This window comes from Oncorhynchus kisutch, linkage group LG27, assembly GCF_002021735.2.
Source record: "Oncorhynchus kisutch isolate 150728-3 linkage group LG27, Okis_V2, whole genome shotgun sequence".
Lineage (NCBI taxonomy): Eukaryota > Metazoa > Chordata > Actinopteri > Salmoniformes > Salmonidae > Oncorhynchus > Oncorhynchus kisutch.
The window spans coordinates 13,637,652-13,926,009 of NC_034200.2; the positions used below are offsets into that span (position 1 = coordinate 13,637,652).

Sequence of the window (288,358 nt, forward strand, 5' to 3'; positions counted from 1 at the left end):
GCTGGTTGCACTTGCACTTGAACAGAACCCCAGCCAGTCGATGAGTGTCAACCTACATAGAGAGACAGATGGAAACTCAGTGTGTCAGTCAGGTTATAAATGGATCAAGCCCTGCATAGCTCTAACTATCATCCCATGAACATTATATCAGGTGATTGTCATTGGAGACAGCTAATGCAACCATCCCAGTATGTCCACCCCATGGGAAGCTGGTAAAACATTCAGGTCCTGTTATGATTGCTATTTTGGTGCCTGCCCGTTGTTCGCTATGGTATGTACCTTGGAAAGGCTCCAGACGATTTACAATGCCAATTGTTATTTGACCCCCAAGCAAAGCGAAGCAACCTTCAGTGCCGCTGTAACAGGGGCAGTTTAGTTTAGCAAGCTAAAGTCATAAGTAAGTATAGACACATACACTTAGTTTGGACTTTACTGGTTGATTCAATTACAAGAGAATGAGACACAATAACGTTCCTTTAATCCAGTAGGGAATAACAGAGAAGGGTACTAACTAAGATTCATTCATTTATGAAATGTACACTGTATATTAACAACTGTATACTCTTCCAAAATGGTTTTTCAGCTGTCCCCATAGGATAACCATTTTTGGTTCCAGGTTGAACCCTTTTGGGTTCCATGTAGAACCCTCTGTGGAATGGGTTCTACATGGAACCAAAAAAGGTTTGGAACAAAAAATGTTTCTTCAAAGGGTTTGCCTATGGAGACAGCCAAATAACCATTTTTGGTTCTAGGTAACATGTTTTTTTTTAAAGAGTGTAGCACACATTTATCAGGGAAATTCAGAAGACTCAAATTAGGTTTCTGCCCTGCTGCACTCCAGGCCAAAATTCTGTCCAAGTTCAGGATGTGGGTAGCCTTCTTCTCAGGGAGGAAGAGAGTTGATTATTGTACAGAATAATAATTTGCATAATAGTTCAATGGCCAGGACGAGACTGGCTAATCAGAGCTTTCCTACACCGGAAATCCACATTTTCCAAAGAACTATTTAAGTGAAATAAACTAATTTTACTCATGTGAAACTCTTGTTTTACATGTTTGTATATTGAGAGTCACAATGGTCAATAGCGCTGACAAACTTTTAAAGACAATTCAATTTGCCTTGCTGTAGCATGTTGTACACATGCATTGCTGAATAATGTTGAACCAAGTCTCCAATCAGATTGTAGTTTCTAAGAAATGATGGTACGAGCACAGTTTGCAGTACACTAGTAGGTGGCATCTATAATGGAATCATAGTCGTCACACTGTGCCATCCTACTGTGGCAATTTAATGGTAACAGTTAAGATTGATCAACTTTCAGTGAACTTTTAGTAACCTTCACATGTGCAACCGCATCATGTTCAGAATTAATTTTATGTTGATGACAATGAATGTCCTTATGTGGTTGGCATTTACCTCTAGAAAAATTGTTCCTCCAAATTGGTCTTTCAGTGCTCATAGAAACAACTGACTCATGGTTCAAGGCTCAGCTCCTCTGTGTATTGTCCTTTACTGAAAGAGAAACAAATCAAATAAAGGATAGAGTATTACACAAAAGTAATTTCACATCCTGAGGGATATTATAGGCTTAACCCGACAAGCTGAACATATATTACTTTCTGAGTTTATCAACTTTCTTGTATATTTATTTGTTGTTGTATTTGCTTGTTTCTGATTGGAGTAATTCAAGGTGTTCCAATTGCAATGTACCAATTTCCCTCGGCCTCTCCTATAGGACTGTTTTGATGGAACTCACAAGTTATTCAGATTTATTGTTACAACATAGCATGGATGAATGTATATCATATACATATCAATATGTATTTGCTGAAGACCTGCAGTATTGAAAGCAATCTTGTATGCTGTCACTTAAAGAACGTAAAACTATTATGGGCCAGCTCAACGGTCTAACGGTTGTCTAAATAGAGACAGTTACCTAATACCGGATCACTTTATAGTTTTCTAAAAGGCATTGTCTTTTAGCAGTGTGCTGTGATATCTGAAAATAGCAAATGTGGTTATCATGCTACTGTACTTTTATTAAGAAATGAATTGAAGTTAGGGTCTCATTTTGGATCGAGAAAACAGAAACTAACACTGGCTACATAGATTTGTGTTGATCCTTTTGAATCTTACTTTAATTAACAAAGTAAGGGTTGGATGGTAACACAAGGTAGAGCATACTAAAACAAAAGCTACAGAATCCATTCAGCCATTCAATTTTGTACCTAATGTTCTCCCAGCAAATTTGTCTGACGCTTCATCTGAGCTGTAAATTGTCTCCAGTCTACACCCCTAAGACAATCAGACATTTGGAAGTACGTTGCTATCAGGCATACACTGACTGTACAAAACACCTCCCTAATATTGAGTTGCACCCACGTTGCCCTTAGAACAGCCTCAATTTGTTGTGGCATGGACTACAAGGTGTCGAAAGCATTCCACAGAGATACTCGCACATGTTGACTCCAATGCTTCCCACAGTTGTGTCAAGTTGGCTAGATGTCCTTTGGTTTGCTGACCATTCTTGAAACACACGGGTGTTTGCAGTTCTTTTTTCTTTCCACTTTTTGTCTCCCCAATTTTGTGGTATCCAATTGGTAGTTACAGTTTTGTCCTCCGAAACACAACCCAACCAAGCTGTACTGCTTCTTGACACAATGCTCAATTAAACCGGAAGCCAGCCGCACCAATGTGTCTGTGGAAACACCATACACCTGGCTACCGTGTCAGCGTGCACTGCACCTGGCCCGCCACAAGAGTCGCTAGTGCGCAATGGGACAAGGACATCCCGGCTGACCAATCTCTCCCCTAACCCAGACGATGCTTGGCCAATTGTGCGCCGCCCCATGGGTCTCCTGGGTCGCTGCCGGCTGAGACAGAGCCTGGACACGAACCCAGAATCTCTAGTGACACAGCTAGCACTGAGATGCAGTGCCTTAGACCACTGCGCTACTCGGGAGGCACAGGTTTGCAGTTCTTGACACACTCAAAGCCGTGCGCCTGGCACCTGCTACCATACCTGTTCAAAGGCACTTACATCTTTATTCTTGCCCCTTCACCCTCTGAATCGCATGCATTCACAATCCATGTCTCAATTGTCTCAAGGCTTAACAATCTTTCTTTAACCTGTCTCCTCCCCTTCATCTACACTGCTTGAAGAGGATTTAACAGGTGACACCAATAAGGGATCATATCTTTCACCTGGATTCACCTGGTCAGTCTAATCTTTTGTACAGTCAGTTTATGCTTTCTACAGGAACTCTGTGCTCAGATATGATAGTCTCTTTTCCCCTCTATTCCTCTCTGACCATTGAAGTCCACTTATGTCGAATATGGGGTTATTATACATTCAGTGATAGGACTAGACCTCAGGATTCCTGATTAGATTTACATATGAAAAATAATTTTTTTCTTTATAAAAAAAAATCCCCATTTTAAACTCTCTGACAACAGTGAATTGTATGGTATGTACATTACATTGTCTGGTAATTATGCGCATTTCAAACCATACAACATAGAGCAGCACTGAATAGAAAAAAACATTCACTGAACATGAACCTGCTACTATGAGGCAAGCGCCACACTGTCAAACTGTCACCAGGAAAAACGGGACCACAGTGCCCTCCTTTGGCTAAAAAGTTAAATATGTGAGATGGAGTCAACACCCACTTACTTTCTGTGTGACAGATGAGGAACAAGCTGTACAATTTTATATGAATGAAAGCTGTTGAATAAATGAAAGTGTGACTAAATGACCCACTCATTATAATTATTGGAGAAAGTATCTGAAGAAAACTTTACAAGAGCTCTATTCAATCTTACAATGCCATCACTTGAACAAACTTTAATCTACATTAAACGTCAAAACAAAGACTACCTGCACAACCCTTGCCTGAGAGCCCTAGAAACTCAGCAGCTATTCTCGCTGTACTCAGATCCTTCTAGTTGAGGGCTCTGATTGAAGCCAAAGTGGTTCCTTGATTGCCAGGGCCGGCCCTGGACATAAGCAGCAGCTAGGGGGCCTGTCATGCCAAATAATGCCCCCCAGCCAAAAAGTGTCCCCCTCTGCTTCACAATGGGATTTAATGAGTTATTAGTGTCCGTTGCTATATCAACGGTGTGATGACCTAATGATTAGAATCATTACAGCCTAAATTATGTTATTTTCATCATCGCTATGCAAACAAGGCTGATCTCCGTGACAATTTTGCTGTTTAAACAAGTTTTGTTTAGCTAATAAAATGAAAGTATTACTTCAAACTACTTTTGGGTACCTTGGTAACATTACAACATGAAAAACATGTCTTAAATGTTGCTTCATTTCGAAAATGGCAATCTGCTTGTAATCTGCTTGACACATTAAAGTTACATACCTTACAGATCAAAAAGTCAGCTAATTTCCACTCCATTCTTATGTAAATCCACCTGATTCATACACCAGATTGTCTGGCTGTAATGTTTTTATTTGAACCTGGTCTTCCCTTATCTACACTGAAATAATATTATTTCAGTAGTCCTCCTCATTAGTACACCCTTGTGGCTGAATATATATGTATCTATTGTAGATACATATTGTAGATCCTAGGATACAATGAATAATATTGAACAAATAAACATAAATACCATCAAAGCATACATTACAACTTACAATAATGAACACCTTGTGAAACAGCTGTTTCTTTAAGATTATTGTCACACCCTGATCTGTTTCACCTGTCCCTATGATTGTCTCCACCCCCTCCATGTGTCGTTTATTTTCCCCAGTGCATTTATCCCTGTGTTTCCTGTCTCTCTGTGCCAGTTCGTCTTGTATGTTTAGTCAAGTCAACCAGCGTGTTTTTTTTCCCCGTACTCCTTTTCTATTCACTTTTGCTAGTCTTCCAGGTTTTGACCACTGCCTGACTCTGGACTACTTTCCCGCCTGCCTGATCATGCTGCCTGCCGTGACCTTGAGTCTGCCTGCCCTTCCGTACATATTGGACTCTGAACAGGTTTTGACCTTTTGGCTGTACAAGACCATTCTCTTGCCTACTCCTTTTTGGATTAATAAACATTGTAAGACTCCAACCATCTGCCTCCTGTGTCTGCATCTGGGTCTCGCCTTGTGCCTTGATAGTATGAACTGACCATGACAGACTCAGCAGACTTGGACCAGCTCCGTCACGCTGTCTCCCTGCAGGGAGCCACCATTGGGAGACATGAGGAGTTGGTACAGGTCCTTTTGGAAGGGCTCAGTTCCTTGATGGACGCCACGGCCATGGGTTAAAGGCTATTATGGAGCAAATCAGGGAGTTAGCTCAAAGGCTCCCTGCCACCTCTGAAAAACTCCAATCACCCAGTAATTTTCTCCCTATCTGTGGTGAGTTTGTACAGCCTATCCCGGCTCCCCGAGAACCCTGCTTACCGCCTCTGGAGCGATATTTGGGGAATCATGGTACCTGCAGGGGTTTTCTTTCTCAGTGCTCACTTATTTTTGAGCTACAGCCATCTTTGTTTCCTTCAGACCGATCGAAGATAGCATATATAATTATGTTAATGTCGAGGGGAAGACCCCCATGAAATGGACAAAAATGAATGGCAACTTATTGCCATTGGGCGAAAAATATACACAATCGCAAATACCATTTGAATGGAGTGCAGTTCATCCAAACCATATGGCAAGTGGAACATGGCAGATGCCAAGTGTCATACCCCAAAAATCCAAAAGATGGCGAGCGTGCTCTACCGTTAAATTTAGAAAATCTAATACTTAAAAAAAATACAACCCCCTCTACAAAAGTGCTTTCTGGACCATTTTTCAATTATTATTATTTTTTTGTCAGTTATACATATGTAATAACCGTATGAACATACATCTGTCTTATTTTATTGAGTTTGACCATAAGGCCTATGTTTTGTCCATTTGCAATATATGATCATAGGATGTCAGCTTCCGAAACCGAAAAGTCAGTGAACCATGGCCAAATGGCATAAGAAATGTCCAAATGCCATACCTAAGTATTGAAAGTACCAAATCAGGATGTTATGTCCATTTGCCATATATGATCATAGGAAGTCGGCTTCCGAACCCGAAAGTCAGTAAACCATGTCCAAATGGCATTTATACTGACCAAATTATATATACCACTATGTGGTATATCAACATAGAATGTCTATTTGTCATGTTTGATCATAGAAAGTCATAGGAAGTAAGAATTTGGTGAAATGAGAGAGAGAAGTGGGACTCTGTCAATTTTTTAAATATTTTTTGAAAAACATCCAGAAGGACCAGGGCATTTACCATCACGAGATTGACATGCTCTAATATACTGCAGAAATGCCCAATTGACTGGCCCGTTGAACTCAGGATGGCCGGACAGTGATAGTGATTCCTCACCCTTCGCTCGTTGGTGTTGATTTCAGCCTGTCAATTTGGTGATGGTTCATCACTCTTTAAAAGTACTGCAAAAGGATGAATGTCAAAAATCAAGTCAGCGTCCATCAGTCAAAAATATATCATTCTGACACCAAACTGATACATACTGATACCAAACCCACTTTGTCCAACACGTTTAGAAGCCAACTATCACATATTTCAGAGTAGGCCCAAAAGTCACAACGCCTTCTGTTTAAACCATAATAAAAACTTAAAACACGTAGTTACATTATAGCTGTGGGTCCAGTTCTGACGTTGTGTGTAGGCTTAGCTGAGACAATCCCAAATCCTGTGTTTCGGCTCGATAGGTAATTCGGAGCCCGAGCAGCAACCTTATTTGGTGCTGAAAATTAACTTTTTCCGGGTGTTGCTACGTCGTCCTTGAATGAGCTATCGGACAGAAACTTTAGGATCTGTCTGTATGAGCGAGGTGGTTTCAATGCACCGAGATTCTGGGATTTTTCAAAATGTCGTCATTTTCGCAATGATCAAAAAGAATTAGTCATTGCAAATGGACAAGGCTGTTTCTCAGCCTGCGAACATTCTAAAGCCAAATAACTCACTGTGCACTATCGACTTAAGTTCAAGAACATGTAAATATAGTTTCAGAGCTCTAGGTCTGACGGTTCTTTGATAGTTTGAATGCAGGAAACAATTGCAGGCTCTGTGTGTCTCTAAGCCTCACACTGTCACTCCCCATTGTGTGTGTGTGTGTGTGTGTGTGTGTGTGTGTGTGTGTGTGTGTGTGTGTGTGTGTGTGTGTGTGTGTGTGTGTGTGTGTGTGTGTGTGTGTGTGTGTGTGTGTGTGTGTGTGTGTGTGTGTGTGTGTGTGTGTGAGTGAGTGATTGTGTGAGTGAGTGAGTGAGTGAGTGAGTGAGTGAGTGAGTGAGTGAGTGTGTGTGTGTGTGAGAGTGAGTGAGTGAGTTCAGAAAATCACAGAAATCTGCTCCGAAACCCGCCTTAACAGATTCGTCTAAACACGTCGCAACTGGATCTATAATTATTTTGGAAAAGAAACACATTTCTTTAACCATCACCGAATAGATATTGAATTATTTCTCTTAACGTACGATAGATAAATGGCTGGTTCTTTTTTTCCTTACACAGTAGGTTCATGTACATTGATGTGAAGCGCTCTATTACAATTTTTGACCTTTAATCCCAGAAAATGGGCCTTAACTCAAAAAGCATTGAGGCCTCGATGGCATCTTGTTTCTGGGGTAAAAGCCCATTTAGCCAAACCTGTGCCCACCAAGTTTCGTCTTTGAGGTCTTTTCCGTTTAGGAGAAATGGCCATGTCCATTTGGTGATGTTTTATCCATTTGCAATACGCAGCCAGTCGCCATGTGGTGGAATTTTCCGGAACAGCGGAAAAATGAGAGACTTTATTTGATGACTTCCCGGAAGAGCCGGCCCTGAGGCACAATTTTCACCTTTATTTAACCAGTTAGGCTAGTTTAGAACAAGTTCTCATTTGCAATTGCGACCTGGCCTAGATAAAGCAAAGAAGTTCGACACATACAACAACACAGATTTACACATGGAATAAACAAACAAACATAAACAAAAAAGTCTATATACCGCATGTGCAAATGAGGTAGGATAAGGGAGGTAAGGCAATAAATAGGTCATGGTGGTGAAGTAATTACAATATAGCAATTAAACACTGGAATGGTAGAATGTGCAGAAGATGAATGTGCAAGTAGAGATACTGGGGTGCATAGGAGCAAGATAAATAAATAAAGTTTGGGGATGAGGTAGTTGGATGGGCTATTTACAGATGGGCTATGTACAGGTGCAGTGATCTGTGAGCTGCTCTGACAGCTGGTGCTTAAAGCTAGTGAGGGAGATAAGAGTCTCCAGCTTTAGTGACTCAGGACAACCTGAGTCTGTCAGCCTATTTTAAAAACACTCATGGACATCTAGTAATGGGCCGTACATTTTCCATATGGAGATCCTCATCAACCGTAAGGGTAATGCCATCAGTGTCCCTTATGTGGGGAAGGGCACTCTCCTGGGCTACGGCAGCTTGGGAGTAACAATCTGCCATTTGAGGCCATCTGGAGGAATTTATGCAGAGGTGAGAAAGGTATTTGAGTCTCCAGTATCCGGGAGGAAAGTGGCCAGCAAACTGCTTGACTTACATCAAAACTCCCATAGGGTAACAGACTAAGGGGTTGATTTTTGCACGTTGGCCGCCGAGAGTGCCTGGAATCCGGAGTATCTTTTCGATACTTTTCTGCACAGATTATCTGGATTATAAGGATGAGCTAGCTGCTTGGGAATTGCCGGTGGACCTCGACTCCCTTATCGCCATAACCATTCAAATTGATAGATGCCTAAGAGTGAGAGGAGGTCTGGTCTCAGGCACACTTGTGCACCCGCTATGGCTCATTCTCCTTTGAGGGAATCCGGAAGTTTCCGAAAGCAGCTTTTCCGAGAGGATTCGAAGCCCCCCAAGCCCTCTCGATGAATCTATGAAGGGTTTGTTGGATACTCCTGAGCCTATGCAGTTGGGAAGACCTAGGTTATCAGTTGGGGAAAGATCACGGAGGATGAATAGTAACCGTTGTCTGCACTGTGGAGGGGCAGGACATTTGATAGCTACCTTCCCTATTAGGAAACCCTTGTCTTTAGTAGGTACCAGTACTATGGTGAGTCAGACTGGGAGTTCCTTCATTCCCATCACCCGCGCACCCTTTTTTGTGCTGTGGGGAGACCAATCTAAGTCTCTTCAAGTGCTCATTGACTCTGGGGCTGATGAAAGTTTTATGGATGCCACTATTGATTTGGAGCTTGGTATTCCCACTCAGCCTCTCTCTGTGCCCATAGATGCTAGGGCACTGGATGGCCACTCTATAGGGGAAGTCACCCATAGAACTGTGCCCATTCAATTACGGATTTCTGGTAACCACAGTGAGACCGTACAATTCCTCCTCATTGCATCTCCCCATGTTCCGGTTGTTTGGGATTTTCCTGGCTCCAAAAGCCCAATCCTGTGATTGACTGGACCACAAGCTCCATCCTGGGTTGGAGCCCATTTTGCCATTCCCACTGCCTTCAAGCAGCACAGCCTTCCCCAAGTCGTTTTCCTCCGGATGTTAGCAAGACTGTGGAAGTCTCTGCTATTCCCACTGAATACCATGACCTCCTGGAAGTGTTCAGTAAGGCACGTGCTACATCCCTTCCCCCGCACGTCCTTATGATTGTGCCATTGATCTTCTCCCAGGTACAACACCACCTCGGGGTCGGTTGTATTCTCTGTCTGGACCAGAGACCAAAGCTATGGAGGAGTACATAGAGGAGTCTCTGGCCACAGGGGCCGTCCATCCATCTGCATCTCCTACCGGCACAGGGTTTTTCTTTGTGGAGAAGAAGGACAAGATCCTGTATCCATGCATTGACTAAAATCGTTACCCCCTGCCTCTCCTCTCCTCTGCGTTTGAACCTCTCCAGGGGGTCACCATGTTTTCCAAGTTGGACCTTCGGAATGCCTACCACCTGTTTCAGATACGCGAGGGGGACAGGTGGAAGACAGCCTTCAACACAGCCAGTGTACATTGTGAGTACCATGTCATGCTATTTGGACTCACCAACGCCTCCGCTGTTTTCCAGGCTTTGGTCAACTATGTGCTCCGGGACATGCTAAACCGTTTTGTGTTTGTTTACCTTCACGACATGCAGTTTTTTTCCCGATCTGCCCAAGAACATGTACTTCATGTCAGACAGTTCCTTCAGCGCCTCCTAGAGAACCAATTGTTTGTGAAAGCCAATAAGTGTGAGTTCCACCGCTCTACTATCACCTTTCTGGGATATGTCATTGCCGAGGGCAATGTTCAGATGGATCCTGGAATATTGAAAGCAGTGGTGGATTGGCCTCAACCAACGTCCAGGGTGCAGTTGTAACGGTTTCTTGGTTTTGCTAACTTCTACCTCCGTTTCATTTGGGATTACAGCACCCTGGCGGCCCCCCTCTCGGCACTCACCTCTCCCAAGGTACTTTCCAAATGGTCTCCGTGTAGGCAACCTAGAACTCCTGGCGGGTTAAGATGGCGTTGGAAGAGTGGAGGCACTGGCTGGAAGGAGCAGAACAGCCATTCTTGGTCTGGACCGACCATAAAAACTTGGAATATCTCCGTAGAGCCAAGTGCCCCAACTCCAGGCAGGCCCTGTGGGCCCTGTTGTTTACCAGAGTCAACTTCACCATTTCCAACCACCCAGGGTAAAAAATGTGAAGCCTGACGCTCTCTCCCGCTTATACAGTTCCTCTGCCACACCCTTGACCTCTGAAACCATTCTCCCTACCTCATGCCTTGCTGCCACTGTGGATTGGGCTATTGAGAACCTGGTTCGCGAGGTGCAATGCGAAGGTATTCTACACCCATATTGGGTCATCGGCCAGCCTGTCATCCAGATTCCATCCCAAAACCAAGGGTCAGTCAGAGCGAGCCAACCAAGACCTGGAAACCACCTTGAGATGCCTGGTCTCAACCAAACCCCACTACCTGGAGCCATCAACTGGTCTGGGTGGAGTATGCCTGGAAATTCCCTGTTCTGCCACAGGACTCTCCCCTTTCGAGTGCTCCATGGGGTATCAGCCTCCACTCTTCCCAGAACAGGAGCAGGAGGTCAGTGTACTGGATGTTTGTCCGCCTCTGTCGTCGTACCTGGAGAAGAGCCAGGGAAGCTATTCTCAAGACTAACTCCAGGTACCATTGCCGGACCCCATCTCCCCGCTACCGCATTGTGCACAGTTTATGGCTTCCCACTCGGGACCTGCCCCTGCGGGTAGAGTCCAGCAAACTGTCTCCCCATTTCATTGGTTCTTTTCCCATCTCTAGAGTCCTTAGTTCCACTGCTGTCCGTCTTGTGTTACCCCGTACCCTCCGTATCCACCCTACTTTCCATGTGTCCAGAATTAAGCCGTGTCTCACTGTCCTTTGTCATCTGTTTCCAGGCCCTACCATCCCCCCCGGGTAATCGATGGCCAGCCAGCGTATACGGTGAGACGCCTCCTGAGGGTTCGACCACGGGTCAGGGGTTTCCAGTACCTGGTTGACTGGGAGGGTTATGGCCCGAAGGAGAGGTGCTGGGTTCTGCTAAAGACATCGTCGACCCGGCCCTCATCGCTGATTTCCACCACCGACACCCCGGTCAGCCAGGTATGTGTCCCTGGGAGGAGGGGGGGAGTACTCTCACGCCCTGATCTGTTTCACCTGTCCCTGTGATTGTCTCGTCTCCACCCCCTCCAGGTGTTGCTTATTTTCTACAGTGTATTTATCCCTGTCTCTCTGTGCCAGTTCGTCTTGTATGTTTAGTCAAGTCAACCAGAGTGTTTTTCCCCATACTCATTTTCTATTCTCTTTTGCTAGTCTTCCCGGTTTTGACCACTTCCTGACTCTGGACTACTTTCCCGCCTGCCTGATCATCCTGCCTGCCCTGACCTTGAATCTGCCTGGACTTGGGTACCAATTGGACTCTGAACTGGTTTTGACCTTTTGCCTGTACACAACCATTCTCTTGTCCTTTTTAAACACCTTTTGGGGTTAATAAACATTGTAAGACTCCAACCATCTGCCTCCTGTGTCTGCATCTGGGTCTCGCCTTGTGCCTTGAGCCTCAGAAGTGGGACTTGAAGAGGGAGACGGCAAAGTCCAGGCAATACTGCTCTCTTTGTTCTGAATGTTTGCAGTGATAGTGTCTCACATATTGTGTGGCCAGTATAATAGAGCAAAGAAACTTTCTTAGCAGATAATGACAACATGACAATAACAGTAGCAGTAGATGATGAAAAAACTAATCGAATCTTCCATTCCTCTCAAAAATTTTAGAGAAGGCTGTTGCGCAGCAACTCACTGCCTTCCTGAAGACAAACAATGTATACGAAATGCTTCAGTCTGGTTTTAGACCCCATCATAGCACTGAGACGGCACTTGTGAAGGTGGTAAATGACATTTTAATGGCATCGGACCGAGGCTCTGCATCTGTCCTCGTGCTCCTAGACCTTAGTGCTGCTTTTGATACCATCGATCACCACATTCTTTTGGAGAGATTGGAAACCCAAATTGGTCTACACGGACATGTTCTGGCCTGGTTTAGATCTTATCTGTCGGAAAGATATCAGTTTGTCTCTGTGAATGGTTTGTCCTCTGACAAATCAACTGTAAATTTCGGTGTTCCTCAAGGTTCCGTTTTAGGACCACTATTGTTTTCACTATATATTTTACCTCTTGGGGATGTTATTCGAAAACATAATGTAAACTTTCACTGCTATGCGGATGACACACAGCTGTACATTTCAATGAAACATGGTGAAGCCCCAAAATTGCCCTCGCTAGAAGCATGTGTTTCAGACATAAGGAAGTGGATGGCTGCAAACTTTCTACTATTAAACTCGGACAAAACAGAGATGCTTGTTCTAGGTCCCAAGAAACAAAGAGATCTTCTGTTGAATCTGACAATTAATCTTAATGGTTGTACAGTCGTCTCAAATAAAACTGTGAAGGACCTCGGCGTTACTCTGGACCCTGATCTCTCTTTTGAAGAACATATCAAGACCATTTCGAGGACAGCTTTTTTCCATCTACGTAACATTGCAAAAATCAGAAACTTTCTGTCCAAAAATGATGCAGAAAAATTAATCCATGCTTTTGTCACTTCTAGGTTAGACTACTGCAATGCTCTATTTTCCGGCTACCCGGATAAAGCACTAAATAAACTTCAGTTAGTGCTAAATACGGCTGCTAGAATCCTGACTAGAACCAAAAAATTTGATCATATTACTCCAGTGCTAGCCTCTCTACACTGGCTTCCTGTCAAAGCAAGGGCTGATTTCAAGGTTTTACTGCTAACCTACAAAGCATTACATGGGCTTGCTCCTACCTATCTCTCTAATTTGGTCCTGCCGTACATACCTATACGTACGCTACGGTCACAAGACGCAGGCCTCCTAATTGTCCCTAGAATTTCTAAGCAAACAGCTGGAGGCAGGGCTTTCTCCTATAGAGCTCCATTTTTATGGAACGGTCTGCCTACCCATGTCAGAGACGCAAACTCGGTCTCAACCTTTAAGTCTTTACTGAAGACTCATCTCTTCAGTGGGTCATATGATTGAGTGTAGTCTGGCCCAGGAGTGGGAAGGTGAACGGAAAGGCTCTGGAGCAACGAACCGCCCTTGCTGTCTCTGCCTGGCCGGTTCCCCTCTTTCCACTGGGATTCTCTGCCTCTAACCCTATTACAGGGGCTGAGTCACTGGCTTGCTGGGGCTCTCTCATGCCGTCCCTGGAGGGGGTGCGTCACCTGAGTGGGTTGATTCACTGTTGTGGTCATCCTGTCTGGGTTGGCGCCCCCCCCCCCCCCCCCCCCCCCCCTTGGGTTGTGCCGTGGCGGAGATCTTTGTGGGCTATACTCAGCCTTGTCTCAGGATGGTAAGTTGGTGGTTGAAGATATCCCTCTAGTGGTGTGGGGGCTGTGCTTTGGCAAAGTGGGTGGGGTTATATCCTTCCTGTTTGGCCCTGTCCGGGGGTGTCCTCGGATGGGGCCACAGTGTCTCCTGACCCCTCCTGTCTCAGCCTCCAGTATTTATGCTGCAGTAGTTTATGTGTCGGGGGGCTGGGGTCAGTTTGTTATATCTGGAGTACTTCTCCTGTCCTATTCGGTGTCCTGTGTGAATCTAAGTGTGCGTTCTCTAATTCTCTCCTTCTCTCTTTCTTTCTCTCTCTCGGAGGACCTGAGCCCTAGGACCATGCCCCAGGACTACCTGACATGATGACTCCTTGCTGTCCCCAGTCCACCTGGCCATGCTGCTGTTCCAGTTTCAACTGACCTGAGCCCTAGGACCATGCCCCAGGACTACCTGACATGATGACTCCTTGCTGTCCCCAGTCTACCTGGCCATGCTGCTGCTCCAGTTTCAACTTCCACCTGACTGTGCTGCTGCTCTAGTTTCAACTGTTCTGCCTTATTATTATTCGACCATGCTGGTCATTTATGAACATTGAACATCTTGACCATGTTCTGTTATAATCTCCACCCGGCACAGCCAGAAGAGGACTGGCCACCCCACATAGCCTGGTTCCTCTCTAGGTTTCTTCCTAGGTATTGGCCTTTCTAGGGAGTTTTTCCTAGCCACCGTGCTTCTCCACCTGCATTGCTTGCTGTTTGGGGTTTTAGGCTGGGTTTCTGTACAGCACTTTGAGATATCAGCTGATGTACGAAGGGCTATATAAATAAATTTGATTTGATTTGATTTGATGATGTAATGAAAAGTTGGAGGGTGGTTGGTAATGGAGGACATGAGGTGGATCCACATCTGGGTGTTGGGCAGAACCCCTAGGTCCTGGAGAATAGGAGCAGAGTTAAAGGGAACAGGGTAGGAGATGTAAACAAGAAAACACACAGGTAACACTTTACTGTGAGAAAATGTGATGGATTAGCGCAGTGTTATAAATGGGAGATATGTACTTTTCAACACTTTTGGAAGGTATAGCCTACCTCATGCTGGTACCCCTCCGACTCAGAGCACAGAGAATCAGACTGATCCAAACTCTCTGGTTCTGGTGGATGGGATACCTCCTGGGAGGCTCGGAGAGTCGATGGTCTTAAAGTCATTTGGAGAGGTAAATCAAAGTGATACATTTTTATAAGCTCAGCATAACTACCATTTCTTGCTTTCTCAAATGTTAATCAAAGCTTACTTTCTCAAATGTCAACCAAAGCTCAAGCTTTTATCTGATAAAAAAACCTCCACATCCTTCTCAGTCCGTGCCTGAAGGTGGTCCTCAAAGGCTTTCTGATCTGGTTCGACAACTTCCATCACATCAGGTGGAGCTTTAGTGATCTGAAAGTACGTTATACAAAAATAGCAATAGACAAACACGAAGTCAATCACAAATTTGAAAGACTACAGTGTATGTAATAAATTGTATATACAAGTGCATTGTTTACCTCATTCAACAGCTGCGGCTCCCGTCCATACAGAGGCCTGGATGCTGATGTTGTGTGCAAAAAAAATTACATTCAGATTGTTCTCCCACCCTTCCTGGTACAAATCAAGGGTCTTGCCCATGGCCGTCTTGAGGGTCTGTTTGTTCCATTCACTAAACCTGGAGGAGGGGGCAGGAAAGCAATATCTATTGACAATGTAAGGTATTGAAATATGTCCTATTATGTACCATGAACAAAAAGCTAGAAAATAAATAAAACAAACCATTGGTGACAGAATATAATCCTATAACATTCAAACCTTGTTCCAGCGTTCATGACAAAGGTCACTCAAGATGACCTCAGGAGACCCGTGGGTGTTGAAGATGTCCACCATCGCCTTGGAGGTGGCTTCGCCAGTCTCGTCCTTAATGGGTATCAAACAAAATTAAAATCTATTATTGGTTCCAAGCACTATTTTTAATGTGCTACAGAAGGGAATTTAGAGTAAAGCATGTACTCTTCCTTTACTGACCTAACTAGACAGGGTACTGACCTTTAAGCAAAAAGTGACAAATTGAAACATTGTGTGCTCTCTGATATGACTTTTTTTTTAATCATAATAATTTCAGATATAATAGAATGTGATTGATAAACAAAAGGTTTACATTTGCCCAGCTTTCCAACTCGTTGACAATCCCCTGTCAGAAGAAGTGTAGGTTGATTTTTGCAATCATATGCTTAACTTCGAAACGGCCAGCATGCATCTCGGTCAGCACGACCCCCCTTCTCCTTAGTAAAAATCACCCTCCTGTGTGGCTGGCCATCCTTCCCCCGTAGGTACATATGATTGCCTGTCAAGTTGTAAGGGGAGTTGTTGAAATACTCAAGTCCAAGTACATTTGCACTGCTGGCTTTCTCTCTCTCTGTTTCTCTCTCTCCATCTCTCTCTCTGTCTGTCTTCCACTCTGTTTCCACCTCTCTCTCCCTCTCTCCCTTGTATCCTTTCTTTCTTCCTCTTCCTCTCTCTCTGTGTCTGTCGAGTGAAGAAACCTAGTAAAGAGCATTTTAAATCACCATAATTGCTTACACCTATCCATTTGATTGATCAGGTTTAACTTCTCATTTACACCTACAACCTCGCCAAGATAAAGCAAAGCAGTGCGACAAAAACAACAGTTACATATGGGATAAACAAACATACAGCCAATAACACAATTGAAAAGTCTATGTACAGTGTGTGCAAATGTAGCACGATTAGGGAGGTAAAGCAATAAATAGGCCATAGTGGCGAAATAATGACAATTGAGCATTAACACTGGAGTGATAGATGTGCAGATGATGTGCAAGTAGAGATACTGGTGTGCAAAAGAGCAAAACAATAACCATATGGGGATGAGGCAATTGGGTGGGCTATTTACAGATGGGCTGTGTACAGGTGCAGTGATCAGTAAGCTGCTCTGACAGCTGATGCTTATATTTAGTGAGGGAGATTTAAGTCTCCAGCTTCAGTGACTTTTGCAATTAAATGGTATCACATTGAAACCACGTGTTTGACTCTTTTCTAGACATTATTAGAGCCATCCTCCCCTCATCAGCCTCAACTGAACTATAAGTATAGCTAGCAACATGTAAATGACCAACTACCTAGATGAAAAATGGTAGTTGAAAAATGGTTGTACATAGCTACAGTGGGGCAAAAAATTATTTAGTCAGCCACCAATTGTGCAAGTTCTCCCACTTAAAAAGATGAGAGAGGCCTGTAAATTCTCATCATAGGTACACTTCAACTATGACAGACAAAATGAGAAAAAAATCCAGAAAATCACATTGTAGGATTTTTAATTAATTAATTTGCAAATTATGGTGGAAAATAAGTATCCTCTTGTCGAGATCAGTGGTGCCTTCATAGTACTTCGCCTGGTTGGAAAGACAAAATAAAATCTCCTTGAGGGATGCCATTGAAGTGCAAACCAACAGTTATAGTAGCTAGCTAGCTAACATTAGCTAAATAAAACTGTCTGGCATGCCTGCTAGCTAGCTAGCCAGCGTCAACAACTAGAAAAGATTCCTTCCTATTTGACAATATTTAACGTAAACTCACTCACTTTTGTACATCGCCTTGGTCCGTACAATTGACCTTATTTTAGCACCCAAAAAACATACATAATATTTCCAGATCAACTGTAATGTCAATACCATTGTAAAGCACAATTTCTCCCCTTTCAAACAGAATTCATGCCAAGACCTTCACGCTGCCTGTTTCTGCATGACTGAAGAAGGCAATGAGCTCCTTCGGGTCTTTTTAAAAATGGCGGGTGGGGAAGATAAACGAATGCGTGGTAGAGAGAAGGAGAGGAGATGTGTGGGAAAACGTTTTTTTTTTCACTCGATCTGTCCAACTTATCCCCTTATCACCTCTAAAATGTAAATAAAACACTATAAAGAGTTTATATAATATGTCATTACATACCTATTTGAAGGTTTGTGTCGAATTTGAATCGGGTTTTTAGAGCGGTGCTAAAGTGATCTTCAGAAGTTAACAGCGGCTTTGAGAGTGACGATCGCTTACAGTGATGACGCAAAAAATGACTAGGTATCCCCCCCTTACCCCCGTAACTGTCCATTTCTTGTTTATAAACAATGAGAGAAGTGCTATACCTGGTGGAGATAGATAGTAAGACAGAAATAGTTGCTTTATGCATGCTGTACGTTACGGCATGACACGTCACAATGTAATGGAGGGTCAGTTTTTTCAACTTTTCTCCAATACTATAGAGCCATTACCATGTCTATCAACGCTTGAATAGAAACGTAGTTCACACCCCAGATTTTGAAGTCAACACAGTCGCTACAGTCCCATTAGTTTTCTTTGCAGCCTTGTTTGAATGTCGCGGTTGAATTACATTTGTACGGAATGGGGTGTACGTTACTTATATAAAGACAAATATATGGTAAAGAAAGAGTGTTCTCTTTCCAGTCTTTTCGGTCCTCTGAAGCAGCAGGTAGTCAGCAGGTTATCACCATCAAAAACACTGTCCTTGGAGAGCAATTCTGAGGTAATAATTTTGCTTGGACTTAGCGAATGTTTATGAGGTGAAATAGAACTATAACTGCCCGTGTCCTCCTTCCTTCGCGACTGCTACAAGGTAAAATAGAGCCAAGCAACCAGCCAAGCAACGGACGCTTTGGGGGCGGGGGGCACTTTTTTGTCCACTATGTGGCATGACAGGCCCCCAACCAAAACTTAGTTTGGATCTCAATTTACTGTTTAGAACTAGAATACACAAGGTGCAATTTCAAAATTTGGTCGTGCATCAGCAGTTTTTCTCTTGTAATGTCACTGACAGTCACTCAATTAGCCTATGTCAGCAATTATTTTGTTGTTGTTTAGTCTAGCCAGTTATCTACACCTGGTAGTGATCATGGCCAAATTAATTACCAGGAATACAGGGCATGTGCCCAGGGGCCCTGATATCATATGAACATGGCATAAGTCATGGCAAAATGGGTAGAAGTACATGAAATTCCTTTTGTTTCCACCCCAAAATAAAATATTAAGAATAGCAGGAAATTAGCTGTAAAACTGCTACATGTTCTGTCCGCCCCATGGCTCAATGAGCAGAATTGCACAAAGTTAGTTTTAAAACGGCAACATTTTCTCTCTGCCCCATGGCATAATCTGTAGAATTGTAGAACATGCACTTTTTACATCAGCTGATATATCAAAGTGCTGTACAGAAACCCAGCCTAAAACCCCAAACAGCAAGCAGTGCAGGTGTAGAAGCACAGTGGCTAGGAAAAACTCCCTTAGAAGGCCAAAACCTAGAAAGAAACCTAGAGAGGAACCCGGCTATGAGGGGTGGCCAGTCCTCCTCTGGCTGTGCCGGGTGGGGATAACAGAACATGGCCAAGATGTTCAAATGTTCATAAATGACCAGCATGGTGAAATAATAATAATCACAGTAGTTGTCGAGGGTACAACAAGTCAGCACCTCAGGAGTAAATGTTAAACTATCAGATGTTCTCTATGCCCCATGCAAAATGTGGAGAATTGCAGGAAATTAACTTTTAAACGTACATTTAGTCTCTCCGGTGTAAATAGGGGGGCCACAAAAAAATATTTTACAAGCAAGGTGGGGTGACCCAGAAACTAAATCTAGTTTAGGCCCCCCAAAAAGCTAGGGCCGGCCCTGTTGATTTCCTTCCAACCTCAAACCATGCTCCTCCAGGTTTTCTATGTAATTTTACACTTGGGCAGTGCTCAGAAGGGACCAAACACTCCCACAGTGCTCTAATAGGGCCCATGCTCCTCCATGTTCTCTATGTCATTTTACACGTGGGCAGTGCAAAGCTCTGATGTGGAGAGTATCCTTGTGGGTAGGCTACTAGGCTGTAGATTTATCCAACAGCATACCGTTTCCTAAATCAGGAAATATCATGGATTGAGTTCATTTTGATTTACATTTCTTTGGATAATTTTTCATCGGTTTGTTTTTGTTTGAAATGTATCAAGAAATAATCTTATTTGTAGGTCTATATATCAATAAATGTACATTGTTTGAAGCACACCTTTAGTGTCTCAGTTACAAATGAAAGTTCCAATAAGCCCCTTATGGTGAATGACAAGAATCATGACTCTTGAGTTTCAGTTCATCGTTCGCCTGTAGGGGGTCCTGCGTGCTCTGTGCATTACTGACTGAAATTAACTAATTGAGTTGAAAGATTAGTTCTTTTGGCTGAACGAATCGAAAAGATCAGAGTCAGCAAAAATAACTTCCTGTCACTACTCCCAGGCGGAGAAGTTGGAAAAAAGGAAAAAGTGGCTAGGTCAATCACATTCAGGCCTGTCTCGGCCAAAGTAACCTAACTTAGCAGGCTTAAAACAAATGTGTGAAACTAGATCCACTACATGCTGGCCTTGATGAGAAGACAAAAAAACTGTCATGGGAGGTTCTCTTCTGCACTGCTCAATCAATCCAGTAATTGTGGAGGAGGAGTTAAGATGTAGTGTCGCCTTGACGTCCAAATGCGGAAGTCACGTCACAGGCATCCACCGAAAGCTGGAACAACTGGTTGTTGTGGACTAGGCATAGGCTACTGCCTATGCAAAATTGTTTGTTTCAAAAACAATTTTGAGATGGAGTTTTTACTGAATGTTTTTTCTGAAATGTATGCTTTGGCCAAGCAAAGGACAATTGAACGACATTATGTGGGTATGAGCAAACAGAATATGAGCTTTTAAAAATGACATTTTTACTGGACAGTTACTTTTAAATGAGATATCTAGTATTGAAAATAGATAGATGGTATGTGATGTTATGATTGCGTCTGCTTCTGTACGTTTGTATAACCTTCAGCTTGTAAATGAAGTTTCAACCAGTTATAATTGGATGAGTCAATGTTTTTCCCCTCACGTAGTGGCGCAAGGTAGGTCCTATTTCTACCTGGCATTGCCAATTGATCTCTAAATACTGATGGGTAGACTACTAGGCTGTAGATTTGTCCAAAGGTATACCAACTCCTGGATTGAGTTCAGTTTAATTTAGATTTCTTTGGAGAAATATTTTCTTGTTAGTTTGTCCTTTTTGCTTAATTTGCCAACATTCTTTTCTATCCTAACCACTGCTACCATTACTATCCTTATTTTGTAAATGAAACCACCATTTTTGCATCCATTGCCTCATTCTTGCCTGCTGCATGCCCTTATTAAGACTGCAAGACACACTTACATTTTCACATTGTGGGAATGAGACATGGACCATTTATTGTTTATTATCAAACCATAAATTATATAAAAGACAAAGAAAAAATACTTTGGAGTACCTTAAATTATATAATGTGCAGAAACCCAATTAATCACCTTTGTTCATTGCAGTTGATGGGTCACTTATAACAAAACCTTCCAACATACTCCTAGGTATAAAATCAGATGGTCAATTATCATGGTCAAGTAATATTGCTAAAGTTGTGGTGAAGATGGGGAGGGGTATACTGTATCTGTTATGCAAAGATGTTCTGCATTTTTGACACACATCAACTGTACTAGTTGTTCAGGCTCTGGTCTTGTCCCATCTTGATTTCTGTCTGGTAATATGGTCAAGTGCAACAAAGAAAGACCTAGAAAAATGGCTCAAAACAGAGCAGCATGTCTTGCCCTGAACTGCACATACAGAACTAACATCAACAACATGCACGCTAGTCTTTCCTGCTTGAGGGTTGATGAGAGATTAACTGCATCAAGTATTTATATATATATATTGTAACATAGGAACCCCTCATGTGATCAATGTGTGATAGGGCCCTGAGCACAGGAGTAGACTAAATATAAATATATATATATATATATATATATATATGCATATTATTATGTTGAAATGTCCAAATTGTCTGTATAATCAATTTACATATAGCTCTTACAGACATACCTACCCCAAAAGACATGCCACCGGGGGTCTTTTTACAGTCCCCAAATCCAAAATAAATTCAAGGCCATGATCACATGGAAATCCCTTCCAGCTCAAATTACTCAAGCAAACAGCAAAATTAGCTTTAAAAAAACTAATAAAACAACACCTCTCCCTTATCTGACCTAGTTGTAAATGTATGTAAATTGGTAAGTGTTTTTGTCTGTAATGTTTGTTTTTGCTATGTGTCAAACCCGAGGCAGACTAGCTGTCGCCATCGACGTCGGCTCATGGGGAGCCCAATAAAATAAAATAAATGTAATTCCAACGTCGGAGTTTATTTTCTCTCGCTTCTGCTACAATAATGGCCGCCATTGATTTCACCAAATGTTGAGTAATTGTTTTGTGGTTGCGTCATATTTGTTTGCGTACTTAACATTGAAGCTTGCATCGATGCATTCTTTAAAATATGTACAAACATAGTACGCATTCGAGAAGTACCCTCTGGTCTCTGTTTCGTATACTTAGATTTTTACTCATACTCCGACTCTCCCGTCCAATATGAGTGTTCGGAGCACGGCAGTATGCATTTGGTAAAACATTCTTTATGTTCCTTATTATTTACTTAGTATTATCAAACTTATATATATAGATATATATAGATATTACACTGCTGATATGTATGGAGTACAAAATCACTAGTTAGCTTGCATTCGCCAAACATTAACACCAGTGTTACTGTAACAGAATGTGTATACTGAAGTAAAGGTTACAGCCAAGAGAGGAGGAAGTTGTGGCTTGTTAGAACACAGCGATGGTTATAATTTCAGTGGTGCTCATGAGGATCCCCATAACAATTCTATTGTCAATGTGGCCCCCCTCAAACATATTGTAACATAGGAACCCCTCATGTGATCAATGTGTGATAGGGCCCTGAGCACAGGAGTAGACTAAAATGAATCTCTGGGCTTTCTGTACATTATAATCATTTATTTTCCATTCCATTGTTTGCTTAGCTTGTAATTGTAGTTGGTTACATAAACATGGACCTTTCTGTGTTTATTTTTTCACAGTTTCATCCACATCCTCCCTTTATGTCAATATTACAATATTGCCAGCTTGCTCGGCCTCTGCTTGGTTCAGGCTATGTGCTTGGCCTGCATCACACAGCCCAGGAGTCCTCAGTCCTGTAAGACACATGAAACACATACAGTAGGTTGTTGAATTGTCATTATGTCTGTCGTGGATCTTGTCCATACATGACTGTTGAGCTGTTCTCAATTTAGCCCAGAGAACTGAGAATCAGGTAGGGATTCCTGCTCTCTGTATACAGTCAAGACAATGCTGTCGGGATCCTACCCACATCAACCCCCGGGTCAGGGCCACCCATGATTGTGCAGCCTTGTCATAGTCCTGACTCTACTTTACTTCACCTAGGTGGTGTAGGGATTTTCGGAGGGTTGGATAATCATAAGAGAGAGATTTTTGGGAGAGAGAGAATCCTGGGCGTGTGCGAGTTATGTTATTTACAGTGACATAGGCCTACTTTCACAATAAGCTACTCAAATAAATGTGTACACTGCATTTTTTCTGGAAAAACTTCGGTGAGGATTGATTGTTTTGTCTGTTGACTCCTGAAACACAAAAGGGGAGTAAGTGAATAGTCACATTGTAAGATTGATCCATGACAGACAGACAATGTACAGCCTAAATTCTATGAACTTGACAATGACATACTCAAACATTCTCAGTGGAGAGGAAGGTGTCTGTCTGGCCATGGTTTTACTTCTGTGGCCATGCAGAGCAGAGGGGGATGGCAAATAGGCAACTACAATATTAGTTCATATATTTGGTGATTGTTCGAAAGGACAGAATGTTACTCTGCTAAACACAGAAGTGCACAAATTGAGGGATGAACACATTTCACTAGCTACATACATCCAATCTCTCAACTTTGAAAGCAAGCTACAGAAACTAAAACCAAAACTACAGTAATAAACCTAGCTGTCAAAGGGAATGTGCTGACTGGCCAATGTGATACACAATGCTGCAAAGTAATATCAACATTTGCAAAGGACAAGACATAATTATGACGCAACTTTGCGTTTGCTGACAAAGCTAAGCCGATGCGGTAGTGTTAGTACTGGTAAAACAGTGGTTTAATCACTGAGTTATAAATTAACTTAATTCACATGGATTTACTTCACTGCACAGTTAGCTATGCTAGCTATAGCTAGCCAGCCAGACAGCCAAACTTGTATAGTTAGCGAGCAACTGCTACTTGCTAGCTAGCCAGCTAGCTGCACGCATGCTGTAGCGCCACCATGCACAATGTGTCTCCAGAAACAATGAGGTGTCCCAGCTGTGTTGACATTTCTCCAATCCACTTCATCCACTCATCAGAATAAAATAGCTACAGAGACACCTTTTGCAGCACTTACAGCTGCAAGTCCCTTGGGGTCTGTCTCTGTGAGCTTGGCACATCTAGCCACTGGGGTTTTTGCCCATTCTTCAAGGCAGAACTGCTCCAGCTCCTTCAAGTTAGATGGGTTCCACAGGTGTACAGCAATCTTTAAGTCATACCACAGATTCCCAATTGGATTGAGCTCTGGGCTTTGACTAGGCCATTCCAAGACATTTAAATGTTTCTCCTTAAACCACGAGTGTTGCTGTAGCAGTTTGCTTAAGGTAATTGTCCTGCTGGAAGGTGAACCTCCGTCCCAGTCTCAAATCTCTGGAAGGTTTCCCTCAAGAATTTCCCTGTATTTAGTGCCATTCATCATTCCTTCAATTCTGACCAGTTTCCCAGTCCCAGCCAATGAAAACATCCCCACAGCATGATGCTGTCACCACCATGCTTCACTGTGGGGATAGGGTTCTCGGGGGGATGCGAGGTGTTGGGTTTGCGCCAGACAGCATTTTCCTTGATGGCCAAAAAGCTTCATTTTTTTGACCAGAGTACCTTCTTCCATATGTTTGGGAAGTCTCCCATATGCCTTTTGGCAAACACCAAATGTGTTTGCATATTTCTTTCTTTAAGCAATGGCATTTTCTGGCCGCTTTTCCATAAAGCCCAGCTATTTGGAGTGTACATCTTAAAGTGGTCCTATGGACAGATACTCCAATCTCCGCTGTGGAGCTTTGCAGCTCCTTCAGGGTTATCTTTGGTCTCTTTGTTGCCTCTCTGATTAATTCCCTCCTTGCCTGGTCCTTGAGTTTTGATGGGTGGACCTCTCTTGGAAGGTTTGTTGTGGTGCCATATTCTTTCCATTTTTAAATAACAAATGTAATGGTGCTCCTTGGGATGTTCAACATTTTAGATATTTTTTATAAGCCAATTCTGATTTGTACTTCTCCACAACTTTGTCCCTGACCTGTTTGGAGCACTCCTCTTCATGGTGCCGCTTGCTTGGTGGTGCCCCTTGCTTAGTGGTGTTGCAGGACTTCAGAACTGGTGTAGATATACTGAGATCACGTGACAGATCATGTGACACTTACATTGCACACAGGTGGACTTTATTTAACTAATTATGTGACTTCTGAAGGTAATTGTTGCTAATTCATGGAAAGTCATTTTAAAGTAGTTTTTTTCTCCATTTGACTTCACCAATTTGGACTATTTTGTGTATGTCCATTACATCAAATCCCCAAAAATCAATTTAAATTACAGGTTATAATGAAACAAAATAGGAAAAACCCCAAGGGGGTGGAATACTTTCGCAAGGCACTGTATTTTCTTACTTTAAGTTCCCACTTTGGATTTTCCACTTCAAGCCCAAATATATCATACTTAGACTCAAATTCGACTTATTTTGCTGTGGAACATGATGGGTAAGCTCTACGCATCGTTTTACAGCTGGTGTTTAACGCATCTGTCTGGATGTCTGGGCAGGATATGGTAAATGACCTGATGTCTCATTACTGAATACCACTAAATATATATTCACTCTCTAGTATACTGTTTACTGGTTCAGTAAGCAATACGCATTCTGCCTCCAAATGAAGTTCACAGAGAAAACTACAATTAAATCAGTTTAGTTGAGAGTTGCATGTTGTACCCTATTAATGTTTCTCCCTAACCATATTAAAATTGCTGCATATTTAGATATAATCAAGTTATAGTGCCAGGCTATCGGCTACAGCTGACCTCCAAAAAGCCTGTGAGGAAAATGGTTGTTAGGTAAAAATCTATTATTGATGGGTAAAGAACTCAACAGAATAGGCTTCCATAATAACTTAATGAAATAATCAGGTTGTTTGAAACACATAGTATTTTTTCCAGCTTGGGGGAAGATTCAGAGATTCCCTGTCCGGCTTGGATCTTATTCCCTGTTTCTTCATTTCACATTGGGAGATCAGAGTGGTGAGCTACCAAGGCAATACGTATTGCCTTCATATGAGATTGAGTTGACCTAGGTCCTCATTCCCTGGAGGTGTGACTCAAATATTGTTCTGTGGTGTTCAGAGAGAGTGTCCCCCCACCTCGTTTTTTGTTCTGGAACAATAATGAAATCATAATTAGAGCGATAAGACAAAGCCTTATGTTGTAATTAAGGGTTTATTACCATCTATTACCTCATATTTCTGTGGTAGAGAAATAATGCCAAAACAAAGCATAAGAGGGGATGAGGGATGAAGGAAACTGGCGGACCATGAACTTTTACTGTAACTTCAATATAATGTATATTGGAAACATATGTACACTGAGGTCCGGAATTATTGACACACTTGATAAAGATGAACAAAAATGACTATAAAATAAATGAGTATAGTACTGAACAATATTGTATTCTCCCAAAAAATAGGGACATTATATTCCTTTTTAATAATACATTTGCTCAGAGAAAGATATTTTGTTTAACAAGTCACGCTTTTATTTCTCAAAAAAGGTATGGGTCAAAATTGTTGACACCCCTGCTTTCAATAACTCACCTTGAGAGGATGATGTTTTTTGTTAGAGAACACATTAGGAGGGATCTTTGACCATTCCTGCATACAGAATCCTTCCAAATCGTTGATATCCTTCTTCTGCATTTATGGACTGCCCTCTTCAAATCAAACCACAGATTTTCCATTGGTTTCAAGTCCGGAGACTGAGATGGCCATTGCAAAGTGTTGATTTTGTTTCCATAACCATTTATTTGTGGATTTTGTTGTGTGCTTGAGGTTACTGTCTTGCTGGAAGATACATTTGCGGCCAAGTTTCAGCATCCTGTCAGAGGCAACCAGGTTTAAAAATGTATATATCTTGGTACTGGGTAAAGTTCATGATGCCGTTGATCTTAAGAAGGGCACCAGGACTGCTACCTTTTTTTTTTTTTTAAAGATTACTTGTTAAACAAAATATATTTCTCTGAGCACTCTAGACCACCTTTACTCCACACACAGAGATGCGTACAAACCTCTTTCTCACCCTCCATTTGGCAAATCTGACCATAATTATATCCTCCTGATTCCTTCCTACAAGCAAAAACTAAAGCAGGTAGTACCAGTAACTCGCTCAATACGGAAGTTGGTCAGATGACGCAGATGCTTAACTACAGGACTATTTTGCTAGCACAGACTGGCTTCATCAATAAGTGCATCGATGATGTCGTCCCCACAGTGACCGCACGTACATACCTCAACTAGAAGCCATGGATTACAGGCAAAATCTGCACTGAACTAAAGAGTAGAGCTGCCGCTTTCAAGGAGCGGGACTTTAACCTGGACGCTTATAAGAAATTGTGCTATGCCCTCAGACGAAATATCAAACAGGCAAAGCATCAATACAGGACTAAGATTGAATCCTACTACACTGTCTGACACTCGTCGGATGTGGCAGAGCTTGCAAACTATTATGGACTAAAAAAAGAAAAGCCCAGCCACAAGCTGCTTAGTGGCACGAGCCTACCAGACGAGCTAAATTACTTCTATGCGTGCTTTGAGGCAAGCAACACTGAAGCATACATAAGAGCACCAGCTGTTATGGACAACTGTGTGATCACGCTCTCCGTTGCCGATGTGAGTAAGACCTTTAAACAGGCAGGATGTATACTCAGAGCATGCGCTGACCAACGGGCAAGTGTCTTCACTGACATTTTCAACCTGTCCCTGACCAAGTCTGTAATAACTACATGTTTCAAGCCGACCAACATAGTCCCTGTGCCCAAGAATGCCAAGGTAACCTGCCTAAATGACTACCGACCCGTATGACTCACATCTGTAGCCATGAAGTGTTTTGAAAGGTTGGTCATGGCTCACATCAACACCATCATTCCAGAATCCCTAGACCCACTCCAATTCCCATACTGCCCCAACAGATCCACAATCTCTATTGCAATCTACACTGCCCTTTCCCACCTGGACAAAAGGAACACCTACGTGAGAATGCTGTTCATTGACTACAGTTCAATGAGTGTGCAAAGCTGTCATCAATGCAAAGGGTGGCTACTTTGAAGAATCTGTCAAATATATTTGGATTTGTTGATCACTTTTTTGGTTACTACATGATTACATGTGTTATTTCATAGTGTTGATGTCTTCACTATTACTCTAAAAAAATATTAAAAATATAGTAAAAATAAAGAAAAACCCTGGAATGTATAGGTGTGTCCAAACTTTTGACTGGTACTGTACATTGGGGTGGTGAGATGCTCTATTACAGGTGGATGCAAAATCTGTGCTGTGTTAGAATCTCTCTGTGTGACATATGGTTGACAATTTCTGTGGCACAGAGACATAATTCTCCCCCATTTATAATAGATATGGACTGGATGGTATCTTACTCCAAATCAACAGTCCCTCACAGCATGTCCCAAGACTGTAACGGCCGTTGGTGGAAGGTGAGGAGCAAAGCGCAGCACGTGTTCATCGTTTATTAAATAGAACTGAACACTAAATACAAAGTAACAAAAAAAAAAGAACAACCGAAACAGCTCCATCAGGTACAAAACAGAAAGCAGCAACCCACAATACCCATGTGGGCAAGAGCTCCCTAAGTATGGTTCTCAATCAGAGACTACGATAGACAGCTGTCCCTGATTGAGAAACATACCCGACCAAAAACAAAGAAATACAAAAACATAGAAAAAGGAACATAGAATTCCCACCCTAGTCACACCCTGCCCTAACCAAAATAGAGAATAAAAGCCTCTCTATGGCCAGGGCATGACAAAGACAATTACTTACTCACATTTCCTTTTCACTTTATGTGTGGTAGGCTACATGCAAGCTTCTATAAAAATATGCTTTGACTTACCACATGAATTGGCAAGTTTTCTAATAAAGTGATACTGAAGTTATTTGCCTATCTGTTCTAATGAGTAAGCAGTAAGATTTACAGTTGTGATCGTACAGTAGGCCGACTTAGCTACTGACCCTGACCGATGTAATATTTCTTTGAATTTGTCATCTGAATGTGTTGACATTCTAACAATGCAAGAGAACTGACATAGATGGATTACAGATGCTCCTCTAACAAAACCATTTGATGAACCAATGGTGTCAGACATTTTGCTTATTCTTCCTCCCCCTTTTTGTCCTGAGAAAAGCCTCAATTCGTTGCGGCGTGGACTTTACAAGGTGTCAAAAGCGTTCCACAGGGATGCTGGCCTATGTTGACTCCAATGCTTTCCACATTTGTGTCAAATTGGCTGGATGTCCTTTGGGTGGTGGACTATTATTGATACACACGCAAAACTGTTAAGCATGATAAACCCTGCAGCGTTGCAGTTCTTGACACAAACCAATGCATTTGCTGTTGGTTTTGGTTGTGTTTCAGATTATTTTGTGCCAATAGAAATTCATTGTAATTCATGTATTGTGTCATTTTGGAGTCACTTTTATTGTAAATTAAAATAGAATATGTTTCTAAACACTTCTATGATCATGTGAATGCTACCACAGATAGTCCTGAATAAATCATGAGTGAGATAAAATCACCTGCTGGACGAATTTGGCCCGCAGTCCGCGTTTTGGGGAACCCTGATGTAGAGGATGTGTACAGTAGGCTACTAGGAAAAAAATTATAAAATGTGAAATGTTTCTGGAACATTCTACTCCTCCTATGCATTATGTGTCGATAGCAAATACAGTTAAAGACGTTGGCAGAAATTAATTGGCAACACTCAGAAATCGGTTGAATGTGGAGATTGTGTGGAAGGGGTGACAAAATATGTCGTTTTAGAGTCGTGGTTTAATCTAAAGCAAGAGTGCGCGGACCAATGAGATCCTTTCATGCGCCTGTCTAATACCTGCCTCTTTCCATCCCCCTTTTCATCCACATTACTCACGACTGATTTCGAGCCGCTGCCGTCAACATTTGGAGCCGCGTTGAATATTAGGGATAACTCTTTGAAAGGAAGATGCCTTTTTTTAGATGTAGATGGTTCTGAAATAGGTGCAATGAATCAGTTTGTTTTCTCTCAAATAGCGTAAGTGGGATCTTGATAGCCGAGTTGGCGTTTTCCTTGGACTGTCTAAATCACCATGCGTAAATCGCGTTGCGTTTTGGGATTTGATACATCCACATAGAGTGGTATAACTGAAGCTAAACTTGTTATAGTTCGATACAATGTATAGATTGATCATTAGTGTGAATGGGCCAACTATTCTTTTCCGATATTAATGTCTGGGGGGACAGCCAACGATAAGATGTTTCGCCAAAGCAAGAATCTTATTAGGAAAAGTTCAGAATTTTATGACTGACCTGACACTTTGTCTTGAGATGCATTTTGTATGCTAAAATCTGTCATTATAAGCAAGCGTCTTCTGTGAAATTATCATATAATTAATTTGGCAATAGTTATTTAGGGTGATAGAGGACATGATGAGCCATGCGTTTGTGCACTATATGCAAATTCATTTAGTATTTTAACAAGTTAGCTACATCTTTTCGTATGAGTTTGACCACTTACCAATTAACATTTGGACGGAGTTAGTGAGAAGGAACGTTTGGGGTATGGCATAAAGGCGCACAGCTCCATACTGAAGTGTTTAAATTAGTCTGAAGGACTAAAAATACCTAAAAATACCGCGCTGGTTTCTTCTCCACAAAGAATCATTTGAACTTCCCACCGCAGAACGAGAGCGACATAAATAGTTCTGACATGTGGATGTAATTTCAGAAGAAGAAAAAAAAACAGACAGACGCAGAGAAATAAAGTGAGCGGGCTCAGTTTGAACGTGTTGCGGATTTAAAAAGAGGGAGGGAAAGCGAAGAGATTATAGTTATGATTTTACAAGCCACTATCAAGCCCATAATGAGAGTACAGATGGAGTGAAACATGACTAGCGCTTTTGGAGACAGTTAAAAGTAGATGAAGTCATTTTAACTGAAGCATCAACCTCTGTAAAAATTGCTTTCTGAAACGGGATGGGAGCCACTCTAGTGTTCCACAGTTTGGGCTTTCTTCTCTTCAGCTTGGTCCTAAGTCGTGTCTGTCTGGTAAGTTATTTTCATTATAGAACATGTTCTGCATGTCATCTGTGTATGTAGGCGGCTAACCTCACTCACCCTTACGAAAAAAGATTGCAGTCAGAGTGCAGAATAACTGCAGTACTTTGCAGTATACCTAGAGTATTCTGCAAATACTGCGTGCAAAATCTTTACAGCAGTAACTTTGCCGTGTAACTACAGTTAGAGTGCAGTACAACTGCAGTTGTTCTGCAATTACTGGGTCCAAAATACCACAGTAGACTGCAGTTGCTGCACTTCTACTGCAGTTTTAAAACTGCAATAATTTTTTGCTCGTGCTTTATGTCTATTCAGTCGTAACAGATTGAAGCTACTTTACTAACTGGGCTTTATCTTTTGAAATAATTCTGAATTTCATTGAACATCCAGCCCCCTATAGCTGGATCATTTTGACAGATGATCAACCATCTGAGTGAACTGTCTAGAGAATGCATTTTCATGAATAGTCAATAATGGCACAAATAAAACGGACACATTCTTGAATATCTCTTCCCATAGCACAGGTAGAGCAAGAGTGCTTCAATAGACATTTTACCTGCAATATGATATTCTCAACTATTCCTCTGCCCTGAGGCAATGCAGTAGGCTCCCCACCCTCCACAGAGGATGCAGTGGATAGATACCCACCCACTCATTGCATTGCATTCACTTATGGTTGTGCCATAAAGATAATAGGTCAGGTCATTCATTCTATGCGGTGCTATTTCCTTGAATTCATTCTATTAAAACACCTCTTATAAGGTAGACATGTACTTAATTTATATGAAGAATAGTTTTTTTTACTACGGTAGACTATAATGTGTGTCGTTTGAATAATGCATGAATCATACACGGAGCCCCATCAGACTGAGTGATAAGAGTGCTTGTGTTAATAAATCGCTATGCTAATCCTTAGCAATGTTGACGTGTCTATACAGTACCTAAATACTTCTATACAGTACCTAAATACTTCTATACAGTACCTAAATACTTCATAGGTGGAGAGAGTCTAAATACAAATGTAGCTTTTTGTTACCATACTTTGCATCCGGCATGGTATCTATTATATTCATAATAACATGCATTCACTTGTAATTTCTGAGTTAGAACCTTAGTGTACATGTACCACAGAGGGGGCAAATGCTCATTAACATTTTATGTCTGTGTAATGTCATGCTCATGTAGGTATTTTATGTGGATAGGTAATGCTAACTTATTTTGTCATGCCACAAGGTTGATGATGGTATTTACAAATGTCAGATAATGTCAGTATAACTGTAGCTCTACTCCATAGCCTACACAGTGGCCTTGCCGACAGCATTACAGGCAACTGCAATGGGCAGTTCTGGTCCTGGTTGTTCTGTGTTTTTTGGCTGAGTGTGTTGAGTGTTCAAAAGGCAGTTGGCTGGGGCTGTCAGTGCCTTTCCCTAGTGATGTGGTACATCACTGTGCCGCAGTCACTGGACTGCTGGCCTCGTTGGTTTAGATGGCAAGGGAAAACAATTATAACATGGCTAACTGTGTATTTATAGCTGATTCAACATTCAGTCGTTAAAGGCTGTGTCTGTGAATTGTGTTTACCCTTACAGTTTTGATGTTTTGTTTGTGTTCTAAAAAGTTCCCTTTAAGATTTTTTTTTTTTTGTAGTGTATGACCAAAGATGACATAGATCCCCCCCCCAGTTTATGAAGCCGGAGTAATGAACCACTGAGAACAACATCTATAAATGCATTAGGAATGTCTAAATCCTAACTAATCCAGTTAGTGTGTATCCTTCAATTACAGCCAGACTTAGTAGGTCTCATTTGCGTTATTTGTGATCCTGAGATATCAAACTGTCGGGGTGACAAACCCAGGCAAGACATAATGTAAACACACCCAGGCAAGACGTAATAACATGCTCTGTCTGAGACTTCTCAAGCGGCCGCTGGGCCAGCCGCCCATGATCAGTCAGTATCAAGACAGTAGGTGTTCTCGTTTGCTTGTAGCCTATAACAAGCATGTAGACCACTATACTGTATTATTTTAAAAGAAATACAATTTATAAGTGGAGTCAGCGACGAACGTTACAGCAGTAAAATGTCATTCTAATTTACATAGACTGGTTAAACAATATTGATCGCCAACTGCGGTGCAAAGATAGCACTGTATCAGCTTGTATCAGCTATATCTTGCGGTGCAAACACTTGCCTGGAAAAGTCGACACTCAGAAACTATAGGGTTGAATTATAAAATAAATTAGACATCGAAAGGTTGCAATAGTAAATGCAACATCCAAGAGGAAAACAATTAGCTAGCAACTCCCGCAAAGTTTGCATGTATCTGCAACGTTCATTTGTTTGTGGGCTAATCACCCACCGGTAGGCTATACACATTTTCAAACAATGTGTGTGTTGATCTATCTGTTTGCTAGCCAGCTAAATTAGCTAGTTAGTTTCTTCAATTACCAGTAGACAGAGCTGGCTTTCGTGCTTATTATCTATAGTGTCCAGCATGCGGGCACTGGTCGTGCTGAGGAGTCTCAAATATGGTCCAACTAGTAAGTGTTGCACTAGGAAAATATTCTCAATCCCTTGCTGAATGAAAATTGCCCACAATTCCAGTTTTCATTCAGAATCTCAAGCTAGCAACATCAAAGCAACTTTGTAAGAGACCAAATCTGTGCCCCTGCGCATAGTCAACTGTCGCACAGACAGGCAGACACACTGACAGCCAGGAGCCAATATTATTTACTAGTAAGACATGCATTTGTCAGCTAAATTACCCTTCTGTATCAGTCAATTCTCATTTATAATGAGCCTTGTTTGTAATGAGATTGAGATAGCTAGATATGTTTTGCTGTAGTTGTGGATGGATCAGAGGAACAGATAAATTATCAATTTTATCAATAGGCCTATGTGTCATAATTACCTTGAGAAATCTGACCTGTAATTTGTAAACAAAGCTGTTTTACTTATAATTTGTGAAACCTTAATTTATCACTTTGAAGCGACCCAAATGACAAATTAATCCTTCATCTATACATTGAGATATTAAAACCAGAAAAAAAGTGACATTTTATTTTGGACTTGCTAAGTCTGGCTTTAAACTGTACTTTGTCATTTGAAATCCTTTAAAACAAATGTATACTGATGGTGCTTGCTGTAGTTTACATACAGTACATGCATCCAGTAGTGGAAAAAGTGCCCAAATCATACTTGAGTAAAAGTAAAGATACCTTAATAGAAAATTACTCAGGTAAAAGGTGAAAGTCACATAGTAAAATACTAAAAGTAAAAGTCTAAAAGTATTTGGTTTTAAATATACTTAAGTATCAAAAGTAAATATAATTGCAAAAATATACTTAAGTCTCAAAAGTAAGTGTGAATCATTTCAAATTCTTTATATTAAACAAACCAGAAGGCTCCATTTTGTTTTTTAAATGTACAGTTATCCAGGGGCACACGCCAACACTCAGACAATTTACAAACAAAGCATGTGTGTTTAGTGAGTCCGTCAGATCAGAGTCAGTATGGATGAACAGGGATGTTCTCTTGTTAAGTGCGTGAATTGGATAATTTTCATGTCCTGCTAAGCATTCAAAATCTAACGAGTACCTTTGGGTGCCAGGGAAAATGTATGTAGTAAAAAGTAACATTTCTAGAAGTGTAGTAAAGTAGAATTTGTAAAAAAAAAAAAAAAAGTAAAGTACAGATACCCCCCCAAAAACGACTTAAGTAGTACTTTAAAGTATTTTTACTTAAGTACTTTACGCAACTGCATGTATCTATGGAGACATTGTCGTTCTGTTCTCACCCTGACACTTAGTTTAGTGACTATTCACAGACATGGCCAAAGCACTGCTGCCTGCCTAGTAGGATCGCCTTTCCTCAGCGTGAGTGATTCAGAATTTATTAAGAGGAAATTCTACTTTCAGGACCACGGTCGGTGTGCATCGCCATCCAATTCCTACTGCATGACTGTGTTTTGGCTGTCTGATGACTTGTGCTTGTCATGTCTTCCCCCCAGAGTGAGAGTTAAACACAAAGTAGCCATGTCTGATGTGTGATTAAGTCAATATGTTTATTCAAAAAGCTAATTCAGTGTAAACACATTGATATAGACTTGTACATGCCGAGTCTTGAAAACCTGACGAGCTAGCTAAGTCATGGAAGCCTGACGAGCTAGCTGAGGCATCCTTGGTAGACTCGGCAACAGACGCTTGACCCGCCAACTGAGTCTTGACACCCAATGTACCAGCTGAGGCATGAAAACCTGAGGCATCCTTCAGTTGCCCCGGCAGTGGAACCCAGACCCGACGTCACCTCCAACACAAAAACAAAAAACATTCCCTAATGCTTCCCTTTGGTGAGGCGTTATTCTGTAACGATGTATGCTGAGAGTCGGGAAGCAAGTTCAGGGAGTGAATACATTTAATTAATAAATTAACATGAACAAAACAAGAAACACTAACAGCACACCGACATGAAACAGAAACAAGGGGAAGAAACCAAAGGGAGTGACACAGAGCAGGTAATCAAGGAGGTGATGGAGTCCAGGTGAGTGTCAATAAGCGCTGGTATGTGCCGATGGTGACTGGTGTGTGAAATAATCAGCAGTCTGGTGACCTAGAGGCCAGAGAGGGAGTATACATGACAGCTGTGGTTGCTGACACCTATATGGTTGAATCATCAGCATACGTGGACACACAGGATTTGTTTGACGCGAGTGACATGCCATTGGTAAAACTAGAAACTAGAGGATAGAGGGCCTAGAGAACTGCCCTGTGGTACACCATACCTTACATTTGACATTAGAGAAGCTTCCATTAAAGAAAACCCTCTGAGTTGTATTAGATGTATAGCTCTGAATCCACGATATGGCAGAGGTTGAAAAACCATGAAGCATATGTTTTCTTAACAACAGGTTATGTTCAATAATATCAAAGGCTGCAGTACAGTTCCCTCAATGTTCTTATTGTCAATTTCCTTAAACCAATCATCAGTCATTTGTGTCAGTGCAGTACATGTTGAGTGCCCTTCTCTGTTGTGGAATTACTTTGGCTTCCCTCCTGGCCATAGAACAAACACCTTCCTCTAGATTTAGATGAAAGAAATGACAGATAAGAGTGGCTATAGAGTCTGTGACTGTCCTCAGTAGCCTTCCATCTAAGTTGTCAATGCCAGGAGGTTTGTCAATATTGATCGATAACAATAATACAGTATTTCCACCTCTCACCCTAACTTGACAAAATTCTAAAATAAAATGCATTCATTATTTCGTTTTTTTATGCATGAATACTATGGCTCACTGTTCATTGTTGGCATTTCCTGCTTAAGTTTGCCAATTTAAGTAATCATTCAGATAATCGGCAACATCAAATGATTTTGTGATAAATAAGCCATCTGATTTGATGAAAGATGGAGTTGAATTTGTCTTTCTGCCCATAATTTCATTTAAAGTACGTCAACGTTTTCCCCCATCATTCTTCATATCATTGATCTTGGCTCCATAATACAGTGCTGAAATGGGATCCACTGTGCAGCAGATGTATAATTGGCTAAATATGTTTCACTGTATTATATACAGATTAGCTACCTGGATTGGTTGTTGTCCTTTCATCTGATGCAGGAAGAGAAAGCAGTATCATCAGATGTGCATTAGACAGATGTTATTGTCTCTCTTTTTCACTCTGTATTATGGGAATAGGTCAACTTTCCAAGTGCATAAAGAAATAAAGGAGCATTCAATAACCTTTTGGGGTTCAAAAGATTGCCACTCTGGGGTAACCTTTTCAGGTCAAAAGGTTCCTTGAGGAACCCCTCTGAAAAGGTTCCTTAGAGGAATCGCTGTGACATTATGCATATATTTTTGCAAAGTGTCGCAGATTGATGTTTATACGCTGATACTTGGCTGCCTGTGTAAAGTTTTAAACAGGAATCCTTTTTTTTATGGGAGGGGTTCAATTTTGAACCTCATTAATAAAATATTATAGCTGCGGCAGCCTATCATAAGTTTGGAGGCGTGGCTTTCAGATAGTTATTTTGTCATTCCTGTTCCTCATATTACGTTTTTACACTACAATTATTATGTTTTTGAATATGTATGCATATACATTATTGTAATATAATATTGTAATATAATATTAAATTGTAATATAATATTAAATGGCTACTTCAGGATTTTAGCAATGAAGTCATTTATCTACTTCCCCAGAGTAAAATTAACTCATCAATACCATTTTCTTTGTCTCTGAGTGCAGTTTGAAGAAATTGCGAACCAGTGTTCGTGCAATTGTTAACTAGTGTTAGCGCAATGCCTGTAAGTCTGTGGTAACTGCTAGCATGCTTGTAGAAACAGTTAAAGTTGGAAGTTTACATACACCTTAGCCAAATAGGTTCCTGACTTTTAATCCTATAAAAAATTCCCTGTCTTAGGTCAGTTAGGGTCATCACTTTATTTTAAGAATGTGAAATGTCAGAATAATAGTAGAGAGAATGATTGATTTCAGCTTTTATTTCTTTCATCACATTCCAGTGGGTCAGAAGTTTACATACACTCAATTAGTATTTGGTAGCATTGCCTTTAAATTGTTTAACTTGGGTCAAATGTTTTGGGTAGCCTTCCACAAGCTTCCCACAATAAGTTGGGTGAATTTTGGCTAATTCCTCCTGACAGAGCTGGTGTAACTGAGTCAGGTTTGTAGGCCTCCTTGCTCCCACACGCTTTTTCAGTTCTACCCACAAATGTTATATGGGATTGAGGTCAGGGCTTTGTGATGGCCACTCCAATACCTTGACTTTGTTGTCCTTAAGCCATTTTGCCACAACTTTGGAAGTATGCTTGGGATTGTTGTCCATTTGGAAGACCCATTTGCGACCTGACTGATATCTGGAGATGTTGCTTCAATATATCCACATAATTTTCCTGCCTCATGTGGCCATCTATTTTGGGAAGTGCACCAGTCCCTCCTGCAGCAAAGCACCCCCACAACATGATGCTGCCACCCCCGTGCTTCACGGTTGGAATGGTGTTCTTCGGCCTGCAAGCCTCCCCCTTTTCCCTACAAACAGAACAATGGTCATTATGGCCAAACAGTTCTATATTTGTTTCATCAGACCAGAGGACATTTCTCCAAAAAGTACGATCTTTGTCCCCATGTGCAGTTGCAAACCGTAGTCTGGCTTTTTTATGTCGGTTTTGGAGCAGTGGCTTCTTCCTTGCTGAGCGGCCTTTCAGGTTATGTTGATATAGGACTCGTTTTACTGTGGATATAGATACTTTTGTACCTGTTTCCTCCAGCGTCTTCACAAGGTCCTTTGCTGTTGTTCTGGGATTGATTTGCACTTTTCACACCAAAGTACGTTCATCTCTAGGAGACCGAACGCGTCTCCTTCCTGAGCGGTATGACAGCTGCGTGGTCCCATGGTGTTTATACTTGCGTACTATTGTTTGTACAGATGAACTTGGTACCTTCAGGCGTTTGGAAATTGCTCCCAAGGATGAACCAGACTTGTGGAGGTCTACAAATTTTTTTCTGATGTCTTGGCTGATTTCTTTTGATTTTCCCATGATGTCAAGCAAAGAGGCACTGAGTTTGAAGGTAGGCCCTGAAATACATCCACAGGTACACCTCCAATTGAGGTTTCTTGATTTTCCAAGCTGTTTAAAGGCACAGTCAACTTAGTGTATATAAACTTCTGATCCACTGGAATTGTGATACAGTGAATTGTAAGTGAAATAATCTGTCTGTAAACAATTGTTGGAAAAATTACTTGTGTCTTGCACAAAGTAGATGTCCTATCCATGTTGCCAAAACTATAGTTTGTTTACAAGACATTTGTGGAGTGGTTGAAAAACAAGTATTAATGTCTCCAACCTAAGCGTATGTAAACTTCCGACTTCAACTGTACCATAGACTTCCAGTAATTTTTGCGTGCTAGTAGATACCATAGACTTCGAGTCATTGCGCTACCACTAGTTAGCTCTAACGTCCTTCATACTGGATGCAGAGAATAGTATCCATGATTGCATCTGACTCTGGGGAAGTTGATTAATGACGTCATAGCCAAAATCCACAAGTATCCCTTTAATATTGCTGATTATATATAGTAATAAAATAGTAACTATTCCAACATTGGGATTTGCATAGGCTCTTGAGGAACTCATACACCTCTGTAAGCCTCATTACTACAAAGCTGTTAGTGTGTTAGTGTATGGTTGGTTACATGTTTGGCCAACCTGTATTTCTGGAGTTTCTCCCATTCTTCTCTGCAGACCCTCTCAAGCTCTGTCAGGTTGGTTGGGGAGCGTCACTGCACAGCTATTTTCAGGTCTCTCCAGAGATGTTAAATCGGGTTCAGGCCTGGGCTCTGGCTGGGCCACTCAAGGACATTCGGAGACTTGTCCCGAAGCCACTCCTGCATTGTCTTGGCTGTGTGCTTAGTGTCGTTGTCCTGTTGGAAGGTGTACCTTCGCCCCAGTCTGAGGTCCTGAGCGCTCTGGAGCAGGTTTCCCTCAACGATCTCTCTGTACTTTGGATCAGTTCATCTTTCCCTCGATCCTGACTAGTCTCCAAGTCCCTGCAGCTGAAAAACATCCCTACAGCATGATGCTGCCAGCACCATGCTTCACCGTAGGGATGGTGCCAGGTTTCCTCCAGATGTGACGCCTGGCGTCCTGCCGAAGAGTTCAATCTTGGTTTCATCATACCAGAGAAACTTGTTTCTCATAGTCTGAGAATCCTTTAGGTGCCTTTTGGCAAACTCCAGGTGGGCGGTCATGTGCCGGAGTGGCTTCCGTCTGGTCACTCTACCATAAAGGCCTGATTGGTGGACTGCTGCAGAGATGGTTGTCCTTCTAGAATGTTCTCCCATCTCCACAGAGGAACTCTGGAGCTTTGTCAGATTGACCATCGGATTTTTGGTCACCTCCCTGACCAAGGCCTTTCTCTCCCGATTGCTCAGTTTGGCCGGGCATCCAGCTCTAGGGAGAGTCTTGGTGGTTCCAAACTTCTTCCATTTAAGAATGATGATGGCCACTGTATTCTTGTGGACCTTCAATGCTGCAGACATTTGGTTCCTAGATCTGTGGCTCGACACAATCCGGTCTCGGAGCTCTATGGACAATTTCTTTGACCTCGTGGCTTGGTTTTTGGTCTGACATGCACAGTCAACTGTGGAACCTTATATAAATTGTGTGCTTCTCCAAATCATGTCTAATCAATTGAATTTACCACAGATGGACTCCAATCAAGTTGTAGAAACATCTCAAGGATGATCAATGGAAACAGGATGCACCTGAGCTCAATTTCGAGGGTCTGAATACATTTGTCAAAATTTCAAAAACGGGTATTGTGTGTAAATAGATTTTAGTGTGTAGTATCATGATGGTATCAAGTATCGTGATACTAATCCTGCTATCGGTATCAAAGTAAAAAATTATTGTATCGTGACAACACTAAAGTATACTAGCAAATGTCCTGGCTGGCACACACGTGTGTCACTCTGTGTGTGTCATTCATTGCAGACACTTGCAGTGCCTTCAGAAAGTATTCACACCCCTTGACTTGTTCTACATTTTGTTGTGTTACAGCATGTGTCAAACTCGTTCCCCGGGTGGCAGAGTGTCTGTGGGTTTTCGCTCCACCCTTGTATTCGGGTTGATGAATTAAGGTCACTAATTAGTAAGGAACTCCTCTTACCTAATTGAAAGGAAAAAACTAAATCTGCAGATACTCGGCCCTCTGCAATATTTGTTTTTCTGTCACTGGCCTACACACAATATCCCATAATGTCAAAGTTGAAATATCTTGAGTCGATAAGTATTCAACCCCTTTGTTTGGCAAGCCTAAATAGGTTAAGAAGAAATTAGCTTAACAAGTCACATAATGAGTTGCATGGACTCACTCTGTGTATAATAATAGTGTTTAGCATGATTTTTTAACAACTACCTCATCTCTGTACCCAAGACCCACAATTAACTGTAAGGTCCCTCAGTTGACCAGTGAATTTCAAATATAGATTCAACCAGAAAGACCAGGCATGTTTTCCAAGGCCTCACAAAGAAGGGCACATATTCGTAGATTGGTAAAAAAAATAAAAAAAATAAACAAGACATTGAATATCCATTTGAGCTTGGTGATGTTATTAATTACACTTTGGATGGTGTATCAATACACTTAATCACTACAAAGATACACGTGTCCTTCATAACTCGGTTGCCGGAGAGGAAGGAAACCTTTCAGGGATTTCACCTTGAGGCCAGTGGTGACTTTAAAACAGTTAAAGAGTTTAATGACTGTGATAGGATAAAACTGTGCATGGATCAACAACATTGTTGTTACTCCACAATACTAACCTAATTGACAGAGTGAAAAGAAGGAAGCCTGTACGGGATACAAATATTCCAAAACATGCATCCTGTTTGCAACAAGGCACTAAAGTAATACTGCCAAAAATGTGGCAAAGCAATTCACTTTATGCCCTGAATACAAATCCAATACAACACATTACTGAGTACCACTCCATGTTTTCAATTATAGTGGTGGCTGCATAATGTTATTGGTATGCTTGTAATCTTTAAGGACTGTGGAGCTTTTCAGGATACAAAAGAAGCATAATGGAGCTAAGCACAGGCAAAATCCTAGAGGAAACCCTGGTTCGTTCTGCTTTCCACCAGACACTGGGAGAGGAATTCTCTTTTCAGCAGGACAATAACTTTAAACATAAAGCCAAATCTACACTGGAGTTGCTTACGAAGAAGACAGTGAATGTTAGTGTCCTAGTTATCGTTTTTACTTAAATCTTTGGAAAGACCTGAAAATGGTTGCCTTGCAATTATCAACAACCTATTTTACAGAGCTTGAAGACTTTTGCAAAGAATAAAGACACAAATTCACCATCCCGGTGTCTTAGAGACTTACCCAGAAAGACACACATCTGTAAGGTGCTTCTACAAAGTATTGACTCGGGAGTGTAAATTATATTTTTCTGTATTTAATTTTCAATACATTTGCAAAACCGTCTGGAAATGTGTTAACTTTGCCATTGTGGGGTATTTTGTGTAGACTGGGGTGAATTTATTTTATTTTTTAATGTCAAGCTGTAACACAACAAAAAAGTGGAATATTTTCTAAAGGCACTGTATGTATTACCATTGTTAACATTGATCTAGTGCTAAATTGATATAGATTACTCCATTGGTGGGTTTGGAGCTTCCAAGAAAGGCATTTCACTGTACTTGTGCACGTGACATTAAAACTTTAAACGGGGACTGCTTCCTCACATTCCCTTCAGAAGTACCCCTTTTTTTCCAGTCACCAAAGACGCACTGAGATATTTGGTTGACATAGGAGGGTTTGGCGGAGCGAGAAATGCCTACTATTGTGTGTGTTTGTTTGTGCACGAGCGTGATAAACTACTGCGAAGTGAAGAGGGCAGTAGGAAACAAGGTAGTCTTTTAATGGATGTGACACTGAACCAGTACAATTATTTAATTCACACCCCTCCAGCCGAACATGTTAAGTAGTACAAGACTTAAGGGGAATTGCAAAAGGTTTATAGGTCATTTTCCTCGTTAACATGTAAATTCATGAATCATTATGAACCGTTATAGCTTATTGGTTTGTAATGTATGATCTTCATTTTAATGCATTTCAGTGCTATAAATCTGAGTGCCAAATAGTGATTTCATACTGTATATTGAGAGTTAGTTGCAGGCTATTGCTGTAAACATACTAAATATTCATGGGTTGAGGACATTTCTTTTCATTCCAGTCGGTGTGAGAAGGTCAACCACTGTCGTCATTGCCTGGTCTCTTCAAAGTGTGTTTGTGTGATTATTATTATTATTATTCTTTTCCTGGGATTAATTTGAGATTCCTCACACATAAGTACATTTTTAGGGGCTAAAAACACTCCTTACACATCATTATCCCAATCAAATAGTTTTTTTGTGCAGTTTCCTTACATTTTCTTAAAAGAGAATTTTAAATATATCTTTGACTTTTCTTATATTCAAAATGTATGTATCTCTCTATTACACATGCATGTTGACTGACGCATAGCGGGGCTTTTGAAAAGGGCTGTGACTCGGTCTCATAACAGGCCTGTTAATAGTCAAGTCTTTAGTTTCGTTGGCATGGTAAAGTTATACCATGGCTGTGTTTGACTCAGGAAAGAGCTTGTTTTCTTGACTTTTTTTGACCTTCGCTTTTTTTTCTGAACTTTTCCACTTAAAGAATGCAGGAGTGTGAGTAACTCAATGCCACTTTTACACCTCACTGAAAAAGTTACACCACTAATCAGGTTTCCATCCAACCTTTTTATGCCAGTAACTTACGTGTCTGATAAAATAAAATAAAAGTAATGACAGGCCCGATGGTAAACTTTCCTAATGTCGACAAAACAAAAGTCACCAGACAAGGTGGGATCTCTTTGTCTGCAAAATGAATTAAGCGAGAACTATTTTATGAAAACACTTTTTCATGCGTAAGTATTGATATTGTAAGTAAACTTGGAGTCACGCGATGACATATTGTGTGGTCCTCCCACTACGACTCAGGAATGCATGTAAATGACTAGACCTACAGATTAAAAAAAAAAAAATGATGATGAACTTCACAGGGTGGTGAAAGAGCAAGGTGATGAACTTGATTCTCCTTTCCAATAAATATCTAGGGTCTTATACTGTTTACAGCATCATTGATGCTTGGCTGCCTTTCGACCAAAGAAAAATAATCTTGCTCTTTTGTCCATAATAACCTCATCATGTAGGTAGCCTATCTGCATCTGCGAGCTGTTGGCTAGATCACACGTGCCAATACCAGAGGTTCACACTCGCTATATATATACATATATATATATATATATTGAACTTTTGATGGAAACCCATTTAACTTGGATTTTTGTTATTCAGTACATGGAAATGTAACCGCAAAAGGTATTTGTATGTGCACTATGTCATCACGCTCAGCCTGTTATCTGCAACAAGTCAATTTGGTGGAAACACATCTCTGGTGGGAAAATGATGCCAAGTAGATGGAAACCGAGCTACTAAACACAGATATTTTAGTGATGTGCCTCTTTTCCATAGGACTTTTGGTGGGTCTCTAATGCTCTTTCTAGCAAAGATAAACCTGTTATTTGGTGTTTTGAATGGACCATTTACATTTGATAGTATACACGTATTGATGTTTCTTGACAGGATTACGCTTAGCACCATGCTTTATTTTGGAAATAACTTACTAAATAACTGACTAAAAAGTGTTCATGAGCCAATGCAATTCATATATTTTACTTCAGTATACATTTTGGAGAGATGTTGCTGCTGAAACCAGTACTGCAAGAATAGTGCTGATGGTCTACCTACCAGGAAGTGAAGTCACTGAACTACATGCCACTGTGCTTGTCATATGTAATTTCTTATATTTCCACCATCACTGACTGCACTGCATATAATTATGTTAAATCATGCCTGTTCTAATATTTTACATTTCCATAATCATAACTCTCTGCATCGGGTCATTTACAGAGTTAATATCTGAATCACAGTTTGAACATCATGCATTTTAAAGGCCAGGAAAGGCAACCATCTTTATGATTACCTGTATGAAGCAGAGTATGTAAATGGGAAAATATATAGTGAATATGACTGTACTGATCTTTTGTACGGGCAACCTATTTGGAGGTATGTTCTTGGGTTTTCATGAAGGCCTGGTAAAGAAATGAAAAGAGGGATTTTGTCACATGCGGGCAGCTGCCAAGTTTCAAATGCATATCAAGAGACAAAAATATACATGGGTAATGGTTGTGTTTTGAAACTGTAGGCGTGTGTCAAATGGTTTGACCAACCTGCAGGAATTAACACTCTTTTAGTGCCAACATTTGATAACACAGCCTATCAAATTGTATTTGTCACGTACACAGTTTAGAGCAGGTATAACAGGTGCAGTGAAATGCTGAAAGTAGGAGCTAGCAACAGTCTCTGTCGGCACAATCTTCTTCTGTCTCCTCGATCCACTGTTAAATGACCTCAACATTGTTCCCAAGATACCTATGAACAGTGTTATCTTGTGTTACAACATGAAACACAAGATCTATGACATTTTGTATATTTGACCATGAAAAAAACAACATTTTGATAAGTTTTTAATAATCACTAGGCAAATGTCTTGTTCTTTCGGGGTTCTTCTTCCCTCTATCCAGCGACTGTAGGAATATTCTGCTATAGAATTGTAGAATTCTATGTGGTGAGCATGCCACAACTCCCAGGGTACCTCAATTGCGTTGACTTGTGACGATTCTCAGCCGTGTTGCTGCCTTCCCCATTGACATAACACCTTCCATCACCGGCGGTGCAGGGGATAGCATTTCAAACACTCAGGGTGACGCATGACATATACTGACATATCCACTACCCAGCCCTCATCACAACATCAAATGGGCTTTCAAATAATCAATTTCTCAGATCAAGGCAGCTGCTGAGATATGTCGTTACTAGGAATCCTCCTCCGTTGTGATCCAGTTGTTGTTGACGTGATTTGCATGCAGTTCTAGTTTTGGGCAGGAACAACCCTCTCTCCTTGGCTAGTTCGTGGCTTATATGCAGGGAGCATTTCTTAAAAGGACCTTTTATGACTTTCATTGCAGACCTCTGGGGCTTATGGGTTTGTAAGTATGCAGTTCACAGCTCCAACATTTTCCAGCAGTAGCACGAGTAAGAAATCCTCTCTTTTCAGCACATTGAGCCAAGTCAAATTCAGGTAACAGCGAGGTTTTGCCTAGATTGCTGCAAAAACTCCAGGGCATTTAGTGCATGATCCTGTGAGAACAGAACATCTCCAAGCTGTTTCAAAGCTTACAGTCTGATCTGGTGATCCATGGGATTTTGTCTGGGGAATATATAGTAATTTCTAGGGTTAAATGGTACTTACATTAGTCTGGCTAACACCTAACTCCAAGTCCTCCCTACTTCAGAATCTGGAAAGGCTGATTTTGATGTTGTCGGCACAATGCATCGATAATGGAGGGGGATGTGCTTTTACTGGTTGTTTTTTTGTGTGTCTTTCTCACTCAAACATTAACACAACACACACAGCCACACACAGCCACACACAGCCCCTGAGCTCCACCCTTTCCATTACAACAGTTGGATTTTCCAAACAATGACATGTCTCAACCCCCCCCCCCCCCCCAGGGAAAAAAACAACCTTTTGAGAGAACCAATCAATGCTTCAGCTAAATTACAGAGCAAATACTGCATTTACAATTGGCCTCCTGTCCAGACCAGTTTGTCACAGCTCTTCCTCTGCTGTGAGTCACATGAGTCGCATAAGCTAGGCTATACTTAAATAGCGTTATGTTAAAAATATGAATGATCAGGATGGTGCATTGTGTGACAAAAGTTCCAAACACAATTTGAAGTGCACCCTCTCTGTGGGGAAGACACATAATCCCTGTGACAATGAGGTTGTGTGGGTCGTGGTCGTGAGAACCGATTCGGTGCCCTTTGAGAAGTGTTACTTGGTAAAAAATTTAAATAAAAAAAACTTTGGTAAAAATCATTCTGTCATGAAGAGCACATGAAAGTTTAATTACAAAACACTTTCAGATATGCTGCTAAATTTGCTTTTATTGTTTAAAGAAATTACATTGTGTTTTTTCATTTATCTAATGTTGGCATGGGGTTGTTCAATGACAGACATGTATTTGTTTAAAATCTATCATGTTTTTTAGCAAAATGCTATATATCTGCCTCACACTAAGAGAAATTAGTAGTACTGATAGATTTTGCACAGTCAAATGTAAAAAATTACTTTTCTTTAAAAAGAAATGTACAAATGCTAACTTTTTTACATCAATATAAAAAAATGAATAATTCCATACAGTTCAATAATTTAATACAGTAATATGAGATCTTACGGTAAGTGCATTCATCTTAAGATAGCTAGGTGAGACACCCACATACAGTTGAAGTCGGACGTTTACATACACCTTAGCCAAATACATTTAAACTCAGTTTTTCACAATTCCTAACATTTAATCCTAGTAAAAATTCCCTGTCGTAGATCAGTTAGGATCAACACTTTATTTTAAGAATGTGAAATGTCAGAATAATAGTAGAGAATGATTTATTTCAGCTTTTATTTATTTTATCACATTCCAAGTGGTTCAGAAGTTTACATACACTCAATTAGTATTTGGTAGCATTGCCTTTAAATTGTTTAACTTGGGTCAAACGTTTTGGGTAGCCTTCCACAAGCTTCCCACAATAAGTTGGGTGAATTTTGGCCCATTCCTCCTGACAGAGCTGGTGTAACTGAGTCAGGTTTGTAGGCCTCTTTGCTGGCACATGCTTTTTCAGTTCTGCCCACATACATTCTATAGGATTGAGGGCGGGGCTTTGTGATGTCCGCTCCAATAGCTTAACTTTGTTGTCCTGTGTTTATACTTGCGTATTATTGTTTGTACAGATTAACGTGGTACCTTCAGCAGTTTTGGAAATTGCTCACAAGGATGAACCAGACTTGTGGAACGTTTCGTGGAACGACCCAGAAAGACCACATAGTTGTGATGTTGTAGGAAAACACGGAGTCTCATTTATACTGGACAGTGGGAGGCTTCATGCCTAGACATGAATGTATGCTCAGACCATACAGTGTACTGTACATTTGTGTTATCAACTTGTCCAGGACCTCGAGGAACACATTCCAGCATACTTTTGACTTAGCAGAGTCTACCTTTTCTCTAGGAACCCTAGTTATTTCTAGTCAAATATAAATACAATGTTTCAAATGCCTCAATACCAGTGGCCTTGAATTATGGAAAGTGGAAAAGCCTATGCTGAAAGGACTTTTAGCAGAGCACTTAATTGGAATCTGCCATGTACAGTTCAAGCATACAATGCTGTATGTACACTCTTAGAAAAAAGGGTTCCAAAATGTTTCTGTGGCTCTCCCCATAGGATAATCCGTTTTGGTTCCAGGTAGAACTAGAACTTAGCTGAGAAAATAGAAAATATACTTTTCCCATTATGGAGCGAGTGCGGTTATGAAGTGGCCATGATGAGCATAAAAGTGATCATTTGAAACGGGTCCTATTTCCTAGATTTAGGGTTATTTGGCAACTTTAGTTGTACATTTATACAAACCTTTTAGAATGTATTGGAAATCAAAACCGATATTGGTTGCATGATGTTACTATAGGCTATTAAAGCTTTTTTTTAAGCTTGCGCTCTGTTCCTTGACTCAGGCTGCACACGCAGTTCTCTCATCAAGTGATCATATTTTCACCCATCAATCTAATCTCAATTTAATCTTGTCTTTACTAATATGTCAAATTATTTTTGATTTAAAAGGGCCCATTTTATTAAAGGGGCAGGAACGGGCAGGGGAAGAAATACGTGCCACTGAATTCAATGGAATAGCTAATACAGTCCACTTTCCCGCCAGTTCGTTTTTTTTCAATCATGCCTGGTAGGCTACTCCGGTTATTTCACTCCTTGACTCAACTACTGTTTGAGGAGTATGCAGACTCTCGCTGTGCGACAGGTGATATTCTGCCCAAACTCTGTGCACCATGGGCTATCCAACCCTGTTTTTGCAGCTACCCAGTACTTAATTTGGGAAACCAAGTGAAATCTGTTCAGGAACAGCAATACTAACATGTTTTCACAACAAGACATATTTAATTAAACTGTTGACAGCCCCTCTGCGTGCTCGAGAAAGGGATGTAATTTACATAAATAAAGTGGTTGTCACGCCCTGACTGTATATTGCTTCCTATTGTTGTTTGGTCAGGGTGTGATTTGGGAGGGCATTCTATGTTTGTATGTCTAGGTTTTTGTATTTCTGTTTTAGTGTTTGTTTCACCTTGCAGGACTGTTTTGGGTTTTGCTTTTTGTTATTTTCGTAGTTCCTTTATAATACAGATGAACACGTATCCCGCTGCATTTTGGTCTGACTATTCCTCTTCTTCCGATGAAAGCCGTTACAGTGGTTTGCGAAAGTATTCACCCCCTTGGCATTTTTCCTATTTTGTTGCCTTACAACCTGGAATTAAAATGGATTTTTGTTGAGTATGTATCATTTAAATTAAACAACATGCCTGCAAAAAAACAGAACTTAAGCGTGGATAACTATTCACCCACCCAAAGTCAATACTCTGTTAGAGCCACCATTTGCAGCAATTACAGCTGCAAGTCTCTTGGGGTATGTCTCTATAAGCTTGGCACATCAAGCCACTGGGATTTTTGCCAATTCCTCAAGGCAAACTGCTCCAGCTCCTTCAAGTTGGATGGGTTCCAATGTTGTACAGCAATCTTTAAGTCATACCACAGATTCTCAATTGGATTGAGGTCTGGGCTTTGACTAGGCTATTCCAAGACATTTAAATGTTTCCCCTTAAACCACTTTTCATGCTGGATGGTGAACCTCCGTCCCAGTCTCAAATCTCTGGAGGACTGAAACAGGTTTCCTTCAATAATTTCCCTGTATTTAGCGCCATCGATTATTGCTTCAATTCTGAACAGTTTCCCAGTCCCTGCCCATGATAAACATCCCCACAGCATGATGCTGCTACCACGGTGTTCTCGGGCTGAAGCGAGGTGTTGGGTTTGCGCAGACATAGCATTTTCCTTGGTGGCCAAAAAGCTCCGTTTGAATCTCATCTGACCAGAGTACTTTCTTCCATATGTTTGGGGAGTCTCCCACATGCCTTTTGGCGAACATCAAACGTGTTTGCTTTTTTTTTTAAGCAATGGCTTTTTTCAGGCCACACTTCTGTAAGCCCAGCTCTGTGGAGTGTAGGCATAAAGTGGTCCTATGGACAGATACTCTAATCTCCGCTGTGGAGCTTTGCAGCTCCTTCAGTGTTATCTTTGGTATCTTTGTTGCCTCTCTGATTAATGCCCTCCTTGCATGGTCTGTGAGTTTTGGTGGGTGGCCATCTCTTGACACGTTTGTTGTGGTGACATATTTTTTAAATTTTTGAATAACGGAGTTAATGTTGCTCTGTGGGATGTTCAAAGTTTTGGATATTTTTTTCTAACCCATCCCTGATCTATACTTCTCCAAAACTTTGTCCCTGACCTGTTTGGAGAGCTCCTTGGTCTTCATGGTGCCGCTACCTTGGTGGTGCCCCTTGCTTAGTGGTGTTGCAGACTCTGGGGCCTATCAGAACAGGTGTATATACATTCAGATCATGTGACAGATCATGTGACACTTGTGTTGCCAGTGTGCCTTCACAGCCCAATGCGTCCTGTGCCAGCGCCCGCACTTGCCGGGCTAAAGTGAGCATCCAGCCAGGACACGTTCTGCCAGCTCTACGCTCCAAACCTCCAGTGCGCCTCCACAGTCCAGCACGTCCTGTGCCTCCTCCCCGCACTCGCCCTGAGGTGCGTGTCATCAGCCCGGTTCCACCTGTACCGGTCCCACGCATCAGGCCTCCAGGGTGCCTCCACAGTCCAGAGCTTCCGGCGACAGTTCCCAGTCCGGAGCTTCCGGCGACGGTTCCCAGTCCGGAGCTTCCGGCGACGGTTCCCAGTCCGGAGTCCCCGGCGACGGTCCGCGGTCCGGTTCCTCCGGCGACGCGCCCCGCACCGGAGCTGCCCCCGATGGTAGATTCCCACCCGGACCCTCCCCTATTGAGTCAGGTTTTGCGGTCGGAGTCCGCAACTTTGGGGGGGGGGGCTGTTCAATCTCTATGTTGGTTGGGTCGGGGTGTGATTTAGGGTGGGTTATCTAGGGGAATTGTATATCTATTTTGGCCTGATATGGTTCCCAATCAGAGGCTGCAGTTTTATCATTGTCTCTAATTGGGGATCATATTTAGGTAGCCATTTTCCCACTGTGCTTTGTGGGATCTTGTCTATGTATAGCTGCCTGTGAGGCATTATTATATCCTCACGTTTCATTTGTTCGCTTTGTTGTTTTGTTCATTGAAGTTTTCTATTCCAAAATAAAGGATGGAAACATACCATGCTGCATCTGCATCTTGGTCTACTCCTTATAACGATCGTGACACCCAGTGTCTGTTGGAAAACAGACTGAAGCAAATTTTCCTGTAGGATTTTGCCTGTGCTTTAATCCATGTATCTCTATCCCAAAAACCTTCCTATTCCTTGCCCATGACAAGCACAGCCATAATGTGATGCAGCCACCACCATGCTTGTGGTTCTCAGTGATGTGTTGTGTTGGATTTGCTCCAAACATAACACTTTGTTTTCAAGACAAAGTTAATTTCTTTGCCACATTTTTTGCAATTTTCCTTTAGTGCATTTTTGCAAACAGGATGCATGTTTAGATTTTTTTAAATTCTGTACAGGCTTGCATCCTTTTCACTCTATCAATTAAGTTGATATTGTGGAGTAACTACAATGTTGTTGATCCATCCTCAGTCTTCTCCTATCGCAGCCATTCAACTCTGTAAGGGTTCTAAAGTCATCATTGGCCTCATGGTGAAATCCCTGATCTGTTTCCTTCCTCTCCGGCAACTGAGTTAGGAAGGATGCCTGTATCTTTGTAGTGACTGTGTGTGTTGATGCATCATCCAAAGTGTAAATAATAACTTCAACATGCTCATATAGATATTCAATGTCTGCTTTTTTTACCCATCTAACAATTGGTGCCCTTCGTTGCGAGGCATTGAAAAAGCAATCTGGTCTATGTGGTTGAATCTGTGTGAACCATCTGCTCGACTGAGGAACCTAATATAGTATAATATGAATTAAATTTGAGGTGACCAGCATTCAATTACTATATACATGTGCATTGGGCAAAAGCCTCAAGGTGCAGGGCTGAGTAGCTGGCTACTGATGATCTGATCATCAGATGGCCTGGTGATAGTAGCTGTTTCTCAGTCTCTCTGTCCCTGCTCTGATGCACCTGTACTGTCTCTGTCTGCTAGATGGTAGCAGAGTGAACAGTGGCTGAGGTCCTTAATGATCTTCTTGGCCTTCCTTTGACGCCAAGTTCTGTAAATGTCCTGGAAGGCAGGCAGTATGCCCCCGGTGATGCGTTGGGCTGCCCACACCACCCTCTGGAGAGCGATGCTGTTGAGGGTGGTGCAGTTGCCACACCAGGCGGTGATGCATCCCGACAGAATTCTCTCAATGGTTCATCTGTAGAAGTTTGTGTGGTCTTAGGGGCCATGACGGATTTCTTCAGCCGCCTGATGTTGTGAATCAATTCTCATTTGAAATAAAAATGAATAAATATGAATAATTATACATTTTAATAGGATTTTTGAAACTCTGCCAACAAATTTACTTGTGACGATTTCTTTATTTACCAGTAGGCTAGTGATAATAATCTACTAATGGTCCTGTCTTCTTTGTTATGCATCTCAAGTTGGGTGACAATGCATCTTCTCCCTCTATATGGTCGGTTGTTTCCCACCATCACAGCTCCTCCATGTTTCAATGCATGGCTGCAGTGCTGTGTGATCAGCACTTGAGAATAAATTATTGCAGTCAAGTCAAAACATGACAGCCCGTTGCACTCAGTTTTCTGGCCTTTAAGGGAGATATTATCCCATGAAGATTTATCGAAGGCATGAAATAGTTTGAGTGTTATCGTTTTGATAGCATGTCTGAAATGTTGTTTTCTATAATGTTTAGTAACTCCATGCTTTCTCCTTATAGCCAAGCTATTTTTGCTGGCCCCTCTAGTAATGCCATTGGGCTGATGCAACATATGCAAATTTGAGTTACTTGTCTCTGTAGAGCTTACATGCCACCCTGGTTGTTTATCTTATTCTTGAGATAAAATGCCCTTCATTTTGCTTCAACAAGAGCATAGGACTTAACAGGTGATTATCTGCAGTTTGCTAAATGTATCACAAATACATTCCAGTTTTAACCATGGATGCATCAATAAGGAAAATCTGGGCCGATACGATAAGTGCACTGGTGGCTGGTCATTTAGTACAATATTGACATAGAATATAGGCTATAAAAATGACTTTTGGCCTATACTGACGATTTAATTAACACCTGATGCAATGCATCTCTAATTGTAGCATTGAACCCCATTGTGTTTACTCTCCATGGTCAGCATCTATTAAAGGGTCAAATATCAGAAATCGAATTGATCATAGCACACTGAGCTTGATTACGGGCGGAATACCAGAAAGTTGGTTGGCCCTCTTTTGATGTCACGTCGGTTGATATATTGCTACGTTTTCATTTATAAAGCCCTTTACAAAAAGTCCCACTGTACTTAACATCTTTACAAAACTTTAGATGTATACGAGTTACCACAGAATAAACAGATACTGGGATGGTTAACTCTGGAAATTCCTCTTGTCTTTACTGATTTGAGGTAAATCAACTTTTAGTCTCTTGCATCTTATTTGTCGAACATTCTTCAAAATGTTCTCTCATTTTACGTTCTGGTGCCTCTAGGGCAAATTCAGAAAGCTGATTTGAGGACCGTATTACTGACGAACGTGTTTGTTTCTTATGACTGTGTTGTTGTTTCTTTCTGCTTGCATTTTGTATATTTTGATGTGTATTTTCTGTCATTCAGGGCTCATCTGTAAAAGAAACCTTGGTCTAAGTATGACTCCCTGATAAAGTAAAGGGGAAACATTTCATAAAACAGACAACTGAAGGAACATGTCCTGCTGAGCTTTGCGCTCTTTCTCAATTTGAGCTTTCACATAAGTAAACCCTTTTTTTGATTTGGCTCCTCAGTTTTAGTGGATGTAGCACAGCTCCTCTGCAAGCACTCCAGGCTCCATTTGACCTTGCCATCAAGGTTCACTTGGAAAAGACCCTTCAACAAATCAAATCAGAAGGGCGGGATGTTTGGGGAACAAGAGACACCTCGGATAATTAAGCAGACGCCGATTATCCTCCAATATGCGATGCAGGCCGTCACGATTAGGGGCATTACACAAACGCCTGATCCTACTCTGCTCCTTTGCTGGAGGTTGGGCACTTCTATGACTGTGCAAATTCCCAATTTTTCATGCAAGGGTCGGGGCGTCAAACCGTTTCAGGGAATTGATTGTGCCATGTACTTGGCCCATTCAGAGAAAGATATGGTGATGGTGAAGAAGTCTACAACATGACATATGAATCAAGACAGTTTCATGTGAGGATTGTGGAGGATAAAGATGGATGGTGCAAATCAACACAGTCATTTTTCTCCATTATGGGCTTGGGCAATTTGGTATCGCTCTGTTGGGTTTTGTGGGTTATCTCTAATCAAATATTCCACACAGACCGTTAGTAATGTGTTTAGCACAAAATACATAATAGGGGGGCAAAGTTGATTGCCAGCAAACTTTTGTATGTGCAAAAATGTTACTATATTATTTTAGTTTCGGGTGCCATTTTAGTACTAGCTCAGCCTATGGTGGCACTGCCAATATATTTACATTTTTCTATCCTGGATTCTACTTTTGGACGTGCAATCCATGTATTCTGAGAAGCATGAACAAAGATAACACATTCTGAGGAATGTTCGAATAAATATGAACTGAAAAAGCATGCTTGAATTAAATCAACCTTAATGTACTGTAGGTAGTTGTTCATTCATCTGGAATCTTCTCTGGAGCATAACCTAATGCTCTCAGGGGGAAAATAGCTTAACATTTTAGAATGTCCTACAGTGTTCTTCCTCTGGTTAATCCTACCTGACCACACATGCTGTCTGAACCATCTTTTATAAACACGGACTGCCCAAAGAACGGTCAAAACAAACTTTTGGATCACTTTAACAACACTTTACTTAACACTGAGAGGTCAGAACATTATTACTTGTTCGAGGCATTTAAAAAAAAACTTTATTTAACTAAGCAAGTCAGTTAATTGTTTCTTATCATTTTCAATGACGCCTCAGGAACAGTGGGTTAACTGCAGAACGACACATTTTTACCTTTTCAGCTCAGGGATTTGATCTTGCAACCTTTTTGATTACAAGTCCAACACTCTAACCACTAGGCTACCTGTCGCCCCATTTAGAGGCCTTTATAATGTATAATTATGAGGCTTATACTATTATATCTCTACGTAGAAAATTCTTTATAATTGTTGGCTTTAACAATTGAAAGTGTTACCAAGCTTTTAAAAACAGGCATCCTAGAAATGCGTAAAATCCCCACTAAAAACGACAAGCGTGAGTAATCACTATGATTCCGCTCAGTTGCCATGGTCGTTGGAGGCCTTTTCATATGGTTAAAGGGTCGACACTGGATGACATTTAGTCTTCTAAAAGGTGTTGCGGCGCTGCCTGAGACACCTCTATTGTAGTATCTGGCACGACAACCCTCTATTGTAGTAACAATGCTGACAAATCTTTCAGAATAACTTTCAGAGCGGTAGAGGTTACCAGGTATGAAGGTAAGACCCAGATGCAGACAACGTTGAATTAACAATGGTTTAATAATCCAACAGGGGCAGGCTATAGACCAGTCAAGGCAGGCAGAGGTCAGTAAACCAGAGGTGGGGCAACGGTACCAGATGGCAGGCGGGGTCAGGATATGCAGAGGTCAATTATCCAGAGGTGGGGCACAGGTGCAGGCGGGCTCAGGGTCAGGCAGAGTGGTCAGGCAGGCTCAGAGTCAGGACAGGCAAGGGTAAAAACCAGCAGGGCGAGGAAAAAGAGAGACTGGGAAAAGCAGGAGCTGATAATTAAAATGCTGGTTTATTTGACAAACAAGACAAACTGGCAAAAGAACAACAGAGAACACAGGTATAAATACACAGGGGATAATGGGGAAGATGGGAAACACCTGGAGGGGGATGGAGACAATCACAAAGACAGGTGAAACAGATCAGGGTGTGACAGAGTAGAGAGAGGCTATACATGAGATGCCGAAGTGCGACAAACTACTGTACAGTGTCTGTTTAAACAAAGCAGCAACCCTCTCATTCAATCCATTGGGTTGAAGACAAACCAATCACAACTAAGAGACTAACCTGGAATGATAATGGGATGTTAATGTGTTTTGCCCCACGTACAGTACAAAACCTATTGAATTAGACTTAGCTAGCAGCAGAATGTTGATTGGTCACATTGTGGACTATTTTTTAAGTGGATTGTGGTGAACCTTTTGAGCTCCCTTGTCCTGGCACTAAACTTTCATTCACTGTCATCATTCATTTATGGTATTTTTTATTAGGTAAAAAAAAACAGTACCTGTGGAAAGCTTTTAGACATTTCAGGAGTCTTCCTTCCCCTCTTGATGTGTTATTTGTCTTTTTTTTTTTACGTAACTAACTTTTAAAAATTTATGAATCCATTAGAACACATTTGCAGTCCATCCATGGTAAATATTGTTGCGTCTGGCTTCCTGACTCACCTAGTCTTTTTTCACAATAAGGTTATGGCTATGTGCAAGCGATTCAATGAGTTTGGTCCACAATAGTCTCTTTTCCCTGTTATATACATTACATATGACTTATTACTCATTCCATTTAAAATAAGTAGCACATTACATCACAATATTATTTTGCCTTTGAAAGCAACATGTTATATTACTTTGTGTTACTTTAATGAAAATGGGGGGGGGGGGATCTCACTGTTTGTCTGACTGTCGTAGGGAGCAAGGCAAGCCACTCGTGCTCTACCAAAGATAGTAAGTAGCCTAACTCAGGTTTGATCACTAGTTTCTGGGCTGCTTAATTAGCCATATACACTGACTATACCAAACATTAGGAATGCCATCCTAATATTGAGTTGCCCCCCACCCCTTTAACCCTCAGAACAGCCACAATTCGTCAGGGTGTTGCAGTTCTTGACACAAAACGGTGCGCCTGGCACCCACCACCATACCCCATTCAAAGGCACTTAAATATTTTGACTTGGCCGTTCACCCTCTGAATGGCACACGTATACAATCCATGTCTCAAGAGTCAAGAAAAATATTTCTTTAACCTGTCTCCTCTACACGAATTGAAGTGGATTTAACCCATAACATTCTAAGCCCAGTCTATGCCGGGGTTGGGGGGGGTTCCACTAGGTTATATGGAATTGTTTTTAGAAGGTCACAGTCTTTCCAACAAGTCAGTCTGTCAAATTTCTGCCCTGCTAGAGCTACCCCAATCAAGTGTAAGTGCTGTTATTGTGAAGTGGCAGTGTCTAGGAGCAACAACGACTCAGCCGTGAAGTAGTAGGTCACACAAGCTCACAGAACGGGACCGCTGTGTGCTGAAGTGCATAGCGTGTAAAAATCGTCAGTTCCAAACTGCCTCTGGAAGTAATGTCAGCACAAGAAATGTTTGTCGGGAGCTTCATGAAATGGGTTTCTATGGCAGAGCAGCCGCAATCAAACCTACGATCACCATGCGCAATGTCGAGTGTCGGCCTGAGTGGTGTAAAGCGCACCGCCATTGGACTCTAGAGCAAATCTGTTCTCGAGAGTGATGAGTCACGCTTCACCATCTGGCAGTCCGACGGACGAATCTGGATTTTGGCGGATGCCAGGAGAACGCTACCTGCCCGAATGCATAGTGCCAACTAAAGTTTGGTGGATGAGGAATAATTGTCTGGGGCTGTTTTTCATGGTTCAGGCTAGGCCCCTTAGTTCCAGTGAAGGGAAATCTTAACGCTAGAGATTGCAATGACATTCTAGACGACTCTGTGTTCCAGCTTTGTGGCAACAGTTTGGGGAAGGCCCTTTCCTGTTTCAGCATGACAATGCCCCCGTGCACAAAGCAAGGTCCATACAGAAATGGTTTGTTGAGATCGGTGTGGAAGAACTTGACTGGCCTGCACAGAGACCTCAACCCCATCGAACACCTTTGTGATGAATTGTAACGCTGACTGCGAGCCAGGCCTAATCGCCCAATATCAGTGACTGACCTCTAATGCTCTTGTGGCTGAATGGAAGCAAGTCTCCGCAGCAATGTTCCAACATCTAGTTGAAAGCCTTCCCAGAAGAGTGGATGCTGTTGTAGCAGCAAAGGGAGGACCAACTCCATATTAATGCCCATGATTTTGAAATGAGTTGTTTGACCAGCAGGTGTCCACATGTTTTTTGCGATGTAGTGTAAATCTAAAAAAAAATTAATTGATGAGCCTTACTGCTATTAGCCATTACAAACGCATTGAATAATAGATTCACTACATGGAACAACAGATAGTCCCCCCCAAAAAATGAAAAGGGAAGTTTGTTCTGAAGTGTCTGTTCTATATATGAGAGATATAAGAAAGATTTTTTACATGTGTTTAACCCCTTGTTTTTGTCAGTAAATGGTCACCATGCACACTTCCATTCCTTTTTTTCAACGGGTACCGTGGGACGTGTCTTGTGAGGCCTGTGTGCATTATAGTTAGTTTTTTAAGCAAAACTATTCGGACGCTACAGACGATTATGTGAGAGGACCGATTATTTATTTATTTTAATTTTCAGGCTGTCTCATGGTCTGACAAACATCGCTCTAGCTCTGTCACCTTTTCACTGCAGATGCGGAAGTGCGACATCTGCAGTGAAAAGGTGACAGAGCTAGAGAATTGCAAAAATCGCTGAAGTTGGAGACTTTTATCTCCCTCACCAACTTCAAACATCTGCTATCTGAGCAGCTAACCGATCGCTGCTGCTGTACATAGTCTATTGGTAAATAGCCCACCCAATTTTACCTACCTCATCCCCTTACTGTTTTTATTTATTTACTTTTCTGCTATTTTGCACACCAATATCTCTACCTGTACATGACCATCTGATCATTTATCATTACAAAATTGTAATTATTCGCCTACCTCCTCATGCCTTTTGCACACAATGTATATAGACTCTTTTTTTCTACTGTGTTATTGACTTGTTAATTGTTTACTCCATGTGTAACTCTGTGTTGTCTGTTCACACTGCTATGCTTTATCTTGGCCAGTTCGCAGTTGCAAATGAGAACTTGTTCTCAACTAGCCTACCTGGTTAAATAAAGGTGAAATAAAAAATCAATTTAAGAAAATTGGCTGATGTGGTGGATTGAGATGCATCCAATGCCAGAAAACTGATATCTCTATCTTAAATTGACCGATTTCTTTGAGATTAGATTCCACGCGGATATCGACTATTTTCTTTACAAGTGACATCCATAAGGGATCATAGCTTTCACCTGGTCAGTCTGTCATGGAAAGAGCAGGTGTTCTTTATATTTTGTATACTCAATGTGTATACTGTAAGCTAAACATCTGTACAGATTTCCTATCTTTTCAATCAAAGTCTTCTCTCAAACCCTTAGTTCTGGTTATAGACCGCAGATACACGGACCCATTAAGATGTGTATATACTGTACGTGCCACTAGATGGGAAATTCTCTCTATGGGCTTTGCTGTCAGAAGCGATCAATGGCAAAGGTCAGAGGTGCGCCCTCTATATGTTTCTATGGACTGCAGCTACAGTACCATGACATTTCCCCAACAGCCTTCCTCCACTCGCTCAAAAACTAAATGAGGACGCAAGTCGAGATCGGCTAATGGAAACACGCGCCCGGTAGTGATACGGTTCTGAAAGTAACGCACACGTTGTTTGAGAACGTAATGTTACCCAATTTTAAAAAGTCGCACATTACTTTACTCAACTACTCATAAAAGTGATCAGATTACGTAATGCGTTACTTTTGTAACGCGTTACCCCAACACTACATTTGCTTAATTGCATAGTAATGGAGTCTAGCGTTTTTAAAATGTATTTCATTTTTATGTATCTTTCACACAGTGTTCATGATTTTTAAATAATGAATATTTGCATGGAATAGATAACACACTAACCTGTATGAACAATGTAATTTGAAGGTTGCCTTATGAGTTGACGGGTTACTGTGTCTAATTTATATCAGAAGTTACACTCAGCTGTGTGATCTGAAAAAATAATCATATTTTATTCTATTCTACTGTATATTGGTCTATGCCGCTCTGACATTGCTCATCCAAATATGTATATATTCTTAATTCCATTCCTCTACTTAGAATTGTATTGCTGTGAAATTGTTAGATATTACTTATTAGATATTTGTGCACTGTTGGAGCTAAAAACACAAGCATTTCGCTACACCCGCAATAACATCTGCTGAACACGTGTATGTGACCAATAAGATTTGATTTGATTAAAGTGTCACAGTATCAAGAGTAAAACGAACAGGTTCTGTTGCAGTATCTCAAAATAGAAACCTCTTAGGAGAATTTTAAAAAATACATATTTAATCCATAATCTAGATAATCTGGCATGTGTATGTCAAAAGAACCACTTCCCTTAACAACATACTGTGCATATACTGCATTCCCTAGAGGCATGTAAATATAACCTATTATCATGCTGGCCACCTCCACCCTCCATCCATCCCTTCCCATGTTAGTCATATCTGAAATGTCCATTAGGATATTATGAAATGTCTGGTGTCTTTAAGAGTTATATAACCATTTAGTAGTTTATAAAGCTTTTGATAAATTAAAATGCTGTCATCCTGGCTGGTATTGCTTTAGTGACAGTGAGACAGAGAACTCATACACACTCTGTATTAAAGGCCAAAGCACTTACATAACTTTAAAATAATACAGTGGGGCAAAAAAGTATTTAGTCAGCCACCAATTGTGCAAGTTCTCCCACTTAAAAAGATGAGAGAGGCCTGTAATTTTCATCATAGGTACACTTCAGCTATGACAGACAAAATGAGAAGAAAAAAAATCCAGAAAATCACATTGTAGGATTTAAAATTTATTTATTTGCAAATTATGGTGGAAAATAAACTTTTGTTCTTGACCAAATACTTATCTCAATACTTTGTTATATACCCTTTGTTGGCAATGACAGAGGTCAAACGTTTTCTGTAAGTCTTCACAAGGTTTTCACACACTGTTGCTGGTATTTTGGCCCATTCCTCCATGCAGATCTCCTCTAGAGCAGTGATGTTTTGGGTCTGTTGCTGGGCAACACGGACTTTCAACTCCCTCCAAAGATTTTCTATGGGGTTGAGATCTGGAGACTGGCTAGGCCACTCCAGGACCTTGAAATGCTTCTTACGAAGCCACTCTTTCGTTGCCCGGGCGATGTGTTTGGGATCATTGTCATGCTGAAAGACCCAGCAACGTTTCATCTTCAATGCCCTTGCTGATGGAAGGAGGTTTTCACTCAAAATCTCACGATACATGGCCCCATTCATTCTTTCCTTTACACGGATCAGTCGTCCTGGTCCCTTTGCAGAAAAACAGCCCCAAACATGATGTTTCCAGCCCCATGCTTCACAGTAGGTATGGTGTTCTTTGGATGCGACTCAGCATTCTTTGTCCTCCAAACACGACGAGTTGAGTTTTTACCAAAAAGGTATATTTTGGTTTCATCTGACCATATGACATTCTCACAATCTTCTTCTGCATCATCCAAATGCTCTCTAGCAAACTTCAGACGGGCCTGGACATGTACTGGCTTAAGCAGGGGGACACGTCTGGCACTGCAGGATTTGAGTCCCTGGCGGCGTAGTGTGTTACTGATGGTAGGTTTTGTTACTTTGGTCCCAGCTCTCTGCAGGTCATTCACTAGGTCCCCCCGTGTGGTTCTGGGATTTTTGCTCACCGTTCTTGTGATCATTTTGACCCCACGGGGTGAGATCTTGTGTGGAGCCCCAGATCGAGGGAGATTATCAGTGGTCTTGTATGTCTTCCATTTCCTAATAATTGCTCCCACAGTTGATTTCTTCAAACCAAGCTGCTTACCTATTGCAGATTCAGTCTTCCCAGCCTGGTGCAGGTCTACAATTTTGTTTCTGGTGTCCTTTGACATCTCTTTGGTCTTGGCCATAGTGGAGTTTGGAGTGTGACTGTTTGAGGTTGTGGACAGGTGTCTTTTATACTGATAACAAGTTCAAACAGGTGCCATTAATACAGGTAGCGAGTGGAGGACAGAGGAGCCTCTTAAAGAAGAAGTTACAGGTCTGTGAGAGCCAGAAATCTTGCTTGTTTGTAGGTGACCAAATACTTATTTTCCACCATCATTTGCAAATAAATTCATTAAAAATCCTACAATGTGATTTTCTGGATTTTTTTTCTTCTCATTTTGTCTGTCATAGTTGAAGTGTACCTATGATGATAAATTACAGGCCTCTCTCTCATCTTTTTAAGTGGGAGAACTTGCACAATTGGTGGCTGACTAAATACTTTTTTGCCCCACTGTAAGTGCTCAATTTCCAATTAGAGACAACACACAGACAGAACTCTTCTGGTCACATGGTCCCATGCTATGTAAGGCTCTGCTGCAGCACACACAATGTTTCCATCAGGGACAAAAGTGCTGTTCTTCAGGCATATCTGGCCAGGCCAGGGTATAATTAGGAGCTGAATGCTGCTTTAAGTCAGAATGTGGTTTGCAGAGCATTTCCAAAGGACAACCAGTTTTGTGGTCTGTGGTTTTTATCATCAAATGCAAATTGCACAGTTGAAGAGGAGTGGCACTGACTCATAGAGTTTATAATATCCAGGAACTCACGTACGCTAAAACATTCATGCGGTGCAATATGTCAAAAGTAACATATTCATGTTTTTTTCCCAGATAGTGGACAGGCCATTAAAAACAAGATTCAGCGGAGCTATAATTTACAAGATCCCTCTTTTTTTTCTCTTTTTTTTAAGTGTGGAGGGAAAGTCAAAAAAGCCCTTGGGATCGCATTTTGAAAATAAGCCAACAACAAGGAAGGAAATGTTAGGCTCTGGTGTAAAGAAGGGCAAATGACCAAAACAAGTACAAAAAACAAACATATACCTGTATTCCCATAATTCAGGCGCTTTACGGGTGCAACAGGGTAAATATTATCTGTATATTATTTATCATCTATGTGACGAAGTGTGATCTGGAGCGGAAAGTCTCACTTTACGTTAAACCAAGAATCCCATCCTCAGTTATTTACTAACCAACAGAAGGAGGATTATTACTAGACTTACTTAAGCATTCAGGAAATTGATCTGAAGCACGTTTTCAATCAAAACGCCTACTGATCAGGAGTTTGGTGTTGACAGGCAAATCACAGAAACTGGAGTTGGACGTCTGAAAGTGGACATAGGACTTTTGTGTCAATAATATACAGTGTTTTCCTTTTTCTCCCCCAGCATTAAAAATGATTTAATGGTTTGGTGGCTGGACTTATCCCGAAATGACCTACGTTTTTGAAAATCCATCAAGTGCAATTTGCCATGAAATGAAAAGCAACGGTGAGATATAAAAAAAGTTCCCTTGTGTCTGTTGGGTTGTCGGTTATTCACACCGATAGCTGAGCAGAAAGCACAATGGATACTCTAAATCTTCAGAATGAGGAAGCCGCTATTAACCTTTTATTCTTAACAGTTTAAGGTTTAGGGGAGCAGATTTTTCTTCACAAGAAAACAAGCATTGTTCTTACAAGCAATACATGCATTTAACACTAATATAAAGTGTTCCTATAGTCAATGTATGTTATATTTCCTTACATTTATATTTCCGACTATAATGGCCTAGCTGTGTGTATTGAATGATTCTTTGTCTGTCTTCATATTTGAACACCTCAACCCCCACAAATGGCCCAAAATATACATCATAATCTTTTGAAAAACACAGCTTGTGGCATATTTTTCTGCAGTAGGCTATTGTATCTCACATTCAACTTTCTTAATCTTAACAATCCCAGGTTAAGGTTAATGTACTAAATGCATGTCCTTCCACATACATACAGTTGAAATCGGAAGTTTACATACACTTAGTTTGTTAATTTAAAACTCGTTTTTCAAATAGCCTCCAATACCCTACTCAACAAATTGGATGCAGTCTATCACAGTGCCATCCGTTTTGTCACCAAAGCCCCATATACTACCCACCATTGCGACCTGTACGCTCTCGTTGGCTGGCCCTCACTTCATACTCGTCGCCAAACCCACTGGCTCCATGTCATCTACAAGACCTTGCTAGGTAAAGTCCCCCCCTTATCTCAGCTCGCTGGTCACCATAGCATCACCCACCTGTAGCACGCACTCCAGCAGGTATGTCTCTCTGGTCACCCCCAAAACCAATTCTTTCTTTGGCCACCTCTCCTTCCAGTTCACTGCTGCCAATGACTGGAACAAACTACAAAAATCTCTGAAACTGGAAACACTTATCTCCCTCACTAGCTTTAAGCACCAGCTGTCAGAGCAGCTCACAGATTACTGCACCTGTACATAGCACACCTATAATTTAGCCCAAACAACTACCTCCTTCTCTACTGTTTTTATTTTAATTTATTAATTTATTTATTTTGCTCCTTTGCACCCCATTAATTTTATTTCTACTTTGCACATTCTTCCACTGCAAATTTACCATTCCAGTGTTTTACTTGCTATATTGTATTTACTTTGCCACCATGGCCTTTTTTTTGCCTTTACCTCCCTTATCTCACCTCATTTGCTCACATTGTATATAGACTTGATTCTACTGTATTATTGACTATATGTTTGTTTTACTCCATGTGTAACTCTGTGTTGTTATATGTGTCGAACTGCTTTGCTTTAGCTTGGCCAGGTCGCAATTGTAAATGAGAACTTGTTCTCAACTTGCCTACCTGGTTAAATAAAGGCTAAATAAAATAAATAAATAAACCACTCCACAAATTTATTGTTAACAAACTATAGTTTTGGCAAGTCGGTTGGGACGTCTACTTTATGCATGACACAAGTCATTTTACCAACAATTGTTTACAGACAGATTATTTCACTTATAATTCACTGTATCACAATTCCAGTGGGTCAGAAGTTTATATGCACTAAGTTGACTGTGCCTTTAAACTGCTTGGAAAATTCCAGAAAATTATGTCATGGCTTCTGATAGGCTAATTGAAATCTGAGTCAATTGGAGGTGTACCTGTGGATGTATTTCAAGGCCTACCTTTAAACTCAGTGCCTCTTTGCTTGACATCATGGGAAAATCAAAAGAAATCAGCCAAGATGTCAACAAAAACTTTGTAGACCTCCACAAGTCTGGTTCATCCTTGAGAGCAATTTCCAAACACCTGAAGGTACCACGTTGATCTGTACAAACAATAGTACGCAAGTATATGCGACCGCGCAGCCATCATACCGCTCAGGAAAGAGACGCGTTCTGTCCTAGAGAATGACCATTGTTATGTTTGGAGGAAAAGCGGGAGGCTTGCAAGCCAAAGAACACCATCCCAACTGTGAAGCATGGGGGTAGCAGCATCATGTTGTGGGTGTGCTTTGCTGCATGAGGGACTGGTGAACTAAACAAAATAGATGGTGTCATGAGGATGGAAAATTATGTGGATATCTTGAATGGGTCTTGGCAAATGGGTCTTCCAAATGGACAATGACACTAAGCATACTTCCAAAGTTGTGGCAAAATTGCTTAAGTACAACAAAGTCAAGATATTGGAGTGACCATCACAAAGCCCTGACCTCAATCCCATAGAACATTTGTGGGTAGAACTAAAAAAGTGTGTGCGATCAAGGAGGCCTACAAACCTGACTCAGTTACACTAGCTCTGTCAGGAGGAATGGGCCAAAATCCCCCCAACTTAATGTGGGAAGCTTGTGGAAGGCTACCCGAAAAGTTTGACCCAAGTTAAACAATTTAAAGGCAATGCTACCAAATACTAATTGAGTACATTCCCCACTGGGAATGTGATAAACAATAAAAGCTGAAATAAATTCTTCTCTCTACTATTATTCTGACATTTCACATTCTTAAAATAAAGTGGTGATCCTAACTGATTTAAGACAGGGATTTTCTACTAGGATTAAATGTCATGAATTGTGAAAAACTGAGTTTAAATCCATTTGACTAAGGTGTATGTAAACTTCAGACTTCAACTGTAAGTGTTCAGAATTTCCTGCTTTTTTTATTTGTGGAAAACATGATTTCAGTAACGACTTGTCTGTTGTTTTTATGTATATAATTGATACATGTTTATTTAATCATCTTGGAACACATACAGTCATTGTTGTTCAGTTCACTTCCACTTTCAGCATTTTAGTCATAAATATACAGAGGGAACGATTTCAGAAAATGCTTTCTGCAATTGTAGAAGACTACATGTCTATAATCAAGACTATGGGTAATGTAGTGGGCTCAGCTCATTCTTTTTGCAATCTTGTCATCACTCAGACCCCTTGACTTTTTCCCCATTTTGTTACGTTAGACTTATTCTGAAATGGATTAAATGAATGACCAAAGCAAAAACAGGAATTATCACATTTACATAAGTATTCAGACCCTTTACTCTGTACTTTGTTGAATCATCTTTGGCAGACATTTCAGCCTGGAGTCTTCTTGGGTATGATGCTACATGCTTGGCACACCTGTATTCTTCCCTGCAGATCCTCTCAAGCTCTGTCAGGTAGCATGGGGAATCTCACTGCACAGTTATTTTTAGGTCTCTCCAGAGATGTTTGATCAGGTTCAAGTCCGGGCTCTGGCTGGGCCACTCAAGGACATTCAGGGACTTGTACCGACGCCACTCCTGCGTTGTCTTGGCTGTGTGCTTAGGGTCATTGTCATGTTGGAAGGTGAACCTTAACCCCAGTCTGAATTCCTGAGCGCTCTGGAGCCAGTTTTCATCAAGGATCTCTCTGTACATTGCTCAGTTCATCTTTCTCTCAAACCTGACTAGTCTCCCAGTCCCTGCAGCTGTAAAACATCCCTGCAGCATGGTATTGCCACCACCATGTTTCCCCTTAGGGATGGTGCCAGGTTTCCTTCAGACGTGATGCTTGGCATTCTGGCCAATGAGTTCAATCTTGGTTTCATCAGACCAGAGAATCTTGTTTCTCATGGTCTGAGAGTCCTTTAAGGTGCCTTTTGGCAAACTCCAAGTGGGCTGTCATGTGCCTTTTACTGAGGAGTGGCTTCTGTCTGTCCACTCTACCATAAAGGCCTGATTGGTGGAGTGCTGCAGAGATGGTTATCCTTCTGGGAGGTTCTCTCATCTCCACAGAGGAACTCTGGAGCTCTGTCAGAGTCATCATCGGGTTTTTGGTCACCTCCCTGTCCAAGGCCCTTCTCCCCCGATTGCTCAATTTGGACTGGCAGCCAGCTCCAGAAAGAGACTTGGTGGTTCCAAACTTCTTCCATTTAAGTATGGAGGCCATTTTGTTCTTGGGGACCTTCAATGCTGCAGACATTTATTTAGTACCCTTCCCCAAATCTGTGCCTCGACACAATCCTGTCGCGGGGCTCTACAGACAATTACTTCGACCACATGGCTTGGTTTTTGCTTTGATATGCACTAACTGTGGGACCTTATATAGACAGGTGTGTGCCTTTCCAAATCATGTCCATTCAATTTTATTTACCACAGTTGGACTCCAAGTTGTAGAAACATCTCAACAGGATGCACCTGAGCTCAATTTTGAGTCTCATAGCAAGAGGTCTGATTTCTTGTATGTAAATTTGATATTTCCATTTTTTTTTTTTATATATTTGCAAAAAAATTCTAAACTGTTTTTGCTTTGTCATTATTGGGTATTGTGTGTAGATTGAGGGGGGGAAACGATTTAATACATTTTAGAACAGGGCTGTAACGTAACAAATTGTGGAAAAAGTAAAGGGGTCTGAATACTTTCCGAATACACTGTATATGTGCATTTGCAACAAAACAAAAATAATCAATATTTTCTGCAGTATTTCAACAGAAACCAAATCTATTCTCTAATGTTACTCAAACAGAATTGACGACAACTTTGAGTGAGCAGTAAATGGATGCAATTTTATTTAGTCTATAAACTTGTGGATCCAATTGTACTGTATATTCGTCAACAGGCAATAGCCATAGTGGTACGACACTGATTGTTTCAATGGTCTTGTCCCTTCAGTCTATATGCAGCAAACTCAATATTTGTCTGCACAGTTCCTTGAAAATAGATTTTATTTAATTCATTTTCTTGAGTCTGTTCATTCAAGTAGTGTTTGTATTTAGAGGACCAATGATGAAAACTCATTATTTATATGGTGTGTACTTTCCTCATTTTCTTTTTGGCACTCTGTCAAAAATATTTAACAAAAAGAATACTGTATTTTTTTAATATTAAATTCAGATAAATAAGAATGTGCAAAACTTCTCCCTGTAAGACTTATGTTTGTTTTGGTGGTTTGGAGCCTGGCCAGTGGAGAAGGAACAGTTTTTGAAAACTATCGTAAGGCACAGGCTTATGATATGTCATGATATCTTGACATTATAAAGAGGCATTATTTCTTCTTTACCAAGTCGGCTGCGCTGTCTTGTAAGATATTGTCTGGAGTCTGCGGGCAATTCCATTATACCTGGGGGGGCCTCATTCTCTTTGACCTATTTCTGTCTTAACACACAGCCCCATATGTAACCCCAATTACTCTTCCATGCAACAGGGTCACAAAACTAAGCCATACCAGAAAGGTCAAGGTTTACAGTAGAATATAGCTTTATTTATCCATTATATAGAGACAACATTTTAAAGGTGACAAATCCCTGTCAATTCCTGGCTTGAAGGTATTTATCAAACTGTCATTTGTAGTTCAGGGGCAGACTTAGATTTAAAAATATATATATATTTAGATTAAAAAGCTGTTTTCTTCCAGGAAGCCTTAAAAACACATTGCATGAAACTAAGGTTAAACACTGCCCTCTCTCTTACCTGCAGAATCAAATTGCAAAGTAAAAATGGTCTATACAGTTATGTTTAAGATCTTTGTTCTTCAACTTCCTTGTGCATAGTTTCTTTAAAGACCTCAGATGGCTACTTAATGTCAAACTTAATTATTTTCTGAATATGCCATCTTTAGATTTGGAACGAAGATGATGAAGACACCAGTCTTTTCAAGGGCTGACGTCAGCAAGCTCAGTTTAGTTGTTTTTCTGGCCTGTCACTGGCATTACCCTTGCATAAAGCAACATAAGTCAGCAGTGAATTAGATGTGAAAAAGATCTTCGCTTCTTTGGAATAGACCTGTGGAATATTCTATATTGGCATAGCCAGTACAGTAAACAGGTTGTATCTATCCTTGTCGCTGTGTGGTGAAATGTTGTTCCATCTGTGGTTGTTTACCGTCTTAGGCCATAAATGTCTTCTTTCCTCTATAACCCCATTCAGCTCTCAAAATGGACATCCTTATTTCAAGCCTTAAACTAGTGAAAATATTGATGGATCAAGCATTAGGGTTTCAAGTGTTGCAGTGCAGAGGGCCTGGTATTTGCCATGTAACATTATATCTCCTGAATCACATGGCTTCAGAGACAAAACTCACATCTTATTTCCCTAATGATTTAAGGTAGATTGAAGTCACAATATGTTGTTTATATATACTGTACAGACAACTGGAGTAGGCATTATAGACTGTACTCTGATACCTATTATTCATTTAAAAAACTAAGACTCAAGTTCACTTTTTCCTGGGAGTAGGCCTACATTAAGTCAAATGTCTCCTTTGGGTCAACTTGGTGGCACATTGGAGCATGCCAGCTTTTATGGGGTATATATTCGTATCTGAAGGTCCCTACACTGACATACAGTACCACATGCTGAGATTCTGACACTGTCTGAGGGATGAGGGTTTTATCACTTTTATCACTTCTTTAGTCACAGTAGTTAGGTTTCCATCCAATTGGCAACAGATTCTGATGCCACATTATTTGTCGGCATTTATAAAATTGTATGACTCGCATCAAAATATGTTTAGAACTCGCATACGATTGGATGGCTCGTATGACTAGCATAAAGAATGTGGGTGGAAATGTGTTTAGAGAGACATTTTGGTCTAGATTCTAGGGTCAACCTTTTTTTTTAAACCTTTTGACATTATCACAACACTTTGGCTCAGTTAGACTGTTCTTCCTGCACTTACAGTAAAAATATATACATTGATAAGGAATGTAGTTGTGTGCGTTATGTGCCACTCGTTTAAATTATATGGGATTTTCAACCATACTTTTTCAAACAGTTGGAAAGATGCCTGCTGGGAAGCAAGCATATGAAATGTATTGTCACGAATGCCAAAGATGACACTTGTCAAAATCAATAGAACAATATGTGTTGCCGATGCGTTCCGATCCCAGCACTCAGCGTTCTGCCAAAGCCACCTATTAAATCAAATTATTCATCACACACACATTTTACAGCAGGTGTAAAAGGTGCCGTGAAATACTTATGCGCTAGCTCCCTCAACAATGTAGTACATTGATCAATATCAATAGCCACATTTCCATGCACAGTTTTTCTGCGAGTAAAGTCATACCGTATAAAACATGTTTGTTTTTTTACGACAGGTGTGATGGAAACAGGAAGGTTTGGTACAATTTTATAATTGCCGATGGTGGGATCTTTTTGTGTCTAAAATTAATTATGTGAGAAATGGCGGCGGAAACGCATTTATGCGCAAATATTGATATAATCACCATCATATCAAAGTAAACTTGGAGTAACACGATATGGTGTGTGGGCCTCCCCAGTACGACTCTGGAAACTATGCAGTTTATTAGGCTACAGATGATATAAGTTATGATGAACTTCACAGGGTGGTGAAAGTGCACTGTGATCTTGATGCCCCTTTCTAAAAAGATATCGACATGATGATCGATGCTTGACAGCCATTTGACAAATAAAAATGTTCTCGCTATTATCCATCATAATCTCATTATGTATACTATACCAGCAGTCTACCAGCACTGTATCTGCGAGCTGTTAGCTAGAGAGCACGTGTCAAGACCAGAGTAGGCACATTCACTTAACGCAACCGTTTTTGTGACAATACTATCTGTGGATGGTGCGATGGAAACATATTGAACTTGATTTTTGTTCGGTACATGAAAACTTGAGTGAAAAATAACATTTTTCAATTACATTTCATCACACACTGATTGTTATTAGCAAAAAGTCAATTTGGTGGAAACACACCACTGGTGGGAAAACGTGCATATTTTCTTTATCCGGATTCGAGAGTATTTGCATGAAAATCTGTCGCAAATTGGATGGAAACCTAGCTATTGATAAGAATAAAATAGCAAGTAATAGAGGTAGTATGATGTAATAATGGACTGTATTTACAAAATAATGATCTAATTTGACTGTATATATATAGTGGGTAGTGAATTGGTCTCGTAGTAGAATAAATAGTATACAGTATAATTGAAATGCCTTTGTGTGTGTTTGTGTGTAAGGGTTGGATGTATGGGTAGTCAGTGTAGTAATCTTTAAAGTGCAGACATTTCATTGAATGGGAAACCCCACCTGGGATATTATGGCTCTGTCTCCAGCACAGTTTGAAAGTTGAGCAAATGTTGTGAGGTGTAAGAGGAAAAAGTCATATCTGATTAGTGCTTAAATGGTACACCAGCCACAGAGTGACTAAAATCACAGGAGTACCAGCTGGGACTATAAACAAAGAGCGAAACTGATACTGTTTAGACAAGAAACAGAAACCGCAAGGTCTTTGATAACCCCTTGCCTTCATGGGCAGTTAAGACAGGAATAAAAAAATATGTAACTGACTATACGTTTACCTAAACCACCGTGACTCACAGTTGGCCAAATGCCTCTTATTTGGTTCATCTTAATTGTACTGTGAAAGAAAAAGCTTTTTTTGTGCTTTAGGAAACTGTTAGACTGGGACAATGAGGGATGGGGTTTTGATAATCAGGTTGTATTGCATCTATGTACACATTACACATGCTACAAGTCTACCCCCTACTGCTGTTGGCTAGTCTTGTTGTTTGTTTACAGTATGAGTGTGGTGTGTGTGAGTGTACACAACCTCCCGCTCTGCTATCTGATGTTTGTTACAAACTTTTTGGGTCAACCTCACATTAAATAATGCTGTCAACCTAGCATAAAATGCTTATTGATATGGGAAATGAAATGTGGTTTCACAACAAAGCATTCCTGCTCTGCTATCTGATGTTTATTAAACTTTTCCATTGTGTTTATGGAAGAAAGGTTGCTCCTCGGTGTACTAACTCAGTGTCATTGTCCTATTTTATGCAGGTAGAGGCAGATGATGTGCTCACCAAAGAGGAACAGATCGGCCTGTTGTTCAAAGCCAAACGGAAGTGTGAGGTAGCCATCAGGAACAAACACAAGCCTGGTGGTGAGTTTTAAATCGATTTTTAAATGTACTTTTTCTCAGATAAAAGTTATTTAAATCTGATGTGTCAGCCTACCCCTTTTTTTATTGACATGAAAATGGTCCTGTCATGTTGATATTGGATAAATTACATACTGTATGTGGCTCTCTGCACAGTTAAATTAAATCTCTGTTGGTTCACTGCCTGCTCTGCCTGCTCTGTTAACCAGGCATGAATGTAGTTATGTCACATTGAAACCTGAGGGCATATCATAAGTATAAGCATTATTTTGTCTACTACTGTGTGTTGTCTCAGCAGAAAAATCACACACAGAGCAGAGGAAACAGTCGACTAAGAGGCTGAGATGTATAGATTATTGAGCGAGTCAGAACTCAAAACAGGCATTCTGTAGGAATAATGATTTGACTGACAGAACGTCGGAAAATGGAAGCTTATTTTTTAGAGCCTGTCACAAGATAATGAATTATCTTGTGGAGAAAATGGTTTCCTTTGTCACTATTTGAATCATATTAGTCAAATTAGTGTGAATGCTGATGGCATTGATCCAATCCCAGATTGTAGCTTTAATATGGAGCATTCATTCAGGACAATTACGTATAGTACCATGGCTGGACTATAGTTTGAAATTAAGAGTTGAACATTTTATTCTATTTCTTCCTGTATGGTTAGGGTGGTCGGGGGATTTTTGAGAGAAGCTGATCCAGTCTGTATTTGTTTACTTGTGGTTGTGCGAATGACCGTCACTTTCAGGCAGACCCCAGATTTTCCGTGTCTGTGGTCAGTATATATTTTTTCAGTTTGATTATTCTAAAGAGGTTTTTGATTCCATATCCAGACAGTCATATTATTTTCTCTTTAACCCTGGTTCATTGTGGTCTTGTGTTCTTTCTGTGTTGGAAACAGACACATCCTTTCTCGTAAATGATACAATACAAATACAAATTTGTATTGTACTGTAGAACTAAGAAATACAAATGGTTGATGGATTCCCAGTAGTTATATTATCTCTCACAATATTCCCCAAATGTGCACAGATTCTGCAAATGTTCACAGCTTTCAGGCTTAACTTGAAATAGAACATCTTTTTTTTTAAGGTCATCAATCATCATCAATCATCAAAAGACGTGTCGGTACGATATGGTTTCAGTGTTTAAAAGGGAAAGGGTAAAGCATGCCTGTGGTCCTCAAAGTGTATTGATCAGAATGATCCCAGACACTAACACTAAGCAGAGCACTTGGAGCCACATTAGAGCTGTCTAAGATGAGCCTCCTTACCACCTCTGACCACCATCAGCCCTAATGCAGCTTGACATGTCTTGCGTGTCACTGTCGTATGAGGCGTTATTATTTTTTCCAGGTTGCTTGGGGGTACAATTCCAGGGTAGATTTCATCCTTCAACAGCTTCCTCCTTCGTCATTTGGGAGAGTATTTGAAATTTTAAATGGAGTATGTGTTAAGTCGACCTAATATTTTATTACCATAGAGAATCTTACCTCCAGTTTTGGTCGGTTTCTTTTTAAATTAGTCCATTTGTGAAATGGACAGAAATGCAAATCACAAATTTAAATAATTGTCTTTAAAAACCTCTTAAGGATCGGACCCTTTTTTTCCTTTCAATTTTCGCCTAAAATGATTTACCCAAATCTAACTGCCTGTAGCTCAGGACCTGAAGTAAGGATATGCACATTCTTGATACCATTTGAAAGGAAACACATTGACGTTTGTGGAAATGTTTAATTAATGTATGAGAATATAACACATTAGATCTGGTAAAAGATAATAGAAAGAAAAAACGTTTTTTTTGTACCATCATTAAAATGCAAGAGAAAGGCCAGGTGCAGTTTAGATTTTGGTCACTAGATGGCATCAGTGTGTGTGCAAAGTTTTGGACTGATCCAATGAAACATTGCGTTTCTGTTAAAATGTTTGTATCAAGACTGCCCAAATGTGCCTAATTGGTTTATTAATAACTTTTCAAGTTCATAAATGTGCAATCTCCTCAAACAATAGCATGGTATTATTTCACTGTTATAGCTACTGTAAATTGGACAGTGCAGTTAGATTAACAATAATTTAAGCTTTCTGCCAATATCAGATATGTCTGTGTCCTGGGAAATTGTCTTGTACTTACAACCTCATGTTAATCGCATTAGACTACGTTAGCGCAACCCTCCCGCAGGGGACCCACCGATCCTGTAGAGGTGATAATACATACACACAACAAGTAGGTCACATGGGGGAGAGGCGTTGTGCCGTGAGGTGTTTCTTTATTTGGTTTTTGAAACCAGGTTTGCTGTTCACTTGCGCTATATAAGATGAAAGGCAGTTGCATGCACTCATGGCTCTATATAGTACTGTATGTTTCCTTGAATCTGTTCTGGATCTGGGGACTGTAAAAATAACCCTGGTGGCATACCTGGTGGGGTAAGTGTGTAAGTGCTGTGTGTAAGTTGGCTATGCAAACAATTTGGAATTTCCAACACATTAATGTTTCTGATATGCTGAACACACCACTCGTGTTGCAAAATAAATGTACACATACATGCTATTCAATCATTGCACCCACATTGCTCGCGCGCATCAACAAGCGTCTGTGTAGCCAGGTGCTAAAATATAACTTGTTTCTAATCTCAGCAAAAAATGTACCTCCTCTCACTGTCAACTGTGTTTATTTTCAGTAAACTTAACATGTGTAAATATTTGTATGAACATAACAAGATTCAACAACTGAGACATAAACTGAACAAGTTCCACAGACATGTGACTAACAGAAATGGAATAATGTGTCCCTGATCAAAGGGGGGGTCAAAATCAAAAGTAACAGTCAGTATCTGGTGTGGCCACCAGCTGCATTAAGTACTGCAGTGCATCTCCTTCCATGGACTGCACCAGATTTGCCAGTTCTTGTTGTGAGATGTTACCCCACTCTTCCACCAAGGCACCTGCAAGTTTCCCGACATTTTGGGGGGGAATGTCCCTAGCCCTCACCCTCCGATCCAACAGGTCCCAGACCTGCTCAATGGGATTGAGATCCGGTCTCTTCGCTGGCCATAGCAGAGCACTGACATTCCTGTCTTGCAGGAACGAACAGAACGAGCAGTATGGCTGGTGGCATTGTCATGCTGAAGGGTCATGTCAGGATGAGCCTGCAGGAAGGGTACAACATGAGGGAGGAGGAGGTCTTCCCTGTAAACGCACAGCGTTGAGATTGCCTGCAATGACAACAAGCTTAGTCCAATGATGCTGTGACACACCGCCCCAGACCATGACGGACCGTCCACCACCAAATCGATCCCGCTCCACAGTACAGGCCTCGGTGTAACAACGATAAACACGAATCCGACCATCACTCCTGGTGAAACAAACCCGCGACTCGTCAGTGAAGAGCACTTTTTGCCAGTCCTGTCTGGTCCTGTGACGGTGGGTTTGTGCCCATAGACGACGTTGTTGCCGGTGATGTCTGGTGAAGCCCTGCCTTACAACAGGCCTACAAGCCCTCAGTCCATCCTTTCTCAGCCTATTGCGGACAGTCTGAGCACTGATGGAGGGATTGTGCGTTTTTGGCAGTTGTTGTTGCCATCCTGTACCTGTCCTGTGGGTTTGATGTTCGGATGTTAGTCAGTCTTTCCTCAACTCTTAGCCAAGAGAGACTGGCATGCATAGTATTAATATTACCCCTCTGATTACAATGCAGAGCAACACTTGCCGCTCTGTTCTGGGACAGCTACAGCTTAACTAGGTATTTCATGCAGCACATGACCATATGACTGGACAATAAAATAAGATAAAACTAGAGCCTGCAGGATTTACTTTGTGGCGTGGGGTGTCAAAAAAGCAGAGCATCTCTTTATTACGGACAGACCTCTGCCCATCTTTACAACCATTGAATCTATGTTTTGACCATGACAGTTTACGATCTAAGGTAAAAGTAATTTAGTCTCAACTTGTTCAACAGCCATACCATTCATTACCAGATTCAGCTAAGGTCTAGAATTTAGGGCATTATTTTTTCCAAATACAATGCTCTTAGTTGTAGAGATGTTCAGGACCAGTTTATTACTGGCCACTCATTCCAAAACAGACTGCAACTATTTAAGGGCTTCAGTGAATTCATTAGCTGTGGTTGCTGATGTATATGTGGTTGAATCATCAGCATACACGGACACACATGCTTTGTTTAATGCCAGTGGCGGGTCATTGGTAAAAATAGAAAACAGAGGGCCTAAAGAGCTGCCATGCGGTACAACGCAGTTTACATTTTTGACATTAGAGAGGCTTCCATTAAAACACAACCTCTGAGTTCTATTAGATTGCCATATCATGGATTCAGAGCTGAGGTTGAAAAGCCATAATACATACGTTTTCTGAACAGGTTATTGTCAATAATATCAAAGGCTGCACTGAAATCTAACAGTACAGCTCCCACAATCTTCTTATTATGAATGCATTTTAACCAATCATCAGTCATTTGTGTCAGTGCAGTACATGTTGAGTGCCCTTCTATATAAGTGTGCTGAAATTGTTAATTTGTTACAGAGAAATAGTATTGTATTTGGTCAAACATAATTGTTTCCAACAGTTTGCTAAGAGCTGGCAGCAAGCTGATAGGTCTACTGTTAGAACCAGTAAAGGTTGCTTTATCACTCTTAGGCAGTGGAATGACTTTGGCTTCCCTCCAGGCCTGAGGACAAAGACATTCCTCTAGGCTCAGACTAAATATATGACAGATAGGAGTGGCTATAAAGTCAGCTACCATCCTCAGTCGCTATCCATCTAAGTTGTCATTGTCAGGAGGTTTGCCATTGTTGATCGATAACAATCATTTTCCCACCTCTCCCACACTAACTTACAATGCATTTTTTTAATTGTTAGTTTTTTTATGCATGAATTAGGATGGCTCACTGTTCATTATTGGCATTTCCTGCCTAGGTTTTCCCATTTTGCCAATGAAGTAATCGGCCAAAGATACCAATTTCATGAAGCTCCCGACGAACAGTTCTTATGCTGACGTTGCTTCCAGAGGCAGTTAGGAACCCGTTCTGTGAGCTTGTGTGGCATTCAAGGCTGAGCCGTTGTTGCTCTTAGATGTTTTCACTTCACAATAACATCACTTACAGTTGACCGGGGCTCTAGCAGGGCAGACCTTTGACAAACTTGTTGGAAAGGTGGCATCCTATGACGATGCCACTTCAAAGGTCATTGAGCTCTTCAGTAAGGCCATTTTTCTGTCAATGTTTGTCTATGGAGATTGCATGCCTGTGCTCAATTTTATACGGGTGTGGCTGAAATAACCAGAATCCATTCATTTGAAGGGTTGTCCACATACTTTTGTATATACTGTATAGTGTGTCATTGACCTTGGCTTCATAATAGTTTTTCTTCTTTTTGTTGAGTCTAGCTAGTCACATCATTTCTTAATTTGCAGTCAGCCAGTCAGATGTCCAGCCAGACTTATTAGAACCTTCTTTTGCCCAATCTCTTTCAACCATAAAGTTTTTAAATTCCTCCTCAATCCATGGAGTCTTAAATTCTAATTAATAACCTCTTAAATGTATTGGCAAAATGTAGATTTCTAAATATACATACATATACATACCCTAAAGTAGGTGCTATTCCTGTGTAATTACATGATTCTGACATGGTATGTTTGGAAAGAAGACATCTGGGAGATGAAAGAAGACATCTGGGAGATTATGAGGAAATTAGCAGAAGATAGTTTGGAGTTACGTAGGCCAGAATACACAAGATCAAGAACACTCTGTTCTTTTATTTGAATTACTGATGACTAGAGCAGGAAACACATCAGATGGCTTCCACAACATTGTGAGCAATATCAGAAAAAATGGGATTAATAGACCTAACAACTAGAAATGGACAAATGTTGTAGTAAGTGGTGTCAGGTGTGGTCACGGGACGCTTCCAAGTGTCCCTAAACCTCTCCAAAGTGGCATATGTCTGTAAATTATATAATTCCAGTGCTTTTATATATTTGAAATCCCTAAATACAATTTGTTTAGTAAAAAACACAATTTGTATCACATCAACCTCACTCAAACATTGTGGTGGTGTTATGGAGTATCCAGGCTACATTCAAGTGTCCTTTCAACCTCTCCAAAGTGTCTGAATGTGGTAATTGGACTGTGTTTGCGCACAGGATGTGCATAAAAGTTATTGTTCACTATTACAAACTGAAGTTCTGCATCGTCAACCTCTCTCAAACATTGTGGCGGTGTCGGGGGACGTACAGGGGATATGGATATCTACATCGCGTAAGCAGGCATATTTTTTATGCGCAAAGATATAGTCACTTGGTAGACATTCGACATTGCCATTAAGTCATACGTCATCAGATAACAGGCTAGATTTGTTCCTACCAACCTAAGGATTCATTTGATAACCCCCCCCCATGTAGCTATAACTCAAACACAGACCAAATTGAAGCTTACCTTGTAAGATGTTTGCTGTTTGGTGAAAACGTTGCGTAATATGATTATTTTGACTCTCGGGGGCTGTTGATCAATAACTGTAGGTCACAGGCAGACAAATAAGATATCCTCATGATCTGTGAAGTCCCAGCTTTCAGTGTGTGTTAACTAAAAGCAGGCACCAGAGAGAGCATCCTGACTGGTTGCATCACTAGCTGGTATGGCAACTGCTCGGCCTCCAACCACAAGGCATTAGAGGGTAGTGCGAACGGCCCAGTACATCACTGGGGCGAAGCTTCTTGCCATCCAGGACCTCTATACCAGGCGGTGTCAGAGGAATGCCCTAAAAATTGTTTAAAACTCCAGCCACCCTAGTCATAGACTGTCCTCTCTGCTACCGCACGGCAAGCGGTACCGGAGCACCAAGTCTAGGTCCAAGAGGCTTGTAAAACAGCTTCTATCCCCCAAGCCATTAGACTCCTTAACAGCTAGTCAAATGGTTACCCAGACTATTTGCATAGCCTTTACACCACTGCTACTCTCTGTTGTCATCTATGCATAGTCACTTTAACTCTACCTACATGTACAGTTGAAGTCTGAAGTTTACATACACCTTAGCCAAATACATTTAAACTCAGTTTTTCACAATCCCTGACATCTAATCTTAGTACAAATTCCCTGTCTTAGGTCAGTTAGGATCACCACTTTATTTTAAGAATGTGAAATGTCTGAATAATAGTAGAGAGAATGATTTCAGCTTTTATTTATTTCATCACATTCCTAGTGGGTCAGACGTTTACATACACTCAATTAGTATTTGGTAGCATTGCCTTTAAATTGTTTAAAACTTGGGGCAAACATTTCAGGTAGCCTTCCACACGCTTCCCATAATAAGTTAGATGAATTTTGGCTGACAGAGCTGGTGTAACTGAGTCAGGTTTGTAGGCCTCTTTGCTCGCACACTCTTTTTCACTTCTACCCACAAATGTTCTATAGGATTGAGGTCAGCGCTTTGTGATGGCCACTCCAATACCTTGACTTTGTTGTACTTAAGCAATTTTTCCACAACTTTGGAAGTATGCTTGGGGTCATTGTCCATTTGGAAGACCCATTTGCAACCAAGCTTTAACTTCCTGACTGATGTCATGAGATGTTGCTTCAATATATTCACAATTTTCCTACCTCGTGATGCTATCTATTTTGTGAAGTGCACCAGCCCTCCTGCAGCAAAGCACCCCCACAATATGATTCTGCCACTCTCGTACTTCACAGTTGGGATGGTGTTCTTCGGCTTGCAAGCCTCCCCCTTTTTCCTCCAAACATAACGATGGTCATTATGGCCAAACAGTTCTATTTTTGTTTCATCAGACCAGGTCGTGGCTGATTTCTTTAGAATTTCCCATGATGTCAAGCAAAGAGGGACTGAGCTTGAAGTTAGGCCTTGAAATACATCCACAGGTACACCTCCAATTGACTCAAATGATGTCAATTAGCCTATCGGAAGCCATGACATAATTTTCTGGAATTTTCAAAGCTGTTTAACGGCACAGTCAACTTAGTGTATGTACACTTGTGACCCACTGGAGTTGTAATACAGTGAATTATAAGTGAAATAATGTCTGTAAACATTTGTTGAAAAAATTACTTGTCACGCACAAAGTAGATGTCCTATCTCAACCGGTGTCCCCGCACATTGACTCTATTTGTACCCCCCTGTATATAGTCGCTATTGTTATTTTACTTGTTACTTTTCTCTGTATTTTTTTTGTTACTTTTCTCTGCATTGTTGGTTAGGAGCTCATAAGTAAGCATTTCACTGCACATGGAAAAATCACATTTTATTAGTCACGTGTTTATTTAATTTATGCTTCACAATGCTAACCGGAAGGTAGGTTGCAGCCATCTTGAATTGAGGTCATCGGCTCGGCCTGCCCTTATAAATTAGTGTACCCATATATGGTAGTAATGCTTCTTATTTATCACATCAGCCCAAATATTTTAACATCAAACAATCATTTTATCCCCACATAATTTCAATGAAATTACATTGAACCACGGTGGGTGCATCAGACATGACTACTTAACCTGTATACCTGGTGACGCTGTCAGAGAGTAGTAGAATCGACTTAGCCTGGTGGCTGTATCCTGACCCCTTTTTGAAAGGTTGCACACTATCAATGCGAGACCCAAATGCAAACACAGGAGGCAGATGGTTGGAGTCCTACAAATGTTTATTAATCCAAAGGGGTAGGCAAGAGAATGGTCGTGGACAGGCAAAAAGGTCAAAACCAGATCAGAGTCCAGGAGGTACAGGCTCATGGTCAAGGCAGGCAGAATGGTCAGGCAGGCGGGTACAAAGTCCATCAACAGGCAAGGGTAAAAAAAATTAAAAAGATTTTAAAAAGCAAGAGAACGTGTAAACTGCTGGTTGACTTGGAAACATACAAGACAAACTGGCACAGAGAGACAGGAAACACAGTGATAAATACACTGGGGAAAATAAGCGACACCTGGAGGTGGTGGAGACGACCACAAGGACAGGTGAAACAGATCAGGGCGTGACACACACGTCTTCACAATCATAGCTCAGCTGAAGCTGAAATGTGGGTATGAATATTACCTACCTCTCAAAGAGAGAGGAAAGGCTAGGGTGTACTTTCTGCCTGAAAAAGCTTTCAATGCCTTATTTGGTGTGCTTGATTAATTCCGTATTCTTTTTACTTTATAATTTCGAGCTTTTTCATTTGAACTTAATTTCAACCTAATGTGCACATTGTTTATTAGGTGGCAAATACTTTGACATCGTTATGTTCTGTACAGTATAGCCTTTGCTGTAGTTAGTCTCATGATGACCCTGTAGAATTTTGTACCGTTGTACGCTGAGAGTCAGGAAGTTCAGGGAGTGAATACATTTAATAAATAAACAAATTTGAACAACAAAAAAAAAAGAAACACCGACAGATACAGAAACAATAACGCCTAGGGAAGGAACCAAAGGGAGTGACATAAATAGGGCAGGTAATCAGGGAGGGGATGGAGTCCAGGTGAGTGTCAATAAGCGCTGGTGCACATGACGATGGTGACAGGTGCGCGTAATAATCAGTGGTCTGGTGACCTAGAGGTCAGAGAGGGAGTATACGTGACACAATGACAGAGGAAACTCTTGCTGTTAACTGGCCATTTATGTTTTATGAATAGTTTTTATTTTTGTAATGTTGACGACATTGGCTAAGAAAAGTGTGCCCTTTATTTGGAATGGGCTAAAGCTCATTTTGGTCTCCTCTATTGTGGAAAAACCTTAACTTGCATGCTGACTCAAACTCAAAGAGTGAATACATTTTTGAGGTGTTTGGCTTTTCTTCCAGATTTGTCTTTAACCATGTCTTATGTGAGCACCCTTTGGTGTTATGTGCCACTGTAAACTGGTGGTTAGCCAAACTATTATTAGAACTGTGGAGGGATGACTGTTTCAAATGGTTTGCACCGTGTGGTAGTAAAATGAGCAAATAGTAATGAACTGATCTTTCTATTCTAGCTATTTTGAAAGTGGTGGCTGGTAGGGTGGTGGGCCAACCTCAGCCCAAGGCCCAGGTCTTGTTTAGTGTTGCAGTGTTTCACTGTGAAGTCCTATCTATTTGTTATTATTTCTCATTTGTGCCTTAAATACACATGAGTTCTCCATTACTTCCCTGAGACAACGTTTTCATTGAGGGAGACACTGAGGTTTGCCTGGTTAGGTCAGTGGAGGGATGTGGGCTCAAGACCCCAGACCTTGCAGTGTGTGAAAATAGCTCAGCATTCAAACCTGTGGTCTTGGTGTAAAATCATAAAAGCTTGCAACTATCAAAACTACTGCGATATGTTTTGACATCTGCAAGACTTGAATCAAATGACTGGAGGGAAAAAGAAATCGTTATTATAAACCTCAATTACATCACCAATCCCGAAGTTCCCCACTCCCCCATAGTCCCATTTATATTTAAATCATGGTCATGGAATTTTATAGGAAATTATATATGTGTATGTTCTGTGTTTAATTTGAGCCCGTTGGTAGGTGGTCCGATGGGTTATAAAAGTACAGTGAAAAGAAACTCAAACCTAAGACCGATTTCACTCCCAGGACATGTGGTCATTGATATGGAAAACCGGGAAGCATCTTAGGCTTCTCTCTCAGTCCAAAACCAGTTGAAAAAAAATACAAAGTGTGCTCTCTAATTATGATATCCGAATGATGGGCGATTTTGAAGGCACATAAAAATAATGCCGTCATAGCCTCTTTGTAACATTGATTACATGAATGAGAAAGTAATAGATTCCATAGCAAAAAGAAAACAGTTTTTGTTTTTTCCTTATCTAGTTATTAGTGGTGAGTGTGGGGAAGATGTTTTCAATAATAGAAAATGAAAGCGTAGCCAGAAAGTGGCTTCTGCCAGGGATCTGTGGGGAGAGGGTACTACATTCCCACTGTCGGAGGGCTAGGGTTTCTGCACCATTTGGTAAAGCTAACAATTAAGAATAATTTGGTTCTAAAATGCTACTGCTGCCCGCATGTATCAATGAGCATAAGGTTGCTTGACATCGATCTACGGTTTGTTCTGTTTGCCAAAGCAACAATTCCTTGTGAGTCTAAGGCGTTTTTTTGCAAACTTGCTTAAAGTGTACAAACAACAACATTACCGAGCTGTGCGCATACCCAGGGGGTGAGGAAGAAAGATTTTTTACAAGAGGGTAGAAATAAGAGAGGTTAGCAGAACTGCTAACTGCTTGACTCTGCTCTTCCACTGTGGTGAACTAGACTCCGTATTCAGTGGTGTACCATAGTATCTTTGTTTTTTTCCCAAGGGATCCAGAACCATGCACCATTGTCACTGTTGTTTTCTTGATTTTGCCTGGATTTTCCACAAATAAGATCCATATTGAAACCACTTTTAACAGAAGAGATGCGCTTTATGTTGAGGTGTGTGAGTGCTGCGGTAAGATCATAAACATTCAATAAATAGTGCATTTAGGCCTATGCCCCTCCTATGGATCATTAGAAACATGCCTGCATGGGCCTACTCTGTTATTTCCTGACTGCAACATTGCAAGTGTCCTTTTAATGCGGCGGAAGCAACAGACTAACAAGCATGTCTTTCTTGTGAGTTGGACGTAAACAGTGGAAGCAGATTCATGCCAAAACAAAGTACAATTAAAAACATTGAAGTATGATACATTTGCTTGAAAATGTTGACATTTTGAGGTGTTTTGGGAATGACATGCTTGTTTGTTTAGCCTTAGTTGTAGTTTTGCTGGAGAGCAGCAGCCACACATCTTCTCTGGATGATCAAACATACTGGTGTTGTGAACAAGGGACATTATATCCATTTCCTACTTACCAACCAATTAGCAGCCTACTGGGGCCATCTTTCTCTACATGCTGTTTATGATCATGACATTAGGTTAACGCTCATTTGTGTATCCTTTTCAGGGGACAGCACAATCTAAAAACAGCTACTCATTGGTGTCTTGGAATACAACAAAACCTAAGGCGACGTAATGTTGGAGCCAAGGCAGTGAACAGTCAGTCACTAGGCGTAAATGTCACTAGTGCTTTGGCTCTATTCCTGCAGATGGTTACTGCTCGCCGGAGTGGGATGGCATTGTTTGTTGGCCTGAGGGGTCTCCTGGAAAGCTGGTGTCCACTGCCTGTCCAGAGTACATTTACGACTTCAACCATAAAGGTAAGACAGGCCCTGGGTAGCCTGCAGTTCAATAGTTCTCTTTCACCGAGCTCATTTTCAGTTTTACGTCAAATGTGCGCACGCACGACTGTAAGTCGCTTTGGAAAAAAGTGAATGCTAAACGGCATATAGGTAATGGTGGTCACTATTGTACAATTTGAAAACAACCTCTTGTGTCTGCTTTACTCTGGAAGACGGCATGGGGCGTTGCTTTAGAATACATTTCTATAGTTACATCGACCCAACAAGATTTTGATCTTTAAAAACTTGAGTTCTTCATCTGACAAGTCTGTTACACTGGAAAAAGTACACATGATTTCTGATGTGATAACATTCTACCAAACTCCTAACATACTATTCACTTTGTTTCCTGGAAAAGGCCAACAGCCTTGGACATTTATTCTAGGAAATTGTCACGCATAGTATATCCTAGTATACAACACCAATATGTACTTACAGGTGAAAAGAAATTACACGTGCATTGTCATTCTGTTGTATTCTATGTGTTGTATTCTACAGGACTAGCCTATCGTCGCTGTGACAACAATGGGACATGGGAGCTGACCACTACCAACAACAAGACATGGGCAAACTACAGCGAATGTGCAAAATTCCTCTCGCACTATAACCAAAATAATGAGAAGGTGAGAGTCGTGTCTATCCTAGCGTGCATTTCTTCACACCATTAGACAATGCCAACGTTGTCAGGGATGTGACACAAAAGCAGTGGACAGGGACAATGGCCTTTGTGTGTCTTTTCTGAAAAAAAAGTGTGACATTATATGTCTATTTCAATCTATTCTATTGTTTGAGGGCAGTTCTCGCATTAGCCTACACAATCAATGTGGAGGTATTGGAATGTGTATGATATTGGACGTGTGATCTGATTGGTAAGATACTAGGCCCTCTTTACTGGTGTAGGCTAGGCCGCTTTTCATTTCTGTCACAATTCAGATGGAGCTGTAGGGGGATTTGTGTGTGAGTATACTGCAGGAGCTAGCTAGCTACTGCTCTGACGTCTCAATCATTCTCGAACCTCACATGTCTGTAACTTCTTGAACCTCTACAGTGTTCATTGTCTGTCTGCCATCCCCATTGTTAGACTTGTTTACATTCGGCTTTTTCTGATGCTTCTACTCATTTGCAGGAAACCTAACAATAACAAAATATATTTAGAAGATCAACATAAAAACCCTGTTTACCATTTAGATGAAGAAAGTCGCCAAATGGAACAAAAGATGTGTCCCCTCAGAAATGTGAGGCTACTTCAAATGAAAAGCAGACATGCTAATTCTTTACTATTGACTTATTTCCCCCTCGGAGATTATGTGAACATTGTTTGGAATGATTATACTTGTGTTTGGACCAAAGAATCCATTGCTAGATGAAACGAAGCGTTACCTCCATTGAACCCCTTCTTACAATCTGATATGATAGGCTTCTTCCTCTGACTTAAAAGTATTGGAGCAGAATTGGATATCGGGATAAAAGCTATATGACCGGCACAGCTCTCCAAAAATGGTGCTGTAGCCAGGAATTCGAGGAAAAGATTCAACATGTGGAAAATTTAAGAAAAATGTCTTAAACACTTTAAAGTAACTTTAACCATAGAAAGATACTGTTATGTCTTTACTTTGCTTAATTCCGTTATCATCAGAGGTCATTCCAATTCCATTCATTCAATTATTTATTATTTATTATTCAATTTTAATTGAAGGCAGTAAATTCAGGAAGCAAGCAAAAATTACAGTTCAATAATCTAAAAGAAAAAACATTTTCAATGACTTCTCAATAAACTGAACAGTAGAAGCTATTTCAAAAGTTTAGACATTTCTGAATTTTTTATTCAATTCACTTCCTGAATTGACTGCCTTCAATTCGAATTGAGCCCAAGTCTAGTGGTCAGCAGGTTGCCATGGCTAACAGGTTGCCATGGGTAACACTGGGCCATGTAAAAGGAGGCGGTAAGTAATCAGTCCCTGAATGACGAGTCGAGGGCGCTAAGCAGGAAATTGTTGAAAGCTACTCCCCACTCTTAAGCAAGGTTACTTAGCGGTTAGCTCCAGCCAAGGTTCAGAAAAGGTCATCCTGAGTACTGTAGATTGGATTCAGTCTGGTTTATCCAGCTATCTGCTTTTGGGCTTACTTCCATAATAACGTGCACCAGGGATCGCTTACTGCAACCCAAAGTATCTGGCTTCATATGGATATTAAACCAAACTTCTCTGGTCTCTCCCCCTTTTAACTGTGGGTCTCAACATTACGGTTGTGGGCGAGGATGTCATGGGTATCCTTCCATCCACATTTTGAGGAGAGGGCCCCTGATTTATTTCTTCTTATACTTCAAATGTTTGTTGATGGTCTCCCGGTCCCAGGACTCATAGCAGCAGCTATAGTTAATGAAAAATGCATATGCACCAAATTAAACCCTTCAGCCGTGCACCACAACTTAGGAACCCTTGGGTTTGGCACTGGGTCCCCATCCCTAAATGATAACAGCAGTGGAGTAGGCTCTGGTTACAGCAGGCCCCAGAGGAGTCTCTCCACTAGGCTGTGTTGATCCAGCAACCACGGGTAGCTAGCTAGAGTCCAGACCTGGATTCAAATAGTATTTGAAATACTTTGCGAGTTTGATTGAGTCCTGCCTTGAATGCCAGGTGAACAGGATTTATTTTAGACAGGCAAGCTCAATCAAGTGCAGCTAAAATATTTGAAATAAAACCAATCCTTTTTGAATCCATTTTTTTTTTTTTTTAGGGTCTCACCTCTCCAGCAGTATATCCTCTGGCTGCCTGCTCTGTGCTGTTATCTCCAGCTGGAAGCCCCAGCACGCACCACACCCCACCCCACCCAGGGCTTTTGTCAGTGTGGCACATCTCTCAAGCCAAATATTCTGTTTATTAGAAATCACCAACTCAGTCTGACACTTGGCGGGCATCCCATTGCCTGGTGGGCGTCAGTCCTCTGGTGGGCAGCTCACTGTCAGAAGTAACACACTATATTTTATTCGGAAACTAATCAGAGGCCTGAAAATGGTTGAACATCGTGAAATGACCTTTAGACCTTGGAATGGTTGCGCACCATGACGGCACCTTCTTTGAGGTTTAGGATGCATGGTGTTTGGTTTTTGGTCCGCAGCAGTTTTCTGTTTAGTAATGCGTAGCCTGCAACTGTGAGTAATTTTTTTGTCGTGAGTAACATTATCCTCAGTGCCTCTATAAAGGCTTAAACATTGAGGCACAGAGACCCTATGAAGGCGTTCAGCAGATTTATGGGGACAATATTGTGTAATTGGAATGCCCTGGGTCAATGACTTTTATGTTGTGAAACAATCAATGTAGCACACCAGGCACACCTATCAAACATCTATCACTTCCTCAAACAGGCTACTGTAAGTAGGCCGACACCTCTGAGTAGACAGTTCTCTCCTGACCTGCCACCTGATATGACTAACAATATCTCTCCTTCGTATGACCTTGTCTCTCTCAACAGGAAGTATTTGAACATCTGTACCTTATCCACACAGTGGGCTACTCCATCTCTCCCTTAACATTTCTCCTTCATACGACCTTCTCTCTCAACAGGAAGTATTTGACCGTTTGTACCTCATCTACACAGTGGGCTACTCCATCTCTCTGGGATCACTTATGGTGGCTGTGATCATCCTGGGTTATTTCCGGTGAGTAGTACTTGTTGTCATTGGGAAAATTCCTTCCTCAGTCCATATTGTATCTCCCACCAAATCTCTCATCGAATGTTTTGTGTGGCGAAACAAAGAGACAAAGCCTGCAAAATGTGTTTGTATAATGTTTTACCTTTGCTTTTCCATGATCGTTTGACTTTTAAAAGGATTAGAGGTTGGCTGCCTTTTGAGGTTGTTGCCTTGGAGCCAGCATGTAATTGTGAATCATGCCTCATCTTGCTGGCATTTACTGTATATTCTTTGTTATTTTCATACTTATTCATCTCAGACCCCAGAGATCCATAGGAAAGCCGTGGTTAGTGCGTATTGTTATTATATTTACTTGGTGGTATGTTTACATGAATCCCTGGGCTAACAAGGTAGGAATCTGTCGTTCTACCCCTGAACAAGGCTGTTAACCCACTGTTCCCCGGTAGGCCGTCATTGTAAATAATAATTTGTTCTTAACTGACTTGCCTACTTAAATAAAAATTTATATCAGGTGTGGTGCGCAGTTTCAGCCTAATTAATATTCTGTCATCTCTGGGCAGAAGCCTTTAAGTCAGGCTGAAAGAGAAATAGATTGGCAAATTAATTAATGACAGTCAATTTGATATGTAGTGAATTTGGTTGGATTTTCTAGAGACAGTAACTTTGTTCTTATCATTGCCTTAGCCAAAAAATGAATTACTCAAATTCAGCAGCATGAACACTAATCCTTGCACACAAGGTTGAATTTGTTTGACATTTTACATTGAATCGTTTCATTTTTCTTTTAGGTGATTAATGCAAGGAAACCTCCCCATTATTTACAAATTTTTGTTTAGCGGAGGGAGAGTGTCAAGTCCAGGAATTGGTGTAAAGTTGTGTTTACAAACATTGTGCTCAACGTGACTTAGAGCCTAAGCCAGGCTTCTCAGAAGGGAGTGAATGTTTTAAGAGAGAGAGACCCTAAACTGGCACCAGGAAATCTACAGGCCAAATTAGTTTAAACACACGTCTCGAGGGTCCCCGGGGGTCTGGGCTGACGTCCCAGCAGCGCATTCAGGAGCACTCCAGCTCCGTCTCCCCCTACCTTTAACATGGCAGGCTTTTAAGACCCTCAGACACAGGAGAGGCAGGTTCATAAATGTTTTCTGTGGAGAGACCGAGAGGGATACATACTGCACATTAGCACTGGTGTTTATCCTTCTTCCTGTTCACAAATTAGTTTCCCTCACCACTTCACAAATCAAAGTTCCCCAAAGGAGAGCTTGTCCAATATCTTAATAGCCAGTTTAAAGGTAGCAGGTAGCTTAGTGGTTAAGAGTATTGGGCCAGTAATCCCTAAGCCAATTAGGGGAAAATCTGCCGATGTACCCTTGAGCAAGGCACTTAACCCTAATTGCTCTTTTAAGTCGGTTTGGATAAGGGGGTCTGCTAAATTACTAAAATGCAGTAATGGGTTTGACTGCAGAGGTTAGACACAAGCAAATAATGATTCATGAGTTTTCTGTGGTTACTTGTTATATATATATATATACTCACTCACTGCCACAGTAATACACTGATATAGGGCTGGGAATTGCCAGGGACCTCCCAGTATGATATTATCATGATACTTACGTGCTGATACAATGTATATTGCGATTCTCTAAATTTTTTATGACATGTTATTGCGATTTGATGTCCCAAAAAGAATGCACACTATATGTCTGCTGCAGAGAGACGAGAGAACATGAGGAAATTCGTTTTGATCATTCATGGAAATATGAAAACATAATGGCTCGTTATTTAAAAGCTATATTGGAGAACAAGCTATGGAATGAAAAATACCAGAGTTTTGGTGCAGGTACAGCCGACTAGCGCCAAATAGCGCTATCTACCAATCGATACTTGGAGTCAAAGTAGCAATAAAATATTGTCCAAAATAATATGTAACTGTATCGATTTGTTCCCCCATCACTACACTGATAAGGGTTTTTAGAATATTCTTAGCCAAATTGGCTTCATGATCAATAATAATTTTATAGTGCTGGAGTATAACATTTGTTACCTACATTGGGTGTCTGAGAAATGCTTGGATTTACATGAAGGCAAAGAATGTCAGAATATAGAATATATTTCTAGTTTGGTATAGTCTGTGTATTGACAACACAATACAAGCCGACGCCAACTTCATCAAATGCTCCCTTCAATGTTGGCAAGGGATGTTTTGAGGATAATGTGACAGATACACTTTTGCTTGTCTGGGAGGAAATACGCATGCTCTTGGATCTGCTCAACACATGCTTGCAATTTTGTTTTTACAGCTCACTTTGAGCCCTGCAATTCAATATTTGTGCTTTTCAAGCCCCTAAATCTCAAGAATGTGTTATAGTCAGCGTGGAATTCAGCTGGCTCTAATTAGGATGAGTATTGTTCTGAAGAGTGTGAAAATACAAACACACGTGCACACACAAACACACACACATATATATATATATATATATATATATATATATATGCAGATGTACATGCGCACACACCACGCACACATACAGTGCCTGTCAAAAGATTGGACACACCTACTCATTCAAGGGTTTTGCTTTATTTTTACTATTTTCTACATTGTAGAATAATAGTGAAGACATCAAAACTATGAAATAACACATGAAAAAGAGTTAAACAAATCAAAATATATTTTAGATTCATCAAAGTAGACACCCTTTGCCTTGATGACAGCTTTGCAAACTCTTGGCATTCTCTCAACCAGCTTTCCCTGGAATGCTTTTCCAACAGTATTGAAGGAGTTCCCACATATGCTGAGCACTTGTTGGCTGCTTTTCCTTCATTCTGCAGTCCAACTCATCCCAAACCATCTCAATTGGGTTGAGGTTGGGTTATTGTGGAGGCCAGATCATCTGATGCAGCACTCCATCACTCTCCTTCTTGGTCAAGTAGCCCTTACACAGCATGGAGGTGTGTTGGGTCATTGTCCTGTTGCAAAACAAGTGATAGTCCCACTAAGCACGAACCAAATGGGTTGGCGTGTCGCTGCAGAATGCTGTGGTAGCCATGCTGGTTAAGTGTGCCTTGAATTCTAAATAAATAACAGACACTGTCACCAGCAAAGCACCATCACACCTCCTCTGCCATGCTTCATGGTGGGAACCACACACGCGGAGATCATCTGTTCATCTACTCTGAGTCTCACAAAGACACGGTGGTTGGAACCAAAAATCTCAAATTTGGACTCATCAGACCAAAGGACAGATTTCCACTGGTCTAATGTCCATTCCTCGTGTTTCTTAGCCGAAGGAAGTCTCTTCTTCTTACTAGTGTCCTTTAGTAGTGTTTTTTTGTTGTTGCAGAAATTCAAACATAAAGGCCCGATTCACACAGTCTTCTCTGAACAGTTGATGTTGAGATGTGTCTGTTACTCAAACTCGTCCAGCAATTATTGGGGCTGCAATCTGAGATACAGTTAACTCTAATGAACTTATCCTCTGCAGCAGAGGTAACTCTGGGTCTTCCATTCCTGTGGCGGTCCTCGTGAGAGCCAGTTTCATCATAGCGTGTGATGGTTTTTGTGACTGCACTTGAAGAAACGTTAAAAGTTCTTGAAAGGTTCTGTAGTGTACTAATGGACTGTCATTTCTCTTTGCTTATTTGAGCTGTTCTTGCCATAATATGGACTTGGTCTTTTACCAAATAGGGCTATCATCTGTATACCACCCCGACCTTATGACAACGCAACTGATTGGCCCAAACGCATTAAGAAAGAAATTTCACAAATTAACTTTAAACAAGGCACACCTGTTAATTGAAATGCATTCCAGTTGACTAACCCATGAAGCTGGTTGAGAGAATGCCAAGAGTGCTTTGATGACAGCTTTGCAGAAAGGGTGTCTACTTTGAAGAATCTCAAATATAAAATATATTTTGATTTGTTCAACAGATTTTTTTGGTTACTACATGACTCCATATGTGTTATTTCGTAGTTTTGATGTCTTCACTATTATTATACAATGTAGAAAATGATAAAAAATAAAGAAAAACCCTGGAATGAGTAGCTATGTCCAAATGTTTGACTGGTACTGTACATACAAACATGTGGAAAACACTCCCCCCTCCCCCCTCCACACACTTACCACCTTGATAAGATTTAAACATGTGTTCCTAGTGTATTAACGGCTTAGTAGCGTCAGTTTCTCAGAAGTTTTGCACATGCATTTCTGTATTTTTCTCACTGATTGCCTTTGGTTTGAGTAAGCCAATAGTATGAGCTAGTATTACCACAACACGACTATTGCTTGTCACTGTGAAGATTATATCTTTTTTTCTTTTTTTATATAATTATCTCCTCCTCTCCACTTATCCAGGCGGTTGCATTGTACCAGGAACTACATCCACATGCACCTGTTTGTGTCTTTCATGCTGCGAGGCATCAGCATCTTCATAAAGGATGTGGTGCTATACTCTGGTTCTGCCCTAGAGGACATGGAGAGAGTCAGTGTGGAAGATCTCAAGTCCATCACTGAGGCTCCTCCAGCTAACAAAACCCAGTTTGTAAGTACCTAACATTGTCCCCAGGCTATAGGAGGTTTAATACGTGAGAATAGTAACTACCAGGCTAAGGGAGTAAAGTTATTGACCAAGGCACCTGTGTAATTATTTACGTAGAATACATTTTCATAAATAGGGTTCTGACTGTTTTTGTGAAGCGTCTGTTCTAAATGTGTTGGATCATTGTAAAAGTCCATCCTCTAAGGGCATAGGGATCAATATTCAATATGAGTTGCTAAAGTTATTCCAGCATTCAGTACACATGACTCTTGAGGCTTTTCATTTTAATTGTTTTATTACGGTCTCTCGCAGCATTTCTAAATAAGCTAAATCAATGCTATTTGTAAAGACTTGCCACGAAGAAAGTCTGATTTATAAAACTGGATAAGAAAGAGCAGGTGGTAGGAGAAAAAGCTAAGAGGATAAGTCTCTCTTGGCTCGCGCATATTATCAATAGTTATTGTGCAAGCCAGGCTGAAGGAAGCAGCTACATACAGCACCAGTCAAAAGTGTGTGCACACCTACTCATTCCAGGGTTTTTCTTTATTTTTTATATTTTCTACACTGTATAATAGAATAGGTAGGCCTACGCGCAAATGTTCCGAAATGCAATTTGCGGGAAAATTGCACTCTGTCCTGAGATGGACATTTAGAAAGAGGGGAGATCTAACGATGCAACAACTATTATGGGTTGCTAATATGACAAGGATAATATTTTTGGCTGCCAGACAATGAAATAAAGTTTATTTGAAAAACAATAGAACAGGAGAGCGGACATGAAAGGTCTTTATAAAATAATTGCCTCCACGTTTCTATGGTGAGATTTTGGATTTAGGTTACTTTGAAACAAGGTAAGACATGCCTCAGAATATGAAGTAAAACGTCCAGGTTTCATACAATTTAAGGAACCAGAAAAATATAGTGACGCTAATGATAGGCTTATACATCTTCGGGTCAGCCGTTTGGGGGGGAAACAATAGCCAAATGTGAGTATACCCACTTCTCCAGGGACCACTACACCACTGAGTAGGACAGACAGAGGCAGAGAGGTTGGCATCCCTTAGGGCGTACACAGGCTAAACTACCAGGAATTCCCTGTTGTTTAATTCCCTGTGTATTTTATCAACCTCTCCAGGTTTGAGCAACACACAGTATTAATTGGATTAGAATAAATCTTTCAATTTACAAACCGTGCTTGGAACCTAGAAGTTTCATCATGGAGAGGCTTGAATGTTGGTTTACTCCCTGCAAAGTGAATATACATTTGTCAATGTACACACTACCCTTAGTGTTTCTGTATGTCACACAAGCCAAGCAGTATATAACAGTGCAAAGCAAGAGTGGATTCTAAAGATTCAACATGTATGGCTTCAGGTCACTACACAAAGAACCTTGTGCTTGTGACCATGAAATAGCCATATTGTATTTAGTAAATTCAGTATATTAGATGTATTTGTCTGTTGTGTTTCCTTTTAGATTGGCTGTAAATTAGCAGTGACCCTGTTCCTGTATTTCCTGGCCACCAACTACTACTGGATCCTAGTAGAGGGCTTGTACCTCCACAGCCTCATCTTCATGACCTTCTTCTCAGACAGGAAGTACCTCTGGGGATTCACTTTGATTGGATGGGGTATGTGATGTCATAGAAAACAATTTTTTTACTGCAGATTCACTGCTACTAATGAAATATATACGCTTAAATGAACACCTTTAAAAAAACAAGAAGTGTACATACACGTTAGCCAATACATTTCAACTCAGTTTCTCACCATTCCTGACATTTTATCCTAGTAAAAATTCCCTGTCTTAGGTCAATTAGGATCAACACTTTATTTTAAGAATGTGAAATGTCAGAATAATAGTAGAGAGAATGATTTATTTCAGTTTTTATTTCTTTCATCACATTCCCAGTGGGTCAGAAGTTTACATACATTCAATTAGTATTTGGTAGCATTGCCTTTAAATTGTTTAACTTTGGTCACACGTTTTGGGTAGCCTTCCACAAGCTTCCCACAATAGGTTGGGTGGATTGTGGCCCATTCCTCCTGACAGAGCTATTGTAACTGAGTCAGGTTTGTAGGCCTCCTTGCTAGCACACTCTTTTTCAGTTCTGCCCACAAATGTTCTATAGGATTGAGGTCAGGGCTTTGTGATGGCCACTCCAATGCCACAACTTTGGAAGTATGCTTTGGGTTATTGTCTGTTTGGAAGGCCCATTTGCGTCCAAGCTTTAACTTCCTGACTGATGATGCTTTAACTTCTTGAATCTAGGGGGCATTATTTTCATTTTTTGAAAAATAACGTTCCCAAAGTAAACAGGCTATTTTGTCAGGACAAGATGCTAGAATATGCATATAATTGACAACTTAGGATAGAAAACACTCTAAAGTTTCCAAAACGGTAAAAACATTGTCTGTGAGTATAACAGAATTGATATTGCAGGCGAAAGCCTGAGAAAAATCCAATCCGGAAGGGACTCTTATTTAGAAAGCTCTGCGTTCCTATGCGTCCCTATTGAGCAGTGAATGAGATGTCAACCAGATTCCTTTTTCTATGGCTTCCCTAATGTGTCTAGTGTCACAATACATAGTTTCAGGCTTTTATTTTGAAAAATGAGCCTGAACGTCAACATTGCGTCAGTGGTCAGCCGGAGTCTCTCAGAGTGTTTTGTGCATAAGGGACAAATGCGGCCATTGTTTCTCTCTTTCCTACTAAGAAACCATCTGTCCCGGTTGATATATTATCGAATAGATATTTGAAAAACACCTTGAGGATTGATTATAAACAACGTTTGCCATGTTTCTGTCGATATTATGGAGCTCATTTTGAATATTTTTCGGCGTTGTAGTGACCTTAATTTCCTGTCGAATTCTCAGCCAAACGTGAAGAACTAACTGAGTTATTTCGGCTACAAAAATAATATTTTGGGAAAAAAGGAACATTTGCTATCTAACTGGGAGTCTTGTGAGTGAAAACATCCTAAGCTCATCAAAGGTAAACAATTTAATTTGATTGCTTTTCTGATTTTCGTGACCAGGTTACCTGCTGCTAGCTAGGCATAATGCTATGCTAGGCTATCGATAAACTTACACAAATGCTTGTCTTGCTTTGGCTGTAAAGCATATTTTCAAAATCTGAGATGACAGGGTGATTAACAAAAGGCTAAGCTGTGTTTCAATATATTTCACTTGTGATTTCATGAATATTAATATTTTCTAGTAATATTTATGTCTGTTGCGTTATGCTAATTAGTGTCAGTTGATGATTACGCTCCTGGGTCCGGGATGGGGAGTTACAACATATCCACATAATTTTCCCACCTCATGATGCCATCTATTTTGTGAAGTGCACCAGTCCCTCCTGCAGCAAAGCAACCCCACAACATGTTGCTACCACCCCCGTGCTTCACGGTTGGGATGGTGTTCTTCAGCTTGCAAACCTTCCCATTTTTCCTCCAAACATAACGATGGTCATTATGGCCAAACAGTTCTATTTTTGTTTCATCAAACCAGAGGACATTTCTCCAAAAAGTTTGATCTTTGTCCCCATGTGCAGTTGCAAACCGTAGTCTGTTTCTTTTATGGCGGTTTTGGAGCAGTGGCTTCTTCCTTGCCGAGGGGCCTTTCAGGTTATGTCGATTTAGGACTCGTTTTTACTGTGGATATAGATACTTTTGTACCTGTTTCCTCCAGCATCTTCACAAGGTCCTTTGCTGTTGTTCTGGGATTGTTTTGCACTTTTCGGACCACAGTACGTTCATCTCTAGGAGACAGAACGTGTCTCCTTCCTGAGCGGTATGACGGCTGCGTGGTCCCATGGTGTTTATACTTGCGTACTATTGTTTGTACAGATGAACATGGTACCTTCAAGTATTTGGAAATTGCTCCCAAGGATGAACCACACTTGTGGTGGTCTACAATTTTTTTCTGAGGTCTTGGCTGATTTTCTTTTGATTTTCCCATGATGTCAAGCAAAGAGGCACAGAGTTTGAAGGTAGGCCTTGAAATACATCCACAGGTACAGCTCCAATTGTCTCAAATTATGTCAATTAGCCTATCAGAAGCTTCTAAAGCCATGACATAATTTTCTGGAATTTTCCAAGCTGTTTAAAGGCACAGTCAACTTAGTGTATGTAACCTTCTGACCCACTGGAATTGTGATACAGTGAAATAATCTGTCTGTAAACAATTGTTGGAAAAATTACTTGTGTCATAAACAAAGTAGATGTCCTAACCAACTTGCCAAAACTATAGTTTGTTAACAAGAAATGTGAGGAGTGGTTGAAAAACGAGTGTTAATGACTCCAACCTAAGTGTATGTAAACTTCCGACTTCAACTGTATTAATCAATTCATTTGAAAAGCATTTCCTATGTCATAATGTTTCGTATAATATTTCACGGACAGCTGAATTTTGTTTGATTATTATTAACTATTCAATGTTTTCACACATATGGTGTGAAAACTGTTATACGCAGAACTCAAGAATAGTTCAGAGAGCTAGGCTGTACGGCTCCTGCATTGTACACACTGTGCGTAACGGTTATGTAAGCACAGCGCATACAATGTGGATGCTGTGTCGCCCAATTGCCTCGCTATATTAACAGTATATTACAAGGCAAATTTTGACTTGAACCAACTATAATAATTGGAAGGAAATTGCTGTATTTTGTGTTTAATCATTATTTGTGTGAATTTATAGATCACTATAATGTGTTTTGAAGGGGTCTCAGCTGTTAACCTCTCTGGGATCGTTCGGGACGCTAGAGTCCCACCTCGCCAACAGCCAGTGAAAGTGCAGGGCGCCAAATTCAAAACAACAGAAATCTCATAATAAAAATTCCTGAACCATACAAGTATTTTACACCATTTTAAAGATACACTTCTCGTTAAACCAACCACAGTGTCCGATTTCAAAAAGGCTTTTCGGCGAAAGCAGGACATGGCATTATGTTTGGTCAGCAACTAGTCACAGAAAGCATTCAGCCATTTTCCAACCAAAGAGAGGTGTCACAAAAAGCAGAAATATAGATTAAATTAATCACTAACCTTTGACGATCTTCATCAGATGACACTCCCAGGACTCAATGTTACACAATACATGTATGTTTTGTTCGATCAAGTCCATATTTATATCTAAAAAGCCATGTTCAGAAATGCCTCCAAAACATCCAGAGAAATTGCAGAGAGCCACATCAAATAACAGAAAGATACATGTTTTACATAGAATTAAAGATGAACTTGTTCTCAATGCAACCGCTGTGTCAGATTTCAAAAAAGATTTACGGCAAAAGCACAATATTCAATAATCTGAGAACAGCGTTCAGCCACAAAAGCAAGCTATACAGTTACCCGCCAAGTTGTTGAGTCAACAAAAGTCATAAATAGCATTATAAATCTTCACTTACCTTTGATCTTTGTCGGAATGCACTCCCAGGACTCCCACTTCCACAATAAATGTTGTTTTCTTCGATTACATCCATATTTATGTCCAAATACCTCCTTTTAGTTCACTATTCCAAAGGCACAATGCGCGAGCGCAAAATCCAGACGAAAAGTCAAGAGTTCCATTACAGTTTGTAGAAACATGTCAAACGATGTTTTCAATCAACCCTTAAGGTATTTTTATATTAAATCTTCAATAATATTCCAACCGGACAATAGCGTATTCATTACAGAGGAAAAAGAAGGAACGGCGCGCCCGCGTGACCGCGCTGTAAACAACTGATTGGCCTCAGCCTAGCCCACTTGTTGAAACAGCTCTTATTCGACACCCTTCCACAATAGAAGCCTCAAACAACTTTCTAAAGACTGTTGACATCTGCTGGAAGCCTTGGGAAGTGCATTCTGGCCCCATAGACACAGCATATTGGATAGGCAATCACTTAAATGAAACTACAAACCTCAGATTTCCCACTTCCTGGTTGGATTTGTCTCAGGTTTTTTCATGCCATATGCCATACTCACAGACATCATTCAAACAGTTTTAGAAACGTCAGTGTTTTCTATCCAATACTACTAATAATATGCATATATTAGCATCTGGGACAGAGTAGCAGGCAGTTTACTTATTCATCCAAGCTACTCAATACTGCCCCCCTGTCACCAAGAAGTTGTTGTTTTGAGATCTATCTTGATGTTTGTTGTTGATTTGCAGGGGTCCCAGCTATGTTTGTGACAGTGTGGGCAAGTGTGAGAGCCACCTTGGCAGACACAGAGTAAGTATTGCGCTGTAATCTCAATTTGTCATCATTGATGTTGGCTCTGAACACACAGTACTGTGCATTTGCCAGAATATTTCATGGGAATGTGAGACAGAAACTTAGAACGAGTTCAAGAATCCCCTTAGGTTCATAGAATGTTTAAAGGCAGAGTGTACGTCTTCAATTTAATCAAAACCCACATTGCAGTATTTACATGGTAGTAACGATTTCCACATGGTTATATAAAATCACAGAATTACTTTGAGTACTGTAGAAACATTCTACTATGAGCCTATCGCGTTGACTCCACTCAAAGGTAGATTCTGACCGTTTTCAGAATAAGAATTGTGTGCGTGCAGGCAGTAGCTTGTACACAAGGACCATGCGTAAAACATTGCTATGACAGGTTGGATTGAATTCCAGCCAAGACTTTGGAGCCTAGGACCAGTCTGTAAGGGTTGCCAACTTCCCCATGTGTTGTTGTTACACTAGGATATACCGAAATAGATTAGTTCCTGAAAGCGATTAATTACACAATCATGCGTATCTATATTTGTTTTTCATAAATCCCCTGTTTATCACTTACAGGTGCTGGGACCTAAGTGCAGGCAATCTGAAGTGGATTGTACAAGTGCCCATTCTAACAGCAATAGTGGTAAGTAAACATGTCAATTGAAAATGTTAATTGGCATAATGGCATTTAACATTTTCAATTGACAGGTTTAACTATCACAATTACTGAGCACTATTACCACTATCGGCTTTCTGAGTGAGTTAGTAGTTTAAATATTGGGCATTTGTGTGCTACATAGTGTCATTGTGTCTGTTATCAAAGGTGAATTTTATGCTGTTCCTGAATATAATCCGAGTTCTGGCCACTAAACTTCGAGAGACAAATGCTGGCAGATGTGACACAAGACAGCAGTACAGGTAAGAAGCCATGCTCTGACTGTTCCTTCCCTGACTGCTTTATCATGACATGTCTGCCCAGGCCCAGCTCAGTTAACCCCTACCATTGTGTTGCTGAGTTTTCATAATGCTTCAGCAAATGTACATTATCCCAGGGGTGTTGGTAGACACAATGTAAGTAACCTAATGTGTACAGTGCATTCGGAAAGTATTCAGACCCATTTTGTAACGTTACAGCCTTCTTTCAAAGTGTATACAATCATTTTTTCCCCTCATCAACCTACACACAATACCCATCATGACGACCTGAAAACAGGTTTCTCTAAGTTTTTGCAAATGTATTAAAAATATAAAACAAATGTAGCTCTAGGGGAATCCGGTTTCCGTTGATCATCGTTGAGATGTTTCTACAACTTGATTGGAGTCCACCTGTAGTAAATTCAATTGATTGAACATGATTTGGAAAGGCACATACCTGTCTATATAAGGTCCCACAGTTGTCAGAGCAGAAACCAAGCCATGAGATTGAAGTAATTGTCCGTAGATGTCCGAGACAGGATTGTGTCAAGGCACAGATCTGGGGAAGGGAACCAAAAAATGTCTGCAACATTGAAGGTCCCCAAGAACACTGTGGCCTCCATCATTCTTAAATGGAAGAAGTTTGGAACCACCAAGACACTACCTAGAGCTGGCCGAACGGCCAAACTGAGCAATCTGGGCTGAAGGGCCTTGATCAGTGAGGTGACCAAGAACCCGATGGTCACTCTGATAGAGCTCCAAAGTTCCTCTATGGAGATGGGCGACACTTCCAGAAGGACAACCATTTCTGCAGCACTCTCCCAATCAGGCATTTTAGTTAGAGTGGCTAGGCGGAAGCCACTCCTCAGTAAAACACATGACACCTAAAGGACTCACAGACCATGAGAAACAAGATTATCTGGTCTGATGAAACCTAGATTGAACTCTTTGCCAGAATGCCAAGCGTCACGTCTGGAGGAAACCTGGCACCATCCTTATGGTGAAGCATGGTGGTGGGAGCATCATGCTGTGGGGATGTTTATCAGAGACTAGTCAGGATCGAGGGAAAGATGAATGGAGCAAAGTACAGAGAGATCCTTGATGGAAACCTGCTCCAGAGTGCTCAGGACCTCAGACTGGGATGAAGGTTCACCTTCCAACATGACAACAACCCTCAGGACACAGCCAAGACAACGCAGGAGTTGCTTCATAACAAGTCTCTGAATGTCCTGGAGTGGCCCAGCCAGAGCACAGACTTGAACCCGACCAATCATCTCTGAGGAGACCTGAAAATAGCTGTGCAGCGACGCTCCCCATCCAACCTGATAAAGCTTGAGAGGATCTGCAGAGAATAATGGGAGAAACTCCCGAAATACAGGCATGCCAAGCTTGTAGTGTCAGCAAAGTACTGAGTAAAGGGTCTGAATACTTACTTAAATGTGATATTTCTGGGGGGGGGGGGGTTTCATACATTTGAAAATAATTCTAAAAAACAGGTTTTGCTTTGACATTATGGGGTATTGTGTGTACATTGATAAATGTTTTTGTTTAACCATTTTAGAAAAAGGCTCTAACGTAACAAAATGTGGAAAAAGGCAAGGGGTCTGAATACTTTCCCGAATGAATTGTATATCCCTTTAACTGCCTTGAATTCCTACTGATCCTACAGCTATTGTACACAGCAATCATGTGCCTATGAACCAGTGCTATACTGTTAGCACTGTTAGCACTGGCTACAGGTTCATATGCCTCACCTAAAGCCTATTCTTGTGGGAAGCTGCTATAGACCACCAAGCGCTAACAGTCAGTATCTGGATAACGTGTGAAATGCTTGATAATGTATGTGATATCCACATAGAGGTATATTATCTGGGTGATTTAAATATCGACTGGCTTTCATCAAGCTGCCCACTCAAGAAAAAGCTTCTTATCAGTCAACCTACCAGGGTAGTTACAAACAGCACAGGAATTAAATCGTCAACGTGTATTGATCACATCTTTACTAATGCTGCAGATTTCTTTTTTGAGCTGTATCCAAATCCATCGGCTGTAGGGATCACAATATAGTAGCCATATCTAGTTCCAAAGGCTGGACCTAATATAGTGTATAAGAGGTTATACACAATGATTCCAATGTTGTTGACATAAATAATACTTGTTGGTCTGTAAAAAGGAGCAACCCAGACGCTGCACTAGACACATTTTTCTAGTTACTAATAAGCATGATGAGGAATTGAAAAATTGTATGGTTGAGAAGGATGAGGCAAAAGGAATGGCAAATAAGTCTAGCTGCACAACCAATTGGCAAACATACTTCAAACTGAGAAATCATGTGACTAAACTGAATAAAAAGAAGAAACTACACTATGAAACAAATATAAATTATATCAAGAATGATAGTAAAAAATCTTTGGAGCACCTTAAATTACATTTTGGGCAAAAAGGCAAACTCATCATTCATTGAATCAGATGACTCATTCATCACGAAACACACTGATATTATAGATTATTATTAATTCATTTGTTTTTCATTGGCAAGATTCGCATGGCATGCCAACATCAAACGCTGACACTAAACATCCAAGTATAACTGATCAAATTATGAAAGACAAGCATTGTAATTTTGAATTCTGTAAAATTAGTGTGGAAGAGGTGAAAAAAGTATTGTCTGTCAACAATGACAAGCCACTGGGGCCTGAGAATGAATGGAAAATGACTGAGGATAAAAGTGGACGATATTGCCACTCCCATTTGCCATATCTTCAATTTAAGCCTACTAGAAAGTATTTGCCCTTAGTCCTGGAGGGAAGCAAAATTTCATTCCGCTACCCAAGAATAGTAAAGCACCCGTTACTGGCTCAAATAGCCGACCAATCAGCCTGTTAACAACCCTTAGTAAACTTTTGGGGAAAATGTTGTTTGACCAGATAGAATGCTATTTTACTGTAAACAAATTGACACTTACAGCATGCTTATAGGGAAGGACAGTCAACATTCAGCACGCACTTACACAAATGACTGATGGCTGTGAGAAATTTATGATAAAAAGATTGTGGGAGCTGTGTTAGACTTCACTGCGGCTTTTGATATTATCAATCATGGAAAAACATGTGTTATGGCTTTACACCCCCTGCTATATTGTGGATAAAGAATGACCTATCTCACAGAACACAGAGGGTGTTATTTAATGGAAGGCTATCCAACATAATGCAGGTAGAATCAGGAATTCCCCAGGGCAGCCATCTAGGCCGCTTACGTTTTTCAATCTTTACTAATGACATGCCACTGGATTTGAGTAAAGCCAGTGTGTCTATGTATACGGAAGACTCCACACTATACACATCAGCTACTACAGCGACTGAAATGGCTTGTTAAACCTGTATCATATGTTGATACAACAGTAGCTAAAATGGGGAGAAGTCTGTCCGTAATAAAGTGCTGCTCTGCCTTTTTAACAACACTACCAACAAGGCAGGTTCTATAGGCCCTAGTTTTGACAAACCTGGACTACTGTTCAGTCGTATGGTAAGGTGCCACGAAAGGGTACTTAGAAAAATTACAATTGGCTCAGAACAGGGCAGCATGTAAATCTCTCATGACTCAAATGGGAGGAGAAATTTACTCCATCACTACTTGTTTTTGTAAGAAGTGTTGACATGATGAATGGACCAAGATGTCTGTTTAAACTACGAGCACACAGCTCGGATACCCATGCATACCTCACAAGGCATGCCACCGGAGGTCTCTTCACAATCCCCAAGTCAAGAACAGACTATGGGAGGTGCACAGTACTACATGGAGCCATGGCTACATGGAACTCTATTCCACATCAGGTAACTAATGCAAGCGGTAGAATCAGATTTAAAAAACGAATAAAAAAACACTTTATGGAACAGCGGGAACTGTGAAAAGACACACAGGCACAGACACATATACACATAAGACACACGCTCTACACACACGTACACATGGATTTTGTATTGTAGATATGTGATAGAGTCACTGCCTGAGGGAACACACTTAATGTGTTGTGAAAAGTGTTATGAAGTGTAATGGCATGTCATATTTTTTATTGTATATAACTGCCTTGATGTTGCTGGACTATAGGAAGAGTAGCTGCTGCCTTGGCAGCACCTAATGGGGATCCTTAATAAATACAAATACAAATGTACTGTACAGATGTATTCTGTGTTATCTCCAGCATGCTGATAGAAGTATTTAATCTTTATTACACCAAAACATGCCACCAACCGTTGGGCACAAACTGGTTAAATCAATATTGTTTCAGCGTAATTTGTCAACGTATTGTAACATGGAATTTACGAGGAAAATACATTGGGTTTGCAAAAAGTCATCAATGTTGTTTTGAAGGTTACATTTCAACCACAGGATTATGTCATCATGGTTACCATTATTCAATCTAGACAAACCGTATGTTGAATTTATACATTTGAAACAACTTCAGATTTTCAACGTTATATCCATTATCAAACTATTATCCAAACTGATTGCCATCAGTTTGGCAGCACCTCCTACTGGAGAGTTGATCTATTTACAGCTATCCCTTTGGTCTCCCATCCAGGACAAACAAACTTAAAAAGATGAGAATGATTATTGAGAGATCATTTAATAACTAAATAAGTTCGCTGTTGCTATCAAAGTCATTCCAACAGGTATGTTTAACAGAGCACATTAATGAAACTATTTCAATTTAACCCAGGGTTAAACTAAAAATAGAGCATACATATAGTCCTAGGGCTGGCGTTAAGGTGACACTAGTGTCAAACGCACACGTTGGCAATTTCAACTTGTAAAAGCCAGAACTCTGCTATTTTACAAACCTGGTGCCAGGGTTGGTCATTTACCTGTCGTATATCAGCTTGCTTGCGCTGAGGTGAGAGGGGTGGAAATATGAGATGTGTGTCCTTAAAAATGTGCCAATTACAAGCAGTGCTACTAGTGATATTTAAGACTCACCAAAAACTGGTCTTAGCGGTAATGCGATTGGTTATGGCACCGATTTTACCAGTGGAGGCGCACAGCTTAATCAGTAGCCTATAGCCAATGTTTTATTAAAATATCATAAACAACAGAACAGTCAACTGACATTCCCGTTTTTTTATTTTAATTGGACATAACTTTTGTCCATGCAAATTCTGTGAAAGGTTTGGACTCATTAGGCCTATGTTCCATGCCCATTCAATGAAAGGTGTCAGTGACTGTAGGAAGTCTGTTTAGGAAGATGAAGTTATTGCAATAGACTGCTTATTGTTTTTCCTTTATCATTTTGTTTTTAAAAAAGCATCTTGCACTTTTGTCTGTTTTCAACTGTCAACTCGCAGGAATTCTGATCGCTGTCCTTGGTGCTGAATCTGCTTGTATCCTAGACTATTTTCCAGAGGCTAATCTTATTCCAACGTTTGGGCAATGTCCAATTGTTTATGGCTCGAACATGTAGTGCATTTTCAAAATGTGAATGCAATGTGTGTAGATTAATATTTGCATGTTAAAATCAATAAAAACTTGATTGGCTAAATGTTTGTTATAACTAGGCCTATTGTAGGGTTACTGAATATAATTTAATGAACTATCTTGGTGGATAGGACATCAATTCCGCCTGCCGAAGAGCCCTTAGGCCTACTTGTGCACACATTGCATTATGCTCATAGAACGAGAAATGCGATTTATTATATCATGCTTCTGACCCAATCCTATTTAGAAATATTGTTATTTGGCCTCCTGGGTGGCACAGTGGTTAAGGGTGCTTTACTGCAGCGCCAGCTGTGCCATCAGAGTCCCTGGGTTCCCGCCCAGGCTCTGTCGTAACCGGCCGCAACCGGGAGGTCCGTGGGGCGACGTACAATTGGCCTAGCGTCGTCCGGGTTAGGGAGGGCTTGGTCGGTAGGGAAGTCCTTGTCTCATCACGCACCAGCGACTCCTGTGGCGGGCTGGGCGCAGTGCGCGCTAAACAAGGTTGCCAGGTGCACGGTGTTTCCTCCGACACATTGGGGCGGCTGGCTTCCTGGTTGGATGCGCGCTGTGTTAAGAAGCAGTGCGGCGTGGTTGGGTTGTGTATTGGAGGACGCATGACTTTCAACCTTCGTCTCTCGTGAGCCCGTACGGGAGTTCTAGCGATGTGACAAGATAGTAGCTACTACAACAATTGGATACCACAAAATTGGGGAGAAAAAGGGGTAAAAAAAAAATAATAAACTCAGAAATATTGTTATTTAAAAAAAAAAATATGATTATTCGTTTTTCGTTTTAATTTGGTTAAAGACCAAACGAATTAGAAAGATTAACCGTCCATGTGTTTATGTTAAAGAACTCGAAGGCAATGCAATTGTCTATTTCTAGAGAAATGCAAATATGATTTGTAAGATGGTTCCATGGTGTTTATAAAACATTACATTTGCGAGCAGTATACTGGTGAGTGGGCATTCCCACTTTCTCTTTTATATTGGATCTTTGTCCAGCTCCTGTGAAATGTTTGCATGTTCGTAAAACCATCCATATTCTAAGTTGCCTTGTTTTTTGTATATGCCCAGTATAAGCAATTATGATGCCTGTAACTGTATTTAGACATAGCCTATTTAAGACAGGTTGTTGTTTCATTATTATTAGGATTTGATTATAATTATAAACTGTATTTTTAGGCATTATCAATAGCTTATTGAATTGAATTTAGCTTATTAACTACGTTTGGCATGTCCAGACCGCAATTTACAGTAGGCCTAGCCCCTATATCAGTGTGACTGCTATAGTCTATGTTTAACAATGTATTCTAATATTGAAGCAATGCAATTAGAAAAATTTGGACTGCAAACATGTTCAACATATTTAGCGAATATGAGGCAGGCTATTTAACCAACTAGGCTATAGCAGACTAAAATTCTTATTGGAGTGTCAACGCAACCAAATATCAACATTTGAATGAAATGTACTGTGTCCTCTGCTTTTATAGTTCCATCTGTGCCACTGACTTAGTCTGGCTTTAATTCCAGTTTGTCTACAAATTAAAAATATGTCAGATTTACGTCTCCATCTCAACCAAATATCAAAGTTAATGAATTCGACTAAATAATATAAAATCTAACTTTAAATTAACTTTAAAACAAGTTTAATTTGATTTTGTCATATACTTTACCTTAGATTCTTGGTTGATAGAGATGTATGGGGTCAATGTCACGCCATACAGTGGGGCAAAAAAGTATTTAGTCAAATCAAATCAAATTTTATTTGTCACATACACATGGTTAGCAGATGTTAATGCGAGTGTAGCGAAATGCTTGTGCTTCTAGTTCCGACAATGCAGTAATAACCAACAAGTAATCTAGCTACCAATTCCAAAACTACTACCTTATAGACACAAGTGTAAGGGGATAAAGAATATGTACATAAAGATATATGAATGAGTGATGGTACAGAGCGGCATAGGCAAGATACAGTAGATGGTATTGAGTACAGTATATACATATGAGATGAGTATGTAAACAAAGTGGCATAGTTAAAGTGGCTAGTGATACATGTATTACACAAAGATGCAGTAGATGATATAGAGCACAGTATATACGTATACATATGAGGTGAATAATGTAGGGTATGTAAACATTATATTAGGTAGCATTGTTTAAAGTGGCTAGTGATATATTTTACATCATTTCACATCAATTCCCATTATTAAAGTGGCTGGAGTTGAGTCAGTGTGTTGGCAGCAGCCACTCAATGTTAGTGGTGGCTGTTTAACAGTCTGACGGCCTTGAGATAGAAGCTGTTTTTCAGTCTCTCGGTCAGTCTCTCAGTCAGCCACCAATTGTGCATGTTCTCCCACTTAAAAAGATGAGAGGCCTGTAATTTTCATCATAGGTACACTTCAACTATGACAGACAAAATGAGAAAAAAAATATCCAGAAAATCACATTGTAGCATTTTAATGAATTTATTTGTAAATTATGGTGGAAAATAAGATTTGGTCAACTACAAACAAGCAAGATTTCTGGCTCTCACAGACCTGTAACTTCTTCTTTAAGAGGCTCCTCTGTCCTCCACTCGTTACCTGTATTAATGGCACCTGTTTGAACTTGTTATCAGTATAAATTATCACAAGAACGGTGAGCAAAAATCCCAGAACCACACGGGGGGAACTAGTGAATGACCTAACACACTACGCCGCCAGGGACTCAAATCCTGCAGTGCCAGACGTGTCCCCCTGCTTAAGCCAGTACATGTCCAGGCCCATCTGAAGTTTGCTAGAGAGCATTTGGATGATCCAGAAGAAGATTGGGAGAATGTCATATGGTCAGATGAAACCAAAATATAACTTTTTGGTAAAAACTCAACTCGTCGTGTTTGGAGGACAAAGAATGCTGAGTTGCATCCAAAGAACACCATACCTACTGTGAAGCATGGGGGTGGAAACATCATGCTTTGGGGCTGTTTTTCTGCAAAGGGACCAGGACGACTGATCCGTGTAAAGGAAAGAATGAATGGGGCCATGTACCGTGAGATTTCGAGTGAAAACCTTCCATCAGCAAGGGCATTGAAGATGAAACGTGGCTGGGTCTTTCAGTATGACAATGACCCCAAACACACTGCCCGGGTAACGGGAGGAGTGGCTTCGTAAGAAGCATTTCAAGGTCCTGGAGTGGCCTAGCCAGTCTCCAGATCTCAACCCCATAGAAAATCTTTGGAGGGAGTTGAAAGTCCGTGTTGCCCAGCAACAGTCCCAAAACATCACTGCTCTAGAGGAGATCTGCATGGAGGAATGGGCCAAAATACCAGCAACAGTGTGTGAAAACCTTGTGAAGACTTACAGAAAACATTTGACCTCTGTCATTGCCAACAAAGGGTATATAACAAAGTATTGAGAAACTTTTGTTATTGACCAAATACTTGTTTTCCACCATCATTTGCAAATAAATTCATTAAAAATCCTACAATGTGATTTTCTGGATTTTTTTTCTTTCTAATTTTGTCTGTCATAGTTGAAGTGTACCTATGATGAAAATTACAGGCCTCATCTTTTTAAGTGCGAGAACTTGCACAATTGGTGGCTGACTAAATACTTTTTTGCCCCACTGTATCTGAACTGTGTTGTGCTTTGAAATGGTTGAAAGCTCAATGATAAAATATTTAGATGACAACTAAACCAAAAATCTTACATAGGTTTTTCCTTTGGAATTTGTTTATGCATTTAGAAGGTTGAAAACCATAGTGATAACATGGTAATTCAACAAACTGCTGGATGTCTTTTTGAGTGGGCGAATAAAGGTTGACGTCTCATTTGATCAACGTCTCAACAAAATATTACCCAAATATCCACATTGAAATGTCGTAGTGTGCCAAGTGGGGCAGTCATGTCGGTAAAAATGAATAATACAGTGAACATATCTATTATGATATAACATTTTATCTCCCCATGACAACTGTCACACACAGTAAATGTAAAAATTAATCACTGCTATTATTCATTCCCTCCACAGGAAACTGTTGAAGTCTACTTTGGTCCTGATGCCACTGTTTGGCGTTCACTACATCGTGTTCATGGCCATGCCTTATACTGAGGTAACTGGAGTCCCCTGGCAGATACAGATGCACTACGAGATGCTCTTCAATTCATTCCAGGTACTGACTGGTCTCGAACCACATGGATGAATGAACAAACAACCAAATTATGTTTTACTGCATGTGGTTTAGTCACAGGCAGCCAGCAATGGATCTGAAATGATGAGCTGCTGCAGTACTGTAAAAAGGAGATATATCAATTGGCCAAAGTTCACTATGGGGCACTGCATATGCTGTAGTGGTGTGCTACACATAGTTAAGTATTGAGTTGTGCTGAAACTTTTATGAGTAAAATTAGAGAGAGCTGTGCAGCTCAGTGTTTTCAGAGTAGGCAGCTGGTGTCAGTGACTTGAACTGTCAATTGAGATTGCATGACATTCGTCTAAAGTGCTCTGGATAGATGCTCAGGTCAACCTGTGTCCTTTGAGTCATACGCAAACTTGTAATAATGGTTTATCTTCTTTTCAGGGATTCTTTGTGGCAATTATATATTGTTTCTGCAACGGGGAGGTAAGGACAACGTTGAACAATTTAATTTAAGATTTATCTGTGAAAATGTCTTCAAGGAAATCCTAATAGATTATAGTATATTATTTAAGACACTATGTAATCCTGATATATAATATTATGCTCGTGATTAATTGCAGTCACAGCATGCACACAGTATGCACACAAAAAAACCTCAGGCTCAATTATTGTATGCAGGGATGTGCACAGACCTTTCAGGGGGCATGTTCTCAAAATGAAAAAGGTCTATTTACTTATGCAACACACTTACTCATCACACATTGTAAGCAAGTTAGTGACACTGCCTCTTGAAGTCATGATTGACATTGGGAATAGAGGGCGATCAGCTGATAATTGATGTAAATCTGCAAAAAAAAATTTTTTTACTGATTGTGATTTATATCTTCAATGCTCTTAAATAATAACTTCATAATATAGCCTAATGTTCATTGTTATTTTAGTTTATGGTGGTTAACTATAGTCTAGCCTACCTGTGTTCAGTGCTTAATTTGTTAATTTGGGAGGAACAAAAAGTGAGCGAGAGAGGGGGGTCACCTAGGGAGCTCTGAGGTACCGGAACAAAAATACAGTGCCTTCCGAAAGTATTCGGCCCCCTTGAACTTTGCGACCTTTTGCCACATTTCAGGCTTCAAACATAAAGATATAAAACTGTATTTTTTTGTGAAGAATCAACAACAAGTGGGACACAATCATGAAGTGGAACGACATTTATTGGATATTTCAAACTTTTTTAACAAATCAAAAACTGAAAAATTGGCCGTGCAAAATTATTCAGCCCCTTTACTTTCACTGCAGCAAACTCTCTCCAGAAGTTCAGTGAGGATCTCTGAATGATCCATTGTTGACCTAAATGACTAATGATGATAAATACAATCCACCTGTGTGTAATCAAGTCTCCGTATAAATGCACCTGCACTGTGATAGTCTCAGAGGTCCGTTAAAAGCGTAGAGAGCATCATGAAGAACAAGGAACACACCAGGCAGGGCCGAGATACTGTTGTGAAGAAGTTTAAAGCCGGATTTGGATACAAAAAGATTTCCCAAGCTTTAAACATCCCAAGGAGCACTGTGCAAGCGATAATATTGAAATGGAAGGAGTATCAGACCACTGCAAATCTACCAAGACCTGGCCGTCCCTCTAAACTTTCAGCTCATACAAGGAGAAGACTGATCAGAGATGCAGCCAAGAGGCCCATGATCACTCTGGATGAACTGCAGAGATCTACAGCTGAGGTGGGAGACTCTGTCCATAGGACAACAATCAGTCGTATATTGCACAAATCTGGCCTTTATGGAAGAGTGGCAAGAAGAAAGCTATTTCTTAAAGATATCCATAAAAAGTGTCGTTTAAAGTTTGTCACAAGCCACCTGGGAGACACACCAAACATGTGGAAGAAGGTGCTCTGGTCAGATGAAACCGAAATTGAAAATGTTATGTTTGGCGTAAAAGCAACACAGCTCATCACCCTGAACACACCATCCCCACTGTCAAACATGGTGGTGGCAGCATCATGGTTTGGGCCTGCTTTTCTTCAGCAGGGACAGGGAAGATGGTTAAAATTGATGAGAAGATGGATGGAGCCAAATACAGGACCGTTCTGGAAGAAAACCTGATGGAGTCTGCAAAAGACCTGAGACTGGGACGGAGATTTGTCTTCCAACAAGACAATGATCCAAAACATAAAGCAAAATCTACAATGGAATGGTTCAAAAATAAACATATCCAGGTGTTAGAATGGCCAAGTCAAAGTCCAGACCTGAATCCAATCGAGAATCTGTGGAAAGAACTGAAAACTGCTGTTCACAAATGCTCTCCATCCAACCTCACTGAGCTCGAGCTGTTTTGCAAGGAGGAATGGGAAGAAATTTCAGTCTCTCGATGTGCAAAACTGATAGAGACATACCCCAAGCGACTTACAGCTGTAATCGCAGCAAAAGGTGGCGCTACAAAGTATTAACTTAAGGGGGCTGAATAATTTTGCACGCCCAATTTTTCAGTTTTTGATTTGTTAAAAAAGTTTGAAATATCCAATAAATGTCGTTCCACTTCATGATTGTGTCCCACTTGTTGATTCTTCACAAAAAAATACAGTTTTATATCTTTATGTTTGAAGCCTGAAATGTGGCAAAAGGTCGCAAAGTTCAAGGGGGCCGAATACACAGAAGATGCACATGTGGGGAACATTTTTAGTAGCCTAGGGTTAGAAAACAGTTTGTGCCTTTTTTTATAAATGCATTTTCTGCAATTCCACATCATTTTACATGACTGTGGAGACTTTATCAGAATGATGTTTAATACCGCACAAATGATCAAAATGACAAGCTACTTTGACAGTGACTAACTGAGAGGCCTAGGTGTGTGGAGACCCACATTATGGTACAATATGAGGAGGAAATTAGTCTTAAGAAAGCTTTCCAGTTTCACTGACTCGCCCAATGACGTCTCTTGTCAACAATGTTCACTCGATAGGCCCATTTGGAAGTTGAAAGATTGCTCTTCTCTTTTCAGCAGGTGTCATTTGCTTTCCAACCTGTGTTTTCCCACGATTGTTTTTGAAATATTGCGAAAGGCCTGTGTTGACTGCATGCTGTTCACTGACAGATTTTTCCGTGTGTTCCCGACTGCCTTGTTATAGGGCTACACACAATCCACAGCTAGGCAATTTTTTGTTCCTCTGTGGTTAACTTATAGGCCTACTCATGGTGAAGTAGGCTATTGACAAGTATTTAATTAATTTCTGAACAGACAGCAGTAATTCTATAACTTTGGCAAATTTATTTCAATTTATCGGGGGTGCTGCAACACCGGCCGTTCCCGCGGCTATGATTCTATAAGGAAATACATTGTGAAGGGCTGCTGCCAACCAGACAGATATTGATGATGTAAATCAAGGGTTAATCAAATGTTATGCAGTACTGTTTATATTTAAACTAGGTAGCTTACTACAACACACACACTCAACCGGTGACTTGCATCACAAGCCATGCATGTTTGGATACCGGGCACACGTGAGCTCCGTACAGGACAGACCAACAGATGGGGGGTGGTGGGGTGCGGAACTTGACGGCGTCTCGACGACTTGGGGGCAGTGGGTTCAGAACAACGACGACTAAAACTGTATTTTAACAAAACGTTAGACCACCACCCAAAAGGGTACTTGACTAGTGGGAGAGCAAAGGGGGAAATGCTCGGCCACAGGTAGACACATATCTGTGCACGTGCCTGATTAAATTCCACTGTCGGTTTAGATGTACTTAGTGACAATCTTATTTCTATCCATCTTCCTTTAGGTCCAGGCAGAAATTAAGAAAACCTGGAGCAGGAGGACACTAGCGCTGGACTTTAAACGGAAAGCCCGTAGTGGCAGTAACACGTATAGTTATGGACCTATGGTGTCTCACACCAGTGTAACCAACGTCACTGCCCGGGGGCCCCTGGCCCTCCATCTCACCACGCGCCTTGGGGCCCCAGTCACCGTCAACGGGCACCGGAACCTCCCGGGGTATGTGAAGAACGGTTCCGTCTCCGAGCACTCTATCCCTTCCTCGGGACAGGAGTTACACATTCCTGAGGAGGAGCAGCTATCCAATAACACGCCACCGCATTCTGTTGAGGAGGAGAAACCCTCGCCTGTGGTGGAGGAGGAGCGGGAGACCGTTATGTGACGTTCATGTGACCTCGAGTGAAAGACAGTCATGTCAATAGCCCCTCCGTTGTGAGGACGATCTCTGTAGGAATGAGTCATGGAACATAGCACCAGTCATTATTCTCAGGATGTTACACAGTAGGAGGATGGCTGCCTTTCGTCGACACTGCCAGTTTTTCTCCTGTGAATCGAGACAGAATTTTAGTGGGTGGGATAAGGACTGGAGGACAAAGGCTCAAGGCTAAAAGGGTACCTCAGTGTTTGAGGTGAGCCACCAACACAGACAATCACCTTCTGTACTGTAGCAAACACCGCCGCTCTTTCTGAGACTATTTCCACCTGCCATACGGACAAGAATTCATATTTGTTTTATTTCACTGACATCAATGAGTTGCAGCAGGTACTTTATATTTGATGAAAACCAACTTGCAGATTTAGCTTTTTCACATTCTAAAGCTATTATTCTAAAACTTGTGGATCGTGACTGGTCTGTGGATGGACAGTAGGCTAATGTGTCTGTCTGAAACCTACAACGGTGATGGTCCACAGGTCCTGTGGGTGAAGGTGTCTAACAGCATATGTAGGTCCTCATTCTGACAGGAGCATGTTAGCTGATGTTAGTGTAGCGGATGGATAAGTTAGCATACAGCTCACTAGCTTACATCTGTTACATTAGGAACTCCTAGTGATACGAGGAAATGCCTGGCTGCAGTTGCCTCTGCCCGCATGGTTGGGGAGAACTCACTACATTTCGATTGGTTTGAAATATGGATGTCAATTCAGAAAACCTAACCCACTTTGATGTAAAAGGGAATCAAACTCAGGTACTCCAAAACTCACCATTCTAGTGCATCACTTTGAGCTAGTGTGTACTGTAGTTTCAGAGGTGTGCTGGCTTCTAGTGTTGATTTATATGGAGGAAGGCCAATGGAAGGCTTTTCTCCATGAATATCAACTTTTTGTACAATTTTTATTTTTGCTATTTAAAAGATACTACCCTGATATTCAATAGTGTAATGACTATGGAAGATTATGTTGTTTCCATGATGTGCTGATGATTATATTCTTCAATGATAATATTCTGTTTCACAATATATAATGCCACAAAAGTAACCGAAACATATCAATGGAGTGGGAGAGAGGATAAAAAAAATAAGCTTTTATATACTGTGCAGTGCCTTCCGAAAGTATTCATACCCCTTGACTTATTCCACATTTTGTTGTGTTGCAGCCAAAATTTAAAATGGATTAGATGAATACAAAATCTTACCCATCTACACAATATACCTCTTATTGACAAATTGAAAACAAGTTTTTAGACATTTTTGCTGATTTATTGAACATGAAATGCGTAATTTACAGCGATTACAGCTGTGAGTCTTTCTGGAGCTTTCTCTTAAGGGCTTTGCACACCTGGATTGTACAATATTTGCCAATTATTCTTTTAAAAATGAGTCAAGCTCTGTCAAATGTATTGTTGATCGTTGCAACACAACCATTTTCATGTCTTGCCATAGATTTTCAAGCAGATTTAAGTCAAAACTGTAACTCGGCCACCCAGGAACATTCATTGTCTTGGTAAGCAACTCCAGTTCAAATTTGGCCTTGTGTTTTAGGTTATTGTCCTGCTGAAAGGTGAATTAATCTCTGTGTCTGGTGGAAAGCAGACTGAACCAGGTTTACCTCTCAGACTTTGCCTGTGCTTAGCTCTATTCCATTTCTTTTATATCCTGAAAAACTCCACAGTCCTTAACGATTACAAGCATACCCATAACATGATGCAGCCACCAGTATGCTTGAAAATATGGAGAGCGGTACTCAGTGATGTGTTGTGTTGGATTTGCCCCAAACATAACACTTTGTATTTAGGACAGAAAGTGAATTTCTTTTTTTGCAGTATTACTTTAGTGCCTTGTTGCAAACAGGATGCATGTTTTGGAATATTTTTTATTCTGTAAAGGCTTCCTTCTTTTCACTTTGTCAATTAAGTATTGTGGAGTAACTACAATGTTGTTGATCCATCCTCAGTTTTCTCCTATCACAGCCATTAATCTCTAACTGTTTTAAAGTCACCATTGGCCTCAAGGTGAAATCCCTGAGCATTTTTCTTCCTATCCGGCAACTGAGTTAGGAAGGGCGCCTGTATATTTGTAGTGACTGGGTGCATGGATACACCATATAAAGTGTAATTAATAACTTCACCATGCTCATAGGGATATTCAATGTGTGCTTTTTTTTTTACCCATCTATCAGTAATTTGTAAACAATTCTAAAAACATAAATCCACTTTGATGTTATGGGGTATTGTGTGTACGCCAGTGACACAATAAAAAAATCTACATTTAATCCGTTTTAAATTCAGGTTGTAACACAACAAAGTGTGGAAAAGGTCAAAGGGTATGAATACTTTCTGAAGGCACTGTAATTGCAGCAAACTACTTTTATTAAAGTTTTCAAAGGGAGGCACCCTCTCCAAAACTCAGGGTTCGGGGAAACAGTTCCATTTTCGAAAATAAAATGTTATTTAAATGAGGAATTCTCCAATTTCACAGGAAAATTCCAAAGGAGACTCGTGAAGAGACGGTATGAAGGAACACCAGAACTAAATAGCACACAACTGTTATGTTTTTATATGGTCAAGTGTTATGCTGCTCTTTTTGTATATACAGTATGTATGCATTTGCATAAGAAGTCACAATGTTTACAATGAAAATAAAAATCCATTCTAGTTGTGAGCTAAAATAGCATCAAGGGTCATGGAAATGTATTCTCAATATAATTTGATGTTTGTACAGACTGTTAGGGACGTTTTGATGTTTGAAATATGTTATATTGTGTATATAGTCGTATATGTATAGAAACTGGAGGATATACTGTAGGTGAGGGACAATACTGTATGTATCAGGACTGTTAAAATGAGATTTCAGTAGAATGCCTAACAAAGGTATTTACAGAACATTAGACATAATTATTTGATTCAAGAACTAAATTGCACTTTGACCCTACAGTTTCCTCTCCCACCACTGAATATCCACATTTCTACACTCAAACTTTTGTGAAAATATGTCTAGCTACACTTTATAACTATATATATATATACTGTATATTTATTATTTGTATTATTTTTGTTTTCTCTCTCTGCATTATGAAGGGCCCGTAAGTAAGCATTTCACTGTTAGTCTAAACGTGTTGTTTACAAAGCATGTGGCAAATCAAATTTGATTTTGATTTAAAATACCCCAGCTTTACAAGTTCAGTTCCATCACACAGCAGTTTGTTTTCCAGCCAATGTTCTCAGAGGGAATTGAAGGGTTAAAATAATTTGTTTGTTTTGTTAGCTAGTTTGTCACAGAACCAGTATTTGTGTCTTTACACTCTGTAAAAGTAGCCTTGTCCTATACTGTAGCTATACTGTGCTGTAGCCAATGCTTCCGTCTTTGTCATGCCTTATGTTTGGCATGAAAATAAACAAACACACACAGAGGAGTTTACTAAAGCACAAACAGACTGGAGCACCAGGCTATGTGTAAAGGTGTCACAGTTCCAATACTTTGTGTCAACCTTATCTGTCCCAATAGTTAATGTACAGTATGTTTCATTCCTATCCATCCCAATATTTCAACGTTGTTTCCAGGGTTGACTTAACATAGTAAACGTACACTTGTGTTCCTCCATTTTAGTACGATATGTATTTATTAGGAGAACCCTTTTGGAAAACCTTTTTTGTTTCCAGGTAGAGGGTTCTACCACATGGAACTCAAAAGGGTTCTACCTGGAACCAAAAAGGGTTCTCCTATGGGGACAGCCGAAGAACCCTTTTTTTTTGTAGTTGCAAAGTTACTAATTAGCTAAAATGCGAAAGTTGTCTGTGATGTGATTGGAACACGCAACCTTTGGGTCGCAAGATGTTTGCATTATACTCCCACATCTTTCATTTTTAGAGTAACACATTTGCGTTTACTATGTTACTTCTAGTCTGAGCGGCTAGGCTATATGCGGCCAGGCATATACGGTTCAAACCTTCCCTCCAAATGTACATTTCATTCCTAATCTTTGTGGTTTCCTATTTATTGTCATGGTCTTATGGTTAGGGCACATTACCTTTTAAACCAGATAAATATAGATCTAAATATAGGAACAGAGTTCTTTTTCTGCCTTACAAAGTTCTGTTGCGTGATATACAGTTGAAGTCGGAAGTTTACATAAACCTCAGCCGAATACATTTATACTCAGTTTTTCACAATTACGGACATTTAATCCTAGTAAAAATTCCCTGTCTTACGTCAGTTAGGATCACCACTTTATTTTAATGTGAAATGTCTGAATAATAGTAGAGAGAATGATTTATTTATTTCAGGTTTTATTTCTTTCATCACATTTCCAGTGAGTCAGAAGTTTACATACACTCAATTAGTATTTGGTAGCATTGCCTTTAAATTGTTTAACTTGGGTCAAACGTTTTGCCTGACAACGCTGGTGTAACTGAGTCAGGTTTGTAGGCCTCCTTGCTTGTACATGCTTTTTCAGTTCTGCCCACACATTCTCTATAAGATTGAGGTCATGGCTTTGTAATGGCCACTCCAATACCTTGACTTTGTTGTCCTTAAGCCATTTTGCCACAACTTCAGAAGTATGCTTGGGGTCATTGTCCATTTGGAAGACCCATTTGCGAACAAGCTTTAACTTCCTGACTGATGTCTTGAGATGTTGCTTCAATATATCCACATAATTTTCCATCCTCATGACGCTATCTATTTTGTGAAGTGCACCAGTCCCTCCTGCAGCAAAGCACCCTCACAACATGATGCTGCCACCCCCGTGCTTCACGGTTGGGATGGTGTTCTTTGGCAAGCCTCCCCCTTTTTCCTCCAAACATAACGATGGTCATTATGGCCAAACAGTTCTATTTTTGTTTCATCAGACCAGAGGACATTTCTCCAAAAAGTACGATCTTTGTCCCCATGTGCAGTTTTTTATCTCGGTTTTGGAGCAGTGGCTTCTTCCTTGATGAGCAGCCTTTTAGGTTGTGTCAATATAGGACTCATTTTACTGTGGATATAGATACTTTTGTACCTGTTTCCTCCAGCATCTACACAAGGTTGATCTGCACTTTTCGCACCAAAGTACATTCATTTCTAGGAGACAGAACGCATCTGCTGCGTGGTCCCATGGTGTTTATACTTGCATACTATTGTTTGTACAGATGAACGTGGTACCTTCGGGCGTTTTGGAATTTGCTCCCAAGGATGAACCAGACTTGTGGAGGTCCACAATTTTTTTCTGAGGTCTTGGCTGATTTTCTTTTGATTTTCCCATGATGTCAAGCAAAGAGGCACTGGGTTTGAAGGTCCACAGGTACATCTCTAATTGACTCAATGATGTCAATTAGCCTATCAGAAGCATCTAAAGCCATGACATAATTTTCTTGAATTTTCCAAGCTGTTTAAAGGCACAGTCAACTTAGTGTATGTAAACTTCTGACCCACTGGAATTGTGATACAGTGAAATAATCTGTCTGTAAAAAACATTTGTTGTAAAATTACTTGTGTCATGCACGAATTAGATGTCCAAACTGACTTGCCAAAACTATAGTTTGTGAACAAGAAATGTGTGGAGTGGTTGAAAAATGAGTTTCAATGACTCCAACGTAAGTGTATGTAAACTTCCGACTTCAACTGTAGATGTAAGCGTGATATAAGGATACTATTAGAGAACCTGTTACCAAAAGATGCCATCTACGCCAACAAGGAAATGAAAAATAAAGTTGAATATCCACATTTTCTTATACAGTGGTTATCTTACACCCACCTACAGCCAACGAACATGCCACTAGTAAATAAGCTTGGTAGTATTGTGTATAGTAGATACGCTTTAACTGGCCTTGTTTGATTAGGAGGCGGCGACACAAGAACCAGTGTTGATGGGAAAATATAATTTCAAATAAACATTTGTAGATTTATGCGCACTTTAATACCTTATTCCATTTCATATTGATTGTATCATGTAAATTGATTGTGTTTTTGAATTCGATATGTAAAAAGGCCATTACTTTACAGAGATAGTGTACACTTCTTATTTTATTTTTTACCTCTCATGAAAGTATATAAAATCACCTATGATATTTTCGTTGTTTTTTTATTTATCTCATATTGCAAATGTATCTGTCCTCAGAGAGATAGGAGTTGGTATTTTGTTTTAATAGTCTACTGTATATGCCATGTGTGGAGAGGGTGTGACTGTTTTGTTTGAAATAGGACCTGGTTGATTTCGTGTCGGTTGTGTGAAGTCAATGTTGTAAATGTAAACGTGGGTTTAAGAGAAATGTTTTTCAGTCTTTATGTTCATCATTGTATTGTGAATAAGACATTAAAATGTACAATTCTACTGTCGATGTAAGTGTCCATTGAATTTGCACCATGAATCCAATCCCATACTAATTATGTTCTTGTTGATCATGAACAATGTAAGTAGATACAGTTTAACCCTTGCGTAGCCTTAACATTCTGTATGCTCCCCTTGTCCTAAGGGTCAAAAATGACCCGCCTTCACTCAACCCCTAAAATAAAGCAGCTTCATTGAATTTTAAACCCCAAATCTATTTTGCATGAAGAAACAACCTGCCATTCATCACAAACTTTGTGAATATCTGGGGTTTTCCCTCTGCACAATGCAGAAAGAATGCATTTAATCAGTGGACACCACTCGTTTTTTTTACAACACACCTTTTCATAATTGTATTCTTTAATAAAGTAAAGGTTTATTATTATTATTATTATTATTACTAAATCTACTGCGTAGGAGTAAACATATTTTTTTGTAGCAAGAGATAGAACTTGTGTAGCCTGAGAAAGTAGAAGAAATGTGCAGAAAGTAGTTTGAATGCATTTTATTGAAGGGAAACTAAGTAACATTTTTGGCAACATAGTGATATATTCTTATATACCGTACAATGAGGAATTCAACTACAAAATGCTAGTCTTCTCCATTTTTTTACCATTTCCCACACCCACAAGGTGTATAAACAACAATAAAAAAGAATAAATAAGATAATAGATACATAACAAAAACGTGAATAACATAAATCAATCAACTCTAATTAGCACATGTAGGACAGCATGCAAGTGTGTGTGCATGGACTTTGCAGATGTATTTCTCACATAGTATTTGTTTTGGGGGGCAGAATTGCCATCTCCTCTTCTTGCCTGCCCCAACTGCAGCCTCAGGTGGATCAGGACAAGATTCAGCTCCCTGAACAACTTCCACAAGCGCTGCAGAGGCTGCTGTGCGGGGCAGGTGCTCCCGTCTTTGAATGTGTGGGGTTACAAGTGCCTTTCCCAGCTGCTCCAGGAACACCCTCCTCTTGTTCTGCTTATCAGGCATCCAGGTATGGTTGATCTTGTTCCATATCACGAAGGCATTGTATTAGGACACATCAATGATGTTATGGAAGATGACCAGGGGCCAGCGGGCAGTCATTCTCCTGCAGCTGTAAGTTCCAATCACCTTGTCCAGGTTGTCCACACCTCCTTTGTTGTGGTTGTAGTCCAGGATAATGGCTGGCTTCCTGACCTCACGATCACTGATATCAGCCGTTTTGTGCACTGTGTTCAGAAGGACCACGTTCTTGTTCCTCTTTGGGAGGTAAGAAACTAGAGTGGTGGTGGGGGTGAAGGAAAACTTTAATGAGAATGCCTCTCTCCCCCTTGTTGTGAGGAGTGCAGGGGGGAGCTCAGGCTTGTTCTTTCTAACTGTGCCAACCATGGCAATATTCCTCTTCAGGAGCTGCTGGCTGAGTTCATAAGAGGTGAAGAAATTGTCACGTGACATTGTGCCCCCTCAGTCCATCTGTCACATCAAACACAACCAGTATCCCCTGGTTCTTCTCCGGGCCTCCACTGATCGGCTTCCCTGTGTAGACTTGCATCTTCCAAGCGTAGCTGGATTGTGTGTCACAGGCCACCCATATCTTGATGCCATACTTTGCTGGCTTGCTGTGCTTATACTGCCTGAAAGGACAGCGACCTTTTGACAAAAGAGATTACTATCAGTAATTAGTATCAGTGTCACAGAAAACAATCACATAAATCAATGATATTACAGCAATACATAATAAAATGAACAGTGAAAATCACTTCCATTACAGATGGATGGAACCAGTTGCTCATCCACTGTTACTTCAGGCCCAGGATTGTAGAGGTATGGTAGACGCTCCACCCACTTCTCCCAGACCTCTCTTACGGCCGCCAGTTTGTCTCACACGTCTTGCAGGTTTTGACTCAAATCGTAGCATTCTTGAGAAAGTGTGAAAGACTTTCAGTGGCATGGTGGCACTGAAAATCACCCTTCCACTCGCTGCATCCCAGAGACGACACGTGGCCTCGCCTCGGGACCTGAACACACTCCCTAAGATTAGCAGCCCTGTGTAGGCACGCAGGTCAATCTCATCCATCCTTTTCCAGTTGTCTCCATATTTACGGAAACCCTCCAAATTTGTAATCTCCAGGATCATTTTTTCGATGGCTGGTGTGATGAACATGTAGAATGTTGAGGCGATGGCATGGGCAACTGCATGTCTTGTGTGCCCTGAGGTCATCCTTATGACATTTTGTGCTGCCATCCTTCCCTGGTTGTCATATGGTGACAAGGACCATGTTCTTTTGCTGTTCTTTGACAAAAATGTCTCACTTTCAGCTTGGGGGATTTCTTCTTCATCTGAAGATGATGCATGATGCGTGCATGCATGATGCGTGCTCTGGGTTGTATTCTTCCCCATCTTCTTCTTCAGATACCTCTTCTAAATGATTGTTCTCTTGTTCCTCCTGGACATCTGAAAAAAATCTAATCTACGACCTGTTGGGCGCTGAAACGTGCACTCATGGCTTCAGCGAAGAGAGAACTGGGGGGACTGTCATCTGCAGCACCTTTATAGCCTCTGACTGCATTCCCCATTAGTAAAGAATGCTTTCAAGAAATGTTTATTTTGTCTGAAATGTTGTTAATTTTGTCTCAAATTGTTTTTATTTTGTCTGTGAACTTGAGTCGTGTGGGGACGTGGAGGGGAGATGCCGCGCATGCACAAGAACGTTTTAGTTTTGTCTGAGTTCAATCAGTAGTACACAATCTCAATTTCTCATGTGTGTGTGTGGTGCAGGGTCAAAATTGCCCCTAAGACAATCTTTGTACCCTGGTGGTGTACAGCTTTCATGGAAATATGAACAAAGACAATGTTACACTTTTTATTAGGAAAAGTAATCAAATTTCAAGTTGAAAAAAGATCATTTCGGGGCTTCTCTCTGCTGTTAATAGTGGCGTGTCATTTTTGTCCCTTAAGACAACACAAGGGTTAAAGATTGTTTTATAGTTAATATGTACTTTTTGTCATTATATACAATCATTAAAAAAATAATAATACAAAATTGACAACTAAAAAAATGACTTATGAAAAGTTGTTTAGCACAATTCGTGTTTCCGACCCAGTGTTTACTTTTTCGAAGGAGGTTTCTTGGCTCCCCCCTTAGCACCTCCTTTTGCACCTCCTCCTTTCTCCCCTTCTCTACTCTTCTTCCCTTTTTCTTCACTTGCTTCTCCTTTCTTTCCTCCCCCCTTTTCCCCTTTTTCTCCCTTTTCCCCTTTTTTGTTAGCAGATCCCTCCTTTTCATCATCCTTTCCCTCCTTGGCACCCTTTCCCTCTTTCTTCTCCTTGGTCTTCTTCCCCCCCTTTTCACCGTCCACTGTTCCCGAGACTGTTGTCACCTCTTCTTTTTTCTCCACAACTACAGCTGGAGGAAGGACAAAAAAGCACAAGGGGAAACAATCACTTGGAGGCCGCGACAACAACGTTTGTTATCATCAAGATCCCTTTCTGCAATAATATGTGGTGAGCAAAATATAGAATCCAGGCAAAGTGGGTCATAGTATTGTAATGAATGTGCATCTGTCTCTCTACATTCTAATGAACGCAGACTATTTTCTTCTACTAATGTGGTTTCATAAGTGTACTGGGCTGGTTGGGAAACAAATTATGGGGATTTGAAATCGACAAATATTTGATGAATGAAAATGTCAATCTACCAGAAGGCTGTGGAGGACTATAGGCATGCTGCCCTCCATTGATAATGACAAACATCCCAATCCAGATGGCCTCTACTGCACAACATCAAAATAACCATGTTTGTTCTATGCAATGAGTTTTGTTTGCTCCACCTCTGAGAACGAACTGAAATGTAAGGTGAACACAAGTCAAGGAATGAGACTTTACTGCAAAGCAAATAGATCTATAAACATATGGAAATCATTGAGAAGGTAGATGGGTACATCCCTTCCACAATCCAGCATATCCATACACATGTATGTGGACATCTTTTTATTTTTTCTAAGGCAAACATCATTTGGAGATAGAGGTTTACATGCAATCCGTTACAACCAAGCATTTCAAACAGCATTAAGACCGAGACTGTGTGCGTGTCTTGCAACATCCCCTCCAGGCATGAGAGGACTTCTACAATGAGAAATTCAACAGCTCCCACTTGTCACAATCGAGAGCTGTGAGGATTTCCTCCCCATGCCTCCCTTCCTCCCCTCCATGACACCCATGGTGAACCCCTCAGTGTGCTAGTTCCTGCTCTAGGGAGAACCACTGCTGAGAGGGAGATAGTACTACTGCTTTTTACCACACCTTCTTAGTACAGTAGCAGGGGCAGACATCTGTAGACACTAAATAGACCAGGCGGGCAAGGGAACTGCTTCTAGGGAAGTAGGGGTGATTGTCTTTTATACATCACCACTAGAGCAGTGGTTCCCAACTCCCGTCCACCAGTACCCCCAATAGCATACATTTTTTTGTTGTAGCCCCGGACAAGCTCGCCTGATTCAACTCGTTGAGGGCTTGATGATTAGTTGACAAGTTGTCTGGGGCCACAACAAACAAATGTGTGCTGTTGAGGGTAATGAAACACCCACAAGAACAGGAGTTGGGAAACATTGCACTAGAGAGTGTAGACATAACCCTTTTGGGTAACGCTTCACATCAAGTGTCTCTATTAATTATGTGTTGATACTGTACCTTACATGGGTACAGGGTAGAGTAAGTACACTGTTCAATTCGGACTAGAAATGATTATCTGTAATACCCATCTGTGGAATGTGTAACACACGCCATTTTAGATTCATGAACACACTCAAACGAATTGCCGCCTCCTCTCACCCCAGAATTATTGCTTTAGATTTCAGATGAATGAACTACAAAATCCGTCAAATTGCGCAAACAGTCAAATACAATCCACTGTGTGTACCCTGCACTCAAATGTTCAGTTCCACTGTACCAGCAGATGTAATTACCGTGTAAATAGTCAAGCCACTTGATGTCAATTGTGACCACTTTATCGTCCTCCATCCCGCTGTGACGTCCCAAGGCTACGACTCCTCTCGCTGATGGTGTTATTTTCTCAATCCGAGAAGACACACACTCACACAAAACACACTCTCTGGTGGTGATGTTCAGTCCGTCGGAGGCTGAGGTGCAACATGCACACGCTCACACTCCTGACCCCTCTTTGCATGAGGAGATCGTTTGGCAACCAGAATAACCCTCAGAATTAGTATTTTATTAGGCTCCCCCCCATTAGCTACTGCTAAAGCAGCAGCTACTCTTCCTGGGGTCCACAGAAAACAAAAAACATGACATAGTACAGAACATGAATAGACAAGTACATCACAAGGACGGAACGACATACATTTGAAATACAGTAAGTATACACGCTTTCATACATGCATGGCCTCATAATCATGTTGTTCATAGACGCTACTAAATCCAAGTGGAACACACAACAACTAAAATAGAAATGCAATAACAAGGAGATGCATTGAAAATAGGCTTGACACTTTGGGCTAAACTCCCGTGACATGAATATGGCAACTTTGTTTCTATAGATACGGCCGCCCGTAATGGGTATCCTGGAGTAAAGTAGAGACTTTTTACACCTGCGTTGGGTTTCCTGGGGTAACATGTCATCTCTCCCAGATGACCCTACACCTCTGTGTGGCACTAAGAAGTGTAAGAAATGTGTGCGTGTGGATCTGTGACTATGCATGTGTGCCTGCGTGTGTTTGTCCTTGTGCACGTGTATGCGTGCGTGTCCGTCCTTCCTGCATCTCTCCTACTGTATAGGGAAAGGTGTGAGGAAGTGAGAAGGTTACATCGGTGGACCCTGTCTGACAGCATGCCTCAGGAGGCTCTTGAGCCACCGGAGAACTGACACAACTCAGAGCAATGACAGATGATCAACGTGTGCTGGAACGATGTCTACTTTTCATTTTAATAGCTTTATCCATATGGCAAAGAATTGAGGGGTGGGAAGTTGCACTACGTCCTTAGTCCTTGCCCTCAGCGTAGCCTCCTGTCCGGTATTTGCTCTACCATCTCCTACGAATGTCAAATGTTCTCACAGACGTTATCTTTCTCATGATCACTTCTATCCAGGCTGTCTGAAACAACGTTGGTTTTTAGGTCATGTAGGTAAAAGCGGTGAGTAAAACGTCTGCGGGTGACGTTATGTCAGTGCTCTCAGAGACACTTTGTTGTGGATGAATTATTCGGGTTAAACATTGTGGTCAATGCCCAGAATGGAATCTTATTGATCAGGAGATGCAATAACCACAAGTATATAGTAATAACTCATTCATATTATAGTAATAACTGTTTCTGTTTCTAACTGAATATATTCTCAATAATATGTTGGATTATAAGCCAGGAAATTCGCATACACTCTCTGCACAAATACTTGCACATAGCTATCGGGTCAGGCGTTGCAGAGTTGCATATTTTAAATGGCATACTTCACTCATTACTTAATTAGTGGAAGGCGGCCCTGGAACACTTACTATTTGCTGGAGAACTCACTATCTCTTGTGGATGAATCCAGGGGTAAACAGCTGTGTGGGGTTCATGAGTCTCCACGATTATAAAACATATCTGTTTATCCTTTTCCTTTATAAATGCCAGACACCCTCTTTCTCGCTCTCTCTAGTCTCTCTCTCCCTTTCGCTCTCTCTCCACTCTCTCTCTCCCTTTCGCTCTCTCTCCCTTTCGCTCTCTCTCTCTCTCAGCACATGGTTGATACTTATAAGTTCACGGCAGAGGTTTTGCTGCGGAAATAAATGCATATTAACGCCAGTATCCCCTGATGCTGCATTATAATATACAGCTGGATGTGAGATTATGTACTCTTTCACATAGGTTATGATTTCTCTAATGGATTAAGCTTGTCTCTGACTGACACGCTCATTATGGTAGTAATCCACAATACACAGTCAGTCCCAAAATACATTTTATCCATAATGATTGTAAAATAATAATACAGTCCCCTCCTGTACTCCCTGTTCACCCATGACTACATGGCCAGGCACGGCTCCAACACCATCATTAAGTTTGCTGACGACACAACTGTGGTCACTGACAATGATGAGACAGCCTATAGGGAGGAGGTCAGAGACCTGGCCTTGTGGTGCCAGAATAACAACCTCTCCCTCAACATGATCAAGACAAAGGAGAGGATTGTGGACTACAGGAAAAGGAGGACCGAGCTGTAGTGGAGCAGGTTGAGAGCTTTAATTTAAGTTCCTTGGTGTCCACATCACCAACAAACTATTATGGTCTAAACACACCAAGACAGTCGTGAAAAGGGCACGACAAAGCCTATTCCCCCACAGGAGACTGAAAAGATTTGGCATGGGTCCTCAGATCCTCAAAATGTTCTACAGCTGCACCATCGAGAGCATCCTGGCAGGTTGCATCACTGCTTGGTAAGGCAACTGCTCGGTCTCCGACCGCAAGGCACTGCAGAGGGTAGTGCGTATGGCCCAGTATATCACTGGGGCCAAGTTTCCTGCCATCCAGGACCTCTGAACCAGGAGGTGTCAGAGGAAGGCCCTAAAAATGGTCAAAGACTCCATCCATTCTAGTCATAGACTGTTCTCTCTGCTATCGCACAACAAGCGGTAGCTGAGCGCCAAGTCTAGGTCCAAAAGGCTTCTACCCCAAAGCCATAAGACTCCTGAACAGCTAATCAAATTGCTACCAAGACTATTTGCATTGCCCCCCCCTCCCCTCCCCTATTTTACGCTGCTGCAACTCTCTGATTATTATCTATGCATAGTCACTTTAACTCTACCTACATGTACATATTGACTAACCTGTACCCTTGCACATTGACGCTGTACCGGTACCCCCTGTATATAGCCTCCACATTGACTCTGTACCGGTACCCCCTGTATATAGCCTCCACATTGACTCTGTACCGGTACCCCCTGTATATAGCCTCCACATTGACGCTGTACCGGTACCCCTTGTATATAGCCTCCACATTGACTCTGTACCGGTACCCCCTGTATATAGCCTCCACATTGACTCTGTACCGGTACCCCCTGTATATAGCCTCCACATTGACTCTGTACCGGTACCCCCTGTATATAGCCTCCACATTGACGCTGTACCGGTACCCCCTGTATATAGCCTCCACATTGATGCTGTACCGGTACCCCCTGTATATGGCCTCCACATTGACGCTGTATATAGCCTCCACATTGACGCTGTACCGGTACCCCCTGTATATAGCCTCCACATTGACGCTGTATATAGCCTCCACATTGACGCTGTACCGGTACCCCCTGTATGTAGCCTCCACATTGACTCTGTACCGGTACCCCCTGTATATAGCCTCCACATTGACTCTGTACCGGTACCCCCTGTATATAGCCTCCACATTGACGCTGTACCGGTACCCCCTGTATGTAGCCTCCACATTGACTCTGTACCGGTACCCCCTGTATATAGCCTCCACATTGACTCTGTACCGGTACCCCCTGTATATAGCCTCCACATTGACTCTGTACCGGTACCCCCTGTATATAGCCTCCACATTGACGCTGTACCGGTACCCCCTGTATATGGCCTCCACATTGACGCTGTATATAGCCTCCACATTGACGCTGTACCGGTACCCCTGTATATAGCCTCCACATTGACTCTGTACCGGTACCCCCTGTATATAGCCTCCACATTGACTCTGTACCGGTACCCCCTGTATATAGCCTCCACATTGACTCTGTACCGGTACCCCCTGTATATAGCCTCCACATTGACGCTGTACCGGTACCCCCTGTATATGGCCTCCACATTGACGCTGTATATAGCCTCCACATTGACGCTGTACCGGTACCCCTGTATATAGCCTCCACATTGACTCTGTACCGGTACCCCCTGTATATAGCCTCCACATTGACTCTGTACCGGTACCCCCTGTATATAGCCTCCACATTGACGCTGTACCGGTACCCCCTGTATATAGCCTCCACATTGACGCTGTACCGGTACCCCCTGTAGATAGCCTCCACATTGACTCTGTACCGGTACCCCCTGTATATAGCCTCCACATTGACTCTGTACCGGTACCCCCTGTATATAGCCTCCACATTGACTCTGTACCGGTACCCCCTGTATATAGCCTCCACATTGACGCTGTACCGGTACCCCCTGTATATAGCCTCCACATTGACGCTGTATATAGCCTCCACATTGACGCTGTACCGGTACCCCCTGTATGTAGCCTCCACATTGACTCTGTACCGGTACCCCCTGTATATAGCCTCCACATTGACTCTGTACCGGTACCCCCTGTATATAGCCTCCACATTGACTCTGTACCGGTACCCCCTGTATATAGCCTCCACATTGACTCTGTACCGGTACCCCCTGTATATAGCCTCCACATTGACTCTGTACCGGTACCCACTGTATATAGCCTCCACATTGACTCTGTACCGGTACCCCCTGTATATAGCCTCCACATTGACGCTGTACCGGTACCCACTGTATATAGCCTCCACATTGACTCTGTACAGGTACCCCCTGTATATAGCCTCCACATTGACTCTGTACCGGTACCCCCTGTATATAGCCTCGCTACTGTTATCTTTACCACTGCTCTTTAACTATTTATTTACATTTTTTACTTATCTTTTTTTTTTTACTTAACACTTGTTTTTCTTAAAACTGCATTGTTGATTAAGGGCTTGTAAGTAAGCATTTTCACTGTAAGGTTTACACCTGTTGTATTCGGCGCATGTGACAAATGAAATTTGATTTGATATTCCAGACCTATGTATGTCCATGTAAGCCTGTGTGATACTTCAAGAGGACAGATGGCATGGACAGAAACACACCCACCTGGATCAGACAGAAAGACAGAGATAAATGACAAGTACAGTATGTCAGTGACCCCCAACCTTAGACGTGGATGAACTTGACATGGTGTGCAGGCATTTCCCCCCCCCCCCGTACTAAAACATGCGATTCAACTAATAATTAAGACATTGCAAGGTTGAGAAAGAAAAGCCTGTGTAACTTGTAGCTCTCCAGGACCAGGGTTGGTTGTCATGGGTGTTACTGTATAAGCTTACATAAAAGATCATAGATGTGTTTATACAAAGTCAAGATTACAGATTAAGTCAGAGAAGGAGAAAGAGAGAAATGAATAAACAACGAGTGACAGCATGCAACATCAACGTCAGAAGCCTTAAGATTCATCTCTACTTTTTCATCATCCACATTTGCAGTTCTGTGTCCAATGTACAATCAATGTATTATCGACAAGGATGAGTATATCAACAAAGAGCATTTGAAGTATGTAACACATGCAACTATTACTCTTCAGCAGGCAAGATTCTCCACAATGTCAATGCCATTCTTTCAAGGAAGTACCGATGAACGCTGATCTATTAAGTTAACTATTGTATTCAACTATTCAATGCTTTTCTGTGATTTACTGAATCCTGAGCTGCATGTTCCAATGTTCCCTCTAGTGGATAGCCCTCTTTGTCAGAATATAAATAGGAATGTGGAGAGAGGGAAGGTGAGAAGAGATACGGAAGAGGAGAAGGAGGGAGGTAAATCCAGTCTCAGGCTGAGTGAGGAGGAAAGGAGAGAGGAGAAGGAGGGAGGAATGTCATCCCATCTCGGGCTGAGTGAGGGGGCCAGTGAGCTCCTCCTCCTCTCTCACCACTGGGAGCTGGCTGCTGCTGGCGCTGCGAGCCTGGACCTGCTCAGAGACCGTTGAGAGGGACACTGTGTCCGGGAGAGCTGGAGGGACAGGATGAAGAGGAAGAGAGGGAGGAGGGGGAGGGGGGTGGAGGGTACAAAGAGGTCAGGGAGGAGAGAGAGGGGGAGGAAAATAGGGAGGATGAAGAGGGAGGTGGAGGAAGGAAAGGGAATAACTCAAGGAAGAGAGGATGAAAGAAAGGGTTTGGAGAGGAAGGTGCAGGTCAAAGGGAAGGGATAGGGTTGGAAGATGAAAGATTGAAGGAGGAAGAAGTCAAAGAGAAGGCATGAAAGTTAGAACCGTTGAAAAGGAAGAGACCGACACTGACATAGAGGCCCTATAATTAAAGCTACTGTAAAGCCAATGGAAGTTTAGATATCCTATATTCCTGTGGTCCGCTGTAGCTCAGTTGGTAGAGCATGTTGCTTGCAACATCAGGATAGTTGGATCGATTTCCGGGACCACCCATCTGTTAAATGGTTGCACGCATGACTAACATGCTGACCACACCGCTAGCGTCGCGTGCGCAGGCGTTGCAAAATAAATGTACACATACATGTTATTCAATCATTGCACCCACACTGCTCGCGCTCGTCAAATAGAAGTCAGTTCTATTTGTGACACTTAACGAGGTGCAAGTCCTGCCTCTCCCATCTCCTCATTGGTTATACCCACGTGGGTGATTGAAAGTAGAACAGGGTGGTTGTGGTAATTCACCTTATTATGAAAGTTAGATGCCAATAGCCATATAAAGTCCAAAGAAGAAAAAGCCTGGAAGGAGGAGAGATGACTAGAAACAATTCAGATGACCGTTTTATGTGTGGATTAATTGTCGGAGTAGAGGACCTTGTGCATTTCAGGTAAAATAACAACTCAACATTTATATCCCAGGACAAATTAACTAGCAACAACAAGCTAGCTAAATATTACAAATTAGCTAGCAACTGCAAGCTATCTAGCTAAATTGCCATAAATGTTTAATGCTTTTTGACCTGTACCCAAATTAATATCATTGGTTCAGAGTTTGTTTTGATATTTCAACCTGTGTGTCGTGATCACATTTGGTGTGTAGGGACAAAATCCATTTGCGCATGATGCCGCACACGCACATCCGTTCTGGGCATGGTATAAGTCGCTTTTGAGAAAAGTGTGTGCTAAATGGCATATATTCTTTATGCACAGTATACAAAACATTAGGAACACCTTGGTAGTATTGAGCTGCACCCACTTTGCCCTCAGAACAGCTTCAATTTGTCTGGGTATGGACTCTACAAGGTGTCGAAAGCATTCCACTGGCCCATTTCGACTCCAATGCTTCCCACTGTTGTGTCAAGTTGGCTGGATGTCCTCTGGGTGGTGGACCATTCTTGATACACACAGGAAACCCAGCAGCATTGCAGTTCTTGACACACTCAAACTGGTACAAACTGATCAATTATTTGTCTTGCCCATTCACCCTCTGAATGGCACACACAAACAATCCATGTCTCAATTGTCTTAAGGTCTAAATATCCTTATTTAACCTGTCTCCTCCCCTTCATCTACACTGATTGATGTGGATTCAACATGTGACATCAATAAGGGATCAGAGATGTCACCTGGACTCACCGTGTCAGTCTATGTCTATGGAAAGAGAATGTGTTCCTAATGTTTTGTACACTCAGAGTATAATTTACTGTATTTTACCAGAGAGGTTGTTTTTTTTATCACCCTGTGAGGACAAGACTATTTATTTGAGTATGTTGACACAATCTACATCTTCAATCATATAAGACAGGGAAATATGCCACATTAAACTAATTCAAAACACTGGTTGCATCCAGAGTGTCAGACAAAGATCTGTGTTATCCGTCGGAAATAAGATAAAAATATATCTTAGCTCTGCATGGTTAGAGTGTGTTGATCCATTAGCATAATGTGATAAAATCTGAGAGAAACATTCAAACTAATGAATACAAAAGCTGTCAGGGGCCCATTCGTGTTAAAACCGTGTCAAGCCACTATTGATCTCCTGCTTTATCAAAAGGCCTAGCAGGTGACATTTCATCAATAGCATATAAAACTCGCCCAGCAGTTCCCTGTCTACTCTCCTTTGAAAAACTCTCTGAAATCAAACACAGGGTAGTTCTTAAGAGTAGAGTAAGTAAATAAAAGGTGCACACATCTCTAGTTGAGGTGCTTACTAATGGAAGGTAAATGTTACAAATAAAAAAATAAGTCTCACACTTTAATCTAGCCTTGCTGTGGATTTTAAAAGTGCTAAAGTTCATAGGACGTTGAGAGTAGGGACTTATGTCATAGGGAGTAGGGATGTCCTAAAATGTACACCACACCTACCTCCCAGGGACTTCGGTCATAGGGAGTAGGGATGTCCTAAAATGTACACCACACCTAGGTCCTAGGGACTTTTGTCATAGGGAGTAGGGATGTCCTAAAATGTGCATCGCACTGTTGTTGAGGTAGAGAGGGTCTGAGAAGTGCATCACTTACCTCCTGGGATCTCTGTGAGCTCGTTGAGAGGAGGCACAGTCTCCAGTGTGTTGGCGTAGTCCTTAGCTGCTACTCTCTGAGCATGTCGCGCCTCAATCTCCTTCTTCGTCCTGGGGATACGGCATTTGAAGATGCAGCATAGGGTGATGACTTGCAAATGGAGAAGGTGGGCGAGAAAGAGAGAGAGAAAAGAAAAATGTATTTCCCATGTGGAATATTATTTGCTTGTATCTGAAGTACAAATGGATATGTATTGAACTAGACACTACTGTCGCATAACAGTTTTACAGCTATTAGCATTTACAGTGGGCTACAAAGTACTTGGACAGTGAGCCATTTTTTTGTGTTGCTTTGGCTCTGTACTCCAGCACTTTGGATTTTAAATGATACAATGACTATGAGGTTAAAGTGCAACTATCAGCTTTAATTTTGAGGTATGTTCATCCATATCGGGTCAACCATTTGTGTTTAGTCCCTTCATTTTAAGGGGCCAAAAATATTGGGACAAATTCACTTAGTCAAAAGTGAAGTATCTGGTCCCACGTTCTTAGCCCGCAATGACTACATCAAGGTTGTGTCTCTACAAACTTGTTGGATGCATTTGCTGTTTGTTTTGGTTGTGTTTCAGATTATTTTGTGCCCAATAGAAATGTATGTTAAATAATGTATTGTGCCATTTTGGAGTCACTTTTATTGTGAATAAGAAGAGAATATGTTTCTAAACACTTCTACATTCATGTGGATGCTACCATGTTTACGGATAATCCTGAATGAATAATGATGAGTGAGAAGGTTACAGCTGCACAAATATCATACCCCCCCCCCCCCAAAAAAAATGCCAACCTCCCATATAACTGTAATGGCATGTCTTCGGGGTATGATATTTGTGCGTCTAACTTTCTCACTCATCATTGTTCACGATTCATTTAGGACTATCATTTCAAATCCAAAGTTCTGGAGTACAGAGCCAAAACTACAATGAAAAAAATGGTCACTGTCCCAATACTTTTGGAATTCACTGTATATTACTGTACAGTGACACTTCAATATCAGATATTATCAGACTACTTTCCTTTTTGTTGATTCGGTCTCTGTCATGACATGGTTGTGTTATTACTGTTTAGATGTCCGATGAGTTAGGACTAAAATAGCATGTCATTTTTGTCTTGTGTACTGTTGTCCTCCTCCTCCCCTTATTGAACCATGCATCATGTGGTCGATAAAACAAACATAAACCGACAATACCATGACCATTTGGAGCCCTCCCTCACAATAACCATCATGACAATTCAGCAAAGTATATGCATTTCCATGTATCATGCGATCTATCTGTGCGGTATGCAAACTAGTTGGACTATGCAGACAAATAGCTGAGCCGAAGCATTGTACCTTGACTGACGGACAAATTTGTACATTCATTTTACTAATGTGATTTATATAAATTGGAATTGGACGATGGAGGATTGATGTGAACATCCTAGGCATTTGTATATTTATGTAAATATTCATTTCATAAATAGTCTTGAATGTCTGGCAGATATACTACTATGACAGGTTTAGAGAAATACTTACTGACTGCTAGAATAAACATAGAGAAGATACCAATGACTTGCCATAACCGCAGTCCCCAGAATACGACTGTTTCTGAAGTGACTGGGTCTGGCTTCTTTGGGGGATCTGTCGGTAAAAGCTGTAGGAGGGAAAAAAGAGACAATATTTGCATGAGTACATTATCGTGTCATCGAGACAGGTACTCTTCAAATCACTCTGCTGTGTGATCGTCTTCACGAGAGTTAGTTAAATGCTATTTGGACCAATACCGCAATTGATGCAAATATCAATCTGATTGAGAGAATAATATTCTTCTCCTCCGCTCAGTTTCTGAAGAGACACACGGTTGCAAGACAATCGGAGGAAAGGCAGAGGTGTAAAAGAAAAATGTATGTCACTGTAAGGATATGGAAAACCCTGAGACAGGGAAGAAGGGCTTGGCTTGGAATAAAACCCTGAAATAGAGGATTTCGTGGATCACGCAGAATGTGAAACATGCCAAGTCGGGTGTTATCACTCATGATGTCTTAGTCTGAATATGTCAGTCAACCTGAGGACACTAGTGGGGGAGTGCTACCACCTTAAGCCTAAAAAAATGAACTTAAATCTGCCTCAAAAACCATCTCAACAATGGAGAACAATTGGTTGAAATGGAAAGATGACTGTCTGAAAAAAGATAAAACAACAGCATTTTAACTGAGCAAGAACATAAAACCACAAAATAGACCAATCTCTTTGAACACTGTCTCCTGTCTTGTTCCAATTTGAATTCTTATATCGCCTCTTTCACCTTTTTCAATAACGTTGGCTGAAAAGCTGGTAATACAATGCTGGAAAGCCACGGAATGCTGAGAAATACAGCGAGAACATAATACAAAACGAAATAATTGTCTCACTGAGTAAATGGCAATGATCTAGGAAAATGAATCACACATCATGGCACAAAGAGTGAAGGTTTAAAAAAAGGGAAGACTTTAATGAATATTGTCTACCCTACACATATAGATGTTTGATCTTAATTTGACCAGTTTTGTTGCAGGAGTAAAATGATCTTGCAGAAGGAGGATTTGATTATTCAACGAAAAAGTGAACATTTCCAACAAGGACATTTGTTTTGATATGCCACAGTAGGCTATAGTTTAGGTGTGAGATTTAAGGCAGAGAAAGAGACTTGCAGTTTTTTTGGTGAATTTATGTAAATCATGAGTCTCATTTAAATGTCCTTGGGATGATTTAAATAATGCTGACTGGGGTTTCGTACTGTAGGTCAAACTATTCATACACAGTCCAAGATGCATTATGAAGAAGCTATAAATATTAAACAACAAGACATTAAGCAAGATAGATAAGATAGCAATGCTCTCAGATCTGCCTCAACGTTTGTAGCCCACATCCTTGACATCACAATTAGACTACAATCTGACGCTTATGCTGTATTATTAAGAATCATCATTTTGATGAATTCAAAGCCCTGGTGTTAAGCCTTAGAGACCCCATGCAGTCTTTTTATTTTATTTTTAAATCATCACTAATACATTTCAAATAAATCACTGTGTGTGTATTTATTTCATAAAATCCAAAATGATTTTTGATCATTTCATTGAACCTGTAATTTCCGTTGAAATGCTCAGTCTGATTGTGTGGGCGTGTTGATACAAATGTAAATATATTTACATACACAGCCCTGATTGGCAGATAGGATTGTCTAGACTCTAGAGCAGTGGTTCTAAAACTTTTTATAGTCCCATACCCTTCAAACATTCAACCTCCAGCTGCTTACCCCCTCTAGCACCAGGGTCAGCGCACTCTCAAATGTTGTTTTTTTGGCATCATTATAAGCCTGCAACACACTCACACTATACGATACATTTATTTAACATAAGAATGAGTGTGAGGTTTTGTCACAACCCGGCTTGTGGGAAGTGACAAAGAGCTCTTGTAGGACCAGGGCACAAATAATAATACAATAATAATCAACATTTTGCTCTTTATTTAGCCATCTTACATACAAAAATTGTGACTCACCACAGGTCATTTTCCACACACAGTCTGTGCTTGTATTTTGTTTTCATGCTAGTGCTGGCGGAGAATCCACTCTCAAATAGGTACATGGTTGCAAAGGGCATCAGCGTTTTAAGAGCACGATTTGCCAATACTCTGAGCGCAGACCTATCCAGAAATCTGTCAGTGGCTTCTGATTAAATAACATTTTCACAGAATATCTTGTTGCTATTTCGATGAGGCTCCATTGTTGAGATGTCAGTAAGTGGACTGGAGTCATGGCATGAAAGGAATAACGAATCCAGATCAAATCAAATTGTATTTGTCACATGCGCCAAATACAACAGGTATTTCACCTTACAGTGAAATGCTTTCTTGCAAGCCCTTAATTAACCAACAATGAGGTTTAAAGAAAATACCTACAACAAACCAAAAAAAATACAAAAGGTTAGAGATAAGAATAACAAATAATTAAAGAGCAGCAGTAAATAACAATAGCGAGACTCTACACAGGGGGTACCGGTACAGAGTCAATGTGCGGGGCACCGTGTCGAGGTAATTGAGGTAATATGTACAGGTTGTCACGACTTCCGCCAAAGTTGGTCCCTCTCCTTGTTCGGGTGTTCGGGGGTCGACTTCGCCGGTTTTCTAGTCGACACCGATCCACGTTTCATTTTCCATGTGTTTTTGTCTTTGTTGTACACACCTGGTTTCCATTCTGTAATTATTGTCCCCTATTTAACCCTCGGGTTCCCCCATGGTTTTGTGTGTGTTTGTTCATGTTTAGTTGTCTATATTTTGTGAGCTGGACTATTTGTCTCTTTCTTGGAATATTGTTTTGTTCTTGAGTAAAGCTACGGAATATACTCATCTCTGTGTCCTGCGCCTGACTCCGCCTCACCTGCATCACCTAGACACTTGACAGAAACACGCAGCATGAATGGAGTCAGCAGGTGCACCCAGCCCTCCTTTACCTGTGGAGGAGCGCATCCAGCAACACGCGACCATGTTGCAAAGTCTCGGCACAGCCATGGATTGCGTGCTGCAAACCATGGAGCGATGGGAGAGAGCGGGTTTTCCAGCAACCCCATCATCACCACACCAACCCACACCGCTGTCCACCCCTCCTTCACTTGGACCCAGTGAGATTTGGCTCGCTCTCCCGAGGGAATATGATGGGACGACTGCCGGGTGCCAGGGCTTCTTACTGCAGCTGGAGCTCTACCTGGCGACTGTCCACCCGACTCCTTTGGGATGCGAGAGTGTGTCCGCCCTCATCTCCTGTCTATTCGGGACAGCACTTGAGTGGGCCATCGCCGTCTGGGGAAAGGACGACGCGGCGTCGGGCCACTATGAGGATTTCACCCGCCGCTTCCGGGCGGTCTTTGATCATCCACCTGAGGGTAGAGCGGCGGGGGAACACTTGTTTAATCTCAGACAGGGGATGAGGAGCGCACAAGACTTTGCACTGGACTTCCGAACCCTGGCTGCCGGCGTGGGATGGAATGACAGGGCCCTGATCGACCACTACCGGTGTAGGCTACGAGAGGACGTTCATTGGAAGTTGACCTGCAGGGACACCACCCTTACATTCGACCATATGGTGGACCTATAGATCCGGCTAGACAACCTGTTGGCCACCCGCGGACGTCCGGATCGGGGTCCCACTGTTCCATCCCCCAGCAACTCCGATCTGACAGACACCTATGGAGCTAGGAGGTGCTGCGCTGAGGGGGACATGAGGGGGGGCCTTTCCCTGCTCTCAAGGAATGGTCACGTAAGTGCTCAGGGAGGTGTGTAGGTGTTTCCATCGGTGCGACTACGGTGGAGAGTCCAGACCACGTGCACATCCTCTCTGAGTATGCCGATTTGGCTCAACTACCACCCCATCGACAGGGGGATAAATCTCCTGGTAGACGCAGCACTTCCCAGGAGTCACGTGTATCCCATGTCAAAGGAGGAGACAGCGGCTATGGAAACATATGTCACAAATCTCTGGGAAGGGATACATTCAGCCTTCCACTTCACCTGCCTCCTCAAGTTTCTTTTTTGGGAAGAAGAAGGACAGAGGTTTATGCCCGTGTTTTGACTACGAGGTATCAATCAGATCACTGTGAGGTGCAGTTAACCGCTGCCTCTCATAGCCGGTGCGATCGAGTCAATGCACGGGGCACACTTCTTCACAAAATTGGATCTCAGGAGCGCTTACAATCTGGTGCATATCCGGGAGGGAGATGAGTGGAAGACGACATTTAGTACCACCTCTGGGCACTATGTGTACCTCGTCATGCCGTACGGGTTGATGAATGCTCCATCAGTCTTCCTGGCCTTTGTAGACAATATTTTCCGGGACCTGCACGGGCAGGGTGTAGTGGTGTATATCGACGACATTGTCCCTGGTGCGCAGGGTGCTTGGTCGACTGTTGGAGCATGACCTGTACGTCAAGGCTGATCAGGTCACCTGAAGGCTCTGTTTACCTCGGCTCCCGTGCTGGCTTATCCTGATCCCTCCCTGGCATTTATAGTGGAGGTGGACGTGTCCGAGGCTGGGATAGGAGCTGTGCTGTCTCATCACTCGGGTACGCCACCAAAAGCTCCACCCCTGTGCTTTCTTTTCGAAGAAGCTCTGCTCGGTTGAGCGAAACTATGATGTGGGGGACCGGGAGCTGTTGGCTGCTGTAAAGTGGCACCGGTGGTGTGGGAGCTGGACGTGGACATCGAGTGGGCGTTACGTACAGAGCCCACTCCCCCCCAGTGTCCAGTTGGGCGTCTGTACGTTCCGTCTGCTGTCCGCGACCGTTTGATCTATTGGGTCCACACGTCATCCTCCTCTGGTCATCCTGACATCGGTCGGACAGTGCACTGTCTTAGTGGGAAGTACTGGTGGTCTCCCTTGGCTAAGGACGTGAGGGTTAATGTTTCCTCCTGCTCGGTTGTGCGCCCAGTGCAAGGCACCTAGACACCTAACCAGAGGGAAATTACAACCCCTACCCATTCCACAACGGCCGTGGTCACACCTATCGGTGGAATTCTTGATGGATCTTCCTCCGTCACAGGGAAACACCACAATCCTGGTCATTGTGGATCGGTTTTCTAAGTCCTGCCGTCTTCTTCCTTTGCTCGGTCCCCCTACGGCCCTCCAGACTGCGGAGGCCCTGTTCACCCACGTCTTCCGGCACTACGGGTGCCTGAGGATATAGTTTCTGATCGGGGTCCCCAGTTCACATCCAGGGTCTGGAGGGCATTTATGGAACATCTGGGGGTCTCAGTCAGCCTTACCTCAGGTTTTCACCCCGAGAGTAACGGGCAGGTGGAGAGAGTTTCTGCGGTCCTACTGCCAGGACCGGCTGGGGAGTGGGCGGCTTTTATCCCCTGGGCAGAGATGGCCCGATACTCACTTTGCCACTCCTCCACTAACCTATCTCCTTTCCAGTGCGTACTAGGTTTTCAGCCGGTTCTGGCACCGTGGCATCAGAGCCAGATCGAGGCACCTGTGGTGGATGAGTGGTTTCGGCGCTCGGAGGAGACATGGGACACTGCCCATGTGCACCTGCAACGGGCCATCAGGCGACAGAAGGCGAGCGCCGACCGCCACCGCAGTGAGGCCCCGGTGTTCACGCCGGGGGACCGGGTCTGACTCTCGACCCGAAACCTGCCCCTCCGCCTGCCCTGCCGGAAGCTGGGTCCGCAGTTTGTGGGGCCATTTAAAGTCCTGAGGAGACTGAACAAGTTTTGTTATAGGTTACAGCTCCCCCTGATTACCGTATTAACCCCTCGTTCCATGTGTCTCTCCTCAGGCCGGTGGTGGCTGGTCTGCTCAAGGAATCTGAGGTGCGGGAGTGCGTACTGGGCCGTACGCACTACCCTCTGTAGTGCCTTGCGGTCGGAGGCCGAGCAGTTGCCATAACAAGCAGTGATGCAACCTGCCAGGATGCTCTCGATGGTGCAGCTTTAAACCTTTTGAGGATCTGAGGACCCATGACAAATATTTTCAGTCTCCTGTGAGGGAATAGGTTTTGTCTTTCCCTCTTCACGGCTGTCTTGGTGTGCTTGGACCATGATAGTTTGTTGGTGATGTGGAAGCTGTCAACCTGCTCCACTACAGGCCCGTCAATGAGAATGGGGGCATGCTGGTTCATCCTTTTCCTGTAGTCCACGATAATCTCCTTTGCTTTGATCCCGATGAGGGAGAGGTTGTTGTCCTTGTCTCTGACCAAGTCTCTGACCTCCTCCCTATAGGCTGTCTCATCATTGTTGGTGATCAGGCCTACCACTCTTGTGTCATCAACAAACTTAATGATGGTGTTGAAGACGTGCCTGGCCATGCAGTCATGAGTGAACAGAGAGTACAGAAGGGGACTGAGCATGCACCACTGAGGGTTTCCCGTGTTGAGGATCAGTCTGGCGGATGTGTTGTTAGATGCCCTTACCACCTGGGTGTGGCCCGTCACGAAGTCCAGGATCCAGTTGCAGAGAGAGGTGTTTACTCCGAGGGTCCTTAGCTCAGTGATGAGCTTTGAGGGCACTATGGTGTTGAACACTGAGCTGTAGTCAATGAATAGCATTCTCACATAGGTGTTCAGTTACAGTTGAAGTTGGAAGTTTACATACACTTAAGATGGAGTCATTAAAACTCGGTTTTCAACCACTCCACAAATATATTGTTAACCAACTATTGTTTTGGCAAGTCGGTTAGGACATCTACTTTGTGCATGACACAAGTCATTTTTCCAATAATTGTTTACATACAGATTCTTTCACTTATAATCCACTATATCACAATTGCAGTGGGTCAGAAGTGTACATCCACTAAGTTGTGCATTTAAGCAGCTTGGAAAATTCCAGAAAATGATGTCATGGCTTTAGAAGCTTCTCATAGGCTAATTGACATAATTTGAGTCAATTGGAGGTGTGGATGTATTTCAAGGCCTACCTTCAAACTCAGTGACTCTTTGCTTGACATCATGGGAAAATCCAAAGAAAATCAGCCAAGACTGATTTTTTTTTTAGACCCCCACAAGTCTGGTTCATCCTTGGGAGCAATTTCCAAATGCATAACGGTACCATGTTCATCTGTACAAACAATGGTACACAAGTATAAACACAATGGGACCACGCAGCTGTCATACCACTCAGGAAGGAGACGCGTTCTGTCTCCTAGAGGTGGACATACTTTGGTGTGAAAAGTGCAAAATAATCCCAGAACAACAGCAAAGGACACTGTTAAGATGCTGGAGGAAACAGGTACACAAGTATCTATACCCACAGTAAAACGAGTCCTATATCGACATAACGCAAATGGGTTTCCAAATGGACAATGACCCTAACCATACTGCCAAAGTTTTTGCCAAAGTAATGGCAAAATGGTTTAAGGACAACAAAGTCAAGATATTGGAGTGGCCATCACAAAGCCCTGACCTCAATACTATAGAAAATTTGTGGGCAGAACTGAAAAAGTGTGTGCGAGCAAGGAGGCCAAACAAACCTGACTCAGTTACACCAGCTCTGTCAGGAGGAATGGGCCAAAATGCACCCAACTTATTGTGGGAAGCATGTGGAAGGCTACCCAAAATGTTTGACGGAAGTTAAACAATTTAAAGGCAATGCTACCAAATATTAATTGAGTGTATGTAAACTTCTGAGCCACTGGGAATGTGATGAAAGAAATAAAAGCTGAAATAAATCATTCTCTCTACTATTATTCTGACATTTCACATTCTTAAAATAAAGTGTTGATCCTAACTGACCTAAGACAGGGAATTTTTACTAGGATTAAATGTCAGGAATTGTGAAAAACTGAGTTTAAATATATTTGGCTAAGGTGTATGTAAACTTCCGACTTCAACTGTTGTTGCTCCTTTTGTCCAGTTGTGCAAAGGCAGTGTGGAGTGCAATAGAGATGGCATCATCTGTGGATATGCAAACTGGGGTGGGTCTAGGGTTTTTGGGACAGTGGTGTAGATGTGAGCCATGACCAGACTTTCAAAGCATTTCATGGCTACAGATGTGAGTGCTACGGGCTGGTTGTCATTTAGGCAGGTTACCTTAGTGTTCTTGGGCACAGGGACTATGGTGGTCTGCTTGAAACATGCTAGTATTACAAACTCAGACAGGGAGAGTTTGAAAATGTCAGTTAAGACACCTGCCAGTTGGTCAGTGCATGCTCGTAGTACACGTGCTTGGAGTACACCTGGTAATCCGTCTGGCCCTGCGGCCTTGTGAATGTTGACCTGTTTAAAGGTCTTACTCATATCGGCTGCAGAGAGTGTGATCACAAAGTTGTCCGGAACAGCTGATGCTCTCATGCATGTTTCAGTGTTACTTGCCTCGAAGCGAGCAAAGAAGTTATTTAGCTTGTGTGATAGGCTCGTGTCACTGGGCAGCTCTAGCGTGTGCCTGTGTAATTGCGCACCCAGCTCACTCAGGTGCTTTGTTGTCTGTAAGCTTGAGTTAATTTGCATACAAAAAATCATACAATGATGGAAAGACCAGTGTGTTGTCCTTGTTAATGCAGACAGAGAAGAGCTCCAACTTCTTAATCATAGCCTCAATTGAATAGAGTTACGGAGAGTCCCTGTAATCCTAGATTAAGACCATTCAGGTGACAAAAAACATCACCCAGATAGGCCAGTCGTGTAAGAAACCCGTCATCATGTAAGCGGTCAAAGAAGTGAAAATTATGGTCAGTAAAGAAAACTTTAAGCTTGTCTCTCAATTTAAAAAAATGTGTCAATACTTTGCCCCTTGATTACCAGCAAAAAATGCGTTACATGGTCGCTGCCCATATCATTGTATAATGCAGAAAATACACAAGAGTTCAGGGGCCTTGCTTTAACAAAGTTAACCATTTTCACTGTAGTGTCTAAAACGTCTTTCAAGCTGTCAGGCATTCCTTTGGCAGCAAGAGCCATTGATTTTATTAGTCACTCTCACTCATTTTAACATGGCAAAAGTCATGGCAAAATATGTAGAATTTCAGGAAATTTGCTTTACAACTGCAAACAAATTATCTCCACCCCATGGCAAAATGTGTAGAATTGTAGGTAATTAATTGTAAAACTGCATTTTCTTCACTCCACAGTCAAGAGGGGGACCACTAAAATGTTTTGCCCGTGCGGTGGGTTGGCCCCCCAACAAAATCTAACCTAGGGCCCCCAAAAGGCTAGGGCCAGCCCTGGAGGTATCCTTCCTGGTGCTCCTCTATCACATCTTGTTTTGAAGGAACAACAAGCAGGGGATTCATCTAGCAGCCCCATAGTTCATGCGTACAGATCAATATATGATGGGTCAGGATACGGACACTTATTAAGTTTCCTGTCGTTGTAAACAATCCCACAGAACAATACATCTGGGAAGAGGGCCAAACAAAACTTGTGCATTAGTCAAGATGACTTTCAAGCAAATGGGGCTTTTATGTGAAATATTAGATAGCTATTTATTTTTTGAAATTCAGAGTGCAATAATTGAAACATTCACAGAAGGATATCCTTTCAGCAAAAACAATTTCTATAGATTTTTTTTTCAGTACAATTTGATTGAACTTGGCAAGGAGGATTCAAGTGTCTGTGCTTTTCCAATAACAATCTAAATGGAATATTACAGTAAACCATTTGACCAGTGCAATGTCATGTAAACGGTCATAAAAACCAGATGGGAACAATGTAAAACTTCGACCTTATCAAAACATTGATTGACTATCGTCCTGTGGCGTTAACTTCCGTTGGTGTGAAGTGCCTTGAGCACTTCATTGGACCCAAAACAGTTTGTATACAGGAAGAACAGATTAGTCGACGATGCAGTACCAACGGTTTTGCGCAGTGCCGTGAAACACCTGGAGAGGCCTCATTCTTATGTGTGCATGATTTTCCTTGACTGCTTTTAAAGCTGCATGCAGCCTCACCTTTTCTGTGACACTGTCCCACCTACAGGTGGACCCCAGTACTACCTTGTGGGATCTGGACTTCCTGCTGAACAGGGTGCAGTATGTCAAGTTCAACAACACAACATCCCTTCTTCTTTGTACATCTACCAATTCCCCCCAAGGAACTATCATCTCTCCAGTGCTATTCTTCATATTCACCAATGACCTGAGAGGCTCCGACAGGGACTGCTTGGCAGTGAAATATGCAGATGACACCTCCCTTGTCAACAGCTCAGATAACACACCGCGTTACCAAACAGAAGTAAACAGGGTTCATCACTGGTGCCATGACAACTATCTCACACTCGACATCAACAAAATAAAATAACTGGTCATTGATTTCTAGAGGACGGGAGACCCAGTGAGCCACCTAGTCCTGGGTGGTGAAGAAGTAGAGAGAATGGGGAGTTTGAAGTACCTGGGAACCATCATGAACAGCACACTCTCTTTTAATGGCAACGCTCAGAACATCAATAAAAATGGCAACAATGATTGTATCTCCTCTTGGTTGATCTATTTCTCTCTCCCCTCTCTCTCTCTCTAGAGGATAGAGGAAACTTGCTGAATGGTCAAAGAAATCATAGTCAAAGTTTTTCTTTTAGGCTTTTTATAGAAAAATAAGTTGTAGATGCTTTGCTAGCAATAGACAACAATAAATCCACAGGGGCCGATCAATTGGATCATGGTCTGCTTAAGTGTACAGCACCCATCATTGTTGGCTCAATGACCCACATTCTGTTAGGAATGTATTCCAAAATTATGGAAATCAGCTCTTGTCCTGCCACTCCATAAGGGTGGGGATAGTAATGATGTTAATAATTGTCACCCCAAATTATGGAAATCAGCTCTTGTCCTGCCACTCCATAAGGGTGGGGATAGTAATGATGTTAATAATTGTCACCCCAAATTATGGAAATCAGCTCTTGTCCTGCCACTCCATAAGGGTGGGGATAGTAATGATGTTAATAATTGTCACCCCATTAGAAGGTTCCCTTGTCTAGCTAAGATTCTAGAATCCTTGGTGAATGTACAACTTTGCTCTTTTTTATCTGAGAAATGTATTTTGAATGTAAACCAATCAGGGTTTAGGCCTGGGCATAGAACTAGTACAGCAACCACTTTAGTTGTTAATGATCTGGTCAGTGCTTTAGGCACAACATTTAATTGTGCTGCTTTGTTTGTGGACCTGTCAAAAGCTTTTGATACTGTTGATCATGCTATTTTATTGAATAAGTTGTCCTCAATAGGCCTGAGCTCTGACGCCTGTTCATGGTTTCATGACTATCTTAGTTCAAGAACTCAGGCCATTGTGATTGATGGGGTTAAGCCTGAATTTTTTGAAGTGCTTAAAAGTGTACCACAGGGGTCGATTTTGGGACCTGTTCTCTTCACTATTTATCTAAACACCATTGGTCAATCTGTTAAAAAATGTAAACATTATCTGTATGCGGATGATGCTATTATGTTGGCTATTGCTCCGACTTTTGATCTGGCTGTATTAAAACTACCGTCAGATTTTATAGCTATGCAGGAATTCCTTGCTGATTTAAAACTTGTGTTTAACATGGGCAACACAAAATACATGTTGTTTTTAAACTCTTGTAAGAATGTTCCAGATGAGCTACATGTTCACTCAATAGATGGTTCTCCAATTGAAGGTGTTTCCTGCAAATACAGTGGGGCAAAAAAGTATTTAGTCAGCCACCAATTGTGCAAGTTCTCCCACTTAAAAAGATGAGAGAGGCCTGTAATTTTCATCATAGGTACACTTCAACTATGATTGACAAAATGAGAGAAAGAAAATCCAGAAAATCACATTGTAGGATTTTTTATTAATTTATTTGCAAATTATTGTGGAAAATAAGTATTTGGTCAATAACAAGAGTTTATCTCAATACTTTGTTATATACCCTTTGTTGGCAATGACAGAGGTCAAACATTTTCTGTAAGTCTTCACAAGGTTTTCACACACTGTTGCTGGTATTTTGGCCCATTCCTCCATGCAGATCTCCTCTAGAGCAGTGATGTTTTGGGGCTGTTGCTGGGCAACACGGAATTTCAACTCCCTCCAAAGATTTTCTATGGGGTTGAGATCTGGAGACTGGCTAGGCCACTCCAGGACCTTGAAATGCTTCTTACGAAGCCACTCCTTCGTTGCCCGGGCGGTGTGTTTGGGATCATTGTCATGCTGAAAGACCCAGCCACGTTTCATCTTCAATGCCCTTTCTCATGGTAGGCTTACTTTGGTCCCAGCTCTCTGCAGGTCATTCACTAGGTCACCCTGTGTGGTTCTGGGATTTTTGCTCACCGTTCTTGTGATCATTTTGACCCCACGGGGTGAGATCTTGCGTGGAGCCCTAGATCGAGGGAGATTATCAGTGGTCTTGTATGTTTTCCATTTCCTAATAATTGCTCCCACAGTTGATTTCTTCAAACCAAGCTGCTTACCTATTGCAGATTCAGTCTTCACAGCCTGATGCAGGTCTACAATTTTGTTTCTGGTGTCCTTTGACAGCTCTTTGGTCTTGGCCATAGTGGAGTTTGGAGTGTGACTGTTTGAGGTTGTGGACAGGTGTCTTTTATACTGATAACAAGTTCAAACAGGTGCCATTAATACAGGTAACGAGTGGAGGACAGAGGAGCCTCTTAAAGAAGAAGTTACAGGTCTGTGAGAGTCAGAAATCTTGCTTGTTTGCAGGTGACCAAATACTTATTTTCCACCATAATTTGCAAATAAATTCATTAAAAATCCTACAATGTGATTTACTGGATTTATTTTCTCATTTCGTCTGTCATAGTTGAAGTGATGAAAATTACAGGCCTCTCTCATCTTTTTAAGTGGGAGAACTTGCACAATTGGTGGCTGACTAAATACTTTTTTTCCCCACTGTACAGACGTAGGCATTTGGACTGAAATGGATTTGATGTTTAAAAAACCCTAAAAATGAGCTGGTTAAGAAGGTAAGATTAAATTTGGCTTTTTCTACAGAAACAAATTGTGCTTTTCTCTAAGCAGTAGGAAGCAGATCAGTCAACCTTTTTATCTGTTCTTAATTATGGTGATATTATTTATCATTGTGCAGCTGCTACTACTCTTAAACCTACCATAGTGCCCTTTGTTTTATTACAGGTGACAGTTGGGATACTCATAACTGCATCTGATATCAAAATGCCGGCTGGACTTCGCTAAAGACCCGTAGGTAGATCTCTACATTACTCCCTTTTTTTACAAGGCCCTACTTCATAAACTTTCATGTTATCTAACTTTTCTGTTGAAGCATAGACACCTGAGTTGCCTAACCTGTTCACAGGACTGGTTAACTCTTGATGTTCCTTGGGTCTCCACCGAGCTAGCTAAATCTACTTTTAGTTTTAATACACTGTATTGTTGGAACAAAATTCTAAGTAATATTCTGGTGTCGTTCAGACAGATTAGGGTATTGTTTGGCAAATTATTTGTAGAGGAATGTACATTTTACATACACCTTCGCCAAATACATTTAAACTCAGTTTTTCACAAATCCTGACATTTAATCCTAGTAAAAATTCCCTGTCGTAGGTCAGTTAGGATCACCACTTTATTGCAAGAATGTGAAATGTCAGAGTAATAGTGGAGAGAATGATTTCTTTCAGCTTTTATTTCTTTCATCACATTCCCAGTGGCTCAGAAGTTACATACACTCAATTAGTATTTGGTAGCATTGCCTTTAAATTGTTTAACTTGGGTCAAACATTTTGGGTAGCCTTCCACACGCTTCCCACAATAAGTTTGGTGAATTTTGTCCCATTCCTCCTGACAGAGCTTGTGTAATCGCTGGAGTCAGGTTTGTAGGCCTCCTTGCTCACACACGCTTTTTCAGTTCTACCCACATATTATCTATAGAATTGAGGTCAGGGCTTTGTGATGGCCACTCCAATACTTTGACTTTGTTGTCCTTAAGCCATTTTGCCCCAACTTTCGAAGTATGTTTGTGGTCATTGTCCATTTGGAAGACCCATTTGCGACCAAGCTTTAACTTCTTGACTGATGTCTTGAGATGTTGCTTCAATATATCCACATAATTTTCCATCATCATGTCATCTATTTTGTGAAGTGCACCAGCAAAACACCCCCATAACATGATGCTGCCACCCCCATGCTTCACAGTTGAGATGGTGCTCTTCAGCTTGCAAGCCTCCCCCTTATTCCTCCAAACATAACAATGGTCATCATGGCCAAACAGTTCTATTTTTGTTTCATCAGACCAGAGGACATTTCTCCAAAAAGTACGATCTTTGTCCCCATGTGCAGTTGCAATCGGTTTTGGAGCAGTGGCTTCTTCCTTGCTGAGCGGCCTTTCAGGTTATGTTGTTATAGGACTGGTTTTACTGTGGACATAGATACTTTTGTACCTGTTTCCTCCAGTATCTTCACATGGTCCTTTGCTGTTGTTCTGGGATTGATTTGTACTTTTCGCACCAAAGTACATTCATCTCTAGGAGACAGAACGCGCCTCCTTCCTTTGCGGTATGACGGCTGCGTGGTCCCATGGTGTTTATACTTGCGTACTATTGTTTGTACAGATGAACATGGTACCTGCAGGCATTTGGAAATTGATGATGATGATGATGATGAACCAGACTTGTGGAGGTCTACAATTTCTTTTCTGAGGTCTTCGCTTATTTCTTTGGATTTCCCCATGATGTCAAGCAAAGACGCACTGAGTTTGAAGGTAGGCCTTGAACTACATCCACAGGTACACCTTCAATTGACTCAAATGATGTCAATTAGCCTATCAGAAGCTTCTAATGTTCTGGAATTTTCCAAGCTGTTTAAAGGCAGTCAACTTAGTGTATGTAAACTTCTGACCCACTGGAATTGTGATACAGTGAAATATAAGTGAAATCTGTCTGTGTCATGTGTTAGTTGGACAGAGGTGAGAACGGAGTCAGGCGCAGAACACAGAACTGAGTAAGATAACGTACTTTTACTCTGGAAAAATAATCAGCAAAAATAAATCCACGCAGTGATCACAAACCCTAACACAACAGACGAACACAGAACCGGGAACAATCACACACAAAACATAATGAGAACCAGAGGGTTAAAAAGGGAAATAATAATGTAATGGGAACCAGGTGTGTACAATCAAGACATTACAAATGGAAAAAGAAACATGGATCGGTGGCAGCTAGAAAGCCGGTGACGACAACTGCCGAAATCGTGAGTCTGTAAACAATTGTTGGAAAAATGACTTGTGTCATGCACAAAGTAGATGTCCTAACCGACTTGCCAAATCTATAGTTTGTTAACAAGAAATTTGTGGAGCGGTTGAAAAACGAGTTTTAATGACTCTAATCACATTCTTGGGACGTTGTGTCATGGAGGTTTTTGTTGAATTCCCGGTTTGGTCCCCTGGAGGTTTATTTCACGTGATGGTCTCAGGTGTCCCAAACCATGATAAGTAAAGTAAGGAAATTGGATTTTTAAGTAAGGAAATTTTGGATTTTTATGGGATTTTAAGGTAAGTGGTATGCTGTTCAGCTAGAATTGTGTAAAAATCTTTAATAAATGACAATATGATTACATTTGACACGATCACTATTGACCCCACCTGGGATTTAAACTCACAACCTCTGGATTTAGGGGAATGCGGATCTTTCTACACGCTACAAAGTCTGTAGAATTTCAGAAGTCCCCTAAATCATTACCTATAACATATCTTTGCATATAGCAAAAGAGTGCCATCTGCACTTCTATTTAAGTTATAAATTAATATGGCAAAAATCTATTTGATTTAATTGACTTCTTTCAGCTATTTGAGTTTGGGTTTTCAGTATAGTTGTCTGTTGTTGGTGGGACATATTATTCTGTTTTACTGTTGCCCCTGAATCACTGCAATAAATATACTTTTTTCTACAGTGTATTTTTTACAGAGCTGAGATTTACTTTGAAGTCCAAAGTGTAGGAATAGGTCTACAGGTGAAATCAGTCACTGATACAGACATGGTGGCGTAGCAGGAAGATCGGAATGCCGTGAACCAAGAGGTTGAGAGTTCAAATCCCAGGTTACATAATAATTTATGCATGAATGAACAAACTGTAATCATGTCAAATATGTAAGTTGAAAACACTTTGTTAAAAGCACTTGGTGTCGGTGTCCCTTGCATTGCCTAAAGACAAAGAGCTGTATCTGGATCAGTGGTTCACCAATCAGTACCATGACCCAACATCCCAAAAAATGTCAGTGGGACCAACTGGGAACTAGACAAAACCTCCAACGGACCATGAGATTATGTCTCTATACCAAGTCCCTCATGTGTAAAGACCTATCCAATGACCTCACTGTCACCATCCCACTTCTGACACCAATGTAGTGAATTTGGGTTAGCTTCGACTTGGACTAGAACCCAATGCCAGCGACTGTCAAGCTATAACACCTTAATCGTTAAGCCAACAGGTTGCTAGGTGTTGGGTTAAGGTTGTTTCAATACGAATGCAATGGGTACTTTAATACAATTATTGTGAATACTCATATTAATCTAATAGTTTGATTAATTGTTGACATGCTTTGCAAGAAGAACGATTTCCCTTTAATTCCTGTTTACATGGACACATCTGAAAACAGGCATCCCGATGGGACATTGATAAATTCAGAAAATCGCCAATCAAAATAAATGTTCTACCACAGCAGCCATGTAGTCGGACATTATGTGAAAACTATTTCTAATATGCATACTGTCAGTTTTTCCAAACTTCACTTCTGCCAAAAAGGGAGACTTGCGCTGCTGGTACAAGCACATGTGCAGATCAAATACACCGCTAGAGCTCTGATCAGGGGGTTTATACATCCTTGCAATTTGAAACTGGATTTCTGAGCAATCTTTTTTTAATTGGTGTAATGCTTACCTCGATTATGACCTTATGCCGATTACGATAAGCAGAGTACGGTCTTCACATGACTAAAGCCATAATCAGTTTAACTCTCAACTACTAACATATTTTACATACATGGATTTTTTTCTTTTCTTTTTGGGGTCAAAATGATCACAGGAGACCTCCCGGGTGGTGCGGTGGTCTATGGCACTGCATCGCAGCGCCAGCTGTGCCACTAGAGACTCTGGGTTCGCGCCCAGGCTCTGTCGCAGCCGGCCGCGACCGGGAGGTCTGTGGGGCGATGCACAATTGGCCTAGCGTCGTCTGGGTTACGGACGGTTTTGCCGGTAGGGATATCCTTGTCTCATCGCGCACCAGTGACTCCTGTGGCAGGCCGGGCGCAGTGCCTGCTAACCAAGGTAGCCAGGTGCACGGTGTTTCCTCCGACACATTGGTGCGGCTGGCTTCTGGGTTGGAGGCGAGCTGTGTTAAGAAGCAGTGCGGCTTGGTTGTGTTATGTTTCGGAGGATGCATGGCTTTCGACCTTCGTCTCTCCCGAGCCCGTAAGCGAGTTGTAGCGATGAGACAAGATAGTAATTACTAACAATTGGATACAACGAAATTGGGGAGAAAAGTGAGTAAAAAAAAAATACCATTTAAAATGAAAAAATCTTATCAAAACATCATTAAGCATGTAAATAATGTTATCTGAAATAAAAATGTTAGAAAACCGTATGTTATTTTAGCAAAATGACAGTTAATGTTGATACCATGTGAAACAAAATATAATTTCCCCCTCATATAATGTGCATCTTCTTTTCAAAGTACAATCCACGTTAGTACTAAAATCCAGATTTAATAACATAATTTGATTGTCGTATTATCATATTTATGTGGTAAACACGACTGCCATTTAAAGGGGCAGTACACCAAAATGTTTAATATACTTCATTTTATTGACAAAAAGTGATTAATCCATTGATGAAGACAATGACCAAAAATATGACTTAGTTTTCTTTATTTACTTACCCCACAGTGAGCATTAGCATTGCTGCAAGTGAAACAATGGGAGGTGTAGGGCCTAGGCAGGATGCTTAAAAAAGCATCAACATGTCACGCCTTGGTCTTAGTATTTTGTGTTTTCTTTAATTATTTGTTCAGGCCAGGGTGTGACATGGGTTATTGTGTTGTCGTATTGGGGGTTTTTGTAGGCATTGGGATTGTGGTTGATTAGGGGTGTGTCGAGTGTAGGCTTGGCTGCCTGAGGCGGTTCTCGATCAGGGTCAGGTGCTTCTCGTTGCCTCTGATTGGGAACCGTATTTAGGTAGCCTGAGTTCGCTTTGTATTTCGTGGGTGATTGTTCCTGTCTCTGTGTAGTGTTCACCAGATAGGCTGTAATTAGGTTTCACGTTCCGTTTGTTGTTTTGTATTTATTATAGTTATTTCATGTATCGTCACTTTTTTTCATTAAAGACATGAGTAACCACCACGCTGCATTTCGGTCCGACTCTCTTTCGACAAACGAAGAACGCCGTTACAGAATCACCCACCACACACGGGCCGAGCGGCGTGGTTACAGGCAGCGACCGCAGGAAAAGCGAAAGGAGGAATGGACATGGGAGGACGTTATGGACAGCAATGGCATGGAGTATACGACGTGGGAAGAAATCGACAGGTGGGCGGCCGACCCAGAGAGAGTGCAGGAGCCCGCATGGGATTCGCTAAAGCAGTGCGAAGAAGGCTATAGGCGAATGGAGTTGGAGAAACAGACACGGCGGCGCAGAGCGAAACCCGAAAGTCACCCCAAAAAATGTATTGGGGGGGGGGGGGCTCAGGGAGAGAGTGGCAGAGTCAGGAGTCAAACCTGAGCCAACTCTCCCTGATAATCATGAGGAGCAGCGATATAAGGACTTCTGGTCTTGGGAGATGATATCTAAGGTCATTTTGAGTTCATACATGCTCATACCTGGTTATAACCAGTTAAAGACGAGTGTTCCATCTGTGCAGGTGATCTGTCTATCAGGTCGAGATCACTCCAATTGGTCCCCTTCCACCCACTGGATTCAAATAAATACTTAAAAGAATATTTGCCCTAGAATAAATATTTTTTATAGAGTACACACTAATACAGCTCTCTGTGTAGATGATATTAGACGGAAGAGGACCCTGGGCTCAGCTTGGTGAATATCGCCGCCCCAAGGAGGAAGCAGAGGCAGCAGGAGATAGGAGCCGGCGATACGAGGGAACACGGTTGGCAAGGAAGCCCGAGAAGCAACCCCCAAAAATTATTGGGGGGGGGGGGGGCTTACAGGGAGTATGGCTATGCCAGGTAGGAGACCTGCGCAAACTCCCTGTGCTTTCCGGTGGGCTAGAGAGACCGGGCAGACACCGTGTTATGCTATGGAGCGCACACGGTGTCTCCAGTGCGGGTGCATAGCCCGGTACGGTTCATACCAGCCCTTCGTATTGGCCGGGCTAGAGTGCGCATCGAGCCAGGTAAGCTTGGGCAGGCTCGGTGCTCAAGAGCTCCAGTGCGCCTGCACGGTCCGGTCTATCCAGAGCCACCTCCACACACCAGTCCTCCGGTAGCAGCTCCCCGCACCAGGCTTCCTGTGCGTGTCCTCGCTCCAGTATCACCAGTGCCCGCACCACGCATCAGGCCTACAGTGCGCCTCGCCTCTCCTGCTCTGTCGGAGTCTCCCGCCTGTTCAGCACAGCCAGAGCCTTCCTTCCCTCCTGCGCTGTCGGAGTCTCCCACCTGTTCAGCACAGCCAGAGCCTTCCTTCCCTCCTGCGCTGTCGGAGTCTCCCGCCTGTTTAGCGCAGCCAGAGCCTTTCTCCTCTCCTGCGCTGCCGGAGCCTCCTGCCTGCATGAAGCAGCCTGAGCTGCCAGTCTGCAGGGAGCTGTCAGTCTGCATGAAGCAGCCAGATATGCCAGTCTGCAGGGAGCTGTCAGTCTGCATGAAGCAGCCAGAGCTGTCAGTCTGCAAAGAGCTGCCAGTCTGCATGAAGCAGCCAGAGCTGTCAGTCTGCAAAGAGCTGCCAGTCTGCAAGGAGCTGCCAGTCTGCAGGGTGCTGTCAGCCTGCATGGAGCAGTTAGAGCTGTCAGTCTGCATGAAGCAGCCAGAGCTGTCAGTCTGCAAGGAGCTGCCAGTCTGCAAGGAGCTGCCAGTCTGCAAGGAGCTGCCAGTCTGCAAGGAGCTGTCAGTCTGCAAGGAGCTGTCAGCCTGCATGGAGCAGTCAGAGCTGTCAGTCTGCATGAAGCAGCCAGAACCGCCAGTCTGCAAGGAGCTGCCAGTCTGCAAGGAGCTGCCAGTCTGCAGGGAGCTGTCCGTCTGCAAGGAGCTGCCAGTCTGCAAGGAGCTGCCAGTCTGCAAGGAGCTGTCAGCCTGCATGGAGCAGTCAGAGCTGTCAGTCTGCAGGGAGCTGTCAGTCTGCAGGGAGCTGTCAGTCTGCAAGGAGCGGTCAGTCTGCAAAGAGCTGCCAGTCTGCAAGGAGCTGTCAGCCTGCATGGAGCAGTCAGAGCTGTCAGTCTGCATAGAGCAGCTAGATCCGCCAGTCAACCAGAATCTTCCAGATCTGCAAGTCAACCTGAATCTTCCAGATCCGCCAGCCAGCCAGGATCTACCGGAGCCTACTACCTACCTGAGCTTCATCTCAGTACTGGGCTTCCTCTCAGTACTGGGCTTCCTCTCAGTACTGGGCTTCCTCTCAGTACTGGGCTTCCCCTCAGTTCCGGGCTGCCCCTCAGTTCCGGGCTGCCCCTCAGTTCCGGGCTGCCCCTCAGTTCCGGGCTGCCCCTCAGTCCCGGGCTGCCTCAGTCCCGAGCTGCCCCTCAGTCCCGAGCTGCCCCTCAGTCCCGAGCTGCCCCTCAGTCCCGAGCTGCCCCTCAGTCCCGAGCTGTCCCTCAGTCCCGAGATGCCCCTCAGTCACGAGCTGCTCCTCAGTTCTGTGGGGTTCTGGGTGAGGACTATTAGGCCATGGTCGGCGGCGAGGGTGGATTATCCCAGGACGCGAAGGGGAGGAACTATGACATTTATGGAGTGGGGTCCACGTCCCGAGCCGGAGCCGCCACCATGGACAGATGCCCACCCGGACCCTCCCTATGGTTTTGGGGTGCGTCCGGGAGTCCGCACCTTGGGGGGGGGGTTCTGTCACGCCTTGGTCTTAGTATTTTGTGTTTTCTTTAATTATTTGTTCAGGCCAGGGTGTGACATGGGTTATTGTGTTGCCGTATTGGGGGGTTTTGTAGGCATTGGGATTGTGGTTGATTAGGGGTGTGTCGAGTGTAGGCTTGGCTGCCTGAGGCGGTTCTCGATCAGGGTCAGGTGCTTCTCGTTGCCTCTGATTGGGAACCGTATTTAGGTAGCCTGAGTTCGCTTTGTATTTCGTGGGTGATTGTTCCTGTCTCTGTGTAGTGTTCACCAGATAGGCTGTAATTAGGTTTCACGTTCCGTTTGTTGTTTTGTATTTATTATAGTTATTTCATGTATCGTCACTTTTTTTCATTAAAGACATGAGTAACCACCACGCTGCATTTCGGTCCGACTCTCTTTCGACAAACGAAGAACGCCGTTACACAACAAGCATGCCCAAAATACCATAAGTTGCACATATATAAGAGGGAGGCCAGGGAGGGTATTATTGTTATTTTCCATAAAATAACTATTTTACGGAGAATGCACACCAATACAGCACTACTGTATGTGTACTTTCAGAGGTTATGTCACGCCCTGACCTATTTTGGTTTGGTCATGGTGTGAGTTGGGGTGGGTATTATACATTCTATTATTTGTGTTTCTATGTTTTTGGCCGGGTAGGGTTCTCAATCAGGGACAGCTGTCTATCGTTGTCTCTGATTGAGAACCATACTTAGGTAGCCATTTTTCCCACCTGCCTTTGTGGGAGGTTAACTTTGTTTGTAGCACATAGCCTTAAGCGTCACGGTTGTTTTGTAGTGTTTATTGTTTTTGTCTGTGTATTCACTTAAATAAAGGACTATGTACGCTTACCACGCTGCACCTTCGTCTACTTCTTTTGACGGTTAGTTCTTTTGACAGGTTAGCTGGTTTCTGTATTTCTGTAGGTTAGCTGGTTTTGAGTTCATACATGCTCATACCTGGTTATAACCAGTTAATGACGAGTGTTCCATCTGTGCAGGTGATCTGTCTATCAGGTCGAGATCACTCCAATTGGTCCCCTTCCACCCACTGGATTCAAATAAATACTTTAAAAAATATTTGCCCTAGAATAAATATTTTTTATAGAGTACACACTAATACAGCTCTCTGTGTAGATTCGAGAGCTTACCTGAGTTCTGTGTTGCAGTTCTATCAAGTAGTTATACCATTGGCAGACTTTGTATACCATTGGCAGATTTCTATATGCACAAAAATAAGGTAATTAGATGTTCTTTTTTTACACAGTTACACATATGGTATAAAAAAATACAATCTTAGGCAAGTACATGGGGAGCTGTATCTGTGCAGATGATCTGTCTATCTAGTGGAAATGACTGATACAGGTCCCCCTCCACCCTCTGGTGGTATAGATAAGTTGTTATCATGTCTCCAGAGAGAACTAGATTCAAATAAAGTTCCGATATCAAATTACTTTAGGCAGAATTAGGTGTTTTTGACTGGGGTCAACATGACCCCAAAGTCCATATTGATACAGTAACATTAAACAATGATTTGAATTTATTAAAAACAAGTGAATTGACAAAGTCATGAGAAATTTGAAGAATTTAATTAACCACTTTTGGGCTATACGATTAAAAATATCCCTATGGGGTCAAAATGACCCCAGTTGGTAGTTTGAGGGTTAATATTGAATTACTAGTGTGCATGTAAACGTACTTAATGGGGCCCCAGTCAAACTCTCCTGGGCAGCGTACATGTTTAAAAAAACATGAGGTAGGTCAACTACTAAAAGACCATTGCCTTGATGTATTGTAAGAAAATGGTTATTCTTGGAATTGTAATGTTTCTCAGTGTTTCTTGGGTCTTGGTATGCTGTCTCTCATTTACTGTGTGACAGACAGGGGTGGTCCCGAAAAGGCACATAATTAATACAGGGCACTACTTTTGACAAAAGCTCGTCTACGCTGTATTCCATACATATTGTACTACTTTTAACTAGGGCTCTTGGGCTCTGTACAGAGAATAGGGTGCCATTTCTGACACAGCCAGGGCTGAGTGTCAGCCAGGGCTGTTGGGAGCTGTGTGATTGGCTTTTGTGAGTCAGCATGTTAAAAAGATGCCATGGGCCTGACCTTGGCTAACTTCTCACCAAATCTCCAAATTTCAGTGTACTGTATCAGTATGTCCTCCATCTGCCAAGGCCATCAGGGGCATAGGGTGTTGTTGCCAAAAAACAAATCACGCATTTTTGACTAAGATTGTTTGCAGCCTGATATGACTTTACTCTCAAGTGTAATGGCACTTTAGCAGGGGGGGGGGGGGTAATAAGTTGGCCCAGGGGACAAGAGATTGTAACTCTGCTGCCGTTAATACAAAGTAGTGAATTCGTAGTAGTTCACCATGATTATGTAATACTTAATGTCCTCACTCGCTCTCCTATTTTATGTGTTGGGATTAGTGGATAAGCCAGAACTTTGGTAAACATATTCAAACAACTCAGATCCAGTGAGGGAGTTGACTCTGGCTGAAGCTTGCAGTTGCTATGGTTGCAGTTGCTATGGTTGAAGTTTCGAGACACATAGGCTTAGTTGAGATAATTCTGTCCTAATACAAATGTTCAAACCGAACCAGATGTCTTTCTTCAAGCAAGTACACGTCACAAAGGTCAAATAGGGGGATGATTATGTTTGTCCTGTTTCATTGCATGTACAGGTGGGAAACCTGTACATGTGTGAGATGGAATTGTTTGGTTTTTTGCATATCCCAACTCCCTCTGAGAGTGGGTTCACATCCAGGTGATCAGTCATTATTGATGGCGTTAAGTGCCTTGCTCAAGGCCAGATCGACAGATTTTTCACCTTGTCGCCTCAGCGATTCAAACTAGCCATGTGCATACCATTTCTCTTTCTCTGTAATTTATCTAAATAAAAATTATATATCTCCAAGATTGTCCATTACTTAACTCCCTCTCAGAAACATAATGAACTCTCCCTCCTAAGTCAAATGGAGATATATTCTTTTTAACAATCTGAAACCCAGAAACTCTACTGGAACCCACAATTCCAGTAATTACTTTCAAAGACAATTATTATAGATCTTGGTTCCAATTTCCAATTTCTTTACTGCAATCAACCCCCCCCCCCCCCCCCCCCATAATTCAGCTTATGACATTTATTTTATTGCAGTCCATGAATCAGCTTTTCCTACTGGATCTGTCACTCCTATATAAAACCCTCTGCTGAAATCTTCTGAAATCAACATCTGAATATTAGAGCCTGTGATAAGTTTTCTGAATTTATTTATCATTTGAAGCAAAGTCCGGGATATACTGTGCATCAATATCCAAGGTGCACTTTCTCACCTGAGGATTTCATCACTAAACGCCCACAAACTTTCAATGTTGCGATTCAGTCTCATCTTTCTCTCTTACTAATACTAATAATAATTTCTCTCTTACTAATTGTGAGTCTGGGTATCCGTCAGAGAGAACAGTGCATGTGTTGTCACTATTTCCAGACAGATGTTTCTGAAACTTTCATGTCTATTCTCTGATCTAGCATGGAATACTGCTGCTTGTTTTGTACAACACCCTGTACGCAGTACAATATGAGGTCTCACATCTCAAAACAATGCATTAGCGCTCTTAAGAGGCTGCCACGATATTTCATTTCTGACACCGGGGATTATGGCATTGCTCCTGCCATCCGAAAATACAAATGGCGGCACATGGTGATCATTACATCTGCACATGCCGTAACAACCCATCCATGCTACTCTGGGAAGAACACTACACCATAAAATATTGAGCTACTACACATGTAGTATGACTATTAACTATGGGGCTGCTCAACACCATAGCTCTATAGCGAATAAGCCCCATTTATTAATCACATGAAAACAAGCAACCATCCTTTAAACAGTGGAGGGAACGAGTGGGACAGACACCCACACCTCCGTAAGCAGGAACCCGATGATGAGCCTCTGTGGACAGAGACCTGTATGAACGAATGCGTTCTTACCTCTGGATCCGGGACCTGGGAGAGCACAGCGGAGATGCAGAAAGAGAGCAGAGCTGCCCCCAAGCCCAGCAATGCCGGCTGGGGAGAGGAACACAAAGAAGGCCGTTCCCCGACTGCCATTCTTTCCCCCTTACTTTCTCCCTGCAGGCTACAGCTCGCTGCCCCCTCGCTCCTCTCCTCTGCCTGACTGGCTGGGTGGCTGGGCTGGGTGGCTGTGCCGTAGGCTACCCTGGACAGGACCACAATGGCCCTGGGTGATTGATGGTCAGTGAGGGCTGCTGGCGGGGACAGGGGGCGTCCTCTCTCCTATCATCTGGTGCACTGCCTCTGCCTCCTCTGCCCTGTTGTCTTCCCTCCCAACACAGAGCACCGTACACCACTAAATACATCACACCATCTTCCTGTAGGCAGTTCCACTAGCCAGCCACTTCAGTCAGGGTCATTAATTAATTAATAGGACTGGTGTAGTTTACAGCCCATTCTGGAAAGGGAGGTAGGTAGGTTATAACACTGCTCTGTGTGGGGGATGGGAGGGAGCTGCCTGCTTGTGAGGGCAGTGGCTTGTGTAGGACGGTCAAGGGAACATGGAGCGGTGAATGACAATCTTTCAGTTATATTGTCCTTGTCCTCTGTGTGGCAGGATGTAATACAGAAGCATAGGTGTCTGGCTTCAGAATACAGTGTTCGAACGGACACTGTGTTTGCCAATGAGCTGATGACAGGTATGTTGTGCTGAAATTACAGAAGGATAAATATAATCAATCACTTGGGCAATATACTGACCTCAGTGACCAGATATGCACACAAACCATGTAGCTAAAAGTTATGTCAAATCAGTTCAAGCTACTGTATATGCTGTTATGGCCATGTGTTTACACCAACACCTCCACAGCAAGCAGACAAAAGTGGTTAGCTTGTTCTTATGGAACACACTGATGACTGCTTAGTTACACAAGGAAACTGAGGCAGAGTGACTGTTACTGAAGCAGCAGTATGAACGAGGATCCCTTTCCCATAACTCCCAGGCTCACATCCACATCACAGGAACATATCTTCTGGTTCATTTAGTTGACTTTATTAAGATATCCATTGGTCCAACAGGGATACAGTGGTTGGCAAAAGTATTCACCCCCCTTGGCATTTTTCCTATTTTGTTGCCTTACAACCTGGAATTAAAATGGATTTTGGGGAGGTTTGTATCATTTGATTTACACAACATGCCTACCAATATGAAGATAAAAAATATGTTTTAATGTGAAACAAGAAATAAGCCCCAAAAATTAAAACTTGAACGTGCATAACTATTCCCCCCCCCAAAGTTAAAACATTGTTAGAGCCACCTTTTGCAGCAATTACAGCTGCAACTCTCTTGGGGTGTCTCTATAAGCTTGGCACATCTAGCCACTGGGATTTTGCCCGTTCTTCAAGGCAAAACTGCTCCAGCTCCTTCAAGTTGGATGGGTTCCACTGGTGTACAGCAATCTTTAAGTCATACCACACATTCTCAATTGGATTGAGGTCTGGGATTTGACTAGGCCATTCCAAGACATTTAAATGTTTCCCCTTAAACCACTTCAGTGTTGCTTTATCAGTATGCTTAGGGTCATTGTCCTGCTGGAAGGTGAACCTCCGGCCCAGTCTCAACACTCTGGAAGACTGAAACAGGTTTCCTTCAAGAATTTCTCTGTGTTTAGTGCCATCCATCATTCCTTCAAATCTGACCAGTTTCCAAGTCCCTGCCGATGAAAAACATCCCCACAGCATGATGCTGCCACCATCATGCTTCACTGTGGGGATAGTGTTCTCAGGGTGATGAGAGGTGTTGGGTTGGCGCCAGACATAGTGTGTTTTTTATGGGGGTGGGGGTGCTTTGCTGCAGGATGGAAGCATACTTCCAAAGTTCTGGCAAAATGGCTTAAGGACAACAAAGTCAAGCTATTGGAGTGGCCATCACAAAGCCCTGACCTCAATCCTATAGAACATTTGTGGGCAGAACTGAAAAAGCATGTGCGAGCAAGGAGGCCTACAAACCTTACTCAGTTACACCAGCTCTGTAAGGAGGAATGGGCCAAAATTCACCCAACTTATTGTGGGAAGGTTATGGAAGGCTACCCGAAATGTTTGCCCGAAGTTAAACAAGTTAAAGGCAATGCTACCAAATACTAATTGAGTGTATGTAAACTTCTGAGCCACTGGGAATGTGATGAAAGAACTAAAAGCTGAAATAAATCATTCTCTCTACTATTATTCTGACATTTCACATTCTTAAAACAAAGTGGCGGTCCTACCTGACCTAAGACAGGGAATTCTTGCTATGATTAAATGTCAGGAATTGTGAAGAACTTAGTTTAAATGTATTTGGCTAAGGTGTATGTAAACTTCCGACTTTATCTGTAGGTTGCATCTTGTCATGTAAGACAAACCACAATAAAGATTTCATAAAGGTGTTTCATAAACAGTTTCTTTTCTCAGTCTTTGTAATGATCCAATACCTCTCTCTGACATGCAATTAGCTTACAATGTGGTAAATAACAGCAATCCATGTTGAGTGTTTTGTGTCCTAGGACATACCAATAAGCTTATCTTAATGATCCCCTTGGTGTTTGTGAATGTCAAATGTCCCAACATCGCATCAGTGTTAGCTCTGACACCAATGATTATCCATGCCTGTGACTGCATCAATACCCCTGGACAGCCACCTGGAACACAAAAAGAAAGAGATTTACAGATGTCCTCCAGTTATTAGTTAACATTTACTGTAGAAAAACTCATCTCCCAAGCATAAATACATTAAAGTACACACACTAAAGAGTACAAAAAATATGTTTTGAGGTAAAAAAAATGTTTTAAATAATTACACAACTGCAAACTTCAAGGAATAGGGCATTCAAGTTGGTCAGATGGGAATCCATGATGTCATCGGCCTCCCCTCTTGCTTGAGGAACAATAGAGGAGCAATAGAGAACCATAAATGAAAGGCCCACCTCCCACTTGTGTTATGTCATGACTTACCTGGACCAGCTATTGAGATGTGACTTTTGTTAAAGAGCCACTGAACACCCCAATTGGCATGAGTTTTTTTTGTTGCTCATTACAAAAACGAGATTTCAGTCATGGAGGTGTGTTTCCTGACCGATTCCGTGTATGGTTAATTATGTTTGTCCCCGATGAGACACTGTAGATGCGGAAGCCAATTTCACTTCCTCAAAATAACCAGAATGAATCTAAGATAACTCAAGAAATCTGTAATACATTTTTACGTTTTTGCAGAGTGTGTTTTAGTTGCACAATTTTACATGTAACTAAGGTATTTGGTGCAGTATTTCTTTAAGTTAAAAAAGTTTAACACGTGTTGTCTTATGTAAACAAAGTCAGAGGTACTGGGCAGGTCTGTCTCACTGTCTATGCTGTTGGATACAGAGCAATCACTGCACCCCATGTTAGAGGGCAAATGGACACTGCAAAATCAAAACCCAACCTTCATTTACCTGTTGGAACGCACAGGATGTTCCAAACTCCATTTTAGACATGACTAACTTTATGACCAAAATGATCTTATTTACACTTTGTAGTCAATTTTGACACTAGAATAACTGTTTCTGACTTGAATCGATGCCACATAGGCCATTTTCAAGATATGTGAAATAACAGTCTAAAAATCACTTCAGGGCAAATCAATCGGATTTTACCATTCAGATACGTCACATAGACGGGAATCAGATTTCGATCTGGCTTCAAACGCCCTATGAAGGTAGTTTGAAATGTGGCTTGAACTATCCGATTCCATGTGCTTTTTGGGTGTTCAGAATGCAGGAAAAATATCAAATTAGAATCAAATATGCGAAAAAATAGGATTTGAGTCATTTCCAACTGAAATGTGAACAAGGCTTTCGATGGGAGAATAATTGTATTCAAATAACCTAAATGACACCAGCAAATTGGTTGAAGGGTCATTACTGGTGATTTTCCTTTGTGGGACGGGTCAAAAAACCGCATCAATACTATAATTCAGTGAAATCTTCCCAACCCCATAACCCATTGTGTTCGATTCTGAAAACTGAAATAGATTTAATCAGATGAAACATGTAAAAGCATTACAGACAAAACACTAGTCTATCTGCTATTGTGGGGCTGTTATAGGTGGATAAGCAAAAGCACAATGACAGCATGTCCGCCTGCTTCTCTCCCATCACCTCCTACTAACACTTCCTGATAATAATTATATCTGCCGCTTGTCTACCTCACTTAAACTCAGACTGCATGTCTCACAAAGGCTACACACAGGACATATGCGAACATTTCACAATGATTAGTAGGCATACTGTAGGACAGCTGATTCGATGTGTTGTTCCCAGTAACTCCAGCACGTTGAAGACTCCTTCCATTAAATCAAATCAAATCACATTTTATTTGTCGCGTGCTTTGTAAACAACAGGTGTAGACTAACAGTGAAATGCTTACTTATGGGTCATTTTCCAACCATGCAGAGTTAAACTCAAATAGAAATACTGACACGAGGAATAAATGTAAATGCACAGTGAATAACGAATAACAATAATGAGTCTTTAATGAACCATGTGTGTAATGAGTTCGAAACCATTCCATTGACTCCGTTCCAGCTGTTACTCTGACCCCATCCTCCCAATTAAGGTGCCACCAACCTCCTGTTGTTTGTCTGTTTGTGTGTGTGTGTGTGTGTAGCGTCAGTATGCATGTGTGAACACGTCATCTGTGTGTTTGTGTGTGTGTGTGTGTGTGTGTGTGTGTGTGTGTGTGTGTGTGTGTGTGTGTGTGTGTGTGTGTGTGTGTGTGTGTGTGTGTGTGTGTGTGTGTGTGTGTGTGTGTGTGTGTGTGCATGTTGGGGTGTCAGTGTAAGTATGTGTGAATGTGTGGGTAGAGTCCAATGTGTGCAAAAAAGGGTCAATGCAGGTAGTCCGGGTGGCCATTTGATGAGATATTTAGCAGTCTTGTTTAGCAGTCTTATGGCTTGGGGTTAGAAGCTGTTCAGGGTCCTGTGGTTTATTAGTATCAGCAAGTTAGGTTCCGCATGCTACGGGGAGAGACTTGGGAAGCCTATAGAATATAATCAAATGTAACATCATTAGTCACAGCTGTGATAATCAGAAACCTTTTCTTGAAGGTTAGAAATGGAACCTTTAGGACGCTATCAAGAACCCTTTTCCTACGGTCCTATAAAGAACCATTCATAAAATGTTCTATATAGCTCCAAAAAGGAAGAATGTTCTTTAAAGGACCTTTCTCAATCTCAAAGGTTCTAGAAATAACCCTTTTGAAGAACCATAAAGGGTCTGCGTAGCCATATCAAACAGTATTGTTAAAATTCTATGGGCTATATTGTTTTGTTAACTGACAAGTTGAATCAGGTGTGCTAGATCTGGAACTGCTAAAGTTCCCAGAGGAGAGATTTGAGAGCCACTGATTTAGACATCAGTTCTTAAATGACACAAGGCCATATATGTCTTTCTCAAGACACTGACACTGGCCATAGTCATATTTCCCATGTAACGGCATAACACAACAGATTACATTAACTGGAATGACATTCTCACGCACTGTTGAACAAATAGAGCTGTGCGCAAACCACACCCCAAAAAGTGCTAATGAGATGCAATCCCTACATTTTCATTATCACTAAAACAGCAAAGAACCCTTTTGTGAACTGCAAAGAACCATTGAGAGGCCCAAAATGTTCTTTGAGTCATTATTGTTCCACATAGAACCATTCACCAATCACAAAGGATACTGGAGGAACCCTATTTTCTTAGTGTGTAGGACACCTGATAGAAGCCAAAATTACCAAAGAAAATATGAAGAGAAACATGCAAAAACAAAAGCAAAATACCTTTAACCTATATTCTTAAAATACAAATGAAAATAACTTTAGACCTTGTCAACCACTTTAAAAAAAAAGGTTGATGACATCCACCCCTCACACCCTCAGCCTACTGAGTCCACAGGTCCCACTCACACAGAGCTACCCTACGACTTGACCTTTTTCTCCTCTCTCTCTCCAGGTGAAATCTTGCTACTAGTGATGTCCAGCCACCCGACAACCTGCCCTCTCGACCCCATCCCCTCTATCCTTCTCCAGACTACCTCTGGAGACCTCCCATTCATCACTTGCCTCATCAACTCATCACTGACCCTCTGACTTCTATATGGCCAGAGTTGCTCCACTCCTCAAGAAACCAACACTCTTCCACTCTGAAAACTACAGACCGGTATCCCTTCTTTCTATTATTTTTTATATATACAGTGCCTTGCGAAAGTATCCGGCCCCCTTGAACTTTGCGACCTTTTGCCACATTTCAGGCCTCAAACATAAAGATATAAAACTGAATCAACAACAAGTGGGACACAATCATGAAGTGGGACGACATTTATTGGATATTTCAAACTTTTTTAACAAATCAAAAACTGAAAAATTGGGCGTGCAAAATTATTCAGCCCCTTTACTTTCAGTGCAACAAACTCTCTCCAGAAGTTCAGTGAGGATCTCTGAATGATCCAATGTTGACCTAAATGACTAATGATGATAAATACAATCCACCTGTGTGTAATCAAGTCTCCGTATAAATGCACCTGCACTGTGATAGTCTCAGAGGTCCGTTAAAAGCTCAGAGAGCATCATGAAGGAACACACCAGGCAGGTCCGAGATACTGTTGTGAAGAAGTTTAAAGCCGGATTTGGATACAAAAAGATTTCCCAAGCTTTAAACATCCCAAGGAGCACTGTGCAAGCGATAATATTGAAATTGAAGGAGTATCAGACCACTGCAAATCTACCAAGACCTGGCCGTCCCTCTAAACTTTCAGCTCATACAAGGAGAGGACTGATCAGAGATGCAGCCAAGAGGCCCATGATCACTCTGGATGAACTGCAGAGATCTACAGCTGAGGTGGGAGACTCTGTCCATAGGACAACAATCAGTCGTATATTGCACAAATCTGGCCTTTATGGAAGAGTGGCAAGAAGAAAGCCATTTCTTAAAGATATCCATAAAAAGTGTTGTTTAAAGTTTGCCACAAGCCACCTGGGAGACACACCAAACATGTGGAAGAAGGTGCTCTGGTCAGATGAAACCAAAATTGAACGTTTTGGCAACAATGCAAGATGTTATGTTTGGCGTAAAAGCAACACAGCTCATCACCCTGAAAACACCATCCCGACTGTCAAACATGGTGGTGGCAGCATCATGGTTTGGGCCTGATTTTCTTCAGCAGGGAGAGGGAAGATGGTTCAAATTGATGGGAAGATGGATGGAGCCAAATACAGCACCATTCTGGAAGAAAACCTGATGGAGTCTGCAAAAGACCTGAGACTGGGACGGAGATTTGTCTTCCAACAAGACAATGATCCAAAACATAAAGCAAAATCTACAATGGAATGGTTCAAAAATAAACATATCCGGGTGTTAGAATGGCCAAGTCAAAGTCCAGACCTGAATCCAATCGAGAATCTGTGGAAAGAACTGAAAACTGCTGTTCACAAATGCTCTCCATCCAACCTCACTGAGCTCGAGCTGTTTTGCAAGGAGGAATGGGAAAAAATTTCAGTCTCTCGATGTGCAAAACTGATAGAGACATACCCCAAGCGACTTACAGCTGTAATCGCAGCAAAAGGTGGCGCTACAAAGTATTAACTTAAGGGGGCTGAATAATTTTGCACGCCCAATTTTTCAGTTTTTGATTTGTTAAAATAGTTTGAAATATCCAATAAATGTCGTTCCACTTCATGATTGTGTCCCACTTGTTGTTGATTCTTCACAAAAAAATACAGTTTTATATCTTTATGTTTGAAGCCTGAAATATGGCAAAAGGTCGCAAAGTTCAAGGGGGCCGAATACTTTCGCAAGGCACTGTATATACACACAGATATATATATATATTTATAGATATATTTTTTTTCTTCGCATTTTCTTTAAAAAACATGTTTTTTTTTGGTTTAAATGTTACCAAATTTTTCTCCCCAATTTCACGGTACCCAATTGTTTTAGTAGCTACTATCTTGTCTCATCGCTACAACTCCCGTACAGGCTCGGGAGAGACGAAGGTTGAAAGCCATGCGTCCTCCGATACACAACACAACCAAGCCGCACTGCTTCTTAGCACAGCGCGCCTCCAACCCGGAAGCCAGCCGTACCAATGTGTCGGAGGAAACACCTTGCACCTGGCAACATTGGTTAGCGCGCACTGCGACCGGCCCACCACAGGGGTCGCTGGTGCTTGATGAGACAAGGCTATCCCTACCGGCCAACCCCTCCCTCCCACGGACGTCGTGGCCGGTTACGACAGAGCCTGGGCGCGAACCCAGGTATTCTTCACATTTTCTAACAGTACATTGATATTTTCCAACTGGGCTATACATTTGGGTGAGGTTTTTTTCTTGCCAGAGTAGCCTCGTTTTACTGCCAAAAATAAAATGAAACCATCTAGTGTTCAGCCAAATAACAACACACTGTCAAATACAAATAATTAACATCCAATCGCATTAAGCGTTACTCTCTCACGGGAAACCTTCACTCTTGCGCAGACATTTGGAAACGAAACATAACAATTAGAAAAATAAGCCACAGAGTTTTTTGAGCGAGAATAAAGACAACTTTCGACTAGTAAGACATGTATAAAAGCAATAGGTACCATTAATAAGAAGGGACTAGAAGCGTTTTATATGGTGAGCTACCGAGTGGTTAGGACAGGCAAGCCCCATACTATTGTGGAGGGCTTCATTCTTCCTGCTGCCGTGGATATGGCTGGGACAATACCGGGGGAAAAGGCAAAAAAAAACTATACAGACAATGCCTTCATAAAACAACACTGTTTCACGACGTATCAGTGACATGGCAAGAGATGTTTTGAAACAATTACTGTTTCGCATACAAGCCAGTGAATAATATGTGTTACATCTGGATGAATCAACAGACGTGGCGGGCTGGCACAACTACTAGAACATATCTGTTACGTTTATGGGGGGTCAATTAAGGACGACATCCTCTTCTTTTTTATTTATGTATATATCTGTTATTTTACCGGGTAAGTTGACTGAGAACACATTCTCATTTACAGCAATGACCTGGGGAATAGTTACAGGGGAGAGGAGGGGGATGAATGAGCCAATTGTAAACTGCAAGCCACTGGAAACCAGGACAACATGAGAGGATATTTTTTACAGTACTGGACAGCTTTATGACATCAAATGGACGTTGGTGGTCAAGATGTGTTGGTATCTGCTCAAAAGCCATGACAGGGAAACATAGTGGAGTGGAAACGCATGTGCATGCAGTTGCTCCCGAAGCCACTTGGGTACACTGCAGCATCCACCGAGAGGCTCTTGCCGCCAAGAGAATGCCTGACAGCTTGAAAGACATTTTGGACCCGACAGCGAAAATGGTTAACTTTGTTAAAGCAAGGTCCCTGAACTCTCGTGTATTTTCTGCATTATGCAATGATATGGGTAGCGGCCATGTAACGCTATGACAACATACTGTGTGCTGGTAATCAAGGGGCAAAGTATTGACACATTTTTTTGAATTAAAGTCTTCTTAACTGACCATCATTTTCATTTGTCTGACCGCATGAAGAGTTTCGCATGATGAGTTTCTCACACAACTGGCCTCTCTGGGTGATGTTTTCTGTCGCCTGAATGGTCTTAATCTAAAATTACAGGGACTCTCCGCAACTATATTCGTTGTGCGGGACAAAATTGAAGCTATGATTAAGAAGTTGGAGCTCTTTTCTGTCTGTGTCAACAAGGACAACACACTGGTCTTTCCATCATTGTATGATTTTTTTGTATGCAAATGAACTCAAGCTTATGGACAATGCCAAATGTGATATAGCGAAGCACCTGAGTGAGTTGGGTGTGCAATTACACAGATACATTCCCGAAACGGATGACAGAAACAACTGGATTCGCTATCCCTTTCATGCCATGTCTCCAGTCCACTTACCGATATCTGAACGAGAGCCTCATCGAAATTACAACAAGCAGTTCTGTGAAAATTGAATTTAATCAGAAGCCACTGCCAGATTTCTGGATAGTGCTGCGCTTAGAGGTTCTTGCCTTGGAAAATCGCACTGTTAAGACACTGATGCCCTTTGCAACCAAGTACCTATGTGGGAGTGGATTCCCTGTGCCTCCCTAGCATGAAAACTAAATACAGGCACAGACTGTGTGTGGAAAATGATTTTAAGACCGAGACTCTCTCTAATATAACCCAACACTGCAGAGTTATGTGCATCCTTTCAAGCACAACCTTCTCATTAACCCGTGGTAAATGATTCACTTCCCCACGAGCTGGGTTGTGACAGAAATTCACACTCATTCTTATGTTTAATATATGTATCGTATAGAGTGTGCTGACCCTGATGCTAGAGGTGGTACGTATCTGGAGGTTGAATGTTTGAAGGGGTTCGGGACTGTAAAAAGTTTGGGAACCACTGCTCCAGATAATATCTTCTGCTAAATGACTCAAATATAAACGTAAAAGAGAGTATTCCCTAAATGGTCCTCCTCCTGTCATAAACAATACTGTATCTGTATCTGTTTTGCCATGGCACCGTGATATAACACAACACCGGCCATATCCGCCAGACATCTGTCAGTGTGTTGCCATGGAGCAGTGTGCGTAGGAGTTGAGCGAAAATGGTCGCTAGGCCTGATTCCCATCTACCCTGCCTAACTTGATAAGAGATGACTCTTGGCTGCTTTCAGACATCAACTGGAGTAAAAAAAAAAAGGACTTCTGCGTCAGTGGCTATGGCAATTCCTGTGGCAGACGCCTGCTTGATCATCCTTAAATCCTCAGCCATGAAAAGTACATGCCACTTTGACATGAGTGAGATTATTGGTAATAACATGTGTGGAGTCTGCTCAGTGAAAGGTGAAATAGGTTAAATGGTCATTTTCCATAAAGATGACTATAGCTTCTGTCACAGGCTACTATGATAGAGTTGGGTTAAGCTGACAATTTGACCAAATTGGTAAATCCCACAAAATGTTGTGCTTCCATTCATTTTCAGAATAAATGTTTTTTTTTTGTAGGCTGGCACATATGCCATTAGGTGAATGCTCAGAAAACATCTAATCTTTGATTACTTTTGAGAAATGTGTTCTTCCTGGAAATTAAAGCAGTGCATGCTGTACATGTTAAAAGATTAGTCTGGAACACAAAGCCCACTGGGCACACACTGGTTGAATCAATGTTGTTTCCACGTAATTTCAATGAAATTACATTGAACCAATGTGGAATAGTTGCTGAATTGACATCTTTCCCAGTGGGAGGCTATGAATAACAAGTGACAACTGAAGGGATAATTGTTTTGTATAGAAGATAAAGCTGCACAAATGAATATATTTTGTCTGTAGTGAAATCAGATTAAATGTTAATTACATTAAATTAAATGATAATTCATTGTCAACCTCATTTCAAAATGGAAACAGAATTGGCCATACTGCCATCTAGTGACATGCACTGAACGTAAATTAGGACCCTGCACATTGTCAGCTAACTCATCTACACATTTTACATTGAAGGGGCACTATAACCACACAAGTTAAATTGGTACAGCATTCTCACTCACATGTGCAACAAATATATTATCTTACAAGGCACACCTTAAAATATATTAACAAGCCAGAATCAACAATACCATGCACCCACTAGTGGTCAAAATGTTTTTTTTCCACTCCAAAGATAAGGTACAGTACTGTATTCTGTGTGGTGGAATTGCAGTACCATTCGAAATACAACAATTTTCCCACAATGCACCATAATTTACAGCATGCTGCAGTAAAACGTTAGTTCTTTTCACTGTTGATAATTATCTAACATTACCGTATAAATGAGTTTTCTGTTACAGTGTAGCCTACACCTTTGTTGTAAAACCACGGCCTTGGCTTGCTTTCCTCCCTACTTACTGTAAACGAACAGATTAGGAGTCAGCTGAAGCAGCGTGTTTATTTTCTTTCCATTGCATGTAAATGAGAAAGTTGCTACAGTGGGAATGAATGGACTCATAGAGGGGCACACATACTGTCCGTTCGTTTTCAGGGCCTAGAGAAATGTTCACACACGCACACATACACAGTATCCCTCAAATACTGACGGCTAACTTTAACCTCTACGTTCACAGCTTGGGTTGTTGACTTTAGTTTCTGGATGCAGTCAATGGTCTGGAGGTAGCACTGGTCCAGAACGAGGGGGAATACCTCTGAGGAGAAGGATGGAGAAAGGAGTCATTGAAACCTGGAATGACAAATAGGTCAGCATGTTTACGTACTGCTGTGTTTACACAAGTTTGTTTGGCTTGGTGGGTTATTGGGCATTTTGGAATAAATCTACACCTTTCTGCGTAATCCAACTTTCATACAACAATATAAAAACTGTTTGGTTAAAATGTAATTTATTTGAAAGTGATGACACTCCTTTAATTTCTAAAGCCATCAGGAATAGGTATATTAATACTAAGGCTACATAGGGGCTTGTTTATTCCTTGGTGACACAGGAGTGACTGACAGCTCTGCATATGAATACAATGTAATATTATATATAATTGTATTCCTTAGCAACTTATATGAGCTGTCAGTCACTAACTGAAGTGAGCAATAACTTTAGAGAAAATGATGGTTTCATTTGTGCAGATTGACTTGAAAGGGGATTTCAATCAAGATCATGCATGTTTGGTACAGCACAAGTGTCAAATTTAAATTGGTAATTAAGGAATACTCGGAATGCACACATCATCCACTGAGTCGTCACATGGTTTGAGGATGTTTCTGTATTGTTGTGATGCATTTATTGGATGTAACAACTCTTCGCTCCATCAACAAAAGCTGTGAAGTTTATTTTATACAAAAGCAGCACCGTTGCAGTGAGAGCCACAAGTAGCAAGTAAAGCCCTTTGATGTCTTACCTAGTCATGGTCACAGCTAACTAAAACGCTGGTAGTAGAACACTACATAGAGTGCCTCACCTTCAATCCTAGGAGGTGTGCATTGCAACACAAGCAGTTTTTTGTTTCTCGCAGTATAAAGGCTTTCTTCATCACGTCCCAAAGTCTGATATTTTTGTCTTGTGGCACTTTTTCTCTTTCGCTCAGTCCAGCCGGGACCCGCCAATCTCCCACAGGGTTCTGGGAGAAATAGTGTGGTATTTCAAGCAGCACACTAACTCAGCCATGGGTTTAAATTAAGCGTGATGTGGAGGGGTGGAGGGAGGGAGAGTAGAGGGGGAGCAGGGGGTTCTGCTGAAATCCTTTTGGCTAACATAGTAAGAAAATAACTCGGATGTTAGGTTAGGGGTAGGGGCCACTCCCACAAGGATACACAGTCCAGTAGACAGCTTTTTGGAATCCACTAGTGGAATGAGATGCACAGGTCATATATTATATATACAGTGAGCTCCAAAAGTATTGGGACAGTGACACATTTTTTGTTGTTTTGGCTCTGTACTCCAGCACTTTGGATTTGAAATGATACAATGACGATGAGGTGCAGACTGTTATGTTTAATTTGAGGGTATTTTCATTCATATCGGGTGAACTTTCTCACTCATTATTCACGATTCATTCAGGATTATCCGTAATCATGGTAGCATCCACATTAATGTAGAAGTGTTTAGAACCATATTCTATTATTATTTACAATAAATGTGACTCCAAAATGACACAAATTATTTACCATTTATTTCTATTGGGCACAAAATAATCTGAAACACAACCAAAACAAACAGCAAATGCATCCAACAATTTTGTAGAGTCACATGCTTGATGTAATCATTACGGGCTAGGAATATGGGACCAAATACTAAACTTTTGACTACTTGAATACACATGTAATTGAATTTGTCCCAATACTTTTGGTCCCCTAAAATGGGGGGACTATGTACAAAAAGTGCTGTAATTTCCAATGGTTCACCCGATACGGATGAAAATACCCTAAAATTAAAGCTGAGTCTGCACTTTAACCTCATAGTCACTGTATCATTTCAAATCCAAAGTACTGGAGTGCAGATCCAAAACAACAAAAAATGTGTCACTGTCCCAATAGTTTTGGAGATCACTGTATATACAGTAAGCATTGGGAACATGCTCTGAGGAACCGACAGTATAGACTGGCAGAGCGGGGAGTTTGTGTAGCTTAATGTCTACATTCGTTTTCAACCACTATTCCCCCACATCTGGTTTTAAGTCAGAAGTGATTAGCCGCGATAGCTTTGAATAATGTTAAACTATTGAGGAACTTTACTTTCTTTACTATTTGGTTTGGGGCTGTCAAATATGTATGTGTGATACTGTAGCCTGGATACAAGTATCTGGGAGGATCCATGTTGAAACTTAAAGGTAATTTCAGATTGAGCCGTCATAAAAAAAATAGTCAGACTCCAGTCACCCAAGTCATAGACTGTTCTCTCTGCTACCGCACGGCAAGCGGTACCGGAGCGCCAAGTCTAGGATCAAAAAGCTCCTCAAAACAGCTTCTACCACCAAGCCATAAGACTACTGAACAATTAATTAAATGGCCACCAGGACTATTTACATTGACTCCCCCCCTTTGTTTTACACTTCTCCTACTTGCTGTTTTATTATCTATGCATAGTCAATTTACAAATGACCTCGACTAACCTGTACCCCCGCACATTGATTCGGTATCGGTACCCCTGTATATAGCCTCTTATTGTTATGTAATTTTCTTATGTTACTTTTTGATTTTATTTCATTTACTAAATATTTTCTTAAATCTATTTCTTGAACTGCATTGTTGGTGAAGGGCTTGTAAGTAAGCATTTCACGATAAGGTCTACACCTGTTGTATTTGGCGTATGTGACAAATAAAATGTGATTTGATACGCAGCGTTTACCGTGAGACAGCAGGGAACATTGCCTTTAATTGTCAATGTGTTATGAAACAGATCTTCAGCGATATGGATTGAATAGAGCCCTCTAACTAAACATTAGCATCTTAACTGTGATGTGTGTTGCAAACACACTGCGGCCCTCTGTACCATGTCTTACAAACACACTGGGGCCCTCTATACTATATCTTACAAACACACTGGGGCCCTCTATACTATATCTTACAAACACACTGGGGCCCTCTGTACTATATCTTACAAACACACTGGGGCCCTCTGTACTATATCTTACAAACACACTGGGGCCCTCTATACTATATCTTACAAACACACTGGGGCCCTCTGTACTATATCTTACAAACACACTGGGGCCCTCTGTACTATATCTTACAAACACACTGGGGCCCTCTATACTATATCTTACAAACACACTGGGGCCCTCTGTACTATATCTTACAAACGCACTGCGGCCCTCTATATTATATCTTACAAACACAGGTGCTAAGACGACACTATTTTGACATGACAGTGACATTTAGAAAAGAAAAACACCTATGGACAAGTCCATGCATACACATCAAATAATGCAGACACATTCTATAGGCACTGACCAGTCATGCAATCAACAATAGGAACCATCTTCATGTCAAAGTTGATAAACCTTTTGGTCCGTAGGTGCCAAGTTGGCTTTGATCGGCTTACTCATATTCACTACATGGGGGCAATCAAAGCAGGTTGTCGTCTTTTAGTGGTCAACAGAGTTAGCAGGAAGCAGTCAGGAAACCAGGAACCAGTAATTACATTGTATTGCTGAAGCAGAAAGGCGTGCTCCATTCCTGTCCTTCCTCAGAGTTGATATGACTGGACAAGAGGAACTTAAGGTTTTTTGGGTGACGTGGTTAAAGTCCAGCAGGTTAAGCAGCCAGGGCCTTTAATACAGCTAGCTAACTAATTCTCCTGGTTTGTGTCTCTGTCCTGCTTGTGTTGTCGCAGCGCCTGCAGAAAGACGTGCTTGACTTGGTTCATCATGTCACTGCAGAGCTGCAGGTCCTCAGCCTTGGCCTGGAGAGTGCTCCTCAGCTCAGCCCTCAGAGCCTCGTTCTCCCCCTGCAGCACCGCCAGCCTTGGGGACAGAGGGAGAGAAACACAAAACAACACGTCAACATGGTTGTGTGCTTCAGTCAAGAAGGAGTTTGTAATGTATGAATACCCTCTGTGTTTTTTGAGCTGTTCTTATTCTTCATAGAAAGTAAAACTCCAATGTATACATGTACAATGTGTCTGACTCCCAATTGGGCTGATACAGTACATGTACAGTATTTCTAGTATGTCATACTCAGTATTCTTGTGAGTTTCTAGTTTGTTATATTCTCTATTCTTGGGTGTAATCTCACTGAAGACGTTCAATCTTATTATAATTGAACACAGTCTGGATATACAAACTGACAATCTGTGACAGACAGGGTCACCCCCCCAGGAGTTCGAGGAGAGACAGAACAGAAGACAACAAAAAAAAAACACTAAGTCAGACTCACTGGGTACTTAGTTCAATGACTTGGGCCTCCCTGGAAAGGTCAGGAGGGCTTCGAGGGGATGATGATTCCCTCTGTCTCCCACTAGACGAGGCTCCTGGGATGGTAGAAAAGAAAATAACAATAAAAATAAGACGGAAATAGCAGTTATGGATCAATATAAATCCCATTCTCAGTCTTCTCACTGTTAATGTTATAGATCAGTGTGCCTACCCTGAGACTTACCTCCAGTGCCCTTGTTGCTAGTTTTTCTGGGAGTCAATCCTTTGCCCAGATCCAGCTTTGCTTTTTCTAGCTGCTGCTCTAGGGCTACGGCCCTTCTGCGTTCTCCTTGGAATTTTTGCTCTGCCCCTAGGCACCTCTGCTTCCCTTCCTCCTCCCTGTCACATCAAACACACCAGCCCAGTCTCTTACTACTATATCCCAATCAAGACAAAAACCTGCCATTTTAAAATGCTGTGTTCTTTTTATATATCTGAAAGGTGTAGCCAGTAACAAAGCCTGTACTTTTTATTTCTGCCAACCGAGGTAGTCATGATTGCGGTATTATGTTTAAAAACTGCATGATCATCATGAAAATTCCCATCAGGTACTGTAATCTGGTCATTACAAAGTAAGGAGGCTTACATTTCCATGCCGGAAAGATGTAAAAACACAAAGGTTAACAGAGAGGTTGAGAGAAAGCAGTAATAAATAAAAAATTACAAAAAGGCACACACCCAATATTAGCAATCTAAACACCCACCCATATGATTTAGTAAAGGACAGGAAAAGAAACTAAACTAATGTAATGCACAAAATACACCCGGACATTTGTGTTGCAGACATTAAATCCATTGGTAGTTGCTGTACGTAATACCTGGATTGCTGGAGCTTGACAAGCTCTAGGAGCCTATCTCTCTCCACACAGGCAGCCTCACAAAGGGTCCGAAACTCTGTACACTCTGCCTTCAGGTACCTGACCTCCTCTGAACAGTTCTGACAACCCGAAGGAGCTCCTGCATCTCTGAGATAGTAGTGGTAAATTGTATCAGTAGGTGTAGTCCACCACAAACAGGTTTTATTGTACATCGAATAACAGTTAAAAACATTGGATGATTTGTACCAGATGTTATGGAGGCGAAGACTTACCTGACCTCTAAACTGACCCCAGCTGCTGACTCCACTAGTTTATGTCCAAGTTTAGATACTGAACTATACGAGAGAAAAAAAACATACACTTAGATAAATAATACATCAATATAGTCATTGCACAATCAATGACACTATCAACTGATAATTGAATAATTTGTAAGCAAGGTAGATGAGTCATATCCCTGAATGTACTATAATATTTTACATTTATGACACAAGATTATCTTATATTTATGACTCCCACTTGCACACATACCGGGCTGAGCTAATCCTCTTACTGCTGTCTCCCCCTGCTGTCAAAGGCCAGAAGCTGCCAGTGGTCGTCTTGGGGCCTGAATGACCGCCTTCCTCTCTCTGCAACACATTTACAAAACCCATTCTGTTTAAATTCCAGTCCTGAATTCCATAGGTCAGTTGCATTTGAAAAAATGCTACCATAAAGCATCATTGCTACATTTTTCTATATTGGAAGCGACTGGAAATAAATGGAACTAGCCCAAAACGCTGAAGCCAAAACTCTCAGTAAATAGCACTGACATCAATCACTAGAAGTCTTTATCTCCTTGCAGAATCACAGTCAGTTTACCTTTAAGGACAGTTGCTGTATCTCGTCCTCCAGCTCTTTCACTTTGGCCTCCCTCTCGAAGACCATGTGTTTGAGCTGCTGGATGAGGGATGTGTGTCTCTGGGCCTCGCTGCTCAGCTGCTGCCCCAGGTTCTGCTGGCTCTCCTTGGTCTGCGCGTCCTGCTGGCTCAGCCTGCCCAGCACCTCCTGCAGCTGGCTCTGCTGCTTCTACGGCGCACACGACAGGACAGACAGGGGGACAGGGGCGGGAGAGGGGGCAGGGGACAGGTGGAGAGGGAGACAGGATTAGGGGGACAGGATTGGGGGAGGACATGTCAAGGGACACTTCACTCTAGAAACTTGTGTACTACTGTATGTGTTGATAAGTGAAGTGAAGCATCAGCATATTACTAACTAAGTTAGATTGATTGATTATTCTGTGATGTGTATATGTATTTGATGTTGGCAAATGCAGTAGGTCTACAGCATTATTTATTTACCTATTTTTAATCATCAGAGAGTGCCCATTGAGACCAGTGTCTCTTTTACAAGGGAGCCCTGTATATTTCATAAAATACATCAAAAATAAAATACAATCTAAAACAGCACAACACATATTGCACAGACAAACATAAATCTACACAATATACATAAAACACAGTCAACTAAAACAAACACATTCTTCATTATAAAAATCCTATGTCCTCTGAACTGCCCTAGGACACTAACGCATCTATTTGAAATGCATTTTGGAGATCATTCCAAACATGTGGAATAAAGAAACCTAAAGGCTGACTTACCGAACTCTGCAAACACCAAAGGAGTCTCCAGACTTAACCAACCCTGTAAGCGGGTTTGATAACTTGTCATTTTAAATCTTAATAGTGAAGTTAGGTGGAGAAGGGCTTAGGGCTTAGTTAGGTGGAGAAGCTTGTGGAGAAGGACTTTGTAAACAAAAAGAGAGTAATGATGTGATCTACGGGACTTCAAAGAGATCCAGCCAAACTTTTAGTAAAGAATACAGTAAAGAGTATTAAAATGCTCCTGTGATAAAACGAAGGGTGCTATGAAAAAAGCAACTGCACTTTGATAAATAGAATCACCATAATCAAGAACAGGTAGAAAGGTTGACTGCTTCCTGCTGACTAGTGAGAGACGAGGTCTGTTTCTGTAAAAAAAGTATATCTAACAAGGTTTGTTTTTCAAACAATAAATCATTGTCAATCCAAATACCAAGGTATTTGTATGCAGGGACTCGTTCAATTATAGATCAATCCGATGAGTGAAGATGTAATCCATCTGAGACAATGTTATGAGAACTTGAAAATATGGGCTCCTTTGGGATTCTGGCAAATATATCTACTTCCCCAGTGTCAGATACCATAGACTTCTAGTCATTGTGCTAACGCTAGTTAGCAACTCCCTTCCAACTGCACACAGAGACATAAAAATGGTATCCACGAGTTCACCTGACTCTGGGGAAGTAGATAAAGAGAGAACGGTTCAGAATATAAGTGATCAATGAAAGAAAACCATGAAAATACATATCGCCTTTTTAGATGTAAAAATACAATACCAAAGTTATGATGTATATTATTTAGGGTTAGGAAAGTACTTAAAAAGAACAGGGTTGGAGAGCCTGTCACATTCGTCATATTGATGAGACCAAGGCGCAGCGTGATGTGAATACTTTCTTCTTATTAAACGAAGAACACTAAACAAACTAACAAAATAACAAATGAACGTGAAGCTATAACACGAGTGCTGACATGCAACTACACATAGACAATAACCCACCAAAATGGCAACCTAAATTGGATCCCCAATCAAAGATAAACAGCTGCCTCTGATTGGGAACCAATTCAGGCCACCATAGACCTACATTTACCTAGACATACCAAAACCCCATAGATATTCAAAAACCCTAGACAAGTGGAAATACACATACCCACCCTCGTCACACCCTGCCCTAACCAAAATAATACTGAAAACATAGATAACTAAGGTCAGGGAGTGACAGAGCCTTTACTCACAAAATATGTTGGTGAATAAAAAAAACAGTGGTTTGATTCACCCTGAAATTGCCATATTCAATTGTTCAATCCATGAAATATTGGAAGGTGAGAAAAGTGTACAATAGGGGTTGAACAGTAGTCCTTTTAATCTACCATAATAATCCTCACTAATCAGAGAACTGTGATGACAATGGTACAGTTGTGAACCATGCGCCAGGGTCCAGCTTTAAACTACTACGCATGGTGTGCGTTCCATAATTATTCAAATAGGCTACATATCCCAAATTATTGCTTATATTTACAATCGCCTTAGCCAAACGGCTTACTCATTTACCTACCTTTTATCAATTTGTAAACTACAACGCATAGAGGATGGTGTTATTTCTATCAGAAAAAAAGAAAGTAGATGTTGTTCCACTTGGAACCGACAGGTTGCGCGACATTATTCATTGTTTCAGGTGGACTTATGGTGGTGGACTTATGAGGGAATTAAGTCAAGGTCAGAATACGGCGTATCAGTAGACACACCTCCGCCACGCCTTCATTTATTTGATCTCCACACCAAACAAATAGCGGGTGAATTGCATACTATTCTCATGTTTAAGTTCAAGGTCAGAATATGCGTAGAGCAAATGTGCATAAAAAGGAAATTATGTTCCATCTAGCGCTTAACTCAGGTTGAAATTCTTCCCATGATGCACTCAAAGTTCTAATATAATATACCAATATAACGTACATGGGTTCATACTAGTATTTGAAACTTATCTTTAGAATGGAAAAGTCACAAAAGTGCAAACCATGCCCATCTGGCACTTGAGACAGGCTCAATCAAACACTCAAAGCAGTTCAAAGAAAAATATTTGAACCCAGGTCTGCTAACATACCAGTAAGGCGTCCACCAGCTCATCATCATGCTTTCCTTTGTCCAGCAGGGTGGAGATCTGGGCCTTCAGGGATTTCACCTCAGTGCTCAGGTTTTTGTTTCTGGCCTTGGAGCCCTCCAGCTTCTTCTTCACATCCTTGTGGTCCTTCATGAGGGAATCATAGTCCCCCGTCATCCTCTAACCACACATGCCAGGAGGAGAGAAGCAGAACTAAGGCTGGAGTTCAATTAAACCTCAAAATCTCAAAAGAGCTACTTTGTGAATACCACAATGCAGGTTTGATTGAACTGTCAATCAAGTCTGGCTCTTCCTACCTCCAGAGTTTCTCTCTTCTCCCTCTCCATATTGCGGATGTAGCTGAGGTTCCTGTCCTGGGGGGGTGTCTTCTGCAAGGCCCCGCCCCACAGTAGATCCTCTTCAACGCTGACGAATGACGGCTGCTTCCTCTGAGCTGATTGGCTCAGCTGCTGCTCCAGGTCCCGAACCTGGGGACAAATAAACAACAGAGAAACATTAAAATGGCTACATTGCAGTCTACAAATCACCTTGTATGTATTTTAAGAGGTTATTGTGTGATCAATATTCTGTGCCTCGAAAGTTCTTCCAATGACAGCAGGCAGTCAGCTCACCCTAATCTGGAGAGCCAGTATCTGCTGGGAGCGACCTCTCCAGTTCCCTGGGCTGGTCAGTAGCTGCTGGATGCTGACTTCCTCTCCTATCTCACTGGATAACACCTACAGTAGGAACAAAAACATGCCTGGAATAGTATGTCATAAGCTTTGAACTGTTTGAACTTTTAACAAACGGCTGTATACACACCTTCTGAGCTATTTTCAATTCCTGCTTGACAGCTTGAATCTGGTTTCGATATTCTGTCATCTTGAATTGTGCAGCAGATAGTTTTTCCTGTAGAGATTTTACCACTGGACTGTTCTGTTGGTGAGAGGAACACAGTCATAGCTGTCATTGAAAAGTCACAATATTGACACAAATACAATTAGCCGGGTTTGCTTAGAATAAACATGTACAAAAGGTTTTTGCTGAAATGCAATCACAGCTACAACAACATAAGCATTTCTATGTGGCAGTGTTCTCTTGAGTATTGGCTCATATTTGTTCACGGCTTAAAAATGATGATTAGTCATTAAGACTAATTACCTCCTGGAAGTCCTGGGATGACCTCATGTCTTGTGGCTTTACATCCATCTTCTTCCCAGGAGGACTAAGCAACAAAGCACTCTGGAGCTAGAGGATTTAACAAAATTGCAATTATTTTAATTACTTACCCATCCAGTCAAGAGCTTACATCATCAGTCTATAAAGCAATACCGCTGACAAATGGCCGATTGGGTCAAGAAGTGGAAAGTCTCGGGCATTTATGTATAAAATTGGGATTTTGCATCCAAATGTCATTGTCAATTGACAGACTGGACATGAGATGGAATTCGGGTTTGTTACAGTTGTTGTGACTCTTCGTTATAGCAATGTTAAATGATAAGTTCTTTAAACATCCCATTTACCTCTTTCTCAAGCTCTTTCACTCTGTTGCTAGTTTGTTTTGCTTTAACTTTTTCTCGTTCCATTTCAGAAGCAAACTCTCGATTCCTCTTAGAAAGCTCAACAATCTTGGTAGCTGCCGCATCACCCGCCAAGCCAGATGTACCTTGGACAAGATAGTCATAAAATCACACAAAAAAGGACATATGCCACTTTAGACAACATTCCCAAAGTCAAATGGAGCTCTGAAAGTGAGAATAAAACAAAGACAAAAACATATATATCATAGTTTTACTCTGAATGTAGCCAAATCCAATGCTTATCAACCCAAAAGATAAATTGTTCATTCAAGTTGTTTCATATACTGTACAATACCTGCCAAAGCCAGCCTGTCTTCCTCCCTCTTCTTCTTCAGATGTTTAATCTCAAAGTCTTTCTCGCTCACTAGTTTGAATAGTCGGCCATTTTCATCCCTCAACTCCCTCACCTGGTCCTGCAACTGTTCATTTTCATTCTGTAACAGCCTGTGGGGATTAAAAACCCATTAAAGTCAACATTTTAATATGGAGGATGATAAATTCCCTCCAATTACAAACGACAATAAAAACAGTCATATTTAGGTTTATGAAAGTTCTCCCCTAAAAGACCCACAACTTGCATTGTGCTACAATTGCTATTTCAAAGCTAATGAAAGCCTTAGTCCAAAACAATTGCTCCAAACACTAATCCATTTGGGTAATAATGAGATAGGTACATATAATGAATTCGTAATGCTACAATGCCTACAGTAAGCATAATGTTAGGCTGTATTGGGGGAGGAAACTTTGTCTAACTTTAATAATATAACCTAATAATATTTCATAGAGCTCACTTTTTACTACAATCATCCGCGCGATGAATGTCTAGCTGGGACAGGTCCAGATTGTCCTGGATCTCAGTGGCCTTCTGCTCCTTCTTCTGTTTCTCTAGTCTTCTCTGGAGACGCTTCTCTTGTTGCTCCTGCAGAGCCTGGAACTGTAGACGAAGGTTATCCTTTAGTCCATCATCTTCTTCCATGTTGTACAGAAATGTTCAACCCAGAAATTCCAGTCCCTTGGTGTTGAAAATAAATGTTAACACTTAATTTGGCTGACAAAACAAAGAAAAGGGTAGATAGCTAACTAACACCGTTAATTTGGGGTCCATTTAAATGATGTAATGCATTCTTAATGACATGCATTTACATGGTAGTTACATAGGAACGTACAGTTGACCTAGACCTGTATTTGAAATGCTAATGTGTACAGTTACAGTTACGTGCTAATTTCCATGAAACACAAACAGGAGCTAGAACAGATCAAGGTAAAAATGTGTTTAATATTGGATCTCCGGTTTTCTCTCGTCAATAGCTATTGAATCAAGCATGCTATGACTATGAAGATGGTAGATTCTGAATAAGGGGAAGATGGAGAAAACACCACAGCTTTGTTTTGGTTGAAATGTATTTTTATATTATTATTTGTAGCTTTCAATCTTCAATACTCTTACACAAAGCGTGCCATGACTAAGAAAAGTATACAGTGCATTCGGAAAGTATTCAGACCCCTTCCGTTTATCAACATTTTGTTATGTTACAGCCTTATTCTGAAATGTATTAAATTAACTGTTTTCCTCATCAATTTACACACAATACCCCATAATGACAAAGCGAAAACAGGTTTTTAGAATTTTTTGCAAAAATAAATAAATAATGAAATACACACGGCACATAATAATCTCTCCCTTTGTGTAAGAACTATTGAAGATTGAAATCCCCAAATCGTATTATTACAAAAATAATAATAAAGGTGTGGATATTTCTCCATCCAGACGATTCAGAATATACCATCTTTATAGCCATGGCATGCTTTGTTCAATAGTTATTGATGAGAGAAAATCTAATATTCACCGAATATCCTAAAATATCCTCGGTCTACAACGGTTGTATAGAGAGAGGAGGGGTGGAGAGGAGGGGTGGGGTGGTTATGGTTACAAGACACTAGACCTCCATCCAAACAAAATATGTTTAATGTAATTAACAATTCACTTCGTGTAAAGTATGCTTAGGCCTAGTCTCAGAGGTTTTAAACCTCACTAGCATCATATTTTAAGATAGCCCGGCGTTGGCTAAGGACGTTATTAAGGTCAGCTAACTAACGTTAGTTTAGCTAACTTAGCTAGCGAACGTTAGCTGTTATAACAGGCAGGAGATTAAACTATTCATTTACAACTCACCTTTGTAACAACGTTCTGCGTCGAGCTACAACATAACAATACACAGGTTGCTGAACAATTGAGATATCTGTGGTTATAAGCTTGACATGTCACAGTTCACGAAACGTGTGTAGAGCTGTTTTGGTATTGGTACACTTCCTCGTCCGATCGAACGCTAGTGTATCCATGGCAACGGGTCCCTCCTTGGAGGCACGCACCGCGCAACAGGTGGGGAGATTGTAAGCGGTGGCACATGCAAGTGTACACCATAATGAATAAGTGAAAACATGTTTTTAGAAATATTTGCACATTTATCGAAAATGAAATACAGAAAAATCTAATTTACATAAATATTCACACCATTGAGTCAATACTTTGTAGAAGCACCTATCTTGGTAAGTCTCTAAGAGCTTTCCACACTTGGATTGAGCAACATTTGCCCATTATTCTTTTCAAAGTTATTCAAGATCTGTCAAATTAGTTATTGATCATTGCTAGACAACCATTTGCAGGTCTTGCCATAGATTTTCAAGTAGATTTAAGTCAAAACTGTAACTCTGCCTCTCACTGTCTTCTTGGTAAGCAACTTCAGTGGAGATTTGGCCTATCACTTTACCCCTACCTACATATTACCTTAATTGCCTCGACTAACCTGTACCTCCGCACATTAACTCGGTACCGGTGCCCCCTGTATATTGCCTCGTTATTGTTATTTTATTGTTGCTCTTCTTTTTTTTTACTTTAGTAAATATTTTTCTTAACTCTTATTTTTCTTTAAACTGCATTGTTGGTTAAGGGCTTGTAAGAAAGCATTTCATGGTAAGGTCTGTTGTATTCGGTGGCAAATACAATCTGAGTTGATGAGTGGCCATATCTGTTTTAGGGCATAAACTACATGACCAGAAGTATGTGGACACCTGCTCGTCGAACATCTCATTCCAAAATCATGGTTATCAATATGGAGTTGGTCCCTCCCCTTTGCTGATAATACAGCCTCCATTCCACGACATGTTAAAACATTGCAGTGGAGACTTCCATTCAGCCACAAGAGCATTAGTAAGGTCGGACACGCATATTGGGTGATTAGACCTGGCTCGCAGTCGACGTTCCAATTTATCCCAAAAGTGTTCGATGGGGTTGAGGTCAGGGCTCTGTGCAGGCAAGTCAAGTTCTTCCACACCGATCTTGACAAACCATTTCTGTATGGACCTCACTGTGTGCACAGGGAACTGTCATGCTAAAACAGGAAAGGGCCTTCCCCAAACTGTTGCCACAAAGTTGGAAGCACAGAATTGTCTAGAATGTTATTGTATGATGTAGCGTTAAGATTTCCCTTCACTGGAACTAAGGGGCCGAGCCTGAATCATGAAAAACAGCCCCAGACCATTTTTCCTCATCCACCAAACTTTACAGTCGACACTATGCATTAGGGAAGGTAGATTTCTCCTGGCATCCGCCTAACCCAGATTTGAAGGTTGGATTACCAGATGGTGAAGCGTGATTCATCACCCCAGAGAACGCGTTTCCACTGCTCCAGAGTGCAATGGCAGTGAGATTTACACCACTCCAGCCGACGCTTGGCATCAGGCATGATGATCTTTAGGCTTGTATGCGGCTGCTTGACCATGGAAACCCATTTCATGAAGCCCCTGATGAACAGTTGTTGTGCTAATGTGACTTCCAGAGGCAGGTTGGAACTGGGTAGTGAGTGTTGAAACCGAGGACAGACAATTTTTACACGCTACGTGCTTCAGCATTCCCGTTCTGTGAGCTTATGTGGCCTACCACTTCACAGCTGAGCCATTGTTGATCCTAGAAATTTCCACTTGACAATAACATCACTTTCAGTTGACCAGGCAGATCTAGCAGGGCAGAAATTTCACTAACTGACTTGTTGGAAAGGTGGCATCCTATAACGGTGCCACGTTGAAAGTCACTGAGCTGTCAATATTTGTCTATAGAGATTGCATGGCTGTGTGCTTGATTCTACAGGTGTAGCTGAAATAGCCAAATCCACTAATTTGAAGTGGTGTCCACATACTTTTGTATATATAGTGTATTTCACCACAAACCCCGCAACACTGTGCCAAAATATTAGTATGTTGCTTGTGTCTGTAAATTGGTGGTTGTAACATTACACACCATTCCAACCACATCCGATCAAAATGTGTATGCATTCCACAAAAAAGGTAATGTGTGTAGATACAAAAATATATTATTCTCTGCAGATTCTTTCAAGCTCTGTCAGGTTGGATGGGGAGCGTTGCTATACAGGTATTTTCAGGTCTCTCCAGAGATGTTCGATCGTGTTCAAGTCCGGTCTCTGACTGGGCCACTCAAAGACATTCAGAGACTTGTCCCGAAGCCACTCCTGCGATGTCTTGGCTGTGTGCTTTGGGTCTTTGTCCTTTTGGAAGATGAACCTTCGCCCCAGTCTGAGGTCCTGAGCACTCTGGAATAGGATGCTACCACCACCATGCTTCACCGTAGGGATGGTGCTAGGTTTCGTGATGCTTGGCATTCAGGCCAAAGAGTTCAATCTTGATTTTCATCAGTCGTTAGGTGCCTTTTGGCAAACTCCAAGCGGGCTGTCATTTGCTTTTTACTGAGCAGTGGCTTCCGTCTGGCCACTCTACCTTAAAGGCCTGATTGGTGGAGTGCTGCAGAGATGGTTGTCCAGAGATGGTTGTCCTTCTGGAAGGTTCTCCCGTCTCCACAGAGGAACTCTAGAGCTCTGTCAGAGTGACCATCAGGTTCTTGGTCACCTCCCTGACCTAGACCCTTCTTCTTCGATTGCTCAGTTTGACCAGGCGGCCAGCTCTAAGAAGAGTCTTGATGGTTTCAAACATCTTCCATTTAAGAATGAAGGAGGCCACTGTGTTCTTGGGGACCTTCAATGCTGCAGAATATTTTTTATACCCTTCCCCAGATCTGTGCCTTCGACACATTCCTATCTCTGAGCTCTAAGGACAATACCTTCGACCTCATGTCTTGGTTTTTGCCCTGGTATGCCCTGGCAACTGTGTGCCACAGGTGGACTCCAATGAAGTTGTAGGAACAAGGATGATCAATGGAAACAGGATGCAGCTGAGCTTGAAAAAATGGGCTGAATACTTAATGGAAATAATAATATCTGTTTTTTTATTTTTAATACGTTTTGATATGTCATTATGGGGTATTGTGTGTAGATTGCTGAGATATAAAAAAATAAATAAGGCTGTAACGTAACTAAATGTAGAAAAAGTCAAGTGGTCTGATTACTTTCCGAAGTCACTGTATACACAGTACCAGTCAAAAGTTTGGACACACCTACTCATTCAAGGGTTTTTCTTTATTTGACTATTTTCTACATTGTAGAATATTAGTGAAGACATCAACACTATGAAATTACACATATGGAATCATGTAGTAACCAAAAACAAATACGAAAACATGTTCCTTACGCACAAAAAGTGTATTTCTCTAAAATGTTGTACACAAATTTGATTATACCGCTGTTAGTGAGCATTTCAACTTTAGCAAGATTATTCATCCACCTGACAGGTGTGGCATATCAAAAAGCTGATTAAACAGCATGACCATTACACAGGTGCACCTTGTGCTGGGGACAATAAAAGGACACTCTTTTTTTATATTTTTTAATGTAACCTTCATTTAAGTAGGCAAATCATTTCAGAACAAATTCTTATTTACAATAACGGCCTACCCTAGCCAAACTCGGACGACGCTGGGCCAATTGTGTGCTACCCTATGGGACTCCCAATCACGGATTTGAACTGTAACTCAGTGAAATCTTTGAAATTGTTGCATATTGCGTTTATCCCATTGGGATGTTCCAGAAAGCAGGATCATCATGTTAGCCAGCTAACTTTGAAAGCAGTCAAGTATATTTCTTGATTTTCAGATTAATTTTGAGAGCTAAACTTGCAAATGCATTGTTAGGATGTCGAGTCAATTATACCTAATCTCGGAAATCCAGAACTAAAATATTGCGTAAATGCATCAGGTGCTCGATTAAGTTCTGGGAGGAAACGTGTTAGAAAAGCTAATGGAACAAGGAGCGGAAGCAAGGCGGTAGCTCCACCCTCCTCTCTTTCCAAGTTCTAGGCAAGTCTATGTGCCAAATGGCCCTTGTAAAATTGTGATTTGTCCAAATGGTCAGTGGTGGAAAATCTGTGCACCAGAGCAAAGTTCGTCGTTAGTTGTCGTATCCCACCCTCTGTTGACAAATGGTTGGCAAATGCTTCAATTCCAGTTACATTTGTCTGTCCACAAGAGATAATTATATGCTAATTATATGCCAATTTCATGTCTATATTTCTCGAAAACATCATGTTGTCTCAGATTTTCCGGGACAGCTGGCTAACTCATTGATCTTGCTTCCTCAAACAGCCCCCATGTTTCAACGGGGTCCAATGTCATGTAAAAATGTACATGCCAATGGTCATAGCTCCCATCACAAATCCTTGAGCCATTACACCCATGTCTTTAAGGTGCACTGACATCGTCATGCATCCACAGATCTTCAACTTGAACAGTCTGTAGCCCACGGTGGTAAAGAATCCTGCCATTCCTTGAAATGCAAAAAACAACAACAGATAAAGTAGAGTACAGAATATAAAGGACAACTGGGCCTATAGGACAATGACACTTGAAGACACACAGTCAATATCAACATCAATACAACAGTACAAAATAACAACAAATGTTGACTGTGTATAGTGTACAACAGTATATTTAATTAACTTCTGCTGCCTCAGAAGGATTTTTGTTTTTTTTGTCACATTAAGTACACTTTAACATGGGGCACCATTTTAGGGTGTCTTTGGATAAATGTCAAAAGATTGTCTCTGCAAACCTTCATATTATGTGCAGGTTCATATCTTGCTTTCATTTGGTGATGTAATCATAGATGTTCATGAGAACTAATCTATGATGGATATGTGTGTGTGTGTGTGTGTGTGTGTGTGCGTGTGCGTGTGTGCGTGTGCGTGTGCGTGTGCGTGTGCGTGCGTGTGCGTGTGCGTGTGCGTGTGCGTGTGTGTGCGTGTGCGTGTGTTGTATACTAATCACTAATTGCAACAAAAGGATTCTCCTTTGCCTTTCGCATACATTTTAACTCTCCTTTATCATATTCAACTGCAGACATCTTGGCTGAAATCAGAAAAATCTTGAGAATTACAGAGAGTTACTTTATAACATAAATCTAGAAAGATGTTATTCACAATGAGTATAAGTTCAAATATCAGTGACATGGGGTTGTATTGGAAAGTACAGTGAAACCTTGACATCATCTTTACATTAGAAAATATATTGGAGATTGTAGCAATTTAACAATTCTTATCAAATCAAATGTTATTTGTCACGTACACATGGTTAGCAGATGTTAATGCGAGTGTAGCGAAATGCTTGTGCTTCTAGTTCCGACCATGCAGTAATATCTAACAAGTAATCTAACCTAACAATTGTAAAGGAATGAATAAGAATATGTACATAAAAATATATTAATGAGTGATGGCCGAACAGCATAGGCAAGATGCAGTAGATGGTATAGTGTACAGTATATACATATGAGATGAGTAATGTAGGGTATGTAAACATTATATAAAGTGGCATTATTTAAAGTGGCTAGTGATATAAATTTTTCCATTATTAAAGTGGCTGGAGTTGAGTCAGTATGTTGGCAGCAGCCACTCAATGTTAGTGATGGCTGTTTAACAGTCTGATGGCCTTGAGATAGAAGCTGTTTTTCAGTCTCTTGGTCCCCACTTTGATGCACCTGTACTGACCTCACCTTCTGGATGATACCGGGGTGAACAGGCAGTGTCTAGGGTGGTTGTTGTCCCTGATGATCTTTTTGGCCTTCCTGTGACATCGGGTAGTGTAGATGTCCTGGAGGGCAGGTGGTTTGCCCCCGGTGATGCGTTGTGCAGACCTCACTACCCTCTGGAGAGCCTTGCGGTTGTGGGCGGAGCAGTTGCCGTACCAGGCGGGGATACAGCCTGTTGACATGTGTGAGGTTATTTTCCTGACACCACACTCCGAGGGCCCTCACCTCCTTCCTGTAGGCCGTCTCGTTGTTGTTGGTAATCAAGCCTACCACTGTAGTGTCGTCTGCAAACTTGATGATTGAGTTGGAGGCGTGCATGGCCACGCAGTCATTGGTGAACTGGGAGTACAGGAGAGGGCTGAGAACGTACCCTTGTGGGGCCCCAGTGTTGAGGATCAGCGGGGTGGAGATGTTGTTACCTACCCTCACCACCTGGGGGCGGCCCATCAGGAAGTCCAGGACCCAGTTGCACAGGGTGGGGTCGAGACCCAGGGTCTCGAGCTTAATGACGAGTTTGGAGGGTACTATGGTGTTAAATGCTGAGCTGCAGTCGATGAACAGCATTCTTACATAGGTATTCCAGTTAGGGCAGTTTGCAGTGTGATTGGGATTGAGTCGTCCGTGGACGTATTGGGGCGGTAAGCACATTGGAGTGGGTCTAGGGTGGAGGTGATATGGTCCTTGACTAATCTCTCAAAGCACTTCATGATGACGGAAGTGAGTGCAACGGGATGGTAGTCATTTAGCTCAGTTACCTTAGCTCTCTTGAAGCATGTGGGAGCAGCAGACTGGGATAAGGAGTGGCCAAAAGTCTGTTATACCAGGGGCAGACCCATTGAGGGCTTTCACCATGCTTCCGCCATGTCGAAGTAGTCAAAGTCATCAATTGGGTGGGGATTCCTATGGATTCTAGACTCAATGGAGATCCGCATGCTGTCACAGGTGCTATAATGGCACAGATATTAATATGAGTCCTCTAACTATCTCTATGGGCATGCACTGCTTGCTGGAACATAAAGGGTTAGTGCTATAAGGGATCCTTGGGATGTCCATACCCTAAACTCTAACTTTAACCATGACCCTTAACTAACCTTAACCATTTTAAATGTCATCTTCAGTGATGTCAGAGTTGAATGTCCAAAGGATATCTGCTAACAAGGACCGAACGGAATGTACCAGAGTCAGTCGATTCGGATCTCATGATATGAATGGATTTTCATGAATCTGATTATTTCATACAACTCACCTATCTATACTAGACCTATATATTCTACATAGATGGAACTGACTAACAGACAGACACACTTGGTTCATTAACAGTAAGCATTTCATTGTTAGTCTATACCTGTTGTCTATGAAGCATGTGACAAATAAAATTTGATTTGATTGCATGCTATAATATTCTGAAATATCTATTTCTAGGCTGTTTCCTATCCCTAAATAATCTTTACGATTAGAGGTCTATATAGATAGGCTATAGCCTATGAATAGGTATATAGAGGTTAATTAAGTAACATTTCATGAGCCTCTATATGAGTCTATTGAGTTCAAACCTAACTAAAATGTTAATTCAGATTAACTCAGATGTTTGCAAGAAGATTTAGAGTGGCTTTAAGGGATATAGGGCCAAAATTACAACCAGATATGAGATTGACACTAGGCCTGATGAAAAAGACAGCCACCAACTGGCGGTGGACTCCGATAGAGGTGCTGGATTAATATATAGGTACTGTCCCAACGCCTCTGTTGGAACGCGGATAATGACCATTAGGAGACAGATGTACCGACCGTGCTTTATTCCACACTCACGACAGACAGGCACACTCACACACAGTGATAGGAATTGGACTGATGGTAGTCGTCAAAGTGATAGTGTAAGTGGTCGCATGGTCAGTGACGCACTAACACACGTTGAGGAAGTCCAGGATGGAGGCTTTTCCTCAGCTTTTCCTTTTCCTTGGCTGACCAGCTCAGCTGATTTGAGGTCCCTGGGAACCTGGTGGGTAACACAGAGGTGTGACATGGCCTCTGCCAAGGGACAATTGGGTCAGCCTGATGCGGGTGGGATGGTAGTCTACCTCAGCATTAAAAGGCTACAAAGTGTACATGATGGCAAAAAAAAAACATCAGTTCAATGCTGATATGCTGTTATATCTGTGAGCTGCATGCTATAGTGTTTAGTGTTATAGTGTTTCCATTTAAATCTCAGTTATGATTTTACATAAATGATACTAATAGGCTACTTTGCTGCTTTAAAACAGGGGAATAAGAATAGGAAAAGATTATGACAAATACCAGGAAATGCCTAATAACTACAGACTAAATGCTGACTTTATCATAGTGCTTACTCAAAAGCAGGTTTGCTTTGCTAGAATAGCACATTGAACACTGGGTTTTAGGATTTCAGAAACGATTTTTTTCCCCCCAGAATTAAGTCTACTCTAATGCATAATACATCATACAGGAAAGTTGTTTATTCTTCTTGACGATAACATATACAGTGAGCTCCAAAAGTATTGGGACAACGACAATTGTGTGGAAAATTGAAATGATACAATGAATATGAGGTTAAAGTGCATATCATCCAAATCGGGTGAACCGCTTAGAAATTACAGCACTTTTTGTACATAGTCCCCAATTTTAGGGGAACTAAAGTATTGGGACAAATTCACTTATGTGTATTAAAGTAAACAACATTTTCATTTGTTTCCCCATTAAACATGAAACTACTTTGACCGATCAAACTTCCCACTCTAATTCCTGCCACGACAGGACACAATCATTGATAAGTAGACTCAGACAGATTGGACTACTTAAAAATGCCCCCTAGAAGACTGCCAATAGGTAAACAATTTTACTGTGACCCCTTTGTCAAGAAGAATGTATGGTCAGTAGTGATGGGTCGTTTGCGAACAAACGGCTCTTTTTTGGTGTGGGGAACTGAATCGCATCAGTGAAAGAGCCATTCATTTGGCTCCCTTATTTGCATACTGCTATTACTTACAAAATAATTTTTCCAAAGAGGGTGAATCCACACTGCAGAAACAATCAATTGTGTGAAAAGCACATCAATCTTGTCCAATGCGTAAAAAAAAAAACGTCATCTAATAATTTGGTCAGGTAAAAATGTATTTGAACGTGCGCTTCACGATCTGTCACAATGGTAGCCTACCTTTTGGGCTTTGCATTGGATATTTGAAAAAGATTAATGTTTCTAGGCCGACTTTTAAGCATTTTGAAGGAAAGACTCGGAATGCCCACTGACTAAAGGTCAGTGGCGGTATATTAAACAAACTCACACCACTATTATTGGCCAGATGGGGGCAGCATGAGGCAAGAGAAGTTAACACCGTTATCCTGTAGTACACAGATCATTTCAAAAAATAGTTTCTAGGCTCCTCAGTGACAAGATAAGGGATAGTATGTGCTTAGTACTGTAGTAGATTGCTGCCCTACAGTAATCAAGCACATGAACTTTCACACATCCAAATGAGCCCATAATATGCACACTGTAGTTAAATGTAAACTTGAAGGGTGTGTTTTCAACATTTCCCAAATTACTGTCTTTAGATCCAAAATATTTAGACTCTTACTTTTCCTGTGTCTACATTTCAACGCCACATCAAATCCTCTGACATTGTGGTATTAGAGACGGTATTAACAAATATCCAGAACATCCATCAATGCATCATGAATTGTTGATTCTTGTGCACCACCTGAAAGTTGATGTCAACGGCCTAGAGTTAGTTGCCCTTTAGAAGGATAGCAGACAGTATTTCACAATACTCTTATCTTTTAGATGAAACATAGTATAACTTAAAGCAGGGATGAAAAACTCATTTCACGAAAGCAGGGATGTCAAACTCATTCCACGGAGGGCAGTGTCTGCGGGTCTTTGTTTTTTCCCTTTCAATTAAGACCTAGGCAACCAGGTGAGGGGAGTTCCTTACTAATTAGTGGCCTTAATTCAGCAATCAAGTACAAGGGTGGCGCGAAATCCCGCAGACACTCTGTCCTCCATGGCATGTGTTTGACACGTGCCTTAAAGAGTTCACTTTTACAGGCCAATTAAATGCTCAGAAGATGAAATAGAAGATGAAATAGAACAGTTTATCATAAACACTATAAACACTATTCACTATACACTATTAGATCTTTATCACTGACATAAAATCATTTCAACTATATTTTTACTTTTATCACACCCAAAATAGAGATATTAATATACTGTAAGGCCTAAGGGTGTGTATGTAAATTCAGTCTTGGGTGCCAGAGTGTGCTCAGTGCGCTCGTAAATTCAGAGCGTTGTCAGATTTCCCCTTTTGATGCCATGAAAACTATGGGTATTACCATACATGACATACCTGAGAGTTGTCAGACAGAATCGAAAACCTTTTGGTTTCAGAGAAATTGGCATTTTACACAGAAAAGGGTGGTCTGCAGGTACTATCATAGCCATTAGTGTAATTTGGATCCCCATTAAAGGGTGAAAAAGTGGCAACACTCTGCCCCCACCACTGCACAACCCCCCCCCCCCCCCCCCCCCCCCCCCCCCACACACACACACACAAGGATAGCCAATCTATTTTGTAAGACCGTGGTATGTATAGCAAAAAGTTCAGCAGTCAGCGCTTCCAAAGCATTCTCCATTATTTCTACTTTTAGAATGGAATCAAGAACAGTTGTCATGCCATTCTCAAATAAAATCTTCTCATATAAAACACCCTATCCTCCACCCAATCAAGCAATTCAAGCAATTGTAAAATAGACTATTCAGAGGCGGCACTCTCTCTCTCCTTCTCGAGGTCCAAATCACAATTAGAACTCTTATATTATAAACTTCTTTCCAATTATCATTGTTTACATATTATATTTAAATTGAGGGTGATCAAACCTCATCAGAAACCATTAAGTGAGTCTGTTATTTCTCTTTACACCAGACTCATTGTTTTTAAAACATTTAAAACATTCTCTATACCAGGTTGACATTAAGTTTTTGGTACTTTTCGGTACTTAGCCTACATTTGAACACTGCAGAAGTGTTGGGCATCTTCCCGATTATGGAGCTAGGGCTAGGGCTATCTTCTAATGCATTTTTGGAAAGTGTGCCAAAATGAGACCATGTCCACCGGGAGTCCGTGGATCCGGAAGATGTGCTGCACGAAAAGCTGGTCCGTCTCCTTGGTCAAGGGTAGTTTGGGGAGAGGAATAAAGTGGGCGGCTTTGGAAAACCGGTCATTCCCACAGTCAGGGTGGCAGTGTTGCCCACAGACGGGGGGAGATCCATAACGAAATCCAGGGATATTTGGGACCAGGGACGGTGAGGGACAGGCAGTGGTTGGAGAAGACCAGCCGGACCTTGCCGAGGAGTCTTGTTCTTTGCACAGACCGTGCAGGCGGCGACAAACGCAACAACATCTGGAACCATGAAGGCCACCAAAAGAGTTGTCGCACGAAGGCCAGGGTCCGAAGAGAGCCTGGGTGACAGGCAAGCCTGGAGGAATAGGCCTACTCCAGGACCGCGTAGCGGATAGCGTCAGGCACAAACATCCGGTTATCTGGGCCCGGTTATCTGGCTCATGGGCAAGGGCAGAATGTTGGGACAGGACAGCCCCCACTCAGACACAAACTGACAGGGAGGGTCAGGATGAACCAGGATAGGAGCGGTGGCGAAGCAGTGATTAAGGTCCCGGAACGTCCAGTCAGTGGCAGAAGACCACGGGAATGGAACCCTGGTAGAGGTGAGTGCAGACAGGGGGAGGCCAGGGTGCTGTAACCGGGAACCGGGAAGCGTTGCAGCTGCACCCTGGACGTAGGCTGAGGCCAATCCAACACCGCTGGATCCATCTCGACACTCCCAACAGATGATGTAGCACAGAAAGGGAAAGGGGGAGTGATGGAACTCACACTTTTATGCCTTAACAAACAACTGATTCCACAGAAGGCGCTGGAGAACCTGTCGGACGTTGAGCACGTGTTCTTGGGGGGAGCGGGTTAAAATGAGGATGTCATCAATGTAGATGAAGACAAACCGGTTCAATATGTCACAGAGAATATCATTCACCAGAGCCTGGAACACGGCAGGGGCGTTGGTGAGGCCAAAGGGCATGACCAGATATTCGTAGTGGCCGCTGGCCATGTTGAAGGCGATCTTCCACTCGTCCACGTCTCATATCCGCACCAGGTGGTAGGCGTTTCGTAGATCCAGCTTGGAGAAAATACTGGCCCCCTGGAGCAGTAATGTCATTGAGTCCCCGGTAATCAATGCATGGGCGCAGGGTCTTTTCCTTTTTCTCCATGAAGAAGAACCCTGCGCCAGCGGGAGAGGAAGAGGGACTGATAAATCCTGTAGCTAGGGAGTCTGCAATGTAGGTCTCCATAGCCTTGGTCTCTGGTCCCGACAGAGAGTACAGATGTCCCTGGGGCAGCGTGGTGCTAGGGAGAAGGTCAATCCCTCAGTCAAAGGGGTGGTGCTGTGAAAGGCAGGTGGCCCCGGATTAAGGACTAAGCCTAAACCAACAGAATGTCAACAAGGGTCATACAAAGTCAAACAGTTACTGCAAGAGTGGAACAGGCTCCATGTCTCACCAGATGGATTATTACAGAGGAAAACAGCAAAAAGGACACAAGTTGTGGTACCAAGTCAGTACAGAACACTGATTTACAAGTACTTACACACTGAAATGGCCCATCTAGGAACAGAAAGAGTGTTGAACTTAGCACGAGGACGCTTTTATTGGCCGCGCATGCAACATGACATTGAACACTTTATCACTAAAGTGTGTAAGTGTATCAAACAAAAGAAACCCAGTATAATAACTTGGGCCCCAATGCAACATGTACGAGCTGCAGCTCCTTTTGAGATAATTTCAATTGACTACGTGCATTTGGAGAAAAGCAGAGGGGACTATGAGTACATTTGAGTTATTTTAGATAACTTTACCAAATTTGCACAAGCCTACCCCACCATAAATAAGTCAAGGAAAACTGCAGCAAAAAAGCTTCTCGAAGATTTTTCCCCAAAGTTTGGCTTTTTGTCAAAAATCCATCATGATCAGGGAAGGGAGTTTGAAAATCAGTTATTCAGAGCCTTGCAGAACTGTATGGGAATAGCCAATTCCAGAACCTCTCCATATCATCCACAGGGGAATCCGGTGGAGAGATTTAACTGTACACTGTTGTCAATGTTGCGCACACTAGATGAAGAGAACAAAGGCCAACTGGGGTGATTATCTGAACAAGGTCATTCATGCATATAATTGTACCACCAGTGATGCTACTGGGTTCTCACCGTATTTCCTGCTATTTAGAAGGGCTCCACTGCTACCTGTTGACCTTGTCTTTGGGTTACAGATAAAGGAACAGGAGACATCATACCAGGATTATGCTAAGAAGTGGCAGCAACAGATGGTGGAAGCCTATAACATCGCCAGTAGCAACATGGAAAAATCAACAGCAAAGGGAAAAGCCTACTATGATCGGAAGAAAATGAGTTTGGTTCTGGTCTCAGTGGATCGTGTACTGGTGAGGAACATGTCAGAACGTGGGGGGCCGGGAAAGCTAAGATCACACTGGGAGAACCAAATACATGTGGTGATAACCAGGAAAGGTGATGACATCCCTGTCTATGAGGTCAAACCCGAGGGGTACAGGCAGGGCCCGGGTTCTGCATCGAAATATGTTTGTGTCATGTATTTCACTACCATTTGAGGAACCTGTTGAAACCACCCCAGCAAAAGCAGCAAAATGGGGAGAGCGCTGATTCTGAGAGCTCAGATGAGGATTCTTATCCAGTGTTCATCAATAGGCCACGTAGGGATGAAGAGAGCAGATGGAGTAGCACACAGCTGGTATCAGATAATAGTGAGGAACTATAACCCCCCCGGCAGAGGAGGGGCAGAGGAGGCCCAGAGACATTCTAACCTACAACACTTTTGGGCTGCCAAGCTCTTATCAGGATACCAACTAGAGATGTTCTGATGTGTATATATTTTCTTGTTTACCTTTACTAATCACAGTGTGATAATGTTTAGTGGGGGTTGCATCTTTGCCCATAAAGGCAGAATGGACATGTCTAGATAGTTATATGGCTGTTAGGCCAGTTTTCTCCGTTGTTCTCATGACCAGTACTTACATCCTATGTTTGTTTTGAGGCCAGTGAAATGTTTGGGACAACATTTCGTTTTTGCAGGGGGGTGTTGTAAGGGGCTTAATACAGTTGTAATCCAGCCACTAGGGGGTACTCTGGTGAAGCCCATGGGAAATACAGAAATATAGTTTAAGTGAATTGGTGAGAGTAAGAATGAAAAACTAAAGAAAGACTGTAAACGGCTGTTACCGTTTAAAGTGAAGTAAACCGTACTTTTCACCTTGTAGTTTATATGATAAGCTCATTGGAAGGGTAACATGCACAAAGTAGATGTCCTAACCGACTTGCCAAAGCTATAGTTTGTTAAGAAGAAATTTGTGGAGTGGTTGAAAAACAAGTTTTAATGACTCCAACCTAAGTGTATGTAAACTTCCGACTTCAACTGTATGTTACAACACTGGTTTTACTAATAAATATGTTTAAATGGAACCAAATTATATTTCTGTCTTTAGTACTTTTTAAATAGGATAAAAGCCTAGTGTATAGAGCGTTGGGCCAGTAACCGAATGGTTGCTGGATCGAATCCTGAGCTGACAAGGTAGAAATTCTCCCGTTCTGCCCCTGAACAAGGCAGTTGGCCTACCGGGGAACGGTGGGTTGTCATTGTAAATAAGAATTGGTTCCTAACTGACTTGCCTAGTTAATAAATAAAGTTTAAAGAATAAATATGGTCTTCTAGGGTATAGGTTGAATGTGATAGCCTACCTATAGACAGCTCATCACATTCAATCTATACCGTACCATATTTTTGAATTTGATCTTTATTTATAGACACTGCAGATCCTGTGTCAAGCTCCATTTTGAGGGGTGTGCCTTTGTTTTTTGGTGCCGCCCCTATTATGCTACTGCTGGGAGAAGTCACTGGTCGTGTCCGAATACCCATACTTGCTGTCCTCATTTTTTGCTGTGTGTACATTGAAAATTCAGAACCGCTGGACATCAGTGTAATAACCTAAAGCACTGAACATTGGGAACAAGATCAAAATGACTGTTGTTTCTTGATCTATAAATTAAATAATGACATTTGTAGCCTAGCCTACAGTACTAAAACAATCCATGTGTTCAACTCAAAAAGCCTGTTTAACATGACATCAAAAACGCAGCCACATCCCGAGTCCCTGGCGCCGACACATTCAGAAGTCATACGATGGTTTAGTAAAAGCTTTTACGAAGGTCTACAGGACAAGAAACACTTTTCAGTGAGAAAACAGAAATCTAATTTTACATTAAAATACATTTAAAATACTTCTGTTTTCAAAAATGTGGCCTACGACGCAATACCGGTGCTAATTTTAAGAAGAACAAAAACTACTTAGCCTACATTTGAACAACACTGCAGAAACTTCGGGCATCTTCCCAATTAAGGAGCCTTAGTTTTGTTGTTTAGCTACTTTAGCTACTCCAATGCATTGTGGAAAAGTGTGCCAAAATTAGTATGACATCTGGGCATTTAATTTTGAAATGTTGCATATTATTAAACATAATGTTTTCGCATACTCAAATGGCCTACTATTTAAAACGCAGGTATGGGTATTCGGACAAGACCAGTGACTTCTCCCAGCAGTAGCATAATATGGGCGGCACCAGAAATCAAAGGCACACCCCTCCAAATGGAGCTTGACACAGGATCTGCAGTGTCTATAACTGTCTACAATGAGCATTTCAAGGTTATCAAGCTGAAGAAAACAAATGTGTTGCTGAAGACATAGTCAAGAGAGAGATTGATCCCAATGGTGGTTTTGCAGATCAGAGTGAGCTATGAAGAGCAAAAAGAGCAGCAGTATGTAGTGCCTGGAACTATTCCCCCATTATTTGTCAGGGAATGGCTGTAAAATATAAAATATAACTGGTGTGACTTGAAAATGCATAATTAACATTTCCTATCTTAGAGAAAAAGGCACAGACCAAACACTGAAACACTTGCTGAAGAATTATGACAGTTTTCAATAATCAGATGGGAACGGCCAAAGGATTCACAACCAAGCTCGTACTATTCCATAATCCTTTCTTTCTTTGCTGAATTCCTGTTGATTTTAGGAGGAGGGGTGGGGGGGTTAGTTGCCGAGAGGCTGTTGTGTTTTGTCAGTGACTCAAGTTACACATCTCTCAGAATGTCGGTGTGGTTTTCTTTTGAACGTTGTGTGGGAATGAGGTTGAAAGAGAATACAAAGGGAGAGTAAAACAACAACAGATGTGGAGAACTGTAGCCTACACAACAAGGTTTGAATTGTAGGACAGTTGTAGGTCGAGAAACATGGTTCTGACTAGGTAGTATACAACTAAGACCAGAAGTGACTTTTCTGTAGCAGGTTAGGAGAACTTACGCAGCAGGTTAGAAGAATTAACGTAGCAGGTTAGGAGATCTTACGCAGCAGGTTAGAATAATTAATGTAGCAGGTTAGAATAATTCATGTAGCTGGTTAGGAGAATTAGGTTAAGGTTAGGAAAAGAGTTAGAGCTAAAATTCTCTACTAACCTGCTACGAAAAGTCACTTCTAGTCACACCGAAGAAACATAGAAACAACAAAAGTCTATATGAATGATGGATGGTTTAAAGGAGCATGGCCATTATAGTTGTATGCCTCTATCCATAAAATCAGCATATTTCATCAAAGGCTTTAAATAGTTGCAAATAGATTGCATGACCATTGTGGGGTTATTGTTTTGTTTTTGCACGCATGTCTTGTTAGGGATTCAGGAGGACTTGGGTATATCTTGGGTATGTACATGTATGTGCATGTCTCCTTCAAGCTTACCTCTATTCACAATGATCTTGTTTTGGGGCTGGCTCCACCGCTCTTTATGGTATGAAACAGCATAAAGGCCCAAAATGCAACACTATTACAAATCTGAGAGAGGTTCTCTCTACACATGTGATCTATTAAGTTTTCCTATCACAAAATCTCTCTGTAGTCTCCTGACTGAAACCAGCTGAAACCTGCATGGTCCTGGCCCTGAGCCATCTAATATATATACTTGAGGCAGAGCTATGTATAAAAAATGCTTTTCCTTAATATTAATATACTAGACACGTTTCATTTCATTGCGTGAACATTGCTGTTTCATTGCTGTGTCCTAGTGCTTAGAATACTAATGGCACTCTCACTGTGAAAAGAGGGGGAGGAGCATGAGTCATGGGTATCGAAAACACAAAATGCACTTAAGCTGGGGCACAGATGTGCTCTGAAAGAACGAAGAGGAAAGGACAATGGGCTTTCTGCTGCCGTTCCTTCTGGCTCTGCTAGCCTCTGTCTTAGGGGGACTCTACCTCCTGGGGGCCTTCAGGTGGTGTCGACCAGGGGAACCCCCCCTGGACCGGGGCCCCATTCCCTGGCTGGGCCACGTCCTTGAGTTCCGCAGGGACACAGCAAAGTTCCTGGAGAGGATGAAGAGGAAGCATGGGGATATTTTCACCGTACAGCTGGGAGGATTCTACTTCACATTCCTTATGGACCCTCGGTCCTTCGGGACGATTGTGAAGGAGGCCCGCACCAAACTGGACTTCAGAAAGTTTGCACAAAACCTGGTTCAGAAAGTGTTTGGTTACCACTCCGACCACAGGTTTCCTCAGATGTCCAGCAACAAGCACTTGATGGGGGACGGTTTAGTGGTCATGACACAGGCTATGATGAGCAACCTACAGAATCTGATGCTGCACAGTGTAGGGACGGGGGATAATAACCATATGCCCTGGAAAGAGGACGGTCTGTTCAACTACAGCTACAACATTGTCTTCAGGGCAGGTTACCTGGCTCTGTTCGGGAATGAGACAACAAAATCCACAGAGAGCATGGAGAAAGCCAGAGAGGTCGACAGAGTGGAGTCCCAGGAGCTCTTCCTTGAGTTCCGTAAGTATGACCAGCTCTTCCCCAATCTGGCCTATGGGGTCCTGCCTCCAGGGGAGAAGAGAGAGGCTGAGAGGCTGAAGAGGCTGTTCTGGAACATGCTGTCAGTGCAGAAGGTGAAGACCAAGGAGAACATCAGTGTCTGGGTGCGCGATCAGCAGCAGGAGAGGGAGGAGCACGGCATGGAAGACTTCATGCAGGACAGGTATATGTTTCTTCTCCTTTGGGCCTCACAGGGCAACACAGGCCCTGCTGCCTTCTGGCTCCTTCTCTACCTCATGAAGCACCCAGATGCAATGGGGGCTGTGAAGAAGGAGGTGGAGGAGGTGCTGAAGGAGACAGGCCAGGAGGTGAAGCATGAAGGCCCCTTTATCGATCTAACCCGGGACATGCTGCAAAAGACGCCCATCCTGGACAGCGCCGTGGAGGAGACACTCCGCCTCACCACAGCCCCCGTCCTCACCAGGGCCGTGCTCCAGGACATGTCCCTCAAGATGGCCGACGGAAGTGAGTACCGCATCAGAGAAGGAGACAGAGTAGCCCTGTTTCCTTACACTGCCGTCCAGATAGACCCAGAGGTCCACCCGGACCCACTCACCTACAAGTATGATCGCTTCCTGACAGCAGAGGGGGGTAAAAAGACGGACTTTTACAAAGGTGGGAAAAAAATTAAATACTACAACATGCCGTGGGGTGCTGGGATCACTATGTGCCCAGGACGCTTCTTCGCCACCAATGAGCTGAAGCAGTTTGTCTTCCTCATGCTCACATACTTTGACTTTGAGCTCAAGAACCCAGATGAAATAATACCTGATATTGACACCAAGCGCTGGGGCTTTGGGTCCATGCAGCCAACCAGAGACATCCAGTTTAGATACAGACTCAGGTTTTAAAAATGAGTGACTGACAAACCAGCCCTTGTCAACACTGAGTGTAAACTTCCATCTCATGAGCTGTTAATCTGATTTGGTTTACTATAAACTATCTTGTGCCTAAACATAAATGTGTCTGGAGTACCTAGTACCACAACAAGTGATACAGTATTAAAATAACTGCTTATAATTGTTTTGTTTATTCAGAGAGGACAAATCATCTACTTTTACTGTCTTTGAAAATATCTGGAATGTTTATGCTTAGAGTCAGCTGGAAATATTACATTTTAAAATTGAAATCAGGTACTATATAATATTTTTGAGTGATGAGTCATGAGGAAATGGTTTGCAGATAGTATTAGAAACATGTAGAAGACATGTAGAAGACGTATTCTACAAGAAACAATATTACTCCCTAAAAACGCAATCCTTGGTAGCTTTTCTGAATTCACAGATAAATTGATCCATATGAAACATTTCAGGCATTGAAACCGTAAATGACTTGATAATTGTAAAAAATTATCATAAAATTTTACAACAACAAAAAAAGAAACGCACAGATGTTCAAAACCAATTCCATGTAGGAGATTAATTTACATATAGTTAAAGCTACTGTGTGTACTGTATTCTTGCTTTTATTATCTTTTTAGTCTGGTTCACTCATATTCTGACCCTCAAGGACTGTCTATGATTGTGCCAAAAATGTGTACTATAATAATCATTGCTGTTTTTGTAACATTGTAATGTCAAGCATTTAATCTTTGTGTTTTTCCTCCTGTCAAATGTAATAAAATATCCTTATAAAGCCTTGGATGTGGTATAAGTGTTATACCCCTTTCATACACAGACAAAAATCCCACTTTTTTTTTACCATCCCAACTTTTTTTCAAATCTGCATTTTTGTATATCTGAAAGGGGTAGGGGGTAAGAAAACATGGTATATTAAATCCCACCTCGAGTCCTAGACATGAAGCCTGCATTTTTAGACCCTGTAACCAAAATACAGGTATCGGGTCTTATTCCAACCTCATAGTGTGGAAATATATATAAAACACAGGGAAATCATGTTTTTAACTGCACTGGGCCTTTAATATATTTTTTTTGCTTGCCTTTGGGCACCCTCATGCATCTGGTTTTCAGGGGAAATGGAAAGAGAGCCTGTGATGCGACATCCGCTTTTGAACATTAACAAGGTGACACTCCATCTTAACTCCTCCACATTTACTGGATAGGTTCAACAGTGCAGAAGAGAACTTCACCATACTCACTTTTTATTTTTTATGTTTGTTAGGCATTGGTAAACATCTCTGGACTTTGTGGTTAAATCTGTGCTAGAAATTCACTTCTTGATTAAGGAGCCTTACAGATGTTTGGGGTACAGAGATGTGGTCGTCATTCAAAAATCACATACTATACCACATCTTCTGTCTGAAATAGGTATTATTGTCAAAATGTCGTAGGCCATCTTGTGGACACAAAGGGGAAATGTTGAAATCAGTCTGAGGTTACTAAAGGTGCTTTCAAATGCACACTACATGGACTGCTCAGGGGGGGGGGGGATTAGCTAGAATTGTTGAGAGAAAAAAATAACATACTATACTTTTACATTCATCACACCCAAAATAGAGATTGGGATGTACTGTGAAGCTACTTTGCTACTGTTTCTACTTTGGGAGTATAGTCCATCAACGATTTCTCTCCATTGCACTCTTTTCTGGGCTGTTTTCTCCAGATTATGAAACATACAGATGGTAAATGACAAAATACGTTGCACTTCCTATAATATGCAATTCATTATTAGAATTTTTCTGACCTTTATACGTATTAACCTTTGTTTAAATTGGAAAGAACAAAGACTGTTCTGTACCGTTTGTGGGTGGTTTCTGGTTAGTGTGCAATCGAGTTAGTCATTAACTGCTAGCAGGTGTGTCATAGTTTCATCACGCCATAAAAAAAAAACGAATTCTAGCCGGGGCTCAGATTGTCTGTGTGAGAACGAAGAAGAAAGGACCATGGGCTTTCTGCTGCCGATCCTTCTGGCTCTGCTAGCCTCTGTCCTGGGGGGCTTCTACCTCCTGGGGGCTTTCAGGCAGCGTCGACCCGGGGAACCCCCCCTGGACCGGGGCCCCATCCCCTGGCTGGGCCATGTCCTTGAGTTCCGCAGGGACACAGCAAAGTTCCTGGAGAGGATGAAGGGGAAGCATGGGGATATTTTCACCGTGCAGCTGGGAGGATTCTACTTCACATTCCTTATGGACCCTCGGTCCTTCGGGACGATTGTGAAGGAGGCCCGCACCAAACTGGACTTCAGCAAGTTTGCACAACATCTGGTGCAGAAAGTGTTTGGTTACCACTCCGACCACAGGTTTCCTCAGATGTCCAGCAACAAGCACCTGATGGGGGACGGTTTAGTTGTCATGACACAGGCTATGATGAGCAACTTACAGAATCTGATGCTGCACAGTGTAGGGACGGGGGATAATAACCATATGCCCTGGAATGAGGACGGTCTGTTCAACTACAGCTACAACATTGTCTTCAGGGCAGGTTACCTGGCTCTGTTCGGTAATGAGACACCAAAATCCACAGAGAGCATGGAGAAAGCCAGAGAGGTCGACAGAGTGGAGTCCCAGGAGCTCTTCCTTGAGTTCCGTAAGTATGACCAGCTCTTCCCCAATCTGGCCTATGGGGTCCTGCCTCCAGGGGAGAAGAGAGAGGCTGAGAGGCTGAAGAGGCTATTCTGGAACATGCTGTCAGTGCAGAAGGTGAAGACCAAGGAGAACATCAGTGTCTGGGTGCGCGATCAGCAGCAGGAGAGGGAGGAGCACGGCATGGAAGACTTCATGCAGGACAGGTACATGTTTCTTCTCCTTTGGGCCTCACAGGGCAACACAGGCCCTGCTGCCTTCTGGCTGCTCTTCTACCTCATGAAGCACCCAGACGCCATGAGGGCCGTGCAGGGGGAAGTGGAGGAGGTGCTTAAGGAGACGGGCCAGGAGGTGAAGCACGAAGGCCCTTTCATCAACCTGACCCAGGACATGCTGCAAAAGACGCCCATCCTGGACAGCGCCGTGGAGGAGACCCTCCGCCTCACCTCCGCCCCAGTCCTCACCAGGGCCGTGCTCCAGGACATGTCCCTCAAGATGGCAGATGGAAGCGAGTACCGCATCAGAGAAGGAGACAGAGTAGCCCTGTTTCCTTACACTGCCGTCCAGATGGACCCGGAGGTCCACCCGGACCCACTCACCTATAAGTATGATCGCTTCCTGACAGCAGAGGGGGGTAAAAAGACGGACTTTTACAAAGGTGGGAAAAAAATTAAATACTACAACATGCCGTGGGGTGCTGGGATCACTATGTGCCCAGGACGCTTCTTCGCCACCAATGAGCTGAAGCAGTTTGTCTTCCTCATGCTCACATACTTTGACTTTGAGCTCAAGAACCCAGATGAAAAGATACCTGATATTGACACCAAGCGCTGGGGCTTTGGGTCCATGCATCCAACCAGAGACATCCAGTTTAGATACAGACTCAGGTTTTAAAAATGGTTGACTGACACAAACCAGCCTTTGACAATGTTTTGACAACTGTTAATCTGATGATGATTATTATAAACGATGTGCCTAAACATTAATTTATCTAGAGTACATAGTACAGTAAAATGTGTTACAGTATTACAATAACTGGATATAATTGCTGTGTTCATTTAGATGAAAAATAATTTACCTGTTCTCTCTTTGAAAATGACTGGAAGGAATATTTTTGTTTATGCTTAGAGTCAACTGGAAAGTAGATATTGCATAATTGAAAGCTGACATGGATAGAAAATATTCTGTCCTGTAAAGCCGGTGAGTAATAGAAAGGGTTACAAAGAGTATTATAAATGCACATATGTTATCTGTCAGTGAACTACAACAAAATATATAAAGGTAACTTTATCCCATTACTCAACAATATGAAAGCAGACCTTATTAAATGGAACAGTCTTATCATACATCTAACAAGTACACTCTTAGAAAAAAAGGTTTCCAAAGGGTTCTTTGGCAGTCCCCATAGGAAAACTCTTTTTGGTTCCAGGTAGAACCCTTTGGGGTCAATTTAGAACCATCTGTGGAAAGGGTTCTACATTGAACCCAAAAGGGTTTTTCCTGGAACCAAACAGGGTTCTTCAAAGGTTTCTCCTATGGGGACAGCCGAAGTACCCTTTTAGGTTCTAGATAGACCTCTTCAGAATGGCATGGGTCCCAAAGTTTTAGTATGTATTCTAGGTAATACCAATTACCCAGAAAGTATACTCGGTCACAACAGACTTTATATGGGCAAATAAGTCTCATAGAATATAAACAAAAGTCTTCCTTGAGGGTGGTTTTAACCTTCCAGACTTGGAATTGTATCAGTTCGCTGAGGCTTTTACTTGCCTTATATAGTTAAATGCGCTTAAGAGGAAGATGCACCTGTTCATCCCCAGAATCTTTTCATGTATCTATTTTCAAAGGACAAAGCTAAGAACATTAACCTCTTCATAGTTAAGAAAAATAAACAACATGGGAGAAAATGTAGCATATTCTACAAGAAACAATATCACTCCCTAAAAAAACAATCCTTGGATAGCTTTTCAGAATTCACCAATAAATTGGTCCACATGGAAAAACTAAAAGGCATAGAAACCGTAAATGACTTGGTTATAGGAAATATATGTATTTCCATGACAGCATTAGAAAGCCATTTTGGTACATGAACATTTAAAAGTTTTCTTTCACGAAATTAAAATTTGGGATCTTTTTTCTTTTTTTTTTTTACATCAGAGCAATCTTGAGGGAATCCTATTTGAGTCAGACAAGGATATTCATATGATAGGTAAGCTATATAAAACCTTGCAGAGAGCCTATCCAACTGACAATCTCTTAGAAAAAAAATATAAACTATTGGAACCAAGACTTAAAAGGAACTGATGCTGGCACAAGATGGAGGGAATGTTGGAACATAGCTAACGAAATTACAGTAAATGAAAATGTACACTTAATCCAGTGTTAACTAATGTATAGAATTAATTATACAAGAGACAAATTTGACAAATTCAACAGCATAATGGTAGAGTCATGTCGACGACAAGAAGCAAAATAGTGCAGTCGGAGGCCATGTTGCCGGAGAGTGATGCTGAGGGTGTGAACATGTCTGGGCAGGTGTGATGTAGTTGATGTTTGTATTGTTTCAAAACATTTGATAAAATCTTACCCCCCCCCCCCCCCCCCAAAAAAAAAGAAAGGCACAGGTGTTCAAAACCAACGCCATGTAGGAGATGAGATTACATTTATTAAAAGCTACTGCTGTGTGCTGTATTGTTGCTTTTATTATATTTTTAGTCTGGCTCACTTGGGAAGTTATTCATTACACTTTCCATAGTGTATAAATACACCCAGTCTCTACAAAGATACAGGCGTCCTTCCTAACCCAGTTGCCGGAGAGGAAGGAAACCGCTCAAGGATTTCACCATGAGGCCAATGGTGACTTTAAAACAGTTAGACTTTAATGGCTGTGATAGGGGAAAACTGAACATGGATCAACAACATTGTAGTTACTCCACCATACTAAACTAATTGACATTGTGAAAAGAAGGAAGCCTGTACAGAATACAAATATTCCAAAACATGCATCCTGTTTTCAACAAGGCTCTAAAGTAATACTACAAAAAATGTGGCAAAGCCATTCACTTTTTGTCCTGAATACAAAGTGTTATGTTTGGGGCATATCCAATTCAACACATCCCTGAGTACCACTCACCACATTTTCAAGCATAGTGGTGGCTGCATCATGTTATGTTATGGCTATGCTTGTAATGCTTGTAATCGTTAAGGACTGGGGAGTTATACAGGATAATAAATAAACAGAATGGAGCTAAGCACAGGCAATTTTCCCCGAGGAAAATATGGTTAATTTTGATTTCCACCAGACACTGGGAGATTAATTCACCTTTCAGCAGGACAATAACCTAAACCACAAGGCCAAATCTACACTTGAGTTGCTTACCAAGAAGAAAGTGAATGTTCCTGAGTGGATGAGTTACAGTTTTGACGTAAATCTAATTGAAAATACATGGCAGGACCTGAAAATGGTTGTCTAGCAATGATCAATAACCAATTGGACAGAGCTTGAAGAATTTTGAAAAGAATAATGGGAAAATGTTGCTCAATCCAGGTGTAGAAAGCTCTTGGAGACTTACCAAGAAAGACTCACAGCTCTAATCGCTGCCAAAGGTGCTTATACATAGTATTGACTCAGGGGTGTGAATACTTATATAAATGAGATATTTCAGTATTTCATTATCAAATAATTAGCAAAAAACATTTTTTTGGCTTTTTTCTAAAAATCATAGTTTCACTTTGTGATAATTTGGCATAGTGTGTAGATGGGGGGAGAAAAATACATACTTAATATATTTAATTCAGGCTGTTACACAACAAAATGTGGAATAAGTCATGGGTTATGAATACTTTCTGAAGGCAGGTCACAGTGTGGACACAAAAGGCAGATGTCTAAATCAGTCTGATGTTACTAAAGTTTTCCCAAATCCACACTCTACATGGACTACTCAGAAAAAGTAGCTAGAATTATATCATGTGGGGGCAATCAGTTTAATCCACCCTGAACCACATAAAAAGCTACTAGGCCTATTCAGTGAGACTTGTACCCATTTGTGCCCTTAAAGAGACTGCCTTTAAAAATAAACGAATCATTTTGAACAATGTCTATGTGGCATCCATATTAGTCAGAAGCAGTTATTCTAGTGTCAAAATTGACTACATAGTGTAAATAGGATACTTTGGGTCATAAAGTCAGTCTCTTCTAAAAATGGAATTTGGAACATCCTGTGCGTCACAACGGGTAATTGACCGTTGGGTTTTGATTTGTCCACTAACATGCGGTGAACAGCTGCGGTGATTGCTCTCTATCCAATAGCATATACAGTGAGACAGCTACGACTTTGTTTACCAAAGATAACACGATGTGCATATTTTTTTTTTACTTGAGAAATACTGCACCAAACACCTCAGTTAGATGTAAAATTGCTCAACTAAAACATCCTCGGCAAAAATGTAAAAATAAATTGTCACGCCGACTCATGCTCCCTCCCGCAGGCGCTCGAAGTCGCGGTTCTACTAACCATCAGCCCTGGCAACAATTATTATGCACACATGCTCCCAATCATTAAGCACACCTGGTCATCATTTACACTGTGATTACTCCCGCTTTATTTATCCCTCAGTTGACATCAGTCATTAGGTAATATTGTTCTCTCTCTCTTTCTGTACGCTGCTCATTTTTGCTCATCAACATCGTGTCTTTATTAAACTCACCTACTGCATCCTGACTCCCAGTGTATATTTTACATAAATACAGATTTATTGAGTTATCTTAGATTCATTCGGGGTATTTTGAGGAAGTGAAATAGGCTTCCACGCACGTCTACAGTTTCTCATGGGGGACAAACATTAACCAAACATGGAATCGGTCAGGGAACACACCACGAATACTGAAATCTTGTAATCATTAAGTACTGGTGAGTTATACAGGATAATAAATAAACAGAATGGAGCTTAACACGGGCAAAGTCCCCGAGAAAATATGGTTCATTCTGCTTTCCACCAGACACTGGGAGATGAATTCACACGTGCCAATTGGCGTGTTCAGTGGCTTTTTAAGAGCAAAGGCAAATTGGAGATTTGTCTCTACAACACCTGTATGTAAAACTGAAACACTCAATTTAGTATGATAGGTTACGTTTCATATATATTAATTTGTGGATGTTCAACACCCATTTCATATGATGTTACGAATTACAATTCATATTATATGTTAAGAATTTTGAAAACGTTATGACATGTTATGAATTCTAGCTAGGTGGCTAACGTTAGCTAGGTGGCTAACGTTAGCTAGGTGGCTAACGTTAGCTAGGTGGCTAACGTTAGCTAGGTGGCTAACGTTAGCTAGGTGGCTAACGTTAGCTAGGTGGCTAACGTTAGCTAGGTGGCTAACGTTAGCTAGGTGGCTAACGTTAGCTAGGTGGCTAACGTTAGCTAGGTGGCTAACGTTAGCTAGGTGGCTAACGTTATCTAGGTGGCTAACGTTAGCTAGACTAGGGGTTAAGGTTAGGGTTAAGTTTAGGAGTTAGGTTTAAGTCTCGGGTTAACGTTAGGGGAAGGGTTAGCTAACATGCTAAGTAGTTGCAAAGTAGCTAAAAAGTAGTTGAAAAGTTGCTAATTAGCTCAAATACTAAAGTTGTCTGTGATGAGATTCAAACTCGCAACCTTTGGGTTGCTAGATGTTCACATTCTACGCCAACCCAACCAACCACCCTACTTACGTGTTTGCCTTAAGTAACAATCTGTCTTATTTAACCGTACCAAACGTTAACATATCTTACTAATTTAAGTGTCTTGGATTTCACACCAACTATGTTACCTCTAGTCTATGGGTCCAGGCTGTGAATCAACGTGTAAAACTGATTGGATTTGCAAAAAGTCAAGAACAGAAGGGCATTTGTTCTTTTTTTTCACAACTTTTTACCTAAATCCAATGAAATGGTGAAATGTTTTGTTGATTTCATGTTGAATTCACCTTAGTTGACAACTCAACCAAATGTAAATCAAAACTAGATGTTGAAATGACATCTGCTCAGTGGCAAAGCTATGTGATTAAATTTGAACTTTCAAGTTCACATCATACTCCACATCATACATAGAGAACTTGTGAACGGCAACCAAAAGTACATGAGTCTCTGTCTCACAGTCTGATACATCAACAAATGATTTGTAGAATAGGAATATTTTTGGTTGAGAAGGTGGCATGGTATATCCTTGCTTTAGTTCAACATTATAGCCTATCATTCAAGGCTCAAATTTGTATTTGTATTTGGTGGATATTTCCTCATAAATAGCTACTATGCAATTAAAAGTCTTAAAATTACTTGCACACACTATTTGGCTCTACCCAATGAAGAGGTTACATTCTCAATTGTATATTGAGAATTATTTGTGATTTATCATTATGGTCTGTGTGTATTAATTAATGAATTAATTGTATTTTTTTCTTATATGGGATTTCCTGTGATACATCATTTGGGGGAAATAAATACAAAATTAGCCCACAACTGGCCAGTAATAGGGTTAGACTGAGCAGTCACCTTGCATTAGGCTTCTTCTTAATGCTGGGCAGCCCAAGATGACAGGGAAATATACAGCACTTCAGCTTCCATAGTGCTGCCTGTATTGTGTTCAACAATATGGGCCATGGTTACTGAAAACAGCACATACAGTGTGATTGTGCTGTGATGCCTGGGGAAAGATTATCATCTGTTCCAACGTGGAATATTTACTCCCATTTTCCATTGGTACCTTACAACTGAGCACTGGCAACTAGGCCAGGTACTGTAGAAGACATGTTTACAACAGTGAACAGCTTGGATTTGATTTACACTAGCAATAATAATGAACAGCATAACAATCTTGGATGCATGTTGTGCCATTTGAAAGACTGCCATTTATTCCAGTTTTGATGACCTTTGTTCTGGATAAATCCACACTGACATTTTCTAATCTTTCTGACAGCCCTGTCTAAACCATAAGAGAAAAAGGTTCTGTTGGTTGGTACTCTTTCTTGGATAGGGCATACATTTCATACATTTGATTTTAATGGATTGTCTTATGGCCAAACATTTATGTATCTTATGTATGAAATGTATACATTCTAGAAACTGTAGAAACTATACCTTGGAGAGAGAGGTGAAAATACCACAGTATTCATTTGAATACAATTGAAATAGAACCTCATTTGCATATGACAGATGACTATTCACTTTTTACGTTTCTCCACATTAATACGTAAAGGTTGTCTATTTTACTGTACATATTTAGAGAACTGTAGAGGTTATTCTTTCCGTCTGAGTTGCATCTGTGAGACACACACATACACATGCTGTTAAGTCACAAGGCTCTGTACTCGAGGTTCAGAGTAGCATCAGTAAAACCTTTCTGGGTGAATGAATGGCTGTGACAGAACAGAAGTCATCCTGGATGAAATAAACAAATAGTAGAGCTACAGTAGTAGAGCTAGAGCACCAGTCATGAAGGCGACTGACTGACCAAGCCAGGGAACAATGGAGCCATTGGTAGGAGTCCTGAGTGTCCTGCCTGTACTTGGTGGTGAGGAGTTTTGAAGAAAAATGAGCCATTGTCTCTCTGTCATCCTGCTTCCGAGCCTCGGGGAAGCTAAGCAACGTCTCTGGAAGCCATCCCAGAATGCTCCACTGTGAAGAATACTAGTCTGGTCAAACCTAGCCGGCCCCATGGAGAGGTAGGTGCTTTTTTCCATTATCCATTTGCGATGCTCTTGTTTTACCTCAGGGGGCTCTTGTGATGTATTTCTTTTAATGTAATGCTATGTACTGTAGTTAGATATGAGTCCACTAAAGCGTATGGGAGGAGAATCAATCTCCTTGTGGAGAATAGTTTTGTTTTGTCCCTTCAGTCTATCATTACATGTAGTACTTGTATGGCAATGTAGATTATAATAATCATATAGTTTTATAGTCAAACTTTCTTGGCTGGCAGTGTGCAAAATAATAATATTTATTTATTTATTTATTTATTTTATTACAGAATATTTAAAATAATTATTTTATCATTATAGATATTTTATGTGATATAAAAATTATTGAATATATATTGAAATATATGAAAAATACAATATGATTTACTCTCCAGGCTGTTATTCCAGAAAAGGCACCAGGATGATAAGGCAGACACCCTCTACATGAAAAAACATGTGAATAACGTGGAAAAACATGTTGTTTCCAACAAAACTTTCTTGGGTTCTCATAGACCAGACCAGGTCACTTACATTATTAAAGAGTGCCTTGGGTCATCAGCCAGTTAAATGGTACCTCAGGTTATCCTCCAGTTACCTGTTGGCACAATTCAAAAGTACACGCTGTATATTAGCAAAGCAACAAGGTCATTGACCTGACACTCTGGGTCATTGACCTGACACTGAAGCACATTTGAAATCAGACAGAAAGTTCCCAAAAAATGTTATCTTCTCTGAAAACACATGTATAGCCGGATATTGCTGCTATACAGTATTAGGGCATTTCAGTATTATTATGCACATGTTCAATGACTTCATTGGTAGTCTGTATGTAATCAACATTCTCAGTATGGCAAACCTCTAGACGTGCTGTGTGTTGAGAAAGTAATAGTTACTCAATGGCAATAAAACCTATTGAGATTCATATCTATTATTCTGCTGGCATTTCTACACTGGCGATTGCATGTCACTAGGCCTTCCTAGCTCATAGTATTGCATGCAATGTCCTACTGTACAGCTGAATATGCTCAGTGTAGGCTCACCTCAGGCCAACCACCTGATGCTTCCTGTGAGTCTGAACCAACAAGTCAGAAAATACTGATCCCTTATTTTAAGAATGATTATGCGTAAAATAAACAATATCTTCTATATTCTCAGTGTACAAATGGGAAAATAATTGGGCTTTTGCTATACAGGAACAAACCCACTGGGCACAAACTGGTTGAATCAAAAAAAAAATTACATCCTTTGTCAAAGTATTGACGTGGAATCTACGTCGAAAATACATTGGATTTGAAAAAGGTAATCAACGTAAATTATTGCTTTTTCCGGGTGAAACTTCAACCACAGGATTCTGTCACCATAGTAACCAACTTTCAATGAAGATGCACGTCTCTGCATCTCAACCAAAAATCTAAGTTAAAGAATAGGACTGAATCAAATCAAACGTTATTTAAAGTGCATTTAAAGTTTGATTTGATGTAGTTCTATTCTTTAACTTAGACTTTTTGTTTGAGATGGAGACATGATTCCAACCTATCAATTATTAATTTCTAGACAAACTGAAATTAAAGCCAGACTAAGTCAGTGGCACAGATGGAACTATCCAAGCAGTAGACGCATTTCCTTGCATTGACAACCAAACACAATTCAATATCACTTTTGAAATACAATAAATAGCCTATTGTCGATAAGTTAACAAATTATATGTTGGACTCACGTCACCAACTCAACCAAAAATAAAAGTTGAAGAATGGGGTTAAGCCAGTGCCTCAGATGGAACTATCCAAGCAGGCTCCTTTTAAATATTGATATTTTGTTGCATTGTCAACCAAACACAATATGACCTTTACAATAAATATCTAAAGTTAAGGCCATCTTACACACTAATGTAACATTCAAATCAAAATCAAATGAAATTGTATTGGTCACAAACATATTTAGCAGATGTTAATGTGTCTGTAGCGAAATGCTTGTGTTGAGGCCTAATACTGTTAAGTAGTCTGTAAACTTGATGATTAAGATGGAGGCGTGCGTGGCCACGCAGTCATGGGTGAACAGGGAGTGTAACGTCTGCTTCCAACTCAAACACGTAGATCCCCTGAACGCAGCTCACTCTCCAGATCACAATCACCTGAATTCTGATCACCTGTTCACACACCTGTATGTCATTTTCACACACTATTTAGTTCAGTTCTTTTTCTCGTGATTTAATCCTTCAGTGTATGATAGTTTTTGCCTGCCTCACTAATGACGCATTTTGCCTATTCCCTCCCTGCCTGCCTGTACTTTCGGATTTCCTGTTCTCTACCTATTTCCTGATCTCCCAGACTACATTACTAGCCTTTTCCCTGCCTGTACTGTTGCCCTTTTGAACCCCCTGTGTATGACCTTCTGCCTGCCGCTGGACCTAGCTACCTGCCGCCTCCTGTGGTCCTTTGTAATATACACCTGCTGCGCTCAGCAATTGAAACCAGCTCTCTGTCTCCCCTCGTGTTCATTACAGGGAGTACAGGAGGTGGCTGAGTATGTACCCTTGTGGGGCCCCTGTGTTGAGGATCAGCGAAGTGGAGGTGTTGCTTCCTACTTTTACCACCTGGGGGCGGCCGGTCAGGAAGTCCAGGACCCAGTTGCACAGGGCGGGTTCAGACCCATGGCCCAAGCTCAATGATGAGCTTGGAGGGTACTATGGTGTTGAATGCTGAGCTATAGTCAGTGAACTGCATTCTTACATAGCTATTCCTCTTGTCCAGATGGGATAGGGCAGTGTGCAGTGCGATGGCATCGTCTGTGGATCTATTTGGGCGGTAAGCAAATTGAATTGGGTTTAGGGTGTCAGGTAAGGTGGAGGTGATATGATCCTTAACTAGCCCCTCAAACACTTCATGATGACAGAAGTGTGTGCTACAGGGTGTTTAGTCATTTAGTTCAGTGACCTTTGCTTTCTTGGCTACAGGAACAATGATGGACATCTTGAAGCACGTGGGAACTGCAGACTGGGATAGGGAGAGATTGAATATCTCCGCAAGCACTCCAGCCAGCTGGTGTGTGCATGCTCTGAGGACGCAGCTAGGGATGCCGTCTGGGCCGGCAGCCTTGCGAGGGTTAACACGCTTAAATGTCTTACTTACGTCGGCCACGGAGAAGGAGTAACACATCCATGGTCATAATTTCTATATATGAAGTGTACATGTTCAAGATAGCATTCATAGGCCCTCGCAGGTCTGTGAGATCTTCACAATTGCTGTAATAAACTGTGCAGAATCACGAACGGCATTGATCACTTGCACACTGCACACTGCAATCCAGGTCATTTGGCTTTGCTATTAGAGAGAAGCATAGTGATAACACATGAATACTGTATGTTGTATAAATAAACAAAATATATTACATTGTATTCCCATTTGAACTTTGATATGCTTTTAAATTGTTGAAAGAGCAGTGATAGACATTTCAGTGACAACTAAACCAAAAATCAGACACTGCATAGTGATAACGCATTGGAAATTCAACAAACTTTTGGCTCTCTTTTTGATTGGGTGAATATAGGTTGTAATCTCTTTGATCAATGTTTCAACCAAAAATGACCCAATTATCGACATTGAAGTGACGTCATGTGCCCAGTGTCAAGGCTCTGACCGTGTGAAAGATGCACTACAGACACATTATTTAAGCATAGTGAACGTGTTTCTATAGGCATTTGCATAAATATCTGATGTAGATGTGTAATTACTGACCAGATTTGAATTGCGTCCCATGAATCTTAACAACACGTACGTTTGAAACTCTATGGTGTAGCTACAGTCCAAGCAGAATCAAAGCTTGTTAATTCTCTTGCTAAGTAGGCTTGATATGATCGGACTGCCTAATTCTGACCAAACATTTGCTGTAGCATTTGTTACAGGCCTAGGCTAAGGGTTGTGTAATGATACAAGATAGCCTTTTGTCATATTGGTGCAGTGCACTACTAGCCTGAGTTAGCAATGCATGCATGACCATTCAGATACATGGATGCCACCTAGTGTTTTAAAACCTCCAGTGGCGAAAACAGATGTGATGGGGGAAATTACATACTGTACCATTAACAATGAATATGACCTCTTGCAGTTAAGAATACGATTATAACATTTGCATATAGCACGTGGTGTATTCTCTCCTTACCTGTGAATACAATATATTTTATTGTTTGACCAATCAAAAAAAACAAAAAACAAGTTAAACATGCAACAATGGATCCAGTAAGTGGATTTTAACGAGGTTATACACCACATCAATTCTTATAAATATGGTATTATCATGTATTTTCTGGCCTCTTATCTGTATTTTTTTTAATGAAATCAGCATACTCTTTTTATACTTTAGCATTATCTAACTATCAAACATACTCCACATAAAACCATAAACAGGCCCTAACGAGCTGACATCAACACCTTGATCTCGTTACTGTACTAGTCATGTAATATCACTTAGACGGTGCCAGGAGCAAGAGTCATAGATATACGATTCTGCTGTCAGCTATTGTTGTGTAAGACAACATGACATGGACGAGCTAGGGAGCGTTGGCTGATGCTATCATATTAGGCCTGTGGGAGCGCTGCCAGTGGCTGAAGTTCACTGAGTTGGTGGTTCTGTCTCTTACACTGCAGTAAAAGGCTAGCTTACTAAGAGCTCTGGTGGTGGTGCTTTACTAAGTATTTCTCTGCTACTGAAATCCAAACGACCCTGAATAGGTCTGCTGCTCTTCGGGACAGGCCTGGGTCCACCTCATGACATGGTCAGTTATGACAAGATAATGTCAAAGTTTAAGGACCTCCAGCACTCCAAGCAAGCTTTGTTGTTTGTTGCTTGGTTTGTTTTAAGGGGAAGTTGTTTGGAGGGATTCTTCTCTTGACCAGATATTCATGCAATGTATTTGAGAGCACATCGATATTAGAACATTACAGTATTTTTCTTTGCTGTATACATATGAATGTAATATTTTTTCAAATATATATTTGGATCGCATGGCAGAATCATGTTTGGATGTTTTTTTTAATTCTGCATGGAGGGCATCATTATATAATCCAGAATGTGATTATTGCACATTTATAACAGAGAGTACTTCATTGGTAATCTTCTGAAATTAGGGTAAAGCAGGGGCTTGAAGACATTTGAAATTGAGTTTTATGTCTATGATATGCAATGTAGAATATAATAATGGGATGTGTGAGAAATGTGTGTTAGAAGAGCAGGGGAGTGTGAAGTGACCAAAGGTCGTGATGTGGGTCGCATAAGGACGACATGAAGTCAGCTAGTAACTTCCCAAACATCTAATCATCTTGACAGACAACATCGTAATTGTGAGCTGTAGGATATAACACTTTCAAATCCATTTTTGTTCTCTTAAGAATCAACTTAGATATTAGCAATGCCTTTCTCTTGCTTGCTGCCTTATTGAAAGATTATAACAATGCCTGGTGCTTTCACCTCAGAACCCAGGTGAACGGAAAATGTGGTGCTCTTCTGGCAATTTTCATGCATTTTTACATGAAGCGGCTTAGAGTGTCTTTGATATGAGCGAAAGACCTGGTCCATGCCAAGTAGACAGTACTCAGCACTCTTTAGAACATATATGGGTGAGGAAAGATACTGTATGTAAATGCTTTTTAGATATTCACGAGCAAACATGAAACAATACCACAACATTAGCTAAGCTTGCCATGAAGATATAAGTTAGGATTTTACCTAACATTAGGATGATAACTCAAAAACATTCAAAGATTGATAAAAAAAAAAAAAAAAAATCAGAAAATGTTTTAAATTAAATATCCTTGGAATGTTCTACTAAAATGAACTAAAATGTTGTGCACAACAGCTGTAATAACCACCACAAAACATTCCCCAAACGTTCTCATTACGTTTCCAGGTAACGTAATAACAGAATATACCAGTGATGTTTTTAGACATACTGTCGCAACAAAATGTGAGTGTTACGGTTTTCTTCCGTTGAAGGAGAGTCGGACCAAAATGCAGCGTGGTTAATTCGATACATGTTTAATGTAGACAAAACATGATCAATACAAAACAACAAACGGAACGTGAAAACCTATACAGCCTATCTGGTGAAATACAAAACACTGAGACAGGAACAATCAAAGAATATGGCTGCCTAAATATGGTTCCCAATCAGAGTCAACGATAATCACCTGCCTCTGATTGAGAACCGCCTCAGGCAACCATAGACTCTGCTAGAACACCCCACTAAGCCACAATCCCAAAACCTACGAAAAACCCCAATACACAAACACACCACAAAATAAACCCATGGCACACCCTGGCCTGACCAAATAAATAAAGAAAACACAAAATACTAAGACCAGGGCGTGACAGTGAGAGCAATAGAAATGTTTCTGAGAAAACATTACGGGAATTCTATTAAAAACACTCATAACAACAACTACCCTGCTCTCAAAAAGTTATAGCGTGTTATGATTGTTCCAATAATGTTCCCCAAACATTCTTCAGCAATCATGTCGGGATTCAATTCAATTGGTTCTGAGAAAACATTACTGGAACATTCCGCTAACATTAATGGAGATGTCATCCGAGACACCTACACATGTATAGGCTCTTAATTTGACCAGTTTCTCACAGCAGGAAAATAATCCTAGTAATGTGAATTACTAGGTGGATTATATTTAATTGATGTTTGTATGGGTTAATACATTTTTTGTTAGGGCAAATCATGTCTGAAATGGTAATTAAAAACTTTAAGCATTTTTAAACCTTGAATGCACTACACAATTTTTTTTACTGCGGTGCAGGAAAATGTGTCCTGCAACAGGGTGGTCTAATTAAGATCCTGTACAGTGGTAGCCAAACATATTGAGAATGACACAAATATACATTTTCACTAAGTCTGCTGCCTCAGTTTGTATGATGGCAATTTGCATATACTCCAGAATGTTATGACGAGTGACCAGATGAATTGCAATTAATTGCAAAGTCCCTCTTTGCCATGCAAATGAACTCCCAAAACATTTCCACTGCTTTTCAGCCTTGCCACAAAAGGGCCAGCTGACATCATGTCAGTGATTCTCTCGTTAACACAGGTGTGAGTGTTGACGAGGACAAGGCTGGAGATCACTCTGTCATGCTGGTTGAGTTCGAATAACAGACTGGAAGCTTCAAAAGAAGGGTGATGCTTGGAATCATTGTGCTTCCTCTGTCAATCATGGTTACCTGCAAGGAAGCACGTGTCGTCATCATTGCTTTGCAAAAAAGGGCAACACAGGCAAGGAAATTGTTGCCAGTAAGATTGCACCTAAATCAACCATTTATCGGATCATCAAGAACTTCAAGGAGAGCGGGTCAATTGTTGTGAAGAAGGCTTCAGGGCGCCCAAGAAAGTCCAGCAAGTGCCAGGACCGTCTCCTAAAGTTGATTCAGCTGTGGGATCGGGGCACCACCAGTACAGAGCTTGCTCAGGAATGGCAGCAGGCAGGTGTGAGTGCACCTGCACGCACAGTGAGGCAAAGACTTTTGGAGGATGGCCTGATGTCAAGAAGGGCAGCAAAGAAGCCACTTCTCTCCAGGAAAAACATCAGGGACAGACCGATATTCTACAAAAGGTACAGGGATTGGACTGCTGAGGACTGGGGTAAAGTCATTTTCTCTAAAGAATCCTCTTTCCAATTGTTTGGGGCATCCGGAAAAAAGCTTGTCCGGAAAAGACAAGGTGAGCGCTACCATCAGTCCCGTGTCATGCCAACAGTAAAGCATCCCGAGACCATTTATGTGTGGGGTTGCTTCTCAGCCAAGGGAGTGGGCTCACTCACAATTTTGCCTAAGAACACAGCCATGAATAAAGAATGGTACGAACGCATCCTCCGAGAGCAACTTCTCCCAACCATCCAGGAACAGTTTGGTGATGAACAATGCCTTTTCCAGCACCTTGCCATAAGGCAAAAGTGATAACTAAGTGGCTCGGGGAACAAAACATCGATATTTTGGGTCCATGGCCAGGTAACTCCCCAGACCTTAATAATCCCATTGAGAACTTGTGGTCAATCGTCAAGAGGCGGATGGACAAACAAAACCCTACAAATTCTGACAAACTCCAAGCATTGATTATGCAAGAATGGGCTGCCATTAGTCAGGATGTGGCCCAGAAGTTAATTGACAGCATACCAGGGAGGATTACAGAGGTCTTGAAAAAGAAGGGTCAACACTGCAAAAATTGACTCTTTGCATCAACTTCATGTAATTGTCAATAAAAGCCTTTGACACTTATGAAATGCTTGTAATTATACTTCAGTATTCCATAGTAACATCAACGTCAAAAAGATCTAAAGACACTGAAGCAGCAGACTTTGTGAAAATTAATATTTGTGTCATTCTCAAAACTTTTGGCCATGACTGTATAGGCCGAACAACCAATGTTGGATATTGATAACAACAAACAGCCCAGCAAACCGGGAACATTCCCAGAACATTAGCTAACATTCCAGTTAAATTCCAGTTAGGGATTGAGCTAACATTAGAATGATAACATCCCGCAAACATTCAAAGAATGTTTTTGATCAGCAATATATATTTTTTTAAGAAAATGTTTTAAAGGAAATGTTCTCTTAACATTCATTAAAATGTTGTTCACAAAATCTGTAAAAATTACTACAAAACAACATTCCCCTAAGGTTCTCATTAGGTTTCCAAGGAATGTAATAACACAATGTTCCGGTAATGTTCTTAGAACATACTGCCGCAACAAAATGTGGGAGCAATAAAAGTTGTTCTGAGGAAACATTGCAGGAACGTTCTGCTAATGTTGATTGAGATGTTATTCAAAACACCCATAACAACAATCAGGGAATATTCCTAAAATGGTCTCAAAGTTATCGTGACATGATGGTTCTAATAAAGTTTCCTGAACATACAGCACCTTGAAAAAGTATTCATCCCCCTTTTTCCTATTTTGCTGCATTACAACTTGTCATTTAAATGAAATTTTATTTGGATTTCATGTAATGGACATACACAAAATAGTCCAAATTGGTGAAGTGAAATTAAAAATATTATTTAAAAAAAAGTGGTGCTTGTATATGTATTCACCAACTTTGTTATGAAGCCCCTAAATAAGATCTGGTGCAACCAATTACCTTCAGAAGTCACATAATTAGTTAAATTGCACAGAGGTGGACTTTATTTATGTGTCACATGATCTCAGTATATATACACCTGTTCTGAAAGGCCCCAGAGTCTTCAACACCACTAAGCAAGAGTCACCACCAAGCAAGCGGCACCATGAAGACCAAGGAGCTCTACAAACACGTCAGGGACAAAGTTATGGAGAAGTACAGATCAGGGTCGGGTTAAAAAATATATATATATATGAAACATCCCGTGGAACACCATTAAATCCATTATTTTTCTTTTTTCTAAGAATATGGCACCACAACAAACCTGCCAAGAGAGGGCCGCCCACCAAAACTCATGGACCAGGCAAGGAGGGCATTAATCAGAGAGGCAACAAAGAGACCAAAGATAGCCCTGAAGGAGCTGCAAAGCTCCACAGCGGAGATTGGAGTATCTGTCCATAGGACCAATTTAAGCCATACACTCCACAGAGTTGGGCTTTATGAACGAGTGGCCAGAAAAAAAGCCATTGCTTAAAGAAAAAAACAAGCAAACATATTTGGTGTTCGCCAAAAGGCATGTGGGAGACTCACCAACCATATGGAAGAAGGTACTCTGGTCAGATGAGACTAAAATTGAGCCTTTTGGCCATCAAGGAAAATGGATGGCACTAAATACAGGGAAATTCTTGAGGGAAACCTGTTTCAGAGATTTGAGACTGGGACAGAGGTTCACCTTCCAGCAGGACAATGACCCTAAGCATACTGCTAAAGCAACACTTGAGTGGTTTAAGAGAAACTTGAAAAATTTGAATGTCTTGGAATGGCCTAGTCAAAGCCCAGACCGCAATCCAATTGAGAATCTGTGACATGACTAGGATTCATCTACACCAGCCAACTTGAAGGAGCTGGAGCAGTATTGCCTTGAAGAATGGGCAAAAATCCCAGTGGCTAGATGTGCCAAGCTTATAGAGGCATACCCCAAGAGACTTGCAGCTGTAATTGCTGCAAAAGGTGGCTCTAACAAAGTATTGACTTTGGGGGGTGAATAGTTATGCACGCTCAAGTTTTCTGTTTCTTGTCTTAATACTTTCGCAACCCACTGTACTTCCACAATAAAAGGTTGGAGTAATAGAAGTTGTTTAAAAAATAAAAAGGTACTTTTAACAGCAAACAAGACACATTCCTGCGAGTCTCTTGTAAATTTATTCTGTAAGGTTATGTCATGATGCAGAATTGTTCTAAAAACATACTTCAATGATGGAAGTAGTTCTGAAAACATTGCTGCAATGTTCTGCTAATATTGATGTGTAATATAACATTATTATATGAAGTTACCAAACTTTTAAAAAAGGGCACTTACTTCATTACATTTTATAAGGGTATAGTCATACATCGCTAGAGCTTTTTTAAAGAATGATGATCAAGTAGATTAGAACCTGCGATCTACCATTTTCAAGCCCTGTAGGATACTTAGTCTGCTGCACAACAAGGACCCTGATGTTTCTATTGGTATTCCATTTGTACTGAAATCCTTAAATGATGATCCGATCCAAACTATGGCTACTGTATATGTCTTAGTACATATGCACATCTGTGTACACCTCACAACAATCTGACAGGCAATAATTTAACATGATTTCTGAAATCAAGTTTGTCTGGAAAATAATAGTCAAAACTTCCCAACTTTACTATATATACCGTAAACAGGATTGGTAGAGTAAGAAACAATAGAGGATATTTATTTTTCTAGATTTAGTTATCCTATCTTTTGCAAAGACAAAAACCACAACCTGGAAGTCAGAGTAAAGGTGGAAACAGCTTTATATTTATGTTAGGCCTATTCCAGTGGCACAATGGATTAATTTCAGGGATAACGCTCCCAGGTTCGATCTCAGCTTTGGACTATATATAAAATACGTCAAAACTATGTTTGTACAATATGTGAATCATGTGATTCCAAATAAATGCCATATGTGTTTCAACTTCACTGTTAGTCTAGACCTTATGAATTATGTGACACATTTGATTTGATTTACATGGATTATTGTAGAACTAACTTCCTCAACAATAAGATGAAACAAACCTCTGTGGACTGTTCAAAACTTAATTGTATCATTCTGGGAACATAGGAATAACATTCTAAGAACATTGAGGGAATGTTTTGTGCACCCTGATGTAAACGTTGTAAGAATGTTATTGTAAGAATGACAGATTTTGTGTTTTAGGAACCTATCTCTTGTCATGTACCCACACCGTTCCCACAACCTAATTAAATGTTCTGGGAACCTTTAAAGACAATACAAACAAACAAAAATCTGGGAACATTCTTGTAACATCAGGTGAATGTTTTTTTCACCCTAAATGAAACGTATAATCATCCGCACAACAGGACAGTTTTTTTGTTTTGGGAACATATCTTTTGTGATGTCCCAAACCATGTTCCCACAAACTAATGAAACATTCTTTGAACCTTTAAAGAACAGACAAAATGTGTTCTGGGAACGTTCTTGCAACGTTAAGCGAATGTTTTATACAAATATTGTGTAATCATCAGCACAACTGGACCCTTTTTGTTATGAGAACATTAGTTGCAACCTAACGAATGTTCTGGGAACTTTCACGGAACCAAATTTGGTTTACTGGGATATACCAAACTTGTAGAAAATAAGCTATACCAGAGGATTGATGGAGCTCAAGTAAGACTTATCCCATTTTTTGGCATCATCCATTTAATGAACAAACAAATAACACTTAATCTGCATCAACAACATTTAAACCAGAGTCCTTATCCTTACATCCAGCTCACGCCAAGTGCAACATCTGCCTGAAAGCCAGAGTACTGATACATAACTTCCTACTGACAACAGAATAGACAAGGCAATATATGCTTTTCACTACATTGCTGCTATTTCTCTCAACTTACATAAAAATGAATGTGACATTAATGTCTGCTCATCACGTTCTACCTAAAGGCAATGTCAGTCTTGAGGCGAACAGTTCTGTCTCAGTATACTGTAGTACAGAATAGCTGCGTAGAGAAGACTTCATTCTGTGTGTTTATACTATCTGAACACAGTAAAACCAAAACCTCCAGTTAGATAGTTAGCAGGCCTAGTGTTCTCATGGAACATATTTTTTGTTGGCTGTATGTAGAAATGCAGCCTTTGTCCATTTTTGTTAGAGGAAATGTTGTTACAGTGTATGCATAGTCCCTACGTAAGGATTAGCAAGGGTTTCATTGGAGTATTTCAACCATTCCACTGCATTCTGAAATGGTTTAGGGCAGTCAAACGTTACAGGCAATTTACGATCTACATCAGATGTACATTCTTTTAAGTTGTATAAATATATAGCAAAATGCCAGAGAACTTTTGCAGTATGTTACATTTGTTCAGGTTTGAGTCCACCTGTTTTTTATAGTTGGACCATGTCCACGTCCTTCACAGCTATACTGCAATGCCTTGTTGACTAACAGTAGACATCCAAGCTCAGCTGAAGGAAGTTTTTCTTGGATAATGTTGGCATCCACCTCTAGGCTCTTCACCCCAGTCGCTTCGGTGGACTTGAGCCTCTGTCAAACTGGCACGGTATGCACAGACCCAAAGGGTAGGATAGGATAGGCTTAGCTGAAAAACAGAGAGAAAAGTGAACAAATGAAAGAGGACTGCCACCACTCTCAGGCAGCCTACAGGATACACCCTACTCTGCTCTGCACTGCCTGGTAAGGGCAGTTGGATGATGTGGGGGAGAGGAGAACGGGGGAAAGCACTGGCCGAGTCGCATGCTTTGCTCTGGTGTCTTGTGTCACTCTTTTCTCTGGGGGGGGGCCACGTTCAAGTCACATGGCTTTGCTTGATCTGTTACATAAACACAGACCTCCGTGGCCTCTAGTCGGCTCCCGTCAACTTAGTTCTGCAGAGAGGGAAAAACTCTACGGGAAAGTGACATTGGCAAGGGGCTGAGGAGAGGAGAGCTGTCGAGGTGTTCACTTCTCTTCTGTCCATGTGTCCTTGTTGTTGCACCATTCCAACTCCACTGCAGACAGACAGCACAACTCTCACTGACCTCTTCGAGGTGACAACTGACCGACCACGAGCAAATGCTTGTGGAGCTGTCGTTTGAACAGAATGTGCCATTTTGTGCAGCAACAGATGACTATAAAAGGAATCTGCAGGTGGTTTATCAACTCAACAGATCATTGAATAAGTAATTAACTGAATGAACATAATTTATTATATAATGACTAACTTATTTTAACCAGAAAATAACATAAATAGATTAGGCTAGTTACTTGACTATCTGTGTCTTTTGGGTGGCAGCAAGATTTTAGAGCTGTGTATGTGATCCGACTAAGAGAAGAAGCCACGTGATGGTCTGACTGTGTTGCTCCCCCCTAGGGACAGCACAGCACATGGCTGTCTAGATGAACCCCAAATGCTCCAGTGATTCCAGCAGCATCCCATTGACCCCAGCAGGGGTGCATGCAATGCCAGAACTCCTCAGTCAGATGCAGGGATGGGGGAAGAAAGGGATGCAAGGAGGAGGGGATGTTTGGAGGCAAAGCCTCTGGAGGATGGGTGGGTCCTTCAGGTCCAGCTGGCTTGGTTTCAGAGCCAGTACCCACTCAGTCCGCTCACTCACACACCCTTCCGTCTCATCACTAAAATGGCCAAGATGCTCATCTTGCACACTCTCACAGAGCTCTCCACACTCTTCAGCCCGCTCAGTTTTCACGCGACTCTCATATCACACTCTCGTGGGTTGAACTGTTTAGAGAAGTGTATATTTCACGAAGAAGTGTTAAATACGGACTCTTTTTGGAAAATACTGGTCTTTATGTGAAAGAATGATAAGTATGACCAGTAACCCTTATTCCGTCAGAGGATTCCAGTGATGTCTGAGCAGAAATAAAATGTTGATCAATTGGCCAAGTCCGTGAGGTATTAGCAAGGGAATCATCCAAAATACAGGTGATAAAAGTGACATTTGTTACCCACACTCCCCAGTTTGCCAATGAAAGAGATTGATATAAGGCGTGTACCTCCTTTGTATCCAGATATGTCATTTAATGATAATTCTTGACTTCTGAGTATCTTTCGGCGGAAGACTAAGTCACTCCACACCACAGTCATTCGGTCATTGTAGCACTCTGGCATTAGCCAGTTACTGGTCTCTTTACTGTTGTGCACCAATTTCAGTTTAGCTGAAGGTATAACAGCTCTCGAAAGGAGTGGACCAAAGTGCAGCGTGGAAAGTGTTCACGATTTTCTATTTTTCAAAAAACACTCAAACAAAAATAACAAACGTGAAAATGAACACGCACAGTTCTGCAAGGTACAGACACGAAACAGAAAAGAAGATCCCACAAAACCCAAATGGAAAATGACAACTTATATATGATCCCCAATCAGAGACAACGATAGACAGCTGCCTCTGATTGGGAACCACACACACACACACACACACACACACACACACACACACACGGCCAAAAACAAAAAAATAGAAAACATACACTTTCCCACCCAAGTCACACCCTGACCTAACCAAACATAGAGAATAATAAGGATCTCTACGGTCAGGACGTGACAGACGGTCACGTCCAGTATTAAACAGTAGTACGATGGCTGGCTCACAATAAAAGTGATTGAGGAACAATTTTTTTCAATTAGAAATTAAGTATATCAGCTCGGGTTTTCTTCATGGAGACAAATATTTATGGGCAAAGAACCATATGGTATGAATGAGGTACATGGTTTGCCTCTACTGTACTCATAGATGCATTTTAGTCATATGAAAAAAGCAGTCACATGCGCTAAGTAACATTGTGCTTCCAGTTCTACGGCCTGACAAAAAGCCTTGAGTGTAAACACCATGTCGGAAAAGACGTGGAGCGTAGTGTGGAGTGGGACCTGTCCACCAGTCCCATCTCTGGCCATTCGCCTGGATGGAACATCTAAATATTTGGACACTTGATATGACTGAGTGCACCTGTTGGATACATTGAAGCGGATCTGCTCTAAGGCAATGTGTTTTTTATCTCTGTGTGGCACTTTGGAGAGTGGATATCCCAGCAGGCTAACCCTCTCTTTCTCTCCATTGTTGTTTGTTAAAATTAAGGACATCTGTTGTACTGTATATAAATATACAATTCCAGTAGGTGTTGGTCTGTGTGAGTGTTGTGTATTTAAATGACAGAGAGAAAGAGAGTGAGAGAGATGAGAGAGAGAGAACACTCGTACTTATATGCGCGACCATCCATATGCCAACTACTATGCAGATGCATCTACTTTCCACATGGTGTATTTTCAAGGCAAGCTATCACATCCACAACTAGCTTTACAGGTACCCTAGGCATGGGGAAGTGAGGAGAGGCAGTTGTGTGGTGCACCATGTCTTGCTGAGCATTTAACAGTGTTGAGCTATAGAGGGGGTGAGTGTTGAGCAGTGTTGAGCTATGGGGGGGGGGGGTGTTTATCAGTGTTGAGCTAGAGGGGGGGTGTTGAGCAGTGTCGAGCTACAGGGGAGTGAGTGTTGAGCAGTGTTGAGCTACAGGGTGGTGAGTGTTTAACAGTGTTGAGCTATGGGGGGGTGTTGAGCAGTGTTGCGCTATAGGGGGGTTGTTGAGCAGTGTTGAGCTACGGGGGAGTGAGTTTTGAGCAGTGTTGAGTTACAGGGGAGTGAGTGTTGAGCAGTGTTGCGTTACAGGGGGGTGAGTGTTGAGCAATGTTGAGCTATAGGGGGTGAGTGTTGAGCAGTGTTGAGCTATAGAGGGGTTGGGTGTTGAGCAGTGTTGAGCAGTGCTGAGCTATAGGTGGCTGAATGTTGAGCAGTGTTGAGCTATAGGGTGGTGAGTGTTTAGAAGTGTTGAGCTACAGGGAGTGGGTGGGAAGGGGAAGGCTGGAGGTGTTGCCACTAACAAGCCTCCCTCAGCTGGGTGGGTGTTCATTTCAATCTGCAGTCAGATGTCCTTAAATTTGACCCTCTGGTACAAGGTCACTTGCCAGGGTGGGGAGGGAGAGATTTTTTCCTTGTCTTTCCTCCTTCTCTTTTTTATACTTCCTTCTTGGGCAAAAGGCTGGCGTAATAGAAAACAGACACGAGTCAGAATGTGAGGCATTCACAGGAGAAAAAGTTCAGTTCCGTCCTCACTGTGTGGATAAGTCAGGAGAGGATAAACAGAAAAGGCTAAGTAGTCTAATTATACAGTGTTTGTTGTTTTTACTATGTGGGGGAGATTATGTTGTTGTTAGCTAGTGTGTCACAGCGTCAGATCAGGATGGACCCTCCATGCCATCGGCACGGACTTGGCACAGGATGGCTGTGAAAATGTGGACAAAGTTATGTCTGAACAGAGCGTGCAGTCCAACTTCTTCTCCAGGTGGGTTTTGTCCGTTCTCTCCCAAACCCTAGGATGCGTAGCTCTTTCCTCTGTCGTACTGTAGGTGTTGTCGACTGAACATTTTAAATGAGGTTACAATAGTTTGATGCAGAATTCAGGTGTAGATTGTTACATTTGAATTGTATGCCAAATGTAGCATGGTTTTTAAATCAACAGGGTAAAAGTATGGTGCAGAAATATGTATTGAGATGAGCCCAATGTGTCTCCTCAGGCACCAGTTTTATTTCAAAAAACAGACACATATTTTAGTCCCACTGTGTAAAGCTGGAAGGATATTATTTTGCAGCAGATAAAGAAAAGTAGTTCATCTTGACGTACACCCCTGACACCAGGTCATTTGTAATTCTTTATCATGTATATTCTCTCAGGCCGCTACGACCTAAACATTTGTTACATTTCTCAAATTGGTTGATCTCAGTTGGCCATATATGGTGGGGATAGAGAGAAAATGTTGAGTTATGGACTAATATTAAGAGAACCGTTATGATATCATCAATAAACGTGGTCCTATGTGGGTTGGGGGGGGGGATGGGTGGGTGGGGGGGGGATGGGTGGGTGGGTGGGTGTTTTTGTCTTTTTTCTTTCATCCTTACTGTTGTGTCTTGGCTGTGTTACCGTAAATAAATAAAGCATGTAATAAAAAATATATAAAATCCAGAGAAGAATTCCACGCAATTACAGCAAGGTGTTACTGCAACTTGTTTACACCAGGCTAATAAATAATTGTTCTATAAGATATAGAGATGCAGTTCTCATTATTGTTTTCTTGTTATACAGATTTGTACCGTTTGAAATATATTTGACATGTGTTCAAAATATTGGGTTAGATTATGTTTAATGATGAATAAAAGTGGTAAACTATAACTATACATTACTTATTCACATTAGGACACAGGTCAAAGGTCAAGATCATGAGGGCCAGTCAGGTGGGATCACCTTCAATGGGAGAACAAAGCTTATGTTGTAATACGGAATTGGAAAGATAGCCTACATAAAAACAATGCTTTTATTTTGTCATATCACACAGTCATTTTTTTCCCCTTCAGCTAAGTGCGGATACTGAAATCAATATTTACACGGTTGATTGATATTTAGAATAGGGTTGCAAAGCTTGTACTTCAATAACTTTAAAAATTTGTATTCATATATAGTTTTCATTTTTTATATCTGTGTCCATATTGTCCATGCGTTTCAAGTAGATAGACCATATGATTTAAGTGAATAAAGCCTTATTTTAAATGAACTGCAACTATTGACTTTTCTTCACAACTGCCACCAGTTTGATGCCAAAACATTGACAACAAATACATATTGACATAGTGAAATAAATATATATGAAGTATATTTCATGCTGAAAGCCTCATATTTAACACCAATGATATTCACTGACTGAGTTCATGGTTTACATTTAGGATAATGTTTTACAGATTTGTCATTCTATTATTTATTTTAAAACCCTCAAATTTAATTATTTCAAATATTGTACATGTGGGAAGGCCACACAGAGGGACACCTGTGATAATCTGAAGTACCCAAAAGGGTCTTGAGATAGACTACATAAAATCCTTCTAAAGTTTCCAGTAATATACCTCCCTTTGCAACCCTAATTAAGGGAATAAAAACAAAAACTGGTAGTAATGCCTACAATTAAAACTCATACATGCATATAGTAATTGCAATCATTAATACAACAGTCTCAAATCAGTTTGTTCTATCAGAATTTTTCCACCATTATCGTTAAAACATGTTGTTAACAGAAATGAAATATTTATATTTACTAATCCCCAAAGGGCATGAGCATGAAACATGTGTATTGCTTTCTTGCATTGGTAACCTCCGACATCTAGCATGGAATTAACATGTAGAGATCCTAAAATAAAACACGGCAATATCACACAGCGAAAGAGTAACGCTAACAAGTTACACAAACGTTTTCTCTTTTCCAGTTCCAGTTCAACCAACTGCATAAAATAATGTTGCAAACTACCCACACTGGATTGATGTACACAGCAGCCAATCACTTCCAAAGCATGCTCTCATGGGGCACCCTTCATTATAAAGCCTAGCCATAATCCTTACTGGGCTTCAGTTAAACAAACCTGCCTATCCTCAAGTTCTGGGCAGGGATGTATTGTAGTAAAATGTAAACTCAGTTTACCCACCTTTGTTCATTTTATGAACAGTTTACTAACTTATAATACTAGATACGTGTTTCACATGAGGGCTCACCCACCTTATATTGCCCACGGTAGCTGCCGTCTGTGGCCTGGCCATGTGGTGGTAGCTGCCGTCGGTGGCCTGGCCATGTGGTGCTAGCTGCCCCTCTCTCCCCGGTGTGAGACAGCAGCAGCACAGGGTCTGGTGGGTCTGGAGGGCAGGCCTCGTGGCCTCGTGGTAGCTAGGCAGACGAACAAGCCTCTCCTGTTCACTGTTTTCACTCAGATGGCAGCTAGCGGAGACAGGGCTGCTATACAGTCATGATACTATCAACTCACAAAGCAGGCAGTCAGTCTGCTCTGTGTGTGAGGGGAGTAGGGACACTAGTGGGAGAACATCCTGGGAGAAGCATAGATGGCCTACTTCTCTTCCTTTAAAATCAATCTGAGAGTCCCAGTTCAACATTCAGGGGAACCTACAGTATAGGGATTTTCTCTCCGAATAAGAGTATAGCACACAGAGACACCTCCACATCTGCGTTCTCTCTCTCCTCCCCCATATGCCTCCTATCTTGATATAACCCAGGTGTGTCACTCACTACCTTCCTTTAGCTTGGAGAGAATTCATCTAAATATCCCTTCATTCAGTCATCGAGAAGCTGCATCATTAATCATTAAACAGTATGAGAATAGTAGAAGCTTTTGAGTAATCTATACACAAGGTCATGTACATATCCTCTCACTATTTATGCATATGCGTTACTTGTCTAAGGTAACGCTCCCAATACTTTTAATGCATTTTTCCACAAAAAGGTGGGTAAACTGTTGCGCAAAGCAAAAAAGTTGGGAACAAAACTGTGTTTACTTGCATTTACACCAATATACCACTGTGTGTGATACAGTATGTCAGCAGTTTTTTTCAAGTCTTTTGCCAAATTGAATTGACTATTAGAATTATTTAAAAAATAATGCACTCCAATAGTTTTATTTGTGTTTTATAATTATAATGTTTAAGAAAAAAAGATTCAAAAAATGCTAATTTAGAACCACATTTTTTTGCACATGGAAGCGAGTGAGAACAATCTGTTTATTAATTTCAAATAGGTCCCAGGGATTATGTTCATAGTTGTTGCTTTTAATTAACATTATTATGTTGTGTTGCATTGTCATTATGTACTATTATAGCAAAAGTTGTGTGCAAATATATTATTTAAATCTATTTTGCCTACATGTTGGGATTAGAGTGGAATTGTTCATCTCAAATAAATATTTTAATGTTTGCAAAAAGTTCACAAACATCTTTTATAGGAATATGAGGATCATAACACAATTGCTCTGTATCATGTAATTTTGTAAATTAAAAGAAAGCAAAAAGGTTTAATCAACTGATTTAGGTAAATCTGCAGTAACAAGTTGACTTTGAAAAAGGTAAAAGAAGAGACTTGACTTCTAGGATCTGGTCGAAGTAAAAGTTTTAAAGTAACTGAGTATTTCCAATATGAGTGAACAAGTTTTCATTCCAAAAAACATGGAATTCGGTATGTTAAAAAGCAGCTTTTCTGTGTTGTAATGGTGTGGGCATACCCCAACAACAGAATGTTGAGGGAGACTGGGCATACACTTGTCATTAAAAATATTCATTCAAGTAGACTGCTGATTGGACAGCACAGCCAATGAGCCAACATGAGATCATGCTATTTGAGGAAATAGCAACATTTTTTAAATGGTCTGTTTGAGGTGTGTTTTTTTAAGTGTATTTTTCTCCAATTAATGCTTTGGCCACAAATACGAGAATAGGACGAGTAGGCAACATTATTTGGGAATGAGTTAACAGAATATTAACTTTTAAAAGTGAGATTTTCACTGGACAGTTACCTTTAATACGGAGGTTAGGAGTACAGGTGGTCATGTGAAAATGCAAAGACAAAAACCCTCTGGTTTGGGTTGTCCTCCGTCATCAATATATCAAATCAAATTCATTTATATAGCCCTTCGTACATCAGCTGATATCTCAAAGTGCTGTACAGAAACCCAGCCTAAAACCCCAAACAGGGGGGGTTGTGTGAGTACATGTAGGTGGTACCAGTGTTTTGAGTATTTGAGTAAACTAATAGAGATGGTGTATAGGCCAGATTGTCTTGATTGTGGTGTTGGGATAACTATAGACAGTGTGTATATATCATTCTTATATCATTGATCTTGGCTTCATAGTACAGTTTCTTCTTCTTTTTGTTGAGTTTAGTCACATCATTTCTCAATTTGCAGTAAGTCAGCCAGTCAGATATGCAGCCAGACTTATTACCTACTCCTTTTGCCCCATCTCTTTCAACCATACAGTTTTTCAATTCCTCATCAATCCATGAAGCAAGGATCTGACCCTTTTTTATGCTTTATGTGTTTGCCTAAAATGACATACCAAAATCTAACTTCCTGTAGCAAGGATATGCGTATTCTTGACACCATTTGAAAGGAAACACTTTTAAGTTTGTGGAAATGTGAAATTAATGTAGGAGATAGGATAGGATATAACACACTAGATCTGGTAAAAGATAAAAGAGAAAGACCATACTTTCAGATAGGAGTCTGGGTGTCATTTAGATTTTGGCCACCAGAAGGCAGCGGTGTGTGTACAAAGTTTAAGACTGATGCAGTGGAGAATTACATTACTTCCAAATATTTTGTATCAAGTCTGCCAGAGGTTTGACCAAATGTGCCGAATTGGCCAATTGATACATTTCAAGTACATAACTATAGAGAACATACACAAATGCTATGGTAATTACAAAATGTAATCTTACACACTCCCAGGAATGTCATACTGGATGGACCATTAGCTTATACACTAACTTTCACACATCTAGATGTCTGGGCGGAGTGGGAGTGGAGCCAGAGACAGCAGTGGGGTCAAACTGTAGACCCCAAATCCTACATTTGAACATAAAAAGGGATTTAATCAAACAAAACTATGCTTCATTTTATCTCTGGGACCCTCAGGATGACAAATCAGAGCAAGGTTACTGAATGTAAGTATGTCATTTACCTTCAGAGGTTAATGTATCACACCAGTTGCCGTGATATATATATATTTTTTGTGCACTCCCCTCAAACAATAACATGGTCTTTTTATAGATACTGCTAATTGGACACTGCAGTTAGATTAACAAGAATATAAGCTTTCTGCACATGTTTATGTCCCGGAAGGTTGGCTGTTGTATACAACTTCATTCTAGTCACATTGGCGCACATTAGCAACAACAATCCTGGTTTAGGGACACGGATCCTGTCGAGGTCAACAGTTCTAAGAGTCAGTTTCTTAACAGGTGCATGTTTTTCAATAAGTAGCAATTTCATAAATTCATCAAGTACAGTGGCTGGATCCTCCTTTTTAATCACATCATACCCACACATAGTTTTTACATCATCCACATAAGAGTCACAGTAAAATCTTCTCCGTGATCTCTTAAAAACTATTTTAGGCTCATCTTTCAAAACTTTGGCTTTCCTGGATATAGCCCTAATATTAAGATCACTGCATCCAATGGGTACGGATACAGCTTTAGAACAAAGTTCTACAGTATTAGTAAAAATGTGATTGATACATCTGGATGAGCTTGTTCCTGTAGTGTTTGGAAACACCTTGGTATGTTGATTAATAACCTGAACCAGATTACAGGCACAGGTTACAGTGAGAAGCTTGCTCTTGAGTGGACAGCTTGATGAAAACCAGTCAATATACAGGTCCCCAAGAAAGTAGACCTCTGTTTACATCACATACACAATCAAGCATTTCACACATATTATTTACATACTGACTGTTTGCATTTGGTAGCCTATAGCAACAACCCAAAAGAAAAGGTTTAGATGTGCCAAGTGAACCTGCAACCACAACACTTCAAAACACAAGATCTTCTCTAAGCATTTCAGGGATATGGCTTTGAATATATACAGAAAAACCTCCCACATAAGCATTTCTGTCTCTTCTATAGATGTTATATCCTTGTATTGCTACTGATGTATCATCAAATTAATTATCTAAGTGAGTCTCAGAAATGGCTAATATAAGAATGTTATCTGATGTTAGCAAGTTATTGATTTCATGAACCACCTTAGGGCTAGCTGTCCCACTAGCCCTAAACAGTTTTTATGTTTGATCCAAGTTAAACAATTTAAAGGCAATGCTACTAAATACTAAGAGTGTATGTAATTTTCTGAGCCACTGGGAATGTGATGTACGAAATAAAATCTGAAATAAATCATTCTCTCTCTACTATTATTCTGACATTTCACATTCTTAAAATAAAGTGGTGACCCTAACTGACCTAAGATAGGGACTTCTTACTAGGATTAAATGTCAGGAATTGTGAAAAACTGAGTTTAAATGTATTTGGCTAAGGTGTATGTAAACTTCCAACTTCAACTGTATGTGTATGTGACCAATAAAATTTGATTTGGTGTTGTGTATGAGCTGTGACTAGTTCTGTTGATGTTGTGTATGAGCTGTGACTAGTTCTGTTGATGTTGTGTATGAGTTGTGTCTAGTTCTGTTAGTTCTTGTCTCTCTTTTATTCAACTAAACCCTTAATTATACTTTTTATGTGTTTCCAGATTCTAGTTGAAAAGCCTCTATGACCACCATGAGCTGGAGCTTTCTCACGCGTCTTCTGGAAGAGATCCACAACCATTCCACCTTTGTAGGGAAAGTGTGGCTCACGGTGCTCATCATATTCCGCATTGTGCTGACCGCCGTGGGGGGCGAGTCCATCTACTCTGACGAGCAGACCAAGTTCACCTGTAACACCAAGCAGCCCGGTTGTGACAACGTGTGCTACGATGCCTTTGCCCCACTCTCACATGTCCGCTTCTGGGTTTTCCAGATCATCATGATCTCCACCCCCTCAGTAATGTACCTGGGCTACGCCATCCACAAAATAGCCCGCACCTCCGAGTTGGAGCGCCGGAAGTTCCACCGCCGGAAGAAGCTCATTCATGCTCAAAGGTGGACGGATAGCCACCCGCTTGAGGAGGTGCGGGAGGAGGATGAGGACAACGATGCAGAGCCTATGATCTACCAGGAGGAGGTGGTGGAAGCCCAAGAAGTCAAGCCTGAGCCGGCCAAGCCGCAGAAACATGATGGCCGCCGGCGGATCATGCAAGAGGGCCTGATGAGAATCTATGTCCTTCAGCTACTGTCCCGGGCCGTGTTTGAGATCGGCTTCCTGGCGGGCCAGTATCTTCTCTACGGCTTCCGTGTTAATTCATCATATGTGTGCAATAAGTTGCCCTGTCCCCACAATGTAGACTGCTTTATATCTCGGCCGACGGAGAAGACCATCTTCCTGCTCATCATGTATGTCGTCAGCTGCCTCTGCCTGCTCCTCAACGTGTGTGAGATGTTCCACTTGAGCATTGGAACATTCCGAGACACTCTCCGCAAGAGGAGGAATCAGGAGGGTCGACGGCCCTCGTACAGCTACCCGTACTCCCATAACATCCCCGCCTCTCCCCCCGGGTACAACATGGTCATGAAGTCAGACAGGCCCAACCGGATTATCCCCAACAGTCTAATTATGCACCATGAGCAGAACATGGCCAACGATGTCCAGGAACATAACCAAGAGTGCACCAGTCCAGATGACAACATCCCCTCGGACCTAGCCAGCCTGCACCGCCACCTACGGGTGGCCCAGGAGCAGCTCGAAATGGCCTTCCAGACCTACAACACCAACAAGAACCAGCCCACCTCGAGGACAAGTAGTCCTGGAAGCACCTTGGCAGAGCAAATCAGGGTCAACACAACCCAGGAGAAACAAGGAGCCAGGCCGAAATCAGCCACTACAGAGAAAGCTGGGACCGTTGTAAAAAATGGAAAGAGTTCTGTATGGATTTAGGAATTATTAACTTCACGTGGTACAGTAATCTTAGTGAAAAGTAATTTTCAATCTCCAGGTCCATATACTGTGGATAATGGAAGATGTGAAATGAGACAAGATAGGCAAAAAAGGAAAAACAAACATGAAGATATCACTAAATACAGTAGTAGTGTATCCTATTATTAGGGTGTCTGTTTGTGCTTTAAATAACATAGCTTGAACATAGTTAATATATGCATATGTTGCTTATTCAAACTTTTCTTATTTTAGCTACTTACGAATATAGGGAGATATAAAATGAACCATGATGGCAATACATTTAGAATTATTTTTACTGGGATTATTAATTTAACCTTGCTTTTGAACTGGATTAATTTGACAGAATACAGTGAATTTGTCTTTAAAACTATAACAATATGCAAGTGTGTCTTTTTTCAATTGTGGTCTAGTTAAAAGCAATACCGTGGTAAGCACATTTTAATGGCACTACGATTGAATCCTGATGATGTTTAAGAAAAGGACGGTGAACCAAATGTGAAAAGTAATCTAGAAATTCCTAACTGTTCAGATTTGCACTTGGAACCTTTTAACTAATTTAGAGTTGTATTAAGACATTTAGAAAAATATGCATTAATAATTTATTTCAGGAAGAAATGCTGGATATGTATGGGTTATGTTGAAATATAAGATGTGAAATCTTATAGGACATATGGTGTTTCATCAGCAGAGGTTTGAGCAACACTGTTCTCCATAGAGTAAGATTTTATTTCACTCTAGTTTTCAAAGCGTTGTTGTTGTAAGATTACATTTTTATTTAGCATTCTGCAGTGACAGAAAAAGGTAAGTAGGTTGTTGTTTTGAACATTTAAACGACCAATTTTTGATCATTTCTGCTGTTTTTGTGGGGCAGATAATGAATGAATTGACTTTGCTACATTTTAACACATCGTACATATACAGTACAATGCACATTAGTAGAAGATGTACACTGAGTGAACAAGACATAAGGACACTTGCCTAATATTGAGTTGCACCCATTTGCTAAATGACTAAAATGTATAAATGTAAATGTGTCGAAAGTGTTTCACAGGGATGCTGGCCCATGTTGACCCCTATGCTTCCCACAGTCATGTCAAGTTGGTCTTTGGGTGGTGGACCATTCTTTATACACACAGGAAACTGTTGAGCATGAAAAATCCAGCAGCATTGCAGTTCTTGCCACAAACCGATGCGCCTGGCCCCTACTACAGCACCCCATTCGAAGGCACTTAAATCTTTTGTCTGAGACACATACACAATAATGTCGCAATTGTCTCAAGACTTAAAAATCCTTCTCCTCCCCTTCATCTACAGTGGCTTGCGAAAGTATTCACCCCATGGCATTTTCCTATTTTGTTGCCTTACAATCTGGAATGAAAATTGATTTTATGGGGGTTTATATCATTTGATTTACACAACAGGCCTACCACTTTGAAGATGCAAAATATGTTTTATTGTGAAACAAACAAGAAATAAGACAAAAAAAACTGAACTTGAGCGTGCATAACTATTCACCCCCCCCCCCCCCCAAAGTCAATACTTTGTAGAGCCACCTTTTGCAGCAATTACAGATGCAAGTCTCTTGGGCTATGTCTCTATAAGCTTGGCACATCTAGCCACTGGGATTTTTTCCCATTCTTCAAGGCAAAACTATGCAAGCTCCTTCAAGTTGGATGGGTTCCGCTGGTATACAGCAATCTTTAAGTCATACCACAGATTCTCAATTGGATTGAGGTCTGGGTGTTGACTAGGCCATTCCAAGACATTTTAAATACAGTGCCTTGCGAAAGTATTCGGCCCCCTTGAACCTTGCGACCTTTTGCCACATTTCAGGCTTCAAACATAAAGATATAAAACTGTATTTTTTTGTGAAGAATCAACAACAAGTGGGACACAATCATGAAGTGGAACGACATTTATTGGATATTTCAAACTTTTTTAACAAATCAAAAACTGAAAAATTGGGCGTGCAAAATTATTCAGCCCCCTTAAGTTAATACTTTGTAGCGCCACCTTTTGCTGCGATTACAGCTGTAAGTCGCTTGGGGTATGTCTCTATCATTTTTGCACATCTAGAGACTGACATTTTTTCCCATTCCTCCTTGCAAAACAGCTCGAGCTCAGTGAGATTGGATGGAGAGCATTTGTGAACAGCAGTTTTCAGTTCTTTCCACAGATTCTCGATTGGATTCAGGTCTGGACTTTGACTTGGCCATTCTAGCACCTGGATATGTTTATTTTTGAACCATTCCATTGTAGATTTTGCTTTATGTTTTGGATCATTGTCTTGTTGGAAGACAAATCTCCGTCCCAGTCTCAGGTCTTTTGCAGACTCCATCAGGTTTTCTTCCAGAATGGTCCTGTATTTGGCTCCATCCATCTTCCCATCAATTTTAACCATCTTCCCTGTCCCTGCTGAAGAAAAGCAGGCCCAAACCATGATGCTGCCACCACCATGTTTGACAGTGGGGATGGTGTGTTCAGGGTGATGAGCTGTGTTGCTTTTACGCCAAACATAACGTTTTGCATTGTTGCCAAAAAGTTCAATTTTGGTTTCATCTGACCAGAGCACCTTCTTCCACATGTTTGGTGTGTCTCCCAGGTGGCTTGTGGCAAACTTTAAACAACACTTTTTATGGATATCTTTAAGAAATGGCTTTCTTCTTGCCACTCTTCCATAAAGGCCAGATTTGTGCGATATACGACTGATTGTTGTCCTATGGACAGAGTCTCCCACCTCAGCTGTAGATCTCTGCAGTTCATCCAGAGTGATCATGGGCCTCTTGGCTGTATCTCTGATCAGTCTTCTCCTTGTATGAGCTGAAAGTTTAGAGGGACGGCCAGGTCTTGGTAGATTTGCAGTGGTCTGATACTCCTTCCATTTCAATATTATCGCTTGCACAGTGCTCCTTGGGATGTTTAGAGCTTGGGAAATCTTTTTGTATCCAAATCCGGCTTTAAACTTCTTCACAACAGTATCTCGGACCTGCCTGGTGTGTTCCTTGTTCTTCATGATGCTCTCTGCGCTTTTAACGGACCTCTGAGACTATCACAGTGCAGGTGCATTTATACTTGAGACTTGATTACACACAGGTGGATTGTATTTATCATCATTAGTCATTTAGGTCAACATTGGATCATTCAGAGATCCTCACTGAACTTCTGGAGAGAGTTTGCTGCACTGAAAGTAAAGGGGCTGAATAATTTTGCACGCCCAATTTTTCAGTTTTTATTTGTTAAAAAAGTTTGAAATATCCAATAAATGTCGTTCCACTTCATGATTGTGTCCCACTTGTTGTTGATTCTTCACAAAAAAATACAGTTTTATATCTTTATGTTTGAAGCCTGAAATGTGGCAAAAGGTCGCAAAGTTCAAGGGGGCCGAATACTTTCGCAAGGCACTGTATTTCCCTTAAACCACTCAAGTGTTGCTTTAGCAGAATGCCTTAGGGTCATTGTCCTGCTGGAAAGTGAACCTCCGTCCAAATGTCAAATCTCTGGAAGACTGAAACATGTTTCCCTCAATTCTGACCAGTTTCCCAGTCCCTGCCGATGAAAAACATTCCCACAGGGATGGTATTCTCGGGGTGATGAGAGGTGTTGGGTTTGTGCCAGACATAGCGTTTTTATTGATGCCCAAAAAGCTCACATTTAGTCTCATCTGACCAGAGTACCTTTTTCCATATGTTTGGGGAGTCTCCCACATGCCTTTTGGCAAACACCAAATGCGTTTGCTTATTTTTCTCTTTAAGCAATTACTTTTTTCTGGACACTCTTCTGTAAAGCTCTGTGGAGTGTATGGTTTAAAGTGGTCCTATGAACAGATACTCCAATCTCTGCTGTGGTGCTTTGCAGCTCCTTCGGGGTTTTATTTAGTCTCTTTGTTGCCTCTCTGATTAATGCCCTCCTTGCCTGGTCTGTGAGTTTTGGTGGGCAGCCCTCTCTTGTTGCTGTGGTGCCATATTCCTTCAATTTTTAAATATATGCTGAGATCATGTGACAGATCATGTGACACTTATATTGCACACAGGTGGACTTTATTTAAGTAATTATGTGACTTCTGAAGGTAATTGGTTGCACCAGATCTTATTTAGGGGCTTCATAGCAAAGGGGGTGAATACATATGCACATACCACTTTTCCATTTAAATTTGTATTTTTAGAAACAAGCAATTTTTTTCACTTCACCAATTTGGACTATTTGTGTATGTCAATTACATGAAATCCAAATAAAAATCCAGTTAAATTACAGGTTGCAATGCAACAAAATAGGAAATACGCCAAAGGGGATGAATACTTTTGCAAGGCAGTGTACACTGATTGAAGTGGATTTAACAAGTGACATCAATAAGGGATCATATCTTTCCCCTGGTTTCACCTGATCAGCCTATGTCATGGAAAGAGCAGGTGTCCTTAATGTTTTGTACACTCAGTGTATATCCTCATAAGTTTAAGTTGACATGTTTTCTTATATTTAGGAATCTGTCTTGAAAAAGGAAAGCATTTTATTAGTTTTTTACCACCCTTTTCTCCCCAATTTCATTATTGTATATATATTTTATTTTTAACCCACCTTCGGAGGACACATATTTTTCTATTTTTACAACTTTTCTGCTACATATACATACATTTTACATACACATTTTGCATATACATTTTACATACATGGTACTTTTATATAAAGCAATCACATATCAATAATACATTACCAAACATACATGATTTAATCCCACCCCTCAGCCACTCTCAGCCCATTTCACCTATCACAATAGAACCCTCTTGTTTAGTTTCATTGCTGCAACTCCCCAACGGGCTTGGGAGAGGCAAAGGTCAACTGATGCGTCCTCCGAAACATGACCTGCCAAGCCGCGCCTCAACACTTACTCACTTAACCCGGAAGCCAGCTGCATCAATGTGTCAGAGGAAACACTTTTAAACTGACAACAGAAGTGAGTCTGCAAGCGCCTGGCCCGCCGAAAGGAGTCGCTAGAGCGCGATGAGTCAAGTTAAGTCCCACTTTTATGGTCTTAAGTTTCATCAGCTGTGTTGTACTATATGATATAAAACACAGGATATTCTGAATTTTGACTGCACTGGGCCTTTAAAACTTTCAGAAGGCAGGTTTCCATTTACCCAGATTTATTAGACAAAAGCAATGTTGCAACAACAACACATTGCGACACATTTAATGGAAACGGCAGCCATGGGAGAAATGTTTGAAAGATCGACAACATTTTTATCTGTTCGACAAGAGTGAATTTTTAAATGGGTGTCATGACTCTCTTATCATAAGAGTAGGGGTGTTAACCAGCCATAAAATGATGCAATATATGTCACAACAGGCATAAATATATTGGTCATGACAGTGTTATGACCATATTACGCCAGGTTATACGCTGTTATGACATATTATGACATGGTTATGACCGTGTCATAATGTGTTATGACACTGTCTGTTAAGTAAAGTGTTACCCAAGTATCACCATCCAGTTTTTTTTCTACAAGATTGCAATTTCTACCATTGCAACGACTGTGGCGATACGTTGGCAAATCAGAATGATTAGAAATGGCAGATATTAGTCAATTCTTGCATACTATCCATGCTGGGTTTTGCAGGCTACCTGAGACATGAAACAGATAAATGGAAGGGCATACAGGCAATTTATTAATGCACAATTTGCCTAAATGGATCATGGAAACACTTCAACCATTTAATTTGTGTTTGATACTCGGTCAAGGGTACTCAACTCTTACCCTACGAGGTCCGGAGCCTGCTGGTTTTCAGACAGTTGTTGCATTTATTTTCGATGCAAACGTTTTAAATGTCGACCCCAAAAAATCTCTGGCCAAGTTGATGGAAACATAGCTAGTGTAAATTAATGAAGTTGTTTTCTGCGTTGTTTCTTGTAGATACATAATTCTGCCTTTAGCATTATGAGACTCCAAAGTGCCTCAAATGGTTAAGATTGTTCCTGTGTTTTATTTACAAAATAATAATAAACCTAGATGAAAATGCTTGGTGTGTCTCTAATTATATGTCATTGCATAGAAATAACCACACACACACACACACACACGCTATAAGTACGGAGTACAGAATAACATGACGTCCAATAACTGCAATCACATTTTTCGCTTACTTGACCAATTTAAGTAGGTATCATAATTGCAAAAGGGTTTTCTAATGATCAACTTAGCTAACACAATGTGCCATTGGAACACAGGAGTGATGGTTGCTGATAATGGGCCTCTGTACGCCTATGTAGCCGTTTCCAGCTACAATAGTAATTTACAACATTAACAATGTCTACACTGTATTTCCTTTTCTTTCAAAAACAAGGACATTTCTAAGTAACCACAAACTTTTGAACGGTAGTGTACAGATAAGATTACATGGGAATGCACTCAACTAATGCCTTTTTATTACATGCTGTTACTGACATGTTTACACCAGAACCTCATTTATGGGCGTAGCTTGCTTATCTAGCCATTGAATTACACACTAAAGTTAGTGTGCAGCAGTGGAGGCTCCTCAGAGGAGGAAGGGGAGGACCATCCTCTTCAGTGAAATTTCATAAAAATAAAATAGTGAAACATTTAAAAAGTTTAGATTAAACTATACTTAATATGTTCATATGTCACCAAATAATTGGTTAAAATATACCTGTTTTGCAATGAAGGTTTACATTAACTTCAACAGCACTGTCGAGGCTAGCACCATGGTGTAGCCGGAGGACGTGGTGTAGCCGGAGGTCAGCTAGCTTCCGTTCTCCTCTGGCTACATTGGCTTCAATACAAAACCTAGGAGGCTGGTAGGCTGAAGGACGTCCTCCAACCAGTCAAAGCTTTTGCAGTATGAATTGACAAGTTGCCTGTCATGTCTTTGGCATCATTAAAGTGAAGACTGTTATTTTATCAAATCAATTCTCTGTAATTATAATTACGCTTATTATGTGATTAAACTAATCATGTAAATGTAATTGACAAGGAAGTCGGGGCACCAAGGAAAATCTTCAGATTACAAAGTTATTATTTTCCTTCAGATATTTTAATATTTGATCAATTGGTCTTCTAAGTAATGAATTATTCTTTATCTCACATTAGTCTCATTCCAAACGTCGTAAATTGTTGGTTATCTGCACGAACCCAGGCTTCACTATGAATCATCCATACATCAATTGTCATAATCATTTATTTACTAACTAACTAAATAATCACAGAAATGCATAAACAAACTAAAAAAAGTAGATATGGTTATAAGGAAATGATAGGGGATGTTCCCTAGTGGTGTAACGGCGTTCTTCGTTTGTTGAAAGAGAGTCGGACCGAAATGCAGCGTGGTGGTTACTCATGATCTTTAATGAAGGAAAAGTGACGATACATGAAATAACTTAATAAATACGAAAACAACAAACGGAACGTGAAACCTAATACAGCCTATCTGGTGAACACTACACAGAGACAGGAACAATCACCCACGAAATACAAAGTGAAACTCAGGCTACCTAAATACGGTTCCCAATCAGAGACAACAAGAAACACCTGACTGATCGAGAACCGCCTCAGGCAGCCCAAACCTAACTAGACACACCCCTAATCATAGCAATCCCAATCCTATAAAACCCCAATGCGAAACACAACACGTAAACCCATGTCACACCCTGGCCTGACCAAAATATATAACGAAAACACAAAAACCTAAGACCAAGGCGTGACAGAACCCCCCCCCCAAGGTGCGGACTCCCGGACGCACCTCAAAACCATAGGGAGGGTCCGGGTGGGCGTCTGTCATTGGTGGCGGCTCCGGCTCGGGACGTGGACCCCACTTCATTAATGTCCTAGTTCCTCCCCTTCGCGTCCTGGGATAATCCACCCTCGCCGCCGACCATGGCCTAATAGTCCTCACCCAGAACCCCACAGAACTAAGGAGCAGCTCGTGACTGAGGGGCATCTCGGGACTGAGGGACAGCTCGGGACTGAGGGGCAGCTCGGGACTGAGGGGCAGCTCGGGACTGAGGGGCAGCTCGGGACTGAGGGGCAGCTCGGGACTGAGGGGCAGCTCGGGACTGAGGGGCAGCTCTGGACTGAGGGGAGCCCGGAACTGAGGGGCAGCCCGGAACTGAGGGGCAGCCCGGAACTGAGGGGCAGCCCGGAACTGAGGGGAAGCCCAGTACTGAGAGGAAGCCCAGTACTGAGAGGAAGCCCAGTACTGAGAGGAAGCCCAGTACTGAGATGAAGCTCAGGTAGGTAGTAGGCTCCGGTAGATCCTGGCTGGCTGGCGGATCTGGAAGATTCAGGTTGACTAGCAGATCTGGAAGATTCTGGTTGACTGGCGGATCTAGCTGCTCCATGCAGACTGACAGCTCTGACTGCTCCATGCAGGCTGACAGCTCCTTGCAGACTGACAGCTCCTTGCAGACTGACAGCTCCCTGCAGACTGGCAGCTCCTTGCAGACTGACAGCTCTGACTGCTCCATGCAGGCTGACAGCTCCTTGCAGACTGGCAGCTCCTTGCAGACTGGCAGCTCCTTGCAGACTGGCAGCTCCTTGCAGACTGGCAGCTCCTTGCAGACTGACAGCTCTGGCTGCTTCATGCAGACTGACAGCTCCTTACAGACTGGCAGCTCCTTGCAGACTGACAGCTCCTTGCAGACTGACAGCTCCTTGCAGACTGACAGTTCCCTGCAGACTGGCAGCTCCTTGCAGGCTGACAGCTCCTTGCAGACTGGCAGCTCCTTGCAGACTGGCAGCTCCTTGCAGACTGGCAGCTCCTTGCAGACTGACAGTTCCCTGCAGACTGGCAGCTCAGGCTGCTTCAAACAGGCAGGAGGCTCCGGCAGCGCTGTAGAGAAGGAAGGCTCTGATAGCGCTGAACAGGCGGGAGACTCCGACAGCGCAGGAGAGGAGGAAAACGCTGGCTGCGCTGAACAGGCGGGAGACTCCGACAGCGCAGGCGAGGCGAGGCGCACTGTAGGCCTGATGCGTGGTGCGGGCACTGGTGATACTGGAGCGAGGACACGCACAGGAAGCCTGGTGCGGGGAGCTGCTACCGGAGGACTGGTGAGGTGGCTCTGGATAGACCGGACCATGCAGGCGCACTGGAGCTCTGGAGCACCGAGCCTGCCCAAGCTTACCTGGCTCGATGCCCACTCTAGTACGGCCAATACGAAGGGCTAGTATGAACCGTACCGGGCTATGCACCCGCACTGGAGACACCGTGCGCTCACTAGCATAACACGGTGCCTGCCCGGTCTCTTTAGCCCACCGGAAAGCACAGGGAGTTTGCGCAGGTCTCCTACCTGGCATAGCCATACTCCCTGTAAGCCCCCCCCCAATAATTTTTTGGGGTTGTTTCTCGGGCTTCCTTGCCAACCGTGTTCCCTCGTATCGCCGGCTCCTATCTCCTGCTGCCTCTGCTTCCTCCTTGGGGCGGCGATATTCACCAGGCTGAGCCCAGGGTCCTCTTCCTTATAATATCATCTCCCAAGACCAGAAGTCCTTATATCGCTGCTCCTCATGCTTAACAGGGAGAGTTGGCTCAGGTCTGACTCCTGACTCTGCCACTCTCTCCCTGAGCCCCCCCCCAATACATTTTTTGGGGTGACTTTCGGGTTTCGCTCTGCGCCGCCGTGTTTTCCTTTTCGACTCCATTCGCCTATAGCCTTCTTCGCACTGCTCAAGCGAATTCCATGCGGGCTCCTGCACTCTCTCTGGGTCGGCCGCCCACCTGTCGATTTCTTCCCACGTCATATACTCCATGCAATTGCTGTCCATAACGTCCTCCCCTGTCCATTCCTCCTTTCGCTTTTCCTGCGGTCGCTGCCTGTTTCCACGCTGCTTGGTCCGTGTGTGGTGGGTGATTCTGTAACGGCGTTCTTCGTTTGTTGAAAGAGAGTCGGACCGAAATGCAGCGTGGTGGTTACTCATGATCTTTAATGAAGGAAAAGTGACGATACATGAAATAACTTAATAAACACGAAAACAACAAATGGAACGTGAAACCTAATACAACCTATCTGGTGAACACTGCACAGAGACAGGAACAATCACCCACGAAATACAAAGTGAAACTCAGGCTACCTAAATACGGTTCCCAATCAGAGACAACAAGAAACACCTGACTGATCGAGAACCGCCTCAGGCAGCCCAAACCTAACTAGACACACCCCTAATCATAGCAATCCCAATCCTATAAAACCCCAATGCGAAACACAACACGTAAACACATGTCACACCCTGGCCTGACCAAAATATATAACGAAAACACAAAAACCTAAGACCAAGGCGTGACAAGTGGGCTAAACCAAAATTGCGGTTTGGGAGACAAAGGGACTGAGAAGGGCACAAAAGACACTATACAGTTGCTAATTATATTAATTGAAATGCTAATCCGTTGCACATGAAAGCTCACTCATTCGGGAATAATTGCAATCAATATGTATATTTACGCTCAGTGTGTCGTCGTGATCTCTGTTGGAATCATCAGTCTTTCTGTTGAAAAGTTAACATCTTAACTTCTCTTTGCGTCCCTGGAGTCTTTCATGGTTAGAATGGATACTTCAGAGTCCCATTCAGAAATGTTCTTGTAGAATAGATGTTTCGGTGGTTGTTCGTCTTCGTATTCCAGGTTGACATAAATTATAGCTGCAGACTAGTAATTAGTATTGAAGATTTGATCTTATTCTATCGGTATCGATTGTCTCAGAGTTGAACCATTTCCACCAATGTAGCCAATGCTCCACGTGGTTTGGTTAGGAATTCAACAACCGTTACAACCTTAGCTCCCTCAGATGACCGAGGAATGCACGGTCTCTACTCAAACCTTAGTCCTATCAGTAATCTAGGTACCCATGGTCTGAAGTGGGCTTCTCCAGGTGGAGGTTATCTTCGAAACAGCAGAAAAGGCTGTCCAATGATGCCAGATCAATGTCTGTGCTCATGGGGTGGGCCAATGACTTTAAAGGGAATTATCTTTTATTAAACAGTTTAAAATCACATTACATAATTTCACAAATAGTTTCATCTTCATTCATTCATTTTATACAATAATTAGATGCAAATCTCATAACGGAGACTCTTGTATAAACAGTTATGGTAATGTGGCTGTATTGTCTCTCATGAGGTCACAAACATTAAACCAAATGGACCGGTCGTAGCTGAATTCTCCACCGACCGTTTACACATTCTCCAAAATAGAGATATTGTTCAGTTCTCAAGTTCTGTGAGGTAGAAGAAGTTGGTTTGTTCTACTGTGAACCCTCTCTCCATACCGCATGGCCGGGGGGGAAGAGAGTCTCCTCATGGAATTTACGACCTGAGATAACAGAGCCTGGGTGTAGGAGGGAGGGAGGTGGTAAGAGAAAGAGGGAGGGTACTCGCTATACCCAAAGAGGGCCACGTCATGACATGTCCATCCAATCATAGAAGTAGGATCAGAGAATGAAACTAGTGTGTTGCATCGGGATTGTGCCACAGAGCATTATGGGGGTTCTGTGTGTTAAAGCGAGGGTCGATCTCTGCCTGAGATTGATTTCATGAAGAAGGATGAAAAGGTTAGGGCATTCAATACCAACTGGAATCAAATGTATAGCTTGTTAACTAACAGGGAGCCTTTAAAGAAGCCGCCTGTAACTGCACTTTACGATGCTTTGCACACTGAACATCTTTTCTAGGATGCCGAAAACATCCGTTAAAAGTTTGATTAAAGAGATAGGTTGACTCATTTTTTTCACGTGAGCTCAAGTAGGCTTTGCACTTTCTTCTTGTATTTATTTAGCAAAGATGAAAGGAATCACTCCAGACAGACACAAGCAAAAAACGAATGACATAAATGTTGCTGCAGCCTAGGCTACACCTAAACATTAGAAATCTGACATGCTGTACGGGATGAAAACAATAGCTTTTTTTCTGTCTTATCAACTGTAGGTCAACTAATATGAGAAGCTGCATAACAGCCTATGCGCCCTGTCCATCTGTATAGGACCAACTAATTGATCATGTATTTATAGTCCATTTGTTTGTCAGGAGAAATGTGAATGTGATCTAATCTAGATTATATTCAAAATTGGGCTGGCTAAAATGCCTATACAGTTTTAATCCAAAATGTCTAACTGGAATTAATCAATCAACATAATAGTGTCGACAGGCCTAAACATGCATAAAGCAAGCTCATCCCTGTGAGTTCTATTGTCCTTCAGTTGATGTCTATGTGTCTGGGTAGAGGAAATCTCCCTCCTAATCTAGTCTAAATATCATTTAAATGAACAAATATAAGGTAGCTGGAGTTTGACAGGGTTTTCATCCACCCCAGGGCCAGAGTTCTTTTCAGGAGTTTTGTAAAACCACGTGACTTAATTAGGAAGAAATGGTCCCATCATAGCCCATATAAAAGCTTTTTACAACTGATGAATCACTGTCATACCTTTTATAGGTTCCAGAATTTTCCTAGTTAGGTTAACGTATAAGGAAAAACTCCAGGCCCCAGGGGGTAAAAATTGCCCCACTGCTCTGGGACCTATGGTGCCACCAGTCTGCTTGCAGGTGTCAGTTATCGTCAGCTATGTAGATGATCAGGGCTTTATTCAGGAACATTCCTTGGGGTATGTCAAGTGGGCGAGATGCGCAGTCTGTGTTTGACTTCGTGAATTTGGAGATGTCTGAGTTTAACTTCAGAGAAACTCGTTGTCCCAAACCTACGATGGCGCAACTGTAATGGAAGTCCCCTCATGTTCCCTGATTAAGAGGGGATGTCTACTCCACTCCACTACCATTGTCAACATTCTCCTGACATGAACTGAACCCATGACGTCTCATGTGCCTGCTCATCCACTCATCCAATTTTCTCTTATTACTGTATGTAGAGTCAATCACATACACAATCACATTACTACACATAAATTATTTTACTCCTTGCTTGGACTAACTCATTCTTAGCTCTTTTGTCTAACTGTGTAGTGTCTTGTGTTACTGCACTGGTCAAGCCTCTGAACACCTCCAACTCATGCCCTCAGTCAATCAATCTCTGCTGTGATCCCTTTCCAACGCTGTGTAAGTAGCCCTCTCATTCCCACTCCCCATAATATTGTACTATAAATGTCTTTATTAAATGCTTTAGGTTCAAATCATTCGTGTTTGGCGATTTTTGAAACACGCTTTGTGGTCTCCGTGCGTTCCACGCCTATACCGTGGATCTCCAATTCTCCTAAATTTTTCAAGTCACCAGCCTCCACTGGTGTGCAGCAGTTAGATAATGTTTCAATTAAAGTTAGCTACGAGAAACCCAGGCATGATATTCATTTGAAGCACCCCCATATGATGGTTGACATGTTCTTTCTCTTATTGTTATTTAGATTGAAAGAAGCAGAAGTGGGTTGTGGTGTTCTGGTCGAGTGTGACAACACCATAAAAGACAACATTTTTGAACATTTGAAGGTTTATAAAATCTGCCGTCAGGTGAAGATCAGCCCGCACAGAGCTTTTTCTATGGGCTGTGTTGCCTCAGGGACAGTGATGCAAACTAGTCACCTTATGGCGAAGGGAGAGGCACTAGTAATGTCTGCAGTTTTCAGTTTGGTTGTTTGTTTTAAGTAAGTGTATTAGTCTATAAATAAATCTCTTTGCCAAAATTCGTCATCTCTCCCATGTCTTATTCGACTAGTAGTTGCTTGCCTACATTTTACTCCCTCCTCTATGTTCAATATAACACACATGCATTTTGACACGGCATATATATCCTAGGGTTAAGATGTTTTTTTCCCCCAAATGCAATATTTAGATGTGTGTGGTCACAGGCATTCTATTATAAAAGCTGCCATGGCTAACTGCAATATTAGTGTATTGTTTTTTTTTTCAAGACTTGAGTGTCATTTGCATTAAAGCCTAAGCAACAAATGACATTGGATTGCTTTCCTTACAGTTTTAAGTTGTGTTAGGTTCACATTAACCACTTTATATTTTACACACAGAGACTGATCATGAAGATCATATTCTTTGTTGTTTTATTAGTTCAAACCTGCATTTCCCACTTGCAGGGATTTGTTTTGCATGTTTCAGTATCAAAAAGAAAAAGTATCACCTTTTTGGGCCCTCACCAGTTTGCATCCTTGCAGGGAACAGCCTCAAGCCAGTGGAGGCCCAAGCCAGATCTCAATTCCTCAGAAAATGCTCAGAAAAAGCTCTGATGTGGGAGGAAGATCCGAGAACTCTGGAAATTATTCCATCGTGTAGGCCAGTGGCTATTTTAGCATGTATATTTTGGTGGGGCAAACTCTTTATGCAGTATAACGGTGACAAACGGTGCCCACAAACTGTTAGGGCCTACAGAAAACTGTCCCAACAGAATAATAATTTTAAAGAATTCAGCACCGTGGAGTGAATCCTTACCACTACTACACCTGGCTATCAGCAGAGCCTTGACTGGCAGCGAAATTGTTCATTCAGCCTCATTTACTGCCTTTAAAAAAAACATAGCTGATATGGCTGACTTGCTTTAACAAATGTGGTTTCTACTGACAATTGAGATGTACAATCTCTAAAAGGCAATCCGTAATTTCGATTAAGACATTAATGAGCGAGCTAGGATGGACATAGTCATTACAACTATTTGTTCAGCACTTTTGAAACGTACAACGACATAGTTCAGAACATGGGCCGTTCTTACAGTATTCTCCCTGTACACCAAGTCAGATTCGTAGGATAAATAAAGGGGGCATATAAGCAGACAATGTAAGCTCTTACAATATTCGATGATGACATTTCTCTAAAACAGACTATGAATCAAATCAAATTGTATTGGTCACATACAGTTGAAGTCGGAATTTTACATACACCTTAGCACCTTAATACATTGAAACTCAGTTTCACAATTCCTGACATTTAATTCTAGTAATTATTCCCTGTCTTAGGTCAATTAAGATCACCACTTTATATTAAGAATGTGAAATGTCAGAATAATAGTAGAGAGAATGATTTATTTCAGCTTTTATTTATTTCATCACAATCCCTGTGGGTCAGAAGTTTACATACACCCAATTAGTATTTGGTAGCATTGCCTTTAAAATGTTTAACTTGGGTCAAACGTTTCGGGTAGCCTTCCACAAGTTTCCCACAATAAGTTGGGTGAATTTAGGCCCATTCCTCCTGACAAAGCTGGTGTAATTGAATCAGGTTTGTAGGCCTCCTTGCTCTCACACACTTTTTCAGTTCTGCCCACAAATTTTCTATAGGACTGAGGTCAGGGCTTTGTGATGGCCACTCCAATACCTTGACTTTGTTGTCCTTAAGCCATTTTGTCAAACTCTGGAAGTATGCTTGGGGTCATTGTCCATTTGGAAGACCCATTTGCGACCAAGCTTTAACTTCCTGACTGATGTCTTGAGATGTTGCTTCAATATATCCACATGATTTTCCAGCCTCATGATGCTATCTATTTTGTGAAGTGCACCAGTACACCCTGCAGCAAAGCACCCCCACAACATGATGCTGCCACCCCCGTGCTTCACGGTTGGGATGGTGTTCTTCGGCTTGCAGGCCTTTTTCCTCCAAACATAACGATTGTCATTATGGCCAAACAGTTCTATTTTTTTTCATCAGACCAGAGGACATTTCTCCAAAAAGTACGATCTTTGTTCCCATGTGCAGTTGCAAACCGTAGTCTGGCTTTTTTATGGCGGTTTTGGAGCAGTGGCTTCTTCCTTGCTGAGCGGCCTTTCAGGTTATGTCGATTATAGGACTTGTTTTACTGTGTATATAGATACTTTTGTACCTGTTTCTTCCAGCATCTTCACAAGGTCCTTTGCTGTTGTTCTGGGATTGATTTGCACTTTTCGCACAAAAGTACGTTCATCTCTAGGAGAAAAAAACCCACATCTCCTTCCGTAGCGGTATGACGGCTGCGTGGTCCCATGGTTTTTATACTTGCGTACTACCGGCCATTATTTAGAAATTGCTCCCAAGGGTGAACCAGACTTGTGAAGGTCTACAATTGTTTTTCTTGAGGTCTTGGATGATTTCTTTAGATTTTCCCATGATGTCAAGCAAAGAGGCACTGAGTTTGAAGGTAGGCCTTGAAATACATCCACAGGTACACCTCCAATTGACTCAAATGATGCCAGTGAATTACAAGTGAAATAATCTGTCTGTAAACAATTGTTGGAAAAATTACTTGTGTCATGCCCAAAGTAGATGTCCTAACATACTTGCCAAAACTATAGTTTGTTAACAAGAAATGTGTGCAGTGGTTGAAAAACAAGGACTCCAATCTAAGTGTATGTAAACTTCCGACTTTAACTGTACACATGGTTAGCGATGTTAATGCGAGTGTAGAGAAATGCTTGTACTTCCAGTTCCGACAGTGCAGCAGTATCTAACATGTAATCTAACAATTCCACAACAACTGCCTAATACACACAAATCTAAAGGGATGGAAAAATAATATGTACATATACATTTATGGATGAACGATGACCGAGCGGCACGATTCAATAGATGGTATAGAATACAGTATATACATATGAGATGAGTAATGAAATATATGTAAACATTATTAAAGTGGCATTATTTAAAGTGACTAGTGATCCATTTATTAAAGTGGCCAATGATTTGAGTATGTATGTAGGCAGCAGCCTCTCTGTGTTAGTAATTGCTGTTTAACAGTCTGATGCTCTTGAGATAGAAGCTGTTTTTCAGTCTCTCGGTCCCAGCTTTGATGTACAAGTACTGACCTCGCCTTCTGGATGGTTGTGGGGTGAACAGGAAGTGGCTCGGATGGTTGTTGTCCTTGATAATATTTTGGGCCTTCCTGTGACATCAGGTGCTGTAGGTGTCCTGGAGGGCAGGTAGTTTGCCCCCGGTGATGCGTTGTGCAGACCGCACCACCCTCTGGAGAGCCTTGCAGTTGAGGGCTGTGCAGTTGCCGTACCTGTTCTCACCTGAACAGGAAGGTGGCAAGGCAGTCCTTCTTGGGCAAATTTTGTCATCAAACCTTTTCATCAAAGTCAGGCTTTTTTTTCATTTAACCTTTATTTAACTAGGCAAGTCAGTTAAGAATAAATTCTTATTTACAATGACGGCCTACCCCGGCCAAACCAGGACGACACTTGGCCAATTGTGAGCCGCTCTATGGGACTCCCAATGACGGCTGGATGTGATACAGCCTGGATTCGAACCAGGATTCGAACCAGGTACTGCAGTGAAGCTTCTTGTCTGAGATTTCCGAGTTTCCAGTTGTTTTGAATGCGGCAGAAGTCATGCTGGATTGACAGCAAGGCCAATGTTGAATGTTTATCCTTTTAAGCTTAGAAAAGAGACCCTTAAACTCAGACTTGGACAACACACCCACTCCATTGAATAGCAGGCTAGTGATTGCTTTGCAATGCTTGCAGTTAGCCACTGATTCCTTTCAAACCACTCATTGTTGAATTAGTGATTGCCAACCTGTTGTGTAGTGTTTATGTCCAATGGCCGATGAGCACCGATACGTTTTATCGATAATTTCTCTTCATAATTTCTCTTCATATCACAAGGATTGAAAAATATTTGCCAGTAGATTGTCGACTTGATTCATGATAATGACTGCTAGTTAAGATTTTGAAAGTATGATGTTGACATGATCAATCAAAGCTACGGTAGATATAACGTGATTTGACGTAATTTTATATGTGGCCAATGACCTTCACCTTTCTTGGATGGGCACTTCCTATGTAAACTCTATGGCAGCACCCAACGGGCTTGAATGTTTGAGCTCTCCCCGTATATTTTACGGTGACGTCGTGTCCCCATGAGTGACAGAACACTGAGCCAATCACAGTACAACTATAGAACATTACCAACTCCTACAGTCTGTATTTTCCTCTGGCTGCCCCACCACAGAAACCACTGAACTAGTCTGAAACACCTGCATTTTGGAGCTGCCTTACTCAATAAAGCAAAAAATATATCTATATATCTTTTTTTTGACATTGTTTGCAAACTGATATGTAACATGTACTAATGCCAAAATAACATGCCAAACAGGCAACCTGTCCTGAATGACAGGTCACCACTGGTGTCAGCAGGGCAACACAGTAGACTACCACAGGCACCACTATGCAATAGATAAATGGTGGAAATGGTTTGCTTACCTCGCCTCATACCGTGTGCTGTAGCTTATTGTCAACTACTGGGTTGTTGTCATGCCATATACAATATGGATGAGATGGCTGCAGGATACGGTATGGGATATGGCTAGCATGGCTGTTGAATTCAAGTTATTCCTGTAATAACCCTATAATATTTCTATAGTGGTTTCTCATAGGACATCCCGAGGGAGTGAAGGACCTTCCTCCCGGGGTGGCTCTTCCTCTGGGGGTCAACCTGGTCTACATGCAGGGCATCAGCTTTAGTAAGGGCTGTTCCATCGGCCAGGACTCATCACAATGGGGTGGTACGGGAAAACATCTGATGCCGTACGCAAGTCGGCACTACCCGAAGGATTGGCACCTCAGACCCAGTCTGGCAAGTCAGCCGGGAAGCACAGAGTTGGAGATCTGGGCATTCGCCTGGCTCATGCAAAAGAGCCATTAACACTCAAGACTTGAGAACAGTCTCTGGAGGAATCCGTGCGATACTGGTGGCCCAAAGACTCTTAAAGCCTAATGAAGATGGAGGTATTTGACCCCAACAATATGAAACTAAATGTTGAAATGAGCCAGATCATATTTACATGGATAGGGTACATAAAGTTAAAATGTTCTTATTCCAAATCACCTAGTACAGTATTTCACTGGTAGCACTACCAACCATGTCGTCTATGAATAGTTTCCTTGTTTGTAGTATTGCGATTGCTTCAAATATTGAGTTCCTTGACACTATGCTGTTTGCCAGTTGTGCACTGCTTGCCAGTTGCTAGCTATTATCTTAAATATAACTTTATGTATCTCTGGCGTAATAAACATACGAGGACACAAAGTATGGAGGTTTGTCATTTTATCAACATCTCATTCACAACATAAAAAAACACCCATAAACTCACACAGGATGACATTTTTTTGGTGGGGCGGGGGTCAAGATAACATCAGGCTACCTCTGAAACCAAAGCCTTATCAACTAAATGTATTGATAAAGTTGCTCATAAAGGATACTGGGTGGCCTATTCCTGGTAAAGCGAGTGCTGCCCTCTAGTGGAGAGCATGGTCTCTCGAATCTGCTGCAGCAAACTTTCAGGTTGTGAGCTCAGAGTTGAATGATCAAGTCTCTTGAAGTCTTCATTGCAGAGCATGCATTCTAGAATGTGAGCCACCCTCTGTAGGTCAAAGGCAGCATGGTGAAGCCCCAATGTGGCCAGGGTCTCTGAAAGATGACGTGGGTAATTTGAGGAGTTGTTCCCGGAGCAAGAACTCAAGAAGGACATGCGGTTGTCAGCGATAATCTTCAGGAAAGTGGCAAACTCCCCATAATCAATCCCAGAGCAAGACTTCATGATGACCTGTAAAACAAAATACCAGCTCAGATTACACAGCTTTTTAAAATACATCTGCTTTGTCAGACAGTGCCTTTGGAAAGTATTCAGACCCCTTGACTTTGCCACATTTTGTTGTTACAGTCTTATTCTAAAGTGGATCAAATAAAATCCTCAGCAATCTACACACAATACCCCATAATGACAGTGAAAACAGGCTTTTCTGATCGTGCTTCTACACCTGCATTGCTTGCTGTTTGGGGTTTTGGGCTGGGTTTCTGTACAGCACTTTGGGATATCAGCTGATGTACGAAGGGCTATATAAATACATTTGATTTGAATTTGATTTTCTTCATGTTTTAAAATGTATTAAAAATAAAACCGATACCTTATTTACATTAGTATTCAGACCCTTTGCTATGAGACTCGAAATTGAGATCAGGAGCATTCTGTTTCCATTGCTCATCCTTGAGATGCTTCTACAACTTGATTGGAGTCCACCTGTGGTAAACTCAATTGATTGGACATGATTTGTAAAGGCACACACCTGTCTATATAAAAGGTCCCACAGTTGACAGTGCATGTCAGAGCAAAAACCAAAGTACAGAGAGACCCTTGATGAAAACCTGCTCCAGAGCGCTCAGGTCCTCAGACTGTGGCAAGGGTTCAGCTTCCAAGAGGACAACGACCCTAAGCACAGTCAAGACAATGCAGGAGTGGCTTCGGGATAAGTCTCTGAATGTCCTTAAGTGACCCAGCCAGAACCCGGACTTGAACCCAATCGAACACCTGAAAATAGCTGTGAAGCGACGCGCCCCATCCAACCTGACAGTGCTTGAGGATCTGCAGAGCAGAATGGAAGAAACTCCCCAAATACAGGTGTGCCAAGCTTGTAGCTTCATACCCAAAAAGACTTGATGCAGTAATCACTGCCAAAGGTGCTTCAACAAAGTACAGAGTAAATGGTCTGAATACTTATGTAATGTGATATTTTAATACATTTGTCTAAACCTGTTTTTGCTTTGTCATTATGGGGTATTGTGTGTAGATTAATGAGGGGGGGGGAGAAACTCATTTTAGAACAAGGCTGTAACGTAATAAAATGTGGAAAAAGTCAAGGGGTCTGAATACTTTCCGAAGGCACTGTATGTCTATCTCCAAGTGTCTTATATACCTGGCAGTGCTGATGCCATGAATCCATAGTGTTCCTCCATTCCTCTATTTCCCTCTGGACAGCAGACAGCTCATTCTGAAGGAACTGCCACATAATGTCCACATTGCAGCCATTCAGCCAGTTATGGTTGATGGAGATGGTGTCTTCCTGCAGGATAATGAGATAGAAGTCAGGTTACTTAGTTCAAAATTAGCCATATGAACCATACAGGTGCTTAACTGATAATGATTTGTAAAAAACCTATTGATCAAGTGTACCACTTAATTTGTCCCACATCCAAACTGCAGTTCTTACCAAATTATAAACCTGATGGTGCCAACCACTGGGCACAAATATGATCTCCCCTGCTTCCTGAATGATCTCTAGTGGTTGACAGGCCTCATCACAGTGTGGGAATTGCACCTTGTCTCGAATCTCAGGGGCAGTGACGTCATAAGCAAGGTTGCCATGGGTGTCTCGTAGAAACTCTTCTTGGCCTGGGGGATACAGGAGCCATTTCTTCCTGCCACAGATGTTCGCTGACCAGCTGTAGGAGCGGAACACATCCGCGTGGAATGGCGTCCTATAGCAAAAAGAGGAAAAAGCAATCACATGTTGTTAGAGGAGACAGAGATTTAAGAGAATATCCATTATAGACTCTATATTGAAATGTTTTGTTATACCATGAGCCTTTGGGTCCCATGTAGACAAACCGGTAGTCATCCACCTCCAAAGTATCCCAATACTCATTAAGCCAGTCAGAGGAAAAGAAGACTGGGGTAGTGTAAACATTGTGTTCAGGAAAATCCCTGTGAAAGACAGAGGACGGAACCATTGAGCCATGTTTAGCTTATTCTTGATACAGCTACTTTCAGTATATACATTATTTACATACTGTAAAAAACGTTCCAATCATTTTTTATTTAATTTATTTCACCTTTATTTAACCAGGTAGGCTAGTTGAGAACAAGTTCTCATTTACAACTGCAACCTGGCCAAGATAAAGCAAAGCAGTGCGACACAAACAACAGAGTTACACATGGAATAAACAAACATACAGTCAATAACACAATAGAAAAAAAGTCTATATACAGTCTATATACAGTGTGCTCTTACTTCAGATGGCAACATACAGGTGAATTCAATACCTTGACATGTGCCAATCTTTCAGATAGAGACATCCTTTTGGTGATGAGTGTCCATTCTGTATGTACTCTCTCCAGTAGTGAATAAATTCCTTGAAAGGAATAATTTGTTTGGGGTTTGCATTGTATTCTTTCGCATTGCAGTTTGCAACTGGAACCGGAGTCTCATCTGCAAGAGGAAAAAAAGATAAATACTTTGAAATCACAATTTACAAAATAGGTTATTGGTTCATCATAACTGCAACACATGTTTTATTACCAAATATATACATCAGATAATTACACAAAGCACGAGAAATGATTGTCAAATCACAGATCAGAACAACCCATCCATAGGCTAATCAAACTCTTTCATTTGACATCAAAGTTACTGGACATTGTAATAGATATGTAGCTAACAACATTTATTCACCAAATTGCTGCAGCAGTTTCTGGAAGTTTGGCTTCCCCTCTTCAGTGACCCACTGTTTCCTACATTTCCAGTCTTCAGTAAATTTCCTCGAGAACATGCATGGGTGGTTAGGAAGTAAGTACTTTTTAAAGAATTTGGAATAGCTCAAATCCTTCTCTATGTAATCCACAAAGTGCGAAGACCAAAATTGTTCATAGGATTGCCTTGATATTTTAACGAGGCTGCAGCAGTTATGATAAGACTCCCTGTCCATGATACTGGATGATGTAAACAAGTCCTGGGTGTAACGTTAACTAGCTAACTAATTAGCAAGCAATCGAAACAAGCGACGTACCTAAACTATAGTGACATGATATGTCATATTAATTGCTTTTCGACCATTATTATTGGATTTACATTGCAAAGATAAATCAAAAATGTGGAGAAAATGGTTCGTTCATTCGAGCCTAAAAATAGCTTCCTATGGCTATGCTATTTTGCATTTTAGGGGACCACATTTATAGATGCACACGCCCAATATTTGCTTTAATTTGTTCGTTTTTTTTGTTGTACATGATTGTTTCCGCAATGTTTGCTAATTCAACGTTGAATGTCTTTAGTAAATATACACTTTGAAATTAGACATTAATAATGCACATTCTACACATTTCAAAATAGCAGGATCATTGTTTCTAGACGAACTGTAAACATGTCTGTACTGAGGAAGTGACGTCTCTTCACGTCCAAACAAATCACTCGCTTTGGGAACCAATCTGCGAAAAGATATTTTTCTTACATTTTTTTTTTTTTACAATTATTAAAGTGGCACCTTAAAATATCTATTAATTAACAGTTTCCAACTAGAGCAGCTGTACTCAAATAATGCACAATCGATAATATTATCGTCTTACGCAACATTACAAAACTGTAGCTTCTGATTTCCTGGAATAGTCATAACCCTGCAGGAGCTCAGGTGCCAGGTTTGTTTAAAAAGTAAACAAAATCATCAAACAATGTTGAATGATCGCTAGTTACCTATTTTGTTTGTTTGAACACGAATGCAATTTACTCCAAATACACATTTTCTTATCTTTAATTTGAGAGGAACGCTTATGAAAAGGTCTGCTAGCTAGCTAGCTTCCTGACATGTTATGATTTTGCATGTTTTGCTAGTCAGCTAACGTTAGCAAGGTTAGCATAGACATAGTGGTACTCTAATAAGGTAGCTAGTACACAGTAACATGTGTATCTAGCTAGCTGTACTGTCCATATAGTAGGTCTGAATAGCTAGTCCAAAATACCTTGATTACCATGACAGCTAGCTACTTACATAACATAGCTTTTACTGCCGGGTTGATTGAAAATCCTAGCTAGCAGCTCCAACGTTTTAGTCTCAAATCTTTTATCTCGATTAACATATTGACCTTGATTCAAATATTATTTACAATACAACATTTTAACATGTTCACCCCTCTCTTCCTAGGTTAGCATCTGAAGCCAAGCCAAAATGACATGCCCAACCCGAGACATCCCCATCCACAGCTGGCCCGGCTCCTACTACATCAACAGTGAGAAGCGCTGGGATGCCGGCACCCTGTCCCTGACCCGCACCATGCTGCGCTTCACCTCAGACCAGAGCAAAGAGAACCTGGTTGGCTTCCGCCTCTCAAGGATCATGGAGATCAAGATGGAGTCGTCCAGCTTCATCTTCAGCACTCTGACCGTGTTGGAGCAAGGGAATATCAAGCACTGGTTCGGCTCGCTGAGGCCCAACCGGGTGGTGGTCTACAATGTCCTGGAGCATTTCTGGAGGGAGAGGTTGTTGTCCCCATCTGCAGAGGTTCAGGGGGCTGAGGCACAGCCGACCAAGGGGAGGGAGCTGATTAACCTGGTTGCGGGGGCTCAGAGACGGCTAGAGGACACAGGGAATGTCCTCCACCACCAGGGAGAGCAGTTTGATAACGTCATGCATGGCCTAGGCAAGATCGACTCAGATCTGGGCATGGCAGACAGGTAAGGTGGATATCGAATTCTACCTCTGGGCCCTGTCAGTCCTTTGTTTTATTGTTTTCAAATATTGTAGCTAATCATGGAGATTTTCCAAAGTTTTGATGCCTTTCTATCCACATGATGATTAAATATACACTAATATATAGTAGTGGTTAATTATTTGAGACTGGATAGAACATGTTTACCCTTCTTAATTTGTATGAACCGTCACTGAATTGGATGCATTCCTCTAAATTCTGTCACTATTATCTCTGCAGGCTACTGTCTGAACTGGAGTCTCCCCCTTGGTGGCCTTTTGGCAAACTACCCTGGAAGAGTCAGCAGGATGTCAAGGCTGAGCATGCTGCCAGAGAGGCTGCTTGTAAGTTAACAGGAACAGGCAAGCACAGAGTGATCACCAGCGTACCAGCCATCGTCTCCAGAGGTGGAGACTCAGACCTGAAGCCTGGTTGCTTGATGGTGATGGTCTCCTCATTAGAAGTCCGAGACACAAACTATGTGCTGCTCCACCGCTTTCAGAGGGATGAGGTGGATGACATCCGGGTGCACAATCCGTATGAGATCAGTGTGAGGCAGAGGTTCATAGGGAAGCCAGACATATGCTTCCGACTCCTGTCGGCTAAGATGCCGGAGGCCATGTCAGTGCTAGAGATACAGTATAAGAAGAAGGTGGAGTACACAAGTGAGTACTCTGCCTTCCTGACGACCCCAGCTACGACCCCATGTGACCAGGATCAAGGTTCCATATGGAATGCAGGTAAGAAGGTTAGATTATCCTCTGTGGTCCCAGTCGGGGGTTCTTCTTTGTTTATTTTGCTCTGTACAATGGTTTGTGTTTGGCCACCAAGTGGCAGTAAAGATCTGTGGGTGTTAGCATGGCATATTGTTCAATACACATCTTTGAAATTACTTTAGGCTCTCTTGAGGCTGAAATCTCATTATACACTCTAGCTTATTGATTTATTACATAGCTTATTGATTTGTTACACAATTCTGATGCATGCTGTGTTTTGTTGTTGTTACGAGCGTTCCCCATTACATTATCATAGGGTTACTGTTACGCTCATAAGAAGCTAATGTGTTTGTTTGAGGGGCCTATCACTATATCTCTGCCCCCTCCCATGGCAGCAGGCCTGCTGCAGTACCAGGAGACAGAGGTCCCCATGACAGTCCCAGCAGGAGAGCTGTCCCAGGTGCAGGTGCATGTCCTTAAGCCAGAGGTCACTCAGGCTGAGGCTCAGGAAATCCGACAGGTGAGATACAATATCGGAATCTGGCTTCTAATGCCTCTTCCTGTTTCCTCAAGCATTTTATCCTATGTATCAAATGCTTTATAACAGTCTGAAGTTATACTGCCCTAACATTTTCTCTATTTTGCGTTCAGATAATGTTTATACCTGTCTTTATATCTGTTTTGAATTCAGAAGAAATGCATGATTGAATTTCCATGTTATGATGCATTAAATGTATGCCATTATGTTCTATGAAAATCATGGGAAGATAAATGCTGTGTTTCCAGTCCAAACCAGAGATTCACTGTGATGATTTTTATTTTACGTACTATGTATTTTATATATTAGTCGGTAAGACCACAAACCAAACTCCCATTGGGTTACAAGAGAGAGGAGAGAGGGAAAGAGACATGGCCAGTTATTTGGTTAGACTTCTCTGGTCAGACAGTGTATAAAGTATTTCCATTCCAAGTCTCATAATGTTGAACAGTGAGCTCCATGCATGGTCGATGGTTGCAAGACATAAACAGTGACGCAAATGCGTTTTCGTTGAACACATTATTATGGGTGGCTCAGAATGGTGTTTTCCATGTTAAACCTCTTCAAAACACAACATTTTGTCTATGTAATTGGTTGGTAATCCGTTACAGGTATGTTGTCATTTTCAGAATCCTCCTAAAAACACAGGCTACAGTCTCTCGAGGCTTGGGTGTTTCTTACAGTCCCATAAGCAGTTCTGTAAAGCTGATTGAAGCTGAGGTTGAATGAGGCTTTTGTGGAAATTGCGTTCACAACGGCACAGTTAGTTAGATATTACAAGTTAAATATTGACTACTTCAGAATGGTATCAATACGATTGTATCTCAATATAATTGTATATATAATAATTTTCAAACAAATCGATCGTGTTAGTGACATTTTCTCGCAATTAGTCTGTTTACAATTCAGGGACATGTGTTTTGTTTCTCTATCAATGGCTTGTTATTTTGTGCCGATAAGTCATAATGGTTGTTTTAAACCACAAAGCCTACCGCTTTCTGAAGTGGTAAAGTGGTACACTTTATGACGCCGCTAATTCATGTAATGATTAGTGAGAGTCCCTCGTTGAGAATCACTTTTAACCTGATTGCCTACCGAAGTGTACAGCAAATAGCCCCTTTGGTCAAAAGATATTTGATACCTGCAGATTATCACGTCGTTTTTTTGTTCAAATCATTTTTTTTATTTTATGTCTTAAACACATTTCCTACAACTCACCTCACCTTTCATCATTTTAATTATGTTATTAGCCTACTTTTTAATGTATTTTTTAACTTGATTTGTATTTTACCTACATGTCTGACTGTGTATGTTGAAGGGAAGAAAAGAAAAATGACCCAAAAGTTCAGAAGTGGTGTGATAAAATTTACCTTCAACAGTAGAATTTAGTTAAAAGGTCAATTTTACAGAATATGGCACCGAATCCCATAAATTACACTGCAGTATATTTTGAAGTATCGATATCAGTCTATTTATCACATTTTCCTCCCAAACTGAAGAAACCTTAGAAAGTGAATGCATGTAGTTGTCGTTAAGGAATACGTTGAAATACTATTTGTCTGCTCGTTGCTGTCTGAAGCCGTTCCTGTGCACTGTTGCTGTGTCTGCGATTACTGGCCTCTGAAAACTGACATAACGTCAATTGGGTGTGTGTGTGTGTGAGCATGTGTAGGATAACATAATATTAGTTTAGAAACCACGTGTTGGGGTGTGGAGTGAGTGTCTATTAAGTTTTGCTTGGCACAACAAGGTTGATTTAAGTTGTTCCATTGACCATAACGTACACAGGTGTTGGAGCGTGGACATGGAGTTGCAGAATTCCCTGAACACACAGAAAGTTTAAATAACAAAATGTCATTGACTTGTCTGTTATCGATGACCTCAGGAGACCAGAGACCTCTGTATAGTCACCATGTGCTTGAGTAATGTATACTAGTCATGTGAATATTGGGTCACACGGCGATTGTGTCATGACCTAACGATGGAAGTACAGTCATTACAGATTGTTTTTTTTTTTTTAGGCAGTCCCTTCATTGGTTTTCATTTTACAGCTAACAGCCATTCGGTCTTCGTGGCTCCGACAAGCAGTGGAAGAATAATTATGGCTGTGTTATTCCTCCTCTCTGCTCATCTCCCCTGTCTTTTCCACTGACTGACTCACTCACTCCATGTCCTCTCGGGACATAACCCTAGACGAGACACTTTTCCCCACCACTACGAGAATCAAGAGATTTACTCCCACAGACCTGGGTCAAATATATATGTCAAATATTTGAGCTGAGCTTGATTTACTTTGCCCTGTACAATGGATCAGAGGAAATAGATTCAAAAGGGCCAACCACAAGTTAATCCAAGCATGTGTGTATGTATGTGTGTGTGTGTGTGTGTGTGTTTGTGCGCCTATATGGCTCTGCCTACTCTCTCAGATGCTGATGCAGCTGAAAAACCTGGCTCTGGAGGCTGAGACTGAGCTGGAGAGGCAAGACGAGGCCCTGGATATCCTGACCAGCTCTACGGACCGGGCCACTATGCACATAGACAAACACACCTGCCGCATGAAGAGGCTGCTGTAGTTCACACACCAGCCAACCGGCTCACCACAGCGCAATCCAGAAATGCGCTGTGAGTTGCTGTTCCCTGATGACAAATGCATGCTCTAAGAAAGTTTTTGTTCTGAACCTCTACATTTGTAGCAAATGTCTGAGTCTCCGGTGTAGTCATACACCCTTACGTCATTGTAATGTGTAAAATATAGAAATCAATGTCCCTCTCAATGTGGTAATTACCAACCAGTCCACTAGATGGCATTTACACCAAGGTAAGGATGTGTTCACTCCCATCAGCACTTTGTGGAGATATTGTCCTCGCAGCACTGAAGAACCATGAATAGATCCATACCTGGTTGTTGTTGTTGACGGATGATTGAATCCCTGGGTCTGTCACCATAAGTATAGAGTGGTTTCTGATGTTGTACTTAAATCACTGTGAGGAACGATTGTCACACTGCTGCTAAATGTGTGTTTTTTTCCTTCTTTTTCAGTTGCAGGTGTCAGTAAAGCCATTCCCCTCCCTCCCTGCACATGGTTTCCCTCCAGCTCCAAGTGTCGCATGTTGCTGCAGAGTAAGTGATGCATCGAGTGGGATCGCTGAATTATAATCCAGTTTGCAGTGGGTCTGAAACGAAGTCCCTTGAAACTGTGTCCCTTGAAATTCACAGAATACTATTCGGTCACCACCTATTCTATAATGTACAGTACAAGAAAAAGCAGACGGCAACTCACAATCTTGCTAACATTGACACTGGATTTGGGGATATCTGTATAATCGTATTTGTATGAATGACTTGCATACTTCTATGCTGTACTCTATGTTGTACTGTAATTTATTTATCGTCTATTTATCGTTGATAAACTGTGATTTAAACCCAAAATATCTGGTAAATCATGTGTTTCTTCATACGTTTCATGCCTCAAGTTCCCCGTGCCAATGTACTGTAGACAGACAGTAGAGTAAGTATTTGAGTGGTGCCTAATTATCCAATAAAACACTTTTTACATAGAAGACAGATGACTGGCTTAAATAGTACACTACAACCCGCCCAGGTCATAAAAGGCTATGTAGTTTCCTTTATTAATTAAATAATAATAATGAAAACAAAACAAAACAGACAACAAACATGTCTCAACACTCAGAGAAATGCAAAGCAAGGCAACACCCAATAATAACAAGGTTCACATGTGACAAATTGACATGGAGAACGTCAAAACACTAGTGAGTGAAATGGAAGCGGAAGCTATTTACTATTGAAAGTAGTGCTGCATGCGAGTGGGTCCCTGGCCCGTTGAATGAAAGTGAGTGCAGAGTCCCTTTGTAAACAGGCCTGTTATTATAACATCCTGTTGGCAACAGGAGTTGGTTTGGCATCTGCTCACCACTCCTGTGGGGGCTGCGGGCAGGGGCCGCTAGCTTTCACGAGAGAGGGGGACCACCAGGAGCCAAGAGCCCAGATTCATTTGATTTGGCTGCAGGCGATGGGGTGGCAGAGCTCTCAATTATGACTCCGGACGAAGTTGAACTGCTAAACTGTTTTTTTTTTTAAAGAAGACTGACGACCTCTCAAATGTCTTGGCCCGGGTCAGTCACTGGGACTTGATCCTACAGTAAAGGTAATAGATTTAGAATGAACACTTGTCATAAGCGGTACATGACAAGGAAAATGTTGCCAGAGAAAAGGAGGGTTATACCAAATACTTCTTCAAGTCTGATCAAAGGTAAACTGGAGATTGTTTATTTCTTTGATGATTTGAGCGATAAACCGTTACATTCATTTCGGAGTCCTGGTGTCCCGAATACCAGAAGCATACCACATGGTTATGTGAATTTCTAGCCTCTGAGAAAAAAAAATGTGAGGAAGGGAGAGGGAATTACATTCTGCCGCGGTTTTGAAGCAGCCTTGCAATAAAAAGGAAGTGGCGTTGGTCTCGTTTGACCGCATATACATGAGATCCGGCTTTGCCTTTCTAGCGGATGGTAATGAAGAGTGGAGACGCCATGCAGGCCTTGACATCCACGTCTGTTTACTAGATAGTCCCTGTGGTGAGGTTGTTCTTTCCAACAAGGAGCGTGTCTCACTTGATGGCCAATCAATCAAGTTTGTCTGGGAAAGAGCTGCACAAAGGCTGTGGGATTCTGTCAGGGCACATGTGGGTTGTTCCATGCTCTCCAACTGTTAAAATAAGGAGCCATGTGATTGTTATACAAAGTCAGAGTTGTCATTTCCCCTTCTGCTTTGAGGTGGATGTTTTTGCTTTTTAGAAAACGTCTATTTCAATGCAGAAATGCATAAGACATCTCATGACATCATGAGCATTGTAATGTGTCTAGCTGGGCAAATTTACCCCTTAATTTCACAACGTAATAACAATGACTATATTCAACTGACACGTTTTACAGTTTATCACACACATTAAACTCTGTCAATGTTGGTAAAGGTTTTTTATGTTGATCTTCATTAATGTAATTCATGGGAATGGATTCCACATTCTCTAATTGGAAATGAGAGAAATACACTATTATTTTATTCCTGTGTAGCAATACACTATTAGAGCATGTCTGTGTGTCTGTCTGTAACGGTTGGACTCTTGACTCACTTCCTGGCTGACCTCTTGCTGGTGCAGGTGTTGCTGCTGCTGCTGTGTTCGTTTCCACATGCAGAGGGAGGTTCCAGTTTCAGGAAATCAGGCCTGTTGGTTAATCTTGGAACTGGGAGGAAAAGTTACTGGAAGGTGGTTGAGTCCAACTGGGGGGCGGAATGGATTCACTCTCTATAAGAGAAAAGATATAACACTTGCTTCTTATAGAACGCTTGGTTGAAAGTGGATTCTGGTGTTTTTAACATTTACATTTTTTTAATAAACATAAATTAATTAATAGGTCTACTGGGATTGATATGTACACTGGTGTACAAGTTCTACAATAAGTTGGGATGTACTTCTATGAACACTTACAATACATAAATGACGTTTTATGTGTTTTCAAATCCATTATTATAATATAATTATATATAATTATAATATATAATATTAATATATAATATTATAACCAATTTTACTTTGATTGTTAATGTGATATGCATTGGCTAGAGCGTTGCTCTTTTTGTGTACATGTTGTTGAGGATTTGGCTGAGAATGAATTTCTCTTCCCTTTGGAAGATGCCCTCCGTTTGACTGTTATTGTGGTACTTTCCGAGATCCTGAGAGACAGAATGATATCACACGCCACTTGCATATGTTATTGTTGTCTTTTCTTTGGTCTTCGGACAGAGATGCACTCTGTTGGATTTCTGTTTCTCTTTATTCAGAGAGCAACTCCTCTCATCTCTGCTGGAGGGAGTTAACTGCGAGTCGCCTTGGCCAAAGTAAACTCCAGATCAACTCAGATGAGGGGTCAAGTCTATTACTCCATAAGCATGGGTGTGAACAGCACATGTCTACTGTATTGAGCAGCTGAAATAGTTGTGTGTCCACTGTCTTTCGTGTAGCTCACTATTTTTGAGATTAATATTAATCTTATTGACTTCAAATCAAATTGTATTTGTCACATGCGCCGAATACTACAGGTGTGGACCTTACAGTGAAATGCTTACTTACAAGCCCTTAAACAACAATGCAGTTTTAAGAAAAATACCTAAAAAAAAGATAGAAAGAAAAGTAACAAATAATTAAAAAGCAGACCTGCGCTGAATTTAGTGTCAGAGTTTGTTTTTTTTTGCTAAAAAGTGAAATCCAGTCTGGGATTGGTAAAACATGTTTAAATATTTACACAGTAAACATCTTACAGAGTACATGATTCTGATTTGTTCTCAATGACCTGTGCCAATGTTCATGAATTAAAATAAGGACAGTTAATCATTCTTTTTGAAGTCTGATAAAGGGTAGATTTCATTTGAGATAGGATCCCAATGACTCTCCCCACTGGGAACAGACGCCATTTCAATGTCTAGTTTTGATTTACATTTGGTTGAGTTGTCAACTAACGTGAATTCAAGGTAAAATCATTGGATTTAGGTTCAAAGTTGGATGAAAAAGACAAAATTCCTTTACGTTGATTACATTTTGTTAATCCAATCAGTTTTCCACGTTGATTCAACATCATCGCATTGATTTTGGTTGTTGAAATTACGTGGAAACAATGTTGATTCAACCAGTTTTTCCCCTAGTGGGTCTCAGTAGAGGGCAGCAGTGAGTTTATTATTCAAGGTCATATTGGGCTGAAATTGTTAATTGATAGACAATTATTAGACCTCCCGAAGTTTCAGTATTTGGGCCTGGTGTTCTAATGTAGTTTATATCAGTAAGGCTGGTCTGAATGTTCGATGCCAGCTGCCTCGCATAGGCATACCTGCCATTAAAGCATCTGGCTCCGAGGACCTTCCCTCAGAGACGAGGCCATTCCCCAAACTATTTTAATAAACGTTTATATTGTGTTTTGCTGTATCTGAAGTCCTCATGATGAAGTTGTGATAGATTTTTGTAACCTCACATAGTATATATGATAAAACCCCAACTTCACTCTGAACTCGATTTTTCAATTGGCTTCTCATTGAGTTACCCTTATTTGACCAGTTTCAGGAAGCTAGGCGTCACTACTTCACAGGAGAGGCATTTGAACGTAATTTTATACATTTTTATCAAAATGCGTTTTTTGGGGGCAGTAGTGTCTTCTCTAACATGTGCCTCAATAACAAACGTGTATGCCATCTGTAAATATGAATAAAATTGTGAAGTTATGAGCATAGGTGGTTTAGCCCCGGAAAACGACAGGAATCTTACCGCTATCCATGATTAGCTGAGATAATAGATGGTCAGGACTTCCCGAAGATGAGTTCGGGTTCGTCTGCCATGTAGCATGCTTCTGTCTATAACATGAGCTGCTCAGTATGTGTAGATAATCCTTGCTACCACAGCTATATGAAAGATATAATGTTATCCATGGAGAACTGCAAAAGTGTTGCTACTGCTCTCAACAACATTGCTGCCCTGAATTTAACAGGCGCTATCGACAAAGATCAGTGGGAAAAGTTGTGATGGACTACTTTCTGCACACGGTCAGTGTGAACCGGAGTGACTTGACACAACGGGCCAACCAAGCTGTAGGTACAAATAAAACAGAACCGATACAGGATGTCTTACTTAGTTAAACAGGCGTTCCAGTCTGCCGTGAAGCATTCATCCATGGATACGGGTAAGGGTCTAGCTACAGTTGAAACCGGAAGTTTGCATACACCTTAGCCAAATACATTTAAACTCCTGACATTTAATCCTAGTAAAAAAAAAATGCCCTGTCTTAGGTCAGTTAGGATCAACACTTTATTTTAAGAATGTGAAATGTCAGACAGATAGAGATAATGATTTATTTCAGCTTTTATTTCTTTCATCACATTCCCAGTGGGTCAGAAGTTTACATACACTCAATTATTATTTGGTAGCATTGCCTTTAAATTGTTTAACTTGGGTCAAACATTTTGGGTAGCCTTCCACAAGCTTCCCACAATAAGTTGGGGGAATTTTGGCCCATTCCTTCTGACAAAGCTGGTGTAACTGAGTCAGGTTTGTAGTCCTTCTTGCTCGCACACACTTTTTCAGTTCTGCCCACACAATCTATAGGATTGAGGTTAGGGCTTTGTGATGGCCACTCCAATACCTTGACTTTGTTGCCCTTAAGACATGGGATGGTGTTCTTCGGCTTGCAAGCCTCCCCCTCTTCCCTCCAAACATAACGATGGTCATTATGGCCAAACAGTTCTTTTTTTTGTTTCATCAGACCAGAGGACATTTCTCCAAAACGTACAATCTTTGTCCCCATGTGCAGTTGCAAACCGTAGTCTGGCTTTTTTATGGCGGTTTTGGAGCAATGGCGTCTTCCTTGCTGAGCGGCCTTTCAGGTTATGTCGATATAGGACTTGTTTTACTGTGTATATAGATACTTTTGTACCTGTTTCCTCCAGCATCTTCACAAGGTCCTTTGCTGTTGTTCTGGGATTGATTTTCACTTTTCGCACCAAAGTATGTTCATCTCTAGGAGACAAAACGCGTCTCCTTCCTGAGCGGTATGACGTCTGAGTGGTCCCATGGTGTTTATACTTGCTTACTACCTTCAGGCATTTGGAAATTGCTCCCAAGGGTGAACCAGACTTGTGGAGGTCTACAATTGTTTTTCTGAGGTCTTGGCTGATTTATTTTGATTTTCCCATGATGTCAAGCAAATAGGCACTGAGTTTGAAGGTAGGCCTTGAAATACATCCACAGGTACAACTCCAATTGACTCAAATGATGTCAATTCGCCTAACAGAAGCTTCTAAAGCTGTGACATTTTCCATGCTGTTTAAAGGCACAGTCAACTTAGTGTATGTAAAATTCTGACCTACTGGAATTGTGATACAGCGAATTATAAGTGAAATAATCTGTCTTTAAACAATTGTTGGAAAAATACTTGTCATGCACAAGTAGATGTCCTAACCGACTTGCCAAAACTATTGTTTGTTAACAAGAAATTTGTAGAGCGGTTGAAAAACGAGTTTTAATGACTCCAACCTAAGTGTATGTAAACTTCTGACTTCAACTGTACATTTTCAGATATTATACGTTTCTAATTTTGTCAGAAAGTCGTTTTCATTTCATGTTAAAGCATACAGTTTGCTTGCTAGCGAACATTAGCTTGCTGGCTCGCTAGCTAATGTTATGTGTATGATCTGTGTAGGAATAGTATTTGTAGTTAGCTTACCAAAACTGAAGAAAAATATAAATGCAACATGCAACAATTTCAAAGATTTTACTGAGTTAAAGTTCATATAAGGAAATAAGTCAATTGAAATAAATTCATGACTTGGAATACAGATATGCATCTGTTGGTCACAGATACCTTGGTAGGGGCGTGGATCACAAAACCAGTCAGTATCTGGTGAGACCACCATTTGCCTCATGCAGCGGGACATCTCCTTCGCAACGAGTTGATCAGGCTGTTGATTGTGGCCTGTGTAATGTTGTCCCACTCCTCTTCGATGGCTGTGCAAAGTTGCTGGATATTGGTAGGAACTGGAACACGCTGTCGTTCATGTCAATCCAGAGCATACCAAACATGCTCAATGGGTGACACGTCTGGTGGGTATGAGGGCCATGGGGGAGCTGAGACATTTTCAGCTTCTAGGAATTGTGTACAGATCCTTTCGATATGCTGAAACATGAGGTGATGGCAGCAGATGAATGGCACGACAATGGGCCTCGGGATCTCATCACGGTATCTCTGTGCATTCAAATTGCCATAGTTAGAATGCAATTGTGTTTGTTGTCCGTAGCTTATGCCGGCCTGTACCATAACCCACCGCCACCATGGGGCACTCTGTTCACAACGTTAACATAAGCAAACCACTTGCCCACACGACGCCATGCATGTCTGCAGTTGTGAGGCTGGTTGGACGTACTGCCAAATTCTCTAAACCGACGTTGGAGGTGGCTTATGGTAGAGAAATTAAAATTAAATTATCTGGCAACATCTCTGGTGGAAATGACTGAAGTCAGCATGCAAATTGCAACAACAGATGTAAACACATTTGTGCATGTGGAACATTTCTGGGATCTTTTATTTCAGCTCGTGAAACATGGGACCAACACTTCATATGCTGCATTTATATATTTTTTCAGTGTAGTTGGTTAGCTTTAGCTACCTACAGATTCATACTACAGCATTTCATGCATGGTTGGGATTATGGTTCATTTTTTTACCAAGCTAGCTACATGTCTAAACAAAAGACTCCAATTCGGCAGATTTATACATGACCCATCAAGTTAGCTAGGTATGTCTGGGGTTGATTACAGCCATCTATTGTATTTAATGAACATGTGTACATGTCTAGACAATACTGACCCATCCACCAGCTAGATGTGGCAGGGGGGTGGTTAAAGTATTTATTTCACAAGACCCATCAATTTAGACAAGCATGTCTGTCTAAGTATTATCTAATAATTCTAAAATATTTCTGCATTTTTTTTTATCTGGACACAATTTTGATATTACTACTATGCAGATATGCAAGTTACCATTTCACTGTACCTTTTACACCTTCTGTATATTTAAATATTTTAATTTTATTTGATGTGGTGTGGGTTTTCCAGTGACTGTAATGAGAAGAACAACATGTGAGAACCTTGTGAAGACTTACGGAAAACGTTTGACCTCTGTCATTGCCAACAAAGGGTATATAACAAAGTATTGAGATAAACTTTTGATATTGAACAAATACTTATTTTCCACCATAATTTGCAAATAAATTCATAGTTGATGTGTACCTATGATGAAAATTACAGGCCTCTCTCATCTTTTTAAGTGGGAGAACTTGCACAATTGGTGGCTGACTAAATACTTTTTTGTCCCACTGTAATCATAAATTAAATTGAGTTTTAATACTTGGTTGCAAATCCTTTGCAGTCAATGACTGCCTGAAGTCTGGATCCCATAGACATTACCAGATGCTGTGTTTCTTCCCTGGTGATGCTCTGCCGGCCGTTACTGCAGCTATCTTCAGTTCCTGCTTGTTCTTAGGGTGTTTTGCCCTTAGTTTTGCCTTCAGCAAATGAAATGCATGCTCAATTGTATTCAGATCAGGTGATTAACTTGGCCATTGCAGAACATTCCACTTTGCCTTAAAAAAGTATTGAGTTGCTTTTGCAGTATGTGTCGGGTCATTGTCTATCTGCACTGTGAAGCGCCATCCAATGAGTTTTGAAGCATTTGCTTGAATCTCAGCAGATAATATAGCCCGAAACACTTCAGAATTCATCCTGCTACTTTTGCCACCAGTCACACCATCAATAAATGCAAGTGAACCAGCTCCATTAGCAGCCATACATGCCCACGCCATAACACCACCTCCACCATGCTTCACAGATGAGGTGGTATCTTCGGATCATGAGCAGTTCCTTCCCTTCTCCATACTCTTCTCTTCCCATCATTCTGGTTCAAGTTAACCTTTGTCTCATCTGTCAATAGGATGTTGTTCCAGAACTGTACAGGCTTTTTTACATGTTTTTTTGGCAAACTCGAATCTGGTCTTCCTGTTTTTGAGGCTTACGAATGGTTTACATCTTGTGGTAAACCCTCTGTATTTACTCTGGTGAAGTCTTCTCTTGATTGTTGACTTTGACACAGACACGCCTACCTCCTAGAGGGTGTTCTTGATCTGGCCAACTGTTGTGACTGGGGTTTTTCTTCACCAGGGAAAGAATTCTTCTGTCATCCATCACAGTTGTTTTCCGTGGTCTTCTTGGACCTTTGGTGTTCCTGAGCTCACCAGTGCTTTCTTTCTTTTTAAGAATGTACCAAATAGTTGATTTGGTGACACCTAATGTTTTTGCTGTCTCTCTGATGGGTTTGTTTAGATTTTTCAGCCTAATGATGGCTTGATTTGCTGGACAGCCCTTTGGACTTCATATTGAGGGTTAACAGCAACAGATTCCAAATGCAAATGCCACACTTGAAACCAAGTGAGGGAATAACACACACACCTGGCCATGGAATAGCTGAGCAGCCAATTGTCCAATTACTTTTGTTCCCTTAAAAATGGGGGGACCACATACAAAAAGTGGTGTAATTCCTATACCGTTCACCTGATTTTGATGTAAATACCCTCAAATTAAAGCTGAAAGTCTGCACTTTTTTCCTTATTGGAGGCTACTACTTTCACCACTTTTAGTCTTGAAATCTTTGGTTGTTTACTACACTACCTTACTCACTCTGTTTAGCGCATGGCCTCACATTTGAATCCTTAAAGAGATAGGTAGGGTTTAGGCTTAAGAGGGTGTGCACGATGCTTAATAGGTGTAGAAAAAGAAGAGCTAGGTGTGCCAAAAATTCAAGGGCCATTTTCTCAAAAGTGGGGTTATAGGTTTATTAACTTTCAAAGCAGAAATGCTTTCCAATTGTTCCTCAACTGCAGTGTATTACATACCATTTTGTAGCTCTGAGTCTCTATTTTTATCCAATGTGAAAAACACAATTTCAAATTTTACAACATAAGACCGATTCGATGTGGTCGGTCACTTCTATTGTAAGATAAACAATCTACTACCAATTGGACAGTCAATCAATCAAATGTATATATTAAGCCCTTTTTACATCAGCCGCTAGACTGAAACCAAGCCTAAAACCCCAAACAGCAAGCAATGCAGATGTAGAAGCACGGCCCAGTCACTGTTCTTTCTATAAATTCATTTACAGTGGACAAGCTAATGGAAATTGGAAAACATTTCCCCCCCAAAATATCTAAACCGGTCTTGTTTTCTTTCTGAACCTTAAAATGTAACGTTATGACCATAACAACTGTTCCCTGAAGGAGGGGAAACGAGGTACAACATGCAGTACTTTGGGGAGTCACACTCTCGTGACTTTGGTTGAAGGATCTACAATCACACCTGACAAGGCCAATGAACTCCCGTCTTCACTGGAAGCCACGCATACCACAGGTGATATGCTGTGGCCCGGATTCATTCCTTCAATTTGATACTGCTCTTCATCGAGCGCGGGAATGGGCGGTGCGGGGCCAAGCAGGTGTTGTACCTCGTTTCCCTCCTTCAGGGAGCAGTAGGTATAGTCATAACGTTACGTTCCCTTTCAGTCATTCAACTTCAGTACAACATACTATGTGGGGAAATATAATCACGCCAATAGCCGACCCCATGGATACTAAATGAAACAGCCCATGGCAGACCAGACCTGACCCTGCCAGTCTGGGTATTGCACACACAACATGCTGGCTAGTGACTTTACCCTGCCCCAGCCATAAGCACACTGTACTATACTGGGAGCAGTGACATCCAAGCATTAAAACTTCACAAAAGTGTGTGGTGATGCCCAACTCACCGCAGCACAAATATCTCCTATAGTAAACCCTTTAAAAATGTGGGCGCGTCCCCTGCTGGGTAACCCTTGCCCCAGGTAACCCTTGCTGCTGTATGCCTCCACAATCCAGTGGGAGAGAGAACTGTCGCAAGCTGGATTAGCAAAACAGACAAAAAGTTGTCACATTTCCTGATATCCTGTGTCCGTTCAATGTACTGCATGTACATAAAGCTCGCAACGGACACAGGGCATGTAACCTTTGTTGCTCTTCAGAAGCAAAATGGGACGAAAAGGTAAATAGATTTTTTTAAGGAAGTGTAAGACACAGCCATGACTTTCGGGGCAAAGGCCGCATTTGGACTCAACGTGACATTAGAGTCGCCCGGGGCGAACTGAGTACAGGAATGGTGTACTGATAACACATGGAGGTCCCCAACACGTTTAGCCAAGGCCAATACCATGAGCAGGCAGGTCTTGTAGGAGAGGATCTTCAGATCTTCAGTGGGGGTAGCACACAGTGCCTCCAAAACCAGCGCCAAGTCCCATGTGGGCGCAATAAGTTAGAGACCGGTCTGAGACGACGTACACCTTCGTACAGCGCACCCCACCACCGGGGGGATGTGTCTGTCGTGATCACCTATGCGGGATTCAACTCAGCCCATGGGAGCCCCCTGACAATAGCAAAGGGTCCCACCACTGGTCCATGGCCAGTAGGCCTGACCTGGAACCTGAAGCGACCATCCTAGACTGCGAGATGCATCCAGGTGAGTGGCTAGCACTCAGCGCTGGAAGGGCCATATCAACAATAGCCCCACGGGAATGATTTCCATTACAGAAGCCATCATCCCTAATAGGCATAGGCACTGGCGAAAACACACTGTGTGAACCAGACTAAATTTGGCTAAGCAGAGCCAGAACCCGGACACCCTCCGTGGGGATTGAAAAGTGTGATACGTGAGTGAGTCTAGCTCGAGACCCGGGTATGGAATGTGCCGAGATGGAGTTTCTGGTTTCTTATGAAGCCTAGAGACTAAAATGGGACAGTAGCATGGATGTGTGTAACACTGCTTGCCCCCTCAACTCATCCGCCACCAGCCAATCGCTTTAATAGCCGGCAGCATTCTGATTTTGTCAAATATGAGGTGCTTGCTGAGGGCATGTAGGTCTAGAATGGGACCCAAAGTCCCGCCCTTTTCGTAACCAGGAATACCGTTTGCTCCAGCAGTCCCGGATCTTCGACATAGGAGCCACTCGGATTGCCAGTTTCTTGAGACAGGAGGATATTTCCGCCATCAAAATGGCCACTGAGGCCTCGGAAACAGTCATCTTGATAACGCTACAGAAGCCTAGGGCACTCACAACAAATTGTAGTACCCTGTTGTCACTGTTTGCATGATCCAGGGTGACACTGCGCATTTAGGCCATTGATCGGAGCAGACAGGGAGACTCCGGTGAAATGCCATCTGAAGGGGCAGGATGCCACCTTGTGGAATGGAAGAGGTTGGTTCTTCTTCCATTTACACCACTCTTGATAACCGTGTGTCTGAACATGGAGAAGGAACACTTTTAATCAAACTCACATATGGGAGACATCACTTTTAACACACAGTGATGTACCCCGATTGGCTGTGCGACTTGGGGGTACTGTTGTCACGACGAGCTTTCATTGGTTTAGATGGGGAAATGCATTTCGGTAACCGGCTGGCACCCAGCTCTGGACCGCACGGATTAAAAATAGACCCAGGGTAAAAACTGTATCACTTTATTACTCTACCGACCAGTCATAGGTACTGGCGACAAAGTGCCTTGGAACCTAGCTGAAAAAACAGACCCCTTCTGTTCTAATTTGATTCCCATTAATGAAAATTGTTTGGGAGCTCATATGAATCAGAGACACTATTTGTGGTCATGTCCAAACCTGCTCGTTCCTGCGACTCCGCTACCAACAACTAATCGCCTGTAGAGCCCATAACCTGTATCACTAGACACCTCATAGGGACTAATGAGCTACAAGCAGGAATCGGGAATGATACCAGCAATTAGCCACCTATGGGGGAGGGGCACTCCCTTGTGGTCAGTGACCCAACTTTTCACTCTCACCCTGGGGAGATTGATGTACCTCTTGAACTACGTGGAACGTGGGTAACATAGCGGTCAGCATTAAACATGGGCAAGCTTCCAACATACACTGTGCTTCCGTGAGACTGTATAGCCTGCATGGGGCCTTCAGCACACAAAGTCCAGGACATGAGCATGCTCTACCACTATGGGATGGTTTAGATGGCGCGACCTCTCATTTTCCAAATGTTTGTTTTTGTAGGGTGAATCGAGGTGTAGAGCAGAATAATTGAAGGAATTAATCCGAGCCTCACGCTCATCACCCGTGGAAGGCGGGGCTTACAGCGAGGTGCGGATTTCATTGGCCTTGTCAGGCGTGATTGTAGATCCTTTAACCGAAATCGTGAGAGTGCGACTCCCAATAATATGTTGTACTGAAGTTGTCTGACTGAAAGGGTACGCCTCGTACTTTTCCTTGTGACTGCTGAAGGAAAACACAATGCTTGGGAGTGTAGCCTACCTTTGGCACAGTTTGAGAAGCTAGGGACAGGGTCTTTTTGTGATGACTGGATTATGTATTCATTAAAATCACATCTATACTGCTCCCCAAACAAGTTGTCAGGCTGGGAGCCAGCTTACACCGCATCAGTACTTTTACGAGTGGGCCCCCCAGAAACCTTCAGCGAGACTGTTTTTAGTGGCGCTTGCTGCAAATGGAAACACTTAGCTCTTACAATAAATTACCCTGCAGCCAATGATGGTGATGCCACACTGCACAGGCCCCCAGCCCTGCCACTCTGCCCGGTCAGAGAGACACGCACACATAGCAGCAGTGTTTGGATTGCGCAAAGCAATCATTATGGGTGATGGAATGATGATGTGCAACATTAGGTCTTCTCAGAGGCAGAGATGGACAGAGTGTAATGGTAACTGTGATACTACAGTACAGTACATTTGCAAATGAGTTTTCAAATGCAACATGAGAATGGGGTTGTTGTACTAGGGTGTAGTGTCCTCTGGTGAAGTGTGATAAAGGCAAGAGATAAAACAGTGCTCTCTCTGGCTTCCCCCCTGGGTTGAGATTGGGTTCGTCTCAGGATTAAGTTGAGTGTTTGGCTCTAGATTTTCTGGAGGAAAATAGACAAACAACCATTAGTGTTGGTGGAGGTCACTATAGGTCGCAACTCTGGACCTCGAAGCCAGTCCCACTGTGTTTGTCCATTGTTTTCCTCTAATCTATGACTGATTTAGACCTGCGACACTAGGTGGGTGCAATTACTTTTCAGGTAGAACAGAAAATCAGCAGGCTCCGGAGCTCGAAGGGTAAGAGTTGAATATCCCTGTTCTAGGGCAATACCCATAACTCTCCAAAGTACTGCTATTCAGTATAGACACTTCTATTCTGAATCTGCTTTGTATGATTAAAATATACGTGATAAAACTTCTATACGCTATTGTCAAATTGAGTGGCCCTTTTTCAGCCAACCAATGCCACACCCTCTTTCTACCAGACTCTGATGGGGTCAAGTTCAAACATTATGACAACACACTTAAAGGTACTTTACTTTAAACTGCTGTATTAGATGTCCAGGTGCAAAAGGAAATTTTAGTTACCAAATAAGTGTTGCCTTTGCCTAAGACCACCTACCAAAATAAATAATCGTAATTATCATGCCTGCTGGTGTTAACTTGTTTGACCACCTAGGCATGTACACTGAACAAAAATATAAACGCAACATGTAAAGTGTTGGTCCCATGTTTCATGAGCTGAAATAAAAGATCCCAGAAATGTTCCATATGCACATAAAGCGTATTTCGCTCGAATTTTGTGCACACATTTGTTTACATCCCTTTTAGTGAGAATTTCTCCTTTCCCAAGATGATCCTTCCACCTGACAGGTGTGGCATATCAATAATCTGATTAAACAGCATGATCATTACACATGTGCACCTTGTGCTGGGGACAATAAAAGACCACTCTGAAATGTGCAGTTTTGTCACACAACACAATGCCACAGATGTCTCAACTTTTGAAGAAGGGTGTAGTTGGCATGCTGACTTCTGTAATGTCCACCAGAGCTATTGCCAGATAATTTAATGTTAATTTCTCGACCATAAACCGCCTCCAACGTCCTTTTAGAGAATTTGGCAGTACCTTCAACCGGCCTCAACCACAGACCACGTGTATGGCGTTGTGTGAACGAGTGGTTTGCTGATGCCAACGTTGTGAACAGAGTGCCCTTGTTGGTGGTGGTGTTATGGTATGGGCAGGCAGGCAGGCATAAGCTACGGACAATTGACACAATTGCATTTTATCGATGACAATTTCAATGCACAAAAATACCGTGACGAGATCTATTGTGAGGCCCATTTTTTTTAAAGGTTTCTGTGACCAACAGATACATATCTGTATTCCCAGTCATGTGAACGCCATAGATTAGGGCCTAATGAATTTATTTCAATTGACTGATTTCCTCATATGAACTGTAACTCAGTAAAATCAATGTGTAATGGCCTTGGTTATAGCTAAATGGAAGAGACTTTTATCCGTAGGTTCTTTTCAATGTGTTACCACATTTATGAACATAAATGCCAAGTAACAAATGACATGTGGCTGTATACTAAGTAGCCATGTTCCCAACTGCCCTCATGCTCTAGCTCATGCTCACAAGTAACAATATGAATTAACACACAATGAAATTGTTGCATGTTGCGTTTATATTTTTTGTTCAGTTTAATTGCAGCTGACTAAACAGATTGTTGTTGAAATATTGCCCCGCTGTTATAGCTGCGTTGTGTTTTCACCGAGAGGGCCGGCGGCGCAACCATAACAAACACAGCTGAATGTGGGGTTTACATTTCAGCTGGATGACGGTGCACGCAGCATCTGGGTGGGACTTGGGAAAAGGGAGCTCGACCATCCGCTGTGCTATGTCTGGCCACCGGCCAGCATGGTAAGCAGAGACCTGACAGTACGACTGACCTGTGAAGTCATTGTCCAGATGCACTTCAAAATGTCCAAATGCAAATAATACATAAAGAGACAGACAGAATCATTTACAGGTTGTGCACAACATAATGAATGCAGGGACTACAGGAGCGTGTTTGACAAAGTAAAGCCATGCCAGACAAAAGGGTTTCAAATTAAATGAGGGTGTGGACCGACAAGGTCAGGTCAGAGAGACTGTGACGTGGCCCTTTAAGAACTTCCAGAAGGAAGCTGCCGGCCTGGGCCTCACACTGTTGGCTCCTAGGTGCAGGCCTGGGTTCAAATTGTATTTGATTTCATTCAAATACTGCCAGCATTTGATCGAGCCTTTCTGGAGCACAAGATGGGGAGGATTTTGCACTTAGGAGACTTATCCATTGACTCTATTGTGCCAGGCAAACCCAATTAAGCGCAGCTAAAGTATTTGAAAGTAAACAAATACTATTTGATCCCAGGTCTGTGAGGTGTCAACGGTTGCATAGAGCCAGCCTTCAACAAGAGGCTACGGATAAACACCAATCACTGTTATACCAACAACAGGTTTCATTGAGGAAATTTAGTGACACTCCTGCTAAGATAGTTGTGGGAGTTATTTGTTTAGTTGCACTTGGGCCTTGGCTCAGAATCTATTGGCACTCATTTTCCTTCGTCAGATTTTTACAAATGAGCTTGTTGTAATCTCTTGACCTTATTCCTCCCTGAGTGTTTCTTGCCATGGTTTTCAGAGTTTTCTTAGAAGCTCAGATGATGAAAATATTCCCATTACTGTAACTTGCCATATATTTTGTGAAGAACTTTCAATTTTTAACACACATTGTGACAGAGGACACAGTAAGGTGACCATTGACCAAGTTGCTCAATAAGGAGATAAGCAGAACACATGGTACACAGATGGATTCCGTTTAAATCAGAAGATTTCCAAGATTGAATATACCACGCAGGTCTTTCTCTGTCCTTCTCTCCTTTTATATCATTCATTTTATTAGAATCTCTTTTAGTCCTCATTTGGACTAATCTTCCAAGAATCGTTAAAAATTCAAACAAAATGTATAATTGCAATCACATTTTTACACATAACACACTCTTTCAAACAGACATAAAAAAAACTGCATATTGACCAGATAAATACTCTAACAGTCTGAAAAGATTGATTCCTTTATCTACCATGGTCCTGAACAACCTTCCAATTTTTTTATACTTAAATGGTTCTAATATAAATATAAATTGAAAGGTTTCTGGTTTGCTCAGATCAAGTATTAAATGTATTTATTGCTCTGACTCGAAATGTTGTTTTTCCTATTTCTCTTTTCTGTCTGGATGACACATGGACAATGGTGGACAATCTATTCCTCGTATTTACTGAATACCTGTCTCTTAACATCTGAATACTTTCGTGACTGGAGTTTAGCTGTTTTAAATAGTGTACATTGTAAAATAAAATAAGCATGTTCTTCTCAATTATCTTGTTGATTGGTGTCCAAACCAAGGCCATTGTGCATGACTAAAACATAAGAATCCTATTTCTACCTTAAAACAATCCTTGCTGCTTTGTTCTGTACAATCTGCAGCCTCTTAATTTCATTTTGCTGATGCATTTCCCCATCTGATCATGCATGCAGTTGTAATATTTTGTTTTGCATAGATTAGTTATTTTAGACTACAATTATAAGCAGTTATCTAGACGCACCCCTGGTAGTTTGGTTTCTGCCACTTCCTCAATTTGTACTCCCCCCATACTTCATTGCATCCTATGCTGTGTTGGCCTTTTCCTGGTGGAACAGCTTGCTGTACCTGTTGAACCGATTGTCTTGCTGTATAAATTGAAGTATCTAATATAAATATAGTTGCTTGAGTTTCAGATTAGGCATAATGAAGGTTGTTGGTATGTATGAAGTAAAGAAGTGGACCAGGGCACCTTCCCTGAGGTATTCCACAGTTTAAAGCATGAGGGGGAAGAAAACGACCCATTGATATACAGAACCAGTCAAAAGTTTCGTCACATCTACTCATTCAAGGGTTTTTCTTTATTTTGACTATTTTCTACATTGTAGAATTATAGTGAAGACATTAAAACTATGAAATAACACATATGGAATCATGTAGTAACCAAAAAAGTGTTAAACAAATCAAATTGTATTTTGTGTTCTTTTATAGTGTTGTGACTTTACTTTCATTAATCTGATGACTGTTATTTAGTTAATTTACTAACTATGTTTAATTGTTACCCGATTAAATGAATCATGTAATAATTAACTCATAAGGAATTTGGGGCAACACTGAAGAGGTTGTTTAAAGAGTTACCATCTCCTGAATTAAACTCTATAACCTATTACATCAATAAACAGTCATCTTATTAATCATGACCTCTTATCATATCATCATTCTGAACAGTCGCATCTGCAAAAAACCCAGCCTCACTCATGATTCAGTACTACACAAATTTGTTTAATTATTTATTTACTAGCTAACTAAATGATAGCAGAATAAACATAAATGGATACATTTCAGAACTATTCTCATGTTAATCATATACTTTGCACACAAACCGCTGATCATTTGGAATAAGAAATCATGAATGTATTTACGTGTGAGTTTTCAGTTGGGAACCAGCCCTCCTTAGGAAGATTGTTGACCTTTCAGTGGCAAGCTGTATGGCTCTAATTGTCCGAAAGGGGTCTCCCTTTTCCCGTCTTCTACTGTTGTTCACTCTGGAAGATAGCCAGCCATGTCGACGGTTCCCATTGGTGATAAGCATAGGAGGATAGTCTCACTTAGATTCGCTTTTCTCGATATCTGTCTTAGGACAGCTAATCAGCTGTACCAGGATTTAAACCACTTTAGACGTGGGCTACAGCTCCCCATCTTTCCTGATCTAAAAGAAGGTGAGTTTATTTCTTCACCTCGTGTTGAGTTTCAAAGTTCCAAACATTTCAAATATGAAGCTACCACCTCATGGTTCCTGGTCGAATGTTAATTTCGTTACCAAGGCTTTTTATGCACTCTGGCAGAAGGGGAAGGCTCCGTCCTTCTGACACGCTCTCCGACCTTACTCGGGGCGTGGCTACTTATGCACAGTTTATAGGAGATAGATTATCTTATAGCTCCTAAAATCACATTCATATATTAACAGAAATACTTTCATCCTGTTTCATATTATATGCACAACAAATTGGATGTAAACTTGACAGATAAAGGGGATATACTTTTCAAGTTATGTTTCAGCCATGCAATTTTTTATAACATCACAAAATGAAAAGCAATATTACATTCATTTTCCATAGCTCCCCGCTGACAATTCCCCACATTGTTATGTTAGAAATGTTGTCCCATTATCCACATTTGACCGTGTTAGAGTTTCAAATGGAAAACTGTCTGTGGAACAAATATATTCCTTTGGTTGATACTAATGGGGGAGAAATAGCCTTAAACCTAAATTTACGACAGGGTGTGGAGGTGTCAAAACCCACACACCAGTTCCCTCCTCCCCTCTCCGGGTGAGAGGTTTGGTTATTGTCAGCCATTGCTAGGCATTGCTAAGCAGGACAGTCATGAAACGTTTGCGCACTCTTGGCATTATCTCAACCAGCTTCACCTGGAATGATTTTCCATATGCTGAGCACTCGTTGACTGATTTTCCTTCACTCTGCGGCAAACTCATCAACTGGATTGAGGTCGGGGGACTGTGGAGGCCAGGTCATCTGATGCTGCACTCCATCACTCTCCTTCTTGGTCAAATAGCCCTTACACAGTCTGGAGGTGTGTTGGGTAATTTTGCTGTTGAAAAACAAACGATAAGAGCAAACCAGACGGGATGGCGTGTCGCTGCAGAATGCTGTGTTAGCCATGCTGGTTAAGTGTGCCTTGAATTCTAAATAAATCACTGACAGTGTCACCAGCGAAGCACTCCCACGCCATCACACCTCCTCCTCCATGCTTCACGGTGGGAACTACAAATGCGGAGATCATCCGTTCACCTATTCCGCATCTCACAAAGACACAGCTGTTTGAATCAAAAATCTCAAATTTGGACTTATCAGACCAAAGGACAGATTTCCACCAGTCCAATGTCCATTGCTCATGTTTCTTGGTCCAGGAAAGATTATTTTTCTTATGGGTGTCCTTTAGTAGTGGTTTCTTTGCAGCAATTTGACCAGGAAGGCCTGGTTCTCGCAGTCTCCTCTGAACAGTTGATGCTGAGATGTGTCTGTTACTTGAACTCTGTGAAGCATTTATTTGCGCAACAATTTCTGAGGCTGGTAACTCTTATGAATTTATCCTCTGTAGCAGAGGTAACTATGGGTCTTCATTTCCTGTGGTTGTCCTCATGAGAGCCAGTTTCATCATAGCACTTGATGGTTTTTGAGACTGCCCTAGAAGAAACCTTCAACGTTCTTGAAATGTTCCGTATTGACTGACCTTCATGTCTTAAAGTAATGATGGACTGTCGTTTTACTCTTTGTTTATTTGAGCTGTTCCTGCCATAATATGGACTTGGTCTTTACCCGATAGGGCTATATTCTGTATACACCCCCTACCCTGTCACAACACAACTGATTGGCTCAAACGAATTAAGAAGGAAAGAAATTCCACAAATGAACTTTTAACAAGGAATACCTGTTCATTTAAATGCATTTCAGGTGACAACCTCATTAAGCTGGTTGAGAGAATTCCAAGAGTGTGCAAAGCTATGTGCAAAGCTATCATCAAGGCAAAGGGTGGCTAATTTGAAGAATCTCAAATATTTTTGGTTACAACATGATTCCATGTGTGTTATTTCATAGTTTTAATGTCTTCACTATTATTCTACAATGTGGAAAATAGTACAAATAAAGAAAAACTATTGAATGAGTAGGTGTGTCCAAACCTTTGTCTGGTACTGTAGGTGGACAGTTTTCTGACAGTTGGAATATCTGTACACAATTCAATGCTGCCTCCTTAAACCCACAATGCAATAATTTTGTCAAAATTATTTAATGATCCACTAAATCAAATGCTGCACTAAAATGTAAAAATAGTACACACACAAACCTGCCATTATCCATAGCATTGAGCCACTGGTCAGTCATGTCAACCAATGCAGTGCTAGTGGAATTGGTTTTGGGATAAGCGTGCTGATTGGCTGTGATCAGATCATTTCATATACTCCCATATTTGCCTACTCACAATACCCTCCAATTACTGGGTGAAGGGAGTAGACTAATTGGTCGACTATTGGCAGGAATAATAGCTTCTTTGCTGTTTTTCGGGATTGGAAACAGTTTAGCATGCTTCCACACATTTGGAAATGTCCCCTTTTCCAGTGACCAATGAAATATGTATTTCAGTGGAGCTGCAATCTGGGGAGCAGCATAGCGAAGTAAAACATTGTCCATAAGATCATAACCTGTAGATTTACCATTTGGTAATGACTTCAATAGGTTTAACACCTCTACTGACACCATGTGTAGACTAAAATATACATTTTTTTTGCTCATAACATGATCATCTATCCATTGGACAATAGCTTGTTTGGAAGAATGGGTGTTTGCATTATTGCTCAGTAAATAAATTGTCTTTGTAAAAAAATAGTTTTTGTTATTGTTCTCCCGTCAACCTCCACACTAGTGTCGTGTATGACTATGATTCAATTTTATGATATAACGGTTTTCTTGTGTCGAAGGAGAGGCGGACCAAAACGCAGCGTGGTTATTATTCATGGTTCTTTAATAAAGAAACTATACATGAATAGACTAACAAAACCAAGAAATGTGAAAAAACCAAAACAGCCCTATCTGGTGCAAACACAGAGACAGGAACAATCACCCACAAAACCCAACCCCAAACAGGCTACCTAAATATGGTTCCCAATCAGAGACAATGACTAACACCTGCCTCTGATTGAGAACCATATCAGGCCAAACACAGAAACAGACAAACTAGACACACAACATAGAATGCCCACTCAGATCACACACTGACCAAACAAAACATAGAAACATACAAAGCAAACTATGGTCAGGGTGTGACATATGCCATGCAATTTTATCATATCGATTACCTAACATTTAATTGATTACGTGATTGAATTAAACCATGCAACAATTAAACCATTTATAACCCTGGGCACCACGGAAGCATTAATTTATATAGAGTGGTTATCTCCTGAATCCACTATTAATAACTTCTTGACGCTACCAATCCCTGTAGCGGGATCAGTTCCGTCTGCAACCGCTGAATAGCATAACGCAACAGTCAAATAATATTACTAGAAAATATACATATTCATGAAATCACAAGTGCAATATTTTGAAACACAGCGTAGCCTTTTATTAATCACCCTGTCGTCTCAGATTTTGAAATTATGCTTTACAGCGAAAGCAATCCAAGCGTTTGTGTAAGTTTATTGATAGCCTAGCATAGCATTATGTACACTTAGCATCAGAAAGCTTGGTCACGAAAATCAGAAATCAAATTAACCGTTTACCTTTGATGATCTTCGGATGTTTTCACTCACGAGACTCCCAGTTACACAGCAAATGTTCCTTTTGTTCCATAAAGATTATTTTTATACCCAAAATACCGACGTTTGTTTGTCGCGTTATGTTCAGAAATCCACAGGAAAGAGCGGTCACGACAACGCAGATGGAAATTCCAAATAGTCTTCATAATGTCCACAGAAACATGTCAAACGTT

At 41.4% G+C, this 288,358-nt stretch overlaps 8 protein-coding genes and 1 pseudogene across 14 annotated transcripts; 5 read left to right on the forward strand and 4 right to left on the reverse strand.

Moving 5' to 3' along the window:
- The first annotated feature begins 10,468 nt into the window (after positions 1-10,468).
- On the forward strand, positions 10,469-114,941 carry LOC109871517 (parathyroid hormone/parathyroid hormone-related peptide receptor-like). Its single transcript, XM_031806396.1, has 15 exons — positions 10,469-10,641; positions 10,683-10,853; positions 11,377-11,422; positions 72,073-72,175; positions 84,209-84,319; positions 84,839-84,963; positions 87,904-87,998; positions 92,345-92,531; positions 94,005-94,158; positions 98,684-98,744; positions 99,318-99,384; positions 99,565-99,659; positions 109,139-109,280; positions 109,689-109,730; positions 113,040-114,941. Exons 1-15 carry the CDS (start codon positions 10,469-10,471, stop codon positions 113,412-113,414), a joined length of 1,947 nt encoding a protein of 648 aa, XP_031662256.1. The 3' UTR covers positions 113,415-114,941.
- On the reverse strand, positions 113,443-122,168 carry LOC116357772 (piggyBac transposable element-derived protein 4-like; annotated as a pseudogene).
- A 449-nt stretch (positions 122,169-122,617) lies between these two features.
- On the reverse strand, positions 122,618-159,956 carry tmie (transmembrane inner ear). 2 transcript variants are annotated; one of them, XM_020462412.2, is made up of 4 exons: positions 159,468-159,814; positions 134,551-134,668; positions 132,979-133,128; positions 122,618-123,174 (listed from the first exon to the last, which is right to left on the reverse strand). In XM_020462412.2, the coding sequence occupies exons 1-4, from the start codon at positions 159,585-159,587 to the stop codon at positions 122,876-122,878; spliced, it is 687 nt and encodes a 228-aa protein (XP_020318001.1). In that variant the 5' UTR covers positions 159,588-159,814; the 3' UTR covers positions 122,618-122,875. The 2 variants fall into 2 exon arrangements, with proteins under 2 accessions (XP_020318001.1, XP_031662341.1); XM_031806481.1 differs by lacking the exon at positions 122,618-123,174 and adding an exon at positions 129,398-130,529 and having other exon boundaries at positions 159,468-159,956.
- A 13,203-nt stretch (positions 159,957-173,159) lies between these two features.
- Positions 173,160-184,392, reverse strand: ccdc13 (coiled-coil domain containing 13). Its single transcript, XM_020463240.2, has 16 exons — positions 184,224-184,392; positions 182,842-183,062; positions 182,346-182,494; positions 181,994-182,136; positions 181,632-181,718; positions 181,293-181,406; positions 181,103-181,207; positions 180,788-180,958; positions 180,474-180,650; positions 177,596-177,802; positions 177,266-177,363; positions 177,007-177,069; positions 176,735-176,881; positions 176,101-176,255; positions 175,879-175,972; positions 173,160-175,466 (listed from the first exon to the last, which is right to left on the reverse strand). The coding sequence occupies exons 2-16, from the start codon at positions 183,024-183,026 to the stop codon at positions 175,292-175,294; spliced, it is 2,070 nt and encodes a 689-aa protein (XP_020318829.1). The 5' UTR covers positions 183,027-183,062; positions 184,224-184,392; the 3' UTR covers positions 173,160-175,291.
- A 16,916-nt stretch (positions 184,393-201,308) lies between these two features.
- LOC109872381 (5-beta-cholestane-3-alpha,7-alpha-diol 12-alpha-hydroxylase-like) lies at positions 201,309-203,708 on the forward strand. The gene has a single exon (XM_020463588.2). The coding sequence runs from the start codon at positions 201,390-201,392 to the stop codon at positions 202,917-202,919; it is 1,530 nt and encodes a 509-aa protein (XP_020319177.1). The 5' UTR covers positions 201,309-201,389; the 3' UTR covers positions 202,920-203,708.
- A 1,158-nt stretch (positions 203,709-204,866) lies between these two features.
- LOC109872203 (5-beta-cholestane-3-alpha,7-alpha-diol 12-alpha-hydroxylase) lies at positions 204,867-210,261 on the forward strand. Its single transcript, XM_020463350.2, has one exon. The coding sequence runs from the start codon at positions 204,911-204,913 to the stop codon at positions 206,438-206,440; it is 1,530 nt and encodes a 509-aa protein (XP_020318939.1). The 5' UTR covers positions 204,867-204,910; the 3' UTR covers positions 206,441-210,261.
- An 18,737-nt stretch (positions 210,262-228,998) lies between these two features.
- On the forward strand, positions 228,999-239,324 carry LOC109872184 (gap junction gamma-1 protein). The gene is made up of 2 exons (XM_020463323.2): positions 228,999-229,757; positions 236,540-239,324. The coding sequence occupies exon 2, from the start codon at positions 236,560-236,562 to the stop codon at positions 237,820-237,822; it is 1,263 nt and encodes a 420-aa protein (XP_020318912.1). The 5' UTR covers positions 228,999-229,757; positions 236,540-236,559; the 3' UTR covers positions 237,823-239,324.
- A 17,464-nt stretch (positions 239,325-256,788) lies between these two features.
- Positions 256,789-260,488, reverse strand: jmjd4 (jumonji domain containing 4). The gene is made up of 6 exons (XM_020463482.2): positions 259,988-260,488; positions 259,579-259,744; positions 259,114-259,239; positions 258,746-259,013; positions 258,452-258,598; positions 256,789-257,304 (listed from the first exon to the last, which is right to left on the reverse strand). Exons 1-6 carry the CDS (start codon positions 260,238-260,240, stop codon positions 256,969-256,971), a joined length of 1,296 nt encoding a protein of 431 aa, XP_020319071.1. The 5' UTR covers positions 260,241-260,488; the 3' UTR covers positions 256,789-256,968.
- Positions 260,489-260,680: 192 nt separating this feature from the next.
- LOC109872099 (synaptosome associated protein 47) lies at positions 260,681-266,677 on the forward strand. Of its 6 annotated transcripts, none has more exons than XM_020463207.2 (6): positions 260,681-260,959; positions 261,450-261,979; positions 262,234-262,733; positions 263,105-263,229; positions 265,674-265,869; positions 266,288-266,677. In XM_020463207.2, exons 2-5 carry the CDS (start codon positions 261,474-261,476, stop codon positions 265,818-265,820), a joined length of 1,278 nt encoding a protein of 425 aa, XP_020318796.1. In that variant the 5' UTR covers positions 260,681-260,959; positions 261,450-261,473; the 3' UTR covers positions 265,821-265,869; positions 266,288-266,677. The 6 variants fall into 6 exon arrangements, with proteins under 6 accessions (XP_020318796.1, XP_020318797.1, XP_020318800.1 ...); XM_020463208.2 differs by having other exon boundaries at positions 260,687-260,946; XM_020463211.2 differs by having other exon boundaries at positions 260,689-260,959; positions 263,108-263,229.
- The last annotated feature ends 21,681 nt before the right edge of the window (positions 266,678-288,358 follow it).

What these genes read in the sequence shown, in the direction of transcription:
- LOC109871517 (XM_031806396.1), top strand. Translation starts at nt 10,469, where the DNA reads ATGGCGTTGGAAGAGTGGAGGCACTGGCTGGAAGGAGCAGAACAGCCA. An exon ending in GAACAAACACAAGCCTGGTG is followed by an intron (nt 72,176 to 84,208) that starts GTGAGTTTTAAA and finishes CTATTCCTGCAG; the next exon opens with ATGGTTACTGCTCGCCGGAG. An exon ending in GACACAAGACAGCAGTACAG is followed by an intron (nt 99,660 to 109,138) that starts GTAAGAAGCCAT and finishes TTCCCTCCACAG; the next exon opens with GAAACTGTTGAAGTCTACTT.
- tmie (XM_020462412.2), bottom strand. Translation starts at nt 159,587, where the DNA reads ATGGCAGTCGGGGAACGGCCTTCTTTGTGTTCCTCTCCCCAGCCGGCA. An exon ending in TATGTTTATTCTAGCAGTCA is followed by an intron (nt 133,129 to 134,550) that starts GTAAGTATTTCT and finishes TCCATTTGCAAG; the next exon opens with TCATCACCCTATGCTGCATC. An exon ending in GCTCACAGAGATCCCAGGAG is followed by an intron (nt 123,175 to 132,978) that starts GTAAGTGATGCA and finishes TCCTTCCTCCAG; the next exon opens with CTGTAGTTGTGGAGAAAAAA.
- ccdc13 (XM_020463240.2), bottom strand. Translation starts at nt 183,026, where the DNA reads ATGGAAGAAGATGATGGACTAAAGGATAACCTTCGTCTACAGTTCCAG. An exon ending in AGACAGGCTGGCTTTGGCAG is followed by an intron (nt 182,137 to 182,345) that starts GTATTGTACAGT and finishes ATCTTGTCCAAG; the next exon opens with GTACATCTGGCTTGGCGGGT. An exon ending in CATCCCAGGACTTCCAGGAG is followed by an intron (nt 181,407 to 181,631) that starts GTAATTAGTCTT and finishes TCTCACCAACAG; the next exon opens with AACAGTCCAGTGGTAAAATC.
- LOC109872381 (XM_020463588.2), top strand. Translation starts at nt 201,390, where the DNA reads ATGGGCTTTCTGCTGCCGTTCCTTCTGGCTCTGCTAGCCTCTGTCTTA.
- LOC109872203 (XM_020463350.2), top strand. Translation starts at nt 204,911, where the DNA reads ATGGGCTTTCTGCTGCCGATCCTTCTGGCTCTGCTAGCCTCTGTCCTG.
- LOC109872184 (XM_020463323.2), top strand. Translation starts at nt 236,560, where the DNA reads ATGACCACCATGAGCTGGAGCTTTCTCACGCGTCTTCTGGAAGAGATC.
- jmjd4 (XM_020463482.2), bottom strand. Translation starts at nt 260,240, where the DNA reads ATGGACAGGGAGTCTTATCATAACTGCTGCAGCCTCGTTAAAATATCA. An exon ending in GAAACTGCTGCAGCAATTTG is followed by an intron (nt 259,745 to 259,987) that starts GTGAATAAATGT and finishes TTCCTCTTGCAG; the next exon opens with ATGAGACTCCGGTTCCAGTT. An exon ending in ATGGGACCCAAAGGCTCATG is followed by an intron (nt 259,014 to 259,113) that starts GTATAACAAAAC and finishes TTTTTGCTATAG; the next exon opens with GACGCCATTCCACGCGGATG.
- LOC109872099 (XM_020463207.2), top strand. Translation starts at nt 261,474, where the DNA reads ATGACATGCCCAACCCGAGACATCCCCATCCACAGCTGGCCCGGCTCC. An exon ending in GATCTGGGCATGGCAGACAG is followed by an intron (nt 261,980 to 262,233) that starts GTAAGGTGGATA and finishes TTATCTCTGCAG; the next exon opens with GCTACTGTCTGAACTGGAGT. An exon ending in AGGTTCCATATGGAATGCAG is followed by an intron (nt 262,734 to 263,104) that starts GTAAGAAGGTTA and finishes CTCCCATGGCAG; the next exon opens with CAGGCCTGCTGCAGTACCAG.